The following is a 288358-nucleotide window of genomic DNA, read 5'->3' on the forward strand; positions in this document are numbered from 1 at the left end:
TGGAAGGTTTCCAAAAGATAAAATCCCAGGAATATTGGAAGACACTGGAGTTTTAAATCGAAAGTGGATTACGCCACGTAGGATTGAATTATTTGTTGACATAAGGACCAGCAGTAATAGCCCCTTTCGGGACCCTTTTTTGTATTTGGGAAGGCGGTATCCAGGGTCCCTTGACGCCAGTGTTACTATGCTCATTTGGATAGTGCTTGCACTGTATTTTAATGACGTGACGCGCACATCACTTAACACCTACACTATAGGTCACACAATGGACAATTCCTATGTTAATGTAACTGGCGTGAGTCGGGAGCCTTTGTAAACTTTGTTGAAGTGTGAATTTAAAGTAGTTGCGCTTGCTCCTGGTCAAATAGGTTCCGGCACGCCGTGCAAGGCCGTCCAGTGAGCATTGCACCCCTGCTTGACGCTCAAATCACTCTCTCTCTCGTACTCGCGGCTACCACTGTCTGGTCTCGGGCAAATAGCTTGTCGCTTAGAAGCTGCAGAGATTTCTCAAATTGCCCAGAAATGCAGTAGTAACACGCAGAAATCTGCATTGATCCGCGCGGAGTCGGCGTTGCCGTTTAACATGTTTAATAAATTAGTAAAACTTAAACTCCTCTCTCACATTCTTCTCCACTGCCCATGTCCCGCCTCCCCGCGTTGTGACTGTCATGTAAGCATGTAGGAGCTCGGCTAATCAGAGGCAGTAACGTAGGACACGCAGCTTGTCAGTCACAACCCCCCCAGTTTGCCCTGGAATGTCACCAGTAGAGCTTACCCGCTTGCCTCACATGTTAACTAGGTGTCCGGAGTATTTGTGCAATATATTAGTCCATATTTTTCAATTAAGAAGTGTTTACATCCCGTCTGTGACTGATTCATTCGGAAGTTCCCAATGGGCGGTACTTACGGGGCGCATCCGGTGAAAGCCGGAATTACACTCAATGTAAACAGGAATTAAACGAGGGGGGGAAATGGCGTTCGTCCACAGATGGGATTAAAACACTTCTTTATTGAAAAATATGGACTAATACATTGCACAAATACTCCGGACACCTAGTTAACATTTGGGGCAAGCGGGTAAGCACCTTATATTTTGCATTTGTACATGTTTGGAGAAAAAAATATCAAATTTAAAAAACGGCCAATTACTCAAAAAAAAAAAAAAAATCAAATCTTGTGCCATCGAACGAAGCTTCGAATATTCAAGTTATTTGGGTCAGCCCTACTTGATACTACGGTACGGTAGGCCTCCTTGTCTGGCCCGGTCGACACACACTCATCAAACAGAGTAATATTTTTTTTCTCATTATGGATGTGTGTTAATATTTTCGTGAACAAAGCATAAAGGTCGATACTGTTGTAACAATGTTTCTTGGAAATAAATGTTATACCGCTGAAAAGCCTGTTTATTGTCTCCGCCAGGCCGAAAGGCATGGCGAGAGAGTATGTTTTGCCCCCTGTCCGTCCATCCGTCCGTCCGTGTGTCCGTGTGTGTGTCATTCTGTCTTGTCTGTGTACAGCTAATCTCCGGCACCGTTGGCTTGCTCGCAGCGAAACTGTGCACACACACTCCCTGGATGCCAGAGCAGAACCTCTGGCCCAAATTTTTCACATGGGCAAATCGGTACACATGATCTCTACAGTCAGGTGACTTGATTTTTCATATTCCATCCTGATTGGCTAAGATTGACATCTAAAGTTTGCAGAAGTGGCCCGTTTTGAACTAAATGCAAAATCATGAACGCAGCATCCGATTGCGGTGAAACTTTGAACGCACATTTGCACTACGTTGAGGAACAAATGCCACCCTTTTCACATTGGCCTGTTATAGTGCCACCAGCAGGTCAAATTTATCAAAACACATTTTTAGAACAAAATGCCTCAAATCATGAATGCAGTGTCCGATTGCCGTGCACGGCCTAGGAAGAAATGGCACCCTTTTCCCATTCGCCACCAGGAGGCCAAAATAACCTACCTGACCTGGCGGAGACTTGTGCTTCGAGGAGCACTTTTTCTAGTTTCCCTTTAAAATGGTGGCCCACTAAGTGAAATAGCTTTTGGCTTTGCATTGTTTCATGAACTGAACTGAATTCCGATCTGCTCCATATTCAAGTAGTTCTCCCTGGATATGGGGCAGATCGGAATTCATGAGTTCATGATTTTGGTCCCTCCACAAATATTAGAAGCCTCTAACCATTTCGGAGGTCGACGTGCGCACAGCCTTCATACGGGTCAACATCCAGACGGTGGCGGGACCTGATGGTATTCCAGGCCGGGTCCTAAAAGCATGCGCAGACCAGCTGGCGGGTGTTTTTGCTGACATCTTCAACCTCTCCCTCTCCCAGGCTGTGGTCCCTGCAGGTTTCAAAATGTCAACCATTGTGCCCATCCGCAAAAGCCAAAGTGACATGCCTGAATGACTGGAGACCTGTCACTCTCACTCGATACTCAGCAAATGCTTTGAGAAGCTGGTGATGGAATACATCTGCTCCACGCTACCTGCCTCGCTGGACCCGGGGCAGTTTGCATACCGTCAAAACAGATCCACCAATGACGGTACCATATTTGTCCCAGAAAAACTTGACATAAAGCTCCGAAACCTAGGGCTACACCCAAGCATGTGCAACTGGATACAAGACTTCCTGTCAAACCGACATCAGGTGGTGAGAATGGGCTGCATCACATCTGACCCCCTGACCCTCATCACTGGAGCACCCCAGGGATGCGTGCTGAGCCCTCTCATCTACTCCTTGTACACATATGTCTGCACAGCCACACATGGCTCCAACACCATCAGACGACACGACAGTGATAGGTTGAATTGTCAACTAGAAAAAGTGCTCCTCGGAGGATTTGAGGCATTTTGTTAAACTTTGTTTTGCTAAATTAGACCTGCTGCGTTCATGATTTGCAGCATTTTGTTCAAAACAAGCCACTACTGCAAACTTTAGATGTTAATCTTAGCCAATGAGGATGGAATATGAAAAATCAAACAGATTCGCCTTGATCACATGACTATAGAGATCATGTGTACCGATTTGTGTTGCGTTTGTGATGTTGTTGTTGTCTCCGCCAGGCCGTAAGGCATGGCGAGAGAGTATGTTTTACCCTCCGTCCGTGTGTCCGTCCGTCCGTGTGTCCGTCCGTGTGTTACCACCAAATCTCCGGCACCGTTGGCCCGGTCGCTGCGAAACTGTGCACACACACTCCCTGGATGCCAATTCAGAACCTCTGCCTCAAATTTTTCACATGGGCCTGTTATAGCGCCACCAGGAGGCCGATTTGTGCAAAACCCATTTTTTCACATTATTCCCTCAGTTTTTAACCAAACGTCATGCAAATCGGTACACAGTATCTCTATAGTCATGTGATCAACCCTGATCTGTCCGATTTCCCATATTCCATCCTTATTGGTTAAGGTTGCCATCCAAAGTTTGCAGGATTGGTCCGTTTTGAACAAACTGCCTCAAACCATGAACGCAGCGTGCGATTTCCGTGAAATTTCACACGCACATTCCCACTAGGCCGAGGAAGAAATGCCATCCTTTTCACATTGGCCTGTTATAGCGCCACCAGCAGGTCTAATTTAGCAAAACACATTTTTGGAACAAAATGCTTCAAATCATGAATGCAGTGTCCGATTGCCGTGAACGACCTAAGAATAAATGGCACCCTTTTCACATTGGCCTATTATAGCGCCACCAGGAGGCCACAATAACGTATCTGACCTGGCGGAGACCTGTGCTCCGAGGAGCACTTTATCTAGTTTTTTTTGTTTTTTTTTGGTTATTGTAAAAAATTGTGTTTGTTTTATTTTTTTCGTGGTGTTGTTTTTTGTTTTGTCTGTAACACTGTACTGTCTTTAAAAATGAAATAAAAAAAAGATAAAAAAAAAAAGAAAAGAAAAAGTGTACCGATTTGCGTGAATGTTGAAGAAAAATCGGAAGGAGTAATATAAAGAAATTTGTTTTACACAAGTCGGCCTCCTGGTGGCGCTATAAAAGGCAGACGTGAAAAATGCAGTGCAAAGGTTTTTTCTTGACCTCTAGTAGTGGTGTCAAAAATAATCGAATAATCGATTAATCGCAATGCAGACATGGACGATTATGAATCGATTCACAAATGTCAATATTCAATTACTCGAATAATCAATTTTGAAAAAGAAAATGTTTTTATTTTTTTATCGAATCGAATCAAATTATTACAAGGTTAATTGTAATCGAATCGAATCGTTACCTGGTGAATCGTAATCAAATTGAATTGTTAGGGCAGTGCCAATGCACACCTCTAACCTCTAGGGAGTTTTACAGAGTTTTACACAGATCGGTGCAGTTATAGGTAAAAACATGAATCGGCCTGTTATAGGGCCACCATGAGGCTGATTTACCCTGTGTCCGTCCGTCCGTCCGATTGCAGCGAAACTGTGCACACACACTCCCTGGATGCCAGAGCAGAACCTCTGCTCCAAATTTTTCACATGGGCCTTTTATAGCGCCACCAGGAGGCCGAACAGTAGGCCTACACCTACAGATTTTGGCCAAAAATCCCCCAAATCGGTACACAGTATCTCTATAGTCATTAAAAGAAACGGCTCATTTCAGATTTTTCATATTCCATCCTGATTGGCAAAAATTGTCTTTCAAAGTTTGCAGGAGTACTCCGTTTTGAACAAAATGCCTCAAATCATGAACACAGCATGCAATTTCGGCCGAGGAAGAAATGCCATTTGAAAATGTTCAAATCAGCCTCATGGTGGCGCTGTAACAGGCCGATTCGTGTTTTTACGTATAACTGCACCGATCGGTGTAAAACTTTGTATGCACACTCTCTAGAAGCCAAGGAAAAACCTTTGCCCTGTATTTTTCACATTTGCCTTTTATAGCGCCACCTAGAGGCAGACTTATGTAAAACACATTTTTTGATATTAAGCCTTCAGATTTGATCCAAATTTCACGCAAATCGGTACACATGATCTCTATAGTCATGTGATCAAGACGGATCTGTTTGATTTTTAATATTCCATCCTGATTGGCTAACATTGACATGTAATGTTTGCAGGAGTGGCCCGTTTTGAACAAAATGCCGCAAATCATGAACGCAGCGTCCGATTGCGGTGAAACTTTGATTGCATATTTGCACTACGTTGAGGAACAAATGCCACCCTTTTAACATTGGCCTGTTATAGCGCCACCAGCAGTTCAAATTTAGCAAAACACATTTTAGAACAACATTTCTCAAATCATGCATGCAGTGTCCGATTGCTGTGCACGGCCTAGGAATAAATGGCACCCTTTTCACATTGGCCTATTATAGCGCCACCAGGAGGCCATAATAACCTACCTGACCTGGCGGAGACTTGTGCTCCGAGGAGCACTTTTTCTAGTTTGAAAATGTTTAACTGAGATCAAGCCAACGGTGCGGGAGATTAGCTGTTCACAGACGGACGGACGGAAAAACACACACACACACACACACACACACACACACACACACACACACACACACACACACACACACACACACACACACACACACGGATGGACACACGGATGGACACACGAATGGACACACGGACGGACGGACAGGGTGCAAAACATACTCTCGCCATGCCTTTCGGCCTGGCGGAGACACCAATGACAAGTCTGACTATAGAGATGAGATCAACTCACTGGAAATGTGTGGCTGGAGAACAACCCCGCCCCTTAACTTCGACAAGACCAAGACCAAGGAGCTGATCGTGGACTTCAGGAGGCCGCGGAGAGATCATGTGCCCATCCTTATCGATGGCGCTGCAGTGGAAAGGGTCTGCGAGTTCAAATTCCTCGGACTACACATCGAGGAGGACCTCAAACTGGAGACAAACACCACACATGTGAAAAAAAAGGCTCAGCAGCGACTGTATACTGGCTCCGCCGCCTGAAGAAGTTTTGAGTAGGACATCCTCTGTACTAGCCTGTACTGTACTACAACAGCTCAGTTGAAGGCGTTCTATCAGGCTGTGTTACGGCCTGGTACGGAAACTGTACTGCCCGATAAAAGATAAACCTACAGCGTGTGGTGTGAGCGCATAATGGGAGGCGAGCTCCCTGCACTCCAGAAACTGTAAAAGCGGTGTGTAGTCAAAGCCAAGCGCATCATCAAGGACAAGCACAAAGTCAAAAACTGTTCAAACCTTTTAGTAGAGGCCCTAGGAGGGGTCCAGAAGGGGGGAGAAGACGACAGCCTCCACGCGGCCTCCCCTGCAAGTAATGAGAAATGGTGAAAGACCAGCTCATGAAACGAATGTCGCCACCAAATCGTCACGCTGCCAGACCAGGGCGCAAGAGGTCGGGGGGACGCAAGCTCACGTCAGGGCGGGCGGCCATCCCGACCATCAAACGTCAGGATCTGTCATTGCTTCAGCTGAATGTCGAGGGCCTCACCACCGCCAAACTGGACATCGTACGCCACCTCGCCGACTCCCACGAAGTCGCAGCCGTCCTCCTTCAGGAGACACACTGTGAAAAAGCAGACTTCCTCAGGCTGCCCGGGTTCCACCTCGCCGGCTCCATCCTCAGCAGGCAGCATGGGATGGCCACCTTTGTTAGGTCTGACCTCAGCTGGACAGCCACAGGCCAATCCCCACCAGGCTCCAGTCTTGAGTGGATGTCCACAAGGATACAGACAACAACGGTTGTGAATGTGTACAAGCCCCCACCATCAGTACTGTCCACATCAGACCTCCCTATTGCTCCGGCACCTGCCATCTACGCCGGGGATTTCAACTGCCAGAACACCGATTGGGGTTACAAACATACAACACCAGACGGTGAGACACTGAGTGAGTGGGCCTCCACCGCCAATGCCCGGCTCCTGTTTGATCCCAAAGAACCACCAACCTTCTACTCCTCCAGATGGAACACCTTCACCAACCCAGACCTCGCCTTTGCTGTGTTCCACAGCAATGACCCGATGCCAGAAAGAAGGGTCATCAACAGGTTCCCCCGATCACACCACCGACCGTCTGTCATCGGAATCCCATCACTGGTGCAGCCGGTCTCGGGGAAACCTGTCCGGAGGTGGAACTTCCGGAAGGCCAACTGGCATGCATTTGCTGCAGAGACTGAGAGAACATCCACCAGCCTTCCGGACCCAGACACTCCTGACGTAGATGCCGCATACGCGGCCTACTGCGAAGTGCTGATAGGGGCAGCGAAAAAATCTATCCCACGAGGCTACAACAAAAACTACATCCCAGGTTGGGATGAAGAGTGTAACCACCTCCTGCGAGCCCACCAGCAGGCTGGATCAAGAGCCGAAGTGGATGCAACGGCAACGGCACTTCTTGAGAAGCTGGATGCCACCCGCAGGGCCAGATGGACGGAGGTCGTCGAGTCGATTGACTTCACCCACTCCAGCCGTAAGGCGTGGCAGACCATCAATCAGCTCTCAGGTAGAAGCACAACACCCCCCAAGTGCCCGGTGACAGCAAACGCCATCGCAGCCCAACTCCTAAAAAGTGGCCGCTTCCCAGATGCAGATAAAAACTTTGCCCGCCTAACATCACGCGAGGTATCTGCTCTCTCCAGGGCGGCCAGTGTCAATGCCAACCTGTCAGGCAAATTTACATCAACCGAGCTCAAGGATGTCATATCCAAACTCAAACAAGGCAAGGCACCAGGCCCCGACAACATCCATCCAGAGTTTGTGATCCACCAGAGCGAAACAACATCCGCCTGGTTGTGCGCATTCCTCTCGGCGTGCCTCCGAAAGTCCAAACTCCCAAGGACATGGAGACGGGCGGCTGTCATTGCCCTGTTGAAACCCAACAAACCCCCGGATGACCCCAAGGCCTACAGGCCAATCTCGCTGCTCTGCGTCCCTTTTAAAATCTTGGAGAGGATGATCCACAGCCGCATTGAACCTGTAGTAGACCCACAGCTTCCGAGGGAACAGGCTGGTTTCCGTCGGGGCAGGTCAACGGTGGACCAAGTAACCCTGCTCACGCAAGACCTTGAGGAAAGCTTCCAGGCCAAAGCAAAAGCAGGGGTTGTCCTACTGGACCTGACCGCCGCCTATGACACCGTGTGGCACCGCGGACTCCACTTGAAGCTGCTGAGAACCATCCCGGACCGTCATATGGTCAATTTCATCATGGAGATGCTGTCAAACCGCAGCTTCACCCTCCAGACCAGTGACGGCCAGCGCAGCAGGCTCAGGAGGCTGAGAAATGGGGTGCCACAAGGGTCTGTTCTTTCACCAATGCTCTTCAACATATACATCCTTGACCTACCTGCAACAACATCCAGAAGGTACGGGTACGCAGACGACCTAGCCATCATGCTGCAACAACCAACATGGAAGGCGGTGGAAGAGGGCCTAAACCAGGACATGGGCATCTTGGCTGCCTACCTTCGCAGCTGGCGCCTGCAGCTCAGCACTGGGAAGACGGTGTCCGCAGCATTCCACCTCTGCAACAAGGAAGCGACAAGGGAGTTGGAGATTTCTGTGAACAGCAAACCCCTGGAGTTCCAACAGGCCCCAAAGTACCTTGGCGTACGCCTGGACAGGACTTTGTCATACAAACAACACCTCGAGGAAGTGAGGGCCAAAGTAACCTCAAGGGTCTCACTCATCCGTCGCCTCGCTGGTACGACCTGGGGTGCCTCCGCAAAGGTATTACGTATCTCCACTCAAGCCCTCGTCTTTTCTGCTGCCGAGCACTGTGCCCCAACATGGAGCAGAAGCCCACACACCAAGAAGGTGGATGTGGCCATTAACAACGCCCTGAGGATCATAACTGGCTGCCTGAAACCCACCCCTGTGGTCTACCTGCCAGTCCTAGCAGGAATTGCGCCAGCCAGCCTACGGCGAGAGGCTGCCACCCTCGCCCTAGCAAGGAAAGCCCAGGAACACGATTGGCACCTCCTCCATGACACCACAACCATGGCAACACCTCCAAGCAGACTCAAGTCTCGCCACCCATACAACTTGGCGGCCCAAGAGATGCTCACTTCCATCCCGGAGGACCTGTCAACTAAAGCCTGGCTGGCGGCGGCATGGAAGCAGGAGTGGGAGTCGGCAGGACAGACACGCATACACCACCATATCCGGGACCCTGGAGATGGCGCTGAAGGAGAAGACCTACCTCGCCGGCAATGGACCCTCCTGAACCGCCTACGCACCGGGGTTGGCCGCTTCAAAGCACCTATGAAGAAGTGGGGTCTAACAGACAGTGCAGCATGTGAGTGCGGGGAGCCTGAGCAGACTGCCAACCACATCATCACCGCTTGTCCCCTACATAGACCACCTTCAGAGGAGGGCCTCTTCAGAGTGGGACCTGAGACGAGGACATGGCTACACGACACAAAGCTGGACATATGATGACGATACACGAAAGAAGAGGGGTCCACGAGCACCCTCTTCTTTTTTTTCTAGTTTTGATTTTTGGCATCCATAGGACCTCTAATATAGGGATTTTGATGATCCCAAGAAAAAAAGTGGTCCAAAGTGTGTTTCTTTCAATGTTTTATTACCCCTATGAGACCTGCAGGATTGCTGGCTGAAACGCCAGCGAGACTGTCTTTCGGAGACTGTGGCACGCTCTAATTTAGATGTAGTCCAAAGATAGAGATACCACTTGATTCTAGACAACCTCAGGTTTCCAATGGGACCAACCTTGTCATGCTACCTTGTCGGTAAGGGGGCTAAATACCTAATGATTCAAAGTTAGACAACATTTTGGCGAGGGAAAATTGGCCATCACTATTTTCCAAATGGTCCCTTGAGCTGTCACCTCGATATAAGTGAATTGAAATGGGTTACATGTATACCTAGTACAAGCCTCCCCTGTACAGAAATGCCACATTTATGCCAATCTCATGCAGTTGTGGGCAAGAACCATGCAGTTTTTTGCATGCAGTACAAATATGTAATTTCTGCCTATTGTAAAAAAGGAGACCACTTTAAAGTATCTATAGCTGCATGAGATCACTGTACTGTATCTATAGCTGTATGAGACCACTGTACTGCATCTAGAGACCACTTTATTGTATCTATAGCTGTATGAGACCACTGTACTGCATCTATAAATGCTAGAAAATGCTAGGAAAAAAAAGAGGGTGCGCGTGGACCCCTCCTAGGGCCTCTACTATTTACAACGACCGCGGCCGGGCAAGGGGGCCTACCGCAGTATCAAGAGCAGGACCACCAGGTTCATGAACAGCTTCCACCCGGCTGCCGTCAGACTGCTGAACAAGGTATGAGCCTTGTTCAGGTATCAGATCTTTGTTCTTCCATTATACTGTACCAGGGACAAGTGACTTAAGCTTTTTCTTTGCTCTTCCTCATGGACCTACTTGCGGATTATACCAGTGTCAGTCCACCTTTTTTTGGATTATGCGGTTGACACGCGCTGACATTCTGCACCTTAATCCCATGTACTGTACAACACACTAACATTTGTCTGTTTTGTGTTTTCTAGCACCTTAACTAACATCCATAGTATATCATGCACAGTATACATCTGTTGCTATGCTCACGCACCTTTTCGTATCTTATCTCAGGTACTACAGAGCCCTATCTTTGGCGAAGCCTTACCTCTTAGCCTTACCCATTATCCCTAAAATTTCTATCTTGCCCACACACGTTTGAGAAAGCACATAGCGGATTTTAAAACCATCCGCTATACCAAATTTGTTTGGCATAGTGGCCTGCAATGGACAAGTCGGGAGTCGAGCCGTGCGCACAACGGCAAAACATTCAGAGGCTCCCTCTCTCCTAATTCTCAACAAATCTCTATGATTCTAATTTTCCTATAATCAGCAGAAGTGAGAGTGTCAATTCCTTGTGTCAATTGTGTTTACAGTATATAATAGTCTATTCAAAGAATTGTTTGTGCTGCACGTCATGCGCGATGCCATTCAGTTCCGTTCAGTTTCATTAATCCATTGCGCAGGAAATAATGAATGGATTACAATAGTGTAACATCAGGGCTGCCAAGTTTCAGGAAAATCTAGGAGTGAGACTTTAGTGTCATCACATGCACATGCTGGTCACGTGTGACCAGAGCATACGCGCGCAGCGCATACTTTTTTTCAGAAACTGGTCTTTGACATCAACAAGTGGGTTAAAGCAAAGACATGTCAGGTGTCTGGAAGAAGTGATTTAGATCAGTGGTTCTCAACCTGTGTGTCAGGACCCCCAGGGGGGTCCCCACATGATTTTGGGGGGTCCCCAGATGACAGTGAAGTGACAATGTAAGGACTTTTAAGACCTTTTTAATAACCAAGAAAGTTTAAAACAAATTAAAACAAATACTGCATTACTGCATCAAAAGTATTCGACAAACTGTACTATAAAAGCTGGTCAAACATTGGTCAAATTCTCAAATAATATATAAAAGAGGCAAAATGTTTGAAAATAGACGATCTACAAGCTCACAACGCGCATGGTGAGCTTGTAGATCGGCTATTTTCACAATATTTATCTGTGGAATCAGGGTGGGAGGTCCCCAGTTCAAATATGATTATTTTGTATTATCAATCATGAACGTGCATACTGTGTCCGCGTGCCCACATCAAGTCACTTTTTGACCAATGCGTTCCAGACCCCAAAATGAGTTTGATACCCCTGGTCTGGAGGGGCTTTATTGGCATACTGACGAGAACATTTGCTGATCAGTCTAATAGTTTGCAAGATTAGGGCTGGACAGATTGACAGACTGACAAATGAGGCAAAAACACAACGGCGGAGATATTAGAACTATTATTACATATTATATAAATGTCTGTTTTTACAAGTGAGTGAATGATCACAGTAAAAAACATATGAGTTTCTATATATTTCTGCAATGGGAGATCAAATAATTCCCTAACATCTCCACGTAACCACAACTTATTTGTCCATAAACACACAGATGACACATTGTGTCATTGTGGATCCTTATGGATTAAAAATGTGTCACTCACTATAGAGACAGAAATCAATCTTCAATTCGTATGGTGTTCCCCTCCCCCTCAACAAACTGTAAGTGGTTTTATTCACATACCACAAACCTCCATCAGATATTATCAGATATTATCAGATGTTAGTGTGTCTCCACTAGAAGAAACTGTTTAGTTTTTGTCATGAAGGATTTCACAGTGTGAGATATATACACGACCACAGTGACTCAAACTATTACACACTCGTACAAAAACCTCCTCATTACTTACTTTCTGTCTAATGGTGTAATAATAATTTAAAAAAAAACACACAAAACATAATAATAGGCCTACACATAATAATACACAAATAATAATTAATTAATTAGAATCCAGTTCATGTGTGTATATTTGTAAAATGTGTTGTATTTTATGGAACTTTAACTTTAACTGTCAGGTAGGTTTTCAAATAGGGATGTCCGATATTATCGGCCTCCCGATATTATCGGCCGATATTAGCATAAAAATTGATATCGGGAAAATATCGGTATCGGTTTTTGAAAAAAAAAAAAAAAAAAAAATTTTTTTTTTTTTTTTTTTTTTGGCTTTATAAATAAGTTACAGGAGTCCTTACTGTATATGGTGTGTGTGATATGAAATTTGAGCTTACCCTAATCACAATAATCCCCGCATATATCGGTATCGGTTGATATCGGTATCGGTAATTAAGAGTTGGACAATATCGGTATATCGGTAATATCGGTATAGACTCAATTGAGTCTCCTACCGAAGACTCCGCTGGGGTGTATAATTGATACAAAATACGTACTTTTTGGGTGAACTACTCCTTTAAGTTTAGGCATGTACCCCCACAGAGTGGTTATGTTTTGGGCCAAATCCACTGAGGTTAAGTTTAGAGCCATTCTTCTAACTTGTGTGAGAAACATGACTCCATGTGAGCAGGAGGTTTCTGTACAGGGTTTTGTCACAGTGTGGGATGGGGTTCCCACAGTGACTGAGAATAGAGAACGACCAACACAAAAACCTTCATACAGTCAGAATTCCTTACAAACATCAACTGGATCTGCTTTCTCATCAGAACTACAACAAATACACATCTCTTCAGTCTGGGTGAGTGTTTGTGACATCAGTATGACAGAACATCATTAAACTGAAAGTTAGAGAACCAATCGACCCTGTCATTTATTCTTATAAGTAAATATATTGACTGTGTTCATTATGGAACAACTCTTTAGTGTGTGTTGAGTGTGTTGTTGTATGTCATAGTACAGTTATGTTGTGTTTACATGTTTTATTACAAATAATGAATCATTTAATTTTCATTTTATCAGACGAAGGTTTTTGTACAGCAGCATAACACTGTGATGCATTCACCTTCGGCAAACCCATCACTCTCACCATCCTGCCAACTGGTAAGTCAAATAATTATTAACTATTCATTTGATCTAATTATCGCTATTCAATAGCTTAACAGTAATAACAGGTAGCTTTGTTAGTTAACTTGTTTTTGTTCTGTTTTATTATGTGCAATATCAATGACCTCTCTTCTCACAGTATACAAGACATAAACCTTTAGTTTGACAGAACAAATGTTGATAAATAATAATATTAGATCAAAATCAAACTAGATCATTTCCAGATTCATCTTAATGTTAAAGAAGTAGTTCACCCAAAAAATGACTTATTTTCTATCAATTACACTCTTTGAATTGAATTGATGGATTTTTTTTTGTTTTTGTCTTATTCCTGAACCAATATGACCGGCTCATCGGTCAGTAGGAGACTCTCAATTGAGTCGCCTACCAGAGACTACATTTGTATGTAATTTTTTGGGTGAACTACTCCTTTAAACTGACCAAGAGAAAGCAGATCATTGAACTGCAGTGACTGTTGTTTAATGTTGCTGTTGAAGTTTAACATTTGAAATGTGCAGATACAGCAGTTGCTTTGAAAAATACTTAGACTACAGACTATACTGAAAGCTTGCATTAAAGGACTTTTGTACAGATACAGTATGAGTGTAAATATGCTGACAGTAACTGTACAATAAGCAAGTTAAATAATGTATCAAAAAACATTTATAGCATAATGGTGCAAAGTTACTACTTAGTACAGTCTAACTACAAACAGTAGTAACGACTTACAATGTAGGCATTTAAATTGTAAATTCCATTGGATACAGTGTAATTACCTTGTAATGTGATGTGACATTCATGGGTACTTTATGGATTTTGTGCCTTTATAGATTTAAAGACCTTACACACCGGGAGTGTAACAACTTCTTAAGTTGGTGATGCCTCTTTCATACAGGTTGATGATTTTATTCACAACCTCGCTCTATCATTGCATAATATTCATGTATACTAATTAAGTGCATGAAATAAATACTCCTGGTGTGTACTTAACAATTTTCCCTTGTTCATGTAGCTTGATGGCTACTGGTAGCCTGCATGGTAAACTATCCCATTTGCGTAAATTCACATTATCATGTGTCTTCGAAGACACATGATAATGTGAATTCACGCGACCCGGATGGTTTACCAGGCTAAGCTACTGGCACAAAGTGTTGTGCTAATTCATAATGTGTGACACTGTGCCTTCTGTTCTTTATGTTCTCCTTCTGTAGATGAATCTCCTGTCCGCCCCACTGTGTCCATCCTACAGGCTGGTCCAGGATCAGCCTCAGATGCTCCACAGGTGTGTTTGGCTGCAGGCTTCTATCCTAACCTGGGTCAGATGGTCCTGACATTAAACAACTACAGTCTGCCGTCTGTCAGTACAACCAACTCTGTTCTGTCTGCTGTCACCAAACGTTACTTCTTTACTGGATATTCCAAAGACAACATCACCTCATGTCACTTCAATGGAACAGACACTGAGGAACCAACAGGTCAGTTAGCAAACCATGTTGTTTAATTAATGTATTTGGATTGTCCGTCCGTCCGTCCGTCCGTCCGTCCGTCCGTCCGCGTGTGTGTACGCGTGTGTGCGTGCGTGCGTGCGTGCGTGCGTGCGTGCGTGCGTGCGTGCGTGCGTGCGTGTGTGTGTGTGCGTGTGTGTGTGCATGTGAGTGTTTCTTTTTTTGTTTGGTTATTAAATGAAACACAATTCTTTCACTCCAGCTCCTGTTACCAGCAAACCAGAATCTATTCCTCTTGTCACCTCTGAAACAGGTCAGTTTTTATTTACTGGTCCTTCTGGTTGCATATGCAGAAGTACCTTGAATTGTTAATGAGAGTTAATGGTCATATGACCCATAATAACTTGTACAGTACGCCATAATTAAATCACCAGTGTCAGGTTTCACTTTAAAATGATTAATTTGTTGATTTGTTCATTTTTACATTTTACTGAATTCATTTCAGAGAAAAATGTTTGGCGTATGTTTTTAGTTTTTATACAATTACTACCTTAATTGTGCTATTCATTCACATTCAGATTGTTTAAAGAATATATATATATATATATATATATATATATATATATATATATATATATATATATATATATATATATATATATATATTAAGGCCGGGCCGTTAACGCCGTTAACGGGCTAAGTTAACGCGGACTCTTATCGTGCGATAAAAAAAATTACCGCCGTTAATCTATTCTCAAAGTTGGGTCTGGGAGCCAAAACATTAGCTGATGTAGCTGGGCGAATTACTCTGTGTCTGTGTGTGACTGCAATGCGTGTGTGCGTGTGCGTGTGTGTGTGTGCGTGTGTGTGGGGGGGGGGGGAATAGGTGTCGGGTTTCACATGGTCAGACGTGCGCACTGCCTCTCATTCATTTCACTCAGATAGAGAGGAGGAGCGTGTTGCTCCACTCGTTAATTCATTTGCTTCAGGTCTGTAAGCCCAGCGAAGCTTATTAAAGTGGTCATTGGACAAAAGCAGAGCCTCCGACCGCTACCGTGTTGATGAACAAACATAGCAGTAGTTGGGCGCTGTTTGGTAATACTTGTTGCGTGAGCATGCTAATGAGTGCTACATGCTAACAACAACAAACACATGTATGCTATTAAGCGTGCGGGTGCACACGCACACACACACACACACACACACACACACACACACACACACACACACACACACACACACACACACACACACACACAGTGTAGGACAGTGGTTCTAAAAGTGGGTCCTTATATGGGTCTGTAACTCGGAGTGTACAAACCAAATGGACCCTTATGGGTCTGTAAATTCAGTGTCCAAATGGAACCAATTGTTCACAATTTTCAATGATAGGCCTACTGGAGAAACTTTTCAATAGCAGACTAGATTCTTTTTTGGAAAAATGTAATGTAGCCTACTCTCAGAGAGTCAATATGGTTTTAGAACTAACATCTCAGGCATTGATGGAATCCATTGAAAGAATCACAATTGCAATTGGAATATTAATTTACCCCAAAAAAGCTTTTGACACTATCTATCACAACATATTAATAAACAAACTGGAGAAAATTGGTATTAGAGGCATTGCAGTAGACTGGATTAAAACAAAGTTATTTGGACAGACGTCAACAGTTTGTGAAGCTGGGCAAATACAGCTCAAATCATTTGGGCGTTTCCCAGGGGTCAGTATTGGGGCCCAAACTTTTTATTCAATTATTCAATATCAATGATATTTGCCAAGTTTCTTTCTAAGCTGCTGTCACTGGTACTTTTTGCAGTTGACACATATGTTTTTTGCTCTGGGGATTATCCAGATGATAATATAAAATAATTTGGAATAAACAGGGATTGCTTTTTCAAATGCAGTGTTTACACATGTTTTTCAGACTGGATAAAACTGTTTTTTTTATCGATCATATCGACATCGGTTATATCGGTTATCGGTCATAACAGCAATATATCATATCGGATATCGATATCGGCCAAAATCCCATCGGTGCATCCCTAGAACACACATATTTTGAATGCCTTCGGCAGACTTCAAATGAGCCATTTTAATCTAGATTAATCTAGATTAACTCCAGGATTGCAGATAGATTAATCTAGATTAAAAAAAATAATCTATGCCCACCTCTAATATATATATATATATATATATATATATATATATATATATATATAATTGTATTACTAATAGTTTCATTGGTGATAGGTATATGTTTAATATAATATAATATAATATAATATAATATATGATTGATAACCATTATCTATATTTGAAAATAATATAGTAATATATAATATATAATAGTATTTATTAATGTATGTGTGTGTTTGTTTATTTAAAATAAAATCCATGTATTTCATGTTGTGTAGCAACTTGGGCTCCTGTTACGACCAATGAACCAGAATCTGTCCCTCTTATCACCATGGAAACAGGTCAGTACATTTTTATTCACTGGTGCTTCTGAATATGTACCTGTTTCTTGTGCTAAAATATTTTCGTATGCGTACTTACTACAATCACAGTTATATTGTCGGCCACTTTAGTTTCACCCCAGCATTGATTTAGCGTTTATAACAAGTCATAACGAGTTAAGGGTCATGTGACCCTTATTATTCCATAAGGTTTCTTCATTTATTTTTGTGAATTACAAAATAAATTAAAAAGCAAAATGTCCTATACCATGATTAACATAATTATTTTATTAATTCACATTCAGATGTATTTTACACATGTGTTAGGCCTATGTATATGATTTGTGTTTTCATACCATAAAAATATCAAAAATATCATATAATATATGATTGATATCCATTATCTATTTATTCACTGTTGATAGAACGATCCATATGGTAGTTATTGGTACACTGCAAACATTTTAATGAATTCCCCTGTGCAGATATCTAGTGCCAGTATAAGTTCTTTTTTTTTTATTATTCTCATTTATCTTGGTTTGGTTCTTGCTCTTACTTGTATCTCTCCTGTGTGTTCTATCTATCTATCTCCATTGTGACTATGACACTTGAATTTATCTTATCTCATCTTACGGTATCTTCTTAAAAACAAATACTATAGGATAAAACAAAATGTGTTGAACATGTATTGAAAATGTTATACTTCCTCTGCAGGTCTTATGAAGCTGAACTCCTACCTGCTGTTGACTGATGCTGTCAGACTGCTTTTTATTAAAACTCTGGTTTTCACTACAATGTTCACCATCACAGCTCTGATCAGATCACTATGATGTTTATTTAAAGTGTGGTTGTAAGGCTCACCATCACAGTGATCTGATCAGCTCATAATGCACACTGTGTGAACAATGACTTCAACCTGATCTCCTGTCTAGACGTGTTGCTGGTAAAAAAAATAATAATAACATAAAAACATCTGTATTGTTTAGTAACATTAATAGGTTACATTAAAACAAAAACATAATTTTTAGACAGCGTATTTTAGACAGTACAGTAAAAACACAGGAATCTGGTCAATCCAGTATGGAAAGAGTATGTAACCAGTAGGGGTCTATTATGAATAAATATGAATAATATCATAATATCATCAACTTTTTTAATGTTCAGGGTGTGTTTTGAACTTTCTTGCCATGCAATATCGATAACAATAAAGGCTCTAAAATGTTTCCACAACAGTGCCTTGGTCACGATCTTTTTTATGCATCAACCTTTTTTTTTAAAAGATTTATTTTTTAAGCCTTTATTATTGATAGGACAGTTGGCGGACAGGAAATGGAGAGAGAGAGAGATGGGGAGTGACACGCAGCAAATGCCGTCGGATCGGGACTCGAACCCGCAACGCACTGTCAGGCTACATTGTAGCTTAGGTGCCCAGATCGCTACGCCAGCGGTCCAGGCCTTTATGTATCAATTGTATCCCGCTTATACCAAAGAACACCTCATTCATCTCATCTCTGTTTTTGCTACAATGTTCAGAAATATGTTTGAATGTTAAGACTTATTTTCTTTTTATTCACAAACTAGAACTGTGTTAATTGTTTTATTCAACACTGTGCAGTTAGATCACCATTGTAGAGGCAGTTTCACCATAGGCTGACTTCCAGGAAGTCTGCGGTGGCTGTCATGCCCAGGATGAGAGCTGACAGGCGGATATGGAGCAGAGCAGACTGTGGCTGTGTGTTAGTGGACGTGGAGTGCTTCTAAAACCTCCATGTGGTGGTGGTTTAGGCTGACTGAGAAACAACCTGTGTGTGTGTGTGTGTGCATGCGTGTGTGTGCGTGTGTGTGCGTGTGCGCGTGTGCGCGTGTGTGTGTGTGTGTGTGTGTGTTGTGTGTGTGTGTGTGTGTGTGTGTGTGTGTGTGTGTGTGTGTGTGTGTGTGTGTGTGTGTGTGTGTGTGTTTATGCATTGAATGGTTTAAGGCCAAAATACATTTCAGATCGTGTGTGATATCATAAACCATCCAGACCTCTCGGTTCATCTGAGAAAGGTCTGCTTAATGTCCCTAGAATCAGAAACATGGGCTAAACATGGAGAAGCAACGTTCAGTTTTTATGCACCACATGTCTGGAACAAACTCCCAGAAAGCCTCAGGCCTGGTACAATTCTCAGTTATTTTAAATCAAAACTGAATAATTCTGTTTACCTTTCTTTTATTGAGTTTTTAAATCATAATTTAAAATGTTCTTTCATAATGTGTTTATTTTGTTGTCTTAATCTTGCTGTCTTGATGTCTTAATGCTTAGGCCTACTGTTTCATGTAAAGCATTGACCTCCATACCATGCCCTCCTTGACTCCTGAGGCATTTGACATTGTGGAGCAGTATCCAAAATTTAAATAAACAAATTAAGCTACTTTTTCATTTACATGAACCCAGCAATATTTATTTTAACACAAAAAAAAGTTTAGGATGAGCACGATAAGTGTGCTTGTCTGTTTTTCCGCCAAGGAGTGGTTATAGTGCAAAACAAATGCTTGCAATCGATTCAGAGTCATAAAACAAAAAGTTTCAGCAGCTGTCACAGGTTCCCCAAGGGGAGTTGAATTTCAGCTTTTTGAACTGTCTTACTAGACACCTTTACAAACACAGCAGTGGCTCTGGCTCAGGAGAGCGACCGCTTAGGAATCTGAAGGTTCCTACAGTTTGATCCCCGGCTCCCCCAAGGTTAATGTTGAAGTGTCCTTGAGCAAGACAGTGAACCCCTAACTGCTCCTGAGTGGTTGGTGCCTTGCATCGTGGTTTCCTCTGCCGGTAGTGTGTGAATGTGTGTGTGAATATAATGCATACAGTGGCTTTGAATAAAGCCACTGTATACTGTACATGAACCCTTTACCATTTATAATTTACCACATTATTGAAGACATGTCTTGGTAAGGAAGTGTTCCCAGATTTGCCAGATATCAGATAATAGTCCCTGACAAACACACACTCACACGTACGTACACACACGTGTGCATGCGTGTGTGTGTGTGTGTGTGTGTGTGTGTGTGTGTGTGTGTGTGTGTGTGTGTGTGTGTGTGTGTGCGTGGGTGCGCGCGCACACACGCACACACACACACACACACACACACACACACACACACACACACACACACACACACACACACACACACACACACACACACACACACACACACACACACACACACACACACACACACACACACACACACACACACAGCTTTTCGAATCAAGTTTGCTGTAGTTTCCTGGAAACAGGAGGTGGTTGAGCCACTCTTTGATTGACAGGTTATTAATGTCATGTAGGAGGAAGTGTTCATATTTTCTCACACAGTGTGTGTGCTTTGAAGCTTGTTGTTGTTGTTACAGAGTGTGGTCGCCCACCGCTGCAGGTGTCACCTCATAACACCCCACCAGGCTGACATCTTCATAAACTCTCTAACGTTATGTAGTTCTGTGTTAAACATTATCAAAGTACTTATTAGCTCTCCCTTATTTTACACACTATAACTTATTAGATAGGAGTTTTAATTAATGTTGTTTACTAATGAGGCTCTGATATAAGTGAAGCTCTGTGTTGTGTTGTGTTGTGTTGTGTTGAGTTAAACACAATGGAAAAGTTCCACACAGCTATGCAACTATGCTGTCAGTCATAATGATGAGAGTTATGTCTTCACCCCAGTGCATGATGGGAGATCTGAGGTCATGTTAGAAACCACACAAACATCTCAGTCTTATTAGTACCCGTCTCAATCCCAGCCACACGTCTACTCTGCTGATTCTGTGCTGCAACATGCTTCTACTGCCTTCCATGGTGGCTTTGGTCTCACACTATTTAAGTGAGTGGTTTATCAAGATAATTCACCTCCAGATTTAAACTCTACAACGTTAACTTTCCCCTGTCTCTTTCTCTCCAGTGGTTTCCATGGCAGCAGACCTGCATCAGGACCAGGTGTCACTGACCAGAGTTCGTGGAGCGGTTTCGTTCAGCTGTGGAGTAATTGAACAGTGTAGATATGATGATGCAGTGTTTTGGTACCAAAAGAGAGAGGGAGACACTTTCAGATATATTCTTTATATTAATAAGCACAATGGTAAAGTTGATTCCAGTTACAGTAATCATCCTCAAAAAGGTGACTTCTCATCTATAAAAAAAGACAATAAGTTTGACTTGAGGATTAAGTCAGTAAAAGTCTCACATTCTGCTACCTACTACTGCTCCTGTTGGACAAACAGTCGCACACAGTGTTTAGTTGTTCCTCCATCCTGTACAAAAACCTTACAGTCTAGTGTTTCTGACAGGAAGTGACATCGTTTGATGGGGATACAGTTATAAAGCCACAACAGGTTGATGATTGACATCGCTGGAATAACAGAACTCAGCTGCCATCAGATAGTTTAATCCAAATGTTCAATCAGGACTCATAACAATACTAATACACCTTTTTTTAAGTCATGGAAAAACAACAGAGTCTCGTCTGATTGGCTAGTTATGCTCACACCTAAAATTGAGAATGAAAGGTTTTGACAGCATGGGAAAGCCTGGAAAAATACATTAAGCGAATGAAACATAGCATGAGAGAAAACATCTTCTGTATTTATTTTTTTCAAAAGCCGCATTCCAAGAATTGCCGTTAATGACAGAGTACCGTATATAATAACAAGAAGAGGGCCCTACTTTGAAGCAGGTGGATTGGCATGAGGAGATAGGCATTATAGGAGCAATGCCCAATTTATCGCAATGCTACATACAGTAAATTGGGCGTGTTTGAGATTATGAGTGACAGCTGTCACCATGTGTCAGGACAGAATAAAATTAAAAGGTTGTTTACAAACAAGCTTCCAGTGATGCAGCAACGATCATCTCCACTTCTCCTCCACACCAACAGTTCTCCTGGCTCGGCAACAGTTAACGGGAGCCGCTCAGACCATCCGTGACCGGGGCTGTCCCTGATTATTTAGGTTTGAACTGCTAGTTCAAAACTTTAATATTCTCTACATGCAGACATACAGCAGGTCCTTTATCATCTTAATACATAATCATGAACAAATAGCTTCACAAGAACAATGTTGGTGTGACAAAGAGATTAGCTGAGACATATACAGTATATTTTGTGAACGCCGATTAACAACCAATAAAGCATGGTAAGTTATTTTATCCCTGATGGGTGGATAATTACTAATACACACAAAAAACAAATAGTGCTATATAGAGCGTCGCAGTTCCCGCCCACTTCCAGTTGCCGGAAGTAAATACTCAATGCATTTTTCCCATTGACTTTTCCGAAGATATTTATATAAATTAATTTAAGCCTAGAATCAAGCTATCCAGGATCCTGGTGAATCATGACCATAAAACGTTTGATTCTGTGAAAAAAAAAAAATTGAAAACGGCAAAACAAAGGGTATTTATTAAACATAGTATATCATATCATTAAATATAAAATCACACCCTGTGTGAAGGAAGCGGTGCCTTTGATGAGTGTGTGTAATTGGGCTAGATATGAACTGGAGAAACAATGTTACATCCCTGGGAAATCATTTCAAGGCTACTGAACAGCGGCACTGGAAGCAAACCGGCATTATGGCAGTTTTAATCCCAGCCAATAAGAAGATGCAGGGGCGGGGCTTAAGTAAGACAGCTCGTCCCTAGTGGTGGTGTAAGTCCACAAACCAAATTCGGACTTGGTGGCATGCTGCTAACTGGAGTTATGGCTGTTTGTAGCCCAGCCAATGACAATACAGAGGGGGCGGGGCTTCAGCAATTAAAGCTTGTCCCTATTGGTGGTCTAAGTTCACGTGGTAAATGTGTATTTGGTAGCATGCTGCAAAGTGGACTTATGGCTGTTTAAAGCCCAGCCAATAGGAAGACAGAGGGGGCGGGGCTTACTACATTTCAGTTCGTCCCTATTGGTGGTCTGAGTCCACGTACCAAATGTGTACTCAGTAGCATGCTGTGAACTGGAGTTATGGCTGTTTAAAGCCCAGCCAATGGGAAGACAGAGGGGGCGGGGCTTATGTAATTACAGTTGGTCCCTATTGGTGGTATTAGTTGGACTTGGTGGCATATGCTGCAAACTGGAGTTATAGCTGTTTAAAGCCAGTGGCCTCCTGGTGGCGCTATAATAGGGCGGGGCGGGGCTTCAGCAATCAATGCTCGTCCCTATTGGTGGTCTAAGTCCACATACCAAATTTGGACTTGCTGGCATGCTGCGAACTGGAGTTATAGCTGTGTAAAGCGCTATTGAAAGGCAGTGGCCTCCTGGTGGCGCTATAATAGGGCGGGGCGGGGCTTCAGCAATCAATGCTCGTCCCTATTGGTGGTCTAAGTCCACATACCAAATTTGGACTTGCTGGCATGCGAACTGGAGTTATAGCTGTGTAAAGCGCTGTTTAAAGGCAGTGGCCTCCTGGTGGCGCTATAATAGGGCGGGGCGGGGCTTCAGCAATCAATGTTCGTCCCAATTGGTGGTGTAAGTCCACATACCAAATTTGGACTTGCTGCGAACTGGAGTTATAGCTGTTTAAAGCCGGGCTCAAACGGACAAACGGACATAACGGACAAACGGACAAACGGACATACGGACGGACATAGTCAGGTGTAGAGCGGCTGGCACCGCTAAAAATTTAAAAAATCACAGAAAAAAAGGTTTTATGGTCATGATTCACCAGAATCCTGGATAGCTTGATTCTAGGCTTAAATTCATTGATATAAATATTTTTGGAAAAGTCAATGGGAAAAATGCATTGAGTATTTACTTCCGGCACCCGGATTCTGCGCAACTGCGATGCTCTATAGCACCACAATCATCCCAAAGAACCGCTGAAGCACCATTTACTTTTTGTTTCCGCCAGGCTGAAAGGCATGATGAGAGAGTATGTTTTGCCCCCTGTCCGTCCGTCAGTCCGTCCGTCAGTCCGTCCGTCCGTCCGTCCGTCCGTCCGTCTGTCTGCGACCAGCTAATCTCCACCACCGTTGGCCTGTTCGCTGTGAAACTGCACACACATACTCCCTGGATGCCACAGCAGAACCTCTGCCCCACATTGTAGCGTCCATCCTGATTGGCTAAGATTGGCTTCCAAAGTTTGCAGGATTAGCTTGTTTTGAATAAAATGCCTCAAATCATGAACGCAGCATGCGAGTAGATTCCCACTTGGCCTAGGAAGAAATGTCACTTAAAAACTCATGTTGGCGCTATAACAGGCCGATTCACATTTTTACCTATAACTGCACCGATCTGCATGAAAGGCCAAGGAAAAACCTTTGCCCTGTATTTTTCACATCAGCCCTTTAGAGCGCCACCAGGAGGCTGACTTCTGTAAAACATTTTTTTTTGCTCTTACTCCTTCAGATTCTGTCCAAAAATCACGCAAATCGGTACACAGTATCTCTATAGTCATGTGTCCGATATTTCATATTCCATCCTAATTGACTAACATTGGCTTCCAAAGTTTGCAGGATAGGTCTGTATTGAACAAAATGCCTCAAATCATGAACACAGTCTGCGATTTCCGTGAAATTTTGCACGCACATTCCCACTAGGCAGAGGAAGAAATGCCACCCTTTTCACATTGGCCTGTTATAGCGCCACCAGCAGGTCTAATTTAGCAAGACACATTTTTGGAACAAAATGCCTCAAATCATGAATGCAGTGTCCGATTGCCGTGAAAGGCCTGAGAAGAAATGGCACCCTTTTCACATTGGCCTATTATAGCACCACCAGGAGGCCACAATAACCTACCTGACCTGGTGGAGACTTGTGCTCCGAGGAGCACTTTTTCTAGTTTATAAATGTTTTTAGTGCAGTCATCTCCATCCACCATACATCTGGCTAGTTCACCGTACTAGTTCTTTCCTCCCTGTATCTTCCCTTGGATCCCTTAGATCTCCGACCATGTTGAATTATATGAAAAACAGTTAATATCTAACTCTTTCTGGATTTTTTAAGCAATCTGCACGAAACTTTCTACTGGCAAACTTTGGACCAATATATAAAAAGAAAATCGTACTGAAACAGTGAAAACTAGAAAAAGTGCTCCTCGGAGCACAAGTCTCCGCCAGGTCAGGTAGGTTATTATGGCCTCCCGGTGGCGCTATAATAGGCCAATGTGAAAAGGGTGCCATTTCTTCTTAGGCCTTGCACGACAATCGGACACTGCATTCATGATTTGAGGCATTTTGTTCCAAAAATGTGGTTTGCTAAATAAGACCTGCTGGTGGCGCTATAAAAGGTATATGTGAAAAATGCTGGGCAAAGGTTTTTCCTTGGCCTCTAGGGAGTGTGGGTGCAAAGTTTCACACAGATTGGTGCAGTTATAGCTAAAAACGTGAATCAGCCTGTTATAGCGCCACCATGGGGCTGATGTGAACGTTTTCAAGTGGCATTTCTTCCTGGGCCAAGTGGGAATCTCTGTGGAAAATTTCACGGAAATCGCATGCTGCGTTCATGATTTGAGGCATTTTGTTCATAATGTACCAATCCTGTAAACTTTGGAAGCCAATTTTACATACTCTCTCGCCATGCCTATCGGCCTGGCGGATACAAAAATCAAGCTTTTAGAGCCAATGAATATTGCAGTTTTATGACAATTCTTCTTCTGACCCTAACTACATAAACACAGAGTCAGATTTTATGAAACTTTGCAGTAATGTCCAAATCGCACTGCAACCAATCTTACTCCAATTGGTCAAAAGGGGGCACTATAGCAATCATTTGAAAATGCAAACTTTGAACCGGCATAAGTCATGCCTCATTTAGACTGAAAGAACGAGCCCAATCGATGGTCTTGAAGGTCGGATCCAAACCCAGGCGCTGGATTCCAACGCCGCTTCCTATTGCTTCACCAATCTATGTCCCCGCCATAGAGAAGAAATTGAACTGAAAAGGGCAGAGCAGGGTGAAATGACTGAGCTGGTGAGGACGCTGCAGCAGCAACAGCAGCAACAGGGTCAGTTGCTGACCATGATGCTGCAGCAGCAGCAGCAGCAGCAGCAGCAAGGTCAGGCCATGCTGAACCTCATGAGCCACATTGTTAAAAAATAGGTGCCATTGAAGGCCTTTTTGTTTTTTGTATTATTTCCTTTAACCAAATGTACATTTGTTTTTTTATAACTGCAGAATGCCTTTAGAATATTTGTTACCATTACCACTGGATGTATTTTTCTGCAAGATGTTTATTTTTATATTCTATGTTTTATTTATTCTATGCGCCATGTGGGCTAAAATAAACAGTCACTGATGCAATGTAACTTGAGTCATTCCAGTAAAGTACATTCGTCATATGACAAGAACAGTTTCATAACAACAGGTTGATGGTCACATTCAACATGTTTTATTGTGGCATTCGTAAAAAGTAAAATGAAGTGAAACAAAGGCAGTGTGAAAAGGGAAAACAGGTTAGCCTATGCAAAATAATCTCTCACATTTGGAGGGTCAAGGCCAAAAAACTGGGAGGTCTGATTGACATACATGCAAGTAAGGGCATTGCGTAGGAGAGCAGACACAATGTACTGCTTTCCGACACTACTCAGACCAATTTTCATGTTCTTTTTAAAATCAATGAACTTAAAATAGTTGGCAATGTCCCCACAAATCCACTCCACGGACACCCTGACTTGGCTCATGGCCTTGTTGAAGGCCATCATCTCTGGCGTTGGATGCGGATTGCGGAAAGGGGCCTGGAGATGGGTGCGCAGAGGGTAGGCCGGGTCGCCATAAATGCACATCCTGTGACCTGCTGAATGGAACAGAAAGGTTACAGTTAGCCAACTTTCTTTTTCCTTTTTTCGATTTCCTATACCACATCCATATGGTGACCTATTCAGTGCATATGTTTCACACCAATGTTGTGAATGCAGGTATGTTACCACGTATGAGATTCAGCTATAATGAATTATTGTTGTAGGCTTTTGTTTCTTACTAGGGGAGACTGCATACTGCTCCAGGACAGGTAGCCAGCCAGACTCTGCCAGCATCCCGGCATCATGTTTCTTTCCCTCTGAAAAGATGCAAAGGAATAACATTAGCAAAGTATGGTGATGATCATAATTAACAAGATGTCCCTATTGTAGCCTGGCCAGCCAGCTAGGCTATCCATGTTGGCCTATAGCCAACTGTAAATATGTGAATATGCTGAGAATATGTAAATATACTGTGAATACAAATAGTTATGTATGCAGACTTACCAACTGGACCATAGATATTGGCTATTAGCCCATTTGGGATGACTGTGGACTGAAACTTTAGGCTGTGGACCCTCTTGTGCCCATTGTAGAGGACTCGTTGGTACCGGCCTGGTCTGAAGATGGCCCGGACGGTTCCATCAATGAAACCAAAGCAATTAGTCAGTGGGGCCCCCATTTGATGGATCCTGTCTGCGTATGTCTGCAGTGCAGCTGGATGCAGAATCCTTGGGTTCCACTCAGTACGTTTGGTGTGATGTTGGTCATAGATAAACTCAAGTACAGTATTAACTGCCATACTTAGAACCGGGACCTGACGCCCACCAAATCTTGCCATCATGTCACTTAGACGACATGGATAGGCCAGCCTCCTAAGCAGCATACAGAGGCCCTCCATCCCCTCCACCACACTTCTCTGAGGCAAGGAAAACTGTGCTGGTATTTTCAGCGCTTCAGCCAGCAGTGGGAGGTCAGCCTTCTTCACCTGGAATTCGGCAATGCATTCAGCATCTGCCATATCGTCAAGGCGGAACTTCGGGTGTCTGCAGGGCAGATCTAAATTAGTCGTAGTGTTAATGTCCTAAAGGAGAAGGAACTCCTCTTCAGAAATGAGCTCGTCATCAAGAGCATAGAGCAGCTCCTCTCTTGCTTGTCCGAATGACATCTTGTAGGCCTGAATGTGTTTTTTTGGGTAGGCCATTTATATGCTTTGGGCTTGATTGATGATTGCTAGACATGTGAGTCCTTTGGGCACCTGTATTAGATCAGGCAATCGGCCCTGCTGGGAAATTTGTTGCCCTACATGGACACATCTGTGTAATGTGTTGGCATAAGCATACTCTGACAACAGAAATAACACTAATGTCATGTCTTAACCCTGTCAAATGAAATTAACTGTCACACCGTTGCAACAATTGCTTAACACCTTTCTCTTTCCAATACAGTGTAATGTGTTGGCATACTCTGAAAGAAGAAACGACACAAATACCATATATCATATTAACCATGTTTATTAAAACTGTTTTAGAATAACACAGATTGCTCCAGCACCTTCCTCTTTCCACTGCTGATCATGTCCAGCGCATGAAAGAAGCAAGTTATTGGCAAGTGAAGCTGCCGCGACGTGTGTTGTCTTTGTTTATGTCTGTGTTTATGTTTGACACGTGCTGCATAGACGCGTCACCATGGAAACCAAAAAGGGGTGGGAACCTAGAGGTTACGTAGGTAACCCCGGTTCTTTTAGTTTAGGAGTGAGGCACTCACTATGGGAAACAGCGCCATCTGGCGATGCAACAGAGCTACACAATACGCTCCCGGGGCCCATTTCATTGGGCTAGAGGGTATGTCACGTAACCGGCTGTCCCTTCCCCTTTCCGGAAGGACATATAAGGGCTGGTCGTGACGTAGTACTTCCTCTTACCACAGGTCCTCTGTTCGCAGTGGCGAAACAAAGGGGTGTTTGGTGAGTGCCTCACTCCTAAACTAAAAGAACCGGGGTTACCTACGTAACCTCTAGTTCTTGGTCGTTTTGAGTCGTGAGGCACTCACTATGGGATCTATAAACCCCCCGGAAGCGTTAAAAACATTGTATCCCCAGAAAAACCGCACGTCCCCTACTGGCTCAGGGACCCGCACACGGCGGGCCCCCGCTTCAGGGACGCCCAGGCCCACCGGGCCTGGACACGGCACAAGGGATGAGATAAACGAAAACCCCGACAGACCGAAGTCTTCCCCATTCAGCTAATAGAAGACAAGGCTCGTCACCTACTAACCTCCTAGTAAGGGAACAGGGCCCCCCTGCTCCCTAGGACCCAACAGATTGTTAGCCCCACGGGATCACATCAGGGGGAGAAAGGCACCTCAAGTAGATGAGGCTGCCACGCCAAGGACTGCGTGCGTCACCGAGGAAGCCGCCATGTCCAGGCTGTAGAAAGCTGCAAAGGTCGAAGGAGACGACCAGTTAGCAGCCCTGCAAATCTCCTGGACCGAAAACCTCTCTAGAGAGGGCCCAGGAAGCAGCCAATCCCCTAGTCGAGTGCGCCCCCAATCCAACAGGTACTGGGGCCCCACTACTAGTATAGGCGAGCCTTACGGCCTCAACTATCCACCTGGAAAGCGTTGACTTGACCATCGCTTTCCGCTGGTCACCCCGGCCGTAGGTGACAAACAATCGTGTTTACGACCTACCAGGCGCCGTCACCTGACAGTAGAGCCTCAAAGCCCTCACTGGACAGAAACAAAGTGACCGCTCATCCACCGCCGAAGCGAAAGGAGGTGGATGAAACGCAACCAATCCGACCGGAGCCGGTGCAACCACCCCGGTCTTGGTAACGAACGCCAAGTTTGGCGTCAGCAGAACCCGTCTGCTATCCCCAGAGCACCTCAAGCACTCCGAACTCACCGGGAGTGCATGCAGGTCACCGACCCTCTTGGCCATAGCCAGGGTCACCAAAAAGACTGTTTTCAGACTCAACACCTTGAGGCTCCCAGTCTCGAGACGTTCAAACGGGGGGAAGGCAGAGTGCATTCAGCACCACCGCCAGATTCCAAGCCGGAAACAGAGGCCTGTTACCCGGCCTGGTCCGTCTGGCCCCGCCCAAGAACCGCCGTACCAGGTGACGATCGCCAACCGTCCCGCCTTCGAAAACCTTCGTGGCAGACGGAGATGGCATCCAAGTACACCATGACCGTCGAGAAGGTCAAACCCTGATTCAGCTTGCTCTGCAAGAGAAAAAGGAAGCCGCGTACCGGGGCCCGAAAAGCCACCACCACTGGTGACTGCCCCTGGCACCATGACACGAAAATATTCCATTTGACGTCATAGGCAGCCCTAGTAGAAAACGGCCCTCGCCCTCTGGATGGTAACCACCACGTCAGGGGGCAGACCACACGAATCTAGGTTGGCCCTCACACAGGCCAGAGCCACAGATCTAGGTCCCAGGGGCTGGGGTGGTTGATCTCGGTCCCCACCTGCGTCAGCAGGTCCGCGATCGGAGGAAGGGACCCGGGTTCGGCGTGGAGCAGAGAAGTTATCTCCGATCCCCACACGCCCCAACCTGGAGCAACTGGCAGTACAGTCAGGCCCTGGGGCCTGACCTTTTCCAACGTCGGGCGGAACAACTCCAGCGGCAGGAATGCATAAAGCAGTTCCCTCGGCCAGCTGTGAGCCAACGCGTCCAGTCCCAACGAAAAGTCCGCTGCCTTCACCGAGAAAAAGCGAGAGCACTTCGCGTTCTCTGTTGAGGCAAACAAATCGACCTGTGGTCGATCGAACCTGGTCCAAATCAGGCTGGCGTCCGTCGTGACAGCCGTCCGTGAGATCACAGCGCCTCCCCTGACGCCTTCTGACAGAAAGGGTGCGCATGAGCACAGCCTAAGTGAATCCACGCAAGTGGAGACACCAGACCTTGTCGAGGGTCCACGGTAGGTGGGATCCTGAGAGCCCGCATCCACCTCTGAAAGGTCCCAAAATAGCCTACTTAGGCAGGTCAGGTGTATGGCTGAAGTCATGAGACCCCCCACCTGCACGCACAGCCTGTAAGTGACTGTCTTTCCTACGTGGAAAGGCCTCACACAGGACAGGAAGCCGTCTAACCACTCCTGAGACAGACGTGCTGCGAGCGTGGTCGAGTCCAGTGAGAACCCTATAAGGGAGGACTGCTGGGACGGAACCAAAACGCTCCTTCTAGAAACCGACAGTGAAAAACCGACAGTAATCGCGCCTCAGGGCTACGTTGGTCCACCTGTCCCCCTGACCGAACGTGCGCAGGAGTGCCACGGTCATCAGCATACGAAACCTGAATTTCGTAAGAGACTTGATGAGACCCCTTCATCCAGAAAGGGTCACATAGCCTCCCCCCTCCTTCTTTGGCCAGAAAACACACGAAAAACCAGTTGTACCAAAAACTGGGGAAAAAAAACGGGGTTACCTAAGTAACCTCTAGGTTCCAATTCGTAGACGGTTTTCTGAAGATGCCCTTGCTCAGTAGAGAGAGTCCCCCTCTCTCAGAGACATGGCTGCATTACCTCTCCGCATGAGAGGAACATCCTGTGTCTGACATAGGAGGCATGTAAAGGTACGTGGAAAATCACGTTGTTGTCCAGGGGAGCTGACCGGTACAACCACAGTGTGTTACTGCTGTACTGAGCCTGACCAGTACAGAAAACCAGTGTAACACTGACGTACCTGCTGCATTAAGCAACACAGTGTTGTCGTAAGCGAGGCTAGGTAGCCGCTAGGTGACAGCAGAAATTTCCTGTGCACCGGGTAGACGGGAACGTGGAAACGCGCATCCTTTAAGTCTATGCTGGTCCATCCGTCGCCCTGACGCACCGTGCGTAGTAACGCTGCGTTCGTCAGCATGCGAAAATTGAATTTCGTTAGAAATGTATTGAGACCTCTCAGGTCCAGTATGGGACGTACACCCCCCCCCTTTTTCTTAACCAGGAAAAACTTTGAGTAAAAACCCAGGCGTTTCCGATCTGGGGAGAACTCTCCTATTGCGCCATTGTTTAGGAGAGAGAGAGAACCTCCTCTCGTAACGTAACTGCCGCTGCGCCCGTCGCGCTGGAGAAAATCACTTTGTCTGACATCGGGGGTTTCATGCAAAACTGTAACTTGTAACCCTTCTGTATGGTGCGCAGCACCCAATGAGACGGGTCGCAAGCTTTCCATTTCGCTAGACAGCGAGCTAGTGGGTTGAGGCGAGTTAAAGAAACTGCTCGCTCCACCGGCTGTCTGCCCGTTGTCATGGAGACCAGTGACGCGCTCGCACGCTCTGGCGTTGCCAAACGTGTGACGCTCGATAGAGGCAGTACGGGTGTTACCTGATTGACAGAAGGATTCGGGAAAGTCACGTGACCCCGCACGCGGTGCCTCCCCAACATAGGTATCCGGTCGGAGAAGCCCCTTGTCCGTCTCCGGTCGGAAAAGGAAACAGTTGGATTCGGGGAGGTCACGTGAGACAGTACGCGGTACCTCCCCGACGTCAACATCCGGTGGGGGACGCTCGACGTCCGTCTCCGGTCGGACACGGAAGTATGTAACTTGTTTACCTTCCGTTCGGCCATCTTGAGAGGGCCCTGTGATGCAGAAGCGTTTTGGCGCCCTCTCCAAGATGGTGGAATCGGTTGTAAAAACGGGCGTGACGCCTGTGCCAAGGTGCAAAGGCGCCCTCTGGCGGACAGGGGTGGTACCGTTCTTACAATTGATTTTACAACTGGTTTTATTGTTACCTTCAATGGAGTCAGTACATGCAGTGTTTCTGTCCCACACGTATTTGGAAAAACGAGAACCGGCTTTACCAAATACTGTGGGCTCATGGGGGGGGTCAGATTGCTTGTCCCACACGTATCTGAAAAACCGACGAGGGGTTTTTCGGATACTGTGGGCCCAAAGGCAGACCATCGAGAACGGTCCTCGTTCTCCCTGGCACACAGGCGGAGTTGGAAAAAGACAAGGTTTTGTACTTTTCAACGCATGTAAAACCACAATCACAGGGTATTTCTTCACAGATCTTACAGTAAGTGCGACATGCTCCTCTGTTTGGCTGTGGAGGCTGGAGACTGGTTTTCCCGTCTGCACTGGAGTCATTCAATTCAGTGTAGCAAACACATTGGCATAATGGCGAACATTATATAAAAATAATGGAGAAACGCATTATACTTCGTATCCCGTCAGTGTTTGGAAGGCCGAGAAACCGGTTCCGTCCAATCATTAAGGGCTTAGTTCAGAGTTAGTCAATTCAGTGTAGCAAACACATTGGCATAATGGCGAACATTATATAAAAATAATGGATAAACGCATTATACTTCGTATCCCGTCAGTGTTTGGAAGGCCGAGAAACCGGTTCCGTCCAATCACTATGGGTTTATTTCAGATAGTGTCTGAACCATGCAGGGTGTGGTGAAAGAACAACCATAATAGCACAAAAACAGGCAATAAAAACGATATATTGACATTAAGGCATTATATCGTATCAGCCGTATTTGGAAATGCAATATGTGACAAGTGTGACAGACATATTGGCACAGTGATAAGCATTAAGTACCACAATATACTGACGTTGATATGCATAACATGTTGTATCCGACAGTGTAGGAGGACGAGCACCGACCATTTTCCTAGCATTGTGGACTCATGTCGACATGGTTTGAATAATGCAAAGGTTTGGTTCTTTGTAACAAATTTTATTGGCACAAAAAACAGGCATTATATTTTGTACAGACCTCACAGAATGTGCAAAAAACTACCCTGCTTCTGCTCTGTAGACACTGGGAGGAACAGGGCGGTCAACGTCGCGTACTCCGCTCACGAAGGGGGTCGGGCTAGCTTACCGCGGGCCACCGCTCGTGGCAGCTGGAGTTGGGGTAGGGAGGCGGGAGTGTCGCGGTGGTGCTGGGCGAGCACCGCTAGCACCTTCGGCGTTCCCCGTACAGGCCCTGGCCTGACCGTAGCGAGCCATCGCGTGGTGAAAGAAGCAGCCGCGGCTGTAGCCGAAACAGTTAAGCTGGTTAAAGCCAGGCCGTATCTGTGACGAAGCAGCCTCACCGAGAGCCGGGCGAGACAAGCAACACAGTTCGAGTATCGCGGGAGGGTTTCGGGGGGACAGAGCGAGAGCCGCTGGTGTCCACTAAAACTACCGGCACAGGCCGTATCTGTGACGAAGCAGCCTCACCGGGAGCCGGACGAGACAAGCAACACAGTTCGAGTATCGTGTAAAAGAGCGACAAAAAGCTAGGCTAACAGCTCTATTCGGGGAGTTAGCTCAACGGATAGGGGGTTAGCGCTGTGGAAGTAGCCAAACAGCTAAGCTAGTAAGTTAGCGGCTAGGCTAAGAACAGCTTTAAGCTAACGTCGGCTCACAAAAAGCTAGGCTAACAGCTCTGTTCGGGGAGTTAGCTCAGCGGGAAAGGGGGTTAGCGCTGTGGAGGTAGCCGAAGCTAGTAACAGCTAGCGGCTAGGCTCAGAGGCAGCTAAGGGCTAACACCGGCTCACCACGAGGTAGAATAAAGTTAGTTTCCTTGAGTTTAGTCGAGCGAGAAAACCCGTGGGTGACTTATCCTAGTCTCCGCTAGTTTCGGGGGGACAGAGCGAGAGCCGCTGGTGTCCACTAAAACTACCGGCACAGGCCGTATCTGTGACGAAGCAGCCTCACCGAGAGCCGGACGAGACAAGCAACACAGTTCGAGTATCGTGGAAAGGAGCGACAAAAAGCTAGGCTAACAGCTCTATTCGGGGAGTTAGCTCAACGGATAGGGGGTTAGCGCTGTGGAAGTAGCCAAACAGCTAAGCTAGTAAGTTTAGCGGCTAGGCTAAGAACAGCTTTAAGCTAACGTCGGCTCACAAAAAGCTAGGCTAACAGCTCTGTTCGGGGAGTTAGCTCAGCGGGAAAGGGGGTTAGCATTACGGTCATTTAGCAGACTCAGAGGCAGCTAAGGGCTCAGAGGCAGCTAAGGGCTAACACCGGCTCACCACGAGGTAGAATAAAGTTAGTTTCTCAGCGGGAAAGGGGGTTAGCGCTGTGGAGGTAGCCGAAGCTAGTAACAGCTAGCGGCTAGGCTCAGAGGCAGCTAAGGGCTAACACCGGCTCACCACGAGGTAGAATAAAGTTAGTTTCCTGGAGTTTAGTCGAGCGAGAAAACCCGTGGGTGACTTATCCTAGTCTCCGCTTTTAGGGCTAAAGCTGGTTTCTCACTTTGGGTCCTGAAGTGTAGTAATTGTCGAATAAATGTAGAATTCAGTTTTTAACAAGCGTGTAGCCTTGTAACATCTGCGAACAGAGGAACTGAAGAGGAAGTACTACGTCACGACCAGCCCTTATATGTCCTTCCGGAAAGGGGAAGGGACAGCCGGTTACGTGACATACCCTCTAGCCCAATGAAATGGGCCCCGGGAGCGTATTGTGTAGCTCTGTTGCATCGCCAGATGGCGCTGTTTCCCATAGTGAGTGCCTCACGACTCAAAACGACAAAGAACCGTCGCCGACGGCTGCTTGCTTAACGATTTTGACTGCTACGGCGATTGCGTCATAGCAGCCGCACTCCGCTTGGCGTCGCCGTACTGAAAAACAGAAAGCTTAAAGTCCCTAGTAGCTCCACTGTCAAGGTCCCCAGTTCGACCCTTTACCTTAAGCTTCATTTAAATAGCAGCACACAAATCATCGCCATATTATTTAATGCGGGTGCACTTTTTATAGATAACATTAAATTCTACTTTGAGAGTATTTATTTTAATATTTCCTTTTGAAAATTATCAATCTACAAGCTCACAACCTTTTGAATAGCAACACATTGTGAACTTAGATCGGCTATTTTCACTAGTTTGGATCACAGGGAGACATAAAATATCTCTTTGGGTCTCGAGCTACAGTAAAATGTTTGGGAATCACTGATAGAGTAAGTGTTAGTGAAACGGGCTTGGTTCATCATGACAGAAGGAAAGACTTTATGCTCATTGACAGACACCACCAGAGTGGCCATAGCGCAATGGCTAAAGTGGCAGCATGTGATTCTGAAGGTCAGTGGTTCAATTCCTGTTTTCGGTCCTGGTATAACTTTTTGTTTCTTTCAAATGTTTTATTTTAGCCACAAATGTAAGGTCAGATTTATAATGATTAACTAAATAATAATAACTAGAAAAAGTGCTCCTCGGAGCACAGGTCTACGCCAGGTCAGGTAAGTTATTGTGACCTCCTGGTGGCGCTATAATAGGCCAATGTGAAAAAGGTGCGACTTCTTAGGCCTTGCATGGCAATCGGACACTGCATTCATGATTTGAGGCATTTTGTTCAAAATAAATGTTTTGCTAAATTGGACCTGCTGGTGGCGCTATAACAGGCCAATGTTAAACGGGTGGCATTTGTTCCTCAACATAGTGTGAATGTGCGTGCAAAGTTTCACCGCAATCGGACGCTGCGTTCATGATTTGCGCCATTTGTTCAAAACAAGCCTACTGCAAACTTTAGTCAATCTTAGCCAATCAGGATGGAATATGAAAAGATCTAACTCATCCGTCTTGATCACATGACTGTACAGATTATGTGTACCGATTTGCGTGACATTTGGATAAAATCGGAAGGAGTAATATCCAAAAATGTGTTTTACATAAGTCGGCCTCCTGGTGGCGCTATAAAAGGCAGATATATGCAATACATACTCTCGCCATGCCTTTCGGCCTGGCGGAGACATTCATAATATTAATTAAGTGTACCTGCCATGTAATGGCAAAACACTTCAGCTCCTGCCGCACCGTTTACCCTACCCCGGCAAACTATACTTCAAAACGTGCGCCTTGGCCGGGAATCGTGTGCTCGGAAGTTTTGTGCCGTTATGCGCTACCATCGCTACCACCATGTTAATCGCAAAAAAATACGAAACCACGCCCTATTATTATAATAATGAGTATTATGTTATTCAGGTTGAGATTATGTTATTCAGGTTCAGATGAAGTAGTAGTGATTACTTTCATTTGGGCTAATAACACTTGCCTGAGTTGTTTTAGATAGAGGAGGGATCTGATGCCACCTCTCCCCTGACACATGTAAATACAAAAAAATCATTTATCAGAACACCAGAGAAGCATTAAATCCATTTTTGATACTGGCTGTGTGATTACACAACCAGACAGGTTTTTGTTATGGGACATTTCACTGTGTACGTCTTTGGCTCTGGGACCAGACTGTATGTTACAAGTAAGAGATTTATTTATCTAATTATGTATTCATGTGTGATGTGAATTCTACATACTTTAGGTTTATATTAGGTTCATAGGTTATGTTCATATTAAGTTGATATATTAAGTTCAAGGTTTATATAAGGTTTATATGTTAATATAATATAAGCCTAATAAAACCACAGAAATTGCCAAACTGGCAATATCCGTGGAGATGTTTCAGGACATTTAAAATGTTATGAATAGTCTCTGTATATTTGACAAATACAAATAATTCATATCACAATGTTTCATAGTGCTAAATTTGTATATCATTTGTTCCATTTTATGATCCCGTTAAAATATATTTACACTATAACAACCAGATGAAGGACAAACTGAGTTAAAACATGAATAGAATCAGCACAGTGTAAAGTAAACTTGCTCTCAGTCAATATAGTTTATTAATGTTTTGACCAACAACATCTTAAAGAAGAAAAATTATATCCACTTACAGTCCTTTACAAGGTCATTAATTACTTACTGAGGGTCTTCGATGCATGTTTGTTTGATATTTTAAATTGACCAACTTTTTATCTGATGATATATTAGAATTAAAGAATTGTTTTTATAGGTTTACAGGCGTAAAGCAGAGGGTGAAATAATTGTAACTGTATTTGTTCTATTTAACCTCACATGAGCTACAGTATAAACTGGAAGTTACAATGTTATTGTTTGGATTTCAGCATCGAGAGAGGGTACAGATTGTAACAAAAAATGTAATATACAGGAAATGTGAGACTGCATTGATATTATAATTCTCAGAACCTGCTGCGTGTGTGTGTGTGTGTGTGTGTGTGTGTGTGTGTGTGTGTGTGTGTGTGTGTGTGTGTGTGTGTGTGTGTGTGTGTGTGTGTGTGTGTGTGTGTGTGTGTGTGTTCTAGATGAAGCAGTGTTGAAGCCCACAGTGAGTGTGTACACAGCGTCTCCAGATGCAGTGACAGGGAGGAGAGCGTTGCTGTGTTTGGCTGCAGACATGTTTCCAGATGTGGTCCAGATGTCATGGAGGAGAGAGTCACCCAGAGGCCAGATGGAGGAGGTGCCATTCACTGAGAGGATGGAGCTGACAGAACCTGGACGGACAACTGGACTCATTCTACTGGACCAACAACAGGCTGCCATGTATACATACCACTGTAACGTCAAACATGAAGGAGGAACCATCCACAAACAAGCAGGTAATGAAGATACTGGTTTCTAGTTTGAAGTAAACTGCTCTCTTTCTCTCTCTCTCTCTCTCTCTCTCTCTCTCTCTCTCTCTGGTAAAGTCTCTCGCTGGCCAATAACGACCCAGTTTTTTTCTGAGCTCTCCCATCAATGGTGAGATTCGAAGTATTATGAACCTAATCTGTCACTGTGGATTTGACGTTTTGACGTATTCCACTGATGATGTACAAATGTAATCAATGACAAACACATGTAACCCTCCCTCTTCCCCTGTATTTGGAAAACCAAGTTGACTGATATTTATTTATTTCGTTTTTTTTTTGTATTTAGTTGACTTATTTTTACAACAATATGTAGATATCTTTGATTTCTCTTAAGACATTTTTATTTTTTCTGTAATTTCCTCCTTGTTCCCCCTCACTCTGCCCCCCCCCCCCCCACACACACACACAATTATTTTCCTTTATGAAAACTATAAAATGAAGGAGCTTTCACAAAAACAAATTACACCCATTTCTCCAGTAATATCCAGTGAAAATGGTTTTCACTGGATATTACTGCATTATATTTGTTCTGTTTATTTATGTATTTACAACTAGCACTGTGCCCTTCAGCAAATTGTTATTAACTGTATGAGATTTCACATTTCCCTGAATAAATAACAGAATTATTCCCATCTGTAGGCCTAACTGCTATTCCAGGGACTACTTCATCTGTACCTGTGGCTACTACAGCTGTACCTGTGGCTACTACAGCTGTACCTGTGGCTACTACAGCTGTACCTGTCACTACGTCCCCTCCACAGCCTGCATCGGTGGACAATACTGACTGTAAGTTGACCTCTTTACGTATATATATATATATATATATATATATATATATATATATATATATATATATATATATATATATATATATATATATATATATATATATATATATATACATATATATATATATATATATATTATATATATATCTTTTTTTCTATATATATTTTTTTTTCACAAACGGATGGTTTTATATATTTTATTATAAATATATATGAAAATATATTTAATTTTATTCTTACATGATGCTGATGAAATTAGTTACGACTGAACATTCACATCAGTAACTGTGTGTGTGTGTGTGTGTGTGTGTGTGTGTGTGTGTGTGTGTGTGTGTGTGTGTGTGTGTGTGTGTGTGCGTGTGCGTGTGCGTGTGCGTGTGTGTCAGTGTTTCAGATGGTGTGTACAGTGAAGCTGGCGTCTCTGGTCTACTCTCTGATGGTGATGAAGTTCTTCATGTTCAGCTGTGGACTGTTGCTGCTCCGCAGACCTTCATCACTCTAGAATCCTCATCATCACTCTGTTGCTTGCTATGGTTACAATGGTTTCAATAGTGTCACTCCTTATGTAAACATAGCGATATTAATGTTTTCTATCAGTTACACTTACACAGCAGAAAATGTGTAATTCTAATATAATCAAATTGAGTAAAAGGGCATCAGACAGTGAAACTAGAACAACATTCAGTAGAGCGCTCTTCTCTGTCCATTGTCCATGTACAATGCCACACCCCCTTTTGGGCAAAGATTCAGTTTCGTATTTTACTATATATATATATATATATATATATATATATATATATATATATATATATATATATATATATATATATATATATATACGGTACCTGGGCAAGAGTTTTCCTGTTGAAAGGTAAAACATAATGTTAAATTATCCATCTCTAACATCTTTAAGTGCCACTTAAAGGCCAATCTCTTAAATTTAACTTTTAATAGCATTGTATAAGACAGATTAATATTTTTGAATTATCATGTAATATAGTAATGCTATCTCTGTATGTTTATACAGTGTGTTTACACTGTATTGTGGCAACATCACTTTGCGCTACATTCTTACATGAAAAGTGCCCCAAAGCTTACTATATTATTATTCAACAATGAATTAATATGTTTGCTTTTCAATTTCTTTATTTATATATCGGTTGTATTTTATGTTGATATAAATAAATAAATACCTATTTAAATTAATTAGTTTTACATTGGTGATCATAATTCGTCACAATATATTTTACATTTTACAATAAAAATGCTTCAGAAGGAATTTAACGGATGTGTTTTTTTGTTTAGTCTTTTCTCTACTTTTCATATAATCACATAATTAATCATCAACCGGTTTACAATCATTACCAAACAGTACAACACACCATCACAAATCAGAGTTTAAATATTCACATTAATACATTCAAAATATCTCTTTATGTTGTTTGATTTCTCAAAAACAAAACTCTTCATCAACTGCCTTATATTTTGTAATTAAGTGTCCTGGAAAACTAACGAAACAAACAAACAAACAAACAAACAAACAAACAAACAAACAAACAAACAAACAAACAAACAGTCAGTTCCAATCTATTCCCTGTATAAGTGACTGTGAATACATTTGTCAGCTAATTGTCTAAAGTGTAAATGTTAAGAGTTGGCCAACAAATAAAGAGTAGGAATCAGGATTTGTTTTCCCCTCACAGACCTTATTGAGGATTACATTCCCAGACCCCTAAGGTCTGCCGACCAGCTGTTACTGGTTGAGCTCCCGACCAAGAAAAAGACTAGAGGTGATCGAGCCTCTGCTCTGGCCGCCCAAGGCTCTGGAATAGCCTTCCTTTTAATATTAGTGCCTCGCAGCCCATATGAAGACATGTATTTTCTCTGGCTTTTGAGCACAACTAATCCGATACTCCATGACCACTGACTCTACCTCACTATTTTCTGCTGTGCATTTTTAAAATAGTTTTACAATTATTGCTGCATGTATTTGTTGTATATCCTATTGTGACATTGTTGTTTTCTACTGCTGGGTTGTATAGTACTTTGGTTGGCTTGGTCATTTGAAATGTGGTCTATAAATACAATTTGAGTTGAGGAGTTTGAGTTGAGTTCCATCAGAGGCCATGTTAAGGAGAAGATAATTCAACGTTTAACCTCCACTAGAGGGCAGCATTATCAAGTAGATGTTTCCCATTGATGCACTATCTATGCTTGATCATGTCATAAGGTACTGGCATGAAGAGAAGAACTCTCAGTCTGAATGTTGATCATCACTTAGTTTCTCTGTTGATTTAAACCTCATTGTAGAGATGGAACATTGGCTGTGGATGATTCTCACTGTTCTTATCTTTGGTATGATATACTAAATCATGTTATTTCATATGAATATGGATCACTTATACAAAGTCATCAAGCTGTATTTCTGATTACTTCCCAAAATAACTTTAATTAATTCAATGTAACTATTTTTGACCTCCAACAACTACGATGTAGATACATTTGGGGGGTGACAGCATAGAGCTTTGTTTTATAAATGGAACATTTATTTTGTGCCAAATCTTCTCAAACAGTTAGTGCTGAAGTAAGGCCAATGACATTGCTTTGTGACATTGTTATTTCTTGTTTTCCTCAGGATCCTCATGTGGTGATGAAGTGACTCCTAACGTGTTGGAGGTGACCTCTACTGAAGGACAAACTGTCACTCTGTCCTGCACCTATCAAACAGGCAACGACTACATTTACCTTTACTGGTACCGTCAATATCAGAACCACGCACCTCAGTATCTGCTGTATAAAGGAGCCAGATCATATAGTCATCATGGTCACACTTCTGATAATCGTTATCAATCAACAACCTCCACATCATCAACTGAACTCACCATAACAGACGTAAGCCTGGCAGACACAGCTCTGTACTACTGTGCTCTGAGAAACACAGTGATACAAAGACTAATAGAGACTGTATTAAAACCTGAACACTCATATCTGTCTATTCTACAAAGAGAAGGGAAGTGGGGATGAAAACACAGATGAACTCTGCTGATTTATTGTTAATCAAAGCCACAGTGTTTACACCTGCTAAAGATCCACTGTGGGAGGAAACACAAATACACAAGAGAATTAGACATAAAACTAGGACCTACAGTATCTACTCTATGAAAAAAAAAAAAAAACATTTTCTTCTTTTCTCCTTCAAACTGTGCCTGGAAGAACTGTCGTTGAACACGTTTCTATAAAGTACATACATATATGCCTTCTTATTGGCGCTATCAAGGTTAATTTGCTTAATTACGATGAACTCACTGTTACTTTTGTGTTTGTGGTGCCAGTCGCTTCTACGACCCAAGTGACCGTCTGAATACCAGCACATACTCATCAAATAGAGCAGTGCTTCTCAAACATTTCAGGCCGTGACCCCCAAAATATATTTGAACTGGGGACCCCCCACCCTCACAAGCACACAAACATGTTTGACATCACAGAGTGTCACACTCCAAATAAGGTGCAAAGGAATATAATGCATTGTGCATGAGATTAGACGTATTAGATCTGTAATGAAAAGTCCCTCTGTCCATGGTCAGCATTGTGATAGGCAGTGGTCAGGCCTTGTTCAAGAGTCTGATAGTAGCCAAGGTGGAAGCTGTTCAGAAACCTGGTGGTCTTGCCCTTGATCCTACGGTAGGCCTCCTTGCCTGACCCGGTCGACACACACTCATCAAATAGAGTAATGTTATTTCTCATTATGGATGTATGTTGATGTTTTCGTGAACTTTTACAATCATAAAGGTCAATACTGTATTGCGTAAGTACTCATATAACTAAGTAATGTTAAGGTAGGGTAAGTGTTACGAACATTCAGGGCATACTTAGGAAACATTCAGGGCATAGTTGCCAGCAATAGCCTATATATGGATATCCCCATAGATGGAGATAATAGACCTGCAAAGTCGTCAGAGTCTGACATCAGCGAACCCTTCCCCGAAACTCCATGTATAGACATAGCCATCACGTCCAGGGCTGAAGTCTTGATCCCATATTTGGCCATAACTAACCTCGGCATCTCCATATATGGAGACGTCTGACACTATCTGACATCATCATAGTGATGTCAGGACCGCAAGCCAGCATTATAAGAAGAGGCTCGAATCCTCTCAGATAGACACATTCCAGAGCGATTCCGAGAGACATCTTAACTCTCTCCCGAGTACCAGGAGATTGGCTGGCCTTACAACCCAGTTAATCACAGATTGCATATTCAGGACGACTAGCTGGCCTTACAACCCAGCTAGGCCTTCAAAGTGGCTCTTGAGTCCGGTTCTAAAGAACCAGTCGATTATCATTGTTATATTTGGTCCCTCGAGCCGGATTCAAAAGCTTACTGTGAAGGCGCAATATGCCAAGCCAGAGAAGGCAGAGTTCCAGTTCCTCCGCGACCGATCAGGGTTCGGCACGCAGGAGACGCCGCTCCTCATTAGCGACCGATCAGGGTTCGGCACGCAAGAGTTCCAGTTCCTCCTCAACCGATTAGGGTTCGGCACGCAGGAGACGCCGCTCATCATCAGCGACCGATCAGGGTTCGGCACGCAGGGTAAGTAAATTCCTCCTCAACCGATCAGGGTTCGGCATGCAGGAGACGCCGCTCAGCATCAGCGACCGATCAGGGTTCGGCATGCAGGGTAAGTAAATTCCTCATCAACCGATCAGGGTTCGGCACGCAGGAGACGCCGCTCATCATCAGCGACCGATCAGGGTTCGGCACGCACGGTAAAGTTCCTCCGCGACCGATCAGGGTTCGGCACGCAGGAGACGCTGCTCGAAGCCTAAACGACGGTCCCATAGAGCGACCCGTTCAAGGCAGAGCTCATCAGCGACCGATCAGAGTTCGGCACGCAGGGTAAATTCCTCCTCAACCGATCAGGGTTCGGCACGCAGGAGACGCTGCTTGAAGCCTAAACGACGGTCCCATAGGGCGACCCGTTCAAGGCAGAGCTCATCAGCGACCGATCAGAGTTCGGCACGCAGGGTAAATTCCTCCTCAACCGATCAGGGTTCGGCACGCAGGAGACGCTGCTCGAAGCCTAAACGACGGTCCCATAGGGCGACCCGTTCAAGGCAGAGCTCATCAGCGACCGATCAGAGTTCGGCACGCAATAGACAACACTCGAGGCGCGAACGGCAGTTCCAGAGGGCGACCCGTTCCAGGCAGAGTTCTTCTTCGACCAATCGGGGTTTGGCCAGGAGGCACCGGTCGAGAACTCCAGTTGAGCGGCGACATGGCCCTCCAGGGGAGGCTTTCTATCGGGGACCGGCACCCATCATACCGGTGTTCGCCTCTCCGGATCCTAGAGAATTCGCAAGATTGAAGGGAGCATTGAATGATGCATTCCCTCCCAACACCTCAGAACGATTCAGGTTCCGCATTTTATGCGACCATCTGAAGCTGGAATAAGCCCTCCAGGTGGCAGATACCTACGTAGACTCATCGCGGCCCTACTCGAAGACTATGGTAGCCCTATCGGAGCAATTCGGGCAGCCTCATCAAGTGGCGATGCAGGGTATGGTGGAGCTCATTCAGGGACCCAGAATTAGGAATGAAGACACCAAGGCATTCCGAACCTTTGCTCTGAAGGTCCGAGGGTTGGTTGCTTTACTATCAAAATCCGGGAGAGTAGGGAGAGCGGAGCTGAAATGTGGAACCTATGTCATTCAGCTCTTAGCCAGGCTGCCGTCGGATTTAAGGGTAACATTCGAAAAGTCCGCCCATACAAAACGGATTCGGAACCCGTCATTACTGGACTTGGCAGAATGGCTCTTGTTTGAAACAAAGATGCGACGTAGGGGAGAGCAGATGGGTTATCAAGAACAGAGCCCGACGCGCGACCTGGACAGGACGACGAGCGTCCCTGGGCCCCGATGGGCCGTTCGGCAGCCGGAGAGACATAGGATACGAAGTCCACAGAGAGCTGCCCAGCCGTATAAGAGACCTGTGAACGTAATGATGAATACCACAATCCCGAACCTTGCACCGCCTAGAAGGCAGCAAGGAGAGGATGAACACCCGCGGGTCTAGAGACAACCGCAGGTCGAGAGCCGTGACAATCAACCAACGACGGATCACGACCTGTCACCAAGATCATGTATGCCACCGATGGGTTCCTGTATGTGGACCACTCTCCCAGAGGATGGGGTTTGTCTGGGCAGCCTGAGGTATGACGTCTCAGAACTGTGAGGGAGCTCCACGTTCTGCACGGGGCGGCAAAATATCCTCCACGTTCTGCACGGGGCGGCAAAATATCCTCCTCATGGGGCGGCGGGACACATCTCCACTGCAAGTACTGTATGATGAGTCAGAAATGATGAGCAGACGAAGATGGAGACACAGCCAAATCCTCGCCGACCAGTTCTGGAAACATTTCTGGAGGTATTACCGATCAAACCTCCAAGTCCGGCCGAAATGGCAGACCGAGATGGCAGACCGAAAGGAGGAAAGGAGGAGAGAGAATAACAAAAAAAGGAAGAGGGGGAGGAATAGGAGAAAGAAGCGGATGCTAGGGAACATCCTGGAATGTTTACGTATTTCCACCGGAAATCCGTGGGGCGGCGTATGCCAGGAATGTTCTTGAAATGTTTACGTTTTTCCATGGTAAAACCGTGGGGCGGCTGTTACGAACATTCAGGGCATACTTAGGAAACATTCAGGGCATAGTGGCCAGCAATAGCCTATATATGGATATCCCCATAGATGGAGATAATAGACCTGCAAAGTCGTCAGAGTCTGACATCAGCGAACCCTTCCCCGAAACTCCATGTATAGACATAGCCATCACGTCCAGGGCTGAAGTCTTGATCCCATATTTGGCCATAACTAACCTCGGCATCTCCATATATGGAGACGTCTGACACTATCTGACATCATCATAGTGATGTCAGGACCGCAAGCCAGCATTATAAGAAGAGGCTCGAATCCTCTCAGATAGACACATTCCAGAGCGATTCCGAGAGACATCTTAACTCTCTCCCGAGTACCAGGAGATTGGCTGGCCTTACAACCCAGTTAATCACAGATTGCATATTCAGGACGACTAGCTGGCCTTACAACCCAGCTAGGCCTTCAAAGTGGCTCTTGAGTCCGGTTCTAAAGAACCAGTCGATTATCATTGTTATAGTAAGTGATTTGCTTTTGTTAAAATAAGTGTTAAATAGCTCAATATTCTGATAGTACTCATTGCTATAGAGTGTTTGTTCAGTAAAAGGAGTCTCCCATGTCTCTCCAGCTCCTTATTAACTCATTCAGTGTCATTGACGTGTTTGACGTGTTTTTTCCCAAAGGCTCTGAGTGCCATTGACGTGTTTGACGTGTTTCGGTGGTTTCAGTGTTTATCCACCAGATGGCGCTGTTCGCAAATCAGCGATCACCATCTGAGTCCTTCAGAGGCACCGAGGCAGCAAAACCGCGTCATCCCAAAACCTATACCACTTGTGCAAGGACACGCTGTGATTGGCCAATAAGCTTGCCACTTTGAGTGGCAGTTGGGGCAAACTCTCTCGCCAAAAATTATTTACTATTCTGTCCCTAGCGGTACATAACTTGAACGGCGCGGCACGGCAACTCGCTCGCTTTAGCTCGTTCGGTGGTGCCTCACGTGGCTCAAGTTTGCTTGAGAAGGCGCGCCTCTGTCACGGTCAAAAACTATACAGGCTAAAAAAATAGCTCACAGCTGTTGTAGGCAGGGCACTTCCGCGTTGGCCACAGAAGGGGGGCGTGGTTATAGTACAAGTTATATAGGCTTTAGGCCTATATAACTTTTGCTGCTTTATGTCGCAGCAAAACCATGTGATCACAAAGAAAACAGCACGTTTACTTCCTGTTTGGAAAAAAAAGATAACGCCTTTTTCTCTGCTTTCTGTTGCTGTGGGGGAAAACTGCTCCTCATTCCCCACTACTTATTTTACCACGATCGGTGTGTCGATCGCTGTGAAGACAAATTTTCTATGATTTTTCAAAGGTGAGTGAAAACACAAAAAATCGCTGGCACTGTGGCAATTAGACAATGTTTTTAATGGCACCCCACACTGTCCATATCATGCACAGTGTGGGGTGCTCCTTCCATTCCAACATCTCGCCACTCCGACTAGTGGCTTCCGCGTGCGGTTAGGGTTAGGGTTAGGGTTAGGTATAGGGTTCGTTAACGTCGGAAAGGCGACATGTCGGAAAGGCGACATGCACCCGCACATTATACATCTGCTGCTATGCTCACTCACCTTATCTTATCTCAGGTACTACTGAGCCCTATCTTGGGCGATGCCATTCACTCCGTTCAGTTTCATTAATCCATTGCGCAGGAAATAAAGAACAGATTACAATAGTATAACATTCTCTATAATCAGTAACATGTGGATGATAATTATGTCTATCAAATATGGTTTTATTGAAAGGCAATCAGGCTAGATATGAAGGCGTATGAAGGAAACGTTGGGTCTATAGTGTCCAACATTATCAGCGCCTCAGTGCGGCTACAGAGTGGGTGCACACAGACTTCTGAATGAAGTAATTGTGAATGTGATTGTCAGTACAATTTTACTGTAATTCACAAAATTGTGATTGTTAATTCCTTGTGACAATAAATTGTGTTTTTTATCAGCAGTTGCCAGTTAAGCTTATCAAAGGCTAATACAATGTCGTTTGATCTGCGTTTGCTATTACACACCAGACCATTTTGTTTAATTCATCCAGAACACAAGCAGATTGCTGTAATTTAAAGTTATCTTTAACCAGCAATGTGTGAGGGATAATTCTGTGTATCAAACACAAGTTCATTCCAAGGCAACGTCGCTCTTCCATGGGCAGAGAGGGAGAGAGCATAAGATTGCATTGGGGACAATGGCTTGTGCAGTCTTCTCTTAAAGGCAATGGCATCTGGCACAGTGATTTGTTTTATTAATGTAATGCCCAAACCACACCTATGCATAATGTAACATGTAGCGCATGTGTTTTAGGGATAAGGCTGGTGTCCGAAGATAGCAACTTTTGCATGGGAACGCCCCTTGACCCATGCTAAATCCCCAAATAGTGGGTTTAGCCACTTCGGGCCAAGATAGAGCCATGTGTAAATATGTAGATAATTTCTTTGTTTTCTTTTATTCCCCTTCTTCTTCTTTCCTTTCTTTTTCTCTATGGAAATAACAATACGTTGGAACTATGCATGAAAACAAATTTCACCCACTTTTTTACTTCTGTAAACCTCTGATGTGACAATAAAGCTGATTTCTGATTCTGATGATACTTAGCCAGGAAAGATACTGTACATGTTCATCAAATGACTCCAGTGATAACACGCAGTGAAGTTTTAGACAAAATCTGTAGGAGTAGTAGCATTTTTCTTTTTCTTTGGAAGAAAACTAAATGTTGAAAAATATAAAGTATAATGATAAAAGGAATCCAGGGTAAAACACTGGTTTAGTGCCACCACAAGGCCAATATGACATGTTAGTCTGGAGGGACTTTCTTGGCATACTGATGAGAACATTTGGTGCTGATCAGTCTAATAGTTTGCAAGATTAGGGCTGGACAGATTGACAGACTGGCGAATGAGGCAGAAACACAACGGCGGAGATAAACACAACATTTATTACAACTATTATTACATAATATAAATGTCTGATTATACAAGTGAGTGAATAATCGCAGTACAAAAAAATATTAGTCTCTACACATATCTGCAATGGAAGATCAAATAATTCACTAACATCTCCACGTTAACACAACGTATTTGTCCATAAACACACACATGGAACATTGTGTCATTATGGATCCTTATGGATTAAAAATGTCTCACTATAGAGACGGAAATCCCCTCTGTCTCTATATCCCCTCCCCCTCAACAAACTGTAAAGTGGTTTTATTGACATACCACAAACCTCCATCAGATGTTATCAGATGTTAGTGTGTCTCCACTAGAAGAAACTGTTTAGTTTTTGTCATGAAGGATTTCACAGTGTGATATATATACGACCACACTGACTGAAACTATTACACACCCGTACAAAAACCTCATCGTTCTTTCTTACTTACTTTCTGTCTAACGGTATAATAATAAAAAAAAAACACAAAACATAACAGTACAAATAATAATTAATTAGAATCCAGTTCATGTGTGCATATTTGTAATTTTTTTTTTACATTTTATGGATCTTTAACTGTCAGGTACCCAATACATTACAAATTTTCTATCAATTATACACCCAATGAAGCCTTGAATTCATGGAGATTGTTTAGTTGTTGTCGCATTCCTGGGCCAATAATTCATGGCTGGTCAGTAGGAGACTCAATTGAGTCTCCTACCGAAGACTCCACTGGGGTGTATTGATAGAAAATACGTAATTTTTGGGTGAACTACTCCTTTAAGTTTAGACATGTACCCCACAGATTGGACATGTACCCCCACAGATTGGTTATGTTTCGGGTCAAATCCACTGAGGTTAAGTTTAGAGCCATTCTTCTAACTTGTGTGAGAAACATGACTCCATGTGAGCAGGAGGTTTCTGTACAGGGTTTTGTCACAGTGTGGGCTGGGGTTCCCACAGTGACTGAGAATAGAGAACGACCAACACAAAAACTATGATACTGTTAGAATCCCTTACAAACATCAACTGGATCTGCTTTCTCATCAGAACTACAACAAATAAACATCTCTTCAGTCTGGGTGAGTGTTTGTGACACATCAGTATGACAGAACATCATTAAACATAAAGTTAGAGAAGCAACCAGCTCTGTCATTTATTATTATAAGTAAACATATTGACTTTGTTCATTATGAAACAACTCCTTATTGTGTGCTGTGTGTGTTGTTGTATGTCATAGTACAGTTATGTTGTGTTTAAATGTTTTATTACAAAGAATGGATCATTTAATTTTCATTTGATCATACAAAGGTTTTTGTACAGCAGCATAACACTGTGATGATCTAACCTTCGGCAAACCCATCACTCTCACCATCCTGCCAACTGGTAAGTCAAATAATTATTAACTATTAATTTAATTTAATTATCGCTATTTGATAGCTTAACAGTTATAACAGGTAGTTTTATTAGTTAACTTGTTTTTGTTCTGTTTTATTATGTGCGATATCAATGACCTCTCTTAGTATACAAGACATAAACCTAAACAAACAAATAATTACACATGATTAATAATAATCTCTGATTAAAATCAAATCATAGATCATTTCCAGATTCATCTTAATGTTAAAGAAGTAGTTCACCCAAAAAATGACTTATTTTCTATCAATTACACTCCCATGAAGCTTTGAATTCATGGAGATTCTTTAGTTTTTGTCGCATTCCTAAGCCAATTATTTGATGCCCGGGTCATCGGTCAGTAGGAGACTCAGTAGGAGACTCAATTGAGCATTTGAATTGTTGTGAATAAACATTTCACAACAACTTCTTAATGTGGTGATGCCTCTTTCATACAGGTTGATGATTTTATTCACAACATCGCTCTACCATTGCACAATATTCATGTTCTGTGTGGATGACCCAAACACTTTAAATGAATACTATTTAAGTGCATGAAAGAAATACCCCCGCTAAGTAAGTTAACAGTTTTCTCTTGTTTATATAGCTTGATGGCTACTTTCTTTACACACACATCACGTGTGTTTGAAGACGCATCATGATGTGAATTAACGCGACCGGGATGGTTTACCATGCAGGCTACTGTCACAAAGTGTTGTGGTTTTTCATAAGTGACACTGTGCCCTGTGTCCTTTATGTTCTCCTTCTGTAGATGAATGTGCTGTCCGCCCCACTGTGTCCATCCTACAGGCTGGTCCAGGATCAGCCTCAGATGCTCCACAGGTGTGTCTGGCTGCAGGCTTCTATCCTAACCTGGGTCAGATGGTCCTGACATTAAACAACTACAGTCTGCTGCCTGTCAATACAACCAGCTCTGTTCTGTCTGCTGTCACCAAACGTTACTTCTTTACTGGATATTCCAAAGACAACATCACCTCATGTCATTTCAATGGAACATACACTGAGGAACTAGCAGGTCAGTTAGCAAACCAAACCATGTTGTTTTGTTTAATTATTTAACTAATCTAGACGGTCTCTGGCTGTAGAATATTGTTAGTATGTAAAACACCCGACACTATATCAATGTATCTTAGAAAATAAATAATCACATAACGTATTTCTTTCTATATAAAATAATATAATATAATATAATATAATGTAATATAATATAATATAATATAATATAATATAATATAATATAATATAATATAATATAATATAATATAATATAATATAATATAATATAATATAATGATATGATATGATATGATATGATATGATATGATATGATATGATATGATATAATATAATATAATATAATATAATATAATATAATATAATATAATATAATATAATATAATATATTTGTGTGTGTGTGTGTGTGTGTGTGTGTGTGTGTGTTTGTTTTTGTTTGTATTGAAAAGGTTGTGTAGCTACCACTCCGGCCCCTGTTACGACCAACAAACCAGAATCTATCCCTCTTGTCACCACTGAAACAGGTCAGTATGTTTTTATTTACTGGTGGTTCTAGAAATATGTAAATGTGTGTGATAAATATGTGAATGTTAAACCTGTTTCTTTTGCTAAAAAAATTTGTTTGCATATTTTCTAGAAACAGTTATATTGTTGGGCCACTTAATGTTCCCCCTAGCATTGAATTAGAGTTTATATAACGAGTCATAACAAATTAAGTGTCATAATGACCCTTAATAACTTACATGCCATCATTAAATCATCAATGTCAGGTTTTGTAATAGTTCATTTGTTGATCTGTTCCTTTTTACAGTTTACAGTATGAATTAAAGAGTGAGATGTTTGACCAAGTACATATATATATTTTTGCCCTTAATGAAACATCCTCTACATTAATTACCATAATTATGTTTAATCATTCACATTTAGAATTGTATTTAATTATATGTATGGATGTCTAAATATTAATATTTTCCTTGGTGATAGATACAATATAATATAATATAATATAATATAATATAATATAATATAATATAATATAATATAATATAATATAATATATGATTGAATGATTGAATAATATATAATTGAATATGATTGAAATTACCACATTTATTGGTAAACTGCAAATATATCAATTCATTCTGAGAATTAGTGCCAGTATTTAAGTTTATTATTTTTATTCTAATTTATTTTGGTTTGGTTCTTACTCTTACTTTGTTTTATTCTCACTGCTGTTGTGACGATGACATTTGCATGTATCTTATACTGTATTACCGTACCTTCTTGAAAACAAATACAACAGGATAAAAATGTGTTGAACATGTATTTAAAATGTAATATTTTCTCTGCAGGTCTTATGAAGCTGAACTCCTACCTGCTGCTGACTGATGCTGTCAGATTCGTTTTTATTAAATCTCTGGTTTTCACTACGATGTTCACCATCACAGCTCTGATCTGATCTGAATTATGTTTACGAGTATTTAAAATCTGGTTTTAATGTTCACCATCAAAGTGATCTGATCAGCTCATATGCACACTGTGTGGACAGTGACTTCAAACTGATCTCCTGTCTAGACATGTTGCTGGTAAAATAATCATCTGTATTGTTTAGTAACATTTATAGGTTACATTGTACAAAAAAACAAAATCAAAAAAGTGGGGGTCTAATATGAATAAATATGAATAATATCATGTCAGGGGGGGATACATATAACTTTTTAACATGTTCAGGGTGTGTTTTTAACTTTCTTGCCATGCAATATCGATAACAATAAAGGCTTTTGAGTTTTTCCACAACAATTGGTCACAATCTTTTTAATGCATCAGCTTTACCTCCCTTTTACCAAAGAACACCTTGTTTGGATTTCATTCATCTCATCTATGTTTTGTTCGAAAATATGGTTGATCGTTTAAAGACTTATTTAATTTTTATCAACATATAATACTAAAACTGTGTTGATTGTTTTATTCAACACTGTGCAGTTAGACCATAATTGTTGAGGCAGTATAAGGTTCTTTCATTGATATATCTATATATCTATATCTATATCTATATATATCTATATATATATATATATATATATATATATATATATATATATATATATATATATATATATATATATATCTATATCTATATCTATATATATATATAAATATATATATATATATATATATATATATATATATATATATATATATATATATATATATATATATATATATATATATATATATATATACGTACCACACCGTTCGCACTACCCTCTGTGCGTGTGTGTGTGTGTGTGTGTGTGTGTGTGTGTGTGTGTGTGTGTGTGTGTGTGTGTGTGTGTGTGTGTGTGTGTGTGTGTGTGTGTGTGTGTGTGTGTTGGTTTATGCATTGAATGGTTTTGGGCCTAAATACATTTCTGATCGTGTGTGATATCATAAACCATCCAGACCTCTCGGTTAATCTGAGAAAGGTCTGCTTAATGTCCCTAGAATCAGAACTAAACATGGAGAAGCAGTGTTTAGTTTTTATGCACCACATGTCTGGAACAAACTCCCAGAAAACCTCAGGCCTTGTACAACTCTCAGTTCTTTAAAATCAAAACTGAATAATTCTGTTTACCTTTCTTTTATTGAGTTTTTATCATAATTTTATAATTGTATCGCTTGTTTTACTTTTTACTCATATTTATTTCTATTATATACAAATGTTCCATACCAGGCCCTCCAGGCAACCTTGACTCCTGAGGCATATGACATTGTGGAGCAGTATCCAATAGTATTTGAGAAATTGAAATAAACAAATAAAGCTACTTTTTAATTTACATGAACCCAGCAATATTTATTTTCACACAAAAAAAAGTTTGGGATGAGCACGATAAGTGTGCGTGTCTGTTTTCCGCCAAGGAGTGGTTATAGTGCAAAACAAATGCTTGCAATCGATTCAGAATCATACAAAAATAAAGTTTCAGCAGCTGTCACAGGTTCCCCTTGGGGAGTTGAATTACAGCTTTTTGAAATGTGTTACTAGACACCTTTACAAACACAGCAGTGGCTCAGGAGAGCGGCCGCTTGGGAATCTGAAGGTTCCTAGTTTGATCCCCGGTCCCCCAGGGCTATTGTTGAAGTGTCCTTGAGCAAGACAGTGAACCCCTAACTGCTCCTTATGAGCAGGTGTGCCTTGCACACCTGCTCATGGTTTGGTTTGGTTCTTACTCTTACTTTGTTTTATTCTCACTGCTGTTGTGACGATGACATTTGCATGTATCTTATACTGTATTACCGTACCTTCTTGAAAACAAATACAACAGGATAAAAATGTGTTGAACATGTATTTAAAATGTAATATTTTCTCTGCAGGTCTTATGAAGCTGAACTCCTACCTGCTGCTGACTGATGCTGTCAGATTCGTTTTTATTAAATCTCTGGTTTTCACTACGATGTTCACCATCACAGCTCTGATCTGATCTGAATTATGTTTACGAGTATTTAAAATCTGGTTTTAATGTTCACCATCAAAGTGATCTGATCAGCTCATATGCACACTGTGTGGACAGTGACTTCAAACTGATCTCCTGTCTAGACATGTTGCTGGTAAAATAATCATCTGTATTGTTTAGTAACATTTATAGGTTACATTGTACAAAAAAACCAAATCAAAAAAGTGGGGGTCTAATATGAATAAATATGAATAATATCATGTCAGGGGGGGGATACATATAACTTTTTAACATGTTCAGGGTGTGTTTTTAACTTTCTTGCCATGCAATATCGATAACAATAAAGGCTTTTGAGTTTTTCCACAACAATTGGTCACAATCTTTTTAATGCATCAGCTTTACCTCCCTTTTACCAAAGAACACATTGTTTGGATTTCATTCATCTCATCTATGTTTTGTTCGAAAATATGGTTGATCGTTTAAAGACTTATTTAATTTTTATCAACATATAATACTAAAACTGTGTTGATTGTTTTATTCAACACTGTGCAGTTAGACCATAATTGTTGAGGCAGTATAAGGTTCTTTCATTGATATATCTATATATCTATATCTATATATATCTATATCTATATATATCTATATATATATATATATATATATATATATATATATATATATATATCTATATCTATATCTATATCTATATTTATATATATATATATAAATAAATATATATATATATATATATATATATATATATATATATATATATATATATATATATATATATATATATATATATATATATATATATATATATATATATATATATATATATATATACGTACCACACCGTTCGCACTACCCTCTGTGCGTGTGTGTGTGTGTGTGTGTGTGTGTGTGTGTGTGTGTGTGTGTGTGTGTGTGTGTGTGTGTGTGTGTGTGTGTGTGTGTGTGTGTGTGTGTGTGTGTGTGTGTTGGTTTATGCATTGAATGGTTTTGGGCCTAAATACATTTCAGATCGTGTGTGATATCATAAACCATCCAGACCTCTCGGTTAATCTGAGAAAGGTCTGCTTAATGTCCCTAGAATCAGAACTAAACATGGAGAAGCAGTGTTTAGTTTTTATGCACCACATGTCTGGAACAAACTCCCAGAAAACCTCAGGCCTTGTACAACTCTCAGTTCTTTAAAATCAAAACTGAATAATTCTGTTTACCTTTCTTTTATTGAGTTTTTATCATAATTTTATAATTGTATCGCTTGTTTTACTTTTTACTCATATTTATTTCTATTATATACAAATGTTCCATACCAGGCCCTCCAGGCAACCTTGACTCCTGAGGCATATGACATTGTGGAGCAGTATCCAATAGTATTTGAGAAATTGAAATAAACAAATAAAGCTACTTTTTAATTTACATGAACCCAGCAATATTTATTTTCACACAAAAAAAAGTTTGGGATGAGCACGATAAGTGTGCGTGTCTGTTTTCCGCCAAGGAGTGGTTATAGTGCAAAACAAATGCTTGCAATCGATTCAGAATCATACAAAAATAAAGTTTCAGCAGCTGTCACAGGTTCCCCTTGGGGAGTTGAATTACAGCTTTTTGAAATGTCTTACTAGACACCTTTACAAACACAGCAGTGGCTCAGGAGAGCGGCCGCTTGGGAATCTGAAGGTTCCTAGTTTGATCCCCGGTCCCCCAGGGCTATTGTTGAAGTGTCCTTGAGCAAGACAGTGAACCCCTAACTGCTCCTTATGTGCAGGTGTGCCTTGCATTTCCTCCACCGGTAATGTGTGGATGTGTGTGTGAATGTAAGGCATATTGTAAGGTGCTTTGAATAAAGCCGCTGTGTTCATGAACCTTTACCATTTTACTACATTATTGAATACATGTCTTGGTAAGGAAGTGTTCCCAGATTTGCCAGATATCTGATAATATTCCCTGACAAACACACACACTCACACATACAGTACGTACACACACACACACACACACACACACACACACACACACACACACACACACACACACACACACACACACACACACACACACACACACACACACACACACACACACACACACACACACACACACACACAGCTGTCATACATTTTCTAATGAAGTTTGCTGTAGTTTCCTGGAAACAGGAGGTGGTTGAAGTGTTCATATTTTCTCACACAGTGTGTGTGGTTTGAAGCTTGTTGTTGTTGCAGAGTGTGGTCGCCCACCACTGCAGGTGTCACCTCATGTCACCTCATAACACACCACCAGGCTGTTATCTTCAACTCTCTAACACAGGGGTCGTCAACCTTTTCAGGCCAAGGACCCCTTAGCTGAGAGAGAGATGAAGCAGGGACCCCCTCTACATATTGTATAAAATTGTGTTTCAGATTAAACTTTTTTGTTTACTTGGTCTGCTCTTTTCCCTCTACACCTATACCTCTTTGCCAAAAATAGCCCATCTACAAGCTCACAACCCCTCGCAGCGCGAGGCGTTGTGAGCTTGTAGATCTGCTATTTTTGGCTAAAGTTCACCTCAGAACAGGAATGCTAGGGTTCGGTTGGTTAAGGTAAAAAAAAATAATCATATCACACAAAGATTTGGCTTACCCCCTGTAGTAACTCTGAGGACCCCCTAGGGGTCCCGGACCCCCTGTTGAAGACCCCTGCTCTAACACTTTATTTTAAAATACTTGTTAGTTTAGTGGACAATTAGACGCATAAACACTTCAACACAGTGGGTGCTGGGTTCAGTGTTAAGTAGTACAACCTGCACACTTGGAGCCTAAATTCAGACTTGTTTTATTAATGCAAAACAACAAACAACACATTAACTAAAAGTTTAGTATTAATAATGTGTTAGTTCTGTGTTAGACATTATCAAGTACTTATTATAGCTCCTCATTTTACATGCATTATTTTTCACACTATTCGGCACCATCTTGGGAGGTATTCAGCTATTCATTTCAATGGTGTGGGCTATAGGAGGTTTAATTAATGTTTACTAATTAGGCTTTAAATGAAGCTTTGCGTTGTGTTGTGTTTCTGACACAATGGAAAAGTTCAGAACAGCTTCAACTAAGCTGTCAATCTCAATGATGAGCGTTATGTCTTTGCCCCAGTGCATGATGGGAGATCTGAGGTCATGTTAGAAACCTCACAAACATCTCAGTCTTATTAGTTCCCAGCCACACGTCTACTCTGCTGCAAAATGCCTCTACTGCCTTCCGTGGTTGCTTTTGTCTCACAGTATTTAGGTGAGTGGTTGATCAATGTCAATTAACGTCCAGATTTAAACGTTACATCGTTAGGTCTAATGTGTCTGTTTCTGTCCAGCAGTGGTTGTCATGGCAGCAGGTCTGCTTCAGGACCAGGTGTCACTGACCAGCAGAGTTGGTGGAGAGGTTTCGTTCAGCTGTGGAGGAATTGAACAGTGTGGTTCAGATAATGTGTATTGGTACCAGAAGAGAGAGGGAGACACTTTCAGATATATTCTTTTCATTGATAAGAAGAATGGTAAAGTTTATTCCGGTTACAGTAATCATCCTCAAAAAGGTGATTTCTCATCTGTAAAAAAAGACAATAAGTTTGACTTGAGGATTAAGTCAGTAAAAGTCTCCCATTCTGCCACCTACTACTGCTCCTGTTACTTCCACAGTGTTTAGTTGTTCCTCTATCCTGTACAAAAACCCTACAGTCTAGTGTTTCTGACAGGAAGTGACATCATTTGATGGGGATACAGTTATAAAACCACGGCATGTTGATGATAGACATCGCTTGAACAACACAACATCAACTGTCATCAGTTAGTTTAATCCAAATGTTCCACCAGGACTCGTAACAATACTAATAAACCTTTTCCAAATTAAAGTAATGGAAAAACAACAGTCTCGTCTGAATGGCTATGCTCACACATGAAATTATGAATGAAAGGTTTGGAAAAGCCTGCAAAAATACATCAAAGCAAAACATCATGAGAGAAAATTAGATTAGATTTGAGCAAAAGCCTCATTCCAAGAATTGCCATTATTAATAGAGTATATAATAACTAGACTTAAGGGCCCTACTTTGAAGCAGGTGGATTGGCATGAGGAGTTAGGCATTAGGAGCAATGCTCAATTCACACCTGGAGCATCAACACTAGTCCACAATGCTAGAGAGAGAGAGAGAGAGAGAGAGAGAGAGAGAGACAACCATTGGCCAAAGGGCGGCAATCAATTGAAAAATGCACCGGTTGACATACAGCCATGAAACTTCAATACACATTTGCGTCTCCTTATGAGGAACACATTTGACCTATGACCTCTGACCCTTAGATCACCCAACATTTTGAATTATCTGAAAAATAGTTACAATCTATCTCCTCCTGGATTTCTTTAGCAATCTACACAAAAATGTATACACACGATCGTACTGAAATGTTTTTATTTGAAAAAAATAAGCTTCTATGAGCCAATGAATATTGCAGTTTTATGAAAATTCTTCTTCTGCCCCTAACTACATATATACAGAGTCACATTTTTATGAAACTTTGCAGTATGGTAGAGGGTCATTCCAAATAGCGCTGAAACCAATCTTGCTCCAATTGGCCAAAGAGGCGGGGCCCTATAGCAATCGTTTGAAAATGCAAACTTTTAACAGACATAAGTCATGCCTCGTTTAGCCTACAGCCATGAAACGTGCTTACACATGTGCCTTGACTCTTGAGGAACACATTTGTCACTTTGACCAGCAGATTAGTAGTTTGAAAATCACTTAAATACTTTGTTCTCCAGGGATTTATTATCCATTTGCGTGAAACGTTCTACACACAATCTATAATCCCAGTTGAAGAGAAGTTTTTAGATGAAAAATTAAGCCTCCATGATCCAATAAATATGGTATAATAAAGAGACTACTCTCTCAATCACAGTTTGGGGGTAGCAGTAGTTTGTCACAGTTCGGGCGCTGCCACGCAATTGGACCCAGCGGACACGTGTCTGTCGCCGTCCAGACCGATAGCCTCTGTTACGGTCCACCTATCCAGGAGGACACTTACTTTTTTACTTAGGCCTTTGTATTCCTTTCGGAACATAGGCCATTGATGAATCGTTTCCAGCTCTGTGCTCCTTCTCCAGGTGTTTTTGGGTCTCCCTCTGCTCCGTTTTCCTTGTGGGTTCCATGTTAATGCCTGTTTGGTTATTGCTGTGTAGGAGGACAGGTTGGACTTAATGATGGACATGTTAGCTCGTCTGGACTCACACCTGCTCCATTTGGAGATCACGCTGGCCGGCGGCCAGCGATCCATGCTTCACCGGACCCAGGATATCTGGGAGCGGGTTGTCCAGGGGACGGGTCTGTCTCTGCGCTCCCGAGCGGCGGTGTCGGTCCGTTCCAGCGCGCGCGCCACGTGCGGCGGCTCTTCCAGCGAGCCGAGCTCGGGCGTGCACCCCGAGGCATCTTCCTCCCCTGGTGCGTCTTCCTCCTTGTCCTCTCCTGTGCCACGGGAATGGTCACCTCCACCTCCCCGGACCCGCGAGAGGGCTCACGGTCCGCGATCCCTCTCCCGCGAGCGGGCGGGGCCCCGTCATCAGAGGGCTACTTCAGCGGAGAGTGGCCACTTCCACATCGGCGGGCCGTCCCGGCGCGCCACCGCTCTGCACCTCGTCCGTGTCCTGTTCCTGCCATGCCACCCCGTCCGTGTCGTGTTCCAGCCGTGTCACCTCATCCTGGTTCTGCCCCCTCGGTGCCGTCTGTCCCGCCGGAGCCACTTGTCGCCGATTACGAGTTGAAGACAGAGAAGGAACGGCGGATCCGGTTGGGCCTCTGTTTCTACTGTGGCGTGGGGGACCACCACATTAACAACTGCCCAGTGAGGCCCCCACGCCCGAAGAAATGACTGAGTTAAGTTCTTGTTTTTGTTCTATTTTGGCGCTCCCTGTTGAGTAGTTTTGAGTTCAGTTTTGGGGTGTTGGCTCACCTCCTTGTCTCCTGTTTTTCCCCCCGTCTCTCTTTCTTCCTGTCCTGTCTCCAGCTCCTGTTTCGCCCCGGGCCAGCGGCGACGTGCGGCCCGCCAGGATCCAGGTGCGCCGTCCGGTCCTTCTGATTGGTCCGCGGCCCCGGCAGGGCCGCTCAAGTCCCGTTCTCCGGTTGTCGCTGTCCGGGGTCTTTCCTCTTCTGCCTTGGTTCTCGACCCCCCCCCCCCCTGGTTCTTCGCCCGGGCCTTCGCCCGGGCCTCCCCAGCCGTGCCCCGGCTGGTTCCCGGCGGCCGTCCTGCATGGCCTCGTTCCCCCTGTCTCTGTCCCGGGACCCTCGCCTGCCGTTCGGGCCTCCCCAGCCGCGCTCCGGCTGGTGCCCGGATGGCCATCCCGGCCTCGACCCACGCCTCACCTTCCTGCTCTGCTTGTGCCCTCTGCGCCGATGTCCTCCGCGCAGAGCCCTGGCAGCCCCCCCCCCCCCACCGGTCCTGTCTTTGCCCCTTCCCCCCCCCGGAGGTTTTGGTCCGCTTCTCTGCCCCCCCCCCCCCCCATTCTGGTTCTGGGACGCCTGGAAGTCGTCCGTGGGGGGGAGGTACTGTCACAGTTCGGGCGCTGCCGCGCCTCCGGCCCCGCCGCGCCTCCGGCCCCGCCCCCCCCTTCTCGTCACTAACTCTGTGCTTGTTTTGAGCCTTTGAAGCCCACGGCTCGCCTGGCTGGAGGCCCTTGTGCCTAATGACTTGTTGCCCTGATTTAAGCCCGTCTCAGCCGGTGCTCTACGCTCGGACATTGTTTATGTTTGGTGTGCTTCTGCCTGTACCGTGTCCGTATGTGATTTCCCTCTAAGCCTGAGGGTTCTGTATTTTGTTCCAGTTATTCGTTGTTTACGAAGTAAAACCTTGTTTCCCGTTCATCTTTTGTGCCGTGTCCTGCTTTTGGGTCCTACCTGGTTTAACCCCCCTGCTCACCGTGACATAGTTCAGACAGTAGTGTCACTGTCTGGTCACCCCCGGTTCCCCGGTCAAGCCTTACCCTAGGCTTAATTTAAATTGCCGCACACAAAATTATGACCATATTAATTAATGCAAGTGCACTTTTTTTTTAAAGATAACATAACATTCTACTTTGAGAGTATGTATTTTCAATGTGTGACGCATTTCCTTTTGAAAATAGATAACCTACAAGCTTACAACTTTTCGTATCACAACACGTTGTGAGCTTGTAGATCGGCTATTTTCACTAGTTTGGGTCACAGGGAGACATCAAATTTCTGTTATGGGTCTTAAGCTAAAAGGTTTGGGAACCACTGATCTAGAGTAGTTAATGAAACGGACGTGATTCATGACAGAAGGAACGACTTTATATCATCGACAAACACCAATGAAAAATGTATGTTTGAATGAAACTTGTGTTAAGGGTTAGGGTTAGGGTTAGGGTTAGGGTCAAGGTCAGAATTACATAATGGATCATATCTCAGGAATCTCATGTAGGTTTAGGCAGGGTTTGTACCTCCAGGTATGGATTTATATTTCTTAATAATTGAGAATATGACTCTCAGAATATTTCTATCACAGTTGAATTATTTATAATATTTTAAAAGTCTAATTATCTAACATTTCGTTTCATAAGATTACTTTTCTATGGCTGGTATAACCTTTTGTTTCTTTCAAATTTGTTATTTTAGCCACAAATGTAAAGTCAGATTTATAATGATTAACTAAATAATAATAATAATAATAATAATAATAATAATAATAGTAATAAGGGTAATAATAATAATAATAATAATAATAATAACAACTAGAAAGAGTGCTCCTCGGAGCACAAGTCTCCGCCAGGTCAGGTTTGGGGCCTCCTGGTGGCGCTATAATAGGCCAATGTGAAAAGGGTGCCATTTGTTCAAGGGCTTTTCACTGCAATCGGACACTGCATTCATGATTTGAGGCATTTTGTGCAAAAAAAGGGTTTTGCTAAATTAAACCTGCTGGTGGCGCTATAACAGGCCAATGTGAAAAGGGTGGCATTCCTTCCTCGGCCTAGTGGGAATGTGCGTGTGAAATTTTACGGAAATCGCAAGCTGCGTTCATGGTTTGAGGCAGTTTGTTCAAAACGGACCAATCCTGCAAACTTTGGATGGCAACCTTAACCAATGAGGATGGAATATGGGAAATCGGACAGATCAGAGTTGATCACATGACTATAGAGATACTGTGTACCGATTTGCATGACGTTTGGTTAAAAACTGTAGGAGTAATGTGAAAAAATGGGTTTTGCACAAATCGGCCTCCTGGTGGAGCTATAACAGGTCCATGTGAAAGATTTGAGGCAGAGGTTCTGAATTGGCATCCAGGGAGTGTGTGTGCACAGTTTCGCAGCGACCGGGCCAACGGTGCCGGAGATTTGGTGGTAACACACGGACAGGACGGACGGACACACGGACACACGGACACACACACGGACGGACGGAGGGTAAAACATACTCTCTCGCCATGCCTTCGGCCTGGCGGAGACAATAATAATAATAATGATGATGAGTGTTATGTTATTCAGGTTGAGATGAAGTAGGCTAGTAGTCATTATTTTCATTGGGTTAAACACTTGCCTGAGTTGTTTTAGATAAAGGAGGGATCTAAGATGCCACCTCTCCTCTGACAAATGTACATAAAACATGAGCATTTATTATAACTCAGAGAAGCATTAAATCCATATTTGATGCTGGCTGTGTGATTACACAATCAACAACCAGATAGGTTTTTGTTATGGGATATTTCACTGTGTACGACTTTGGCTCTGCTACCAGACTGTATGTTACAAGTAAGAGATTTATTTATTTATTGAATTATTTATGTATTTATAAGTTGTGGAAATTCTACATACTTAAGGTTTATATTAGGTTTATAGATTAGGTTCATATTAAGTTGATATGTTAAGTTCAAGGTTTATATAAGGTTTATATGTTAATTTAATATAAGCCTAATAAAACCACAGAAATTGACATGAATATTCTCTGTATATTTGACAAATATAAATAATTAATGTCACAATGTTTCATAGTGCTAAATTTGTATATGCATTTGTTCCATTTTATGATCCTGTTAAAATATTTTTTACACTATAAAAACCAGATGAAGGACAAACTGAGTTAAAACATGAATAGAATCTGCACAAACTTTCTCACAGTCAATATAGTTTATTAATGTCTTAAAGACGAAAAATGATATAGGCCTACACTTAAAGTCTTTTACCAGGTCATTAATTACTTTGAGGGTCTTTGATGCATGTTTGTTTGATATTTTAAATTGACCAACATTTTATCTGATGACATATTAGCTATAATGAAATAATTGTTTTGATAATTTTACAGGCGTAAAGCAGAGGGTGAAATAAATGTAACTGTATTTGTTCTATTTAACCTCATGTGAGCTATCTGTGTATAGCTCACGTGATCGCAGACGTACATGAAATATTTATAATTCTTTAAAAATAATGAATAAACCTGAAGTTGCAATGTTATTGTTTGGATTTCAGCATCGAGAGAGGGTACAGACTGCAACAAAAAATGTCATATAAAGGAAATTAATGTGAGACTTGACTGCATTGATATTATAATTCTCAGAACCACGTGTGTGTGTGTGTGTGTGTGTGTGTGTGTGTGTGTGTGTGTGTGTGTGTGTGTGTGTGTGTGTGTGTGTGTGTGTGTGTGTGTGTGTGTGTGTGTGTGTGTGTGTGTGTGCATGCTGCTAGATGAAGCAGTGTTGAAGCCCACAGTGAGTGTGTACACAGCGTCTCCAGATGCAGTGACAGGGAGGAGAGCGTTGCTGTGTTTGGCAGCAGACATGTTTCCAGATGTGGTCCAGATGTCATGGAGGAGAGAGTCACCCAGAGGCCAGATGGAGGAGGTGCCATTCACTGAGAGGATGGAGCTGACAGAACCTGGACGGACAACTGGACTCATTCTACTGGACCAACAACAGGCTGCCATGTATACATACCACTGTAACGTCAAACATGAAGGAGGAACCGTCCACAAACAAGGTAATGAAGTTACTGCTCTCTCTCTAGTAAAGTTGGTAAAGTCTCACTGGCCAATAACGACCCAGAACAGTTTTTCTCTGAGCTCTCCCATCAATGGTGAGATTCCAAGTATTATGAACCTAATCTGTCACTGCATGTGGATTCGACGTTTTGACGTATTTCACTGATGATGTACACGTTTAATTAATGACAAACACACGTAACCCTCCCTCTTCCCCTGTATTTGGAAAACCAAGCCGACTACTAGAAGACAGATTGGGTTTATCAGGCCTGCGTTGCCCTGTTTGTATTTTACAACAATATGTAGATATCTTTGATTTCTCTTTTGACATTCCCCCCCCCCCCCCAATGTCCTCCTTGTTCCCCCTCTCTCTGCCCCCACCCCACACAAACACAATTATTTTCCTTTCTGAAAACTATAAAATGAAGGAGCTTTCACGAAAACTAATTTCACCCACTTCTCCAGTAATATCCAGTGAAAATGGTTTTCACTGGATATTACTGCATTTTATTTGTTCTGTTAATTTATGTATTTACAACTAGCACTGTGCCATTCAGCAAATTGTTATTAACTGTATGCGATTTCACATTTCCCTGAATAAATAACAGAATTATTCCCATCTGTACCTGCTATTCCAGGGACTACTTCATCTGTGCCTGTGGCTACTACAGCTGTACCTGTGGCTACTACAGCTGTACCTGTGGCTACTACAGCTGTAAATGTCACTACGTCCCCTCCACAGCCTGCATCGGTGGACAATACTGACTGTAAGTTGACCTGTCTACTTAAGCCCTGACAGTCATGAGTTAGTCATGAGTCGTCTTTGTTATTATGTTATTTTTTTATTCACAAATAAATGGTTTTATAAGTTTCAAAAATTATAACACCCTCACATGATGCTGATGACATTAGTTACTACTTAACATTTCAGTAACTACGTGTGTGTGTGTGTGTGTGTGTGTGTGTGTGTGTGTGTGTGTGTGTGTGTGTGTGTGTGTGTGTGTGTGTGTGTGTGTGTGTTTGCGTGCGTGTGTGCGTGCGCGTGCGCGTGTCAGTGTTTCAGATGTTGTGTACAGTGAAGCTGGCGTATCTGGTCTACTCTCTGATGATGATGAAGTTCTTCATGTTCAGCTGTGGACTGTTGCTGCTCCGCAGACCTTCATCACTCCAGAATCCTCATCATCACTCTGCTGCTTGCTATGGCTGCAATGGTTGAATGGTTATTCATGTAAACATTGTTCTATTCATGTTTTCAATTGCATAATAATTATATATTGTTAAAAATATCCCTGCATGGCTAATAAGCCAAAAATGCCTTAACACATTATAATTGTCCTCTATAACAAAATAAATAAATTAAAAATACTGTACTCTTTTTAAAAAATAAATACAGGCCCCCCTTTTACTAGGGGGGCCTGTCGCAAGTTGATGATGTCATTTTTCCATGTATGGTCAAGCCCTAAAAATGTTATTAGCATGTCTTAATAAAAAAATTATGTAATACTGTACTTTCTATGGCTAATCAAAACAATGTTTTAAATACATTTTAATAGTATATGCATGTATATGCATCCCATAAATTCCATAGGGCTGGACCACACATGGACAAATGACATCATCAACTTGCGACTCGTGTCCCCCTTGAGTAAATATCTATTTTTTATCTATGTATAAAATAGATAAAATATGTAATGTGTTTTGAATTTTTTATTTTAGTTATAGAAGGCAATTATAATGATGGCATATTTGGCTTACTAGCCAGGGATCCTTTTAATAGCATTTTATAAGACAGCTTTATAGCTTTTAATTATCATTTAATATGCTGATTTGATTTGATTGAATATGCTGCGTTCTCTGCTGATTAGTTAAACATTTCATTTTTTGTTCATTTTGTGTTTACACTGTATTTTATTAACATCACTTTGAGCTGCACTCTTAAGGGTGCTATGAAGCTTTTTACATTAGTATTCAACAGTTAATTAAATATGTTTCAATTTTTTTAATCTAAAATTCTACACATTTTCTATGAGACTTTTTTTCATATGTGTACATTTCATATCAGTTGTATTTTATGTTGTGATGTCACTACCGGTTCATACTGTAGATAAATCAAACCATTTGTGGAGGACATATTTACTTGCTGTTGGGCAGAAACCCCTTGTCTCAAAATTGTAACTTTTCATGTTTTTTTTCGTAAATGATTGCCCTACTTGATCATCCTACAGCAAATGAGCTCGTAGATCTGCTATTTGTGCTATTTTTACTATTTTAATCCTGAAAAGTAACAGTTTTGGACATTTGGACGATTTACTACTTCTATGGTGTGTTAGGTTGATCATGATGTATTATATCTAACATTTTACAATAAAAATAATTACGAAGGAATTTAACAGATGTGCTTTTCCCCCTCTACTTAACACATGTATGTCATATCACATAATTAAACATCAACCTCTTCATCATATAACAATTATCAGAAAACTACAGTCTGACACATCATCAAAAGTCACAAAGTTTGAACAGTTTAATCTACCTTTTTAATCTAAAATAATGTATTAGGCCCAATAATCAACCAAATATGTACAAATGAATCAAACATTTTGACGGGTAATAAAACAGGACTTACATTGTGGCAGTGGTATGAATGTTTTCGTGTGTGTGTGTGTGTGTGTGTGTGTGTGTGTGTGTGTGTGTGTGTGTGTGTGTGTGTGTGCGCATCCTATCAGGACCAACTCCTGTTTTATCTCCTACCAGGACCTAGTAGTTGTTGGTTTCCTATTGTCTTGTCGTTTCCTATTGTCTTTTTCAATACAATATAAATAAAGTAGGAGTTAACTGCCCTCTCTTTACATTGTTTGTTTTACAAGGCTGTTTCTCCCCAAAACAAGTGTTTTATGTCTTGTTAAAGTATCCTGGAACAAAACAGTGAGTTCCTATTCCCTTTACAAGCAGCTAAATGTCTAAAGTGTAAATGATAAGAGTTCCTATGCATGTTCTATTGTTGTCCACAGTGTAAAGGAGACAATTCAACTCTTAAGATCCACTAGAGGGCAGTATTATCAAGTAGACATTGCACAAGCGCTCGTGTCATTAAAAACTACTGGCATAAGGAGAACAACCCAGACTGAATGTTGATCATCATTTAGTTTCTCTGTTGACGTAAACCTCATTGTAGAGATGGAACATTGGCTGTGGATAATTCTCACTGTTCTTATCTTTGGTATGTTAGACACAACATAATTGTTTCATATTTATATGAATATGGATAATTGACATCAAGTAATCAAGCTGTATTTCTAATTATTTCCCAGAATAATGTTAATTACTCTTTTTGACCTCCCAATACTACTATCACAATGATTTAGATTAAGTTTGGGGGGTGACAACATAGGCGAGAGCTTTGCTTTATAAATGGAACATTTATTTTATGGACAATCTTCTGAAATAACAGTTTGTGCTGTTCTAGTTTTACTTCAACATTGTACTTGTTATGAAAGGCCAATGACTTTGCTTTGTGACATTGTTATTTTTTGTTTTCCTCAGGATCCACATGTGGTGATGAAGTGACTCCTAAGGTGTTGGAGGTGACCTCTACTGAAGGACAAACTGTCACTATGTCCTGCAACTATCAAACAGACAGAGAATACCCTTGGCTTTACTGGTACCGTCAATATCAGAACCACGCACCTCAGTATCTGCTGTATAAAGGAGCCAGAAGGAGTAATGTAGACCACACTTCTGCTAATCGTTATCAATCAACAACCTCCACATCATCAACTGAACTCACCATAACAGACGTAACACTGGCAGACACAGCTCTGTACTACTGTGCTTTAGATACACAGTGATACAAAGACTAATAGAGACTGTATTAAAACCTGAACACACATATCTGTCTATTCTACAAAGAGAAGGGAAGTGGGGATGAAAACACAGATGAACTCTGCTGATTTATTGTTGATCAAAGCCACAGTGTTTACACCTGCTAAAGATCCACTGTGGGAGGAAACACAAATACACAAGAGAATTAGACATAGAGCTAGGACCTACTGTATGAAAAGAGAAAACCTTTTTTCCCTTCTCCGTCAAACCTGTGCCTAGAGTACTGTTGTTGAACACGTTTCTATAAAGTACATACGTATATGGCTTCTTATTGGGGCTATTAAAGCTCATTTGTTTAATTGCGATAAACTCACTGCTATTTTTGTGTGCTGCCAGTCGCTTTTACGACCCAAGTGACCGTCTGAATACCAGCACACATTCATCAAATAGACCAGTGGTTCTCAACCTTTTCAGGCTGTGACCACCCAAAATAGCCATATTTGAACTGGGGACGCCCCACCCTGACAAGCACTTGGAATTGTAGAAGTTGAGGCAATACATTTTGTTTGACTCGGTTCCACAGATAAATATTGTGAAAATATCAGATCTACAAGCTTACAACGCCTCTCAACGCTAGGCATTTTCAAAACTTTTGCCTCTTTCTTATATTATTTGACAATTTGGCCAATGTTTCACCAGCTTTTGGTTTGTTGATTGCTTTTGTTGATTACTGTTTGTATTTTCTTCCTCTCTTTTTTTAGGTATTAAATTGTCACTTCACTGTCACCTGGGGACCCCCAAAAAATCATGTTACCGACATGATTTTTGGGGAATCACTGAAATAGAGTAGACATGCACACACGCATGCACGCATACACACACACACACACACACACACACACACACACACACACACACACACACACACACACAGAATGTCACACACACAGAATGTCACACTCCACATGAGGTGCAACATAATATAAAACATTGTACATGATTAGACCTATGGTAGATCTGCAGGGAAAAGTAAAGTCCCATGGCTAGTGTACAAAAGGCCAGTAATCATTGCCCTCAGACTGTATTTGTTAATTATTTTATGTTGTGGCATGTTCAGGCATTCTTAATTGGCTGATGTCACCATGTCCTACTCATGTCACCGTGACCCACAGGCCAGGTGTGGTCAATTAATCCTCCTGTCTGATCAGTGCCTAATGCCCTACTCATGTCACCATGACCCACAGACCAGGTGTGGTCAATTAGGCCTTCTGTTTGATCAGTGCCGATGCCTGATTAGAGCCTGCTGTATGAATAGGTTGCATCATTCTATGTTAGTCCTCTGTTGGAGAAGCATCTCAGTAGTTGAAGTTGTGTTTGTTTTCCCCCCTGGACATTTTTTGTTACCTAGTGTGCGTGCAACTAATTGTAAGTAATTGTGTTACATGTAAAATGGTAAATGGTGCATTTATATAACATGTCTTTGATCACTTTGCTATTTGTTTATGCAAATGTTGTTTGAGTTGTATTAATATTATGTAGCCTATTTCTGATTATTCTAAACTGATGATTGTTGGGTTAAGTCATAATGTGAATGCTTTTATTTCCTTTGTCATCAGAACCACACACATGTACAAGAAAAGGGTGGTGAAAAGTGGATGTGGGTGTGAATGATAAATATTCATTGAACGTAAAATAATGTTATATAAAACATTCGTAAGTAAAAATGTTAAATTTAAAAAAATACATATTACTTAGTGATGTGCTTTTATTTGAGATAAAGTATGTTAATATGACTTATTTTTACAGTGTTACAATTGCCCCCAACCACTGTTACAACTGCCCCGTCACAGGGGCAATTGTAACACTGTGACTCATTGCATTCAAATTAATATTTTAGTCATGTCCTTATTAGTGAAAGCTTAAAAATTGTATTATTAATTAGGGCACATACATATGTTTCTTATAGCAAAAGATGACTAGAATATTTCAAGTAATCTGTGAATTATGAGGGCAAATACAAAAAGTGTTACTTTTGTCCTTGGTCTCCCTACCGTTGAAAAGCCTGTTTATTTCCCTTTAAAATGGTGACCCACTAAGTGAAATAGCTTTTGGCTTTGCATTGTTTACTTTAGAATCCCCTGAATATGGGGCAGATTGGAATTCATGAGTTCATGATTTTGTGATTTTTTGGTCAAATTGGCCCCTCCACAAACTTTAGAAGCCTCTAAACATTTCGGAGGTCGACGTGTGCACAGCCTTCATACGGGTCAACATCCAGAAGGCAGCGGGACGTGATGGGTTCAGGTCGGGTCCTGAAAGCATGTTGTAATCCTGGTCGCTATACCGCCTCCCCCATGACAGCCGGGGCGCCTGATGGAGGGGAAGGGAACTGGTTGGAATAACGTGTTCCTTCCACGCGTTACGTCCAACCAGGGAAACTCCCCCCTGTCAGGTGACAAGAAGGTCAGTTGGCTCTCATGCATTGAAGGAGGCATGAGCTCTGCCCTGGCCTCCCTAGGCTGGTGAGGGGAGTGTAGCGCCCAGGATCACTGAAAATTGGCACCGGGTGAAAAAATAAAGGTTTCAAAATCACGTTATAAAAAAGAAAGAAAATGCGTGCAAAGTTTGATCGCAATCGGACGCTGCGTTCATGATTCGCGGCATTTTGTTCAAAACAAGCCACTACTGCAAACTTTAGATGTAGTGGGGTTCCGTGTCAATGCAATTTTTAATTTTCATTTCCGATTTTTGTGAAAGTTTCGTTTTCACTACTAATTTGAAGGTAAGGGTCTATAAAACAATTCTGGTCGAAGATATTTTCACCCAGATAAAGAATTGGCCTCTAGGGGGCGCCGGCAGATGCCAGCCCTAGCTAAATATGTTAACTGTTGTAACTTTTGATTGGATTATCCGATCTGAACATATGAGATATGTATGGATACAGGATCAGGAGTAGCATTTGGTACTTCAAGCATATTACCCATAGAATCATTTTCATTTTCCAGTATTGGCGCATATCGTCAAAAATAGATATAGTAGGGGACCGAGTATGGGTAATTTGTCGTTTTAATTTCAAATTGATGTTCGTTTTCACTACTAAATTGAAGTTAAGGGTCTATAGAACATTTCTTGTTCGTGTGTCAAGCATTTAGATAAAGAAAATGGCCTCTAGGGGGTGTCAGCGGTTCCCAACCCCACACCAGCCATAGAAAAATATGGGAACTGTTATAACTTTTGATTGGATTATCCAATATGAACATAATGAGGTATCTATGGATTCAGGATCAGGAGTAGCAACTGTTACTTCACACATATTTCCCAAAAAAGCAATATTTCTTCTGCTATCTGCACATTTCCACAAGAATTGTCACAAGAGGTCTATGCGCTAACGTATGTGTCGGAATAGCATTAATTTCCATTTTTGTCTCCACTACCCATCTATCTACTTGAATAACTAACATTACAGTGTCTTGCTATGTAGATTATTATCATTATTATTAGTAGTAGTATTACTTTCCATTTTAAGATAAATCATTCCAGAACAGCATGTTAAATGTCTTTCAATATACTGTAGGCAGGATTTCTATTAATTTATGGCATACATGTTTTTTTGGCGTATTAAGAGGTGCTAAATCCAAATCTGCTGTATGCCCAGCTCAAAATTGACCATTTAAAGATGGCGGCCACCACTATGCTGAAATATATTACGCAAAACATATTTTTGACTACACAAGGCAGAAACTTGATTGAATTTAGCTTTTTAGGTTTTCATATGGGGAATCCAATACCATATTCTGATTTGAGATCAAATGTGAGGCACGTGTTTAAAACGTATATTGGGAAAATTGTCATTTATAGGGGATATTACAAACAATTTGGAACAAATTAGGCCTAAGGGAACCCGTGACAGCTGGAAGTCCAGGGAGTCCTGGGTTGTCCCCCTTCTCCCCTGTACAGTTTTGATAAGCTCCAGATTCGAGGGCTGAGCAGGGCCATTAAGGGTATAAGTTAGATGGGCTCATCAGTGGGGATACAGTGAGAGGAAGAGGCATGGCCCCTTATGGGCATGGAGAGGGTGTGGAGATCAGTGCAGAACTGTCATAACATACAGTGTCTACTGGGTGTCTAGGAACGGGTAGAGGCGGAGTGTAGCAGGGATAGGGTTTACCTTTGCTTGTTGCTTTTTATCTGGAGCTTTTTAACAGCTATAGGGGAAAGGTGAACAGTCCATGATGCTCTGTGCTCCATTCTCTCCATATGATCCTAGTGTAACCAACCTCCAGGCCCACAAGGGGCCATGTCCCTGCTGCTATCGGACAGACAAGCATTGCTTTCTGTATTCACCTGTTACAGCCCATGCCATAATGATAAGTCACTGATGACCACTGGTAATATTACTTCGAAACAACCAGACTCTCCTGTGAGACAGTCTGACATAGGGATATCCTTGTCTGCCTGACACCACTGGGGACTGACCTGCATCGCTACCTTTACTCCATGACCTTCATTGGCTCCCAGTAAAACATAGAATAGACTTCAAAATACTCATCACCACCTACAAAGCCCTCAATAACCTGGCCCCCTGCTACCTCTCTGACCTCCTCCAACGCCACACACCCTCCCGCTCCCTCAGGTCTGGCGACGCAAACCTCCTGGACTTCCCCAAAAAAATAAAAAATCGCACCTGGGGTGACAGGGCATTTTCAGTTGCGGCCCCCACCCTTTGGAATCCACTCCCATCCCACATCAAAGCTGCCCCCACTCTTGCCGTTTTCAAAGCCTCCCTCAAAACCCACCTCTTTAGACTCGCCTTCCCTGCCCAGACCTAACCAAACCTCACTTTCGTCCTCTATGACAAGTCTTAGCCTTTTGTTTTAGCCTTTTAATGTTTTCTTTTCTTCGTTTTCTTTTTGCTCCTAATAAAATTGTTTTTAAGCTGTTTTGTAAAGCGACTTTGGGTACCAGAAAAGCGCTATATAAGTCTGATGTATTATTATTATTATTATTATTATTACCTATGTCTGCCCACGAGCACCTATCTTGGGCATAGGAAGAGCCAGCAGATCAGCATGGAGGTCCACTTGGGAGGAACGTATCCAGTGATCCATACCGACATAGGGACACCCCTGTCGGCCGTACGCATAGCCATGTGGTGACATGGAGTTCGTAGAACCACCATCACCAGCAACCGACTCACATATCAACACTCTCTCTAACGGGCTATGAGCACTCCTCCTGGGCTCACAAGTGCCCCACTCTACAGATTATTTATTTGGCAGCTGTTATGAGATGGGAAAGGGAATCAGCCAATGGAGTGCTTTCTTGGTCCCCATAACTTTGATCTTCCATGCGCCAAGTGCCCAGGGATCTATCCAGTGACCCCCTCCCCTTTACCCACCTGAGGGGCATCCTAGACTCACTAAACTCATAAACCAGACCTCCTATTACCTCCAAACCCACCACCCACTCCATACCCTCTCTACCCACCTGAGGGGCTCCATAGCCCTGTTACACTCATCCACATAGATAAGACACCATTTTACATTTATAACATGTTTTACAATGTATTCACGTAGTACATTCAATTACATCTCAGAATTATACCTCAGAATTATACAGACTGTTCTGTCTTCTCTCCCAAGCTTGACAAATAAAATCTGCAACAACAAAAGCTCCTTTAACAAAACATATCTCACATTTTTCATAATCATCTAACTCAAGGAAATTTCCACAAATAGAAGACATCTTACTAACAAATACCTCTCTTATATCATCATACTTTGAGCAATAAAAAAAAAAGTGTACCTCATTTTCAATGTCCTCAAGTTCACAAAACAGACAATATCTCTCTTCCTCTGGAGTGGCATTAAACCTGCCAGTCTCCAGAGCTAATGGTAGTGTTCCTGAACGTATTTGTGCACATAGAGATCGTTGTCTTTTGCTTAAATTATACTTCACATACGGTTCTACAATGTACCTGTCTTTTATGAGACAATAGGTTCGTAATTTGGGCTTATACCATATATTACTACACCATTGCTCTTTATATCTGGAAAACATTGTACTTCTAATTTTGTGAACGTCACATATTAACTTATTTTGAAAAATAGTGGGTTCTGATAGCTTTGCACCAACCTTCACACCCTGGCCCATAATAGGCCATGTCTCTTCACTGTATCCGCACTGAGTAGCCCATCTTCCCTATACACCTGATGGCCCAGCTCAATCCCCAGGTCAGGAGCTTTTCAAATCCATATATTGTAAGTACTTATTGTACAGCAGATATGTCATAAAGTCATGGGATAAAGTTGGTTGGAAAACCTATTCACAATAAATGACAATTTACCCAATATAAGCACTTTCCTCACATTTGATCTCTAAATATGGCATTGTATTCCCCATATGAAAACCCAATAAAGCAAAATGCAATCCAGTTTATACCTGGTTTAGTCAAAAGTTGGGCACAGATTTGGATCCAGCACCCCTTATTACCCCTAAAACCATGTATGCCATAAATGAACACAATTTGCTTTCAGGGTTAAGATTTTTGGAAATCTGACCTACATGTAGACTCATTTCGATTGTTGCCATTTTGGAAGATCGGTAAAAAAAAACTAAAACTAGAAAAAGTGCTCCTCGGAGCACAACTCTCCGCCAGAAGACTTGTGTTGGGAATGTTGGGAATGTTCTATCTGTATAAGTGTCCTATCCGTCCTGTCTGTATAAGTGTCCTATCCCTCCTGTCTGTATAAGTGTCCTATCCGTCCTGTCTATGTAAGTGTCCTATCCGTCCTGTCTGTGTAAGTGTCCTATCCGTCCTGTCCGTGTAAGTGTCCTATCCAATTGTTACAGTATCCGCCATTTCTCAACCATTTCGTGATTGTTCCGGTCTTACCTCACTCTTACCAGACTTGTGTTGGGAATGTTGGGAATGTTCTAATTCTTATGTTCTAACTGTCCTATCCATCCTGTCTGTATAAGTGTCCGATCCGTCCTGTCTGTATAAGTGTCCTATCCGTCCTGTCGATGTAAGTGTCCTATCCGTCCTGTCTGTGTAAGTGTCCTATCCGTCCTGTCTGTATAAGTGTCCTATCCGTCCTGTCTGTGTAAGTGTCCTATCCCTCCTGTCTGTGTAAGTGTCCTATCCCTCCTGTCTGTGTAAGTGTCCGTCCTGTCTGTGTAAGTGTCATATCCCTCCTGTCTATGTAAGTGTCCTATCCGTCCTGTCTGTGTAAGTGTCCTATCCGTCCTGTCTGTATAAGTGTCCTATCCGTCCTGTCTATATAAGTGTCCTATCCGTCCTGTCTGTATAAGTGTCCTATCCGTCCTGTCTGTATACTGTAAGTGTCCTATCCGTCCTGTCTGTGTAAGTGTCATATCCCTCCTGTCTATATAAGTGTCCTATCTGTCCTATCTGCCTTTCTTCTTCTTCTTTCGTGTATCATCGTCATATGTCCAGCTCAGTGTCGCAAAGCCACGCCAATGTCTCTGGTCCCACTTGGAAGAGGCCGTCCTCTGAAGGAGGTCTGTACAGAGGACAGGTGGTGATGATGTGGTCGGCAGTCTGCTCAGGCTCGCCACACTCGCATACTGCGCTGTCTGTCAGGCCCCACTTCTTCATGGGCGACTTGAACCGGCCTACCCCAGTACGGAGGCGGTTCAGCAGTGTCCACTGGACACTGCTGAACCGTAGGTGTTCTCCTTGGACTCCATCCCCAGGGTCTAGGATGTGATGGTGCATCCGTGACGGCTCAGCCGACTCCCACTGCCAATTATGTATCAGCCATGCAGCCATTTCGTGTCTTACCTGGTTCCTGTCTTACCTCACTTTGACATGCCATGTATATATAGGCCACTATGCGTCACTAGCCAATCAGATCACAGTATTTCACGTGTCACGTGAGGCTTGACCAATCGGTGTGTCATGTTTAGAAAGTGAAAACGCGGTGAAAACAATACTCTCCTGGCGGAGAGTAATAATAAAAAAACAATCTGGTTTCTTGACACTCAAACTAAAATTGTTCTATAGACCCTTATCTTCAAATTAGAAGTGAAAACTAAACTTTCACAACAACTTGAAATTACTGACTGTCCATGGCTAATAGAACTTAGGTGCAATTTGAAGTAATTCGATGTAAATGGCAGCCATCTTTATTTTTTCCCATACCAGAATATTCAAAACATCAATATTTTAACTCCAGTTGATTCCTCACACAGTATTGACTTGACATAGCAATAAAAAAAAATACCACACAGCAAATTAAGACATTTATCAAAACATCATAATTCCGATTTTGGCCATTTTGGAAATGGGGCAAAAACATTTTTTTTTTGTTCAATCTGGTTCATATATCTTCAAGCCAAATTGTTCTATAGACCATTATCTACAAATTAGAAGTGAAAAATTAACTTTCACAAGAATTTGAAATGACTGAGTGTCCTGGCACCCCACTAATGTCAATCTTAGCCAATCAGGATGGAATATGAAAAATCAAACAAATTCGCCTTGATCACATGACTATAGAGATCATGTGTACCGATTTGCGTGAATTTTGGATAAAATCGGAATGAGTAATATAAAGAAATTTGTTTTACATAAGTTGGCCTCCTGGTGGCGCTATAAAAGGCAGACGTGAAAAATGTTTTTCCTTGACCTCTAGGGAGTTTTACAGAGTTTTACACAGATCGGTGCAGTTATAGGTAAAAACTAGGGGTGTGCCGATATATCGTCCCACGATATATCGCGATACGTTTTCGTGACGATATGTATCGTTTTGGAAAAAAAAAATATCGTTTTGAAAAAAAAAATAAAAAAATTCAAAACTTTTTTTTTTCATTTTTTTTTTTACAATCATTATAATCAGGCATGCAAACAGCCCCGAGGTGAAAAGGGTGACAACATGTTTTTTTTTTTCGGGTCAGGTGTCACACTATTGCCCTATTTGGATTGAAAAGGGCTATTGTAGCTGAAAAGCTACAAGTTTGCATGTCTGAATAATGCAAAAATAGAATTATTTGTTTGCATTTAGTTTTTTCCTCCCCCATATATTTTCATAATAAAAAAAGTGCGTATCGTATCGATATCGTATCGAAGTTGTGAGCCAAATATCGTATCGTATCGTTTGGTGAAATTAGTGTATCGGCACACCCCTAGTAAAAACATGAATCGGCCTGTTATAGCGCCACCATGAGGCTGATTTGAAAATGTCTCACTGAGATCAAGCCAACGGTGCGGGATATTAGCTGTTCACAGACGGACGGACGGACACACACACACACACACACACACACACGGACGGACGGACGGACACACGGACGGACGGACGGACGGACAGGGTGCAAAACATAATGTACTCTCGCCATGCCTTTCGGCCTGGCGGAGACAACAATGACAAGTCTGACTATAGATGAGATCAACAACAAATGTGAGGCTGGGAGAACAACCCCGCCCCTTAACTTCGACAAGACCAAGGAGCTGATCATGGACTTCAGGAGGCTGCGGAGAGATCATGTGCCCATCCTCGTCGATGGCGCTGCAGTGGAAAGGGTCAGCGAGTTCAGATGTCTCGGAGTACACATCGAGTAGGACACTGCATCCTCAGGCTGTACTACAACAGCTCAGTTGAAGGCGTTCTATCAGGCTGTGTTACGGCCTGGTACGGAAACTGTACTGCCTGAGAAAAGATAAACCTACAGCGTGTGGTGTGAGCGCATAATGGGAGGCGAGCTCCCTGCACTCCAGAAACTGTAAAAGCAGTGTGTAGTCAAAGCCAAGCGCATCATCAAGGACAAGCACAAAGTCACAAACTGTTCAAACCTTTACAACGACCAGGCAAGGGGGCCTACCGCAGTATCAAGAGCAGGACCACCAGGTTCATGAACAGCTTCCACCCGGCTGCCGTCAGACTGCTGAACAAGGTATGAGCCTTGTTCAGGTCTCAGATCTTTGTTCTTCCATTATACCAGTTACAAGTGACTTGGACTTTTTCTTTGCTCTTCCTCATGGACCTACTTGCGGATTATACCAGTGTTTTTTTTTATTATGCGGTTGACACGCGCTGACATTCTGCATCTTAATCCCATTAAGTACTGTACAACACACTAACATTTGTCTGTTTTGTGTTTTATAGCACCTTAACTAACATCCATAGTATATCATGCACAGTATACATCTGTTGCTATGCTCACGCACCTTTTCGTATCTTATCTCAGGTACTACAGAGCCCTATCTTTGGCGAAGCCTTACCTCTTAGCCTTACCCATTATCCCTAAAATTTCTATCTTGCCCACAGATATTTGAGAAAGCACATAGCGGATTTTAAAACCATCCGCTATGCCACATTTGTTTGGCATAGCGGCCTGCAATGGACAAGTCGGGAGTCGAGCCGGGCGCACAACGGCAAAACATTCAGAGGCTCCCTCTCTCCTAATTCTCAAAAAATCTCTATGATTCTAATTTTCCTATAATCAGCAGAAGTGAGAGTGTCAATTCCTTGTGTCAATTGTGTTTACAGTATATAATAGTCTATTCAAAGAATTATTTGTGCTGCACGTCATGCGCGATGCCATTCAGTTCCGTTCAGTTTCATTAATCCATTTGGCAGGAAATAATGAACGGATTACAATAGTGTATCATCAGGGCTGCCAAGTTTCAGGAAAATCTAGGAGTGAGACTTTAGTGTCATCACATGCACACGCGCCGCGCGCTGACATCGACAAGTGGGTTAAAGCAAAGAGATGTCAGGTGTCTGGAAGCAGCAAGTGATTTGTGGTTCTCAACCTGTGGGTCAGGACCCCCAGGGGGGTCCCCACATGATTTTGGGGGGTCCCCAGATGACAGTGAAGTGACAATGTAAGGACTTTTAAGACCTTTTTAATAACTAAGAAAAGTTTAAATCAAATTAAAACAAATACTGCATTACTGCATCAAACGTAATCGACAAACTATACAATAAAAGCTGGTCAAACATTGGCCAAATTTTCAAATAATATAAGAAAGAGGCAAAAATTGTGAAAATAGCCGATCTACAAGCTCACAACGCGCATGGTGAGCTTGTAGATCGGCTATTTTCGCAATATTTATCTGTGGAATCAGGGTGGGAGGTCCCCAGTTCAAATATGATTATTTTGTATTATCAATCATGAACGTGCATGTGTGTCCGCGTGCCCACATCAAGTCACTTTTTGACCAATGCGTTCCAGACCCCAAAATGAGTTCGATACCCCTGGTCTGGAGGGACTTTCTTGGCATACTGACGAGAACATTTGCTGATCAGTCTAATAGTTTGCAAGATTAGGGCTGGACAGATTGACAGACTGACAAATGAGGCAAAAACACAACGGCGGAGATATTACAACTATTATTACATATTATATAAATGTCTGTTTTTACAAGTGAGTGAATGATCGCAGTACAAAATGTAAGATCAAATAATTCCCTAACATCTCCACGTAACCACAAAGTATTTGTCCATAAACACACAGATGGCACATTGTGTCATTGTGGATCCTTATGGATTAAAAATGTGTTACTCACTATAGAGACGGAAATCAATCTTCAATTCATATGGTGTTCCCCTCCCCCTCAACAAACTGTAAGTGGTTTTATTCACATACCACAAACCTCCATCAGATATTATCAGATGTTAGTGTGTCTCCACTAGAAGAAACTGTTTAGTTTTTGTCATGAAGGATTTCACAGTGTGAGATATACACGACCACAGTGACTCAAACTATTACACACTCGTACAAAAACCTCATCGTTCTTTCTTTATTACTTACTTTCTGTCTAATGGTGTAATAATAATAAAAAAAAACACACAAAACATAATAATAGGCCTACACATAATAATACACAAATAATAATTAATTAATTAGAATCCAGTTCATGTGTGTATATTTGTAAAATGTGTTATATTTTATGGAACTTTAACTTTAACTGTCAGGTAGGTTTTCAAATCGAAAATAAACTCTTTAATTCCATATTGAGATCTATACATTTTCAAAGGCCAGTGTCCAAAAGATATATAATCGATATTTAATCAGTTTGCTGCATGAAAAATATGAGGGGAAAAAAAGAAAGAAAAAAGACCAACAGTATTATCTCAACAGAGTTATTTTGACACCTACTGAAGACCTCCATATGAGTAAAGGCCAAATCAAGGCCAAATCTTTCCAAAGGTCAACTAGTTTGTGTTTAAGGCCAAAACCATTGAGGTTACGTTTAGGGCCTAATGTTTTGGTTTAGCATAGGCTTTTCAGAGGTTAAAGGAGTAGTTTACCCAATACATTACTTATTTTCTATCAATTATACACCCAATGAAGCCTTGAATTCATGGAGATTGTTTAGTTGTTGTCACATTCCTGGGCCAATAATTAAATTCCCGGGTGGCTGGTCAGTAGGAGACTCAATTGAGTCTCCTACCAAAGACTCTGCTGGGGTGTATAATTGATAGAAAATACATACTTTTTGGGTGAACTACTCCTTTAAGTTTAGGCATGTACCCCCACAGAGTGGTTATGTTTTGGGCCAAATCCACTGAGGTTAAGTTTAGAGCCATTCTTCTAACTTGTGTGAGTAACATGACTCCATGTGAGCAGGAGGTTTCTGTACAGGGTTTTGTCACAGTGTGGGTTGGGTTCCCACAGTGACTGAGAATAGAGAACGACCAACACAAAAACTATGATACTGTCAGAATTCCTTACACACATCATCTGGATCTGCTATCTCATCACAAATAAACATCTCTTCAGTGTGGGTGAGTGTTTGTGACACATCAGTATGACAGAACATCATTAAACTGAAAGTTAGAGAAGCAACCAGCTCTGTCATTTATTCTTATAAGTAAACATATTGACTGTGTTCTTTATGGAACAACTCCTTATAGTGTGTTGAGTGTGTTGTTGTATGTCACAGTACAGTTATGTTGTGTTTAAATGTTTTATTACAAAGAATGGATCATTTAATTTTCATTTTATCAAACAAAGGTTTTTGTACAGCAGCATAACACTGTGATGCATTAACCTTTGGCAAACCCATCGCTCTCACCATCCTGCCAACTGGTAAGTCAAATAATTATTAACTATTAATCTAATAGTTATAATCATCTAATTCTCGCTATTTGATAGCTTAACAGTAATAACAGGTACAGTACTGTAGCTTTGTTAGTTAACTTGTTTTTGTTCTGTTTTATTATGTGCAATATCAATGACCTCTCTTCTCACAGTACATAAACCTTTAGTTTGACAGATCAAATGTTGATAAATAATAATATTAGATCAAAATCAAACTAGATAATTTCCAGATTCATCTTAATGTTAAAGAAGTAGTTCACCCAAAAAATGACTTATTTTCTATCAATTACACTCCCCATGAAGCTTTGAATTGATGGATTTCTTTTTGTTTTTGTCGCATTCCTGAACCAATATGACCGGCTCATCGGTCAGTAGCAGACTCAGTAGGAGACTCAATTGAGTCGCCTACCAGAGACTACATTTGTATGTAATTTTTTGGGTGAACTACTCCTTTAAACTGACCAAGAGAAAGCAGATCATTGAACTGCAGTGACTGTTGTTTAATGTTGCTGTTGAAGTTTAACATTTGAAATGGGCAGATACAGCAGTTGCTTTGAAAAATAATTAGACTATAGACTATACTGAAAGCTTGCATTAAAGGACTTTAGTACAGATACAGTATGAGTGTAAATATGCTGACAGTAACTGTACAATAAGTAAGTGAAATAATGTATCAAAAAACATTTATAGCATAATGGTGCAAAGTTACTACTTACAGTCTAACTACAAACAGTAGTAACGACTTACAATGTAGGCGTTTAAATTGTAAATTCCATTGGATACAGTGTAATTACCTTGTAATGTGATGTGACATTCATGGGTACTTTATGGATTGTGTGCCTTTATACAGTAGATTTAAAGACCTTACACACCGGGAGTGTAACAACTTCTTAAGTTGGTGATGCCTCTTTCATACAGGTTGATGATTTTATTCACAACCTCTCTATAACCGCTCTATCATTGCATAATATTCATGTATACTAATTAAGTGCATGAAATAAATACTCCCGGTGTGTACTTAACAATTTTCCCTTGTTCATGTAGCTTGCATGGTAAACTATCCCAGTCGCGTAATTCACGCGACCCGGATGGTTTACCAGGCTAAGCTACTGGCACAAAGTGTTGTGCTAATTCATAATGTGTGACACTCCCTGCAAGCGAGCCTGCACGGGGCCCGTAAGGGCCCACTTAGGGCTGGCTTAAGGGCCCACCGTGGGCTGCCCACACAGGGCCCCAGGGGGCTTGCTCATTGGCAAAGTGTGGGCCCCTAAGTGCTGGCCCTGCATGGGCAGCCCTCACTTAGCCCTCACATGCCTACAGTGGCCCCGCATTGGCCCACTTGGGGCTATGAATAAGCAGCCCTCACTTAGCCCTCCGGAAGCCCTATTAAACTATAACCTCAAAATAACTATATTCTATTAATCTAAAATGTACTAAACTAAGATCTGTATTGTAAAGAAAAAATACAATAGTTGTTCATTGAATGGTTTATTTTCGGCTTTTGTTTACAACAAATCAAAACACACTTGTGTGGACTTACAAAAAGAAAAAAAAATCACAAATGTATACATATTCAAAGTCAGCTCACACACAAAATCCAAACTCCAAATAGTCAAAGGGATTCAAATCAATGATCAAATATAATACAGAACAAATATACAACATTGGCAAATATAAAACCAGTGTAACCTTTCCTGTCTTAGTCTCCAGACTAAGGGGGAACTGAATCAAGTTCAATTCCACAGCCGAAATTAATACTTGCGTCGGTCTCCGCCTATTAACTTTGGGGTAGAACCCACTTGTATCTTTTATTACTATTTCCCTGTTGCACAATGGTGAATGAACGGTCTCTTTTCTTCAGGCACTGTTAGTTTATTATAACTCCAGCAACATCAAACACGTTTCAAGTTCACTTCACTTCCTCAACTTACTATAGACAAATGCACACAACATACATACATACATACATAATACACAATACATACAACATACAATAACCCATCTCTCTCCCAGCATCCTTCTCTCACCCCAACCAAATTCTATTGTCACAGACTCCTCTTAAAGGAGACATTTTTTACAATTTTACAACACTACCCCCACTATGGATGGCAATGTATCACAGTTCCACTCCATCAGTGCAGTTACAATGTAGCATACTTCACCAACATCTCAGCAGATAACATGGCCCAAGGCAGACTTGGCTTTTTTTTTAGGTAAGGCTACATTGGTAGACTTAGCAAAGTGGGCATATTATGAATCAACTATAAAACAGATTACACCAGTGGTCACTGAACATATACTGGATAGGCATGCTGCACCTCTCTGTTCACCTGCTATTCATTTCAAGTAACATACAAATAATTCAATTCAATTCAATCTTTATTTCAGACTCAAGGTCCATATCACAGACAGCATGACACATACACAACGATAAAATCAAATAACTCTGTTCAGGTTCAGAATAGCAAAGTATGAGAGTAACCATTTGTTTGTACATACTGTGCAATCCACAAGTCCTTTCCCCCCTACCTAAGGAGTTCTGGGTAGACTACCATCACTCCTGGTGAGATCAGGGCATCATTCTTGCCCCTTTTCAGCACATAACTCACCACTAACTATGTTTTTATTTTAAGTATGTCACCCACTCCCCAACCTCCAGTCACCTGTCAACGGCGAGTCCCCTATACCACTAGCCTGGTAAACCCTCCCTCCGGAAATCTCATTTCAATTCGATTTCTGTAAGGAGTCTGGTCTGAAACGCCTTTCTCCAATAACCGCTCTGCTCGCCGAGCCGACGAGCCTATCAGCGTCGTCGCTCATTGTTCTGTGATTGACAGCGACAGTTGGCCAATCAGGTGGCGAGTTCGAGTGAGCCCGAATGAACCCGAGTGCAGCCTGAGAGCCGCCGACAAAAGACGAACGGCAGCCATTGTTGTTTGTGCGAGTGCCTTCACTTCTTACTTTCAGTTTTATAACGCTTTCAAACTTCTTTTTTGAGGCACGGAATTTACTTATAAGATATCGTTTGGATAGAATTTAGTTGTTTAACTTCATATATGTGGTCAATTAATCATGACAGAGCCTATTTAAAAATATAAATTTAGAGAACCGGCAGGGGCGGGGAGTGACACGCATGTATCCCAATAAGGCAACCTATTTTCGGCATGGCCGTCCCAAAAGTCCCGTTGCGTCACATAGTCTGGAGCTCGTCAATATGAACTGCTCATTGGCTGAAGGGGAAAAACGATCATTGGTTGAAGGGGTTGTCAGTCAACGGTATTACTCCCGCCCAACTCCAGCCCACAGCGATTATTGCAGAAAGGCGTTTCAGACCAGACTCCTTACAGAAATCGAATTGAAATGAGATTTCCGGAGGGAGGGTTTACCAGGCTACTATACCACCGGCCAGCCTTGAGACTTGATTCTTGAGTAAATTCTGCAAAACTGACAGGAATTCCACAATGTTTCTTCTTGTACTCCTCACAACCTGCCCAGTCCTTTCTCATGGCTGAATTCATCTGGAAATATATAAAAATAAATATTTTGTGTGTGTGTGTGTGTGTGTGTGTGTGTGTGTGTGTGTGTGTGTGTGTGTGTGCATACATATATACATACAGTGCCTTGAGATTCAAAAATTGATGAAATTAATTGTTTTACTCAAAATTCTCCACACTATACCCCATAATGACAAAATAAAAACATATGTTTTTGATTATTTTCCGACATTCACAGTTAACTGTGGGACCTGATAGAGACATGTGTGTGCCTTCCGTGTGTCAGATCAATTTTATTTACCATAGGCAGACTCCAATCAAGTTATAGAAACATCTCAAGGATGATCAGTGCAAACAGGATGCACCTCAGCTTAACTTTGAGTGTCATAGCAAAGGGTGTGAATACTTATGCACATGTGATTTTGTCTTTTTTTTTTTTAGAGGTGCAACCGCTCCTTTAAGAGGGTTTAGGACCCATCCGTGGTGAAATTTGTTTTCAGTCGTGAAAATGTGTCTTTCGCTGTGACGCCATGCTGTGGAAAACGCGCCCATAGGCTGATAATCTTCACACCCAGTGTGAAGTGCTGTGATTGGCTAGCAAGATGCATGATGAAATGAATAACTCATAAATATCACCGCTCACTTCACACTGGATGTGATTATGTTTTATTCATTTGCCATAACATCTTAAACATCTATTTTATTTTGTCATTATGGGGTATAGTCTGGAGAATGTTGAGTAACATTTTTGAATAAGGCTGTAACATTGTATGTACACTGTATGTGCAAGCAGAGCGTGTGTGTGTGTGTGTGTGTGTGTGTGTGTGTGTGTGTGTGTGTGTGTGTGTGTACACACACACACTCTAACATATTTATACTTTTACCTAAGTATTCATTGTCAAAGCTTACTCTTCCACTGGGGCCTCACTGCTAGCTGGCAGACTGTGATAGGGCTCCTTTTGTCCACCCGCTCTGTCACTTGAATTACGCAGCCACACCCTAATCTCCTTCTCAACATCGGAATCCTGAGGACTTGGATGAATGCGTTACTTTCTTACAGCCTCTGAAACATAAAAACAAATAGGCTTATATGAAACAATAATTTGTGTAGGAAGCAATTTCTTATTCGTTGCTGTCGGGCAGAAACCTTGTATCAACATCCTTTAATCTTTTTTTGTTCCGTTTTTGTAAATGAAAGCTCTACTTCGTCATACAACATGTAAACCCTCTGTTAATTTAACTAGTATAATCCAATGGACACAAATAGTCCATTTGGGTTACTTGTTAACTACAGATTTTACAATGGAAGCTGCCATTCTTAGGTTACCTGTTAAAGCGTGTTGTGTGGGAAGCTACTCCAAGTGATTCATTCAACATTATGGTAGTCCTGAAAAAATCTAACACTTTGTTTGCAGACATAAACATACATAAACCATGCTAAATCCAGATGTGACGTGTGTGGGCATTCCTGTCCATGATCTCCCTATGTATCTATTGGTGTTATCAAACATACCTGCTGCTGATAGAGAGCGTCTCACAGCAGGGGGTACGGCCACAGGTGAAGGACAGCTTGCAGGTGGAAGGTGGCTCACACTCCCTGTGGGCAAATGATGGTGTATGTCAGCGGGTGTCCAAACATATTTTTCAAAGAGGGACATATAAGAAAATATGAAAATACTTTAGGGTCGACTGCATCTCCTGTCATACTGCACCTTTGGACCATGATTAAATCACATACAAATGCATCACATTACAACTATTTAATTTAACTACAGTGCGACATCAATAGCCGTTTGTCAAATGTAAATCACTCATCTGTACTGTATGCATGCACTGTGTTGCTATTATATTTACAGTCCAATAAATTATCTTTCTTCAAATGGCTGTGTAGTCAAACGTAACCAGGTGTGAAAACGTCTTTACAATTTTGTTTAATAGAGCACCGAAGTCTGACGTCACTGCCAGTAGAGGGCCAGTAGAGGGCGCTGTTCCAGGGTTCGTGGCTTTATTTTTTATGTTGAAATCCCCATTTGGGAATCTTAGATCACGTCATATAAGAACTGTGTTCCAAACATAAACACACCACCCTGGCGTTTTTGTCAGGGGGGTGGCTCTGCATCGTTTATGATATTCATTCATATTTGATACAGCCTGTTTCTGCCGAAAATGGAATTAAAGGTAGGGTAAGTGATTTTCTTTGGTTGAAATAAGTGTTAAATAGCTCTATATTCTGATAGTACTCATTGCTATAGAGTGTTTGTTCAGTTAAAGGAATCTCCTTGTCTCTCCAGCTCTTTATTAAATGATTAAACAAGTGAAATTTGAAGTGATGACAAGAAATGAGCAGAAAGAAATGGAACTGGAACACTATAAAAATGAAGCTTAAAAATGGGTACTTTCTCCTGATTGGCTGAGATTTTGAAACCTACCTAAAAATGTATTTTCTGTTTATTAAAGAGCTGGAGAGACGGGGAGACTCCTGTTACTGAACAAACACTCTATAGCAATGATTACTATCAGAATATAGTGATTTAACCTTTTAACAAAATACTTTTTGTTTTAACCAAAAAATATCACTTACCCTACCTTTAATTCTGCCTTAAAAGTCTTAAGAACTACTACTTCCGGGTCTGAAATCACTGTCCCCACAGCAGCCGCGTTCATGGGAAATGTAGTCTTTGGGTTGTTTGACTCGTTTCTAGTGTTTATATTGTGTTACTCTTTGGGTAAATGTGTACATTTACACTTTCAGTCAATGCTTCATATCCATATGAGTAAAAACACCAGGGTGGTGTGTTTATTTTTGGAACACAGTTCTTATATGAAGCGATCTAAGATTCCCCAATGAAGATATCAATACAAAAAGTAAAGCCATGAACCTGCGGAATCATGCGCCCTCTACTGGCAGTGACGTCAGGACTTCGGTGCTCTATAGCAGCGGTTCCCAAACTTATTTAGCTGTGCACCCCTTATTACATCCTGACCTAGATGACGCACCCCCCCGGGGCGTCATCTAGGCAAACCAATTAGGTTGGTTTGCCTAGATGGCAGGTCACGCACCCCCTGGGGTGCGCGCACCACAGTTTGGGAACCCCTGCTCTATAGAAATGGCATTTCTTTCAGTTAGGAATTCTTACACATTCTGCTGAGAAATAGCCTATCTGCCCAAACTAATTTCAATACACCATCATGTCAATGTATGAATTAGGCTGCAAGCCTATGGAGTTATGGAGGGTATGGGGCTGGGCTGTGTAGTTTAACTTAAAAAAAGGGTCCAAATCCTTCTATTTTTTTTCAAGCGTTTGTTTTAAAAGAGCCGATCTACAAGCCCCTTTTCAAATAGCCAATGTTTATGAGGTTAAAGTGCCTAGACCGAAGCTATACCAATCTTACCTGCTGACAGTTTGGACACCAGACAGACAGACAGACGGACGGGCGGACGACTCAAGGTGGTCAACAATGCAGTCTCTCACATACAGGCGGTGGTCAAATAAGACTCCCTGTGCACAAATGATGGATTTATTGAGCATTGAAGGATCTACAACAGTGGCTCTCAAATGTCAAGCATTATATCCATGCATTCAGACCATGTGCATTTTGTCAATATATCAACAACAAGCTAAGGCAGGGGTCTTCAACGTTTTTAAAATGTTTTATATACAAATATTGTATAATTATGTAGGCCTATAAAATTGTGATTCATGTGTATAAACATACCATGTTATTGTGCATTCAATACTAAGCAATTAAAATAATAGATAGATTAATATATTCATGCTTTTAATTCAAACATACATGTACAAGGTACAGTGAGTAGGGTGGCTATGTACCCAATGTGAATACTATCAACAATCTGTCAATTGCACAATAATCATGTATACAAGCTATTCAAAATAGATAGAATCATAATTTATTTTAAACATAAATATGGAAAATATTTAAAAAATATTTAAAGAAAAATTGACATTTTTGAAAAAAAAAGGTCTAATTGTGTAATCAAGCAACAATTTCGCGGACCCCTGCAGTACCTCCTTGGACCCCCTTGGGGTCGCGGACCCCTGCAGTACCTCCGTGGACCCCCTAGGGGTCGCGGACCCCTGCAGTACCTCCGCGGACCCTCTAGGGGTCGCGGACCCCCTGTTGAAGACCTCTGTCTAAGTTTTCATTTTATTTGTGCTCTTTCTCACACACACAGAGAGAGTGTGTGTGTGTGTGTGTGTGTGTGTGTGTGTGTGTGTGTGTGTGTGTGTGTGTGTGTGTGTGTGTGTGTGTGTGTGTGTGTGTGTTAGACACATTAGCTAAACATTAGCCTATACTATTCTACTGAAATGATATCTGAATTTGCTAAATGTACTCAAATACAACCCCAACACAACATCACACTTAAACTATAACAAATTTGCTGTTAAACATAATTATTAATAATTAAAAACTCACCTTATAGGCAAGCAGTAGGCTAGTAGTAGCCTATATTATAAATTATATTGTATATCCCGCTATCATTTCTTGAAATTATTGTCATAAAATCCCTTTATCGAGACAAATGAAATCGCTAAACAACGTGTCGTGATCATAGAGTTGGGTGGTGACTCCAGACAACAGTTGTTATAGCCCACAGTAACAGTAGTAGGCTAAAGTCTACATAAATAGTATTTCTGTGTGTCAACACTCACCTAAAATGTCTGCTTCTTCTTCTTCTTTTTTTTATCTTCTCTGAAGTCGGTTAATAATTATTTGAATGAAACCAAAGTAACGCAATTTGTCTAACTGTATTTAGAAGTGAGAGCGCAGCTCGAGTGGCTCGAGCGTTTCATTCTCCCCGCTCTGAGTCACTGTTGCCAGATTCTGTGAGAGAAATAAGCAGCCAGGTCTATGAAAATAAGCCTTAACCCTACATTGGCTATTTGAAAATAGCCGATCTACAAGCTCACAGTGCGTCGCATTTGCAACACGTTGTGAGCTTGTAGGTCTGCTATTTTCAAAAAGAAAAAGTTAAATATATTTGTAATATTATTTGAAACAGATGGGGGTCTGCGGAAAAATGCATTAATTTGGGCATCCTTGACATGCAGATGTTTGAGAACTGGTTTAAACAATAAATAAAAAATGGAAGCAAGCCCAAATAACTACAAGCAACTTCACAGAAAAACAAGCCCAAAGTCGCTTATAATAAGCAGATATGGCAACACGGTTCACAACCCAGAATGCATTGCGTGTAAAAAACAACAACAGATCTACAAGCTCACAACGCGTTGAATGGCGACCAGATCTGTAGATCTGTTCATTTTTGTAACCATAGCACCGGTCTGTTTTGGCATTCAGGAAGTTGCCATATTAAGTAAATAAGTTATTGGATGCATGTTGTCATAATAACAATAATAATAATAATTATTATTATTATAATTAATATAAAAATAATAATAATAATAATAATAATAATAATAATAAGTGTAATAATAATAATTATTATTATTGTTCAATATATTATTTATGTCACATCACAAGAAAAGGACAAGAAATGTAAAATTACATTTAAAAATATATAATAATATATACTGTATATATACTGGGGGGGGGGGGCAATTGTAATGGAAGAAAATCTTCACAGTCTAATGTTGGCAGGTATGATGACTCCCCGGGATCCAAACTAGTTAAAATAGTAGATCTGAAAGCTCACCACGCGTCCCGGGCTTGTAGATCTGCTATTTTCAAGGCGTTTTTTTTTATTAATTGATGGAATTTCGTCGATTTTTTTAATGTATTAATGAAATTATTTTGATACATTTTTGATTTTAGTATTTTTATTGATGAAGATTTTAGATTTTTGAAATTGCTTGGAAGATTTTAGATTTTTGAAATAATAATATAATATATTTTTGTAGGAAACGGAAAAAAGGGATCTTTCCTCGTGACCCATAAAAATGTGTCCATGACCCACAAATGGGTCCCCACCCACTGTTTGGGAAACAGTGATCTAACCCAGTGGTTCTCAACCCTTTCAGGCTGCAACCCCCCAAAATAATCATATTTGAACTGGGGACCCCCCACCCTGATAACTAAGCACTTGGAATGTAGGAGTTGATGCATTACGTTTAGTTTAGACTTTATTGTGAAAATAGCAGATTTTCAAGCTTGTAGATCTGCTATTTTCAAAATGTTTGCCTCTTTCTGATATTATTTGACAATTTGGCCAATGTTTGACCATTTTTTATAGTATAACGTTTGTTGATTACTTTTGATGCAGTAATGTTCATTTTTTTTAAGGTATTAAAAAGGTCTTAAAGGTCCTTAAATTGTCACTTCACTATCATCTGGGGACCACCCCAAATCATGTGGGGATCCCCCTGGGGGTCTCGACCCACATGGTGAGAATCACTGATCTAACCAAACTTGACCAGCTGCTAAGCTGGTCTGTCCAGTGTCCAGCCATCTGACCAGCTAAGTCCAGCTGCTAAGCTGGTCTTTGCTGGTCTGTCCAGTGTCCAGCCATCTGACCAGCTAAGTCCAGCTGCTAAGCTGGTCTTTGCTGGTCTGTCCAGTGTCCAGCCATCTGACCAGCTAAGTCTAGCTGGTAAGCTGGTCTTTGCTGGTCAGTCCACCCATTTGACCAGCAAAGACCAGCTACCAGCTTGGCTTTGCTGGTCAGTCCAGCCAGCCAGCTGGCTGACCAGCAAAGACCAGCAGAATCCAGCTTAGTGCCCAGCTAACCAATTACACTGACACACCAGCCTGACCAGCCTGGCCAGCTTGTCCAGCCTGGTATACCATCTAAACCAGCTTAAGACCAGCCAAGACCAGCTAATACCAGCTAAAACCAGCTAAAACCAGCAACCATCATAAGCTGGTTTGTGCTGTTTTTTTTCAGCAGGGTTAGAAGACTAGGATGAGTGGCTGCATGTAGATTCAGACAGACAGGCGGAGTGATATGTGAGGCTCCAGGCTCTAGTCTACACAGTGCAATGTTGTAGAAAGTGGAGTGATATGCTGTGTTCAAAAAAAAAATCACACCCTGTGTGAAGTGAGTGGTGCCTTGCTTAGCTTGGCTAACATGTTCAATCAGCCAAGCTAACATGTCCAATGTTAGCTTGGCTGATGGCACTGATGTCACTTTGAAACATGTAAACTCTATTTCGTCATGCGTCTCGCTAGCCAATCAAAGCACACCCTTTCAACATATTGTCACGTGTCACGTGATGCTTGACCAATGTTAGCTTGGTGGACACACGGACATACAGACATACATACATACATACGGACACACAGACAAAGCCAGATATAGGAGTGGTTGCCTTCGGCACCACTCAAAAAATAGTTCCAAGTTCAAGAAAAGAGCGGCAAATGATGTGGGAATGTAATATGGGCTGCCCACACTAAAAACGCATGGGGCCCAAAGGTACAAATCTGCTCTTGGCCCTGAACGGACAGACCCACACTGGCCCACAATGGGCAAGCCCCAGCTCAACCCCAAGTGTGGGCTGCCCACAGCAAGCCCACGGTGAGACCACAGCTGTGGGCATCACCTGGGCAAACCCGCGATGGGCCTGTGCAGGCTTGGTGCGGGCTTGGCATAGCCCTCACTGCCCACACATAGCCTGCATGGGCCCCACAGGGGCTCGCTTGCAGGGACTGTGCCCTGTGTTCTTTATGTTCTCGTTCTGTAGATGAATCTGCTGTCCGCCCCACTGTGTCCATCCTACAGGCTGGTCCAGGATCAGCCTCAGATGCTCCACAGGTGTGTCTTGCTGCAGGCTTCTATCCTAACCTGGGTCAGATGGTCCTGACATTAAACAACTACAGTCTGCTGTCTGTCAGTACAACCAACTCTGTTCTGTCTGCTGTCACCAAACGTTACTTCTTTACTGGATATTCCAAAGACAACATCACCTCATGTCACTTCAATGGAACAGACACTGAGGAACCAACAGGTCAGTTAGCAAACCATGTTGTTTAATTAATGTATTTGGATTGTGTGTCTGTCCGTCCGTCCGTCCGTCCGTCCGTCCGTCCGTCCGTCCGTCCGTCCGTGTGTGTGTGTGTGTGTGTGTGTGTGTGTGTGTGTGCGTGCGTGTGTGTGTGCGTGCATGTGAGTTTTTCTTTTTTTGTTTGGTTATTAAATGAAACACATTTCTTTCACTCCAGCTCCTGTTACCAGCAAACCAGAATTTATTCCTCTTGTCACCTCTGAAACAGGTCAGTTTTTATTTACTGGTCGTTCTGGTTGCATATGCAGAAGTACAGTACCTTGTACCTTGGCCCCTTAAGTTTCACCCCATTATTGAATTGTTAATGAGAGTTAATGGTTATATGACCCATAATAACTTGTACAGTACGCCATAATTAAATCACCAGTGTCAGGTTTCACTTTAAAATGATTCATTTGTTGATTTGTTCATTTTTACATTTTACTGAATTCATTTCAGAGAAAAATGTTTGGCGTATGTTTTTAGTTTTTTTGCCCTTTATGAATCCTATACCATTACTACCTTATTGTGTTATTCATTCACATTCAGATTGTTTAAAGAATATATTTTGTTCTACTCACTCTCATCTTTATGGAAACATATTTTTATTTTATATATTTTATATATATATATATATATATATGCATATATAATTGTATTACTAATAGTTTCATTGGTGATAGGTATATGTTTAATATAATATAATATAATATAATATAATATATGATGTATAACCATTATCTATATTTGAAAATAATATAGTAATATATAATATATAATAGTATTTATTAATGTATGTGTGTGTTTGTTTATTTAAAATAAAATCCATGTATTTCATGTTGTGTAGCAACTTGGGCTCCTGTTACGACCAATGAACCAGACTCTGTCCCTCTTATCACCATGGAAACAGGTCAGTACATTTTTATTCACTGGTGCTTCTGAATATGTACCTGTTTCTTGTGCTAAAATATTTTCGTATGCGTACTTACTACAATCACAGTTATATTGTCGGCCACTTTAGTTTCACCACAGCATTGATTTAGCGTTTATAACAAGTCAGAACGAGTTAAGGGTCATATGACCCTTATTATTCCATAAGGTTTCTTAATTTATTTTTGTGAATTACAAAATAAATTAAAAAGCAAAATGTCCTATACCATGATTAACATAATTATTTTATTAATTCACATTCAGATGTATTTTACACATGTGTTAGGCCTATGTATATGATTTGTGTTTTCATATTTTCATTGATGATAGATACATGCACAACATAAAAATATCAAAAATATCATATCATATAATTATGATTGATATCCATTATCTATGTATTCACTGTTTATAGAAAGATCCATATGGTAGTTATTGGTACACTGCAAACATTTTAATGAATTCCCCTGTGCAGATATCTAGTGCCAGTATAAGTTCTTTTTATTTTATTTTATTCTCATTATCTTCGTTTGGTTCTTGATCTTACTTGTATCTCTCCTGTGTGTTCTATCTATCTCCATTGTGACTATGACACTTGAATTTATCTTATCTTATCTTACGGTACCTTCTTAAAAACAAATACTATAGGATGAAACTAAATGTGTTGAACATGTTTTTAAAATGTTCTATTTCCTCTGCAGGTCTTATGAAGCTGAACTCCTACCTGCTGTTGACTGATGCTGTCAGACTGCTTTTTATTAAAACTCTGGTTTTCACTGCAATGTTCACCATCACAGCTCTGATCTGATCACTATGATGTTTATTTAAACTGTGGTTTTAAGTTTCACCATCACAGTGGTCTGATCAGCTCATAATGCACACTGTGTGAACAATGACTTCAACCTGATATCCTGTCTAGACGTGTTGCTGGTAAAAAATAAAAATAAAATAAAAACATCTGTATTGTTTAGTAACATTAATAGGTTACATTAAAACAAAAGACAGTGTAGTTTAGACAGTACAGTAAAAACACAGGAATCTGGTCAATCCAGTATGGAACGAACCAGTAGGGGTCTATTATGAATAAATATGAATAATATCATAATATCATGTCAGGGGGGAAACATATTTCTTTTTTAATGTTCAGGGTGTGTTTTGAACTTTCTTGCCATGCAATATCGATAACAATAAAGGCTTTAAAATTTCTCCACAACAGTGCCTTGGTCACAATCTTTTTTATGAATCAACTTTTTTTTGAAAGATTCATTTTTTAAGCCTTTATTATTGATAGGATAGTAGGCAGACAGGAAATGGGGAGAGAGAGATGGGGAGTGACACGCAGCATATGCCGTCGGATCAGGACTCGAACCCGCAACACGCTGTCAGGCTACATTGTAGCTTAGGTGCCCAGATCGCTACACCAGCGGTCCGGGCCTTTATGCATCAATTGTATCCCCCTTATACCAAAGAACACCTCATTCATCTCATCTCTGTTTTTGCTACAATGTTCAGAAATATGTTTGATTGTTTTAAGACTTATTTTCTTTTTATTCACAAACTAGAACTTTGTTAATTGTTTTATACAACACTGTGCAGTTAGATCACTATTGTAGAGGCAGTTTCACCATAGGCTGACTTACAGGCAGTCTGTGGTGGCTGTCATGCCCAGGATGAGAGCTGACAGGCGGATATGGAGCAGAGCAGACTGCGGCGGTGTGTTTGTGGACGGTGCTTCTAAAACCTCTATGTGGTGGTGGTTTAGGCTGACTGAGAAACAACCTGTGTGTGTGCGTGCGTGCGTGCGTGCGTGTGCATGCGTGCGTGCGTGCGTGCGTGTGTTGGTTCATGCATTGAATGGTTTAGGCCAAAATACATTTCAGATTGTGTGTGATATCATGAACCATCCAGACCTCTCGGTTAATCTGAGAAAGGTCTGCTTAATGTCCCTAGAATTAGAAACATGGGCTAAACATGGAGAAGCAACGTTTAGTTTTTATGCACCACATCTCTGGAACAAACTCCCAGAAAACCTCAGGCCTGGTACAATTCTCAGTTCTTCTAAATCAAAACTGAATAATTCTGTTTACCTTTCTTTTATTGAGTTTTTAAATCATAATTTCATAATTGTACTCGCTTGTTTTACTTCGCTTGTCATATTTATTTTTATTATATACAAATTATACTTTCATAATGTGTTTATTTTGTTGTCTTAATCTTGCTGTCTTGATGTCTTAATGGTTACTGTTTCATGTAAAGCATTGACCTCCATACCAGGCCCTCCAGACAACCTTGACTCCTGAGGCATTTGACATTGTGGAGCAGTATTTGAAATTGAAATAAACAAATAAAGCTACTTTTTAATCTACATGAACGCAGCAATATCTATTTTCACACAAAAAGAAAAAGTTTGGCATGAGCACGATAAGTGTGCGTGTCTGTTTTTCCGCCAAGGAGTGGCTATAGTGCAAAACAAATGCTTGCAATCGATTCAGAGTCATAAAAAAAAAAAAATCCGCAGCAGTCACAGGTTCCCCTAGGGAAGTTGAATTTCAGCTTTTTGAAATGTGTTACTAGACACCTTTACAAACACAGCAGTGGCTCAGGAGAGCGGCCACTTGGAAATCTGAAGGTTCCTATAGTTTGATCCCCGGCTCCCCCTGGGTTATTGTCGAAGTGTCCTTGAGCAAGACAGTGAACCCCAAACTGCTCCTGATAAGAAGGTTGGTGCCTTATGGTTTCCTTCACCGGTATTGTGTGAATGTAATGCATATTATAGCCTAAGGTGCTTTGAATAAAGCCGCTGTATACGTAAACCCTTTACCATATAATTTACCACATTATGGAAGACCTGATAATATTAATATTCCCTGACAAACACATGTAATATTTCCTGACAAACACACACACTCACACGTACGTACACACGTGCGTGCGTGCGACACAGCTGTCGTACATTTTCTGATCAAGTTTGCTGTAGTTTCCTGGAAACAGGAGGTGGTTGAGCCACTCTTTGATTGACAGGTTAGGAGGAAGTGTTCATATTTTCTCACACAGTGTGTGTGGTTTGAAGCTTGTTGTTGTTGCAGAGTGTGGTCGCCCACCACTGCAGGTGTCACCTCATGTCACCTCATAACACCAGGCTGCCATCTTCATAAACTCTCTAACGTTATACATGTAGTTCTGTGTTAAACATTATCAAGAACTTATTAGCTCTCCCTTATTTTACACACTATAAATTATTAGATTTTTAATTAATGTTGTTTACTAATGAGGCTCTAATATAAGTGAAGCTCTGTGTTGTGGTGTGTTGAGTTTCTGACACAATGGAAAGGTTCCACACAGCTATGCAACTATGCTGCCAATCATAATGATGAGTGTTGTGTCTTCACCCCAGTGCATGATGGGAGATCTGAGGTCATGTTAGAAACCACACAAACATCTCAGTCTTATTAGTAGGCCTACCCGTCTCAATCCCAGCCACACGTCTACTCTGCTGATTCTGTGCTGCAAAATGCTTCTACTGCCTTCCATTGTTGCTTTGGTCTCACACTATTTAAGTGAGTGGTTTATCAAGATAGCTCACCTCCAGATTTAAACTCTACAACGTTAACTTTCTCCCGTCTCTTTCTCTCCAGCAGTGGTTTCCATGGCAGCAGACCTGCATCAGGACCAGGTGTCACTGACCAGAGTTCGTGGAGCGGTTTCGTTCAGCTGTGGAGGAATTGAACAGTGTAGTTTCAATTATGTGTATTGGTATCAAAAGAGAGAGGGAGAAACATTCAGATTAATTCTTCGTATTGATAATGATGATGGTGACATTGATTTCAGTTACAGTAATCATCCTCAAAAAGGTGATTTCTCATCTGTAAAAAAAGACAATAAATTTGACTTGAGGATTAAGTCAGTAAAAGTCTCCCATTCTGCCACCTACTACTGCTCCTGTTGGACAAACAGTCGCACACAGTGTTTAGTTGTTCCTCCATCCTGTACAAAAACCCTACAGTCTAGTGTTTTTGACAGGAAGTGACATCATTTGATGGGGATAGAGTTATAAAACCACAACAGGTTGATGATTGACATCACTGGAATAACAGAACTCAGCTGCCATCAGATAGTTTAATCCAAATGTTCAATTAGGACTCATGACAATACTAATAAACCTTTTTTTTTTTAAATTAAAGTCATGGAAACAGAGTCTTGTCTGATTGTCTAGTTATGCTCACACCTAAAATTGAGAAAGAAAGGTTTTGACAGCATGGGAAAGCCTGGAAAAATACATTAAAGCGAAATGAAATATAGCATGAGAGAAAACATCTTCTGTATTTATTTTTTGCAAAAGCCACATTCTATGAATTGCCATTATTGACATAGTACCGTATAATAACATTGGATTGGCATGAGGAGTTAGGCATTAGGAGCAATGCCCAAATCATCACAATGCTACAGTAAATTGGGCTTGTTTGAGGTTATGAGTGACAGCTGTCACCATGTGTCAAGACAGACTAAAATTAAAAGGTTGTTTACAAACAAGCTGCCAGTGATGCAGCAATGATCCTCTCCACTTCTCCTCTGCACCAACAGTTCTTCTGGCTCGGCAACAGTTGACGGGAGCCGCTCAGACCACCCGTGACCGGGACTGTCCCTGATTACATTTTTTAACTGCTAGTTCAAAACTTTAATATTCACTACATGCAGACATACTGTACACTGTACAGCATGTCCTTTATCATCTTAATACATAATCATGAACAAACTTGCTTCACAAGAACAATGTTGGTGTGACAAAGCGATTAGTTGAGACATGTACAGTCTGTCCGTCCGTCCGTCCGTCCGTCCGTCCGTCCGTCTGCGACCAGCTAATCTCCACCACCGTTGGCCTGTTCGCTGTGAAACTGCACACACACACTCCCTGGATGCCTCAGCAGAACCTCTGCCCCACTTTTTTCAGATCAGCCTGTTATAGCGCCACCATGAGGCCGACTTTTGCACAAAAAAAAAGTTGGTATTACTCCTACAGATTTTGGCAAAAAAACACACAAATCGGTACGCAGTATCTCTATAGTCATATAGTCAACACGGATCTGTCCAATTTTCCATATTCCATCCTGATTGGCTAAGATTGGCTTCCAAAGTTTGCAGGATTAGTTTGTTTTGAACAAAATGCCTCAAATCATGAACGCAGCATGCGAGTAGATTCCCACTTGGCCCAGGAAGAAATGTCACTTAAAAACTCATGTTGGCGCTATAACAGGCAGATTCCCATTTTTACCTATAACTGCAACGATCTGCATGAAACTTTGCACGCACACTCCCTAGAGGCCAAGGAAAAACCTTTGCCCTGTATTTTTCACATCAGCCCTTTAGAGCGCCGCCAGGACGCTGACTTTTGTAAAACATTTTTTTTTTGCTCTTACTCCTTCAGATTCTGTCCAAAAATCACGCAAATCGGTACACAGTATCTCTATAGTCATGTGATCCAGATGGATGTGTCCGATATTTCATATTCCATCCTAATTGGCTAACATTGGCTTCCAAAGTTTGCAGGATAGGTCTGTATAGAACAAAATGCCTCAAATCATGAACACAGTCTGCGATTTCCGTGAAATTTTGCACGCACATTCCCACTAGGCCGAGGAAGAAATGCCACCCTTTTCACATTGTCCTGTTATAGCGCCACCAGCAGGTCTAATTTAGCAAAACACATATTTTCAACGAAATGCCTCAAATTGTGGATGCAGTGTCCGATTGCTGTGAAAGGCCTAACAAAAATGGCACCCTTTTCACATTGGCCTATCATAGTATAGAGTCAATATCACCATAAAGTACATTTGGGTGTCCTCACCACAATCACTCAAATATCATGAAAATGTAACAAAATAATGAAACTCTGAGGTCTTATTATGAATGGCCAAACATTTACACACTTATCAGTACAATGATGAGTCTCTGGAAATGTGTTTCCTTCATTTTATACAGATCTGTAACATTGGATGTATATGGTTTTGGCATGTCCCACACACCACTCTGCTAACTACAGTGTGTCTAATAAGTGGTTAATTTTTTGATTTTTCTTTTTCTTTTTACATAGTTTGATTGTCCACAACACCTTATTTGATAAAACAAGTCATTTTGATTTTAAATCATATGATATAGTCTGTTTTTATAATGATATTGAACATTTTTTGTGTGTCCCTGACATTGCTGTCCACCCTGTCATTTGGGGGTAAACTGGCCCTTTAAGAAACTTACTTAAGTTTAAGTTCCCTTGTTGTCTTCTTCCTGTCTTACTTCAATGGAGGCTGAAGCTATGGCAAGTTGCCAGTACATATTTACACTTATATATATTGTATTTTTCATAGTTTATGTGTGTAGTTGTATGTTGTCAAGCTTAGCATGTCCACTCTGTCATACTGAAATATCAATGAATATAAAAACTTTTCTGAAATTTGAAATATATCTGTTAAAAAGTATAGAGTCACCTTGCTAACTGAGCTAAGTTGCTAACAGAAGGTCCAGCATGTGCCAATCAAATCCTAAAACTGACCCAAGTTCCACCCTGTCATTGACCACCCTTTGGATTTTTCCCTGACAGGGTGGACATGTTTTACTGTTGACATATATTACAGTTAATTCATAAAAAAGTGTGGTAGCTTGACCAACATGCATTTCTAACTGTACAACATCCACTTAATACAATGAGTAAAAAGTTAAATGGAAAATCACAGTTTAAAAAAAAAAAAAAGCTAAGTCCCAAATGTACCTTATGGTGATATTGAGGCCACAATAACCTACCTGACCTGGCGGAGACTTTTGCTCCTAGGAGCACTTTTTCTAGTTTATAAATGTTTTTAGTGCGGTCATCTCCATGCACCATACATCTGGCTAGCTCACCGTACCAGTTATTTCCTCCCTGTATCTTTCTTAAGTGCAAACTTTGAACAGGCATAGCTCATGCACCGTTTGACATACAGCCATGAAACATCAATATACATAATGCATCTCCTTATGAGGAACACATTTGTCACTTTGCCCTATGACCAGTCTGACCCTTAGATCTCCCACCATTTTGAGTTATATGAAAAACAGTTAAAATCTATCTCCTTCTGGAATGTTTGAGCAATCTGCACGAAACTTTCTACTGGCAAACTTTGGACCAATATTGAAAAAGCAAATCGTATACTGAAACACTGAAAACTAGAAAAAGTGCTCCTCGGAGCACAGGTCTCCGCCAGGTCAGGTAGGTTATTTTGCCCTCCTGGTGGCGCTATAATAGGCCAACGTGAAAAGGGTGCCATTTCTTCCTAGGCCGTGCACAGCAATCGGACACTGCATTTATGATTTGAGTCATTTTGTTCTAAAAATGTGTTTTGCTAAATTTGACCTGCTGGTATAACAGGCCAATGTTAAAAGGGTGGCATTTGTTCCTCAACATAGTGTGAATGTGCCTGGAAAGTTTCACAGCAATCAGACGCTGCGTTCATGATTTGCGGAATTTTGTTCAAAACAAGCCACTACTGCAAAGTTTAGATGTTAATCTTAGATCAGATCCGTCTTGATCACATGACTATAGAGATCATGTGTACCGATTTGCGTGAAATGTGGATAAAATGGGAAGGAGTAATATGTGACTGCTGCTGGAGAAAAATGCCTCATGTCGCCAGTTGAGAAACAGTAGAAAATAATTCAGTTTGATTTTTTTTTGTTTTATGTTTTTCGTTTTGTTTTCTTCATATTAACACAGTTCGAATGTTGAAGAAGGTTTGTATTCCATCAGAATGCCTACTTGCGGCATAAAGCATTGTACCCAGTCACATATAAAAAAAAATGTTTCACATAAGTCGGCCTCTTGGTGGTGCTATAAAAGGCAGATGTAAAAAATGCAGGACAAATGTTTTTCCTTGGCCTCTAGGGAGTGCGCATACAAAGTTTTATACAGATCGGTGCAGTTAGGTAAAAACACAAATTGGCCTGTTATAGCACCACCAGGTTGATTTGAAAAATTTGAAGTGGCATTTCTTCCTCGGCATAGTGGGATCATGTGTGATCATGATTTGAGGCATTTTGTTGAAAACGGAGCACTCCTGACAACTTTGGAAGCCATTTTTAGCCAATCAGGATGGAATATGAAAAATCTGAAATACTGGTTTCGTGTTAATGACTATAGAGATACTGTGTACCGATTCGCGTGATGTTTGGACACAATCTGTACTGTCAAAAAATGTGTTTTAGAAAAAGCGGCCTCCTGGTGGCGCTAGAACAAGCCCATGTGAAAAATTTGGGGCAAATGTTCTGAATTGGTATCCAGGGAGTGTGTGTGCACAGTTTCGCTGCAATTAGCTGTTCACAGACGGACGGACACACACACACACACACACACACACACACACACACACACACACACACACACACACACACACACACACACACACACACACACACACACACACACACACGGACACACGGACACACACACGGACGGACGGACGGACGGACAGACAGGGTGCAAAACATACTCTCTCGCCATGCCTTTCGGCCTGGCGGAGACAAAGATCAAGCTTCGATGAGCCAATGAATATTGCTGTTTTATGACAATTCTTCTTCTGACCCAAACTACATAAACACAGAGTCAGATTTTATGAAATTTTGCAGTAATGTAGAGGGTCATTCCAAATTGCTATAGCAATCATTTGAAAATGCAAACTTTGACAGGCATAAGTCATGCCTCATTTGGCCTACAGCCATGAACCTTTCTTACACAATGTGCATTGACTTGCATTGAGTAACACATCTGTCACTTTGACCAGGACTTCTTTGTTCTCCTGGCATTTATGAGCAATTTCCGTGAAACGTTCTACACACAATCTATGGACCATTATCTAAAGTCGCAGTTGAAGAGAAGTTTGTACGTGAAGAAAAGGAAGCCTCCATGAGCCAATTAATATTGTAGAGGGCATGGCTTCATTAAAACAAGAAATGACAAAGTCATAATATACCAGCTTGCGCAGGTTTTTTTTGTGCCCCAATCTGCAGCACAAAATGTAAAAGTTGTGTTTAAAATGAAATCTCAGCCATTTCAATGCAAAATAAATAACTCCACTGAGAGGTTCATTGGTTGACTACCAATATAAAGAGTGTGTGTGTGTGTGTGTGTGTGTGTGTGTGTGTGTGTGTGTGTGTGTGTGTGTGTGTGTGTGTGTGTGTGTGTGTGTGTGTGTGTGTGTGTGTGTGTGTGTGTGTGTGTGTGTGTGTGTGTGTGTGTGTGCGCGCACACACACACACTGGTGTCTGTCTGGTTGTGTCTCTGTCCCTACCACTGCCTTGGTCACAATGTAGGGATGTTGGTGTCTGTCTCGGTGTGTTTGTCAGATGGGTTAACTGCAGCATCAGAGTGGGGGGACTCAAGGAGAGAGAGGTGGAGAGAACGAGGGATAGACGGCAGCCATGTACATGGCAAAATGTCAAACATGCAGTCATTATTACAAGTAGAGTCATGTAAAGAGGGGACACAATAAATAATATCAGAGGCAATGTTTTCATATATGTTTTTATTGAAGGAAAGGAGCAATAACATTTTGCAGTAAAGAAGACAGTAGTACATGTATCTTTGAAATGAGTAAGAAAGATGCAAATGAAAGTGATTTTCACAAATGCAAATTAAGTAAATGGAAACATTTATGTGAAAAAGTACAGAATGCAGGTAAATTAGTGTAGGGTTGTTTTTGCACAACACAAAGTAGCTGTAAATGTATGTTGAGTCATGTTGAGGTGGAGTGAATGGATGTTCAGTTGAGTGGTAAATGTATTCATTCTTGACTAAAAGTACAATATTTGCATGTGAGATGTAGTTGAGTAGAAGTAAAAGTACTGATAATTGGAAATACTCCAGTTAAGTAAAAGTACCTCAACTGGTTAATTATAAAAAAAGAATTGATTTACAATCTCACTGATCTGCTATTTTCACCAGCTGAAATAGTTACTTCATAATGTAGGCTATACCCTTGCCCAAGTCAAAACAACAGTGTTTCAGAAATGTATGAGCAATGAAAATAAACACCCACACACACACCCAGTAGGACGGGTTGATAGTGTTGTATTCATTGTTCTGAATCCTGGACAAAAGACCGGTGGTGAGCAGTTAGTACTCATGTAATTTCAATGGGCAGTAGCCTAATGGTCGTCAACAGCACAACATTTAACTGTAAAGAAATTAAGATGACAAAAGACAGCTGATGATTGTCAGGTGGTGGACAATTAACACGTTTCAGAATGAATGGAAGACGCAGTCAGAGTGACGCACAGCCAGCCACACAGTAGGCTATAGCCAAAAGAATAGTATTCAAATAGTAGCTTTAAGGCTACTATAATCATCTTCAACACTAAGTTACCGTACAATACACTGAATGCAGGCACTCCCCATGTTCCAGAGGGGTACATACAAAATATACTGCCTCCAAAGCTATTCCTGTCATACCTAAATACATTAATTTAGCCTAAGCCTAATAATCATTGGTGGAAAAAGTACTCAAATGTTTTATTTAAGTGAACGTATAAATACTGCATGAACAAAATACCCAAATGGGTCCATTTGGTTTCATGAATGTCTTTTCTAATTAAAGTGTTCAATAAAAAAATCAAAAATAGCAGATCTACAAGCACACAAGGTGGCAACGCGTTGTGACCTTGTAGATCTGCTTTTTTAATGAAACATGAAACACGTAGCCCTGAAACATGACTGTCAAGTGTCATGTGAACCATGGCTAATGAAACACGCTGATTTTGGCGTTTTGATGCTGAAATCATCATCAGTCGTTTGCATCATTTTAATCACAAGGCCCGTACCTTTAAAATAGTATATAGATTGACTATGTAGGTGACACACACGCTAGTGTAAATGTGTTTGTTTGCAAAAAAAACGCTTGTTTCGTCGCTTGTTTTTCATTCCTCAAAACACACACACACACACACACACCTCACGTACTAGTGTTGCCATGTACTCATTTTAAGCGACCTCGTTTTCTGTGAAGTTGCTTGTAAATATTGGTAGTTGCTTTTTATTTGTTATTGTTTCCTTTGTCCTCATCTTGCGCTAATGCACGCAACTGTTGCGCCAGGTTGTATTTGTGTTAGCTTCATAAAATAAATGTCCGTTTATAAGTTGTGTCACTGTAGCATCGAGTGATAGTGACCCACAGCTGTTTGTTCTTCTTGCAGAGTGTCCGACGCAAGATCATGTTGTAATGAAAGAAAGCTTCTGCGCTATACATTAGCTTCACACACGTATGAACAACAACAACGTTGCTGCGACTGGGTGTACTGCTTGTGTTTAAAACAAAGTATTTTTCACAACGTTTCACTATTGATGCCGTTTCTTTCTCTCTCTGCTGCTGCTGCTGCTGCTCTGGGCTAGAGTCTAACTTTCACTTCGCAGCACGTCGCAGCACGACGGTGTCCCGTGACTAAAATAGAAGATATAAGCTCACAACGCGTCGTGGATGCAACTCATTGAGCTTGTAGGTCTGCTATTGAAACATTATTAAAACATTATGGTTGCAAATGGCATACTCCTGGATTATATTCATATAATATAATAACACAGGCCTGGGTATTCTACGTATTTCAGGTCAAGGAAAGGACCCCTTAGCTGAGAGAGAGACCCTTATTATATATATATATATATATATATATATATATATATATATATATATATATATAACTTTTTCCACCTACACACACATATATAGCTACTTTAATATGGACTTTAAACGCAAACAATGGATATTTTAAGTAGCCCCATTTACACACATTGTCAAAGCCTACATTTACATTTGCAGTTTCTAACATTCCATTCAATCAGGTCTTGTGTAGCGAGGGGGAGGGGGGGGAGGGGGGGCGTCCTCACAGCCACTTCACAGCCATAGAGGCGAGAGGCGTGTCTAGTCCCATAGCTTGGGAGGACGAGGCCCGCCCGTGCAGAGTATGGGAATTGGGAAAGTATCCCCATTGGCTTAAAGGACAGCCAATGACGTGCAATGTGTCGAATGCAAATCTGAAATGTGTCGAATGCAAATCTCTAATCTGTCGGAAGTAGGTCTGTCTGTTTGTAGACCAGCTTTGCAAGCTGGTAAAAAGCTCTTCATGTTGTGTGGTTCTGATAGCTCAGTCGGTAGAGTATCTATCTATCAGTCAAAATGTTACTGATTCAAACTCGACTTATCCGGTCTAAATAATTTGCTGCACAGAAATCAAGACTTTATTAATTAATATGTGCACTTTTTGATGAAATGCCGTTTTGACAGTATTTATTTTCAATTTTGTGACGTACACTACAGTATGTTCTAGTGAAACATGGGCATGGCGCATTACAGATGTTGTTGTAGTTGAATGGGTAGAAAGGACTACTGGGAAACAGAATGTCACAGGTTCGAATAAACAGACTGGCAAGGAATTGTGATGAAAAAGTATAGCCTAATTAGAATACTAGGATCTGTCCATGTTGTGTAGATGAAGTAAAACTTTTGTCCTGATGACGGAATTTTTAACAAGAGTTTGAAATCTGCCATTATAAGCAACATAATAAATACACACAATCACACAATCACAGGACCATTATCAAAAATCCCAGTTGAAGAGAAGTTTGTAGATGAAAAAAAAATGAAGCCTCCATGAGCCAATGAATATTGTGTAATAAAGAGATACGATATCCACGATCCCTCAGTAATCTGCCAAGCTGTTTCCAATGCTCATTTGGTAGCTGCATAGGTTCCTTTCTCTCAATCTCAGTTTGGGGGTAGCAGTAGTTCAGACAGTAGCGCCACTGTCTGTAAGTCCCAAGGTCCCCAGTTCGAGTCTTTACCTTAGGCTTCATTTAAATTGCTGCACACAAATCATGGCCATAAAATAGTCAATCTACAAGCTCACAACTTTTTGAATCGCAACACATTGTGAACTTGTAGGTCGGCTATTTTCACTAGTTTGGGTCACAGGGAGACATCAAATTTCTCTTTTGGGTCTCGAGCTAAAAGGTTTGGGAACCACTGATCTAGAGTAAGTTAGTGAAACGGGCTTGGTTCATGACAGAAGGAAAGACTTTATGCACATTGACAAACACCACCAGGGTGGCCATAGCACAATGGGTAAAGTGGCAGCATGTGATTCCGAAGGTCAGTGGTTCAATTCCTGTCTTCGGTCCTGGGTTGAGGTGTCCATGAGTGGGCTTCTTATCTCCTAATTGCTCTGCTCCCCTGCGTGCTAAATATGACCACCCCAGCTGGGTAAAGCTGAAACCTGGTTTCCTCTGTTGCAATCATAAGGTCTAAACAATATTGAACTGTAAAAACAAAAGGGCGGCGCTATGTAGCTTATTTCATATTTTAGGACCCCTGACATCCACTATCGTAATATGAAGCCGACTAACCACATATTGTCACTATGGTGATAAAATGTGTAAGGCTAATTGGAATACTTACAATCCATCTGTGTTGTCTAAATGAAGGACACAAATTTGAAATCTGCATTATAAGCAACACAATACAAAGATATAACATCCCTCAGCACTCTGCTCAGCTGTTTAGAATGCTTATTTGTTAATTGCATGGTCTTCTTTCTCTCAAGTTCAATCTACTAGGAGATTTATTGTGGATATTGCATATTGTGTTTTGCATGTTGCCTATTGCATTCCTCCCCCGTATTGCTGGCAGCTATATTATTGTATTTTTTATTTCTATAATATATGTAAGTGGCAGGGCAATCACTCCTGTCTGTAACGTGCTTCTGTCTGTCTGTCTGTCTGTCTGTCTGTCTGTCTGTCTGTCTGTCTGTCTGTCTGTCTGTCTTTGAGAACAGATGGTCACTTTTAATGAAACTGCGTGTAATGACGTGATCACCGTGAGGACGGTGATCATGGAAACTATTCCATGATGTTTCAAAGGGTAGTACAATAGCTTGTTTTTGCTGGCAGTGGTGTGACTCTTTTCTGAAAGACTTTGGCAGTTAAAGAGTTAAGGGGGGCAAAGTATTATGTATTTAGCCCCTCATTTGTAAAGAAAATGTACATGCTGTTAAAACTCCCCCCTGTCAGGTGATAAGAAGCGGCTTGCTTGCTCCTCATGCATTGAAGGAAGCATGAGCTCAGTTCTGGGCTCTCAAATAGGCTGGCAGAGGGAGAGTAGCGCCCAGGATTACATAGGCAATTGGCACTGGGTGAAAAAATGGGTTACACAATCGTGGAATAAAAAAATAGAAGAAAAAAAAAGGAGGGATCTGATGCCACCTCTGCTCTGCCGCATGTAAATAAAAAATGAGCATTTATTAGAACACCAGAGAAGCATTACATCCATATTTGATGCTGGCTGTGTGATTACACAACCAGACAGGTTTTTGTTATGGGATATTTCACTGTGTACTGTGGATGTTTGGCTCTGGGACCAGACTCTATGTTACAAGTAAGAGATTTATTTATTCAATTATACATATATACATATACATATATATATATATATATATATATATATATATATATATATATATATATATATATATATATATATATATATATATATATATATATATATATATATGTAAGTATTGGGAATTCTTGGGTTTATATTAGGTTTATAGGTTAGGTTTATATTAAGTTGATATGTTAAGGTCAAGGTTTATATTAAGTTGATATGTTAAGGTCAAGGTTTATATAAGGTTAATATTTTAGGCTTTTATTAGGCTTATAATATAAGCCTAATAAAACCACGGAAATTGCCATGTTGTTTCAGGACATTTAAAGATGTATGAATAATGAATATTCTCTGTATATTTGACAAATACAAATAATGAATATCACAATGTTTCATAGCTAAAATTGTATATCTATTTGTTCCATTTTATGATCCTTGATATTTGTACACTATAAAAACCAGATGAAGGACAAACATGAATAGAATCTGCACACTGTAAAGTAACATGCTCTGAGTCAATATAGTTTATTAATGTTTTGACCAACAACATCTTAAAGAAGAAAAATGATATCCACTTACAGTCCTTTACCAGGTCATTCATTACTTTGAGGGTCATGATGCATGTTAGTTTGATATTTTAAATTGACCAACATTTTATCTGATGACATATTATCTAGAATTAAAGATTTTTTTGTTTAGGTGTACAGGCTTAAAGCAGAGGGTGAAATAATTGTAAATGTATTTGTTCTATTTAACCTCAAATGAGCTATCTGTATATATATATATATATATATATATATATATATATATATATATATATATATATATATATATATATATATATATATGTATGTATGTATGTATGTATGTATGTATGTATGTATGTATGTATGTATGTATGTATGTATGTATGTATGTATATATATATATATATATATATATATATATATATATATATATATATATATATATATATACTGTATATATACAGATAGCTCACGTGATCGCAGGCATACCTGAAATATTTGTAATTATTTAAAAACGATGAATAAACTGGAAGTTACAATGTTATTGTTTGGATTTCAGCATCGAGAGAGGGTACAGATTGTAACAAAAAATATCATACAAAGGAAATGAATGTGAGACTGCATTGATATTATAATTCTCAGACCCTGCTGTGTGTGTGTGTGTGTGTGTGTGTGTGTGTGTGTGTGTGTGTGTGTGTGTGTGTGTGTGTGTGTGTGTGTGTGTGTGTGTGTGTGTGTGTGTGTGTGTGTGTGTGTGTCTCTGTGTGTGTGTGTGTGTGTGTGTGTGTGTGTGTGTGTGTGTGTGTGTGTGTGTGTGTGTGTGTGTGTGTGTGTGTGTGTGTGTGTGTGTGTGTGTGTGTGTGTGTCTGTGTGTGTGTGTGTGTGTGTGTGTGTGTGTGTGTGTGTGTGTGTGTGTGTGTGTGTGTGTGTGTGTGTGCTGCTAGATGAAGCAGTGCTGAAGCCCACAGTGAGTTTGTACACAGCGTCTCCAGATGCAGTGACAGGGAGGAGAGCGTTGCTGTGCTTGGCTGCAGGCATGTTTCCAGATGTGGTCCAGATGTCATGGAGGAGAGAGTCACCCAGAGGCCAGAAGGAGGAGGTGCCATTCACTGAGAGGATGGAGCTGACAGAACCTGGACGGACAACTGGACTCATTCTACTGGACCAACAACAGGCTGCCATGTATACATACCACTGTAACGTCAAACATGAAGCAGGAACCTTCCAAAAACAAGGTAATGAAGTTACTGCTCTCTCTCTAGTAAAGTTGGTAAAGTCTCACTGGCCAATAACGACCCAGTACAGTTTTTTCTCTGAGCTCTCCCATCAATGGTGAGATTCGAAGTATTATGAACCTAATCGTGGATGTGACGTGTTGATGTATTTCACTGATGATGTACAAGTTTAATTAATGACAAACACATGTAACCCTCCCTTTTCCCCTGTATTTGGAAAACCAAGTAGACTGACTGGGTTTATCAGGCCTGCGTTAGCCTGCCTGTGTTTATTTTTTACAACAATATGTAGATATCTTCCCCCCCCACACACACACACACACACACACACACACACACACACACACACACACACACACACACACACACACACACACACACACACTTATTTTCCTTTGTGAAAACTATAAAATGAAGGAGCTTTCACAAAAAGAAATTACACCCACTTCTCCAGTAATGTCAGGTGAAAATGTTTTTTCACTGGATATTACTGCATATTTTGTTCTGTTTATTTATTTATTTACAACTAGCTCTGTGCCCTTCAGCAAATTGTTATTAACTGTATGAGATTTCACATTGCCCTGAATAAATAACAGAATTATTCCCTGTAGGCCTACCTGCTATTCCAGGGACTACTCCATCTGTACCTGTGGCTACTACAGCTGTACCTGTCACTACGTCCCCTCCACAGCCTGCATCGGTGGACAATACTGACTGTAAGTTGACCTGATCATGAGTTAGTCATGACTCTTTAGTAATACCTTTCAGTGTAGTTTTATATACTCGCACGCGTGAGTGTGTGTGTGTGTGTGTGTGTGTGTGTGTGTGTGTGTGTGTGTGTGTGTGTGTGTGTGTGTGTGTGTGTGTGTGTGTGTGTGTGTGTGTGTGTGTGTGTGTGTGTGTGTATATATTTCCTTTTCCACAAACAAATGGTTTTATATATTTTATTATAAAATATATATTTTATTCTCACATGATGCTGATGAAATGAGTTACGAATGAACATTTCAGTAACTACAGTACGCGGGCGCGTGTGTGTGTGTGTGTGTGTGTGTGTGTGTGTGTGTGTGTGTGTGTGTGTGTGTGTGTGTGTGTGTGTGTGTGTTATGTCTCAGTGTTTCAGATGGTGTGTACAGTGAAGCTGGCGTCTCTGGTCTACTCTCTGATGGTGATGAAGTTCTTCATGTTCAGCTGTGGACTGCTGCTGCTCCGCAGACCTTCATCACTCTAGACCCCTCATCATCACTCTGTTGCTTGCTATGGTTACAATGGTTTCAATGGTGTCAGTTCTTCATGTAAACATATCTATATTAATGTTTTCTATCAGTTACACTTACACAGCAGAAAATGTGTCATTTAATATAATCAAATTGAGTAAAAGGGTATCAGACAGTGCAACTAGAACAGCATTCAGTAGAGTGCTCTCCTCTGTCCATTGTCCATGTACAATGCCACACCCCCTTTTGGGCAAAGATTCAGTTTTCATATTTTACTGTATATATATATATATATATATATATATATATATACATACACGGTACCTGGGCAAGAGTTTTCCTATTGAAAGGTAAAACATAATGTTAAATTATCCATCTCTAACATCTTTAAGTGCCACTTAAAGGCCAATCTCTTAAATTTAACTTTTAATAGCATTGTATAAGACAGATTAATATTTTTGAATTATCATGTAATATAGTAATGCTATCTCTGTATGTTTACACTGTATTGTGGCAACATCACTTTGCGCTACATTCTTACGTATGAAAAGTGCCCCAAAGCTTACTATATTATTATTCAACAATGAATTAATATGTTTGCTTTTCAATTTCTTTATTTATATATCGGTTGTATTTTATGTTGATATAAATATATAAATACCTATTTAAATTAATTAGTTTTACATTGGTGATCATAATTCGTCACAATATATTTTACATTTTACAATAAAAATGCTTCAGAAGGAATTTAACGGATGTGTTTTTTTGTTTAGTCTTTTCTCTACTTTTCATATAATCACATAATTAATCATCAACCGGTTTACAATCATTACCAAACAGTACAACACACCATCACAAATCAGAGTTTAAATATTCACATTAATACATTCAAAATATCTCTTTATGTTGTTTGATTTCTCAAAAACAAAACTCTTCATCAACTGCCTTATATTTTGTAATTAAGTGTCCTGGAAAACCAACCAACCAAACAAACAAACAAACAAACAAACAAACAAACAAACAAACAAACAAACAAACAAACAAACAAACAAACAAACAAACAAACAAACATACAAACAAACAGTCAGTTCCAATCTATTCCCTGTATAAGTGACTGTGAATACATTTGTCAGCTAATTGTCTAAAGTGTAAATGTTAAGAGTTGGCCAACAAATAAAGAGTAGGAATCAGGATTTGTTTTCCCCTCACAGACCTTATTGAGGATTACATTCCCAGACCCCTAAGGTCTGCCGACCAGCTGTTACTGGTTGAGCTCCCGACCAAGAAAAAGACTAGAGGTGATCGAGCCTCTGCTCTGGCCGCCCAAGGCTCTGGAATAGCCTTCCTTTTAATATTAGTGCCTCGCAGCCCATATGAAGACATGTATTTTCTCTGGCTTTTGAGCACAACTAATCCGATACTCCATGACCACTGACTCTACCTCACTATTTTCTGCTGTGCATTTTTAAAATAGTTTTACAATTATTGCTGCATGTATTTGTTGTATATCCTATTGTGACATTGTTGTTTTCTACTGCTGGGTTGTATAGTACTTTGGTTGGCTTGGTCATTTGAAATGTGCTCTATAAATACAATTTGAGTTGAGGAGTTTGAGTTGAGTTCCATCAGAGGCCATGTTAAGGAGAAGATAATTCAACGTTTAACCTCCACTAGAGGGCAGCATTATCAAGTAGATGTTTCCCATTGATGCACTATCTATGCTTGATCATGTCATAAGGTACTGGCATGAAGAGAAGAACTCTCAGTCTGAATGTTGATCATCACTTAGTTTCTCTGTTGATTTAAACCTCATTGTAGAGATGGAACATTGGCTGTGGATGATTCTCACTGTTCTTATCTTTGGTATGATATACTAAATCATGTTATTTCATATGAATATGGATCACTTTTACAAAGTCATCAAGCTGTATTTCTGATTACTTCCCAAAATAACTTTAATTAATTTAATGTAACTATTTTTGACCTCCAACAACTACGATGTAGATACATTTGGGGGGTGACAGCATAGAGCTTTGTTTTATAAATGGAACATTTATTTTGTGCCAAATCTTCTCAAACAGTTAGTGCTGAAGTAAGGCCAATGACATTGCTTTGTGACATTGTTATTTCTTGTTTTCCTCAGGATCCTCATGTGGTGATGAAGTGACTCCTAACGTGTTGGAGGTGACCTCTGCTGAAGGACAAACTGTCACTCTGTCCTGCACCTATCAAACAGGCAACGACTACATTTACCTTTACTGGTACCGTCAATATCAGAACCACGCACCTCAGTATCTGCTGTATAAAGGAGCCAGATCATATAGACCCCTTAACAGACGACGTCATACTGGCTGCGTGCAGCCAGTATGCGCGCAACGAAACCCATTATATCAGGTCTCGTTAGGACGCGTCTCACTAGCCAACACACACAAGAGGGGGTTGGGGTGTGCTGAAACCAGTGCACCCCGAAACAGGTTGGGAATTGATTGCGTGAAACAATCACCTGTGCGTCCAGGCTCAATGTTAGTAAACAAATAATTGGTCTATAGTCATCATGGTCACACTTCTGATAATCGTTATCAATCAACAACCTCCACATCATCAACTGAACTCACCATAACAGACGTAAGCCTGGCAGACACAGCTCTGTACTACTGTGCTTTGGATACACAGTGATACAAAGACTAATAGAGACTGTATTAAAACCTGAACACTCATATCTGTCTATTCTACAAAGAGAAGGGAAGTGGGGATGAAAACACAGATGAACTCTGCTGATTTATTGTTAATCAAAGCCACAGTGTTTACACCTGCTAAAGATCCACTGTGGGAGGAAACACAAATACACAAGAGAATTAGACATAAAACTAGGACCTACAGTATCTGCTCTATGAAAAAAACAAACATTTTCTTCTTTTCTCCTTCAAACTGTGCCTGGAAGAACTGTCGTTGAACACGTTTCTATAAAGTACATACATATATCGATGGCCAAAACGCAAAACCTCCTATCTGAAAAATGTTAATTGTTGGGAAAATGAAAAAGAAAACTACAAAATGTTGTATTTTTTTTGCACAATGATATTTTTTTATGAAACCCATCACATAATACACCGTTTCTGGATGTCTGGACTATATTACATTATTATATGTTAATTGCACTGATTTCATATTGCAAATGCAGATAGGAGGTTTTTCCCCACTTTTCCTGGATAATTCTGCAGATAGGAGCTTTTGCATTCAATGTAAAGTGATTGCTTAACTACATAATGACACATAGTACTAGCTGCAAATACATACATTTACAGCTGAAAACAGTTGCATCAGTGGTGTGGTCTAGTTTTTTTTTTGTTGAGGTATATGATAATCATTCCCTGCACGAAATGCGTGTGGTTGTGGGTATACGCTAGTGCGTTTTCAATGGATGGAATGGGTAGTAGACTGTATACGCCTTCTTCCAAAAAAATCTGCACTGTATACAGCGTAACACGGTAGAACACACCACTGAGTTGCATTGAAAGCTTTTTTATTTTATTCAAAAACAAAACAAAGTTTGCAGGGCAATGCTCACAACAAGAATCTAAAATGAAAGTGCTTACAAATAAAATGTACAAAAAGGACAACAGGAATACAATTAGGTGGACTAGAAAACAACTGGCCCAGGCACCCCTTGACATAATCCCCCCTATACCCTCTACCCCCAACTTCACCACCTGAAATACCCCCCCACTCCCACAACCCCCATACTACATCCCCCAAACCCTCATGCCGTCCAACTCCCCTAACTCATACAACTGGATCACCAACCTTGTGTCCAGTGTGGATAGTGGAATAGTATGTAAGATCATTGAATGTCTTAAAGAGCCTATAAGCAAGGAGGAAAGACGGATGCCTTGACCCTAGAATCACCAAAGCCAGGTAGGAGATGAGAGCAGCACACAGGGGCTTTGTCGCTGACCAAAAAGGAGAGGGTCTGAGGGAGGAATATAAGCGGAGGAAGGAGGAGCTATACCAAGTGTATGCAACTCGAAAAACAGGAGCTGACCCAAAATATCAGGGACATTAAAAAGGTGCATGCAAAACAGAAGCATGGCAAGAGCTGGAAGCTCATCAATGACATTTCTGGCAGACGCTCTTCTCAGACTTCCAAGATCTGGGGAGAAAGCGCAGAGGAACGAGTTGAAACATGGTACCAGCAGAAGAAGAGGATGATCCGATGCTCTTGTCTTCCATGACCTTCCCATACCAGATCATGGATCATTTACCATGGATGAGTACCAGAGGGCCAAGGCTACTATCTAGTGAGGCAAGAGGAGGATGGAGTGACAGCAGAGGTTCTGATGTATGTGCCCATAGACGAGGTGGTGTTGGATTTCATCAAGCACACACGTCTAGTGAGTTGCCGAAGCTGTGGAGCAAAATGATCATCGATCCAGTACCAAAGTCAGGTGACCTCACCAAGACGGACACCTCCAAGGCATTAACCTGAGCTCACAAGTCGCCAAGGCGGCTAACAGGATGATCCTCAACCGTCTTAGACCCATCTTAGACCCTGTACTGAGAAACTCGCAGAACGGCTTCCGCCCAGAGCGAACAGCAGACGGGCAGATACTGGTGCTGAGGAGGATGCTGGAAGGAGTAGGAGATGAATCTTTCAGTGGTGATCACCTTCATGACTTCCAAAAGGCTTTTGGCACCATCCACCGGGGGAAACTGATGAACATTCTCCGGGCCTACGGAGTTCCTGAGAAGATGGTTCAGATGATGGAGACACGCTACTTGAGGCAGTCCAGGCAGTGCCTCAATCCAGGACTTGAGACAGTCCTTCAAATAACCTGGGCCTGGACTGCTTCAATGGAGCAGGACCTGAAGGTCCGGGGGACACTTGACTGGAATGCCTTGCATGGGATGAGGAGAGTATGGAAATCAGACATGGGAGAAGACCTCAAGAGGCGGCTGTTCATATAGTTACAGTTGAGTCAGTACTGCTGTATGGGGCTGAGACATGGACCATCACAGCACAACAGGAAAGGGCCTTGGATGGAGTCTACACAAGAATGCTATATGAATGGCACTAGGAGTCACATGGACGGACCAAATCAGAAATGTGGTCCTCTACGGGAACCTACCATGTGTCACAGACAAAGTCAGAGAGAGAAGGATGAGGCAGGGCACTGCGTCAGGCACCCATACTGTAACTAATGGCAAGCAAACTGACACTATGGGAGCCAACCCAGGGCAAAGCCAGGAAAGACAGGAAGTGCACCACCTACGTAGATGCACTTCGGCGTAACAGCTTAGCCAACAACACTGTAGAGCTCAAAACCCTGATGCTAGATAGGAGAGTGTGGAGGGCAGCTTTTCAGGAGTCCCAAGTTGGTGTTGGCTAGACCACACTCGCATCGCAAAGACCCTATTCTATATGATCCGGCCTAACTGACTCATGCCCCCCTCAACAAAATCCCCCCCATACCTTCTACCCCCCAACTCCAACACCTGCAATACTCCCCCACTCCCACAAACCCCATACCCCCCAAATGCCATCCCACACCTCTCAACCCCCATAACTCAAAACCCCATCCCACCCCATACCCTCGTACCCCCAAATCCCATCCAATCCATTACCTCCACGCCCAGAACCCCCGGTCCCCAATCCCCCAACCAACACACCACAACCCCCAAACTCCACCCACCCAAGCCCTCATGCACCCCCCACCCCATAACCCCCCAACCACCACCCCACACCCCATAACTCCAAACCCCATCCCACCCCCATACCCTCATACCCCCCAACCGACACAACACAATATTCTCACAGGGTTGTTGGCTGCCACGGTGTTCACGTGTGATTTTGATCTGCATTTAATACAAAATCACAACATGGATGTTCACATCTAAGCAGCAATGACAACCTCTAACCACAAGTTCAACGCCAAAACCTCCTATCTATACCTAAAAATGACCTCCTATCTACATAGATGCACATAGGAGGTTTTTACCTAGAAACAGTTAGGCTTATAAATTAATAAATAATGTTTTTTTTATGCTCATTTTGAGATCAAGACATTCTACAGTACTGTAACAAGTATTACCAATCACATTTTTGATCAACTCACACTCTTGGTGTGATAAAAGTTTCACCACCTGACACTAATCATTAGCAATCAACAAGGCAATGCAATTAACTTGACAGTTACTAACAAATACTTAAATAGTAAGGGTGGAAGACACTTTTTTATTTTGAAAATAATTGATTTGTACAAACTGAAAGACATTTAGATGGTCTACATAACACAGCATTCTACAGTTTCAGCTCTGTCTGCTGCTCAACTAGTTCTGGTGCAGATAAGAGGTTTTGCGCTTCAACATTTTAACACTAATTGGCACTGAACAAGATAGGAGGTTTTAGTCAAATGACTTTTCTGACAAAATGAGGGGCGGGACTATCTTGCAGACAGACTGAGCATGTGCAGCATAGCCTATAGTCCTCATCCACAGTGAAATCTGAAAATCATGAAATTTGCACTTAGGAGGTTTTGCGTTTTGGCCATCGATATGCCTTCTTATTGGCGCTATCAAAGTTAATTTGCTTAATTACGATGAACTCACTGTTACTTTTGTGTTTGTGGTGCCAGTCGCTTCTACGACCCAAGTGACCGTCTGAATACCAGCACATACTCATCAAATAGAGCAGTGCTTCTCAAACATTTCAGGCCGTGACCCCCAAAATATATTTGAACTGGGGACCCCCCACCCTCACAAGGGTAACAGTCTTCCATGCCGACATCTCGCCACTCCGACTAGTGGCTTCCGCGTGCGGTTAGGGTTAGGGTGAGGGTTAGGTATAGGGTTCGTTAACGTCGGAAAGGCGACATGTCGGAAAGCCGCCATGTAACCCCTCACAAGCACACAAACATGTTTGACATCACAGAGTGTCACACTCCAAATAAGGTGCAAAGGAATATAATGCATTGTGCATGAGATGAGACGTATTAGATCTGTAATGAAAAGTCCCTCTGTCCATGGTCAGCATTGTGATAGGCAGTGGTCAGGCCTTGTTCAAGAGTCTGATAGTAGCCAAGGTGGAAGCTGTTCAGAAACCTGGTGGTCTTGCCCTTGATCCTACGGTAGGCCTCCTTGCCTGACCCGGTCGACACACACTCATCAAATAGAGTAATGTTATTTCTCATTATGGATGTATGTTGATGTTTTCGTGAACGTTTACAATCATAAAGGTCGATACTGTATTGCGTAAGTACTCATATAACTAAGTAATGTTAAGGTAGGGTAAGTGTTACGAACATTCAGGGCATACTTAGGAAACATTCAGGGCATAGTTGCCAGCAATAGCCTATATATGGATATCCCCATAGATGGAGATAATAGACCTGCAAAGTCGTCAGAGTCTGACATCAGCGAACCCTTCCCCGAAACTCCATGTATAGACATAGCCATCACGTCCAGGGCTGAAGTCTTGATCCCATATTTGGCCATAACTAACCTCGGCATCTCCATATATGGAGACGTCTGACACTATCTGACATCATCATAGTGATGTCAGGACCGCAAGCCAGCATTATAAGAAGAGGCTCGAATCCTCTCAGATAGACACATTCCAGAGCGATTCCGAGAGACATCTTAACTCTCTCCCGAGTACCAGGAGATTGGCTGGCCTTACAACCCAGTTAATCACAGATTGCATATTCAGGACGACTAGCTGGCCTTACAACCCAGCTAGGCCTTCAAAGTGGCTCTTGAGTCCGGTTCTAAAGAACCAGTCGATTATCATTGTTATAGTAAGTGATTTGCTTTTGTAAAATAAGTGTTAAATAAATAGCTCAATATTCTGATAGTACTCATTGCTATAGAGTGTTTGTTCAGTAAAAGGAGTCTCCCATGTCTCTCCAGCTCCTTATTAACTTATTCAGTGCCATTGACGTGTTTGACGTGTTTTTTCCCAAAGGCTCTGAGTGCCATTGACGTGTTTGACGTGTTTTGGTGTTTTCAGTGTTTATCCACCAGATGGCGCTGTTCGCAAATCAGCGATCACCATCTGAGTCCTTCAGAGGCACCGAGGCAGCAAAACCGCGTCATCCCAAAACCTATACCACTTGTGCAAGGACACGCTGTGATTGGCCAATAAGCTTGCCACTTTGAGTGGCAGTTGGGGCAAACTCTCTCGCCAAAAATGATTTACTATTCTGTCCCTAGCGGTACATAACTTGAACGGCGCGGCACGGCAACTCGCTCGCTTTAGCTCGTTCGGTGGTGCCTCACGTGGCTCAAGTTTGCTTGAGAAGGCGCGCCTCTGTCACGGTCAAAAACTATACAGGCTAAAAAAATAGCTCACAGCTGTTGTAGGCAGGGCACTTCCGCGTTGGCCACAGAAGGGGGGCGTGGTTATAGTACAAGTTATATAGGCTTTAGGCCTATATAACTTTTGCTGATTTATGTCGCAGCAAAACCATGTGATCACAAAGAAAACAGCACGTTTACTTCCTGTTTGGAAAAAAAAGATAACGCCTTTTTCTCTGCTTTCTGTTGCTGTGGGGGAAAACTGCTCCTCATTCCCCACTACTTATTTTACCACGATCGGTGTGTCGATCGCTGTGAAGACAAATTTTCTATGATTTTTCAAAGGTGAGTGAAAACACTAAAAATCGCTGGCACTGTGGCAATTAGACAATGTTTTTAATGGCACCCCACACTGTCCATATCATGCACAGTGTGGGGTGCTCCTTCCATTCCAACATCTCGCCACTCCGACTAGTGGCTTCCGCGTGCGGTTAGGGTTAGGGTTAGGGTTAGGTATAGGGTTCGTTAACGTCGGAAAGGCGACATGTCGGAAAGGCGACATGCACCCGCACATTATACATCTGCTGCTATGCTCACTCACCTTATCTTATCTCAGGTACTACTGAGCCCTATCTTGGGCGATGCCATTCACTCCGTTCAGTTTCATTAATCCATTGCGCAGGAAATAAAGAACAGATTACAATAGTATAACATTCTCTATAATCAGTAACATGTGGATGATAATTATGTCTATCAAATATGGTTTTATTGAAAGGCAATCAGGCTAGATATGAAGGTGTATGAAGGAAACGTTGGGTCTATAGTGTCCAACATTATCAGCGCCTCAGTGCGGCTACAGAGTGGGTGCACACAGACTTCTGAATGAAGTGATTGTGAATGTGATTGTCAGTACAATTTTACTGTAATTCACAAAATTGTGATTGTTAATTCCTTGTGACAATAAATTGTGTTTTTTATCAGCAGTTGCCAGTTAAGCTTATCAAAGGCTAATACAATGTCGTTTGATCTGCGTTTGCTATTACACACCAGACCATTTTGTTTAATTCATCCAGAACACAAGCAGATTGCTGTAATTTAAAGTTATCTTTAACCAGCAATGTGTGAGGGATAATTCTGTGTATCAAACACAAGTTCATTCCAAGGCAACGTCGCTCTTCCATGGGCAGAGAGGGAGCATAAGATTGCATTGGGGACAATGGCTTGTGCAGTCTTCTCTTAAAGGCAATGGCATCTGGCACAGTGATTTGTTTTATTAATGTAATGCCCAAACCACACCTATGCATAATGTAACATGTAGCGCATGTGTTTTAGGGATAAGGCTGGTGTCCGAAGATAGTAACTTTTGCATGGGAACGCCCCTTGACCCATGCTAAATCCCCAAATAGTGGGTTTAGCCACTTCGGGCCATGTGTAAGCCATGTGTAAATATGTAGATAATTTCTTTGTTTTCTTTTATTCCCCTTCTTCTTCTTTCCTTTCTTTTTCTCTATGGAAATAACAATACGATGGAACTATGCATGAAAACAAATTTCACCCACTTTTTTACTTCTGTAAACCTCTGATGTGACAATAAAGCTTGATTTCTGATTCTGATGATACTTAGACAGGAAAGATACTGTACATGTTCATCAAATGACTCCAGTGATAACATGCAGTGAAGTTTTAAACAAAATCTGTAGGAGTAGAAGCATTTTTCTTTTTCTTTGGAAGAAAACTAAATGTTGAAAAATATAAAGTATAATGATAAATGGAATCCAGAGCAAAACACTGGTTTAGTGCCACCACAAGGCCAATAATATTAGTCTGGAGGGACGTTCTTAGCATACTGACGAGAACATTTGGTGCTGATCAGTCTAATAATTTGCAAGATTAGATTTAAGATTCTGCAATGGAAGATATAATAATTCACTAACATCTCCACGTTACCACAAAGTATTTGTCCATAAACACACACAAGGCACATTGTCATCATTATGGATCCTTATGGATAAAAAAATGTGTCACTATAGAGACGGAAATCAATCTTCAATTCATATGGTGTTCCCCTCCCCCTCAACAAACTGTAAAGTGTTTTTTATTGACATACCACAAACCTCCATCAGATGTTATCAGATATTAGTGTGTCTCCACTAGAAGAAACTGTTTAGTTTTTGTCATGAAGGATTTCACAGTGTGAGATATATACGACCACACTGACTGAAACTATTACACACCCGTACAAAAACCTCATCGTTCTTTCTTACTTACTTTCTGTCTAACGGTATAATAATATACAGTACAAATAACAGTACAAATAATAATTAATTAGAATCCAGTTCATGTGTGCATATTTGTAAAATGTGTTACATTTTATGGAACATTAACTGTCAGGTACCCAATACATTACTTATTTTCTATCAATTATACACCCAATGAAGCCTTGAATTCATGGAGATTGTTTGGTTGTTGTCACATTCCTGGGCCAATAATTCATGGCTGGTCAGTAGGAGACTCAATTGATTCTCCTACCGAAGACTCCACTGGGGTGTATAATTGATAGAAAATACGTAATTTTTGGGTGAACTACTCCTTTAAGTTTAGACATGTACCCTCACATATTGGTTATGTTTCGGGTCAAATCCACTGAGGTTAAGTTTAGAGCCATTCTTCTAACTTGTGTGAGAAACATGGCTCCATGTGAGCAGGAGGTTTCTGTACAGGGTTTTGTCACAGTGTGGGTTGGGGTTCCCACAGTGACTGAGAATAGAGAACGACCAACACAAAAACTATGATACTGTCAGATTCCCTTATAAACATCAACTGGATCTGATATCTCATCAGAACTACAACAAATAAACATCTCTTCAGTCTGGGTGAGTGTTTGTGACACATCAGTATGACAGAACATATTTTAAACTGAAAGGTAGAGAAGCAATCAGCTCTGTCATTTATTCATGTAAGTAAACAAATTGACTGTGTTCTTTATGGAACAACTCCTTATTGTGTGTTGTGTGTGTTGTTGTATGTCATAGTACAGTTATGTTGAGTTTACATTTTTTATTACAAAGAATGAATCATTTAATTTATTTTTTTATCACACACAGGTTTTTGTACAGCAGCATAACACTGTGATCCACAAACCTTCGGCAAACCCATCACTCTCACCGTCCTGCCAACTGGTAAGTCAAATAATGATTAACTATTCATTTAATCTAATTATCGCTATTTGATAGCTTAACAGTTATAACAGGTAGTTTTGTTAGTTAACTTGTTTTGTTCTGTTTTATTATGTGCGATATCAATGACCTCTCTTCTCACAGTATATATTAGATCAAAATCAAACTAGATCATTTCCAGATTCGACTTATTTTCTATCAATTACACACCCCATGAAGCTTTGAATTCATGGAGTTTTTTTAGTTTTTGTTGCATTCCTGAACCAATATGACCGGGTCATCGGTCAATAGGATACTCAGTAGGAGACTCAATTGTGTTTCCTACCGGAGACTACGTTTGTGTGTATTTTTTTGGGTGAACTACTCCCAAAACTACTACTACTTTAAACTAACCAAGAGAAAGCAGATCATTGAACTGCAGTGACTGTTGTTTAATGTTGCTGTTGAAGTTTAACATTTGAAATGTGCAGATACAGCAGTTGCCTTGAAGAATACTTATGACTGAAAGCTTGCAATAAAGGACTTTTGTACGGATACAGTATGAGTGTAAATATGCTGACACATTATAGCATAATGGTACAAAGTTACTACTTAGTACAGTCTAACTACTGTACATACAGTAGTAACGACGACATTGTAACGACTTACAATGTAGGCGTTTAAATTGTAAATTCCATTGGATACAGTGTAATTACCTAGTAATGAGATGTGACATTCATGGCTACTTTATGGATTTTGTGCCTTTATTCGGGCATATATTATATATTGTGAATATATATTTCACAACAACTTCTTAATTTGGTGATGCCTCTTTCATACAGGTTGATGATTTTATTCTCTATCATTGCATAATACTGTATGTTCTGTGTGGATGACCCAAACACTTTAAATGAATACTAATTAAGTGCATGAAATAAATACTCCCGATGTGTAAGTTAACAATCTCTTGATTATATAGCTTGATGGCTACTGGTAGCCTGCATGGTAAACCCGGTTGCGTAAATTCACATGATCATGTGAATTCACGCGACCGGGATGGTTTACCAGGCTAGGCTACTGGCACAAAGGACTGACAAGTGTTGTGCTACGTATTTCATAATGTGTCAGTGACACTGTGCCTTATGTCCTTTATGTTCTCCTTCTGTAGATGTATCTGCTGTCCGCCCCACTGTGTCCATCCTACAGGCTGGTCCAGGATCAGCCTCAGATGCTCCACAGGTGTGTCTGGCTGCAGGCTTCTATCCTAACCTGGGTCAGATGGTCCTGACATTAAACAACTACAGTCTGCTGTCTGTCAGTACAACCAGCTCTGTTCTGTCTGCTGTCACCAAACGTTACTTCTTTACTGGATATTCCAAAGACAACATCACCTCATGTCACTTCAATGGAACAGACACTGAGGAACCAACAGGTCAGTTATCAAACCAAACCATGTTGTTTCATTTATACATTTAAATGTATCTAGAATATTGTTAGTACAGTATGTAAAACACTAGACATTATATAAATGTATCTTTAAAAAAAAATACATATCTATATTTGTTTATTTTCAAAATAATATAATAATGTATTATAATATAATATAATAATATATGTGCTTTTTTGTTTTTATTTGTATTGAAAATATTATTAAAATAAAATAAATGTATTTCATGTTGTGCAGCTACCACTCCGGCCCCTGTTACGACCAACAAACCAGAATCTATCCCTCTTGTCACCGCTGAAACAGGTCAGTACGTTTTTATTTACTGGTGGTTCTAGAAATATGTAAATATGTGAATGTTGGGCCACTTAATGTTCACGCTAGCATTTAATTAGAGTTTACAGGTCAGTTATCAAACCAAACCATGTTGTTTCATTTATACATTTAAATGTATCTAGAATATTGTTAGTACAGTATGTAAAACACTAGACATTATATAAATGTATCTTTAAAAAAAAATACATATCTATATTTGTTTATTTTCAAAATAATATAATAATGTGTTATAATATAATATAATAATATATGTGCTTTTTTGTTTTTATTTGTATTGAAAATATTATTAAAATAAAATAAATTGTTGTGTAGCTACCACTCCGGCCCCTGTTACGACCAACAAACCAGAATCTATCCCTCTTGTCACCGCTGAAACAGGTCAGTATGTTTTTATTTACTGGTGGTTCTAGAAATATGTAAATATGTGAATGTTGGGCCACTTAATGTTCACGCTAGCATTTAATTAGAGTTTATATAATGAATCATAACGAGTTATGAGTCATATATGACCCTTAATAATGTACATACCATAATTAAATCACCAGTGTCAGGTTTCACGTTGTAATTATTTATTTGTTGATCTGTTCCTTTTTACAATTTACAGAATAAATTAAACATATATTTTGTATTTGCCCTTGATGAAACATCCTTTAAATTAATTACCATAATCATTTGAATTATTCATATTCAGAATTGTCTTGAAATATATAGATAGATATGATATAGTAGTATTATAATATAATATAATATATAATATATAATATATAATATAATATAATATAATATAATATAATATAATATAATATAATATAATATAATATAATATAATGTGATTGACATCCATTATCCATTCATATAGTGCTGTTACACATATGGTATTTATTGGTAAACTGCAATTATAATATTTCCTTCATCTGTGCAGATATAGTTGTGCCAGTAGGCTGTAGCTCCTCTCACAACATTGAAGACACAGGTCGGGTTCTTTATAAACGGGCATTTATTGCTTCAGGCATTCTCCTCATCCCTCAGTCATGCCGTGAGAACTACATGTTCACACACAAAATAATAAAACAATCAATAACTTGCACGGTAAATAACAACATACATAATACAAGACAAGACATGTAGAAATGCGCAACGCGCACGTTAACCACAACGATAACATCAAAGCTAAATCAAAAATAGAATACCTCGTTGGCCGCTTGTTGTGGAAAAGAGGTTCTTTGTTCTTGAGTTGCTTAAAGTTCTTAGAAAGTCCTTTTGACCGTCTGTCTTTGCTTTCAGACGTCTTTAGTAACTTTAGCAGCGCGATATCACATAAACTGCAACTTTACAGAGCTTTAGTCGACCAGGTTTGTTTGCACCACCTGTCAGTAATGACATGCAATCAATGCATCAATCAGTAATGGTCCGGTGTGCTACTGACAGACGGGAACCTTTGTTCCGCCCCAGAACTTTTAATCACATTATGTTTTTACATTTTAAACCTTACATGAAATCAATTATGACCCAAAACATTTATTTATATCATGAAATTAGGAATTATACTTTATGAACTTAATGACCATTCATTTTCTGTATTTTAGCAATTTTAGTATTTTTATAGTTTGCATTTTAATAACAGCACTTACACTCCCACCAAATCACTCGTTATTACAAACGTGGGATTTTCTTGCAACCAAAATTATGAAAACAAACTACGAACTTGAGTGGGTGTGACCTTCAGTATGATTACGTGTTTTAAGTGTGTATGTATGTGACCAAGTTGGCCTTGTGTGTGGTGTGCCTTATTCTAAGTGTGGTGTCGCTGACCAGTGGCTTCATCTGTTGCACCATGCCATCTGCACTAGGGTATTCATTCTTCCATCTTGGCCAGAATTCACTGGCTAGGAAGTGCACTCTTCTCCACCTCTTGTTCAGATGGAGGTCTTCTTTGTGGAACTGTGCTCTGGACCAGTTAGAAGACTTTGTGAAGTGGTTCCTCACTGAATTCACTTCCTTTGTCTTGACTTTGTGGTCATGAACTTTACAAAGCTCAGCAGACGTTTCTAGTTCTCCCACCATTTTCTTTCCATGTGGAAGATTCTGCTGTCCAGAACAGTCAGGCCTCTTCAGCTGGTTAGACTCCTTTGACTGAACTGTGTATTGTTTATTGTCTGTCGATTTGATCCTTTTAACTTGAACTTTGCACACTTTGTGCACTTCTGTCTTTAACTCAACCGATGGCTGCACAGCAGGTGTCACTTGTTGCACTATGATGCTGTGACTGGTTCCCACTACATCACTGCAGTCGTTCACCGGATGTGAGCAGCCGACGATGCTCCAGCCGAGATCGGTCCGCTGTGCATATGGATGACCATCTTCACCTGAGAGGATCTCTCTTGGTAGGAGGGCTTGTTGACAGTTGTAGCCGATCAGTAGGCCTATTTTGCAGTCCAACAGTGGTGGAATCTTCTCCGCCAATTGTTCCAGATGAGGCCACCTTAGAGCAGTTTCCGAAGTTGGAATGTGCGACCTGTCTGCTGGAATTAACTCTTGTGAGTAAACTGGCGTCAATGGAATCCTTTTTTCCAAGTTGTAACCTCTCACTTGTAGATTGGTCAACTTCTGACAGTGTTTGACTGTTGACCTTGTAGATATTGTGGATAGTCGCATTTTGACATTCTCTTTGTTTGCGTTTAAATCTTGAGCCACTTCATCAAGGATGAACGTCGTATCGCTCTGCGTGTCCAAGAGCGCATAAACAAGAACTTCTTGATCTGGCTGTTTCATGGATGAGACCCAGACTGGTATGATTGAGGACACGTGTGTATTTAGACCTTCTTGTATGACTCTATTGGCAGTTGCATTTACAATTATCTCTGTGGTGTCTGCCTCATCATTTGAGTTGGCTCCTCTTGGAGGTCTGGACCTTTGTCGTTCATTGAACTTGTCATCATGCAAACATGTCGGGTGGCTCCTCTGACATTTTTCACATGTGCTCTTGTCATCACACACATTTGAGCGATGACCAGTCTTCAAACATCCAAAGCAAAGCTTCTCTGCTTGCACAAACTTAACACGATCTTGAACTGTCTTTTCTTGGAACTTTCTGCACTTTGCAAGGTCATGTCCTGGTCTTTCGCAGAGCATGCATGATAGGGTATCACTCCGTGTTGTGTTTGTGGCCAGTGTCTTTGCTTGAATGGGTTGGCTTCGTGGTTGTCTTGGTTTCTCACCTTCAGTATTCCTGAGTGCTTGCATTGAGCATACAGGATCACAAGCAAGGTCTGCTTCTTCTGCCAGGAAGTCTACAAATTCTTTGAATGGTGGATAGTACTCAGCGTGTACTTGTCTGTATTTCATGGCTCTGCGGTTCCATCTGGATGCCAACCAGTGTGGTAATTTCCGCAGAAGGTTTTGATTCTCATTAAAGTGATTGAGGATTTCCAACGTCTTAATGTGGGGCATTGCGGCTTGGCAGCCCTTGAGGAAGTCGGACAAGTCTCTTAGCTCCTGACCATCTTTAACGCTTATTTTTGGCCAAGCATGCAGCTTGTCTGTGAAGGACTTCCCAATCAGGAATAGGTTTCCAAACCGTTCTTCTAACAGCTGCCAGGCTGTGTCATATGCTTCTTCTGTACCTAGTAGGAATAAACCTTCAACTGCTTTCTTCGCTGCACCACCTAGGTACTTTCTCAGGTAATACAGTTTTTCGTTCTTTGGAATGTTTTTCTTGTCAATTAATGTCTTGAAAGACAGTTGCCAGTCTTTGTATCTCAAAGGATCTCCGGTGAATACCGCAGGCTCTGGTGTTGGAAGACGATTGGCACTTATAGCTTCTGCTAGCACCTTGACAAAATCAAGAGTGTTCTGCTCTTGGGGCAGGGGCGTCGCGCTTGTTGCAGCTTGAGGTAGACTTTGGGGACTAGGGGCTTGACTTGTGACTTGTTGATATTGGGGAATGAATGAGGGGCTTGAGACGTGGGGAGCTTGTATTGTAACTGGTATGGATTGAGGAATGAATGAGGGGCTAGAGAGGTGGGGAGCTTGCGTCGTAACTGGTAGGGATTGTGGAATGAATAAGGGACTTGAGGCGTGTATGGCTTGTGCTGTAAATGACAGAGATTGGGGAATGAATGGAGGGTTTGAAACATTGAGGGTGTGTGTTGGGACTGGTAGAGGTTGGTAAGTGGATAAGAGGTTTGGGGCATTGAGGGAAGTTCCTTCGGTTAGGTCATAGACTCTTACTCGAGCTTGTGCAGCATTCAACTTCTTCATTTCTTCTAGGCGTTCAATCTTTCGTTGCCTTTCCTTTATCACTTGTTGTCTGGCCAGCGTCTCGGCCTCCATTGTTTGTTGTCTGGCCAGCGTCTCGGCTTCTAATTGCGCCAGTCGATTCTTTTCTTCAGCCTGTAACCTTAGATGTTCGGCCTCCATTGATTGTTGTCTGGCTAGTTCTTCAGCCTGTAACCTTTGATGTTCGGCCTCCATTGATTGTTGTCTGGCTAGTTTCTCAGATTCAAATTGTGCCAGTCGATCCTTTTCTTCAGCCTGTAGCCTTATAAGTTCTCTTGTCTCCCTCTCTTGTTCTTCCAACACTGCCAGAACTTCTTGGGATGCAGCGGCTTCAGCTGCAGCCTCATTTCTTTTGACTGTGTTGCTTGAGCCAGTAGAAGTACAATTTGACTTATGAGACGGTGGCTTTGACCAGGAACCTGTTGAGTCTAGGATAGAACCAGTATCAGGCCATGGATCTTCCTCTTCTTCTGAAGTATGGCCTTGAAGTTTCTTTGTTGCCTTCATAACAATGAATTCTGAAAGAGACACACAGGTGTCTACCTTGCGCCGTATGTCTGGTTCAGGGGTTTGCAGTCGACGTAATTCTTCATAAATGGACGTTACCTCAGAACGGGTGATCTTCACGTTATGAATCAGTACCTTTAATTCTCCTTCGGAGGCCTCAACTGACAATGTTTCCTTGCTTATTCTTGCATGATACCTCCACTTTTCGAAAATCATTCTGTACCGATGTTGTACACCTTTTAGCAATTCTTCTTGAAATTCTCTTCCCTTTTCTGTCGGGGTTCGATTTCTTTCACTTCTTCGTAGTGTTTCCACTTGTTCTGATTCAGTGGCTGTAACCTCAGATAGAGTAGATGCATTGACATCTTCAGTTTCTGTAACCTGGGCTTGAACAGGTGGATTGGCGTTTTCCTGGACGGTTCCGGTGCTTTGGTCAGACATTTTGAATGAATTTGTATGGCATAGAATGAGTAGATAATGAGCTTAAATTGTCTTAGTAGTGCGTATACTGTGTGTAAATATGTCTTTAAGTAACCTGTGTGCACTGTGTAGAGTACTGTATGTGGGAAACTTAGGTAGCCTTAAAGTTAACTTCAATTTAGAACCAAAATTAGAAATAACCTTGGCAAAAATGCAAGAATCAACATTAAATACGGATACAATATGCTTAGAAATACCTTAAATCACCTATTCTAAAAATAAAGAAATATTTTTACAACAGTGGAGTTGTCCTTTAACCTTGGTTACTTTCATAGAAAACAAAAACAAAATATAGCTGCAAGCAGCGATAATACGGGGCCAGTGAATAGAGAGAGAGAGAGAGACATGGAAACGGAATAGATTGAAGAGAGAGAGAGTGACATGGAAACAATAGATTGATGAGAGAGAGAGATGGAAACATAATGTTTTGATTGGACATCTCAACCTACTGCCATTAACAGGATTCGAACTCTCAACCTTCAGACTAATAGGCTGCAACACTACCTATAGTGCTATAGCTTTGTCCGGGCTGATATTGTCTGTTGAAGATCATAAACTCTTGCCTTCTTTCATGAACCAAGCCCCTGTTTCACTAACACTAAGATCACTCGTTCACAAACCATTTACCAATGAAGAAATTGTACATCTCCTCAGAACCAAAACTAGTGAAAGTAGCCGATCTACAAGCTCACAAACCATGAAAAGTTGTGAGATTGTAGATCAGCTATTTTCAGAATGAAGTATGTCATACGTTGAAAAAATTATTGTTATTTTTACCATTTGCACATGTATTCATTGATACAGTCATGTTGTTTGCAATTCAACTTAAATTAAGTCTGCATCAAGTGAGGCTTGAACTGGCGACCTTGAGATTGTGAGGCATTCATTTAAGGGAGACGCCATTGGCCCAACAGACAAGTAACTGTGAAAAAGGAGATCAGACAGATGATACAGTTTCACACAAATAGCTGAAAAATCCTGGGTTTAAGTGTTTTTCAAACTGCTCAAAATTGCGGACAATCTAAGGGCGGAGCTTAATGGTCAAATCGATACGTGTGTTCCTCATGAGTCAAGGCACATGTGTAAGCAAGTTTCACGACTTTCGGCCAAACGAGGCATGACTTATGCCTGTTTAAAGTCTGCCTTTTCAAAAAATTGCTATAGCGCCCCCTTTTGGCCAATTGGAGTGAGATTGGTTTCAGTGATATTTGGAATGACCCTGTACATTTCTGCCAAGTTTCAAAGAAATGTGAGTCTGCATGAATGTTTTAGGCACAGATGAATAATTTTCATAAAACTGTAATAGTTAAAATCTATCTCCTCCTGGGAGTTTTGAGCAATCTGCACGAAACATTTTACACATGAACTTTGGACCACTGCCTACAAAAATTTCCAACGGATTTTCCATAAGTGAAAAAATGCAGAAGTTAGGAGCCAATGACTGTTTTTCATATAATTCAAAATGGTGGGCGATCTAAAGGTCAGAGGTCAAAAGTCAGACCACGAAAGTTGTCGGGCATGAAGAGACGCATGTGTGTATCGAAGTTTCATGGTTGTAGGTCAAACAGGGCATGAGTTGTACCTGTTCAAAGTTGGCACTTTCAATTGAGTGCTATAGCGCCACCCTTTGACGAATGAGTGTGAGAATTATTTCTTGGTAGTTTTTCATGAGCATCTACCATATGGCCGCGTTTCGTAAAAAGCGTATGCACGGTTAAGCCAGAACTGGCAAAAACAAGTATTTTTCAAACTGCTCAAAATTGCGGAAAATCTAAGGGCGGAGCTTAATGGTCAAATCGATACGTGTGTTCCTCATGAGTCAAGGCACATGTGTAAGCAAGTTTCACGACTTTCGGCCAAACGAGGCATGACTTATGCCTGTTTAAAGTCTGCCTTTTCAAAAAATTGCTATAGCGCCCCCTTTTGGCCAATTGGAGTAAGATTGGTTTCAGTGATATTTGGAATGACCCTCTACATTTCTGCAAAGTTTCAAAGAAATGTGAGTCTGCATGTATGTTTTAGGCACAGATGAATAATTTTCATAAAACTGTAATAGTTAAAATCTATCTCCTCCTGGGATTTTTGAGCAATCTGCACGAAACGTTTCACACTTAAACTTTGGACCACTTTCTACAAAAATTTCCAACGGATTTTCCATAAGTGAAAAAATGCAGAAGTTAGGAGCCAATGACTGTTTTTCATATAATTCAAAATGGTGGGAGATCTAAAGGTCAGAGGTCAAAAGTCAGAGTGTGAAAGTTGTTCAGCATGAGGAGACGCATATGTGTATCCAAGTTTCATGGCTGTAGGTCAAACAGGGCATGAGTTGTACCTGGTCAAAGTTGGCATTTTCAATTGAGTGCTATAGCGCCACCTTTGGACGAAAGATTGTGAGAATTATTTTTTGATCGTTTTTCATGACCATCTACCATATGGCCGAGTTTCGTAAAAACCGACTGCACGGTTCAGCCAGAACTGCGAAAAGTGGCAGAAGAAGAAGAAGAAGTGACAGAATAATGCGAATAACAATACGTGTCCAGAGCAGAGCTCTGGCCCCGTAACAAAAAACAAAACACTTTAGTTCTCCTTTAACCTTCTTATTTTTAGGTGTAAAACCAAATGAGTTGTCTTTTAAACCTTTGTTTTAAACAAACACAAAATTAGCTTGTTACCCTTTAAACTTCTTAAACCTTTGTGAAACCACAAAATGAATTATCCTTTAACTTCTTATCATGAAATACAAAATGACTTATACTTTAAACCCTTTAGTTTGGTAAAACATAAACTTACAATCTTAATTTCAATTTAAATGTATTTTCCCTTTCTTGTAACCTTATACTAAACCCTGTTCACTTGCTTATGTGACTTTCTTCTTTCTTCTTATTAACCTTATAAATATAACAACTGAAAATACCAGCACATAGAATTATCCCCAAACGTGTAGGCTGAGCTCAATGAGCAGGGTAAATAGATCTGAGTCCCTTTGTTGCAATGTCCAAGTTTAACCACTTCTCAGACCACTTTAACTTGAGGTTTGTGGTCAAGAACTTCTTGGCTATGGCTTGAAACGTTGCGCTTTTAACACAGTCTATCACCGTTGCTTGCAGTGGCTATGCCAACACCTACTTTGTGGGCTTGCTTCTCTTAATGCTGGACGTTCGTTGCGTCGCACCCGCAGTGGTCGCGTCGTCATCCGCGGTGGTCTCGTCGTCTCGCCTACCCGTGCTGTGATGAGCAGTCGAGTTCTCACTGTAGCTCCTCTCACAACATTGAAGACACAGGTCGGGTTCTTTATAAACGGGCATTTATTGCTTCAGGCATTCTCCTCATCCCTCAGTCATGCCGTGAGAACTACATGTTCACACACAAAATAATAAAACAATCAATAACTTGCACGGTAAATAACAACATACATAATACAAGACAAGACATGTAGAAATGCGCAACGCGCACGTTAACCACAACGATAACATCAAAGCTAAATCAAAAATAGAATACCTCGTTGGCCGCTTGTTGTGGAAAAGAGGTTCTTTGTTCTTGAGTTGCTTAAAGTTCTTAGAAAGTCCTTTTGACCGTCTGTCTTTGCTTTCAGACGTCTTTAGTAACTTTAGCAGCGCGATATCACATAAACTGCAACTTTACAGAGCTTTAGTCGACCAGGTTTGTTTGCACCACCTGTCAGTAATGACATGCAATCAATGCATCAATCAGTAATGGTCCGGTGTGCTACTGACAGACGGGAACCTTTGTTCCGCCCCAGAACTTTTAATCACATTATGTTTTTACATTTTAAACCTTACATGAAATCAATTATGACCCAAAACATTTATTTATATCATGAAATTAGGAATTATACTTTATGAACTTAATGACCATTCATTTTCTGTATTTTAGCAATTTTAGTATTTTTATAGTTTGCATTTTAATAACAGCACTTACAAGGCTATGTACGTTTTTATTTGTATTCTCATTTATCTTGGTTTGGTTCTTACTCTTACTTAAATCTTTCTTACTGCCGTTTCTGACTATGACACTTGCATTTATCTGATCTTATAGGGCACGGTCACACCGCACTTTTATTCTACCTATAACTCATGAGCAGTGTTGCATTAGTGAATCTATCTCTGGTGAGTGTGTGTGTGTGTGTGTGTGTGTGTGTGTGTGTGTGTGTGTGTGTGTGTGTGTGTGTGTGTGTGTGTGTGTGTGTGTGTGTGTGTGTGTGTGTGTGTCCTGTGACGTGCGTGCAGTGTGTGTGCGTGGATACAATGGACAGCTGATATGCATCAAGGCTCATTCCTATGTTAATTCACCTGGTGTGACACCCGGCAGTCGGCAGCCTTTGTAAACTTTTTTGAGGTGTGAACTTAAGGGTTGTTTTTAATCAATGCCGTGTGTGCGCGTGCTCCTGCTCAAAAGACTGGTGGGACGGCGTGTTACCGTGTGCAATGACCAATGCAACACTGTCTATGAGGGCGGATTCTGCCAATGCATTTCAATGGGAATGGAGCGGTTTGCCATGTGTAGATTTCTGCAAAAAAAAAAACACTCCATTCCCATTGAAATGCATTGGCAGAATACGCCCTCATAGGTAGAATAAAAGTGTGGTGTGACCTAATAAAATATTCAATCAATCAATCAATCAATCAAACCGTGCCCTTACCATACCTTCTTAAAAACAAATACAACAGGATAAAAATGTGTTGAACGTGTATTTAAAATGTCATGTTTCCTCTGTCTGCAGGTGTTATGAAGCTGAACTCCTACCTGCTGCTGACTGATGCTGTCAGACTGTTTTTTATTAAAACTCTGGTTTTCACTACAATGTTCACCATCACAGCTCTGATCTGATCACAATGATGTGGGTTAAACTCTGCTTTTAATGTTCACCTTCACAGTGATCTGATCAGCTCATATGTACACAGACTGTATGTGTGAACAGTTGCTGATAAAATAAATATCTGTATTGTTTAGTAACATTTCTATGTTGCATTGTTAAAACAATAGTAAATAATAAAATAAAACATAGTTTACATTTGGAATCTGGTCAGTCCAATATGGAAACAGTATGGAATAATGTCATCATGTCAGGGGGGATAAATATAACTTTTTAACATGTTCAGGCTGTATTTTTTAACTTTCTTGACATGCATTATTCATAACAATAAAAGCTTTACATTTTTTTCCACAACAGTGCCTTGGTCACAATCTCTTTTATGCATCAACTTTTATCCCCCTAATACTAAAGAACACCTCTTTTGGATGTCATTAATCTCGTATCAGTTTTTGATACAATGTTAAGAAATGTGTATATGATTTTAAAGACTTATTTTCTTTGTATTGGCTTACTAAAACGGTGTTGTTTGTTTTATTCAACTTCCAGGCAGTCTGTGGTGGCTATGTCATGCTCAGGATAGGATGCGAGCTGACAGGCGGATAAGGAGCAGTGCAGACTGTGGCTGTGTGTTTGTGGTGCTTCTAAAACCTCCATGTGGTGCCTGGTGGTGGTTTAGGCTGACTGAGTCACAAACTGTCGTGAGTGTGTGTGTGTGTGTGTGTGTGTGTGTGTGTGTGTGTGTGTGTGTGTGTGTGTGTGTGTGTGTGTGTGTGTGTGTGTGTGTGTGTGTGTGTGTACGTGCGTCCCCTGTGACGTGCGTGCAGTGTGTGTGCGCGTGGATGCGTGTCTTAAGACCACCACCCTTTCAGAGCAAAACATTTACATGTTTCATGTTGTAAAATAACATACAACAGTCAGTGGAGATGAAAACTTAATTTGTGACAGACTGGCCTTGATTAACAATCATCGAGACTAAAGCAGTTTACTGTCATGTTAACGTACATGCCAGCTGGTCTTCACTGAATGGAGACAGTTGTGATACTTTAAGGTAGGAACCTTCAGGAAAATTATCAGTGTAAATTTAACTCTGAGAGTGTACAAAGGGGTTAATTTGATGATATTTGTACGCTCTCAGAGTTACAAAGTATGAATATGATTTATACTTATACTAATGCTAATGAAATTGATGTAGAGTTTTAGAGTTTGAGTAATCTTCATGCATTATTTTTTCTTTTTATATTAAATGCATTGACTGTTGTCAAGCAAACACCAGATCTGGGCTATTTAATATTGTTCAATCAATGATTGCTGTTGTCCAGGCATTAGATCACAGACGGGACAATTAATTTATGCTCTGGTCTGCTGTTAAAGAACATTGCTTTGGTTATGATATACAGTGTAAATCTATAGGCACATGTGCTCCCAGAAAATCTAATGAGCCCCTGGGCTGAGAAAAAAACTACTTCTAAATTAATTATCGTGTTCTTGTTCAGTTTAATCGGTTATTGCGACCGTAGGTCGCATTTACTATAGAAACCTGCTCCAGGTGTCCGTGCGTCACACACGTCCCGTCACTCCGTCACACACGTCCCGTCACACTTTTGCCCTGCTCATATCTCCGCACCCGTTGCCCCGATCCATGCCAGATTTTGCACACACACTCCTTACCTGCCAAACTACACCCTCCAAGGACCCCCGGAGCTCCAGGGACCCCCAGCTGCCTCGGGGACCCCCAAGTGTAAAAAATGAGCACATGTGGACAAATTAAATGACCACCCCAACGGGGCTGCTCACGGGGCATTCCCGGGGACCACCCACTCCTGGTGCTCCAGAACGGAGCAAAAGTGGTGGCGCCCCCAGTGGAGGACCCCCTGCCACTGCAGCTCACATAAAATGCCGTAACTCGGGCTAGGAGCGTCCGGGAGAGCCGCGGCCTGTACCTATTCGTCCGCCAAGGCAACGCGGACACCCCACCCCTAATTTCTCACATGGCCCTCTTCTAGCGCCACCTTCAGGCCGCTTTTCACAACACATTTTTGCCCACTACTCCTACAGTTTTGCCCCTAAAAACACGCAAATTGCTACACACTACACAGTATGTGTACACTCATGTCATCAACATGCCTGCCACCACATTTCTTAGACCACCAAACAAAACTATACATTGCCCACACAACTAGGAACCAATCGCCGTTACAGCCCTCTTCTGTATACATGTGACCTACGGTCGCTTATCTCCCGATTAGGGAGTCTTACTGGTTACTGCAGTCGTGGGTGAAACTGAATGTTGAACTGAAGCTGCAGATAAACATGTGGTTTATGAGTGAGATTACTTTTTCACTCTCACATTGTAGCTTTAAGAAATGAAAACTCATTTCTGAAGTTCACTGTTGTCTTTAATGACTAATGATGTAAACATTTAAAACATTAATAGTTTAGTAATCGTTTAGTAGTAGACCCCCACCACCACCACCACCACCCTAAGAGTGTTGATTATTTATTATTTTACGGTCAAATTATTAGATTAGATTACATTGTTATGCAAATCCATGAATCCTCAGAAAAACACAATACTGTTATTACCGTATGTGTGGACCATGGTCCATAACTGATCACATCACATTCAACAAGTGATGTCACATGGTGTGATGCCATGTACTGCTTGTTGGGAAGTTATGTGGTGTGATGCTGCTCTCTGGTGGATCGTGTGAATGTTTCATTATTTGTTATAAATGTGTGCTACATGTACAGGCAAGGTGGCACCGTGGTTAGCATTGTTGCCTCACACCTAAGGTCCCAGGTTTGGTCCCCGGACAGGGGTGGCCTTTCTGTGTGAAGTTTCACGTTCTTCCTCTCTTTGCGTTGGGTTTCAAGGGTACAGCCATGGTTTCCTCCAACACTGGAAAATAAATCCACCCATGATATGTATTGTGCATACTCCTGCCAGTGCCCTTGAGCAAGGCACTGGCATTACAACTGGAGTTGGTCCCTGAGGCTGCTCACTGTTGCTAAGTAGATGAGTCAAATGCAGAGGCCATATTTACGCAAGGGCATTAATAAAGTACCTTTACCTTTACATGTTTCTATGCTCTTTTCTTTTCAGGGGGCCATACTGACCTTGATAAAGTGAGTGAAAGGCCACACATTGGACTATTGAATTGAAACTTGAAACATAGTGCTGAATTATGTTAAAAGTGCATGAATTTGATAGACGCTGTGCTGTATCACTCACATTATCAAACATATTCCCTATTTGTTTTATTTTGTGCCGGCATCTTATGCCTTATGACTAATTATTAGGCATTTCTTAATTTGAAAAACATTTCAAAATAGCGAATATACCAGATCTACAAGCTCACAACGCATCCCAGATATTTTCACTATTTCAAAATGTTTTTTTCTTCAAAATAATAAAAAATGCTAAATAAGATTAGTCATGAGGCTTAATTTCATTATGTTAAGAATATGGATCCATGGCAGACTGTTTCACTGTTACATTATAAACATTTAACATTGCATTAAGTTGTATATATGAATCCATGGCAGACTGTTTCACTGTTACATTATAAACATTTAACATTTGAGTATCCGTATATGGAATGCAGGTAATGGTATGTACTCAAATGTTACATACATAATCATTATTAATAATTAATTGCAGCCTAGTTAAAATAATTTCCCTAAAAACTACTAACATAATGCTGCCTTTTAAGATGTAGATATTTTTGGGGTGTCATTTTATTTTTCTTTGAGATGTTCAAAGGCCCCGGGCCGTATGTTGACCATGTGTGTTATATGCTATCATGGTCAAAGTCCATGCATTGAAATGGTTTCATAGGAGGATGTTTGTGTGTTGAAGTTGGACAGAGTTTCAACGGAAACTATCATTCTGGAGAAAAGAAAAGTTGTATAACTTTAATTTTAGTTTTAACTGAGATATTAAATCCCAAAACGGATCCATAATAAATATAAATAAATACATTAAAAACATGCAAGGATTTTCATTGCTTATTTGCATATCAATGGTGAGCCCTAACTGTCTCCCTCTGTGGTCATACATGAAAGTATAGTTTGGGTCACATTGAACATCAATGTATGATGAGTCATATAGCAAACACCCTGGATCACTATGATGATGAATAACATTCCTGTTTAACATAAATATAGATGTACGCCTTAATGTACAGGTTGAATACAGAGGGGCAGCTGGTTTTTGGTTGTGTCACGGCCCCTTGGCCTGGCTTGCAGGGCCTGTGTGGTTGTATGGTGTACTCCCCTATGTGTCTCTATCTCTCACAGATATCCCATGGGCGTCGGCCAATTTGGGGTTCCTCATTAGGTGCATTGGGAGCACCTGATCAATGCTCCCTGGAGCCCTATATAAGAGTGGGTGGCAGCCAGTCTGGGAATCCCTCATCAGATGACAGCACCCTTTTGTTACTTTGCCTTATGACTGAGTTCATACACTTTACAACACCCCACACTACATTGAACACAGATCCATACATTGCTGACACTACTGATTACTGAATTACACACCTCATTCCTTTTGTAAAGCATTATTTTAGTTCTTTTGTTAATAAATCACTAAACTAAATCATTACTTTTAAGCACTGCCATCGTGTCCTCCTCCATTTGTCATGGCCCACGGGCCGGGTTGTGACAGTTGTTATACTGAAATATCTCACTGTGACAAAAACACCCTCTCCATGTGCAGAATGTTCTCTCACAGATATAATCTGAATCTAATAGATTCAACTGACATGAACAACAGACACTTACACACTGTGTTTAACTGCTTTTACCCATAGAGAGCAGTATTGCGCAGGTGAAGCTGAATGTAGGCTACAACAGCGCCGATGTCTATGGAACATAAAGGAGCAAACACCAGATACCTGCAACCATCTCAAGGTAAGAACATAATAATCATTTTCAACACAACCACGTTTTATTTTAATATTCTCTTATTGTATACAGTATTGATTCGTGGTATTGTTGTTGATTATTGTACATCTGTCTGCCATCACGATGTTCCAGGTAGCCTCTGGGATGAATACATGTCAGTAAATTACTGTAATTTTCATGGTTAGGAAGTGAAAGAGCTTCATAGCTCATGTCATGACAAACACACTGTTGTTACTGAACAAGCACGTGAAGTACAGTGTTTGTCAACCTGTTTCTGACTTGGGTCTTTGTTCTGTTGAACTGTGATGAAGCAGATGACTGGAACACCGGTTCTCTGTCAAACTGTTTAATTTCAAGAACCCCATAACTCCGAGAGTATCCAAATGGAACCAAATGAACCCTTACGGGTCCATTTGATTCCATTTGGATACACTCAGAGTTACTCTCAGACTTGTGTAAGGGGCCAGTTGGAAGCCCCGCAAGGACTGAACTCCACTTTGAGAACCATTGGTCTATAGGCCTTCTTCATTATTCAGGTCTGAAGCCTCTTCACTGGAGCCTCTTCACTGGGTCTGGAACCTCTTCAGTGGGTCTGGAACCTCTTCACTGGGTCTGGAACCTCTTCACTGGGTCTGGAGTCTCTTCGTTGGGTCTGGAACCTCTTCACTGGGTCTGGAACCTCTTCTCTGGGTCTGGAAGCTCTTCTCTGGGTCTGGAACCTCTTCTCTGGGTCTGGAACCTCTTCTCTGGGTCTGGAACCTCTTCACTGGGTCTGGAGTGCAGTTCTGGTGAGATTGCATCTCTCAATTGAATTCCACACGCACACTGGTTTAGGTGAGACTGATGCCCTGTTTTGGGACAAACATGCATTTATATGGAGAAAGTCTTCATTCAGGTAGATTTTTTAATGAAGTCAGAATGTGTGACGTTCTGAACATTGAGACTTTCGTAGTCAGGAGACGTTTCAGTTTAATTTCACAGTAAAGGCCTTCATCCTCAGAGGCAGTTAAACGCCAGTTTGTAAAACGTTTCAGTATTTGTCCAGGGTTGTAGAGCTGTGTGTCTGCTCAGGGAGGCAACAAGCTTTATTTTGGAGGGGGAACACAATTGACAGTGGAAAGGGGTGAGTTTTAAACATTTAAATACGTTCAGTCATGTTCAATCGTGCTTAATATGTTGTATGTGTTGTTGCGATACATTTATTTGGTTTCTGGATACCTTGATTGATCCAAGTCAAAAGGTTAGGTGCATGTCATCATCTGTTTGACATCTACTTATCTTCTTAGACACAAGCTGATCAGGAATATGATTTTCCAAATTTGATCCTCTTTTATGACAGTTTTATGATCAGTAACACCTCCATACATCTCAGACTTTGAATGTTACTTTTTTTTGAAAAATCGTAAAAAAAAAAAAATCCCGAAAGATTGTTAGGATATAGATTTTTTTTTAGACGCGGCCTCAGGTCTTAATGGGTTAAATGTTTGCAGAGTATTAGATAAGGTAATGGAGATTAATTGAAGGTTGCAAAGCATTTGATAAGGTTGTAGAGTATTTGATGAGGCCACAGTGAGTGATGTAAATGTCACGCAGTATTTGATAAGGCGTGTAGCGCAGTGTGACTGCTCAGGGAGGATCTAAGATAATCTTTGGACGTGGAACTAAAGTCAATGTAGAAACGAGTAAGTAAGAGTTTAAAATTCATCCAAAAGTGTCATTCAGTGGATCATGGTACTGATTCTGTATCACATGACTGAGCACATTGAATATAGAAACATAATGAGTTACCAAACAACTCAATGTCCACTAAACTAAGTGGAACTATGAGTAGAATAACACTGTTTGGAGACACGTTTGTCTTGTATGGTGAATAAACATTCATGTCAACATATTGTCCAGTTTCCATTGGACAACGCATGTTAGAAACATTCATTTGAAACAATTGAAATTATAACATTAGGTCCTTAAAATGATTACAAAGCATTTAAAAGTAATTTTGAACAGCAGTGGACAGTCATAAAAATGACTTTGAACGAACATGATTGACAAAAAAAAGAAATGTGTTTAGCTGTTTTCAATTACATATCATTGAGAGTTATTGCAGTCAGTTTATGTATTGTGTAGTTATGAGTTATTAGTCAGTTTATGGCATGTGTTATTAATGAGCTATTGGAGTCAGTTTATGCATTGTGCAGTTATGAGTTATTGAAGTCAGTTTATGCATTGTGCGGTTGAGTTATTAAAGTCAGTTTATGTGTAGCTATGAGTTATCAAAGTGTGACAAAGGGTTTATGTCATGTGGATTCACATTGTGTGAATTCTGCTGACAAGCTGGTGTTTGGTGCAGGAACCAGGTTACACATCTACCCTAGTAAGTTATTATCATTATACATTGCAATACATTGAGAGCGTATAGATTACTGCGTGTTTACATTGCAACATATTTTGCACCATAAATTCCTCAATTTTAATTTGTTTTTTTGTATCTCTGAGAGCGTACAGTACACCACATGTAACCAAATGGACCGGTACACTCTCAGAGTCAAATTAACACTGAGGATGTCAAACACATCAATCACAATAGAAGTATGAAAAATTCAACACAAAAGGTAAAGAAAAAACTGAACACAAACAAACGACAAACAGAGTTGCATTGTGACAGTTTTTGTCAGCCTGTGTGTTGATGTGTGAATCTTGGAACCCAGAAGATCATATTTGGCGAGGGAACTAAGCTGTTTGTGGAATCAAGTAAGATTTTGTTAGAACGAAAAAATAGCATGATGCAATATTTGTTTTATTAAGTTCTAAATATGTATTCAGAATGTATATGTATTTCTTTATATTTTCAACAGTCAGTGGAAATCATTATGTCCAACAGCAACAAGTTGCAAATACTTAGTGAGGAATAGAAACACAACTGTGGAAAATTGTTTTAAACAACATCTAGTCATGTAATGTATTACCTGCTATTATGTTGGGTTCTATTCAGTTCTACTCGATAGGCAGAGGTGCGTAGTAACCAGTTACATTTACTTAAGTATGTTTGAATACATTGTACTTGTAAGGGTGGTTTTAATGAAACATACCTTTCAGTTTTGCAATGCAAAACTCATATTATTGCCGAATAAATTATATGAATATAAATACACTTTACTCCTTAACATCTGGGCCACATATAAAGGAGTGAAACATTTTTGGTTGAATTATCTCAGAGACTTCAGCCAAAGAGACTGACTGGTTGTTTATTTCCATTGGACAAGCTTTTGTAATTTAATATTTTAGTCAGATTAATACGTACTGATTATTTAAGTAGCTGAAGTACTTGAGCATGTCTTTTCATCAGATCCTGTCTTACTATTGCGCAAGTAATTATTTGGATGACTACTTTTACTTCTACCAAGTTATTACTATTTTAAAGTATTTCACCTTGAGTAGAGTTTTTGGCTACTTGACTCACCTCTGTAGTTGAGTCTGTTGGTTAAATTGTATTGCATATTCAGTTGCAATGAACAGTATTGTAGTATACAGTGGATGAGGTGTAGGTATACAATTGTATTGGTTGTATTCGACACTAATAAACTGTATTGTAGTATATTAGATGAGGTGTAGGTGTGTGACAGGTTGTGTAGTAGTATTGTATAGTATGGGTTTATGACAGGCTGTTAGGCTCTGTGTGAACCTTAAAGGTGGCAGGTTGGTGTTTGCTGATGGAACACAGTTAACTGTGGTGTCTGGTAAGATTTGCAAAAGTGATATATTATTAACCCATTAAGACCTGGAACTGTGTCATATTTAGATTTGAGCTAAACACACTTTGGGCTATTCAAAAATAGCAGATATACAAGCTTGTAGATCTGCTATTTTTGAAAATGTGTGCAAATCTTTGAATATATATATTTTTAAAGCGAACATTTTTTACTCAACTCTTTGCTTCTGGGGGGTTCCTGGAAATATTTTGATGGGGGTCCGCGGCCAAATACATATACATTTTGGGGGTCCTTGACATGAAAAAGATTGAGCACCACTGATATAGAAACATGCGTTTTTCAGAATGCTGTTGAGATTGAAGAGACATGTAGAATCGGCTTCAGGTCTCAATGGGTTAATATACAACCCCAGTACAAGATGATTTTTACTCTTAAAGTTCTCTTTGATCGCTTGTTAGCTTTACAGAGAGAGAGAGAGAGAGAGAGAGAGAGAGAGAGATCCATATTTCATCTTTTTTCATGAAAGTATCCTATATTATGTCGTATGACAGTGTCACACAAAAGTAGCAAAAACAGCCGATCTACAAGCTCACAACATTCACAATGTGACACGTTGAGAGCTTGACGACCAGCAATTTAAAAAAATTCTCCTACACACTTTTAAACATTTTCGCCTATAATGAAATGCCCAAACTGGGTTTGGCTTGGGGTGAACGAAAAGTACTAACAAGAGCTTGTGACTAAATATCTTAATTGGATCCATTGGAACACATGGTTGTTTTTTACATTGAATTTAAAGTGACGGTTTTGAACATATAAGGTTGCTACCCAACAGTAATGTTATAAGGTAAACTAAAATGGAATTATTTTTGAATGAACATGATAAAGAGTGATGGTTATTGTTAAGGTGGGTGTTATGGTTAGTGTGTTCTTTGTTAAAGTGTGTATTAGGTTATTGTTAAGGTGTGTGTTAGTGTTGAAGTGTGTGTCAGGTTATTGTTGAGGTGTGTAGCATTGTGTGACAGCTGGTAATAAGATGGTGTTCGGTTCTGGAGTAAAGCTGACTATTAATCCACGTAAGTAAAGTCACATTGTAATAAGAGGCTAAATTGTACGTGAATATTCCCCAGTACATCGTAAAAGTATCAGATTTTAAAGAATTCTACATGAAAGTCAGTTATTGCATCAGCCCTCTAAATAGTTGAGCAGTTTAATATATTTTGTAACTGATCTTTTTAGTGAAAAACTAAATATAATTTATATTGTAAAACACATGCCTTTTAATCAGAAACAATGTTTAAGTTAATAACTTCAGATGAAACAGACAGATGAATCTCATCTGTCACTACAGAGTTCAAGTCACACTTTATTTGGTTTGCTCAGTAATAACAACTTTAACATCCAGTAGCACAAAGTCACATTAAAGGGTACGGAATGGCAAATGTAAATGTTAGTTGGAAATAAATGGATATATTTTAGAGAGATTGGATGTTGAAACTCAGATAATTCTAGTTTGAAAAATGGATCTGTACACAGTAAATTATTATCCATTTATAACTCTGGGAGTGTACAATTGTAACCAAAATACGGGTCCATTTGGTTACATTTGAACACTCTTAAATTAACAGGTTTGTACTCTATAGTGTTTTGGAGGTCATGTATTGTTGTCAGACAGGATAGCTTAGTTTTTGTCAGCCTGTGTGTTGGTGTGTGAATCTTGGGGGAGCGCAGAAGATCACATTCGGGAAGGGAACAAAGCTCGTTGTGGAAGCCAGTAAGATTTATTTGATAAGAGAAATTACATTATGTGATATTTGGTTCATCAGGTTTAAAATATGTATGCAGAATGTATATTCATTCGACAGTCAGCATACATTACATGTCAGTTCTTGAACAGGAGACTGAAGATATCCTATCGTATCCTTTTGTTCAATATATTGATCAGAAGTCAGCAACCCTGAAGGCAATTTAAAGTGGTTTACATAAAAACATGAAGCATTATGACACAACAATAAGAAACATATTACACAATGCTATTTGAATACAATAAATAGAATGAGTTAAAATAAAACAGAAGTATAATAATATTAGTGCAGAAGGAATGATTAAAATACCAGCAGCACATGGAAAGGTCTTTACATTTCATTTAAAAGAACTGTGACTTGTAGTAGACTTGCAGTTTTTTGGGAGTTTGTCCCAGATATGTGGAGCATAAAAACTGAATGTTGCTTCTGCACATTTACATGTAGTTCTGATTGTAGGGACAGAAAGCGGACCTTTCTCAGATGACCTGAGAGGTCATGATATCACACAAGATCCGAATTTAATTTTGCCCCCTAAACCACAAGACAGGGTTAGGGTTAGTCTAAAGATTTAAGAACTGGAGGGATATGCTCCACTTTCTTGTTGTTAATGGACACGAGCAGCAGCGGTCTGCTAGATTTTTTCAAGGAGACCTGTAAATACACCATTACAGTAGTCAAGTCTACTGAAAATGCCTGTTGAAAGTCCTTTAATCCGTGGTGTATTCTGAAGGTGATAGTAGTAATTGTGTTAATGTAGCTGTTCAAATTCAGGTCTGAGTTCATGATAGTTTGAGTTGCGTTTTTTAACATCACTTTTGTTGAATTGACAAATATGTTGGCACAATCAATTGTTGATTAGCTCAATGCTTTTACTCTGTGCTTGTATTGGACCATAGTTGTAAGCTTGTAGATTGGCTATCTGCTGTTCTCAACACTGTAAGTGTATACATTTGCGACACTCTTTATACAATGTGTATACATTCATACAGGCCTAGGCTGTTTTTGAGAATTTGTGCCTATGACATAACCAACATAGTGATGACAGGTTGATAGTTGCTCAAAGTTGGACGGAAAAAAAGTTGAGTTGCTTATCAAAAGTTGGTACTTGTTTTGGTACAGTTATACAGGAATAGGTGTCTGGGTTCTGACTTTGACCCGGTTGGTTCCTTATACTGTTGTTGATGTTGGAATTACTCTGGGGTGTTTGTATAATACTTGGTCTTGTTGCATGGATGTGTGAGGTCGTATAGGGTTGGTGAATACAATTACAGTTATTGGTGCAGGTAATGATACAGTACAACAGAGTTGATGAATGTAATTAATAACAGCAGGTAATGATATTGATATAAAGACAAGTGATGGCGTTAAAGTTTGTAAATTATGAAGTGTAGTGTTTGTAAGTGTGTAGTTTTTGTAGTGCGTGTTCGCACAGTGTGACTGCTGGTGTTGGATCCAACAAGATTTTCTTTGGCAGAGGAACACGCTTACATGTAGAAGCCAGTAAGTTGATTTACATGACATCAATCTGTCTGATTCTGTCACATTGTGTTGAATGCAGACAAATGAACCCATTAGTCCTTAAAATAGGCTGTTAGATTGTTTGTTTATTCTTAAATGTGTCTGTTTCTTCAAATCTAGTCTGGGATGGAAGACTAATCCTTATGTGGTGGTGGTACAATGACATGAAACTCATCGGCCAATGTAGTTTAACACATTTAAATCTAAGTTTGTTGTTTCATGTATATTGATGGTACAATAATTCATTTTAATAAATTATTGTAAAAAAAACAGTAGCACAAAATTATATTAAAGGGTACAGAATGTTAACTTTAAATGTTAGTAAAAAGGGAGACAGAGGCTGGATGCCTCAACCTGTTTAGGTTTAATAGATTGAATATAGAACATCAAATACTTCTAGTACTTCTAGAAAAACAAAAACACTTGCTATGCATCCCATGTCTGTAATGCATTATAAATATGCATATATGGCATTATAATCTTGTATTATACATTTTAAACACTGTTATTATAGTGTGATTATAAGTCAGGTGTTCATAAGGTGCTACATATAAGTGTCCAGCAAGTATGACTAATTATTATAATACACATTATAACATGCTTTATAATGTGTTATGATTATTTTAATTAAGCATATTTATGAGTGCTTATAACTATAATTATATTGCTATGATAAGTAGATTATATCCCATACTAAAATATCAAGCTTTGCCAAAAAGTGGATCTGTAGTGTTTCAGAGGTGATGTATTGTCATCCAGTAGCTTACAGTACTTTATGGAGGTGTTGTATTGTTATACAATAGTTTATGGAGGTGTTGTATTGTTATAGAGTAGTTTTGAGAGGTGATGTATTGTTATACGGAACAGTACTTTATGCAAGTGATGTATTGTTATACGGTTAGCCTACAGTAGTTTGTAAAGGTGATGTATAATGTTATACAGTAGCCTAGTAGTTTTTGTCAGCCTGTGTGTTGATGTGTGAATGCTGGTGGAACCCAGAAGATCATATTCGGGAAGGGAACACAGCTGTTTGTGGAATCAAGTGAGATTTTTTTGTTCAATTTCAGCAGAAAATAGTGTTAAGTAATATTTGTTTTATTGGGTTTAAATATTCAGAATTTCTTTATGACGAAGTTCACACTTTTGTCTTCATTTATTGGTTGCTTCAAACATTTATTGGAAGAATTACACCCTTATTTAAGTAATATATCGTTGCTGTTTTGGCAGACACAGCCTGTCTCCATATTTATAACTATTTATGTTTTTCCCGTAAATTAACGCCCTACTTGATCATACTACAGCGTCACACAAAAGCATTAAAAGTAGCAGATCTACAAGCTCGAAACGTGGTGCGAAGCGGCGCGTTTTGATCTTGTAGATCTGCTATTTTGAATTTGAATCCTGAAAAGTTAGTTACTATGACTTGAATACAGTTGCGTTCTCCAAAGCGGTGGTTCTCAAAGTTGAGTCCAGGGACCCCCAGGGCTCCTTGAGGGGGTTATAGGGGGTCCCCAGAATCTGTTTTTGAAAGTCTTGTTAATGTTGACATGTCCTCTCTTATGGGGGTCCCTGGCTCAAAATACTTTCAGATTGGGGCCCGCAGACAAATACATACAGTATCAATTTATGGGTCTTTGACATTAAGATGTTTGAGAATGGCTGATCTAGAGGTGTTTAGTGTTGATATCAGTTTGTGTCATGGTGTGTAATGGTGTGTGACTACTGGTAGTGGCTACAAGATCATCTTTGGAACGGGAACACGATTACATGTTGAACCAAGTAAGTCGCTTTGGTCATAATGTCAGTAATGATCAAAATGGTGACTAAATATTAGCATCTCTGCTGGGTAGAGTAATTCAGTGCTTCTCAAAGTGGGATCTGGAGACCCCCTTGGGGGGGGGTAATTTAGCTGGGTTCCAGGGGGTCTCAGCTAAATTAGTTCAGTTAAATCACTTTAGCTCTATTTTACACTTAAGTTGTTTGAAAATGGCAGATCTACAAGCTTACCACATGTCATGTTGTGTGCTTGTAAATCAGCAATCTGCTAAATCTTTTTTTTTTTTAAAGCATTTGTTTAAAAATTATAAATAATTTGGATTTTTATTTATTTATCAGATCTTCGTTTGTGGGTGTCCTTGGCACAAAATATTTTCAGATGGGGGTCCGCAGGCAAATACATAATACTTTGGGGTCGTTGACGTGAAAATGTTTGAGAAGCAGTAGAGTAATTGATAGGCTGGTTAACACAGTGTGACATACGGCAATGACAAGATCATATTTGGCCAAGGAACCCAGCTGGTTGTGGAGACAAGTAAGTTTAAATATAGATAAGGTTGCGTTCTGTTTGAGTTGTTTGGTTTGTTCTTGCTTTAGAGATTTGATGTTTTCATTCATTGAGTCATTGAGTTATTGACAGTCTAGTGTGATTTGGAACTCTTGATAATGTCAGCACATTGAGCTAATTGTTGTTTTTTTATTCAGTAAAACAATTAATAACAATAAAAAGCCTGTAATTCCAGAGAAGATGATAATTAGTCCATCAAATGGAAAAACTTTAATCCAAAGCCTTAAAGTCACACTATTCATGATTTAATTTATCAAAAATAAATCCTAATATTCGGCCTTTAACAACATGAACCCCGGCAAACATTCAGTGAAAATAGCTGATCCATAGCTCACAACTGGGGGTCCCCCGGAGGGACCCCTGTCACCTGTGTATGTCCGGTTGAAGTGGTTTAAACCAAGTGATATATCTCTGCTGTAGGGCAGAAACCATCTCCAAATGTCTATGTTTTTTCCCCCATAAATTAATGCCCTACTTTCATCAAACAAGAGTGTCACAGAAAAGCTGTGAAAATAGCCGATCTACAAGCTCACAGCGTGTCACATCGTGACACGCTGTGAGCTTGTAGATCGGCTATTTTCACCATTATTATAATTTTTTAACAGTAATAAAAAGAACGATATATTAATACGTGTTTTTGGACACACTGTGATTATACAGTATGTAGTTAATGTTGAGGACAGTTTTACTGTGTGTCTGCGTCTGGGGGAGGACTGAAATTAATCTTTGCGGAGGGAACTAAACTAAACGTTTTAGCCCGTAAGTAACCATTGTCATCACAGTATCAAATATATTTGGTTGCACAATAGTTTTAATTCCTCATTTTGTTGAAAAATGTATTTGTAATTTCTCATACGTAAACAAAAGCAAAGTGGTGATACTATATACCATATATACAGGTGACATTCTCATCCATTTACATTGAAAGCAAGATGACAAAGCATTAAGCATAAGAAAACCTCTAGCATTACAAAACAAAACAGTTCAAATCTGTGAATGGCATTCATTTAAAAACACATGGCTGTCAACTTTATCATTACATTTGGACAGAAACAGATTCCACAAGCAGTGGTGTTAAAACCATCTTGTGATCAGTTTTTGTGAGGACAGTTCTCACTGTGTGACTTCTAACAATAAGATCACATTTGGCAGAGGCATCAAACTGATCATTGGATCAAGTAAGTTATTTGATTTGATTTGTTATTGTGTCTATGAAAATGTTTAACCACTTGAACCCTAGCATCCCTATTCTGAGGGGGAATATTAGCCGCAAATATTTGCTGCGACGCATTGTGAGCTTGTAAATCGGCTATTTTTGGCAAAGATATTTGGGGGGCGGTGGTCAACCGTGTGTAAAGGGTTAAAGTTGTTCATTGCATTATGACACTGAACAAAAATACATCTTTAACTATTATGTGTTATTTTATTCCTGATTTTTTTCAGGAAGATCAGTCAAATGTTCTGCAAGAATACAGTAAATCACTCATTCAGCAGTTATGAACCAAACAAATAATATAAATAAATAAACACAATTAGTTGTAATTATAGAGTAGTTGGCAACTCAATTCTTATCAACCACGTGTCTGTGTGAGTTGTAAACTTCAACTATATTCAGTCTTCATGATTATAACAGTTCCTGTACTTATTGATGTGAACACATCCACTGTGTGACTGCTTCTACTGGCACATGGAAAATTATTTTTGGAGAAGGGACCAAACTGATTATTAACACCCGTAAGTAGAAACATTCAAAACGATTAATTTCATTTATATTGACCCAAAAACTGTTAGAATACATAATATAATACTATGTTGAGGTTTCAAAAAGGACAAAAATACATGGTGATGCATACATATATTAAGACATTATGTTCATGTATAGCTTTATCTGGGACGGACACTGGAAATTAATATTAATATAATATCATATTGAGAGAATCAAGCTGATCATTTATATGGCACCAGTACAGGTTCATGCACATATAGATGCCAAACAAGGTCCAATAAAAACATAATACCGAAAGCAAAATGACAAAACACAACTTTAATGACGTTTAGTTTATGAGTTTATGTCCTTGGTCCCCTCCGTTTTCCCCTCTACAACAAATGTATTTCCCAAAAATAGCCAATCTACAAGCTCACGATGCGACGCAGTGTGAGCTTGAAGATCGGCTATTTTTGCAGAATGTTTGCATATTGACATTGTCCAGAATAGGGACAGTAGGGTTCAAGTGGTTAATGTAAGCAAGGTTGTGAATGTGTGACTGACGCTGGAGTCAAAATCATCTTTGGGACCGGCATAATGCTCATAGTTACACCAAGTAAGATTCATTTAATGAAAAATGTATTTCCAAAATATGAAATTAATTATTCATTGCCTCTGGATGGATAGTACTATTCTATCACGTTGCGCATCAATACTTTTTTTTTATTATTGCACGCTTATTACTGTACTTATAAAATATATTATGTGAATTGATACGGCTGCTGACGATATGGCTACAAATTGCTATAATGATGATAATTGCTATGACTCTCGCTGATTGATTGGTCGGTTGATTGATTGACTGATTGATTGATTGATTAATTGATTGATTGATCGATCGATTAAAAGTTGTGGTAATGTTTCTTTTGCTGCATGAATCTAAATGGGTGGAACTCACTGTGGTGTGTATATATAGTTAATGATCAGTTGAACAGATATTGATCAGCTTCCAGTGTGTGATTGGTATAGTTATTGATCTGGTAGATTCCATTCAGTCGAGGGTAAATTTCACTGAACAGGGATGTGAATGTGGTTGGTCTGCTGATAGTGAAGAGTTCTGATGTGTCCAGTCAAATACAACAGAATGAGAGTTTACTCCATGCAGGTGCATTGTTGTGTATAGATTATGGTTGTGTAGATCAGTGGTTCTCAAACTGGGGTCCGGGGACCCCCAAGGGTCCTTGAAGGGGTACCAGGGGGTCCCCTGCTAAATGGTTGGTAACTCTGAGAGTGTACAAATGGAACCAAATGGACCCGTAAGGGTCCATTTGGTTCCATTTGTACACTCAGAGTTATGGGGGTCCATAATGCATAGTAAATTGGGGGTCCTTGAAATGAAAAAGTTGAGAACCCCTGGTGTAGATTATGGCTATTGTGCAGATTATTATATTATTGCTGTGTAAATTATTGTATAGATTATGGTTTGTACAGATTATTGTTATATAGATTTTTTTGTGTAGATTATCATTGTGTAGATTACAGTACAGCCAGAGGTTTGTGTGCTGTTGGTTCACACTGTGTGACTAACACGGCATCCAACAAAATCATCTTTGCATCTGGTACACAACTCTTTGTTTATCAAAGTAAGTCTAATCCATTTTTTTTTCAATCAATAGCATTCACTATCAATTCATCAATTGGGCAAGACGCATTTTAATACTTTTACATGTAAAATTCATATTTTCTGGCAAAGTAGGTTGAGGTGGTAATTCAGAGCAATCTGATAATATGAATGGTTGATTTTGGTTGACTGACAGTCAAACACAGATCATATTATGATTTAATGGTTTAATCTAATTTCACCTAATGAGCACTGTGTCTCAAATGCCTATTAATATATTCAAAGAAACCAAATCATGTATGTTTACATGTTACTGAAAGCAAATACAGTATATATGTTAGGAAATCATAATTTCTCAGCTTTTATTCAAATGAAGCTTTGGAGTAATGTGGAGTTTTTGTGAAGGTAGTTAGTGCTGTGTGAATGCTGGAGGATACAAACTCATCTTTGGAACAGGAATAAGACTCGATATTCAATCCAGTAAGTTGATTTTTACAAGACAATAGTGTGGTTGTTGCATATTTTATCCCAGCTTCATTTATTTATTTTTCAAAAGCAAGTAAAAAACTATATGTTCACTATAGGTAAACATTTTTCGAAAGAGAAATCTTTTTTTTTCAAAAATAGCAAATCTACAAGATCACAAGCGATGCGACACTTGTGAGCTTGTATATTTGCTATTTGCTATTCATCAAACAACAAAGTATATAGGCCTTAAGTGGTTAAAAATGCAGCATTTAGCATTATGACTTATGGTCAAGCCATCACACAGTCTTTTAGGTTTCAAAGCGTCATTTTGAGATGTTTGACCATAGACCTGATGGGCTTCTGTCATTTCGAGCTTGTAGATCTGTTACTTTTGATGCTTTTGTGTGATGCTGTAGTATGATCAAGAAGGCCATTCATTTACTAAAAAACACAAAAAGTTAAAACATTGAGATAAGAGGTTTTGGGCTCGACAGCGACGATATAAAGTAACATAGGATTTAGAAGACATTTGTAGACTGCCGTGCTATGAGCTTGTAGATCTGCTATTTTTGAATAGCCAAAGAAATCTCAGAAATCAAGAAAAATGACACAGATTCCTGGTTTTAATGGGGATAATGGGTTAAAACCCATGGCTGACCCATGACCCATGTAATTCAACATTTACATGAACAGATTCCATCCACAGACAGTGGTGTTAAAACCTTCATGTTGTGAGTTGTTGTGTGGACGGTTTCCACTGTGTGAAGTCTAGCAATAAGATGACGTTTGGTGGAGGAATCAAACTGATCGTTGAGACAAGTAAGAACAAAAATACACCTTCATATCAACCCATTAAATCGGGAACGTATCTCTGTCATTTTAGATTTCTTTGGCTATTCAAAAATAGCAGATATATAAGCTCATAGCGCGGCACCGAGTGCTATGAGTGCTATTTTTTAAAAAGCGTGAAAATGTGTTCAAATCTTTGAATATATATATTTTTAAAGCGAACATTTGTAACTAAAATCTTTGCTTCTGGGGGGGTCCCAGGAACTAAATATTTGAAATATTTTAATAAATTATATACTATGTTGAGGTTTTGGTTATATTTCAATATAAGGACATATTGAGTTGTTTATTTTTGATCCAGAATTTCCACTCTATTATACAAGGAATCAAAGTGATATGTAATACCAGCAGTACATGTTTGTGTACACATAGGAGACAGTTCTATCTATCCTCTGTACAATATACTTAATGGTTGTAGATCTGCTACTTTTAATGCTTTTGTGAGACGCTGTAGTATATCAAGTAGGTTAATTTGCATTAAAAAAAAGTTAGAATATTATGCAGATAGGAGGCAACAGCAACAATATAGATGTGCGATATTGACCCATTTTTAACACAATACATATTATCTGTGATTTACAACCTGTGGCCCATGACATTGACTCACCATGTCTATCTGAGAGGATAAAGTAAAAATTAAAAAAAAATACCAAAGCAAAAAATGTGTTTAACATTTTGTCATTTTACTTCAAATCATTTGAAGCTAAAACTAGAACAGTTATAATTAACCAGTTAATGTAAGTTAATGCTTTAATGCACATGGAATCATTAACTAAACACTGTGTAGAGGTTTGTGCAGTGATCTTTAGCACTGTGTGACTGCATCTGGAGTTAACAAGATCATCTTTGGAACTGGAACTAAACTTAGAGTTGTCTCAAGTAAGTCATTATCTAAACAGTGGCAAGTCATTATTATTATCGTTATTCATACTTGTTCTCAGGTTTTTATGTGAGCTCATTGTTGTCATTTTGACAGATAGTGTAGAATGTTGAACAAACAAGAGTATGTATTAGAAAAACATACTATTGTTTGTTAGAAAAACATGGACTTATGTCATGGCTGTCGGGCAGAATCTCTTATTTCATCTTTTTTACACTTGCTCATAAATTAATGCTATTGGTCATCCTTTAACCACTGAGGCTCTATTTCAGAATGTATCATGCTACAGTGTCACTCAAAATTAGGAAAAATAGCCAATCTACAACCTGACAACATACCACATTGTGATGCGTTGAGAGCTTGTAGATCGGCTATTTTTGTTATTTACAACGTTCACCTGCAGTATAATGACATGACAAAATACGGAGGCCAGGTTGAAAGTGGTTAAACGCGTGTGTGAAGCAATGTAAAGTCTTAACAAGAGCTTGTGACTAAATAATAACTACATTCATTCCATTGGAAAGCAGGTTCTTTTTTTTCATTAGCTGAAAAGTAATAGTTTTGGACATACAAGGTTTACTCTTGTCCAAAGTTACTCTGAACCATTTCAAACTCAACAGATAGACATTCAGTAATTCTCTCTAAGTCTCAGAGGTTTATGTCGTGGACATTCATAATGTGTGTCTACTTCTGGAGTTAACAAGATCATCTTTGCCTCTGGAATAAAACTTGTTGTTGAATCAAGTAAGTCATTATCTAAAGAGTCACAAAAGTAGGCTAATATTTGATCTTATTAAGACTTTTTTTTTATTGAGGTAATTATTTTACAATTGTCATTTTCTTAGATAGAGTAGTTGCTGAGAAATGTTGCGACAATATACAGTGTCAGTATAGCATATATGGACATATACAGTATATTGGACAGACATCTATTATAGATATGCGTGTGATATGTGTGTGTGGTTGGTGGGTTTTGGTATGTAGATTATACATACATGTGTGTGTATGTATGTGTGGTTGATAGTGTTTATTGTGTGTGCTAACTTTGATATACAGTACATTTGGAAAAAAAGAGGGGACCAAAAGTATAGAACCCTAGGGACCCTGGTCAATATAGGGATTAAGTGGTTAATAGTTGCTTCTTGGAGATCTGTTCTGAAGCTGACAGAAGAAAAGTAAAATTACAAACATGGATATTTACAAACATGTTAAAAAAAAAAACGTGATCTGGCAATTCAAATAAATACACTAAGAATACCTTCATATTGGCACAATTTAACATTAATTTGTCAGTAGACATACAGTTGTCATATCAACAGTTATAGGTCAGGTGTGCATGAATGTGTGACTTCTAGTGGATTTGACAAACTGATCTTTGCTCATGGAATTATGTTAACAGTAAATTCAAGTAAGTGACTTCATGGAAATGATTAAAAACAGCATAACATGACTTCTAGTTTACTGATCAACATGTGTGTTGTTGACAATAGCAGAATCTAAAAACAATTACCTTTCAGGCTTTACTTTGAAAATACAACAAATAAGTGATTATTTTTAATTTGGTGTAGTTTAAGAGCTGCTATAACCATGCCTCTCTGTCAGCTTAACCATTTAAACTGTACTATGTTTAGTTGACCGGGGTACTCGGTCCGCTCCTTTTTTTAGCCCAGAAGAGAAGATTTGTGTTAAAAAAAATATTTCAAACACTTTTAAGATAGAAAAAAAACAATCTAAAATAGCAGATAGCCAATCTACAAGCTCACAAAGCATTGTGTTTGCGACGCTTTGCGAGCTTGTAGATCAGCTATTTTGGGTTAATGTTCACACCAGAAACCTCAGGGTTAGTGTGGTTAAGTTTGAATATCAGTTGAATTGAGAAGAAAGAATAAAATTGTATTTTAATCTATTAAGTGATGGATAAAAGGAGATTAATTTCTGACCAGATAAGGTTACGACATATGACTTAGTTTTTGTAGAGAGTGTTTCCAGTGTGTGAATGTTGGAACCAGTAAACTCATCTTTGGCAGTGGAATATCTCTAATGATACAAACAAGTAAGATGATACATTTAATATTTAACAACATCCTTAATGATAGAAACAAGAAAGATGATAATAACTTTAGACTGGCGTTTCCCAATTTTTTATTTCAATTTTTCATTAGGATATGGACCCCAATAACTCTGACAGTATACAAATGGAACCAAATGGACCCTTACGGGTCCATTTGGTTCCATTTGTATACTGTCAGAGTTAAAGACATTTAAGGGTCCATTTGGTTCCTAACTTGATTCAGTCATTTTGCTGGGGACCGCCTGGATACCCCCTCAAGGAACCCTGGGGGTCCCCGGACCCCTCATTGATAACCACTGCTTTAGCTGAAAAAAGCAGCTTGATGCAATGCAGATTTAAACAAAAACAAGCTTGTTTATGTTTCATAAATCTGCATTTTGACTCTGAGTGTGAGACAGATTTTTCCTCTAAACTTGAGGAAAAATCTTAGAGTTAATAATAACTTTCCAGTGCATTGAATGTTGGCATGGTAAATGTTGTACCATATTTTGACCAAATATTTGCATTGTTTTTCCACTATTGTGATTGAGTTTAGGGTGGATATTGTATCCTGGTAGTTTTTGGTTGGTGGGTAAACAGTGTGTGACTGACACAGGAGCCAGAAAACTAATGTTTGGATCTGGAACTAAGTTAATAATTGAAGCAAGTGAGTAAAATGAGATGTTATAATACTTATCTTTTTTGCATTTAGTATAACCTACGGAGAAAGATTAACATTAGTAATTCTGATCGCAGAGATTTTGGTGTAAAGGGAAAATAAGAAGAGAACAAGTGTAGACCACTGAGGATCCCTAGTCAACAAGTTTAATATGAGCTTTTAAACATACAGTTAGCTGCTTCTTGGACATAATCTGTTTTCTCAGGTCTGAAAGATACTGTATATCATTGCTATTCTACAGATCTCCATATTTTCGTAAAATGAACGCCCTACTTGATCATACTTCAGCGTCACACAAAAGCGCGCCGCGTTTTGAGCTTGTAGATCTGCTACTTTTGATGCTTTTGAATTTGGATCCTGAAAAGTAACAGTTCTGGACATATTGAGGCTTCTACCCGACCGAGACGATATGCTGTAAAGTATTTACAAATGCAAATAGAACAAAGAGAAATACATTAGGAATACCTTTATATTGACATAATGTAACATTAAATGATCATACATTCCATGTATTAGACAACCAGTTGTCACGTTAGCAGTTCTAGGTCAGGTGTGTATGAGTGTGTGACTTCTAGTGGATCTAACAAACTGATCTTTGCTCATGGAATTATGCTAACAGTAAATTCAAGTAAGTGGCTATTTAAATGGTTAAAACAGTATAGAATGACTTGTAGTTTACGAATCAACATGTGTCTTTACATGATCAACTTTCAATATTTAATTAAAAACAAATAAATGATTATTTTAATAATTATTATAATTCAGTATCAGTCTAGCAGTTTAAGAACTGTTGTTATAACCATCCATCTATGTTAGTTTAATCATTTAAACCCTAGATGTACTTAGTTGACCAGGGTCCCTCAGGGCTCTACACTAGGTTGTCTCCTTTTTTCCCTCAACACTTTAAATCTCTTCCCAGAAAATAGCCGATCCACAAGCTCACAAAAGCTTTTTTTAGGTTGTAGATCGGCTATTTTCACTGAACGTTCACCCCAGGGATGCTAGGGTTCATGTGGTTAGGTTTATAGCAGTTGAATTGAGAAGAAAAAGAATACAAATACCGGTATATTGTAATAATGAGAAGTGATACACTAGATAAAGTGCCCTTAATTACTGACTTAATGCAATATGAGTTGATGCCGTAGTTTAATTAGTTTAATACAGTATGAACTGATGCAGTAGTTTTTGTTGAGAGGGTTTCCATTGTGTGGATGTTGGAGCCACTAAACTCGTCTTTGGCAGTGGAATATCACTGATAATACAAACAAGTAAGAATCAATATTTAATAACTAAGTAATAACATTGGTGAACAAGATGATAGATCTACTAAAATGTTGTCCAAACTTTTCATTTCATTTTTGCGCGGACACTGACCCGCATATAACTCGGAGAGTGTACACATGGAACCAAATGGACTCGTAAGGGTCCATTTGGTTCCATTTGTGCACTTTCTGAGTTACAGAGCCATACATGGGTCCATTTGGTTCCTATCATTCATTTGGAAACCCCTGACCCCTGAAATAGGGTCAGACCCCTGACCCTATTTGAGAACCACTGCTTTAGAGGAAAAATCTGTTTGATGCAATGCAGATTTATTAAACCAAACAAGTTTGCTTAAGTATAATACATCTACAATTCTACATTGTGACTGAGAGTGAGTGACCTCTGGAAGTTTAGTGTACATTCCTCCCTTTGTCTTACATTAAATAACTTGTCAAGTTCTCTATTTACCGTGGTCAAGTTTGACCATATCTTGACCACATATCTATGCATTGTTTTAAAATGTTGGCATTGATTAGGATTGATTTTTGTAAGCTGGTAGTTTTGATTTGGATGGATTTTGTAGATGGTAGTTTTTATTTAGGATGGATATTGAAGGCTGGTAGTTGTAGTTTTTAATTAGGATGGATATTGTCAGCTGGTAGTTCTAGTTTTTCAATTAGCTTCAATTAGGATGGATATTGTCAGCTGGTAGTTCTAGTTTTTTTTAATTAGGATGGATATTGTAGGCTGGTAGTTTTTGGTTGGTGGGTAAACAGTGTGTGACTGACACAGGAGCTAGAAAAGTAATTTTCGGAACTGGAACTAAGTTAATCATTGAAACAAGTGAGTAAATTATTTAAATGTGATGTTATATTGTCTTTTTTTCATTTAGTGTCATACATTACAGACACTTATTCTGTATTTATTAGACCATTGTATGATACAATGCCAGTTTTTTTTTTAAGAAGGGTGGCTTTTTTTTGTGCCCAAGGCAAACCAAGTGACACTCAAAATCTCAGGGCAAATCCATTTAGACGGTTACATCTCTGTCCGTATTTTATTTTATCATGACTGTTAACCACATGAACCTTATAGCATCCCTATTCTGGTGCGAAGATTTGTTAAAAATAGCCGATCTACAAGCTCACATCACGTCCCATTGTGACACATTGTGAGCTTGTAGATCAGCTATTTTCAGTGAAGAGATTTGGTGTAGAGGGATATACCAGCTGTGAAACAGTTTTTTTTTTGTTAGCATCTGTGTCATTTAAGATTTTTGTTGGCGTTTCAAAAATAGCAGATCTACAAGCTCACAGAGTGTCACTTCGTGCCGCGCTGCGAGCTTGTACATCTGCTATTTTCGTTACATCTATGAGACATCTTGTGTGTGAGAACTACAAGCTCACAATGTGTCGTGTTGGCAACGCGTTGTGAACTTGAAAATCTGCTATTTTTTGCTGAATATCCATCCCAGAAAGGCCAGAATATGGATGCTGGGGTTCATGAATCAATATTATTATTTTATATTATTGAAAATAACACAAATCATTTCAACTGAAATACAATAGGATAACATTGTTAAGATATGAAGTCGATATGAATGGCAGTAGTGTTTGTGTAATGCAGTTTACTGCAGTGTGAATGACGGGACTAGGAGACTGCTCTTTGGAACTGGAACAATACTGCATGTACAATCCAGTAAGACCGCTTATTATCTAACCTATAGAATACTGTATGTAATAAGTTAGTACAATTTTGGTAGTAACAGCACTTATGCAATTAACCCATTAAAACCGGGGAAGCATCTGTGCCATTTTAGATTTTAGCTATATATGAGTGTTTGTGTCACAATTCTTCAAAAATAGCAGATATACAAGCTCATAGTGCATCAGGGCGTGCCGTGCTATGAGCTTGTAGATCTGCTATTTTTGAAAAAAAAAATCTGCAAATCTGAATATATATATTTTATATTTTTTTAAGCGTACATGTTTTAACTCAAATCTTTGCTTCTGGGAGTCCCTGGAACAGCATATTTTTAAGATGGGGGGGGGGGGTCTGCGGCCAAACACTTATAATTTTGCGGGTCCTTGACATGAAAACGTTTGAGAACCACTGATATATCAACATACTTTTTTCAGAAAACTGTTAAGGATTGTAAAGACATCGGCCTCAGGTATTAATGGGTTAACAGTTTAATAAGAGCTGTTTATACAAATGTTGTGGGGCACATTAAGCACAGTGTAGATATTATTTAAATACATTGTAATACCAACAAGTACAGTCCAGCCGAGTATAAATTCTTTAATATAAAGTCTTTAAAATCATTCCAACATAAGGAAACAATAATTAGTGAGGGTTATTCTAATGTAATAAAGGTGTGAGTTATTGAGCTAGCGTAACATGCTGTGTGACTGCTACTGGAGGACAGAAACTGCTGTTTGGATCTGGAATTAAGCTCATCATTAATAACAGTGAGTTTATTGAACTAATCATTAATTACTGTAATGTATTGAATTAACAACAAGATATCCAGATTACGCCAGTAAACATATCCCACGAAAACATATCCCATAATATCCAATCGTAATAGCAGTGGATTACCATTATATGATTTAGGTTATAGTAGTGCGATATGTATTTGTTAGGGTAGTGTCAAATACTATGATACAGTATGTATTAGAATGTGTTGGTGTAGTGTATTTGAGCTGGGTACACGCACTGTGGGAAGGATTCATGGTCAAGTCAGTTGATCTTTGGTAGAGGAATCAAACTTTTCATACAATCCAGTAAGAATCATTTTATATTATTTATGTTAATCACTCTGTGCTTATTAGGAGTGCAGACAAAAATATTCATGAAATGCATTAAGACCTCGAACGCATCTGTGTCACTTTAGATTTCTTTGGCTATTCAAAAATAGCAGATATACAAGCTCATAGCGCGGCACGGTGCCGCGCTATGAGCTTGTAGATCTGCTATTTTTGAAAAATCGTGAAAAAATATTTTTTATATTTAAAAAAAAAGAAACTGTTAGGATTTAGAAAATATTTTTAGGATCGGACTCAGGCCTTAACGGGTTAAACCCTATATACCTGTCATTGCCAATCTACAAGCTCAAAACACGTCAGAACGTGAGGTGTTGTGAGCTATTTTCTTTTTAAGAATCAGATTTATTATTATTATGTTTTGCCTATAATGACATGTCAACAATAGGGAGGTTTAATGTGGTTTGATGGATCACAGACCCCCATTTGAAAATAATTGGTGTCAGGGACCCCGATAAGAGAAGATTTGTGAACTCTAAATTATGCCAACGTTTCTAAAATAGCAGATCTACAAGCTCACAATGTGAGGCGTTGTGACCTTGTAGATCTGCTATTTTCGAATATAGGTGAAGTACCAAATAGGGTTAAAGTGGTTAAACTGTTCCCCTGGAACCCCCTCAAGGACCCCTGGGGGTCCCTGAACCACATTTTAGAACCAGTGAACAAAATTGTAATTTTTCCTTGCATTTACATTATTACTGATGTTACAGTAATAAACTAAACTTTATATAAATGTTACAGGCATCTTATAAGCACAAACCTATACTTAAACCCCCATACAAATCAACTAGAATTAACTTAAGAATGAATAGATGAATTTGAGACGTTGTTATAATTTTTCTTTCTCACAATAATCTTTCTTCCTGTGAGAACAATAACAAAGATTTACGTTTAAAGGATGATTTGGATCTACTTTACTAATTACATCATATTGTTTTTACTATTATATAGATAGTGATGGTAGTTCTTGTTGTGAGTCGCCACACTGTGTGAATAACAACGTGAAAACAGTCTTTGGATCAGGAATTAAATTAAGAATTGAAACAAGTGAGTAAATGTTTTAATTTAAAACCTTTAAAACCTTATATTACAAACCATAAAAAAAGCTATATTTGCCATAGGGTTTGTTTCTTAATAAACTGTCAAAGTGTGCATTATGCTTAATTAGCAGGTGGCTGTGTCTCTTTAGATTTCTTTAGCTATTCAAAAATAGCAGATATACAAGCTCATAACGCGGCAGATGTTCATCTGTTGTAATTACATTTACATATTATAATCTATAGTAAATGTGACAATGCATTAATCATGCATTAATGTCAAATTTCAAAATATTTTCAAATCTAGACCCGATTGGATTAGATTTAGCATGAGACTAGAATGCGTAGCATTAGTATATCATTTAATTCTAATTTAAAATGTTAGGAGAGCATTTCAAAAAAAGGTATTTAATTAGCAGATATAAATAATAGTTTAAAACAATTTACGCTGTGCTTACACTTTTCAAAGCAGAGTGAATATCTGCTATTTTCACGTAATGTTCAACCCAGTATAGGGACACTATAGGGTTCATGTGGTTAGATAATATGTTCTGAAAGCCATAATCTGAGCCAACAGCAGTATTCTTCTACTGTTCAAACTTCTTACTTAAAGCCTAAACGGTTGACTGGGGTCTTCAAGGACTCTATTAACCCATTCAATCCGGGAACGCATCTGTGTGTCATTTAGATTTATTTGGCTATTCAAAAAAATAACAGATCTACAAGCTCATAGCACTATGAGCTTGTAGATCTGCTATTTTTTTTAAATCACGTACATTTTTGCAAATCTTTGGATATTTTTGAATGCGATTTTTTTTAAACTGAAATCCTTGCTTCTGGGGGATTCTACAAATGTCTTCTAAATCCTCACAGTTAAAAAAAAAAACATGCTATAATCAGTGGCTCTCAAACGTTTTCATGTCAAGGACCACCCAAAATGATATGCATTTAGCCGAGGACGGACCCCCCATCTCAAAATATTTGGTTCCAGGGACCCCCCAGAAGCAAAGATTTGAATTACAAATGTTCGCTTTAAAAATATACATTCATTTTTTTTTGCACACATTTTCACAATTTTTCAAAAAATAGCAGATCTACAAGCTCGTAGCGTGGCACTCGGTGCAGCGCTACGAGCTTGTAGATCTGCTATTTTTACCGAAATTTAATTTAGTTACTACGATTTTTGCAAGTCCTAGACAGCATGCGGGATCTTTCTCATTCTGTGCATTTATCTTAGACTTTCCTTTTGTCCTACGCACCAGTGGTCAACCTTTTACAGTTGGTGTGCATCGGCCTATACTTCAATTGTATTCCCTCTAAATCTCTTTAAATAAATCCTAAAGCAGACAAGGCAACTAGTGTACAGAAGTTAACCAGACGAACCCTAGAGCCTCTATTCTGGGGCAAACGTTTAATGAAAATAGCCGATCTACACGCTCACAATGTGTTATGTTGCAATGTTTTATGAGCTTATAGATAGACAAAAAAATAGGGACAAGGGTTAGTAAAGTACATGCAGGTCATGTTAAACATAGTCATTTTAATCTTTTAAGCTGAAATGTTGTGATTTGATGTAAAAACATCACATCATCCATTCAGGGTGAAAGTAGAACCTTGAGAGGTTCTTAGTCAGCTTGTATCTACTGTGTGACTGGATCCCAGAAATTACTGTTTGGTTCAGGAACCAAATTAACAATTGAAACAAGTGAGTTCATATTTATTTTTTAATTAAAAACCTTAGTAATTCAGTATTACAAATCATGATCAAAGTATGTGCCATGTATCTTCCGTTTGTTGTTTCTTATATTCAATAATCTGTAAAAAGAAATGTCTGCTTAATCAGTGGTTATCAAACCTTGTAATTTCAAGGACCCCCATTAACTGTGATAGTGTACAAGTTATGGGCCCATTTGGTTCCATTTGCACACTTTTCAGAGTTTTTTGTTGTTGATTGATTTCAGCATTAAACTCACCTAAATTAATACTAACAAAAGACAAAATATTGTTACCATGGGAAACTAAAACCTATATGCAAATTATGTTAGCGTCTTCTGTCATCTATAGAACTATGAGTTTACAATGGACATGTAGTTTGCCATAATAATATTTATTTATATTTACCATCACTAGTTCATACATGGGCAACTGGCGGCCTGGGGGCCACATGCGGCCCACACCTTCACTTAATGCGGCCCGCAGGTTAATATCTGAATACTGATATATTATTGATTTCAGCTGTTACAATTCCAAACATGACCCGCTTTAATTACTATTATACTCTATATTAGTAGCTTAATGACTAGTATTAAAATTCTATTGTCTTTTTTATGTCCAATGTATTTCTATTTAAGTTGATAAAGTATAACTAAATGCATTTGAAATTAAATACAAATGTTACTTTTCAGGATTCTAATTCAAAAATAGCAACAAATATTCTGGATTACAATTAAAAAATAACAGAAATAGCCGATCAACAAGCTCAAAACGTGTCGCGCAGCGACGCGTTTTGAGCTTGTAGATCGGCTATTTTTGCTACTTTTGTGTGACATAGAATGGCGAAGTACGGCATTAATTTACAAAAGAAGTTAAAATACGCCGATAAGAGGTTACAGTATATGCAATGCGGCCCTCTGGAGTGAGTGTGGAAATATAGTGGCCCTCTCCATCATCAAAGTTGCCCACTATTAGGGGTATTTGTAGTGTAGTGTGTGGCTGTGTGAATGGGGATCTGGAATCAAAGTCCTTGTTCTGGCAAGTAAGTGTGTGATTGTCATCTGTAGTAATTGCACTTACATAACATAATCTATATTAATTCCTTTTATAGAAATGCATTCTATGAAGAAATATGCTTATAACTACAAAAGAAAATCAGTATACAGTACGGTATTGAGATATGTGACAATGTATTCTCATGCATTAATGTCTCATTTAAAATATTTTCACATCCAGTCTTTATTGTACTATAACATTAAAAAGATTAAGATGTCTAAATTAACAGTTTTAACCCATGAAGAACTGAAGCCGATTCTACAAATGTCTTCTAAATCCCAACAGTTTTCTAAAGAACGTATGTTTCTATATCAGTGGTGCTCAAACTTTTTCATGTCAAGGACCCCCAAAATTATATGTATTTTTCCGCCGACCCCCATCTCAAAATATGTTGTTCCAGGGACCCCCAGAAGCAAAGATTTGAGTTAAAAATGTTCGCTTTAAAATAATATGTTCAAAGATTTGCACACATTTTCATGGTTTTTCCCCAGTACAGCGCTCATTAGAATGTTGTCCTATGACTAAACCTTAGTGTAACAAAATGATTCGTAGTACACATTTCTAAACCCTATATACTTTGTTTACCGGAGAGCCCCAGGGGTCTGTCTTAGCCCCTCTCCTTTTCCCCCTCTACACCACATTGCATTGCGACACATTGTGAGCTTGTAGATCAGCTATTTTCACGGAATGTTCATCTCAGAGTAGGTAAGCCAGATCTCTATACCGGGTTCCGCAAACCTGCTGTCCCCCAGATCTGCAAGCTCACGACACATTGCAATGTGATGCGTTGTGAGCTTGTAGATCGGCTATTTTCGCCCCCCAGAATAGGGACAAATGGTTAATAAAGAGCTGGTATGGTCATGTTGAACCGCAGTAATGTGAACCGTAAAGCTGAAATGTTGTGATTTGATGTAAAAACCATCAGGGGTGAAAGTAAAACCCTGTAATTGATGGTGAGAGGTTCTTAGCCAGCCTGTATCTGCTGTGTGACTCAGACTGGATCACAGAAATTACTGTTTGGATCAGGAACCAAATTAACAATTGAAACAAGTGAGTTCATCTTTCTTTGAATTAAAAACCTTAGTAATTCAATTATTACAAATCATGAACAAACTATGTGCCATATATTCCGTTTGTTGTTTCTTATATATTCAATAACCAGAAAAAAAGAAATGTCTGCTTAATCAGTTGGATCTCAAACCTTGTAATTTCAAGGACCCTCATTAACTAGTATAAGAGTGGAACCAAATGGACCCATAAGGGTCCATTTGTACACTTTCATTGTTACAGACCTGTAAGGCTTAATTTGGTTCCATTTGTACACTATCAGAGTTACAGACCTGTAAGGGTCCATTTGGTTCCATTTGTACACTATCAGAGTTACAGACATATAAGGGTCGTTTTGGTTCCATTTGTACACTATCAGAGTTACAGACCTGTAAGGGTCCATTTGGTTCCATGTGTACACTATCAGAGTTTACATTGGACATGTAGTTTGCCATAATAATATGTATTTATATTTGGCAGCTACTGGTTAGTATCAGACATGAAGCATCAGTGATATTTGTAGTGTGGTGTGTGGCTGTGTGACTGGTGCTGGATCTAAACTCATCTTTGGAGATGGAATCCGCTTAACAGTACACACAAGTAAGTTATGACATGAAAACAACTCAGTTTAGTTAAAGTAGATAAATAAAATACAGTCGAATTATTTAAATTATGGAGAGCTAGCAAAGTTAATCAAGATGCCTTGAAAGAAAATGTATGAGATTGTATCAAAAACGAATCTAATTATTTTTCATACATTCTTAGCCTTACATCATAAAATACAAATGAATTACATGAAAATGCAAATATCATAGACTTAAAGTTTAACACAGAAAAGCTGAAATACAAAATGTAATGTTTTTGTCATTCAAATAATATAATTAATGTGGCAATGACAAAAACATTTTTTGTTTAAAAATAGTTTATTTAAACCATTTAAAGCTTAACCCATTGAGACCTGGAAATCTGTGTCACTTTAGATTTATTTGGCTATTCAAAAATAGCAGATATACAAGCTCATAGCACGGCACCGAGTGCCACGCTATGAGCTTGTAGATCTGCTATTTTTGAAAAATCTTGAAAACATTTTTTTTTTTTTTTCTCAAAAAACTGTTAGGATTTAGAAAACATTTTTAAGAATCGCCTCAGGTCTTACAGATAAACATTCAGTAATTATCTCAAAGTCTTAGAGGTTCACGTAGTGGCCATTCATAATGTGTGACTAGCTCTGGAGTTTACAAGATCATCTTTGGTTCTGGAATAAAACTTGTAGTTGGATCAAGTAAGTAATTATCTAAATAGTTACAAAGGTAATATTTGATCTTATTTATGCTTTTTTATTTAGTATTTGAGATCATTCTTGTAGAGTTGTCAATTTGTCAGATGGTGTAGTTGCTGAGGAATGCTGTGACACATTTGAACGCTTAATTGAAGATACAGCATGCAGTATTTAAATGAAAACAATGCTGTTGGACATATGCATATCAAAGTATTTATTGTTGAGCTTGTAGATCAGCTATTTTCGGTGAATAGATCTGGTGTAGACGGAGGGGAAAGGAGGGGGGAAGTAGGAGTACAGACTTCTGAGGGACTCCGGTTAACAAAGAATATAGCATCACAATCAGTTTAACCACTTTAACCTTATTTTATATACTTTGGCTATTCAAAAATAGCAGATGCACAAGCTCACAATGCATCGCAATATGATGCGTCATATTGCGATGCATTGTGAGCTTGTAGATCGGTTATTTTTTTAAATCATTTTCAAAAATCTTGATCGAAGTTTTCAATCATTTCTCAAATGCTCTCTTCTCTTCTTAATTTATACTTTGCAATTAACAGGTGCATTTGAGAATTGGCATTAGTATGTGTTGGTGTAGTTTTTGAGCTGGGTGCATGCACTGTGTGAAGGATTCTACATGGAAGTTGATCTTTGGTAGAGGAATCAAACTTTTCATACAATCCAGTAAGAATAATTTTTATTCATTTATGTTAATTAATTTGTGCTGATAAGAGTGCATGAAATATTATTCATGAAATGCATTAACCACTTGAACCCTATACAACTTGTCATAGCAACAAATAGCCGATCTGTAAGCTCACATCGCGTCGCAACACAATGTGTTCATAGCTTATACTGTAGCTCGGTTATTGTTGTTATTTTTGAAAAAAATATATAATAATTGTGACATTTTTTGCATTTTTTTCCAATATTTTTCTTTAATAGTTTATTTTGGTAAGATTTTGCCTATAAAAGGTAGCCTATAATAACATGATTTGAATCTGCATTTGGTCATTTAACTAAAGCATTGCTTCTCAAACATTTTCATGTCAAGTACAATCAAATTGATATGTATACATATTACACATGTGTACATCTGTACACATACACAAATGGGTCACAGACCCCATTTGAAAATAATGAATTTGATGCCAGGGACTCTCAAAGGAGAAGATTTCTGTTAAAACTTAAACAAAATATTTCCAGATTTTAAAGAATATGTCTAAAATAGCCGATCTACAAGACGCGTATTGAGCTTGTTACTTGTTGCTTGTATGCCAGCTATTTCTGAAGAGCCGATCGAAGTATAAAATAGGAGTTAAAGTGGTTAAACCTCTTAATTTTGCCGGGGAGCCCTGGAACCACTCAAGGGCCCCTGGGGGTCCCTGGATCCCACTTTCAGAACCAGCGAAATATTTTGTTTCTTTCTTGCAGTTACATATCACTGAGGTTAAAATAATAAACTAGCATAAAACTAAACATCAATCCCAATGCAAATGTACTTTTAATTTATACTTTGTTACTAACAGGTGCATTTGAGAAGCTATAATTTCTCGAACAATAATATTGATTTCAAGTGTAATGGTTAATTAACATAATTTATAATTACTTCATTATTGTCATGTAGTGGTCATAGTTCTTGTTGTGGGTCAACACACTGTGTGAATAACAACGCGAAAATCATCTTCGGATCAGGAATTAAATTAAGAATTGAAACAAGTGAGTTCATGTTTTTAAATTAAATAGCTTTCAAACTTTATATTCCATATCGTACAATCTTTTTTTTGCCATATTATGATAACAAACAAAAAATCTTATTCAATTAACTGTGATAACATACACAATGTTGTTACAATGGAACCAGATGGTACCAGTAACAATAATCAACAAGTCATGTTTGATGTTCAAATATCAGTTAAAAATCCATTGATTGTTCAAAATATCATATTAGGATATAGTATATTATTAGCATATGGGTAGATAATAATGTCACGGTCATGCAGTGGTTTTTGAAGCTAGCTATGTCAGTGTGTGAATAGCAACAGCAACAAACTCATATTTGGATCTGGAATCAAACTAATTGTGCTGGCAAGTAAGTGTATAATGTTCTCAAGTAATTCATTACATTTAATATGACTTCTATGAAGACATATTATGCAAATGATTATTCTTATTGTGTTATATACTGTAAGGTAATGACACATGTGACAATGTATTCTCCTGGGTTAATGTCACATTTCAAATATGTTCAAATCTAGTCCTTGTACTTTAAATTACAATGCATACATTAGACGCTTTTGGTAGCTTGCATAACACAAACATTAGTAGCACATTGTGAGCTTGTAGATCAGCTATTTTCATTGAACGTTCGCCCCCAGAATAGGGACGCCAGGTTTCAAGTTGTTAAGACACACTTTCGAACCTGCATTTTATTTAGCTGACCGGGGAATGCCCAGGGCTCTATACTTGGTTCGCTGATTCTTTTTCTGTTTACACCAAATCCTTTATTTGTCAAAAATAGCAGATCTACAAGCTCACAATGCGTCACTTTGTGACACATTATAAGCTTGAAGATCGGCTATTTTCACTGAATGTTAGCCCACGGATAGTTAGGCTAGGGTTACCTAATAGGTTGTTAAAGCCATAACCTGAGTCAACAGTACTGTTCAAACTGTTAACCTCTTAAACATAGTTGACCGGTGTGTCCCCCAGGGCTCTATATTAGGCCCCCTCCTTATTTCCCTCTAAATATCTTTGGCAAAAATAGCCAATCTGTTGTGAGCTTGTAGATCGCCCCAGAATAGGGACATGTGGTTAATATAGTCCAGGTAGGTCATATTGAACAACAGTAGTTTTAACCATAAAGCTAAAATATTGTATTGATGTAAAACAGTGATGAAAATGGAACCTTACTTATAATTGACGATGAGAGGTTCTTAGTCAAGCTTTAGTTGTTGTGTGACTCAGACTGGATCCCAGAAAATACTGTTTGGATCTGGAACCAAGCTAACTGTTATAAACAGTAAGTACAATATAAAAAAACTGTTATAACCACTTCTAAACCAGTTAACCCATTAAGACCTGAGGCCGATGCTACAAATTCTTCTAAAAAATGTTTTCTTTCTTGCAGTTACATATTACTGATGTTAATAAACTAGCATAAAACTAAACATCAATCCCAATGCAAATGTACTTTTAATGTATACTTTGCAATTAACAGGTGCATCTGAGAAGTTATAATTTCTTCAACAATAATATTGATTTAAGTTTAATGGTTAATTAACATAATTTATAATTACATCATTATTGTCATGTAGATAGTGGTCACAGTTCTTGTTGTGGGTCAACACACTGTGTGAATAACAACGCGAAAATCATCTTCGGATCAGGAATTAAATTAAGAATTGAAACAAGTGAGTACATGTTTTTAAATTAAATAGCTTTCAAACGTTATATTCCATACCATTAAAAAAAATCATTTGCCATATGATCAACAAAAAAAAATCGTATTCAATTAACTGTGATAACATATGGTACCAGTAACAATAATTAACAAGTCATGTTTGATGTTCAAATATCAGTTAAACATTCATTGATTGTTCAATTATCAATTTAATTATTATATTAGGATATAGTATATTATTGCATATGGGTAGATAATAATGTCACGGTCATGCAGTGGTTTTTGAAGCTAGCTATGTCAGTGTGTGAATAGCAACAGCAACAAACTCATATTTGGATCTGGAATCAAACTAATTGTGCTGGCAAGTAAGTGTATAACGTTCTCTAGTAATTAATTACATTTAATGTGACTTCTATGAAGACATATTATGCAAATGATTATTCTTATTGGGTTATATACTGTAAGGTAATGACACATGTGACAATGTATTCTCCTGGGTTAATGTCACATTTAAAATATGTTCAAATCTAGTCCTTGTACTTTAAATTACAATGCATATTAGACGCTTTTGGTAGATTGCATAACACAAACATTAGTAGCATAATGTAGTCACGCTTTGGCACATTATGAGCTTGTAGATCAGCTATTTTCACTGAACGTTCGCCCTCAGAATAGGGACGCCAGGTTTCAAGTTGTTAAGACACACTTTCAAACCTGCATTTTGTTTAGCTGACCGGGGAATGCCCAAGGCTCTATACTTGGTCCGCTGATTTTCTTCCGTTTACACCAAATCCTTTTTTGTCAAAAATAGCCGATTTTGTGACGCATTATGAGCTTGAAGATCTGCTATTTTCAATGAATGTTAGCCCACGGATAGTTAGGCTAGGTTTACCTAATAGGTTATTAAACCCATACCCTGAGTCAACTGTTCAAACTGTTAACTGTTAACCATAACCCTAACATAGTTGACCGGTGTCCCCCAGGGCTCTATATCAGGTCCCCTCCTTATTTCCCTCTAAAAATCTGCTGTTTTCACCATGCTAATGGTAGGGCTTAACATAACATAACATAACTTAACATTCACTGTAATGGTTCGTTAATTTCTGCTTGCATAATTACAGTAGCTTATCATTAAGTTATTGTTGTGGGTCACAACACTGTGTGAATGGCCTGAAAATCATCTTTGGATCAGGAACTAAATTGAAAATTGAATCGAGTGAGTACAAGTTTTTTCATTTAAAAAACTAGATACAAATAAAACATTTGAAACTTTATATTCAAAATGTAAAACAAAACATAATGTTCCGTCAGTTTGATGTTTCTTATATCAACTAAATCAGAAGAAGAAATATTTGCATGATTATCAGGTGACTTGTTGAGTACAGGACGTTACAAAATGGAGAGCTTAAATACAGTGCTTTCAGTTGTTCACTCCAGAAGTCTATACTAGGTACACAATTTCCATCTACACCAAATCACAGAAAAATAGCCAATCTACCAGCTCACATTTTGCTGTGTTGCAATATATTTTGAGCTTGTAGATTAGCTATTTTTGCACCAGAATAAAGATGCTAGGTTTAAAGAGGTTAAAATTGCAAGCAAACAGAAAACCCCTGTCATGTAGATAGTGGTCATAGTTCTTGTTGTGGGTCAACACACTGTGTGAATAACAACGCGAAAATCATCTTCGGATCAGGAATTAAATTAAGAATTGAAACAAGTGAGTACATGTTTTTAAATTAAATAGCTTTCAAACGTTATATTCCATAACATACAAAAACATCTTTGCATACAAGACATATTATGCAAATTATTATTCTTATTGTGTTATATACTGTAAGGTAATGACACATGTGATAATGTATTCTCCTGGGTTAATGTCACATTTTAAATATTTTCAAATCTAGTCCTTGTACTTTAAATTACAATGCATAGATTAAAACGTTTTTTTTGGTAGCTTGCATAACACAAACATTAGAAGCATAATGTAGTCACGTTTTGGCACATTGTGAGCTTGTAGATCAGCTATTTTCCCTGAACGTTTGCCTCCAGAATAGGGACGCCAGGTTTCAAGTTAACTTTCGAACCTGCATTTTATTTAGCTGACGGGGAATGCCCAGGGCTCTATAGGCCTACTTGATTTGTTGATTTTTTTCCGTTTACAAATCCTTTTTTGTAAAAAATAGCTCATCTACAAGCTCACAATGCGTCACTTTGTGACGCATTGTGAGCTTGAAGATCGGCTATTTTCACTGAATGTTAGCCCACGGATAGGCTAGGGTTACCTAATAGGTTATTAAACTAATAACCTAAGTCAACAGTACTGTTCAAACTGTTAACTGTTAACCATAACCCTAACATAGTTGACCGGTGTGTCCCCCAGGGCTCTATATCAGGTCCCCTCGTTATTTCCCTCTAAAAATCTTTGGCAAAAATAGCTGATCTGTTGTGAGCTTGTAGATCGCCCCAGAATAGGGACATGTCATGTGGTTAATATAGTCCAGATAGGTCATATTGAACAACAGCAGCTTTAACCATAAAGCAGAAATATTGTAATTTGACATGATCCAGGATGAAAATGGAACCTTACTAATTATTGACGATGAGAGGTTCTTAGTCAAGCTTTAGTTGTTGTGTGACTGGATCCCAGAAAATACTGTTTGGATCAGGAACCAAGCTAACTGTTATAAACAGTAAGTGCAATATAAACAAACTTTTATAACCACTTATAAACCAGTTAAACTACAACTGTGGCCATACCATTTTTTTTTATCAACTATGGTTAAATGTAGTATCATGGTTATGGGAGTTAAAATGCTGAAACCTTATCCAATATTAGAATAACATTGACTATGTTATTGTAGAGTTGAATAATGTCACTTAAAGTTACATACTGAGGAAAAAAGCCTAACCATCAACCCCAAAACAAATCAACATCCATTGTGCATTGGACGCTTGTCAAAATGTCTTGTCCTGTGAAAACAAAACAAAAATACATTTTCAAAGTCAATGCGTTTAGAGTTCCAACAGCTTGTCATTTAGATCAGTGGTTCTCAAACTTTTTCATGTCAAGGACCCCCAAATTGACACTTTAATAGCCCGCGAACCCCCATTTCAAAAGATATGCCTCAGGGACCCATAAGAGAAGAGTACGGCTCTAGCAGTGATTCTCAACCATTTTAATATCAAGGACCCCCAGTTTGACATGCATTAGGGCTACAGACCCCCATTTAATGGCATTTCTATCACTTGGACCGCAATTTATATTGTACAATCTATGTCAATTTAACTCTGAGAGTTACAGACCCATAAGGTTCATGTATTGAACGTTCATAATGTGTGACTAGCTCTGGAGTTAAAAAGATCATCTTTGCTTCTGGAATAAAACTTGTAGTTGGATCAAGTAAGTAATTATGGAAAGATTCACAAAAGTAATATCTTATCTTAAATATATATTGTTATGGATTTTTTTTGTCTTCAGTTCAGCAGACTTAAGTTTTATACCACTTTAAAAGATTAACCCTTTTTAACCATATTTAATACGTCACCTATTTAAAAAATAGCCGATTTACAATCTCACAACGCACCGCATTGTAAGCTTGGGCTTGTAGAGCAACTGTTTTTGACAAAGTTGGAATCAACTGGAACTTTTTTCGACAACACAAATGTTATGGTGGTCCCCGGCACAAATCATTTTGAAGTGGGGGATCCGTTGCCAAATACATTATGGATTTGGGGGTCCTTGACGTGACAATGTTTAAGAACCACTGATGTATGGCAGTGGAACAGTACTGCATACAGTATACAACCCAAAAAGACTGACCATTTGCAGTATATTCTATAATGTTTAATACGTAAGTATTAGTAATTCTGTTAATAATAGTACCATGATAATCAATTATGTTTAACTTACAGATATTTACTATTATTTCAACATTAAGAGTGAAACTAATAAAGCTCAAGGGAAACAAAAACTATATGAAAAATGTGACGCCTATATTGCCTAGTTTGCTAGGTGCTTGATTAATTGAAACCACCATCCACATAGCCTGCTGTTAAAATAGGTTTGCATAAATAAAATATGATATCCCCAAATTGTACGTAATACATAATAGATTCCCAGTTGCTTCTGTGTGTTGTAGTAAGAAGTATTAGATGTAAAACAAATAGTAGAATAGTAATAGTGTTTGTGTGTGGTTTTTGAGCTGGCCACATGCACTGTGTGAATGACGCATCGAGGAAGGTCATGTTTGGGAGAGGAATCAAGCTTTTCATAGAGTCTAGTAAGAACCATTTCATCCATTTATTTTACTGACTACAACAAAAACTATTTATAACATACAATAAGAAATGCTTTACAACCTCCATGTTGCCATTTACCTAATGAGTTCTGAACTACATCAGCCCTAGTGTCCCTATATGCGTGTAATAGGCTTTGTAGATCGGCTATTTACATGTTTCATTCATGTAAAAGTGTGTAACGTTTAAATGGTTAAATCCATAACGGAGTCAACCACTCTTCTATACTGTTAAAACTGTTAACCACTTAAACCATACTAACTTAGTTCCTCAGGGCTCCATATATACAAGGTCCGGTAATATTTCCCTCTACACCAAAATCTCTTCTGCAAAAATAGCCAATCTATCGGCCATTTTCCCCAAACGTTTGCCCCCCCAGAATAAGGTTTGTAATTGAATAATGGTGAGAGGTTCTTAGTCAAGCTTTATCTGTTGTGTGACTCAATTTGGATCCCAGAAAATACTGTTTGGATCTGGAATTAAACTAGCTATCATAACCAGTAAGTACAAACTATAACTGTGGCCCTGCAATACATGTTTTTTTTTTATCAACTATGGTTAAACATAGTTTTAAGGTTTAGGGGTTCATTTGCTAAAATCTTATATAATGTTTTCAGATTGAGCTGCTTCTGTAAACATTGTGCCCGCTTGTAACCAATTTAGGCATCCCTATTTTGGGGCATGCCATCAATGTTGATGATTTAAATAAAAATATTAAAACATTAAAAAAAAAAAAATAGCAGATCTACAAGCTCATATTATGACGGGATGTGATACAAGCTCACATCACGTCTATATGAGAATCTGCTGTTTTCACCATGCTAATGGTGGGGCTTAACATAGCATAACATAACTTAACATTCACTGTAATGGTTCGTTAATTTCTGCTTGCATAATTACAGTAGATAATCATTAAGTCAGGGGTCTTCAACGTTTTCAGCCCAAGGACCCCCTAGCTGAGAGAGAGAGATGAAGCAGGGACCCCCTATATTGTGTTTTAGATTCAACTTTTTTTGTTTACGTTTACAGTTTTTTCCCCCCTCTACACCTATACCCTTTTGCCAAAAATAACCGATCTACAAGCTCACAACGCCTCGCGCTGCGAGGCGGTGTGAGCTTGTAGATCTGCTATTTTTGGCTAAAGTTCTCCTCAGAAAAGGTATGCTAGGGTTCAAGTGGTTAAGGTAAAAAAAATAAATCATATCCACACAAAGATTTGGCGGACCCCCTGTAGTAACTCTGAGGACCCCCTAGGGGTCCCGGACCCCCTGTTGAAGACCCCTGCATTAAGTTATTGTTGTGGGTCACAACACTGTGTGAATGGCCTGAAAATCATCTTTGGATCAGGAACTAAATTGAAAATTGAATCGAGTGAGTACATGTTTTTTCATTTAAAAAAAATAGATACAAATGAAACATTTGAAACTTTATATTCAAAATGTAAAACAAAACATAATGTTCCGTCAGTTTGATGTTTCTGTATATCAACTAAATCAGAAGAAGTAATATTTGCATGATTATCAGGTGACTTGTTGAGTACAGGAGGTTACAAATGGAGAGCTTTTGGTTTGATTGTTGTGGTTGTTTTTTTTGTCTTTTTTTCTCCAATTAGCTCAGTCATATTTCACTTAAATACAGTACTTACAGTAGTTCACTCCAGAAGTCTATACTAGGTACACAATTTCCATCTACACCAAATAACAGAAAAATAGCCAATCTACCAGCTCACATTTTGCTGTGTTGCAACATATTTTGAGCTTGTAGATTAGCTATTTTTGCACCAGAATAAAGATGCTAGGTTTAAAGAGGTTCAAATTGCAAGCAGATTAAATGAATTAGTAAACAAACAGAAAACCCCTGCAAAATGTAAATAGCACTTAGTTGCTGTATTCAGAGTGGAACTTAATACTTTACCAGTAAGTAACAATATTCGTACTGTACCAGCTAGTTATTATGAGACATGAAGCGTGATATTTGTAGTGTAGTGTCTGGCTGTGTGAGTGGTGTTGGATCTAAAATCACGTTTGGAGCTGGAATCCATTTAACAGTACACACAAGTAAGTTATGACATACGGTATAAACATTAACATATCGTAGCTTTAACATTTGTTATATTTATTATATGGTTTATTACCTATAGAGACACAATATTTAAATGATGGAGTGCAAGCAAAAGTTCATCAAACTGCCTGAAACAAACAGTATGAGCTAATGTAAACTAATTAAAGTAAGTACTAATATTTAATACTGAATACATATTACATTAATCCAGCCCAACTATAACGTATTAAAGAAATGCTAAAGCAAACAGAAATTAAAGCAATCCAAACATGCTGAAATATTTATGAATAATCAATTGGAAAGTCCAGTTGACTAATTGTATCGAAACATTCAAAAATATAAATAATAATGAAAATGACTGCAGATTAATAATAGATGTAACACATTCACTGCTACAGTCTGGCAGAGGTTTTGAAGCTAGCTGTGTAGCTGTGTGAATAACAACTTCAAAATCACATTTGGATCTGGAATCAAACTAATTGTTCTGTCAAGTAAGTGAGTTGTAATGTTCAACTGTAATAATTATTGTTTTACATTATGAGGAAAAATGCTGGTTTAACTGGGTATATTAACAAGGTATTTTACCCGTAATCAAATATGGAAAGAGAATGACATAGGAATTTAAGTAGATAAATTTTTAATATTGAAAATTATAGGACAGAATGGTTACCTAATTAATGATACATACATAATGGCCATTTTACTGGTGTAAGAATAACAACATCGTAATTAGATTTGGAGTTTGACGTCAATTAATTAATTGTTTAAATAGCAAGGTAATCAACTCAAACGTATCCTTACAATTATGTTCATTATAATTGCCAAGTGAAGACTATACAGTATTTGTTGAGCACACCCTGCAAAATGCCTCATTTTAGAATCACACATAAAATAAAATACATCTGACAATACTGTACAATAAGACATACAGATTGATTAAAATGTAGCTTATACAGTTGGCCCCTAAAAGTGGATTGTGAACAAAGGGTTATTGTTATTGTTATGAAAGGTTATTGTTATTGTTCAAAGATATGTTACGGTGTGACAGGATCTGGAATTAGCAAACTTACATTTGGTTTAGGAACTTGGCTTCATGTTAACACAGGTGAGTTAGTTCATTAGTTCGTTATTTCAATGTATTCATTTATTCAAATCTCACTTGTTCATGCTAATTTCATCAACATCCAAATTCATGTGTACCTCTGTAAAATAGCTTGAAAACACTAACAGAGGATCTTAAGATGAGGCCACAAAAGTAACAATAATTTGCATGAAATACATTTTATGCAAATTCAAAAATGTATTTACCGTCAACCGTTGCTGTGTGAATAACAATTACGACAACACTCTATTTGGTTCTGGTTGTGGTGCTAACTTTTAAGTTAAAACAATCATTTTGAGGGTACCTTTTTATCAATCAATTAAATCTATTAGCTTGTCTTCATTGAATGTATCTATTTTACTTGAACAACAAACCACACTGTGTCCAATAGGGAAATTACTTAATATGGCTCAATATAAACTAGGGCGCTGCCTGTTGGAAAAGCAGGGCTGTCCGGTTGTGCGATGCCCGTTGTACATGCTGTCAGGGTCCTCGGCAATACACACGGCAAGTTGATCAGTCGGACTGTACAAAACATCTCGATTTTTGAATCTTTGACCAAGGACTTCAAAGAAGTTGACAAGCTACAGTCAAACAATAATCACTCATATTGCCATAAAACAGAGAAACTCAAGCTAATGGTAACAATGGCCCTGTATCACTAATTGACTGCGTCAGTAATCAAATAATTAAGCAAGTGAGTGTGTTATGATGCAAACTGGAGCTGTTAATTGTCAATATAACTTAAGTTATTTGGTGTAAATTGTGGTTTGATACTTTAATTACTAAAGGCTGTTTTATTAAGATATTCTACAAGAAGTTCACCCAAATACCAGCAGATCTAGTCATACAATCACTCATAGTGTGTCATGTGATGGCACAACGGTACACACATTTTAATGTATTATTATTATTTTCATATAAAAGTATTATGCAAAAATACATTTAAACTATTCTATGGTTATAATTACTTTTTAGTTTTAGTTTAAAAAAATATGTATAGTTTTCAATGCCCTGTTGAAGTTTACCTTCCCCTAACTGTATTTACCTTTTTGATAATGTGGACTGCATTGCAGTCTAAGTTTGGTTGAGTCATATGTGTACATTATTAACCTGGTACATTCATATTTTCTACTATGAAGCACTTCTTTAATTTGACCAGTAATGCCACATGTTTTCATAATCAAAACTCCTGTCAAATTATACATAACAGAGACTCAGCTTCATGGACCAGTGGTTCCCAAACGTTTTAGCTCGAGACCAAAAATAGACATTTGACGTCTCCCCGGGATCCAAACTAGTGAAAATAGCCAATCTACAAGCTCAGAACACGCCGCGATGTGGCGTGCAGTGAGCTTGTAGATCTGCTATTTTTTTACCCTCTAATTAATGGAATTCTTTGGTAGTTTTGTGGGGGAATTATTTTTGAAACAAAACAACGTTTTGGGAATATTTGGGAATGGGAATATTTTGAAAATATTTTGAAATAACAATAATTTGAAACAAAATGTAGGAAACAAAAACCCATATGTGGTTCCCGACCCATTGTTTGGGGAACAGTGTCATAGAGAACGTAATCCTTAAAAGCACTGAACCATAAGAACGACCACAGCCGTCGGTCACTAATGAATGTATTTTGTCTCCTCATAACTTCATCGTTGAACAGTAAACACGATCTTTCGACGTATATTATGATCATTTATGAGTATTTGTCTCGTGTTATTTCAGACGAGGAGGAAAAGCCAGCATACTACCAGCTGAAAGACGAAAAGGAGGATGACGCAGCGTGCCTGGCCACTGGCTTCACCAGACACAACGCCACCGCCAAAACTGACGGGTTCATGCTCAACCAGACATCTGAGGCCGTCAGAGCATCTGGTGATCCTGACTACAGCCAAGTGATGCTAGGAAAATGCCCAGATACAGGTGATAATCTATATGCAAATGAACATGACTACACTTACTATCAGTGTTGGGAAAAAGTACTTACATTTTGTATTTAAGTAAAAGTATCAATACTGCAATGTAGAAATACTCTGTTACAAGTAAAAGTCCGGAATTCAACATTTACGTGACTGAAAGTACTAAAGTATTGGAATCAAAATGTACTTAAAGTACCAAAAGTAGAAAGTACCGGTATACTCATTATGCAGAATGTCCCATTTCACAAGTTTTCAAATGTAAAATGTATAAAAAATCTTTTGAAAACAGCAGATCTACAATATCACTATCAGGTGAGCTTGTAGATCGGCTATTTTCAAATGGCTGAAATGTATATAGGGCTGAAGTGGTTAATGTATGTTTTGTAATAATAAACCACTTAAGCCCTATTTCAAATACAGTGAAAATAGAATGTTTTGAGCTTGTAGGTCTGATACTTTAACTATTTATTGATAAATAAATAAAAAGTACTTTTGAATACTTTAAAACTTTGACTTATAGTTGAGTAATGTAATAGTTGAGTATTTGAAGTATCTACTATCTTTAAATCAAGTACTGGGGTTGAGTACTTTGTCCACCACTGGCTATTTCTTTAGATCCATATTTACAACAGATTCCAAGCAGCAATTCCTAATGATTTTCTTTTTCATGTTTTCGTTTAGTGACTGAGGGGAAGGCATGCGCTGACGATATTGAACCAGGTACGTACATAAAGACAACTCAGCTCTCTACCAAATCCTCCGTATTCATTTAAAGGGGCTCTGGTGATGTTTCTTTGGTTAAAACAAAGTTTTCTTTTTTTCTTTTTCTTTCTCTATTTGTTAAAAAGTCAAAGCTCTATATTGTGATAGTACTCATTGCTAGAATGTTTGTTCGGTGACAGTGGTCTCCCTTAGCTCTTTAATGAACAGACCCAGGTAGGGTACCAATGTCAGACAATCAGGAAAGAAATTCACTATGTTCCCATTTTGGCTGCTAATTCATCACTTGTTTATCCTGGATCAGTTCTCACTCCTGATTGGGTGAAATGTTCAACCCATGATCTGAACATTTATGTTAAGTTTTTTATTAAGAGCTGGGGAGACATTGAGACCCCTGTTACTGAACAAACACTCTATAGCAGTGGTTTTCAACCTTTTTCATGCCAAGGACCCCTAAATATATATTTGGCCGCGGACCCCCATTTGAATTTTTTTGTGCCAGGGACCCCCAGAAGCAAAGATATCAGTTAATTTTCGCTTTAAAATATATAAATATTCAAAGATATGCACACTTTTTCAAGGTTTTTCAAAAATAGCCAAAGCTAAGTGGTTGAAATGATTCTGAGGCTATGTTAACTAATTTAGCTGGGGACCCCCTGGTATTCCCTCAAGGACCACTGGTGGTCCCCGGACCACTGGTTGAAAACTACTGCTCTATAGCAATGATTACTATCACACAGAGAAATGTAACACTTATTTTAACAAACAAATTCACAGCACTTTTAACTCAAGAGAGTGTACACATGTGTACAAAATATCTACAAAACAACAGACATATTAATATCATATAAATCATTTGCTGTTCTCAGACCCGAAGTTGAGATTCCTGTCTGTGACTGTGACGTGGCTGAGACTGATCTTCATCAAGGCCATCGCCTTCAATGGACTCATGACTCTGAGAGTGTGGATGGGCTAGATTGAGTGAGTGTGCACACACACACACACACACACACACACACACACACACACATGCGTGCGCGCGCACACACATGCGCACGCGCACACGCACACGTACACACACACACACACACACACACACACACACACACACACACACACACACACACACACACACACACACACACACACACACACACACACACACACACACACACACACACACACACACACACACACACGGACACGCACACACAATGTACAGACATCCAGCAACAGACAGACAGACAAAATGATGATGATGATGATGATGACCAGTGTATTAACAGTATAAATGTGTTGTATTTTTCAGGTAAACACCAGCTCCATAAATTCATCTTGGGCTCTTCTGGTGATCAACTGTGAAACCAGATCTATCCAGTCGGCAAGATGATCCATCCATGGAACCCCCTATTATCAGATATACAGATAGCAATGGAACTGTCATGTGTAACTTATCGTACGATGGCTTCGCATGCTGATAAATTGCTGACCAACAAGCTCTCAACACGTTGCGTTCGTGACGTGTTGAGAGCTTGTAGATCAGCAATGTATCAGTGCATAATGCTGTCACACGATGAAGTATGAATCAGGCTTCAAATGGAAACTTTTTGCCTTTGAACAGGCCTTTTTTCATCCTACGCCCAACTGTTAGTTTTTGCCTCATTCACGTACGCATAGCATTTGACATCACATGCGTATTTCTCCACTAAACATGCGTTTAGTGGAGAAATACACAGAAGACATAGTGTATTTTTTGTCACATCAAAACAATGGGATTTAGGTAAAACAATGTATAATGTAAATGGAACATCCACTGTGTGTAAACAACATAGAAACAGACCAGTGCTGTAAGATTGATTTGCCTTGGATTTCACACAGAACATGAAAAATATCGCCGCGGTCGGACAGAAACCTCTTATCTCCATTCTTTAACTTTTTATTTGTTTTCATAAATGCATGTCCTGCTTCATCATACTACACGTGTCACACAAAAGTGGCAAAAATAGCCGATCTACAAGCTCAAAAGACATGGCGATGCGACACGTTTTGAGCTTGTAGATCGGCTATTCTTGGTATTTTTTCATTTGATTTTTTTGGATGAGTTTTGGACACGTGAGGTTTCCAGCCGACAGCAACATATGTTATGTTTATATGTTATTACAGTCTTTTATACTGCTTCTCTCTTGTGCAAATATTTTTTGCTTGTTCTGTAAATGTTATTATAATGTGTGGGTGGGGGGAGGGGGGTACAGCATGATAAGATATAGTGTTAATGTGTTAATAATGTACATTTTCTTACACACACTGGGAGTGTGAAGGATGAACAATCCTAAAAAGCATGCGCAATTTTTTTTACATCAGACAATATAATTTGGGGATGCTTCATACAGTTTGATGCTTGTATTAAAAATCAACCTCATTTCTAAAAAAATAATTACGTTGATTTATCGTCTCGTAATATTCACGTTGTGTGTGGATGTACTGATGACACAAACATCGGTTTAAATGAATGTGAATTAATCGCATGAAATAAACACTCCCAGTGTGTACAGAGACCTGTATAGTGTTCATAATGTAAGTGTTGATAATGTGTGTATATGTGTTAATAATGGAATAATGACCGATGAATAATCATAGCTGTATTGAGATCTTTACAGACGGCGGGTGGTTTTCTTGTTGTTCCTCCGATGTTTCCAATGGACTCACAGTGTTTTCAATGTCCTCACCATGGTAACAAACACTACAGTATGTTGCCGTGGTAACGACAACCTCCTATCCCACACCTAGACCTAAAAAAAGAATTAGATCAACGGTTCCCAATTTTTTTTTGCTCAAGACCCCAAAAAGAAATGAGACGTTAGACCGTAAACCCAGACTAAAGTGAAAATAGCAGATCTACAAGCTGACAACGTGTCGCTTCGCGCCGAGGTGTGAGCTTTGTAGATCTGCTATTTTCAGTACTTCTTAAACATTTTTTAAGAAGTAAAAAAGTTTTTTAACATTTTTTTAATTGATGAAAAGGTTATTTGTTTACATTTTTTTTTCTTTTGAAATACTATATATATATATATTTTTTTTTTTAATGTAGAAAAAAAAGGGGGATATTTACTTAAAAATTGGTCCGCAACCCAAACATGGGTCCTGACCCACTGTTTGGCACACCACAGACCCCCATATTTTTTCTATGGGACCCCCAATCTGCACTGTCAAATCCTCAGTGTTAATTAAACTCTGAGAGAGTACAAACGGAACCAAATGGACCCGTATGGGTCCATTTGGTTCCATTTGTACTCTCTCAGAGTTAGACCCACGAGTTTCCACAGGGGACCCCCTGGTGGTCCCCGAACCCAACGTTAAGAACCCCTGACCTAGAAAAATCAAACATCACTGAACAACAGGACACGGCAGTTACCATAGTAACCACGCACTGTCTGTAAACATCTCATGTTGTCACCTGAATGTTGTTACAGTATTTTTTAAAACTGCTTGTATTTTGTCGTGCACATATTTGGATTTGATGTTATAGTTCATCAAGTCATTAACAACTCTCTGTTGTATTTTAATCTAATATGCAACAAGCATTGTTTAAATGGAGTCTTTTTTTTCCCTTTTCAAAGCATGCGTTGCGTGTTTGTTAAGCTTGTGTTATACTGTATGAGGAGTGAAGCCTTCAAATAAACAGCAGACTATAATGAAACTAAGTGTTGTTTTTTATCTTGGTGATATTCATTCATTGTTTCATTCATTCCATTTATGTTTTTTTACATTTGGTGAACTTGTGTTAGAAACTTCCCTTGACCAATTAAGACCGGGTACGCATCTGTGTCATTTTAGAATTCTTTGTCTATTCAAAAAATCACACCCAGTGTGAAGAGAGTGGTGCCTTTGAATTAGTATAACTGGTTGCATCCTTGTGTTGCAATCAGCTGCAGCTGTTGAGGCCATGCTCAAACGGACGGACAGACCCACACACACGGTCAAGCGTAGGAGTGGCTGGCACCACTAAAAAATAGCAGATCTACAAGCTCATAGCGCGGCACCGAGTGCCGCGCTGTGAGCTTGTATATCTGCTATTTTTTTTGAAAAATCGTAAAAATGTGTGCAAATCTTTGAATATATATATTTTTAAAGCAAACATTTGTAACTCAAATCTTCTAGGGGTCCCCGGAACAACATATTTTGAGATGGTGGTCCGTGGCCAAATACATATCATTTTTAGGGTCCTTGACATGGACATTTTTGGGAACCACTGATATAGCAACTTACGTTTTTTTCTGAAAACTGTTTAGAAGACGGCCTGAGGTCTTAATGGGTTAAGTCAAAACAACAGACTCACTCGTCATTGCTCACCACAGTCTGGAAACCCCCTGGCGCTCCTCTCCCTCCATGTATCTGTTCTCGTCACATTGTTGATAGATGCTAGCAGTGGTGTAAAGTAACTAAATACATTTACTCAAGTGCTGTAGGCCTACTTAAGTACAATTGTGAGGTAATTTTACTTTACTGTAAAGTAAAGTATTTCCAGAGTATTTCCAATTGTCTATACTTTTACTTCTACTCTAGTTACGTTGCAGATATACATCATTATAATATAAAACATACATTAACCACTTTAGCCCCATTTTATACCTGAAAATAGCCAATCTACAAGCTTGTAGATCTGCTATTTTCAAATATCTTAGTATTTTTACTTTTGGTACTTTAAGTACATTTTGATACCAATACTTTTGTATATTTTTAATTCCAGACTTTTAGTTGTAACAGAGTACTTCTACATTGCAGTAAAGGTTTGAGTACTTTTTCCACCACTGGATGCTAGTAGTTGTATGCAGAGCTATACATGTTGGTTACTTGTTCACGTGTTTTGTTATTTCAATTAGTTTTTCTTTAACACAAATGCAGGCTACACAATGTTATTTAGATAGCTTGTTGTTCAGACACATGCTACTGTAGGTTCATTATCTACCTGGCATCCTATAGTTTCAAATGTACAGAATGTTATTTAGATAGCAGGCTGTCTGGACAGATACAGCTTTAGGTTCATTGTTTGGTCTGCTAGTGTATTTGAGGCGCTCCATAGCTCTCTCTGCACTCTACTTAATGTGACTATTTGCCTTGTCGTTTATTGACTAGAGTTCATGACATTTACTGAACTCACACTTGTAAAGTCTCACATGGGATCAGAGTTTCTTATAAATGCCTACATTGTAATGGTTACTGACAGAAATAAGTTCAGATGACAGAATCAGAATCATCTTTATAGTCACATCACAGGTCTACACGTGTAAAACAGTGGCTGAAATTAGTTTCTGTGCAACGACTGTCTAACTACACTCATGAATAATGTTCACCATTACTTTTAAGCGTTCAAGACTGCAGCAGTTAAAATGTGTGTGTGTGTGTGTGTGTGTGTGTGTGTGTGTGTGTGTGTGTGTGTGTGTGTGTGTGTGTGTGTGTGTGTGTGTGTGTGTGTGTGTGTGGGTGTGCATTTCCTTTGCCTTGTTCCGCTGTGTCTATTTCCTGTCATGTGTATGAAGGTGTGCATACTGAACAGTGAGACGCATGCGGCCCCTATACCTACCCTAAATGCGGCCCGCAGGTTAATGTCAGAATATACTGAATATACCGCTAGTATCAGTAATAGTTTAATAGTAGTATTAAAATGTCGTTGTCTTTTTTACGTCCAATGTATTTGTATTTAAGTTCATAAAGTTAGCATACGTATGTAACTAATACATTTGAAGTTGAATTAAAATGTTACTTTTCAGGGTTCCAATTCAAAAATAGCAAAAAATAATTCAAGATTCCAATTCCGAAATAGCCGATCTACAAGCTCAAAACAGTAAACGTATTAATATGTTTGAAAACGCGAGCGATGTGACGCGTTGTGAGCTTGTAGATTGGCTATTTTCAAATAGCCTGGGTATAAAATAAGGCTAAAGTGGTTAATGTATGTTTTATAATGTAATATTTTATATCTGCAAAGTAACTAAACTAACTAAAGTTTTCAAATTGTAGTGCAGTAAAAGCACAATATTTGCCTCTGAGATAGTGGAGTAGAAATAAAAGTATAGACAATTGTAAATAGTCCAGTAAAGTAAAAGTACAGTACCTCAACATTTTACTTGAGTACAGTACTTGAGTAAATGTACTTAGTTACTTTACACCACTGCTGCTCAGTGGCTAGTGTTTCCATGGGAACAGTGAATAAAGTGACATCCATATCCAGCTATGGGAGAGAAAAAAAAAACATCAATCTGGATATAAATGTATGAACAAATATAAATATTATGTGTCGTCCTTTGTGCTGCTGGGGGTCTGAATGACGAGGCAGGATTGTGAGTGTTTTGATAAACTGGTGAAGGAGAGTGGCTCAGTGCTCTGCAGCAGGTGGTAATAGGCTCTATGCACAGCAGCCATTTTGGAGAAAAATTGGGCCTCTTCTTACTTCCTTCACAGGTGTTACCAATGATACTAATGAAGGCTCTGTTCCATTCTGGTCAAACAGAGTCAGGGTGCTGATATTGTGCATGTTGGCTCACTAGAAATACTAGTGGGTCTCAAAGTGTGGTCCAGAGACCCTCATGGTTCCTTGTGAGGGTGTAACTCTGAGAGTGTACAAATGGAACCAAATGGACCCTCCCGGGTCCATTTGGTTCCATTTGTACACTCTCAAAGTTATCGGGTCCTTGAAATTAAAAGGTTTGAGAACCACTGTGCTACACTAAATGGAACAGAGCCTTCATTAGTGTCATTGGTAACACCTGTGAAGGAAGCAAGGAAGGGGCCCAATTTCTGTCCAATATGGCACTGTGCATAGAGCCTATTGACCCCTACCCAGGGGTGGATGACCCTTACCCAGGGGGGTGGGTGACCCTTACCCAGGGGCCCAAGAGCCCTGAGCTTCATTTCTATTTCTTGTCAAAGCTAGTCATTCATTCATAATAACAGAGCCCCAAAAGTCTTGCTTAAAACTGAAGGAACATCCTCAACATTCACTTTAAAGATGATGCAAGAAACAAACCAATATACTTCATCACACAATGGTTTCATGACATGTGGGGTGGGGGGCCGTGGGGTGGGGGGGTCCGTGCCCACCTGCAGCATGTTGGGCAGAGAACCTGCTGTTTGCGAGTGATTCAGAATTGCCGCCTCGAAAGTAGGCCACGCCTGTGTTCCATTAAACTACAAACAGTGTCTGGCTGCCTCACACTCAACAACATAAACCCTTTTTATTCTTTTTTTCTTGAAAAATAGTCTGATAGCAAAAATGCTTATCAAACAGACCATTAGCAAATGATTCAATTACAATGGATGATGTGGTATTGTCTTTATGTTTATCTCTCACATGCAATGATGATTGCTGGGAAACGTTGTTGCCTGCACCAAATTTGGTACACACATTCTTCAGAGTGAATCCCTTCGGAAACCAGAAAATAGAAAATATCACTTATAGCACCTTTATATACATGTTTACTATTAGGGTTATTAGGGTTTCCATTATGAGTACTTGTGTTCCAAGTATTTAATGAACCGTAACTGTTCCAGGTCTCATGAATTCATATTGTATATTAAAACGTTACAAAAACATTACATTCCATTAGCTTCAGTGCAGTTATCAGTCAGATGTAAACCACAATTCCTACAATTGCAGTGTGGAGTTTTCATTTATAGATCTAGAAGTTAGATATAGATATAGAAGTCCAATCTGAGATGAATGTTTCAACTGGGATTTAAATTAGATTGTGTGTAGAGAGCTCAGTCTGAGCAACGTTTCAGATGCAAAAAAACTAGTGCCAAATCAGTCAGTTAATAGTTAAGTTTGTTTCTCTGGAGAACTAAAACAATACAAGGAAATTAGTCGATCTTGATTTCCTTACGTCTGGGCAAACAAGATATGGACATCAACACGCCCCCCGGAGAGACCATCCTCTCTAAAGTGGAGCGAAGTCTCGCATCATTTTGCTGCTCTGAAATGTCTGCCCAGGAACCAAAGCCACTGCTAACTCTGGACTTCGAGGTCGTTCACTCACTAAAAGATGGAATCAATTTCAAGAAAAACCCAGAAGACGGTAAATGTTATATTTTTTACAAGAACGAGGACAAAATCCTGAAGGCATGCAAGAATCAGTGCAAACACCAAGGTGGGTTGTTCATCCAAGACATCGAGGATGTGTGCGGCAGAACGGTGAAATGCACCAAACACAACTGGAAGCTGGATGTGTCGACTATGCAATATGTCAACCCACCGGATAGTTTTAATGAAGACCAGCTTGAAATTGAAATGTTGAATGACGGAGGGCTTCAGCTATTGGAGCTGAGTCCCCCAGACCCCTGGCTGGCGGACCCTCGCGCTGCCGTGGAACTGCAGCCAGGGGAAGCGACCGTCATCTACCTGACCCACGCATGCATGGAGCTGCAGCTCGGAAAGAGGAGGATCCTGTTCGATCCCTGGCTCGAGGGTCCTGCCCTTGCCAAGGGCTGGTGGCTTCTGCACGAGCCTCCTGCAGACTCCTTTGACCGACTGTGCCGGGCAGACCTCATCTATGTCAGCCACATGCACTCGGACCACCTCAGTTACCCCACACTGAAAGTCTTGTCGGAGAGGAGGCCGGACGCGCCGATTTATGTCGGCGACACGTCAAGGCCGGTCTTTTGGTACTTAGAGCAAAGCAAGGTTAAGCTGACGAACATCAACGTGGTTCCTTTTGGAATCTGGCGAAATGTCGACGAGCACCTGAGGTTCATGATCCTAATGGACGGCATCCATCCGGAAATGGACACCTGCATCATTGTCGAGTATAAAGGCCACATGGTCGTGAACACGGTGGACTGCACCAGGCCCAACGGGGGGAGGCTGCCACACAACGTGGATTTGATGATGGGTGACTTTGCCGGGGGGTTCCTCTGGGTTCCCCATGACCTTTCATGGAGGGAAATACACTGAGGAGTGGAAGGCAGAGTTTATAAGAAATGAGCGGAAGAAGCTCCTGCTCTACAAATCTGGACTGATAAAATCCTTACAGCCTAAGATCTACTGCCCGATGGCTGGTTACTTTGTGGAGGCACATCCGTCCGACAGCTACATTAAGAAAACAAACGTTAAAAACACTGCAGAAGAGCTCAACGATCGTATTAATAAAAATACACCCGACATCAGAACATGGACCCCCAGGCCAGGTGCAGTGTTGGATCTGGCCCTCGCATTAAAAGACCCAGACCAGACACTCAGTGGGTCAGTCACCAATCCACCTGACGGCACAAACACCCACAAGGACAGTTGGGATTTTGACTTGTATCTAGACGAGCTGAAGAGTGCCATCGACTGTGAGATCTTCAAACATCACAGCTGGATCCGGTTGTATTACGACTGGGCAGGTTTCAAAGGCTACGACCTGGTTGCGCGGATGATCGAGACAGATGACGAGTTTGAGCCTGTACTCGGCGGCCATGACTACATGGTGGACTTCCTCGATCTGTCCTTCCCTGCAAAGAGGCCTCACAGGAAGCACTCGTATTTAGAGATCAGAAACAGGATTGGAGTGATCAGATCGGTGGTGCAGAACAGTCTTCTGTGGGACGCCCTGTACATCGGCTTCCAGAACCGCATCAGCAGAGAGCCGGACGTCTACCACCACAAGTTCTGGAACCACTTCCAGACCCAGCTGCCTGTCAGCAGGCCAGACTAGACACAGTTCCTCCTGCAGATGTCTCCGGGCCACCGACCTGAAACACCAGGGCAAAATGAAAAGGAGGAGAGCTATTGTGTGTTTACTCTGAGAAAATGATCTTCTGCTGGCAGAGGTGTAAAGTAACTGAGTACTCATTTACTCAAGTACTGTACTTAAGTAAAATGTGTGGGTATTTTTTACTTTACTGGAGTATTTCCTATTTTCAATACTTTTACTTCTACTCCACTACATCTCAGAGGCAAATATTGTATTTTTATTCCACTGTAATTATTTGAAAACTTTAGTTACTAGTTACTTTATAAACATACATTAACCACTTCAGCCATGGCTATTTGAAAATAGCCGATCTACAAGCTCACAACGCTGATGCGTTGTGAGCTTGCAGATCTGCTAATTTCACAGGATCTTTATACATTTTAACTGACAAGACAAAAGTCTTGTGAGTTAAATTAAGTCCCCTTACATATACAAATTACATCCTGCACATAATTAATTCTACATTCTTTCAAACTCTTCTCTAAAGTCTAATGATCATTACATCCTGATGTGAAAGAAAACAAAAGAAGAAGAAGGAAAAATGAAGGTTGTTATGTAGCCTATGGGCCATCAAAATCAGTTGGAAATATTACATTTGGATGTGGTGTCATAATTAAACGTAATAATTGATATGGCACACTAGCTATCAAGAAAATGAAAACATGGCACTTCATGTCAAAAAGGTTGCCGTCCCCTTGTCTGTATGAACACAATTGGTCATGTTCAGGGGAGGGAAGCCGGGTGGAGAGGGTTTGTCACTATACAACTCCTAACATAACTGTTAAATTAGGTTAAAAAATTGTTTTAAAGAAAACGGTTGTCAACTCCACTGTCTTTAAACACGTCATTTTCACCAGAATGTCCACACAAAAACAAATTAATGTAACAGACCAACGCTGTAAATTCGACTTTCACAAGGAACTTGAAAATGATTACGGTCTTTTAAACTGCTACTCTCTTGTACAAATATTTGGATTTGATATATTGTGTTATAGTTAATGAAATCATTAACAGCTATTTATTTTAATTTAATCTAACATGTATAAGATTGTTTAAATTGAGTCTTTCCTATTCAAAGCAGCAGCATTGTGAGTTGGTAAAGCTTCTGTTACATGTAGAGCGTGGCCTTTGAATAAACAGCAAAAAGAAAACTAGAATGAAAGTGATGTTGCTTTGTCTTGCCTTGGTGATATTTGATAAACTAGAGAGAGCAACCATCTAGTTTTATATTTCATAGATAATCATGTTCACCTTTAGTTCGTAAAGAGTTTAAATTCAACAGCAGTTCAACATTATGAGCAGAAAGGTGAAGTAGAAAGAAAGCTGTGAGTACAGAGGAGATTAGTGTGTGTGTGTGTGTGTGTGTGTGTGTGTGTGTGTGTGTGTGTGTGTGTGTGTGTGTGTGTGTGTGTGTGTGTGTGTGTGTGTGTGTGTGTGTGTGTGTGTGTGTGTGTGTGTGTGTGTGTGTGTGTGGTTATGTGTGGGTGTGCATATCCTTTGTTTTTTTCTGTTGTGTCTATTCCCTGCCATGAAAGTCCTGTTGTTCAGCAGTGAGACATAATTATATAAATAACAAAGACACTTACAAAAACGTTAATGACACAATTTCTCTCAGCAACAGTGTGTGGTTGATAAGCAAGGTTGCACTGATGGGATATAAGCATATATAAACAATAACATTAATAAATACAAGTACATATGGACCTGTAAACAACATTAAGAAATATAAGTACATGTAGAGATGTAAAGAATAACATTAAGAACAGATACGGAGGCAAACCATTTTAATATGTATGTAATAGTTTAACATACAACTCAACTCAACTTTATTCACAGGTTTACAGGTGTAAAGGATTGGGTGAAATGTTGTCGTCCAACAGCTTCATCATTGCAGTTCAAAGAAACATGGACATGGCAGATGTAATGACCCATACAGTATGTATGTAAGGTGCATGGTTTAAAGTGCCACTTCCTCGATTTTGCACCCAAATCCTGTTTTAATGAAGTTCAGGACACAATAAACATGATGTTTCAGTGTTTTGCATATAGATTTTTTTATGTGATTTCCAAGCTCATATAGAATTCAATATAGAATTGTGTATGCTATTTATAAAATAAAAACTTCAACTTCATTTAAACGGTAGTTGGGTGTATGAAGTATTTAAGCAATATATCAATAAACTGAGGAAGTAAAAATTATAGCATGTTATGACAACTTTGAGAGGGAAATTCAGTAGTTGGCTTCCTTCCGTCACGCTCGCCGCACACCCCAAAGAGACCATCCTCTCTAAAGTGGAGCGTAAAGCCTCGCATCATTTCGCTGCTCTGAAATGTCTGCCCAGGAAGCAAAGCCACTGCTAACTCTGGATTCCGAGGCCGTTCGCTCACTCAAAAATGGAATCAATTTCAAGAAAAACCCAGAAGATGGTAAATGTTACATCTTTTACAAGAATGAGGACGAAATCCTGAAGGCATGCAAGAATCAGTGCAAACACCAAGGTGGGTTGTTCATCCAAGACATCGAGGATGTGTGCGGCAGAACGGTGAAATGCACCAAAAACAACTGGAAGCTGGATGTGTCGACTATGCAATATGTCAACCCACCGGATAGTTTTAATCAAGACCAGCTTGAAATTGAAATGTTGAATGACGGACGGCTTCAGCTATTGGAGCTGAGTCCCCCAGACCCCTGGCTGGCGGACCCTCGCGCTGCCGTGGAACTGCAGCCAGGGGAAGCGACCGTCACCTACCTGACCCACGCATGCATGGAGCTGCAGCTTGGAAAGAGAAGGATCCTGTTCGATCCCTGGCTCGAGGGTCCTGCCTTTGCCAGGGGCTGGTGGCTTCTGCACAAGCCTCCTGCAGACTCCTTTGACCGACTGTGCCGGGCAGACCTCATCTATGTCAGCCACATGCACTCGGACCACCTCAGTTACCCCACACTGAAGGTCTTGTCGGAGAGGAGGCCGGACGCGCCGATTTATGTCGGCGACACGTCAAGGCCGGTCTTTTGGTACTTGGAGCAAAGCAAGGTTAAGCTGACGAACATCAACGTGGTTCCTTTTGGAATCTGGCAAAATGTCGACGAGCACCTGAGGTTCATGATCCTAATGGACGGCATCCATCCGGAAATGGACACCTGCATCATTGTCGAGTATAAAGGCCACATGATCGTGAACACGGTGGACTGCACCAGGCCCAACGGGGGGAGGCTGCCACACAACGTGGATTTGATGATGGGTGACTTTGCCGGGGGGGCCTCGGGGTTCCCCATGACCTTTCATGGAGGGAAATACACTGAGGAGTGGAAGGCAGAGTTTATAAGAAATGAGCGGAAGAAGCTCCTGCTCTACAAATCTGGACTGATAAAATCCTTACAGCCTAAGATCTACTGCCCGATGGCTGGTTACTTTGTGGAGGCACATCCGTCCGACAGCTACATTAAGAAAACAAATGTTAAAAACACTGCAGAAGAGCTCAACGATCGTATTAATAAAAATACACCCGACATCAGAACATGGACCCCCAGGCCAGGTGCAGTGTTGGATCTGGCCCTCGCATTAAAAGACCCAGACCAGACACTCAGTGGGTCAGTCACCAATCCACCTGACGGCACAAAGTACAGTTGGGACTTTGACTTGTATCTGGACGAGCTGAAGAGCGCCATCGACTGTGAGATCTTCAAACATCACAGCTGGATCCGGTTGTATTACGACTGGGCAGGTTTCAAAGGCTACGACCTGGTTGCGCGGACGATCGAGACAGATGACGAGTTTGAGCCCGTACTCGGCGGCCATGACTACATGGTGGACTTCCTCGATCTGTCCTTCCCTGCTAAGAGGCCTCACAGGAAGCACTCGTATTTAGAGATCAGAAACAGGATTGGAGTGATCAGATCTGTGGTGCAGAACGGTCTTCTGTGGGACGACCTGTACATCGGCTTCCAGAACCGCATCAGCAGAGAGCCGGACGTCTACCACCACAAGTTCTGGAACCAAAACACGAGTTCCATTTTGTGAACAGTTAAGAGATTTTATGGCAAAGAGTCATCTTGCGAATTGAGTATAGGGTTTAGCATTTTGTGTGTGAGGTTTTCAGTTTTGTGTGTGCAGTTTTGAGAAAGCCGTTATTGTTTTGAGAAACGTGTGTTAACAATTGTGAAAAACTGTAAATTGAGTCTTTCCTTTTCAAAGCAGCAGCATTGTGAGTTGGTAAAGCTTCTGTTACATGTGGAGTGTCACCTTTGAATAAACAGCAACAAGAAAACTATATTGAGAGTATTGTTGGTTTGTCTTGGTGACATTTGATGAACTGAAATACATGTATACTAGTGAGAGCAACCATCTAGTTATTATACTTCATAGATAATCATGTTCACCTTTAGTTTGTGAAGAGTTTAAATTCCACAGCAGTTCAATATTATGAGCAGAAGGTGAAGTAGAAAGAAAGCTGTGAGTGCAGAAGAGATTTGTGTGTGTGTGTGTGTGTGTGTGTGTGTGTGTGTGTGTGTGTGTGTGTGTGTGTGTGCGTGCGTGCGTGCGTGTGCGTGTGCGCGTGTGCGTGTGTGTGTGTGTGTGTGGTTATGTGTGGGTGTGCATATCCTTTGTTTGTTCTGTTGTGTCTATTTCCTGCCATGAAAGTCAGCAGTGAGACATAATTATATAAATAATAAAGACACATGCAAACAAGTGAATGACACAATTTCTCTCAGCAACATTGTGTGGTTGATATGCAAGGTTGGACTGATGGGATATAAGCATACATACACAATAACATTAAGAAATACCAGGGACCCCCATTCAAGATTTGTTTTATTAAAATGTTTCAAAAACATATATTCTTTGACATTTTCTTCAAGGTTTGTTTAAAATAGCAGATCTACAACACGTCACAATGCATCGCATCATGACGCGTTGTGAGCTTGTAGATCGGCTAGGGTTAAAAGTGGTTAAACTGATTGTGATGCTATATTAATGAACTCATTCTGCTGGGGACCCCTCTCAACGATCCCTGGGGGTCCACGGACCACACCTTGAGAAGCGATGGTTTACAGTAGGAGTATGTGTGTCAGGTTTGTATCGAGCAGCAGTGATGTTGTGAATGGAACACACTAAACCACACAGATAAACATCTGACTGACATGAATCCACTGACACATGAACACAACACACACCTGTTATACACCTCCTCGCCCACCGCCGTGGGTGGCTGGCGTTGGGGGTTTGGGGGTTTGTGTGTGTGTGTGTGGGGGGGGCATATCTACGTATATATGACCCATTATATGTTATGACAATTGTTGATCTTGAAGTGGATTATCTTTTCTCATGAAGCTATCAGAAGGATCCCCTTCCATGACTTTTCCTAAATACTCATCTGAAACGTTATTCTAAACATGAAATTAGCCATACTCATACCATTGTGTGTCAATGGTATGAGTCGTTATTTTACGGATAATTTGACCGCTCTCACCCTTTCTCCCCCTGCCAGAGAGCTCTTCACACCTCTTGACCACCTGGAGACCGTCCGTAAGAGACTATGAGCCATGTTGTTTCCAAATTGATGACGTCACCGCAGGGCGGTTGCCAGGGTTACAGGGTAATTAACCCTGTTCGTAATTAAGGGCAGGTGTTGCTGATGGGAGGGCAAACAGTTTTTGACTGCATGTGTTTGAGCCAGGGCTGTTGGTCTATATCCTGTGCGTTTAGGTTTTTATGTTTAATTGTATTTATATATTTGTATGCTGACGACCAAGGAACAGAGAATACATCCTTTTTTGTGAAATATACGGACGTCAAAACAACCCTAGTTGCCGGAAACAAGTAGTTCCAGAAGTATAGGACTTTTGACCCTACACCGTCATTGTTCAAGTTAATGGGATCATTTGCATTTCACTCTCAGCTAGGAACCTGGCACATGTGCCATATTTGATCACCAACATGTAGGCCTATCAACAACATGTTACTAATGATAGAGAATGTGAAATTATTGTAATCGGTTGTTTATTCCCTGCGCAATGGATGAATAACTTTTATAGTGTGTGGTTACGAACGTCTCTCTCTCTCTCTCTCTCTCTCTCTCTCTCTCTCTCTCTCTCTCTCTCTCTGTAGATCGGCTATTATATATATATATATATATATATATATATATGTATGTATGTATGTATGTGTGTGTGTGTGTGTGTGTGTGTGTGTGTGTGTGTGTGTGTGTGTGTGTGTGTGTGTGTGTGTGTGTGTGTGTGTGTGTGTGTGTGTGTAGGTCATGTGGCCTATTAGTCACTTTGTTTGGGCTTGTTTTCATCGCAATCTGGCAACACTGACAGGCACACTTGCTTTATATTCTGATGTAACCAGCGTTGAAAAACAATACACATTCTTCGTTGCTGTTATTTCTAACCTTTGATTGCCTTTCAACACCATATTTCAAGAGCAATGGCCCGGCCCGACATTGCCTTGGAGTGAGAATGTGTTGCCATTCCAAATAAAAATGAGTGTTTGAAACAACTCCTATCCGAACCCATTAACCTAACCTCTAAATGTTGTGTCAATCAAAAGATAAAAACATTGCTCTCCGCCCATTGTATAAACTTGAGCGGACAATCAGCAACGCAATGCGAGCCGTTGTGAGCATGTAATTTGGATATTTTGAAAATATTAATATAACAAAATGTAATGCCTCAACTCCTGCAGTTCCAAGTGCTTTTCAAGGTTGGGGGGGGGTCCCCATGTTCAAATATGATTTTCAGGTCGCGACCTGAAAAGGTTGAGAACCACTGGCCTAAAGGATAGAGGAACGCGCTTCTGGGTGAAATGTTCCCGGTTTAATTCCCCGCACTGGTAGAAAACAATCTGTGTGGAGAAGTGAATGGCCAACACTCACCCCTCCCCCAACACAGTTGAAGTTCCCTTGAGCAAGGCACTGAGCCCCCAAATGCTCCAGTGAAGCTTTTCAGTGGCCAACAGTAACACACGCACAAGCTCATAGCGTGGCACTATGAGCTTGTAGATCTGCTGTTTTAGCAAAATCTTGAAAATTTGAGGAAATATTTGAATATAAATTTATATATCTTTAAAGCAAACTGTTCTAATTGTTCAAGGGACCCCCAGAAGCAAAGATTTGAGTTACAAATGTTCGCTTTAAAAATATATATATTCAAAGATTTGCAAAAATTGTCATGATTTAAAAAAAAAAGAAAATAGCAGATCTACAAGATCATAGCGCGGCACCCCGTGCCGCGCTATGTGCTTGTATATCTGCTATTTTTGAATAGCCCACTGGCATCTTAAAATGACACAGATGCATCCCCATTATGTGTGTCACACTTTCTAGTCAACATGAATGGAACAAACGGAACCACAGAGATAAACATCTGACTGACATGAATCCACAAATACATGAACGCCCACATCCTACACACCTGTGTGTTTGTGTTGGTGGTTGAGGGAGGTAGGCTACATATATATATATATATATATATATATATATATATATGCCCCATATTTTATGAGGTTATGTTTACCTTTATCTGTACTGATAAAAATAAAACAAACTCTATCATTATGTCACAGTCTGGCCCTGTCCTCAGCCCCTCCCCCTTCTCTCACCCAATTGGCTCGCTATACTTAAAGTACCAAAAGTAAAAGTACTCAAATATTTCACAAAGCGTTGCATCGCAACGCGTTGTGAGCTTGTAGATCGGCTATTTTCAAAGCATGTATAAAATAGGGCTGAAGTGGTTAATGTGTGTTCTATAACATAATAATGTATATCTGCAAAGTAACTAGTAACTAAAGTTTTCAAATAATTGTAGTGGAGTAAAAGTATATTATTTGCGTCTGAGATGTAGTGGAGTGGAAGTAAAAGTATTGAAAATGGGAAATACTCCGGTAAAGTAAGAATTCCTCAAAAGTGTACTTAAGTACAGTACAGTACTTGAGTAAATGTACTTAGTTACTTTACACCACTGATGCCACGTTGCCGAGAGTGTCTGATTCTGTGTTTCTCCCTGTGTCATGACAGGAAAGAGTCCAGAGGGAAGCACGCACATCCCAACAAAAACCTTTCAGGAGCTGAACAACAATACGTACATTGGAGGCCTAGATATAACGACAAATTACAAAGAATGACAGGACTTACAGTCCGTGTTTCTTTCTTGTTTTGTTGGAGTTGAGTGCAGTATTCGACACAATAGATCACAATAGAGATTAACCATTTAAACCCTATATACACTTTTTTGCCCGGGTTCCCCCAGGCCTGCACTTTTTCCATCTATATCTTTGCGAAAAATTGCCGATCTACAAGCTCGCAACGCATCGCAATGTGACACGTTGTGAGCTTGTAGACCAACTATTTTCACCAAATGTTTGCCCCAGAATTGGGGCCGCTAGCCTAGGGTTCATCTGGATAAATTCTGTACAATGGTTGTCTGTCTGCTTTAGAATTGATTTAAAGATTTTACTGATTACTTTTAAGATACGTCATGGCCTGAAACCCTAATGGCTACCAGGCCATTGAGAACAATGCCCGTTGGGAACAATGCCCGGTGGGAAAAACGATGCCTGAAGATAATAAATGATGACTGTGAATTTACTGTCAGGATCCACCACTCTGGAAGCACCTGCATGACCAATCTCAAGACTCTTGAGGATATTGATGTCTCCTACCTGAGACTCTGCCGGTCATCAAATTACTGGCTTAAAATGCAACAAAAACAAAAAAATCTCCATGAATCCAAGGCTTCATTGGACGTGTAATTGATAAAAATATGTTTTTTTTTGGGGTGAATTACTCCTTTAAAATACTTCTGACAATGTAGGCCGTAACATAATGCTGAAGTTTAATTGTTTTACTCCCTCACTGTTTCATTTTAAACATTTCAAGCCTCGCTTTGATTGTGTTTTTAATCTTTCTTTTTTTTTGTAACACGTTACGTAAAGTACTTTCTAACTTTCTAACTGTGTTAGCGTGTATTTGGAGTGGAACAGTGTGTTGTGTCATTATTTCCAGAGGATGTGGTGTGTGTGTGTGTGTGTGTGTGTGTGTGTGTGTGTGTGTGTGTGTGTGTGTGTGTGTGTGTGTGTGTGTGTGTGTGTGTGTGCGTGTGCGTGTGTGTGTGTGCATTAGTACTGTATGTAGGTCAAATGGAACCGTGTTGAATTATTTGCAGAGGATGTGTTTTTTGTAACCTCTTATCTCCATATTTTAACTTTTAATGTTTTTATTCCAAAATTTGGAATGTATTTTTGACTATTACTACTACTACTATGTTGACTACAGTGTCACACAAAAGTAGCAGATGTACAAGCTCAAACATTTTTGTCATTTTTGAATTTGAATCCTGAAAAAATATTATATTATTTCCATGCGACAGCAACAATAAGATATTACTACGTCCTCCACAAATCTCATATACATGTTGGATGTGTTTTCTCTCTATATATAATATCGAAATGTTCTGGCGCTGTTCCTGATTATTTTAACATTTCCTGTGTTCAGCCTCTTTTACAAAAAAAACTATCCATTGAGAGTTGTCATGACAACCAGAAGACACATGGGTAGGCCTACTTATTACATTTACGAGCAATATTGTATCTGTTTATCCATGTGTTACTTGTTTAGTTGGAGTTGAGTGCAGTGTTTGACACCATAGATCAGACATGTCCAAGGTCTGATTTTATATTACATTTTTTAAGTATCTGGGGACTAGATCGGGGTCCTGTCCAGTGAGGGGAGGACGGAGCAGAAGATCAGCCGGAGAAGTAAACAATACTCAAGTAAATGTACTTAGCTACTGTCTACCACCAATGGTGGATGAAGTACTCACATTTCTTACTTAAGTAAAAGTATCAATACCACAATGCAGAAACACTTGTATTAAAAATGTACTTGAGTAAAGTATTCAAGTAACAAAAGTTGATTAATTATTCAAAATGTCCCGTTTCACAAGTTCAAAATGTATAGAAATATTTTGAAAAAAGATCTATAAGCTCACAATACGTTGCGGCGACGTTTTGTGAGCTTGTAGATCTGCTATTTTCAAATGGCTAAATGTAGGTGAAGTGGGTGAAGTGTACGTTTTGTAATAATAATTATAAAAATCTACAAAGTAACTAGTAACTAAAGTTTTCAAATAATTGTGGTGGAGTAAAACTATTTGCCTCTGAGATATAGTGGAAAGTATTGACATTTGGAATTACTCCAGTAAAGTAAAAGTATCACAAAATTGTACTTTAATAGTTACTTTACACCACTGTCAACCAGTGGAAATCACTCGCTCATTCACTCCTCCCTACAGTAATATAGGCAGTTCTATGTAGGAGACTGTGAACTCTCCGGGGAAAAAAAGGAACAAAAAAACCCCCACACATTTCAGACACTACACAGGTCACCGTTAATGACGTCATAAATGTGCCAGAGCAACGTCTGTATTTTATTTTTTTTCAGAGCAACGCATGAGGGTTTGGTAGGGTTTGCGACAGTGACCATCAGTTCTACCCGATAGGTCAAAATGCATTGTGGGATAAAATAATTAATCCTCTCTATAACGTGCTGCACTGCGAACTCGTACATCTGCTGGTACACCAGTGTCTTTTGTTGAGATTGTGCTTAACTCTCCCTAACTCTGATGAGTCCGGGGCTGAGCGTGTGTCCATTTTTGACACAAAATATTTGTAATTTGTATAAACCAATACATTATATTGTGAAATAAACAGTATTTTTTTCATTAATTAATTTCACTGGTACTTATACTATGTAACAATAAAATCCTGCCTAACCCCCAATAAAAAAAAGTATAATTTATGTTCACTATTTAAAATCATGGTTTTATTTGATAGCCTTGCTGCCAGGGCATTTGGCATGTGGCCTTTGTGCCCACCAAAGGCCAGTTGGCCCTGCCCATAAAATGATGACACTCCCCAGGCTTGATTACACCACTACAAAATGAAGTAATAACTATATAGTGCACTATGTAGTGAGCACCGAGTGATTTTGGACACAGCCCGTGAGGGTTAGGGTTACAACTTTACTGTCAGGATCCTTCACTCTGGAACCACCTGATGACCAATCACTGTCTGCTTTTAAAACACTTCTTATAATATGCTTTTATCTTACAGTATGTATTAGCCTTAATATGATGTTGAATTTTAATTGTTTTACTCCCTCATTGTTTAGTTTTACACAGCCTTGCTTTGATTGCTTTAGTGTGTCAGTGTGTAGGTGGTGTTGTGTGTAGCTTGTGTGTGTGTGTGTGTGTGTGTGTGTGTGTGTGTGTGTGTGTGTGTGTGTGTGTGTGTGTGTGTGTGTGTGTGTGTGTGTGTGTGTGTGTGTGTGTGTGTGTGTCAGTGTGTAGATGCTATGTGTGTGTGCATGTAGGTCAAGTGGAACGGCGTTGAATGTATAATTTCCATGGGATGTGGTTTCTGGTTGAAATAACTCGACAAACAGGCTGCCTGCGTCACAGACGGAGACCGCTGATGTTTCCACGCTGAACCTTTCCATCTCGAACAGGATGTGTGTGTGTGTGTGTGTGTGTGTGTGTGTGTGTGTGTGTGTGTGTGTGTGTGTGTGTGTGTGTGTGTGTGTGTGTGTGTGTGTGTGTGTGTGTGAGCACTGCGGTGCAAGGTGCAGAATAGAAGTGTTGTCACGTGTTTTCTGTGCAGAAGAATCAGTGTGAGAAACTAGACCACAAAGTGGAGCACTCTATTTGATACATAAACAATACATATTATGTTTCTTTATTTAAAACATAAACAATACAAATAGTATATTCTCGCTGTCAGACGATAACCGTGTCCAAAACTGTTTGTTGTTTTATTATTCTTTTAAAAACATTTTAGAGAAAATGGCCGTTCTACTAGCTTGTATATAGGATGGCTATTTTCACTACTTGTGTGTGACACTCTTGTATGATGCATCAGGGCCTTATTAGGAAACAAAAAGTTGAACTATGGAGATTTCTGGCCGACGAAGACAATATATTTCTGCATTTAAGACATAAACAATACAGTACATAGTACAGTACATATGTTTTATTTTTTTACACAATACATATCGTTGCTGTCCGGCAGAAACATTGACCTACTTGATCATACAGCGTCACACAAAAGCTTCAAAAGCTTCAAAAGTCAAAACAAAAAAAGTAAAAAAAAAAATAGCAAAAGTAGCAAATCTACAAGCTCAAAACGTCGCTTCACGCCACGTTTTGAGCTTGTAGATCTGCTACTTTTGCTATTGTTTTTTTGTTGAATCCTGAAGTCACAGTTTTGGACATGCGGTTGCCACCAGACAGAGACGATATACAAGTAGTATTATGCACTCTCCTTGTATCCCTTCTTGCTGCTAGTTTACTATGCAGATATATCTTAGCTAATTGTTCTCATGTTATTATTACTTAGATTTGTTTTTCTTGACCCCAAATGTACACTGTTGTTCAGACAGATGCCATACGTTCATTGTTTACCTGCTATCCTATAATTTACGTACATAATGCTATTTAGATGATAATAATACTAATACAAATCAGACTTATATAGCGCTTTTCTTAGTACACAAAGTTGCTTTACAAATAGACAACTTTAATAGGAGCGACAAAGTTAAAAGGCTAAAAACATTAAGCTAAGACTAAAAAAGCAGAAAGGGAGATTTAATAGAAAGGCAGATTTAGATAGCATGTTGTTCCAGGTGTAGGCAAAACAAAATCCCCCAGAGGGCCATACTGCCATTACTGACTTTAATAAAGTGATTGTATTATATTAAAACGGCATGAATTGTGTTAGGTCACTATGAAAAGATGACTTACTGTACATGAAACAATCCACCTTAATGCATTATCAACTTTTAAATTAGCCTACTAATTTATATCTGTCTTATATGCACCACTTCATAGATCACTGATGACCATCGTAAGCTGGACTCAAGACTGTTTCACATTTACTGTAGGCTACAGTATAAACATTTGATATTTACATTGAGTATGTACAGTTAAATGCTTCAGTGGAATGCAGGTGTGGACTCAAATTGTAAATGTTATTTGCCTATATTTGTAATCGAGTTAAACGGATTTAGCTCAAAATCTGGGGGTCGTTTTGATTACCTTTGAGGAAATTGAGGGTCCGGGTTGGTTCAAGGGCAGTTCAAAGTCTGGTCCTAGTGCCCTATGTTGCCAATGTGTGGTTTAGATAGTTTGTTTACCTGTTATCCTATAGTTTCAAATGTACAGAATGTTATTTCGTTGGCATGATGTCTAGACAGATGATAGGTTCATTATTTACCCAATAGTTTCAAATTAATTCATGTTATTATTCATATATTAAAGCGGAACTGTGTCACTTTTTTAATGAATGAAATGTTATTTTGTCCAGAAAGGCAGTGGACATACACACTCAACACTATGACACCCAATGGACTTAATGAAGATTATAGCTTAAAATGCTTTTTGGGTTATGCTATCTTTGATGCCCCTGCACTGTTTATTTGATGCGTTACTTTGTTACGTTATGATATATGCCTCAAATTGCCTGTAATTGCCTGTGTTCTTGCATACTGTGCAAGTGATTGGACCTTGGTGATTGACTTGAGATTTCAGCTGTAGGTGAACTCTGACCTTTTGTATAAAGTGAGTTGAATCTATGTGATATGAATGCTCTGAGGAAGGCTCATGGCCGAAACGCGTAAGCGTTCATTTATTGGTGTGTGTGTGTGTGTGTGTGTGTGTGTGTGTGTGTGTGTGCGTGCGTGCGTGCGTGCGTGCGTGCGTGCGTGCGTGCGTGCGTGCGTGCGTGCGTGCGTGCCAATAAAAATGTGAGTACTTTGTCCTCCATTTAATTGAAATTTTGGATGTGCTACCTTTTTAGGATTTTTAAAAATTCCTTCTGTTGATGTGTATACTGGACTTTGGGTCTATCACTCCACTGAGAAAACCCATTGTTGATGTGCAACCTCTTTTTCTTATTTTGTCCAATATGTGTGGTAGAATAACGTTAATACAACAACGCATACAATTGTGGTTGTATTTTGTCTCCCTGCTCTTCTATTGAGACATTTAGATCGTGTCAAAGGTCATGTCTCACCTAGACACAGAATCTGACACAAAGTTTGACCTGATGGTCAAGATTAAATGTATCCCCTGAGCAAGCAGACAGGCTCTATTAGCTCAATGGTAAAAAAAAAAACAATCTAGCACCAGGGTCAAATCCGGGGTAGAGGAGAAAAGTTACATAGTCCAGCTTTAATATACATATTAAAGTCATTTATATGTTTCTGTATTATGTTCACATATAGTACAGCAATGTTCCATTATAGTCTTACTATGCTAGGAATATTATATGCGTTTATATTGTACTGTAGTGCATCAATATAAAATATTATACAGTAATACTATATACATATAATATAAAATAATTATTAGTTTATATTGTACAGTAGTACACCAATATACAATGTTATACAGTAATACTATAGAAATATAATATCACATAATATGATATATAATAATGTCATAGTAATGTTGCACAGAACAGGTCACATGGTCTGACAAATAAAACTAGGTCATGTAGACGCAGAAATACAACGTTTTCATGGATCTTTACTGACACCTAGTGGTTCCCCTGAGGAAGTTCAACAGTAAGTGAACGTTCTGGAAAACCAGGTCAAAGCTGCTCTGCAAGGTGCAGAAACCACACCACACACTGGAACAATATTACAGTTTTTCCACAATTGTTAACACACAAAAAGCTACAATTCGGCACAATTTGCACACCCTTCACTTCATGTACTAATCGATTTCCCAATAGGCTCTATGCACAGCAGCCATGTTATCAATTCCTTCACAGGTGTTACCAATGATACTAATGAAGGCTCTGTTCCGTTTAGTGTAGCGCAGCGGTTTCCACGACCCCCATAACTCTGAGTGTACAAATGGAACCATTACAAGTCCATTTGGTTCCATTTGTACACTCTCAGAGTTACACACCCGCAAGGGGCCATTTGGAAGCCCATGAGGGTCCCTGGACCCCAACTTTAGACCCACTGGTGTAGCAGAGTGTTTCCAGTGAGCCAACATGCATAATATCAGCACCCTGACTCTGTTGGCCAGAATGGAACAGAGCCTTCATTAGTATCATTGTCAACACCTGTGAATGTCTTCACACTATGGCTGCTGTGCATAGAGCCTATTTGGCAATACTTCACACTCCCTTTTCTGCATTAGACTCTGACTTTCCTTCTTCAATTACATTATCACCTTGTTGTCCAAACACTACACAATGTTCAGTTGTTGCACACACTTTTCACGTAAAATCTCAAAGCATCAATCTAAAACACACCTTGTTGTACAAACACTACACACAATGTTCAGTTGTTGCACACACTTCTCACGTAAAATCTCAAAGTATCAACCTACAACACACAAATAATTACATTTCTAAACATTCAGGTCTGGTGAGCAATTTTCATCTGGGACAAAGTGAGTTTCTACCGGGTTGCTCAGGTGCGTGAGTGGTTCCAGGACCACCCACATTTTTCCATTCTGTACCTTCCACGTTATTCTCCTTTCCTGAATCCCATTGAGGAGTTCTTTTCAGCTTGGAGGTGGAAGATATATGACCGGAACCCACAGAGCGGGTCCCACTGCTCCAGGCCATGGAGGAGGCTTGTGGCAACGTCACTGTTGAGGCCTGTCAGGGCTTCATGCGCCACTCGAGGCGTTTCTTCCAACGCTGCTTGGACAGGGAGAACATTGCCTGTGATGTGGAATGTGGATGAGGCCCTCTGGCCAGATATGAACCGGAGGCATGATGCCTAAATCATGTAGAGAAATAAAACTTTTTTTAGCTGCATATTTGTGTTTTGTTTTATGTTTGACATGAAAAGGAGTAGGCCTACACTGAGTCATTTTACAAAAGGAGAAATGGCTCATTCTCCAGAGTCATTGTCATTGTGTTCCATTTATATGATTGTGATTTCAATTTTGCTCTGCAGTGTGCTGTAAATGCATGGTAGTGTGCAGCACATACTTAGTTGTGTGTACTGAAATGAATGGTATGTGTGTGTTATTTGAAAATATGGCTGTGTGTACCAAATGAAAACACGTGTTCCATTTTGTGAACAGTTAAGATATTTCTAAAGACCAGTTGGTTTCAGGGTCCAGCATTCACTGCCATATAGGAGAACAGACTGTATACCGTTCCATACACTGGCCTTGCCGTTCAGGGCCCTCCATGCAAATGCCTTCCTCACTTTCAGATCAAACACAAACACAACAACCGTTGACCAAAGTGCTGCGCAAAATAACCAAGCATCAACAAGTAGTCTTGTAGTCGTGCATTTGACATACACATAAACACATGACATGAATTAATGAAAATAAAACAGAATCCACTCAGATGTGAGCAAGGGAAAATAAATAAGTCTCAAGTAAGGTTTATGTTTAATACATCCATAATGCTACAGAAGACGTCCTGTTTTTACCCTGTAATAATCAGAGGGGTTTTGTTGGCATGAGAATAAATACATTTACATTACCAAAGCAAATAAGAAACAAACCAATAAAATAATAAAAACATAAAAACAATGTACAATTAAAAAGGAATAAAGTGATGTGTAAACAGAGCTGTGTCACAGTGCCGCTGTGACACGCTACAAGCTTGTAGATCTGCTATTGCCGCGCTACGAGCTTGTAGATCTGCTATTTTTTTTAAATCGTGAAAATGTGTGCAAATCTTTCAATATATATATTTTTAAAGCGAACATTTGTAACTCAAATCTTTGCTTCTGGGGGTCCCTGGAACACAATATTTTGAAATGGGGGTCCGTGCCCAAATACATATACATTTCGGGGTCCTTGACATGTTAGAGAACCACTGATACAGTATATACGTTTTTTTCAAAAAACTGAATTTAAAAGACATTTTGTAGAAGAGGCCTCAGGTCTTAAAGGGTTAAACCAGATGAATTGTGCTGTTAGAAGCATCTATAGGGCTACAGACTAACCTCCTACCTCATGAAGACTCTGGATAGGCTTGTCTTGGAGCAACTCCCCATGGTCAAGCCCCTATTAGACCTAGCTCACTATACCAGCCCTGACCAGTTGAGGATGCAGTGGTCTACCTGCTTAAGTGCACATATGCCTATCTAGATAAGCCAGTGGGCGCTGTGAGAGTCATTTTCTTAGATTTTTCCAGTGCTGAGATTTAGGGCTTTTAATACCATCTGGTCGACATTGCTGGGTGATAACGCCACCTTTGTGCCCTGGATCGTTGACCACCTGACTGGCAGACCACAGCATGTGTGCCAGCAACAATGTGTGTCACACAGGGTGGTCAACAATTATGAAGGCCCTCAGGGACTCCGGTCCCTCCGAGACCCTCTTTTCACTGTGTTTTGCCCAGGCTATTTAAGGCCAACTATACAAATTATTGTACAACATGGAGTATAATATTCTGTATGACTTCATACTTGATATGCATCAAATACACAAATACATGTATCAATATGTATTACTGTACAGTATGTAACTGAAATGCATGTTGAAGAGGAGTTACCAAACTGTCATACAAGTTATGGGCTGGTTTTATTTCTAAAGCTTGGATAATTGGCCAAACTAGACCGTATAATTATAGCAAAAGCATATTATATGAGATTAGTTTAGTTTAGTTTATGCATCTCAAGTATGGAGTCATACAGAATAGTATTAGAATATGGTCTTCCCTCAGGGGACAGTGCTCTCGCCCTTCCTCTTCACCATCTAATCTACACCAGTGGTTCTGAACCTGTGGGTTGGTTGGGAACCCCAGGGGGTCCCCACATGATTTGGGGGGGGGGGGGGTCCCCAGATGACAGTAAAGTGACAATGTTAGACCTTTTAAGACAGTAATCAACAAACTCTACCATAAAAAAAATGGTCAAACATTGGCCAAGTTGTCAAATAATATAAGAAAGAGGCAAAAAATATGAATATAGCTGAGCTTGTAGATCGGCTATTTTCACAATATCTATATGTGGAACCGAGTCAAACTAAATGTTATGCCTCAACTCGAATATGCTTATTTTGGAGGGTCCCCATGCTGTTCAAATATGGTTATTTTCGGGGGTGGCCGACTGAAAAGGTTGAGAACCACTGATTTACACTGTACCGACTTCAGCTATCAGAGTCCTGCCATCTTCAGACGTTTTCTGCTATACTGTGCTTTAGATGGATGTACCAGCGAGGGTGATGAGGCTGAGTATAGGGCGGTGATGGTAGACTTTGTCACATGGTGTGACCAAAACCACCTGTAGCTCAACGTGACAAAGACTAAGGAGCTGATTGTGGAACAGAGGAGGAAGAAGAAGATACCAGTGTGACCCCCATTTCCATCAAGGGGGTCAATGTTGACATTGTGGCAGATTCCAAATACTTGGGGGTACATGTTGATAATAAACTGGACTGATAATGAAGATGTTCTGTGAGACTGGGGTGTCAGTGCCTTCTTGTTCGCTGTGGCGCGCTGCTGGGGCAGCGGGCTGAGGTGAGGGCAGTAGACAACAAACGAATCAGCAAGCCGATTAAACCCTAGAACACTAACGTTGGGTGAATTTCTCCCGAACACTTATTGTAATTATGTGATTTTCATAATGTTGCTGATGTCTGAGGTGGGCGGGTCCTTGGGTACCTTCAGGATGCTCACTGACGTCATAGACGGTAGGTTTGTTTCCCTGCCCCCATCCCTGGTCTTTTCTACAGGGTGGTCTTCGGGTGAATTTCACCCAACGTTATAGAGGGTAAAAAAAAATCCCATACGCTGATGCAATTAGACTCTGCCTTGAAGGCACAGTCTCATTGCATCAGCTGACCATTATGGGAGTATGGGATTTACTGGACAAGGCTCACATGTCCCAGGAATGGGTGGACCAAAGGAGAAGTTCCCAGCTCCATTTATTTTTTTTAGCATTTTAGCATTTTTCTTTTAACAATAACCACATTTTTCGGGTCCGCCCACGATATCTGTTTTTTCGTTCTTTTTTTTAAATTTCATGTTGAAATATTAAAGAAGAGTACCTCAATTTGCCATGCATTCTTGTACTTTAATATATTTTGATGAGAAATATTTTTTTATGGAATATATGATACCGGGTAAAATATACCCAACGTTAGTGATGGTGAGATCATTTTCAACATTTATAGTGTTCTAGGGTTAAGAAGGCCAAAGACATTATGGGGTGGAGCTGGACACTCTGGCAGTAGTAGTCAGATTGGAGAAGTCTGTCCAAGCTCCATGCCATCATGGGCAATGTCTCCCACCCTTTTACATCAATGGTTCCCAACCTTTTTGGGTCAGGGTCCACTGGTCCAAAATCTTGAAAGGTGTTCGCAGCCCACCCATCTGACCACTTAACACGGAGCCGTGTCAAAACAATGTTCACATGCATGCACTGCATTGCAATCATACAGTCCAATAAATGGTATTTTGTTCAAATGGTGTAGCCAAATGTAACCAGCTGTGAAAAGTTATCTACAAAAATACTAAATAAAACAAAGTAGAATAAAGTCCACAACACAAGGAACAAGCAGTAAGGAATTTGTACACATTTTACATTGTGGGCTGTATAAAATCTGCCATCTTGCCATGATTGACAAAGACTTTGGACATGGTGGTGTACAGAGACAGGAAACATGGACAGAGAGTATACGGTAGTGACACACAGCAATCAATAACCCTTCCGACCAGGAATTGAACCAGCCACTCCTTGTCAGCCATTAGAGCCTACACAGCACACTCCCTAACCATTCATCACCCAACTGACAAATTAGTCCAGGGGCGAAGGCAGATTTTGGTACCACCTAAGGTGGCCGTACATTTTTGGTATTTTTGTATTCCTACATTTCTCTAGTTTATATTTTGGTATGATACATCTTCCAATTCAGTAGCTTAATGACAGTAATCACTCTAAACCGGCTAATGTATCCGGTAGGAGACACAAAGTAGAATCTTTGTGTCTCCTACCGGAAATACACCCGGGCATCAAATTATTGCGACAAAAAAACAAAATATATCCATGTATTCAAGGCTTCATGGGGTGTGCAATTGACAGAAAATAATCATTTTTTGGGTGAACTCCTCCTTTAAGTTTCCCAGGGGGACTCTCTACCCATTCAGCTATGACCACCCTAGACCGAAGGAGGGTCAACTTTTACAAGCTTATGGAAAGCAGTCTTTTTGCAAACACCAAAAGTCTGAGAAGTTATCAATTGCACACCCCATGAAGCCTTGAATACATGGATATATTTTGGTTTTTGTCGCAATAATTTGATGCCCGGGTGTATTTCCGGTAGGAGACACAAAGATTTTACTTTGTGTCTCCTACCGGATACATTAGCCGGTAGGTAGTGATAACTGCCATTAAGCTACTGAATTGGAAGATGTATCATACCAAAATATAAACTAGAGACATGTAGGAATACAAAAATACAAAAACTTTACGGCCACCTCAGGTGGTACCAATTTGTGAAAATATCAGTGTTGGCCCCTGGACTAAATAAGTTGAGTTACTCTGCTGAATTTTGATTATAGTTGCACTGCATGAACACTAGATGGAGCTATAATACAATGCATTCACTTCAGAGACAGACAATCACGTCAGTCAGTTGTTCAAAACCTTTATATGATTGACATGGATTACATTTTGGAAACTGATGAATGGGATGTGATATTTCAGATTAGAATGTGCATGTAAATGGCATGGCAATCCCACTTGTATTATCTCTGGGGTTTATAAAGTGCTATGTTTGCAGTTTTTATTATTATTATTATTATTATTATTATTATTATTACCCTTATTATTATTATTATTATTATTATTATTATTCATTATTTGATGCATATAACTTGAGTTGAAAAACTTTGTTTGAAATAAGCTTTTCACTTTGGAGTGAAACAGAGCCATAAATGTCCATTCAAAAGCAGTTTTTTATTTTATTTATTTTTATAAACAAGTATTGTTTACATGACTGATGTCAATGAAGGCACAAAATAAATGTCAAAGACTTTTGAAATCATTTTATGCATCTAAAGTGTGTCTTTCACTAAAATGCTCATAACTCATAACAAACGGAACATGCTATCAACTCCTCAAAGATGAGTCAGAATGGTCAAAATTCCTGTGTTAATTAACTATTCAATAATATAGTGGGGGACGAGGTGGGGGGGACTGGACTGATTTTTTCCCCACTTATTTTTCTTTTTGACTAGACTGAATTGTGGGGACACAGTGTCTTTTAATTAAACAGGCACCGACGCCACTGCACCCGGTGATCTGCTTTGTGAACGACCCTCCTCAGGGCCTTGAGGTCTCTGTCCGTACAGAAAGACCCTCCTCAGGGACAGAACAGCTGTGGTACCAGAATGTGAAGCTGCTTGTCAGGAGGCTCTCTATTGTAGACTTCCCTGATGGTGTGAGGTCTCAGCAGTGGTGGAAAAAGTACTCAAATGTTTTACTTAAGTATAAGTAACAATACTGCAATGTAGAAGTACTCTGTTAGTCCCAAATAAAAAAATGTACTTGAATAAAAGTACAAAAGTATTGGTATCAAAATGTACTTAAAGTACGAAAAGTAAAAGTACTAAACTGTTTGAAAATAGCAGATCAACAATGCAACACGTTGTGAGCTTGTAGATCGGCTATTTTCAAATAGCCTATAGGTATAAGATAGGCCTAAAGTGGTCAATGTATGTTTTATAATGTAATAATTGATATATGCAAAGTAGCGAGTAAGTAAAGTTTTCAAATAATTGTAGTGGAGTAAAAACACAACATTTGCATCTGAGATATAGTGGAATAGAGGTAAAAGTATAGACAATTGGAAATACCCCAGTAAAGTAGAAGTACCTCAAAATTGTACTTAAGTACAGTACTTGAGTAAATGTACTTAGTTGCTGTACACCACTGGGTCTCAGGCCGAATTGCTTGTGGTGCCTGAGTCCATACAGGCGCTGTTGGGCCTTTATGATGACTGCAGTGACATGGCCGTCCCAAGTCAGGTCCTTCTCCATGTTCAGACACAGGTATTTGAAGACAGCCTCTACACCATAGACATATAAAGGTAGACGCCTCCTTCGCCTCTGAAGCGTTCGTATCTCGGGCGCGCTTCCTTGTTCCGCAGGGCTATCCCATATAAGGCTTGGGCAAGCTGGAAACTTCCGTGTGCGTCACAGAAGGGGGCGTTCGGTAGGCCAATCAGAGGCAGGTGGGGCGGGTCTTTTCTTAAGAGGCAGCCGCGCAGCAACTAGTCAGACGCCCTGTGATTGGCCAGTAGTTAACGCGATGTGATTGATCAGTAGTCAAACAGCCCTGCGGAAGAGCCTTGTATTGAGATACCAGTCGCTACAATGAACTGCAGAGGCCAATGAGGTATCTAGGTTTCTATATCTGTGCTCTACACTCCCTGATGTAGGTGCTTACATTGTTGCTGTAGACATCAATATTCCGAGTTACCTTGAACGCCTCCCAGGCCTGGTCCTGTAAGATCGCCTCTGATTGGTCAGACCGGCGGCGAATGGTCCTATAGGCCGGGGGCTCCTTCTTCAGTCTCTGCCTATAGGCAGATAGCAGGGGGATCGAGCAGGGGTCTGATTTGCTGAAAACCGGGCGGGGGAGGGGCTCTGTAACCGTCCCGGTAGACAGTGTAGCAGTGGTCTGCGCCATGATATGGAGCTGGATGCGCTCGGGTGGCTCAGTGGTAAAGTCACTGCCCACCACCACACTGAAGTCAGTGACTGTTAAGTCAAAACTGGAGCTTTGACTCAGGAGTGGAGCTTCATTGCCAACCCTCTTCCTTATATGGTCAAAAAACTACACTTCTACTCAAGTAACACTACAATTCCCAGAGTGCAGCAGCAAAATGGCTGCTCGTTAACAGATTAGGAGCACCTGAAAAGGAACAGAGGTGCTCACTCAAACAAACCAACTCCAGGGAGAAGGAGACTCCATAGAGAAGAAACTTCAAGTTTCCAACCAAGAGGTAAGCCCAAAGACGCCAATGGTCGGTGAAATGGTTTTATTTAATGGTGCTTTGAAATGCTGTTTAATGTTTGCAATGATGCTTAAATGTGTTCATGAGTACTGCTAAAGTTTAAGTTAAGGAACACATTGCAGCATCGTTCAAATAACTCATTACATTGCAACATTGATTTCTTGTGTTTGAAAAGTTAAGTGTGGAATACAAAAGAATAATACAAAGTTAAAAAGGCTAAAATCCTGTTTATGATTTAAAATGTAGACAATTCATGCAATTACCATGTTGCGGGTTATTTGATTTAAAACTACTAACATGTAATTTGCCATGTTAAAAAAGGTTTAAAATGCCAAGTGAAAAAGAGCCCATCTATCTACAAGCTTGTGGATCAGCTATTTTTCTTAAGATGTGTCTTTATTGTTATTTATATAATTGTTTAAAGACACTTATTGTTTGGTCTAAGGGCTTTAATTGTTTTAAGGCATTTCATTGTTTTAAGGCATTTAATTGTTTTAAAGCATGTATTGTTTTAGAACATTTATTGGTTTGGAACATTTATTGTTTTAAAACATTTAATTGGTTTAAAACATTTATTGGTTTAAAACGTTATTGGTTTAAAACTTTATTGGTTTAAAACACATAGTTGTTAAAAAATGAGTTGTTTAAAAAAAAAGCTATGCTTTGTTGTAAAATGGCAATGTTGCTAATCTTATTTTTCTCTGTGTTAAAGGTTTACAACCTAACTAACAAAGTAAATGGTCATCGCTCCATCCAGAAAAAGGTGTGGGTCTCAGAAAAGAAGAGACAGAGAAAGCAAACAGAGTAAGTGGAAACAACTCCTTACTAGTCTGTAAATAATGTAGTAGGGTATTACATAGCCCCTTTCGGGACCCTGTTTACCTTTTTTGTATTTGGGAAGACGGTAACCAGGGTCCCTTGACGCTCAAAGCACTCTCTCTCATATTCGCGGGTACCACTGTCTCGTCTCGGGCTAATAGCTCGTCGCTTGGAAGTTGCAGAGATTTCTCAAAGGTACCAACAAGAGCAATACTAAACCGCGCGTAATCTGCATTAACGCGCTCGGATCGGCGCTGCCGTTTAACATTTTTAATCATTTAGTAAAGCTAAATTTCCTCTCTCACACAATGCTCCACTTCCCATGTCCCGCCTCCCCGCGGTGACTGACAAGCTGCGCGTCCTACGCATACCTCTATGGTCCTACGGTACTGCCTCTGATTGGCGAGCTCCTACATGCTTGCATGACAATCACACCGCGGGGAGGCGGGACATGGGAAGTGGAGCATTGTGTGAGAGAGGAAATTTAGCTTTACTAAATGATTAAAAATGTTAAACGGCAGCGCCGATCCGAGCGCGTTAATGCAGATTACGCGCGGTTTAGTATTGCTCTTGTTGGTACCTTTGAGAAATCTCTGCAACTTCCAAGCGACGAGCTATTAGCCCGAGACGAGACAGTGGTACCCGCGAATATGAGAGAGTGCTTTGAGCGTCAAGGGACCCTGGTTACCGTCTTCCCAAATACAAAAAAGGTAAACAGGGTCCCGAAAGGGGCTAGGTATTACAGTATGTTGAGAAAGAAGGATAAAAATGTGGTTACATGTGCACAATTGATATAAATTACTTTAAGCGTAGAATCAAGCCATCCAGGCTCCTGGTGAATCATGGCCATAAAACATTTTATTCTGTGAAAAAAAATGAATATTTAATTATATGATATACTACATTTAATAAATACCCTTTGTTTTTAGTTTTCACAGAATCAAATATTTTATTATAATGATTCATCAAGACTAGGGATGTCCGATATTATCGGCCTCCCGATATTATCGGCCGATATTAGCATAAAAATTGATATCGGGAAAATATCGGTATCGGTTTTTGAAAAACATTTTTTTTTTTTTTTGGCTTTATAAATAAGTTACAGGAGTTCTTACTGTATATGGTGTGTGTGATATGAAATTTGAGCTTACCCTAATCACAATAATCCCCGCATATATCGGTATCGGTTGATATCGGTATCGGTAATTAAGAGTTGGACAATATCGGTATATCGGTTATCGGTAAAAAAGCCAATATCGGACAACCCTAATCAAGACCCTTGATGGTATGCCCTATAGACTACCAAATATGAGGGTATATACAGGCATATACAAATGAAATACATGTTTATCAGATTGATAAATACATATGTATCAATCTATCAACAGGACTCCAAGCTGTTTCTCCAGATGGACCTGGACCTGGAGATGTGGCCTGTGATGGACACGTTCAGTCTTCTAACAGTCTGCAGATCTGAAGTAAACGCTGTAAAACTGGCACATTTTGGCCCACAAGATCTGGCCTCTCTGAGAGCCCTTCCATATAGCTTGGAGAAGTGGAATTTCAGGGCAAAGTGGTGACACCGGTGTGGGGGCGGGGCAGGGAGCCAAAGGTGAGGTTCTGACTTGGTGAGACGAAGACATGCCGTGTTCATGCCTGTCTGTTTCCATGGCGGCGCCCGGGGCCCCCCTCCTCTGCTCCGCCACCTGGCTTCATTTGCTCACCCATCAGGGCGCCGATGCAGAGCGTGGCCGCGTGCGTTCTTCTTGACTACCTCTTTGCTGGTTCCCTCGGCGATGGGGAACATTCTCCCGTCCAGCTTCACCCTAACCCTGATGGGAGAGAACACAGCGAAATCGTTAAGGTTCCGCTGTGTTCAATGAGATTCCAATGAGATCCAGCTGGCTGGCTCTCCTCTGGCGTGGATGGGGGATGTGCTGCTCCTTTTAAAACGTGTGTGTGAGTCGTGGGTGGGGTGCGTTTGGAGCACAGAGAGCAGATCAGCTGCTCTCTGTCAGTCAGTCTCGTCCCAGTGCAGACATCACAGGCCAGTCTCGTCCCAGTGCAGAGGATGCTGCCGGATGCCATTCCTCGTCCACGAATCGCTGTGGCACTGGCCGTGGCCGCAGAAAGTGGCGCTTCCTTGTGGTGGCATTGGCCGACTGATCCGAGGATCTGCGGGGCGCTTCCTCGTCCATGAATGTCCGTGACCGCAGGATGTAGCTGTGGATTGGGGTGGGAGTCTCCATGGGGTGACTCTGATGGTCTGGGAATATGTTGTTTCTTCTACTCATCTTTGCCTATTATTATAATTATTACACTTATATTATTATTATCATCATCTCAGGGGTCTATAAAGTATTGCTATGTTTGTAGTTTATTTAGGTGCTGAAGCTCCTGTAATTACAGTTATTATTCAAACTCATCCCATGCATGAAAAGGACATTTTTGCTCATAGGTCTATTCTGATGCCAAACCTCATCCACTGGCATAGGGGGCGCTACAGGAATATCCAAAGCATCACAAATCCCAAATAAAGTATTAGTGCTAAATGTTTACAATTAGTATGGGTTATTGGGTTATCAGCTCACATAACGTATGAGTTGCCCTTTGAGTTATTTTAAATGATATGAAGTGCATCTGTCAGGATCTGTCTCCTTGTATCTTATTATCTTTTATGTAGTGATGTCCTGGTGTTTCCTGTTTTTCCTAGTTACTGTTACCTGTCTTGTTTCACCTAGCCTTTGATTAGTTATGTTCTCCACCTGTGTCCTGTTGTGTCCCAGCCAATCCCTGTGTTGATTTGTCTTGTGTTCACCTGTGTCCAGTTAACCCTGTGTGTTTATATAGACCCACAGTTCCTTATGTTCCATGCCTGATTATAAATGTTGTTTTGATGTTCAGTCCAGTTTGCATAACCGATCTGTATAATAAATTCATGTGCATTTGATCTGCTCTGCTCTTGCCTGTCTGTTCTGCTTCTGGGTCCTACACTCCTGCCTCGCACCGTGACAGTAATGTGTTTTTTTTTTTATTAAAGGTCATACATTAAATTATATTTGCTTAATTCAAACTAGGTGGATGGCTGCTGGGAACTATGCCCTTTGCCCTCCGGTTATGCAATACCTGTTTTACCTGTTGTCAGTGTACTTAAAGGACGACTTCACCGCTTTTCAACCTATCTTCATATAATTGGTGCTCACTAATACTCATGATAAAATGGTACAATTTTTTTTTTTTCTACTCGGTCTGTGTCTCAGAGGAGAGCTGTGGACAGTTCAGAGTCCCGTCTACCAGTGACATCATCAATGGGGAATCCAAGCTAATAGAAACTGCAGGCTTTCTATTCCTGGAAAGTTGCAATGCAATAAAAGAAGCCATTGTCCCTTTGTTAATAAAAATCTAAATAAAAAATGTGAAATCTTGTTAGAAAAATAAATCATGCATAACGATGATGTCACTGGTAGACAGGTTTCTGGACTGTCCACAGCCCTCCTATGAGACACTAATCTGAGTTCCCAGAAGTTTTCGCCGGCTCTGCGAGGAACTTCTGGGCCAGAGCCCTGGGATTTGTGGGCGGGATGTAATTTACGCTCTGAATCTGAGCGCACACGCCTCTTACCGGTCTGGAGCTGTGCAACTCGTCTAAAAAGTCCGACGAGAGGCAAACAGCAGTACACAACAATGGCGGCCGCAATTTCTCAAGGGGAAATTGCTTCCCGTGGCGGCCGCAATTTCTCAAGGGGAAATTGCTTCCCGTCTATCCTATGTAGATGCAACACCCACTGCATGTGGATCCCGCCCCTTTTCTTCATTGGCTGTTGATTTGAATCACAACGCAGTGGCCGCGCCCCCGCTGTCCAAATTCCGAGGCAATGCCTCCCAGACTAATGAGACACAGACCAAGTAGAAAAGAATTGTACCATTTTATTGATTGATTGATTGATTGATTGATGTACTTTATTTAGTAAGACATGAGAACAGTACATGACAGTACATAACAGTACATGGAAGTACAAATTCACAATACAAGGTCTACTAAACTGGATAGCTCAGTTAAGCACGTAGCTTGTTTAAGATGAGATCCCCACACACACAAATCATGATGACATATAAGAGACAGACAGATATACACACTACTATACAGAATGTCATACAATCAGTTTACAGGTTACTGGTATGAAAGGTGAAAAATATGTACAAAAAAAGAAAGAGAGAGGGGGGGGGGTAGGTTAGGTTAGGACATGGGGTAGGTTAGGACTTGGACAGGGGCCATTTTTGAATTGCAGCCTCCTGAAGGTGTATCTTTAGGGCATTTTTGAAAGTGAGTAGGGTTTTACACTCCTTTACTCCTTTTGGTAGGGCATTCCACATTTTAGATGAATAGCATGAGAAAGAGTTCATTCCCTTTGTTGTGCCAAATCTGGGTTGAACATGGTTTGTGGAGCTGCCTCTGGTGTTATGATCATGGACTTGATTAACATTTTGGAAGTATTTTGACAAATAGTATTAGTGAGTATTAGTGAGGACCAATTATATGAAGATAGGTTGAAAAGCGGTGAAGTCGTCCTTTAAGGCTGTACCCATTATCATAGTAACTGGAGGCCTGAAAAGTCTACAGAAATTAACCAACAGTCTGATCTCATATGTGACAGTGGCTGGAGATTTGGGGATCAACTCGCCAGTTGAAAAACGGTAGACACTAGCAAAATAACTTTTATTTTTGTTTTGGCTGATTTTCGTTTTTTTTCCATATTAACACAGTTAGAATGTTGAGGAAGATTTCAATTCCAAGAGATATCCGTTTTAAAGTCATTAAATGGTTAAATTTGTATAGTAAAGTAGGCTGCTTTTCTGAGAGTCTGTGTGCGTGTTTGTGGGTCGTGGGGGGCGGAGAGTTTGGTAGAGAGTTGCTAGCCCGAGATTTGCATAGTGGTTTCGATTGGTCATAGCTAGGCATTGTACTCCGGTTTCACTCTAAGTACCGCCCGTTTCACTCTGAGTACCGCCCATAAGTACAACGTGTTTCTGTTAGTAAACACACTAACACAGCATTCTTGAAATGGCTTGGGACTCGTCAGCACGCTTGGTTAACGCTTTGAATGGTGAAACAGAGGACAGTATTTTACATGGATTTATTTTGGATTTCATTCACGGTGGCAGTGACTCTGACTTAGAGATCACGGACGAATCCGACTCTGAAGATGAAGACGATGGCATAGTTTTTGATAAAATCAACAGCAGTTTGTGACAACGAGGAGGATGAAACTGGTGGGACAGCTGGACCCGGTGGTGTACACGTCGGCATCGCCCCGCTGTTACTACGTGCTGAAGTAAGTAATGTCGCAGTGGACACTGATCGACCAGCATCAATGGAGAAGATTAAAAACTTTGATTGCAAATGTCAAGAAAGACGAAAGGAGAATTCAGAACACCCGTCTGTGTCTTGCAGTCAAAAATTGGATCCAGACATGATTTGGGAGACCAGAACGGACATGGCAGCATTGTCAAAGGACCAGAGAGACATGGTTATCATGGGGATTATAAAGACGTGCATGAATGACTCAGAAATGATTCAGTCCACCAAGACAGTCAATACGAAGCGAAAAATTAACAGATCAACCTACATGGTGAATGCTATTGTAGTTTGTCGCCCTACATTTCAATTTGTCTGTGAGTTACAGTTTCATCTATGCTATTGATACCTATGTCTTGTTAATATTGTAGCGACACAGTGCTGTTATGTGTGTGTCTTCTAGATACGATGTCTTCTAAGATAGTTTCACGTCGAACAGACAGCTTTTAGCGCTACTAAACACTGTTTACTGTTAGCATATCAACATCCGGTATAGACAGGATACGGAAACAGTTTGTGTGCGTTTATGTATGTGTATGAGAAAATTAGCGGATACAGCAGGGGAGCAGCCATGGGTGGGCCTGTGTTCAAAATGTTGAAAGTACATTTTGTTGGCATCAAAATATACTTAAGGTACCAAAAGTAAAAGTACTAAAATGTTTGAAAATAGCAGATCTACAAGCTCACAATGCTAAAGTGGTTAAAGGACGACTTCACCACTTTTCAACCTATCTTCATATAATAGGTCCTCACTAATGCTCATGATAAAATGATACCATTTTTTTATACTTGGTCTGTGTCTCATAGGAGGGCTGTGGACAGTCCAGAAACCCGTCTACCAGTGACATCATCGTTAGGCAGGATTTTTTTTCCAAAAAGATTACAATTTTTTTTATTCCGATTTTTATTAAGGCGAGAACAATGGGATCTATTATTGCATTGCAACTTTCCAGGAATACAAAGCCTGCAGTTTCTATTAGCTTGGATTCCCCATCGATGATGTCACTGGTAGACGGGTTTCTGAACTGTCTACAGCCCTCCTCTGAGACACAGACTGATTAGAAAAGAATTGTACCATTTTATCATGAGCATTAGTGAGGATCTATTATATGAATATATGTTGAAAAGTGGTGAAGTCGTCCTTTAATGTATGTTTTATAATACAATAATTTCTATCTGCAAAGTACTAGTAACTTAAGTTTTCAAATCATTATAGTGGAGTAAAAGTACAATATTTGCCTCTGAAGATGTAGTGGAGTAGAAGTAAAAGTACAGAAAATTGGAAATACTCCAGTAAAGTAAAAAATACCTCAAAATTGTGCTCGCTTTGATATTTCCTTAAACATAACGGCAGCAGCAAGAAAAAAAAGCAGATAAACAAAAACACGAAGCTCTCCCACATTTGCAGTCATTTTACTCCCAGTTCTTTATAAACATGTGTTTCATGATGTTCTCTTCCATAACCGTTTGTTTCTTTACATACAGCATCTCTTTGTTTGTACAATCACTCATGATGTAGATCAACTTGTGCAGAAGTCCCTATACGTACAGATATAATCCTTTGCATCCATCTGTGTCCTGGTGCAGTTCAGATGGCAGTATACTCTATTCTGCTGTCTGATGCTGTTTACCCCCTAGCTGGCTCTCTATTCCAGTGGTTTTCTTATTTCAGGGACCCCCATAACTCTTGAGAGAAAGTGTAATAACCTTTCTTTGACATGTCACATTACCTCATCATTTAATTTCCTTTACTATGTTTAAAATCACACAATTGGTATATGTTATTTTACAGAATATCACTTATTTTCTTTACATATTTGTATGACACCTCCAAATGTATAATTACTCAACCCACTCATTTGCCAATTTAATTATATTCTGGGATCAAGTCTCAAAACCTGTTGAACACCAGACATTGGTGCTATGATAACACCATCACTCACTAACGTCTGATTAAAGACTCCTTTTCACATTAAACATCCTTTCTCACAATATGTGTAATATACACGGTAGGCTATGTGTAATATACACCGTATTATGTGTAATATCACTTCAGCTGCTGTAGTAATTTCACAGACGCTTTTGACAAAAGGTCCTTCTCCCCTCCACAGGTACCGTCAACCTCTCGACTGGCACAGATATTGCTGTGATTGTGCCAGGCCCGACTGAACGGCAGCAGTTTGACCGTCTCCATGTACAGCTACAACTTTGTGGTGGCGGTTTAAAGCACATCGACTCTCTTCATCCACTCTATGACCCCCTCGCTTATGTACTCCTGAAGGCAACTATATGGATTATCATCTGGCACTGAATGAACGACAACCTGATGGTTGAAAGGGGATCAAAGCCACAGACTTCTATCGCTACCACCTTCAAATACGTGACCCAGCAACTCACTTCAATTTATTCCTCCGTGGAGGTATTTTATATAATAACACAGTCACACATATACCTCATTTTAAAGTTACAGTCATGCCCTACAATAACACCATTGCAATAGCATGATTGCCACTATTTCCATTGCATTTTCCTCCACCCTAATCCCTATATTTTCATCATGACATTGTGTCACATATTTCATATATATTTATTTTATATTTTTTCTTACAGGGAAACTGAGCATGCAATTTCTATGTGACCAGCAAGTAAAAGTTGAGGGCCAGAGGCTCAAATTCATGCGCCACAATCAGACGACCCTCAAAGCAGAAAAGTACAAATGTGTTCAAGAAGCTATTGCATCTGATGAACCTGTCCTTCCAGGAAGGATCACAATACTTTTTCACCACGTTGGTTTGCCCGCCAGTTCCAAGACGCAGTGGCTATCGTTCGTGAAAAGGGCAAACCTGATCTCTTCATCACCTTCACCTGCAATCCCAAATGGCAGGAAATTGAGCTGTCACTGCTGCCAGGCCAAAAGTCTCAAGATCGTCCTGACATCATTGCAAGGGTCATCTACATGAAGTGAGAGGTGCTGCTCCATGACACACATGGTCATTTGGAGTGAAAGAAACACAGAAGCGCTGTCTTCCGCATGCACATGCACTGTTCACGCTGGTGGCTGCGGACAAGCCTTGCGTCCCTGCTGACATTGATCGCATTGTATCAGCGAAAACCCCTGATGCCAACACTAACCCTAAACTGCAAGGATTCGTCGATGATGTGACATCACTGACGAATCCTTGGCCCCTGATTTACACTGCGAGAGAGGCTCGCGTCGCAACAGCCAGTGTTGTTAATTCAGCCAGATTATGTCATTTGCGTTTCAAATCGTATTGTTTGATCGGCTGGTGATATAACTTAACAGTCACAAGGTATTTATAAACATACTTGTGTGGATGACAGTGACGGATAATTTTAATGAAGTCTTGATAAGGACACGCCACTTCTGTGTTGCTTGCATGTGTCAGCCCGTACAACATGTGGCGCACGGTAGAGATGCGCGGATCGCGGATTTTAACCGCAGTTGCCACAGTTAACCGCAGTTTGGGTGGATTTGGGTCAATCAAATATAATAATGAATTCATATGGGATAAACCGCGGTTGAAAAAATGTGGGAATTACCTTAATGATATCAATCTATAGGCCTATTATAGCTTTTAAAAAGCATGAAATCTTTGTATATAGTCACTACGTCTCGACAGACAGTGGTGAGTAACATTGTTGAAAACTAACGTCAGGATAATAATAATAATTTTATGCGGTTGGTGCGGATCTAGAAATAGGATGGTATAATTAACCGCGGCTGGATGGCGGGTGGATAATGAACATGTATATGCGGATTCGGGTGACGATAAGCCTATCCGCGCATCTCTAATGGAAATTATCATGGAGAAGATCAACTATGATAGAGGATTCTTTCTACAGTTACAGTTCATCAACGTCAGCATGATCAAACCCGAAGGCCTGCCAGTCATCGCTGATGTAATCCTCGACAGAGTCAGTAGCAGGAAGCCCCTGGGAAAGCCAAACACCAGCCGGCATCTACCAGGAGGCATGGACCGTGGCTCTGATTTCAGGCCTTCCGCTGGAGAGACAGGCTGGAGAGACAGGCCTCGTCGCCACTTCTCCCTGTCCGTCCATGTGCAGCTTAACTAGGCCAAGGAGGCCTGGAAGCCTTCCGGCAAGAAGCAGCAGAGGCGTCAGGAGGTCGGCGACACAGAGGTGGCCAAGACCCAGGATCTGTTCAACAGAGTGCGTGGCATCCTGAACAAGTTAACCCTCCAGAAGTTCCAACAGCTGACGAAGCAGGTGAGGGAGCTCACCATCGACACGGAGGGCCAGCTTAAGGGAGTCATGGACATCATTTTTGAAAAGGCCATCTCAGAGCCCAGCTTCTCTGTGGTCTATGCCAAAATGTGCCAGTGCCTTATGGAGCTCAACGTCCCCAGCGCAGATAAGCCAGGAGTCTGCGTGAATTTCCGCAGGCTGTTGCTCAACCGCTGCAAGACAGAGTTTGACAAGAAGCAGAAAGAGCTGGATGCTGCCCAGGGGGAAGAGGAGAAGCAGCTTTGCAAAGAGGAACTGGACCATTACAAAAACAAGGCCAGGAGGTGCTCCCTGGGCAATATTAAGTTCACTGGGGAGTTATTCAAGCTCAAGATGATGACCGCAGCGACCATGGACAAGCGCATCATCAATAAGCTGCTCATAACACATGATGAGGAGTCCCTGGAGTGCCTGTGTACACTTATTTCCACCATTGGAAAGGACATGGATTTTGAGATGGCCAAGCCTTGCATGGGCCAGATGGAGAAGATCGTCAAGGAGAGGAAGACCTCCACCAGGATCCGTTTCATGCTGCAGGATGTGTTGGACCTCCAACAGAATAACTGGGTGCCCAGGAGAGGAGACCAGGGTCCCAAGACCATCGAGCAGATCCACAAAGATGCTGAGATGGAGGTGCAAATGGAGCAGTTGAAGATCCAGCAGACCCTCATCTCCAAGGAGTCAGTCAGAGGCTCAGGCGACAGATTGGGTGGAGGCCGGCCCGGCGGACGGGGCTCCTACACGCCACGACAGGGAAGGGTGGCCAATAGAGATGCGCGGATCGCGGTTTTAGCCGCGGTTGCCACAGTTAACCGCTGTTTGGGTGGATTTGGGTCAATCAAATATAATAATGAATCAATATTGGATAAACCGTGGTTGAAAAAATTGTGAATTACATTAACGATATCAATCTATAGGCCTATTATAGCTTTTAAAAAGCATGAAATCTTTGTATATAGTCACTACGTCTCGACAGACAGTGGTGAGTATCATTGTTGAAAACTAACGTCAGGATAATAATAATAATATTATGCGGTTGGTGCGGATCTAGAAATAGGATGGTATAATTATCCGCGGCTGGATGGCGGGTGGATAATGAACATGTATATGCGGATTCGGGTGACGATAAGCCTATCCGCGCATCTCTAATGGTAATTATCATGGAGAAGATCAACTATGATAGAGGATTCCTTCTACAGTTACAGTTCATCAATGTCAGCATGATCAAACCCGAAGGCCTGCCAGTCATCGCTGATGTAATCCTGGACAGAGTCAGCAGCAGGAAGCCCCTGGGAAAGCCAAACACCAGCCGGCATCTACCAGGAGGCATGGACCGTGGCTCTGATTTCAGGCCTTCCGCTGGAGAGACAGGCTGGATAGACAGGCCTCGTCGCCACTTCTCCCTGTCCGTCGATGTGCAGCTTAACTAGGCCAAGGAGGCCTGGAAGCCTTCCGGCAAGAAGCAGCAGAGGCGTCAGGAGGTCGGCGACACAGAGGAGGCCAAGACCCAGGATCTGTTCAACAGAGTGCGTGGCATCCTGAACAAGTTAACCCTCTAGAAGTTCCAACAGCTGACGAAGCAGGTGAGGGAGCTCACCATTGACACGGAGGGCCGGCTTAAGGGAGTCATGGACATAATTTTTGAAAAGGCCATCTCAGAGCCCAGCTTCTCTGTGGTCTATGCCAAAATGTGCCAGTGCCTTATGGAGCTCAACGTCCCCAGTGCAGATAAGCCAGGAGTCTGCGTGAATTTCCGCAGGCTGTTGCTCAAACGCTGCAAGACAGAGTTTGACAAGAAGCAGAAAGAGCTGGATGCTGCCCAGGGGGAAGAGGAGAAGCAGCTTTGCAAAGAGGAACTGGACCATTACAAAAACAAGGCCAGGAGGTGCTCCCTGGGCAATATTAAGTTCACTGGGGAGTTATTCAAGCTCAAGATGATGACCGCAGCGACCATGGACAAGCGCATCATCAATAAGCTTCTCATAACACATGATGAGGAGTCCCTGGAGTGCCTGTGTACACTTATTTCCACCATTGGAAAGGACATGGATTTTGAGATGGCCAAGCCTTGCATGGGCCAGATGGAGAAGATCGTCAAGGAGAGGAAGACCTCCACCAGGATCCGTTTCATGCTGCAGGATGTGTTGGACCTCCAACAGAATAACTGGGTGCCCAGGAGAGGAGACCAGGGTCCCAATACCATCGAGCAGATCCACAAAGATGCTGAGATGGAGGTGCAAATGGAGCAGTTGAAGATCCAGCAGACCCTCATCTCCAAGGAGTCAGTCAGAGGCTCAGGCGACAGATTGGGTGGAGGCCGGCCCGGCGGACGGGGCTCCTACACGCCACGACAGGGAAGGGTGGCCAATAGAGATGCGCGGATCGCGGTTTTAGCCGCGGTTGCCACAGTTAACCGCAGTTTGGGTGGATTTGGGTCAATGAAATATAATAATGAATTAATATTGGATAAACCGTGGTTGAAAAAATTGGGAATTACATTAATGATATCAATCTATAGGCCTATTATAGCTTTTAAAAAGCACGAAATCTCGCCGTGCGTGCGTTTGTAATATTTTAATATTACGCCATTTTACATCAGGCACAAATTAGCCGTCTACTGCACGTTGACCATCAAGGGGTCTTTGTACCGGCTCCAGCCAGTGTTGCCATATTTTGCGAGAGAAATAAGCAGCAAGGTCTATGAAAACAAGCCCAAAACAAGCGCCAAATTACCCCAAAAGTCACTTATAAAACGCAGACATGGCAACGAAGCAAGTTAAAAGCGAAAGTAAAATAAATGAAGCTTCAAGCTCCGTCTTGTTGTTAGCATATATATGGATTGTATACAGTCACTACGTCACGACAGACAGTGGTGTGTAACATTGTTGAAAACTAACGTCAGGAAAATAATAATTTTATGCGGTTGGTGCGGATCTAGAAATAGGATGGTATAATTAACCGCGGCTGGATGGCGGGTGGATAATGAACATGTATTATGCGGATTCGGGTGACGATAAACCCTATCCGCACATCTCTAGCGCGCGGCCACGACCGCGGTCCACGCTCTGCGCTTTTTATCTTACTTCTTATTACTGATTTTATGTGAAAAATAAATGTTAAAAAAGGATTGATCAAGTGATATTACTCAAACAGAGAACATAACCTCTCCAGAAAAGTTTCACAACGTGCTGGTTAGAAGTGCTGGAGTGGAGTACCGGAGTGTTTTAATCGGAGCGTTTAATCGGTCATTTTCCTGCGATCCGATTCGATCTGATATCCATTTTTTAGCTGATATTCGGCCGATATCTGATCTGTTAATCGGATCGCGGCATCTCTAGCCATGTGGCGCACTCAACTTGACTGCACGCATGTATGGACAATGGCAAGTGCATAAAATACTTCCCAAAACAAGGGCCCAACCTGCTACAATGACCTTCGCTCTGTTAATGGCATTGCGCATGAAATGTACATGACTGCGTGCATTGCAAGAGGCATATGTGAGGATGACCATGAAGTGGACATGGTTATGGAAGAAGCAGCATCTGTTACTTTTGGCACTCGGCTATGTGAGATCTTCGCAAACATACTCTCTTCGCAAACATTACTCTTTGTGTTGAAGAAAGACTACATTCAATTCTGGCAAAAACACAACCATTCCATTTCAGAAGACCTCACACATGCTGCAGGCCTTACTGAGCCAGATGACAACATATCCAACCAGGTGCTTTGGGAGCTTCAGGAACATCAGGAACATGTTGAGCGACATGGATATCACCTCTGCCAACTTCCCTCTGCCAAACCGTGCCCTCATTCAACTAGCTGTCCCCCATGACATCAGATATGAGACACAACACAATGTTCCTGCAGAGTTACATTCAGGCTTCTAAATGATGAACAGAGGACAGTAGCAGAAAAGTGTTAAGGTTTAACAGCAGGGCCGGACTGGGACCAAAATTCAGCCCTTGCATTTTGGTACGAACCGGCCCACCACTGCACATGAACTCTGCAGCCGCACTGAGGCCCCTGCTGGAAAGCGTCCCAGCCCAAACATTAACCTAACTATTAATTGGGCCGCGCGACCTGGAAATAATCCTAAAACGGGAGAGAAAATATTTATTGGGGCCCAGCGGCCCACCGGGCATTTGACCCTTTACGGAAAATGGCCAGTCCGCCCCTGCTTAACCGTGGCAAGCTTATTGCGCTTGATGCAAGTGGGGGTATGCCTACTGTAAAAACCTTCACACTTTATCCTTGAATCTTTGTGTGCTGATGGAAAGGTAGCCCTTGCAACAGCCTCATGTGGAATTGCTGCAACATTACTTCCAAAAGGAACCACCTTTCACAGCCGCACCAAGTGCCCCATTGTACTCACAGAAAAGTCACTGTGTAATTCCGGCACAACGAGAGAGATGCCTTGTGTGTGTGTTGTGTGCGCAGTATGTTCATGTGTGTCTGTATGTTTATGAACAAAGTGTCAGTCACATTGCAATAGATTAAATGCATGTAATCGGTAAACTCATGTATGTGGTTCAACTGAAGCAGCATGACTAAAATATTCCTTGTGCACAGACTGGAACTCGAACAGGCTGCTGGAATGCAGAATTCATATTATAAAACTGATAATCGGCTGGTTGTTTAGAACCGGACTCAAGAGCCACTGTGAAGGCCTAGCTGGGTTGTAAGGCCAGCCAATCTCCTGGTACTCTGGAGAGAGTTAAGATGATCTTCGAGCGTCGCTGAGGACACTCCCTTAACCAGGGCATTCCAGCCACCCTTATACTGCTGGCTGTGCCCCTGATGTCACCACGGTGATGTCAGATAGTGTCAGACATCTCCATACATGGAGCTGCCCATGTCAGTTATGCCCAATTATGGGACCATGACGTCAGCCTGGACTTGACGGCCATCTCCATAATGGAGCCTCGGAGAAGGGTTTGCTGATGTCAGACCCCGTATCTAGCGCACGTCTTGGGTCTCTATGACGACTTCGTAGGTCGATCGTCTCCATTTATGGGGATCTCCATATAGGCCGGCAAGTAAGTATGGCAAGTATGCCCTATAGTTCGCAACACATGTTGTTATTGAATGGATGTTAATAAGCATGGTCCTAATTCCAGCTTAGCATCACAAAGCTACATTATAATTCCCCCTCCTTTCAGAGGAGTCATTAATTCACACAGATGTGTGTCTTTAGCTCAATTTGCCCAAATATGGATTACTGATGTCTAGTAAAAAAAAAATCAGATCATAGATTTTGCTAAAATTGGCCATTCAGGTTGAGTAACGTCATTAGCTATTCCATATAATGATGACATCACGCAATGATATCACATCATCATTATTACATCAGATATAATTGTCCTTTTAAATGTCGTTATTGTATTTTCCAACACAACACCATTCAGCAACTTACATAGACACATTGCCCTACCTACGACCTCTGCTGTAAATTAGTTGCACTGATTCACAGTGGTGCTGGCGTGTGATGTTTCACTGGACGATACATCTGAAAGGAGGATATGGGCATTCCTACCCAGCTGCTGTGGTAGTCGGACACAAGCTGTACTCATTTGAAGGATGCGGTAACAAGAACAACAGTGATCAGATTGAAGTCCACATTTTCAACACAGTGTCTCTACGCTGGAGGAAGTTGCCCCCATGGACAGATGAGGAGAACGTCACCTTGAGGTTCCCTGCGTGTGCTGGGGCCACACAGCTGTTCTGGTAGAAGGTATTGTCTACATCTGGGGGGGATATCCTTACTGCAATGTGCTTTATTCATTTGATGTTGACAACCACAGATGGTCCAAACCTAATATTTCTGGTACTGTTCCAGAGGGGAGGAGCCACCACTCAGCCTGTGTCTTGAGGAAGGTCATGTACTGTATATCTATGGAGGAGACACCCAGACTCGACGCACTAACGACATCTACAAGTTGGACACCACCACAATGGTCTGGTCTTTAATTAACACCAAAGGCACACCACCACCTGTTTCATCAGTTCACTCTGCCACCATCATCGGGACAAAAATGTTTATATTTGGGGGCTATTGGGGCTATCAACAGAGGTTCAACAACAACAACATCAACAACATCATCAGAGTGTTTGACACAGAGACCAACTGCTGGGTGAGCACACCTTCTGCACAGCTTCTTTCAGGAGGACCCTGGGGTCACTCAGCATTTGCCTACAATGGAGAGCTGTACATATTGCGTAGACACGACTCAAACCAGCACTTCAATGATCTGTGGACATTCAATCCACAGACCTGCTCATGGAAGAAGATTGAGCCCAAAGGGAAAGCTTGTGTGGGGGTAATGTCTTGGATGGCTTGCTGCATGGTAGGCGATCGTATCATCCTCTTTGGAGGATGCGTCACACCTGATGACATGTACATCTTAGATTTAACTCCTAATCTGAAGATGTTATGCAAGCTAGCAGTTATTCAGTACGGTGTGGAGCAGTCTGAACTCCCACATAACATCAGGTGGGAACTGGCAGCCATGACTAGAAACAATAGCTGAAAACATAACAGTCCTATAAAAAGAGAAACAAACTGTGATCCCATTTAAATAAAAAATACATACAAATAAATACAAATAATCAAAAACAAACAAACAAACAAACAAACACACAAACTGCAAGTGGCAACGGGGTCCAAGCATATAATAAGATCATGAAAAGAAAGATGATGAAGAGGAAGATGATGGCCCTCAGGAGAAAATGCAGATGAAGAGGAAACATAATAACATAATGTGGTTGTACACAGTGTCATGTGTAGACCAAGGACCAGTGGAGATTATACCCAGAGGTAAGTGGCTGATGTGGGAAGACCGATTCTCTGCTGGAACAGTTACCTCCACGACCCTCTGGATAAGTGGATGAAGATGGATGGATGGACGGACGGGCGGATGGACGGACGGACGGACGGACGGATGGATGGATGGATAAGTGGGTGGATGGATGGATTCACCACATCAAGACAGACAGACAGACAGACAGACAGAACTCTCTCTTATCAGGACATACAAACATTATTAGACATTGCTCTTCTGCATTAGTAGTTATATTCCAGTTTGTTTTCACCTTGGATGAAAGCAGGTTTTTTTTTTCCTTATCTTAAAAAAAAAATCTGATTCAATATTCTTGAATTTGAAATGAAACCCATAGAAGCTTTGTATGCCCACAATATTACATTCAGAGTTGTTTTATTGGTTACAGAGCAGAGGTGAGGAGAGTCACTCTTCTCTATTTTCAACCCTGGCCTAAAAAGTTAACTTTCCGGAAAAGCCTCAAACATCTGTAGGTCTCTGGCACTACCTTTACATTTTGGATACAATGTGGCAAAAATGGTGATCCACGCTACCTTTGAAGCCGCTACAGTGGAACCTCATCTCGGAGCTATATATCAGTGGGAGAGGTTCCAAATGGGGCTAATGTTAGCCACGATTAGCAACGTATTGGTAAGACAATGCATGTGTGCACGTCTCACTGTAGTAGCAGCTGTCTGCCAATGAAAGTCATTCTATCAGAATGCTTTTCAGCAAGTAAATTAACAGTGAAACAAACAGTGATTCTTTGTTACTGATCCACTGAACTGGACGAGTTCCGCGTTGTTTCTCCACTGTATTCATTCTGTGTTCAGTGCGAAAACAACACTGACCAGTACCAGTAAGAGAAGCTACTAACTGTTTATACTATATATGTGTCGGGGTCCAGCAGAAAGAGACAGAACTCGCGGGTTATAAAACGGCAGAAAATGAGAAAATAAGTTTGCTTTTTCACTTATTTTTCTTTTTTTTTCAATATTAACAGAGTTCAATTGTTCTACAATCTTCACATTACAACAGGTAAACATTGTGGGATCTGCAAATGCATTTAATTTGTGTCCGAAAAAGGGAGTTATTTATTTTTTGTAAGAGGCTGTTTTTACATGAACTTTACGTGGGGGGATTAGCATGCTTGCATTCCGTTGGCTACCATTGTGTTCCAGTTGGGTATCTGTCTCCGCCCCCCAAAATGTTCATTTTTCAGGTAATGAAAAAAAACAAAACAAAAATGGAGTTAGGTGGTTTTATTCATCATTGATTAAGAACAGCTGAATAGACCTCCAAGCTCACAATGAGGTTGGAGGTCAAAAGGGGGTGGATCCTGGAGTCAGCTAAACCAGCTAACTCCACCCCCCTTTGCTGGAGTTAGCAGGTTTAGCAGAAAGTTTGAGGATCCAATGGAGTTAGCTGGTTTTGTCCGAAGTAGAGGTCTTCACGGGTAAAATATAAAGACCCGTACCCAAATGGACCCATGAAAAAATTACCCAGAACCGAATGGACCCGGCCCATAGTCCACTATGAAGGACCGATACCCGAATGGACCCGCGAAAATATTACCCGAAACTGAATTGGACAGGACAGGACAATGTGGTATTGCAGGTGAAAGTGCTTTATAAGCCAGAGAGAAGTTAGTTGGAATGAGTATATCTGAGGCTTGATTTAGGCTCAAACCTTTTGAAAAACGTTTGAGGGACATAAACAATATGATATTAAATATATATATATATTTTAAATTCATGGTGTAGTCCCTTTAATATATCGCCATTTAGGTAAATGATATAACATTGTGTAGTGATATGATAATATCAGCAGCCAGTCATTGCCAGTCACTGCCAGTCTGGCTTCTTAACGACCCCCCTCCCTCCACTCGGGTATTAATGGAACCGTCCATTTCACAGTCTGAGCCCCGATACCCGAGCCGAGATGGACTGTACCGGCTCCGACCCAGACCTGGAGTCACGTCTTGTGAATGGACCCGTGACCGAGGCGGGTACGGGTCGGAACCCGGGTATTTCGGGTTACATGCCTAACCCGACGACCTCTAGTCCGAAGCACTTTTCATTGGTTCAATATTTTTTTTTACCAACACACAGACGTAAAGGGTGTTCAATAGCACTGATTTATGTAAAAAAAAATGCAAAAGCAGAAAAATGGAGTTAGCTGGTTCCTGCCGGACAGCAACGATATGCGACTTTGGGCTTGTTTTTCCTGTAAAGTTGCTTGTATATTGGTATGGTTGCGGGTTGTGGTTTTCTAAAGTGTAGTTGCTTATGTGGGCTTGTTTCTAAAGTGTAGTTGCTTATTTGGCTTGTTTCCTAATGTTGTTTAAATCAGTGGTTCTCAAACATTTTCAAGTCAAGGATCCCCATACAAGGGACCCAATACAAGATTTGTGTTGTTGTTGATGTTTCAAAAATGTTGACATTTCTTCCAAGGTTTTGTTGAAAATAGACGATCTACAAGCTCACACCGCGTCACAATGCTATTTTCAAATAGCCAACGTATACGTTTAAAGTGCTCATGTGGCCAAATAGTCACTTCTTTTGGGCTTGGGAACGACTTTGACCGTACGGCTAGCTTAAGCATGGCAGTGACGTCACACACATCTCCTTCTGTGTCTGTGCCTGTGTCGCCAACAACAGTTGCATTATAATTATAATAATTAGAAAGAACGACCAGAAGGCTAAACATACAGTAAATCAACCCGGGTGTCACGGGGCAGCCCGTGCCCTATACACAAACACTGATTGAAGACAATGTACACACACCTAACATTTAGTGCCAGAGGTTTTTTTAAACAGGGTACATCCAGTGCCAGCGCTTCTTACCGTGTACGCTGATCTGTTTAGAGCTGTAGACGCCACGACGAGGACGCGGATGTAAACAAAGGGTGCGTGCGCGATGGTCGACTAACGCCTGGAACAATAACATTTCTCACGCGATCCGCCATTGCAGAGTGATCGTTGAAAATGGCTTGTTTTCACCACTGTAAAAAGATAATTATGGAGATAGGGACCTTTTTCTCCAGATCCTATCATTGGAGAGGACGGGATTCACATCCGTCCATTCCATTTTACAGCGTCCGCGGATCATTCCTAAGTTGGATTAGAGCGCTCCATGTGGGGAAACAAATAAATACATTTGAACACACGTAGATCTACGGTTATGGCACTCGACGGGTGTATTTGAAAAAACGTAGATAGATCTCCAGTTTTGGCACTCAATGTGTTAACAGTGTATTTCCCAATGTATTTTAATGTTTGAATTTTCTGTTTATTGAGTTGTGGTGGTGGTAATCATGGGTGTGGTCACCTCACCTGTTTCTCCTCTGATGTTCTGGCACTCCTCTGTAGATTGGAGGGTGCCAAGTACTGTAGAGGAGGAGGGGTGTTTTGTCCGTCTGTATTCAAGAGCAATAGTAATAGTCTTTTGAATACAGATGTGCGAGTTGGTGACTTATATTATGTTGTACAACATTCATTTGAACTTTAGGTCATTCATAGGCTTTGGGAATGGGTAGCTGGGTTAATTGACTGATTGATTTCATGGCATGTAGTACGATCCACTCCCTATAAGACGGAGGCTGCAGGGAAAGATATTCAGCAGTTAAGACTTGGAGCAACAAGCTAAAAGCAGCTAGGGGAGAGCTGGCAGGGCCCTTGTTTAAATGTGTCGCCTGTTTAACACTGTCTTAAAGATCTAGTGAAATGAAAAATATGTTTTTCACACTTTAAGAGCATAATATCTGTGGTCGTCATATGGGCATATCTAAAAATCTATGCCAAAAAACTATATGTGTATTTTTATATCAAAAGTCCCTAAAAAGCCAATCTTAATGATGACTTCCTGTAAATGAAAACGTGCTGCTACTTTCTACTTTAAATAATATTAAATAATCTTGATTACATCCACCCGTTTAATTCCTATAGCTGCACGTTCTTCTAACACAGCTGATTTTAATTACAGAGCTACTCCGTTTTGAATCTTTTTCAAGATGACATCCAGACGGTGTATTACTCATTTCAAACTTAATCTGCACACTAAAATATGTATCTGAAAACATTATAGGTTAGAAATAAGTCATGTAGTAGCAAACATGCTTAACTGGCTGTCTCTCTCATTTGTAAACAAACACTAGCCCTGTTGCACATGGCTGCAGTGATTGAGATTGCAACAATGTTTCAGACTGAAACTTCAAAATAAAAGATCATCCATATCTTTTATAGTGTTTTAGACAGAACAAGCTCAACACAACTAAACAAAGCAAGTGAGAATAATTCATAATTATAATATTTTATATCGCGCAGTAGTGGCTATAGTGCAGTAGGGCTATAGCCCTATGACCACTGACCGCCCAACCATTCTGCTCACCCTATTGTGTCATGCCGTTTGCCAAATAGGCTGTGGGCCGAGTGCCTATCTGCTTTAGTTTTTGAGTTGGGTGATCCCCATCAAGGAACTGGCTAATTTTTAAGTATTGTGTAGATTCATTGTTTATGAACACATTATCAAATGTTTCCAACCTGAAAAGTTGCTCCAGAATAATAAAACGTAAATATAATATCACTAACTAAACATTACTTATTTAAAAAACCTGGCAACCCCATGTGAAGTATAAACCAATCAAAGCTTGCCTACTGTATTGTGCAATTCAGTTGGCCAATCACGTTTTTCGTACCACTTGAAAAGCAGAACCAGGAAATACAGCTCAGATGGAATCAAGAAAACAACAGAGGTAGAGGTAATATTTGTTTTGGGATGATTGTTGGACTTATTCTTATGAAAATGTATACAATGGATGCAGACAATAGAATGATACATACCAATCTACAAGCTCACATTGCGTTGCAATGTGCAATGGTGTGAGCTTGTAGATCCATTTTAGTTTTTTGTTTTTATTTTAGTTTTTTTATATTGAGAAAATGTAAAACATTAGTTATATTTCTGAAACAGTTTAACAACACAAATCTTGTATGTGGTTCCCTGCAACAATATATTTTCAGATGGTGGTAGACATCAAATTTCTCTTTTGGGTCTCCAGCTAAAAGGTTTGGGAACCACTCTTCTGGATGATGTGTCAATTGCTTTGACTTTGTGTGATAGAGAAGAGTGATGGAGACTTGTTTTGGGGAATCAAACATTTGACTTTCTGCTCGTAGAACAATCTCTCTAACCACCAAGGATGCTTGTGTGTCAATGTATTGTAATGTGAGAATCATAATAGTACAATGCTAGCAACTGGCAGAATAATAACAACACTCTGTCACAGTTGTAAATGTACAGGTAAAACTATGTTACTGTCACTCAGTAAAGTGTGTCATGGGTGTTCTGTCAGGATAGAAGTCCATCATGATAGTGATGATGTAAACCCCTTGATGCTGCTGTAAATTAACAACATTGAGAGACAAAATGGGCTTCGATGAGTACAGTGATAATTTATACCAAGATTATAAATGCTTCGCGTGTTATTGAAGTAGAAGAGGAACATTGTCGACAGCAACTCTTGCTATGTATTGATTAACACGCTATAATGCACATAGAAATAGTGTAAGTAGGTTTTTGTACAGTGCGTGAGTGTTTCCTGTCACTGTGGGCCTCAATGCACAGTAGTACAGAGCAGAGTCTGTCAGTGCAGCAGAGGAGATCTCCAGATCCACACATGTTTTTCCTTCAGGCAGTTTAGTGGAGAACCTTGGTTGAGTCTGTGAGGTTTTATTGGTCTCTGATCCTGTTATGACCACGAGGAATTCTGGTGATTGTCCGGTGTATTGGCGATACCAGTAGAAATAATCTGCACCATAAACAGTGCCAGACTTGGAGATATTGTAGGACAGTGTGACAGGGCTGTTTTCTAAACTGAACTCTTCAGTCTTGACCGGAGTGAGATCTTGTCCATGAACATCTGTAAAAATAGATTTGGCTTAATTCCATGGATACAAATAATGAAACAACTCACATGTTATATAATGTAATAATTCACATGTTAGGCTAAACAACTATAATGGAAACAGTCTACGCCAGTTGAAATAAATAATAATGTGACTTACCCTTACAGATAAACATGAGAAAGAGTAAATAGAATGAAAACATGTTGGATGAAACAAGGAGAAAGTGTCAACTGAAGACATTCAAGCTTCCACTGAACGTCTTATGTACCTACTGTTGGCTCCTCCTCTTCAAACACCACAGCTGTTTCTTAACACTCTCCTCAGGTTTTTGTACTGTGTGTGTGTGTGTGTGTGTGTGTGTGTGTGTGTGTGTGTGTGTGTGTGTGTGTGTGTGTGTGTGTGTGTGTGTGTGTGTGTGTGTGTGTGTGTGTTCCTGTCACTGTGGGCTGCAGGGCACAGTAGTACAGAGCAGAGTCTGTCAGCGCAGCAGAGGAGATCTTCAGGTGAAATCTGTTAATGTCTTTCTCGTGGCTTACTGAGAGACGTGAAGCTATGTGGAGATGATCTGGGGTGTTGTTGATACCAGTAGAGGCTTGTTACTTACAGGAGAGAGTAAGTAGCCAGGACTGCCAGGACTGCATCAGACAATGGAGAGATGGATTCCTCACAGCTTCCTTTATAAAGAAAACCCATGAGAATCATCCACAGCCAACAAGCCTACAACAAGGTTTAAATCAACAGAGAAACTAAGTGATGATCAACATTCAGGCCACGTGTAGACGACAACGCTCTCTAGTGAAAACGTCAAAGTGTTTTGCGTTCTCACTTTTTATTTTGCCTTTAGACGGTGACGCACCAGTGCACCACTGATTGAAAACTCTGTAGTGTGCACAGCTGATCTGTGGGTTGTCATGTCCACTTATTATAAGTGACTTTGGGCTTGTTTTCCCTGTAAAGTTGCTTGTAAATATTGGTTGTTGCGTGTTGCGTTTTTTGTGGGCTTGTTTTTAAAGTGTAGTTATTGTATTTTATTTATTTTATTATTATTGTTTAAACAGTCCTCAAACATGTGCATGTCAAATTGTTGTATTACCTTGCAGACCCCCATCTGAATTAATAAAATATATGGTGGAAATAGCCAATGTACTGTATAGGTTTAAAGTGCTAATGTAGCCTAGTCGCCTCTTTAGGGCTTGTTTTCATGGAACATGGCTGCTTATTTCTCTCACAACATCTGGCAACAACACACGTTTTGCCGTTTCCTCCGTTTACATGGAGACGGGACGCGGAGCGTTGTCAAAGATTTCCACTCTGGACGGCGGTTTCACTTAGTTAGTGGATTCAAACCCCGAAAACGCCGTTCCCGTCTAAACGGACGGCACATCTGATACTTTATTTTGCCGTTTTCTGGAGGGGGCCTCAGTCTGAGAGCTGTTTCTTCATGCCAGTAGTTTTTAATGACACAATGATCAAACGGAGTGCGTCAATGTGCAAAGTCTACTTGATACTACTGCCCTTTTAGGAAAAGGCATCCAGATGTGCATTGGTACGTCAGCTTAGTTTGTAGGTTGTTGTACAGTGTTTGTGAGTTTCCTGTCACAGTGGGCCTCACAGCACAGTAGTACAGAGCAGAGTCTTTCAGGGCCAGAGAGGAGATAATCAGATCCACACGTTTGTTTCCGTCAGACAGTTTAGTAGAAAACCTTGTGTCTGAACGCAGAGTCTCTGCTGTGTGAATAAGCCCTGATCCTGATATGAATATGAGGAATTCTGGTGATTCTCCTGTATATTGACGATACCAGTAGAAGTAATCTGAACCAGCAACAGGCTTGGATATTTCGTAGGACAGTGTGACAGCGCTGCCCTTTAAAATGAACTCTTCAGTCTTGACCGGAGCGAGATCTTGGCCATGAACATCTGTTAAAAGAAGAGAGAGAGATTTAACTTACTTTCATGGATATGATTAATGAAACAACTTATATTGAACTTGTTAGATTAAGTATCTATAATTGAAACAGTTTGAAATAATTCATAATATGACTCACCCTTACAGAAAAACATGAAAAACAGTACATAGAATGAAAACATGTTGGATGAAATAGGGAGCAAGTGTCAACTAAAGACGTAGACCTAGATGGCTTTACTAACTGTTCAAGCTCTTATGTTTCTACTGTTGGTTAATTCCTCCTCTTCAAACATCGTTGGTGTTTTCATGGCTGTTTCCTAAAGCCCTCCTCAGGTTTTTGTACAGCGTGTGTGTGTTTCCTGTCACTGTGGGCTGCAGGGCACAGTAGTACAGAGCAGAGTCTGTCAGTGCAGCAGAGGAGATCTTCAGGTGAAATCTTTTCATGTTTTCATCATTATTTACCGAGAGATGTGATGTATTTGTATCGAAAGCCCTCATTAGAATCAGTGGAGATGATCTGGGGTACTGTCGATACCAGAAGAGTCTTGTTTCCGTGTCATAGTATTTACAGGAGAGAATAACACTGTCTCCTTCCAAAGCCAGGACTGCATCAGACAATGGAGAGATCACTTCCTTACAGCTTCCTTTATAAATAAAAGCCATGAGAATCATCCACAGCCAATGTTCCATGTCTACAACGAGGTTTAAATCAACAGAGAAACTAAGTGATCAGGATTCAGACTGAGAGTTCTCTTCTTGCCAGTAGTTTTAAATGACACAATAATGAAGCACAGTGCATCAATGTGTTATGTCTACATGATGATGTTGCCCTCTAGCGGTGATTTTAGGAAATGTTTCCCAACAGCGCACTGGTATGTTAGGTTAGAAATAAGAGGTTTTTGTACAGTGTATGAGTGTTTCCTTTCACTGTGGGCTTCAGGGCACAGTAGTACAGAGCAGAGTCTGTCAGTGCAGCAGAGGAGATCTTCAGATCCACACGTGTTTTATTGAAGCTGATATTCAGTCTATGATCTTCAGGCTGTGCTCTGACTACAGACTGCTCAGCTGTGGGGGGAGCGAGGAGCAGGAATTGAGGTGTTGATCCAGGGTACTGACGATACCACTGGAGGTTGTTAGCAGAGCTGGAATAAGTACAGGATAAAGTCACCAGGGATCCTTCCACACTTTGAACTGAGGGTTTTGTGGGTTGGATGTCCATCTGCAAACTGACACCTGAAAAAGATTAACAATTATATGTAATTGCAAATCAATTTAATCAATTGGCTATGATGCCTGTTGTTATGATGAAATGTTGTTCTTTATTGTTGTATGTATGTAGAGTGTCATCATGGAGTAGTTCATGAATAGTTTTTGATGACAAGACAACAGACTCACCTGTTAGAGCAGAAAGGAACAACATTAGCTGTTGGAGGAACATGGTGCTGTTAGCACAATTAGGCTCTCAGTTTGACTACAGATGGAGACACTTGATGATGATGATACCATCCTCCCCTCAAAGTGTGTTAAGCTCCTCCTCTTATTTTTCACTCTTCATACCAGTAACCCTTAAGCTGATTGTATGACGTTCTGTATAGTAGTGTGTATATCTGTCTGTCTCTTATATGTCATCATGAATTGTGTGCATGGGGATCTCATCTTAAACAAGCTCAGTGCTTAATGGGTATTCCAGTTTAGTAGACCTTGTGCATTTGTACTTCCATGTACTGTTGTTCTCATGTCTTACTAAATAAAGTACATCAATCAATCACTTATATTGCTGCATGTCTAGACATGTGGGATGTAATCAAAACCATCAAATTAATCTTAATCATAGTGAAAATATTATGAGGTCAAAATGATTTTTTAGCGGTGCCAACCGCTCTACATTTGACTCCGTCCGTCCGTCCGTCCGTCCGTCCGTCCGTATGTTATGTCCGTCCGTATGTTTGAACACGGCAAGGTAGCAACACATGCGCCACTTCAACACACACACACACACACACACACACACACACACACACACACACACACACACACACACACACACACACACACACACACACACACACACACACACACACAAGCCAATACTGCACACACGAACACACGCACACACACACACACACACTTGACGTCCGTATGAGCACGGCGTATGAGAACGGCATTTAAACAGCTATAACTCCAGCCGCTTCTCCCTACACGCACACTACGCACGTTGCGTAGGGCCCCGCCTACCCGCCGATCAAAGAGGCCCCCTCTCCGCCCCCTCCCTTCAGCAGAAAATAACGTGCATTACTGCGTTCACATCCGTGCAGGCTGCGCAGCACACTAAAACCGAAATAAAGTAACAAGAAAAGTAACTTTATCCGCGGTAAACCCGAAAAAAATCGCGCGCGAGTGCATGTGTCCCGTATCATGCGTAGAGCCCCTGTGGAGTCTAAAGCGGCACTGACTCCAGTTCGCAGCATGCTATGGAGTAAAAATTTTGTACATGGACTAAAACCACCAATAGGCACCAACTGGAATTAATTAAGCCCCGCCCCCTCTGTCTTCCTATTGGCTGGGCTTTAAACAGCCCTACGCCCAGTTTGCAGCATGCCACCATGTCCAAATTTGGTATGTGGACTTAGACCACCAATAGGGACAAACTGTAATTACTTAAGCCCCGCCCCCTCTGTCTGCCCATTGGCTGGGCTTTAAACAGCCATTATTCCAGTTTGCAGCATGCTACCAAGTACACATTTGGTAAGTGGACTCAGACCACCAATAGGGACGAACTGAAATGAGTTAAGCCCCGCCCCAAAGGCACCGCTTCCTTCACACAGGGTGTGATTTTTTATTGTTCATGTAGGCATCAATTATAGACTTTGAATAAGAAGGAACAGGATGCTAATAGCTAAAATCCTGATTCAATCAGATCATCACAGTAAAGGAAGATAACTGCAAATTCACTCCTATTTCTTACTTTTACTGGGGAGTTTTAAGTGTGAAGTGACTATGTATGAGTGACATAGCAAACAATATGAATATAATTTAGAAATAACCAACCAAGCAATGGATCATTTGTCCTATTACTCAAGTTTAACAGGTCGTTGATCCTGTTGATCCAGATAAGGGCTAAAACAGGGAGAAAGGACATCCTTGTCGAGTGATTCCAGCATTAGAGATCATAGATATGTTTGTTGTGTGATATCCTGTCTAACTCATAAAATAAAGAATTATGAACATAATAGAACATTATCAATTTGTTAATTGAAAAGTAATTGAAGCCCCCAAATCATAGTGATATTATTCATTGGAGGTAAAAAATTATAAACTAATGAATGTTAGAAATAAAGCTTGATGACTTTGTGAAAACTATCCATACTCATATAAATATGAAACATGATGTAGTTTCTATAATACAATCAGAATCTTTCGCAGTCAATGTTCCATCTCAACAACAACGTTTAAATCAACTGAACAACGAAGACTGTGTGTGAGTGAAGAACTGGTGAGGGGTTTTAGTGCTGAGAATAGTTTCACCCGACTTTTTGTAATTTGTATCAAGCTTGTGCTTTACCTTGACCATGACAATGATCAAGCACAGCACATCAATGTGCAATATGTAGCCTACTTGATAACACTCCCCTCTAGTGGTGATTTTAGGAAAAAGCTTCCAGCGGTGCACTGGTACTGTATGTCACTGTCAGCTTATGTTTTTGTACAGTGTGTCTGCGTTTCCTGTCACTGTGGGCCTCAGAGCACAGTAGTACACAGCAGAGTGACACAGCTGCACTTTCTGAATCCTCAGAGGAACTGATCTTTTGCTGGAATCCAGAATGGAGTCAAATCCAGGCGCCGTGTGTCCAGATTCATTTGAAAAAGAAACGCGGCTCAATAAGAATTGTGGGCCGCCATTTTTATCCTGTTTGTACCAGTAGAGATACGCATTTGTAGAACTAGAGTTATATTCACAGCCGAGTGTTACAGCCTCTCCTTCAGTAGCTATCACATCTCCTCCAGGTTGAAGCACGTTGTCTTTCTGTGCACTGCATTCTGTAGAATGACAACAAACAATGGATCAACATAACCTTTGTCTTAAAGTCTTTTGTAGTTTTGTCTTTCATATTATTGTGACTGTTGAGATGAGATTGATATGCAGTAAAATAAAGCAGTATAGTTTCATACCAAAGCACATAGCAGCCATCATCAGTGAAATGAGCAGAAACATAGTTGTACTGGTAGGTGAGTGTGAACTACACTAACTAGAGTGTCACTGTTCTACTTGACTGTAGCTCACACTGACTGATCCATTTGAAGGAGGAGCTTGTAGGAACATTCAGCAGGTGAAATATTTCACTTTAATAATTGACTTTATTGCGACCGTAGGTCGCATTTACTATAGAAACCTGCTCCAGGTGTCCGTGCGTCACACACGTCCCGTCACTCCGTCACACACGTCCCGTCACACTTTTGCCCTGCTCATATCTCCGCACCCGTTGCCCCGATCCATGCCAGATTTTGCACACACACTCCTTACCTGCCAAACTACACCCTCCAAGGACCCCCGGAGCTCCAGGGACCCCCAGCTGCCTCGGGGACCCCCAAGTGTAAAAAATGAGCACATGTGGACAAATTAAATGACCACCCCAACGGGGCTGCTCACGGGGCATTCCCGGGGACCACCCACTCCTGGTGCTCCAGAACGGAGCAAAAGTGGTGGCGCCCCCAGTGGAGGACCCCCTGCCACTGCAGCTCACATAAAATGCCGTAACTCGGGCTAGGAGCGTCCGGGAGAGCCGCGGCCTGTACCTATTCGTCCGCCAAGGCAACGCGGACACCCCACCCCTAATTTCTCACATGGCCCTCTTCTAGCGCCACCTTCAGGCCGCTTTTCACAACACATTTTTGCCCACTACTCCTACAGTTTTGCCCCTAAAAACACGCAAATTGCTACACACTACACAGTATGTGTACACTCATGTCATCAACATGCCTGCCACCACATTTCTTAGACCACCAAACAAAACTATACATTGCCCACACAACTAGGAACCAATCGCCGTTACAGCCCTCTTCTGTATACATGTGACCTACGGTCGCTTATCTCCCGATTAGGGAGTCTTACTGGTCTATTTACTTGTTTGTTTATGTGACTGTGTGATGAAGAAGAAGACGACAGAATGAAGCTCTCAGTGTTTTGTTAAAACAAACAAAATGTCTTAAGAGAAAACTACAATGTATGTCAGAAACTCATTAACTTGAGTTTATTGTAGTGAGACAACAACATACTAGTATGTTTCAAAAAAAGGGATGAGACCAGGGCACTCTTGTGGAAAAGCTAAAAAGCCTTTAATAATTTGGCTAATGCATAGCAAGAATAAAAAATGCACCTAGACGTTATGGCAACAATGCCTTCATCAGGGTGACTGCTTGTATGTTTATTTGGGATGTGGAATGACTTGATGACTTCTCTTCTGTATTCCATTGTTAGTTGTTGGCCTGCAAATCCCTGTGAGACTGTAACAAATAAACATATAGGCCTAACTTGACTTTACAATTACAATTAAGACATTTAGCTGGTCTTATCCAGAGCTACTTAAAAGTGTGAGATTGGAATGAGCAGAGTAAGCATGAAGCATGAATCATCAAACAACAAGGTAAATAGTCACATAATGTAGAGTGAAAGAACAAAGTAGTTCCTCAAAGAAACTAGGATACCAAATAAACCTCAAACCTAGCATGTGTCTGAATAGCATGCTATTTAAATAATGTTCGGTACATTTGTGGTCAAGAAGAAAACAATAATCTAAGTAAAACATCATGAGAACAAGTGACCAAGATACAGTATATCTGCATAGTAAACTAGCATCTATCGATCCAAGGTGACAAGAAGGGATACAGGAGAGGAGGTGCTAGGGGATGAGATTGTGCTTGAGGAGGTGAGTACTAGGGGTTTGAGGTTGAGTCTGAAGAGGTGAGTGCTAGAGGATGCGGTGTTGTCTGTAGAGGTGAGTCTACAGACAATGGCGGAACATTGGGAGTGAGTCTGCGGTTCTGACTGCAACGGGGAGTATTCCTCACGATGGGAGCCAGGAGGCAGAGGAGTATTGGACGTGTGGAGAATCAAGTGAGGCTCGGACAGCATCCCTGTTAGCTGATCTAAATGAGTGTTTTTTTTTTGCTGTTTTTTTACCGAAATGCCAATAAAGGGAACAGAGAAGGGGGAGACGTGAAGGTTTTTGAGAGGTTGAAGTCTCTTCATGCCAGTCGTTTTTTTTAATGAGACAATGATCAAGCATAGTGCATCAATGTTCAATGTGTACTTCTTAATGGTGCCCTCTGGTGGAGGTTAGACGTTGAATTCAGTGATGGTTTTAGTAAAAGGCTTCCAGCAGTGCACTGGTACAGTATGTCAGTTTATGTTTTTGTGCAGGGTGTGTGTGTTTCCTGTCACTGTGGGCCTCAGAGCACAGTAGTACACAGCAGAGTCAGACAGCTGCACTTTCTGAATCCTCAGAGGAACCGACGTCTTGTTGACTTGAGCATCAAATCTATTTCCATCAAACTCTGGAGCATTATCTCCTGTTCCGAAGCTGTAGCGCCGCAGCATGTACTTGGGGTTGTCATTAGCAGCTTGTTTGTACCAGAACAAATAGGGACTTTTATCACTGGTCTCAAATGTACAAGCTAGTGTAAGTGTCTCTCCTTCAGTAACACTGAGGTCTCCTCTTGGCTGGATCACTGCGTCTTCTCCTCGACACTCTGGACAACAATAGAACATGCATAGGAAGTCATGAAGCAGTACACATCAGTGATGAAAGCACAACAAATCAGTATGTTTGAAGAGTTACCTAGTAGCCACACAGTAAGAATCAGGATGTTTCTCAGCCAGTGTTCCATGTCTGCAGTGAGAGATGAGGAGAGAGAGAAACAACATGGACTCTCTGATGAACTGGCTCCTCCTCTTTATTTGCAACTCATAACATTTACACGTCGAACATGTCGCTGACAAACTTAAACACAGTGACTTATATATAGAATAGATTGGAACACTTTTATTATTTCTTGAAGATTATACAGTCACATCAAATGAATAAAGTGTAACTTTGTCAACCCACCACAAACTGGAACCTAACCCTTTTTATATATACTGTATATGTATTTTGTATTTTTCTGCCTGTATTGATAGTATACAGTAGACTGCCAGGAAATGGGGAGAATGGGAAGTGACACGCAGCAAAGGTCGTCGGTATCGGGATTCGACATGCAGTCAGGCTGCGTCAGCAGCATAAGTTCCCGGACCGCTACACCAGCCGTCCGGGCCACTGGAACTTACTTTTAACATGTGAAGGCTTAAAAGAGGACAGTAAGCTCATACAGAAAATAACTACACTGACTCTGAATTGAAGTATTTACACTGTAAAACAGATACATGTATTTCTGTGGTTTGTTCCGTAGATAAACGTTACTGAAAGTAGTATAGTGGACATTTTACTGTCTATTTAAAAAAGGTGTTTGAGTCCGATTATGTCTTGTGGCTGGCAGGTGGTTGTGAGCAGGGATGCACCGATATGGTAATTCTTGACCGATACTGATGTTTAACATTACAATTTAGCCGATAGCCGATGTTTATTTAGTTTTTGGTGTTATTATTTCCCCCTTTTTGTGCCAGGGAAACAAATAAATCTTCATTATAAGAAATAACTGTTCAGCATCAGTAGAAACACAACATAATTGCCTCCTAACTCCTGTAACTTTAACCAGCAAAAAAAAAAAACTGCATGACAAGCACAAGAAAGTGTGGAAGTGTTCTTTAATCATGTGAGTGGAGAGAAACCAACCCTGATATTTCACTTAATTCCTTTAACTGGAAGTGACTTGGAGTGTGGAGTGACTTGGAAACTCATCTATTTGAGGTTTAATAATATTAACTTATTTAGAAATATCTTTTCCAACCAGAAATGGATACGCTATATTATTTTACTGACACTTCACATCTGCTGTGAAACAGGTTTAACAGTTCATCCTGTGGATCCAGATTATAGGGGTAAAAACATAGTGTGGAGAAAGGACATTATTGCACTTCAAGTGGTGATTTTAGGAAAACGTTTTTAGCAATACACTTGTATTTCTGCTTTTTAAAAAAGTGTGTAGGTTTTTGTACAGTCTGTGTGTGTTTCCTGTCACTGTGGGCCTCACAGCACAGTAGTACAGAGCAGAGTCTGTCAGTGCAGCAGAGGAGATCTCCAGATCCACACGTGTTTTTCCTTCAGACAGTTTAGTAGAGCACCTTGGTTCAGTCTCTGATGTTTTATTAACCTCTGATCCTAATATGAGCACGAGGAATTCTGGTGATTTTCCTGTATATTGTCGATACCAGAAAAAAGTATCTCCACCAGTAGCAGGCTTGGAGATATTGTAGGACAGTGTGATAGTGCTGTCTTCTAATCTGAACTCTTCAGTCTTGACCGGAGTGAGATCTTGACAACGGACATCTGTAAAAAAAAAAAAAAAAAAAAAAAGTATATATATAAATGTATTCACATGTTAGCTTACACAATAATGGAACAGTTTCTCCTGTTTGGGTTGTGGTATCTAGTTGAAAGAATGAATAATGTGACTTACCATTACAGATAAACATGATAAACAGTAAATAAAAGGAAAACATGCTGGATGAAACAAGGACAAATTGTCAATTAAAGACGTTCAAGCTTCCTTTTCTTCATGTCACACTCTATTCAACCTCTTATGTTTCTACTGTTGGCTCCTCCTCTTCAAACATCACTGGTGTTTTCATGGCTGTTTTTTTAAGCTCTCCTCTGGTTTTTGTAGTGTGTGTGTGTGTGTGTGTGTGTGTGTGTGTGTGTGTGTGTGTGTGTGTGTGTGTGTGTGTGTGTGTGTGTGTGTGTGTGTGTGTGTGTGTGTGTGTGTGTGTGTGTGTGTGTGTGTGTGTGTGTGTGTGTGTCCTGTCACTGTGGGCTGCAGGTCACAGTAGTACAGAGCAGAGTATGTCAGTACAACAGGGGAGATTTTCAGGATGAAATTGTTTCATGTCTTCATCATTATTTACTGAGAGATTTGATGTACTTTCAGATTATGCCGTCATTAGAATCTGTGGAGATGATCTGGGGGGCTGTTGAGACCAGAAGAGTAACTGTCTCCTTCCAAAGCCAGGACTGCATCAGACAATGGAGAGATGGATTCCTGTAGAAATAACAGGAATCCATCTCAGCCAATCAGGAGAAAGTACCCATTTTTAAGCTTCATTTTTATAGTGTCCAGTTCCAATTTTGCCTGCTCATTTCTTAGTGTCATCACTTCCAATTTCACTTGTTTAATCTATATCCTGATTGAGTTCTCTATCCTGATTGGATAAAATTGGAAATGAAACTGAAACTGAAACGAAAATGCATTTTCTGTTTTATAAAGCTGGAGAGACAAGGAGACTCCTTTTACTGAACAAACACTCCATAGCAATGAGTACTATCAGAATATAGAGCTATTTAACACTTATTTTAACCAAAGAAAATCACTTACCCTACCTTTAATCAAAATCATTGTGATAGTAGTCATTGGATGTAAAAAGATCTAATGAATGTTCCTCAGGGTTGTAATTAGAAATACAGCTTGATTACTTTGTGAAAGTTATCCATATTCATATGTAACATAATGTAGTATCTACAACACCAACGATAAGAACAGTGAAAATCATCCATAGACAACATTCCATCTCTACAATGAGGTTTAAATCAACAGAAAAACTCTCATTCTGAGGGTTGTTCACTTCATGTCAGTAGTTTTTTTAATGACACATTGATTATTCAGGATGTCCACAATCCCAATCCCATCAGGCCAGTGTTTTAGTTATAGTTTTTTTTTCCAGCCCATGAGACTCAGCTGTGACAAGAAAACTAGCTCACATGGGGGCGAGTCGCGACCAAGTCTTTTGCGGCAGCACAAAAATATTATTCATTAATTTCATTGATAAGATAGGCCTACAAATCAGCAGGAATCAAGCACACAATGCATGCTTTTATTTTAAGACATTCTTTATTTTCACTTTGCAAATTGCACAATAAATAAAGTGTGGGGTCGCCATCTACAGCCAATATTATATCTGAGGTTTTAATCAACAGATAAACTAAGTAATGATCAACATTCAGTCTGAGAGTTGTGATGCCAGTAGGATTGTAAGACACTTTGATCAAGCACAGTGCATAAGTGTGCAATGTCTGCTTGATAATGCTGCCCTTTAGTGGTGATTTTAGGAAAACACTTTCAGCAATACACTTGTATTTCTGCTCAGAAATTGAGTGTGTAGGTTTTTGTACAGTGTCTGTATGTTTCCTGTCACTGTGGGCTTCACAGCACAGTAGTACAGAGCAGAGTCTGTCAGTGCAGCAGAGGAGATCTCCAGATCCACACGTGTTTTTCCTTCAGACAGTTTAGTAGAGCACCTGGGTTCAGTCTCTGATGTTTTATGAATCTCTGATCCTAATATGAGCACGAGGAATTCTGGTGATTTTCCAGTATATTGTCGATACCAGAAGAAATAATCTCCACGAGTAGTCTTGGAGATATTGTAGGACAGTGTGACAGTGTTGTCTTCTAAACTGAATTCTTCAGTCTTGAACGGAGTGAGATCTTGGCCATGAACATCTGTAAAATAGATATTACTTACTTTCATGAATGATGTACATAATGAAACAACTCATAGCTCACATGTTAGATTAAACAACTATAATGGAAATAGTTGACTTTCGTTTGGTTTGTGTCTAGTTGAAATAATTAATAATGTGACTTACCTTTACAGATAAACAAGAGAAACAGTAAATAGAATGAAAACATGTTGGATGAAACAAGGTCAAAGTGTCAACTGAAGTTGTTCCTCTTCTTCATGTAGCTTTACACACTCTATTCAACCTCTTATGTTTCTAATGTTGGCTCCTCCTCTTCAGTTTTTTTTAATATGACACAATGATCAAGCACAGTGCATCAATGTGTAACGTCTACTTGATAATGCTGCCCTCTGGTAGAGATTTTAGTAAAAGACTTCAGAAGTGAATCGGTATAACAGTTTTTGTGCAGGCTGGGTGTGTTTCCTGTCACTGTGGGCCTCAGAGCACAGTAGTACGCAGCCGAGTCAGACAGCTGCACTTTCTGAATCCTCAGAGGAACTGATGTCTTGTTGATTTGAGCATCAAATCTATTTTCATCTAACTCTGGAGCATTATCTCCTGCTCCTAATCTGTAGCGCCGCAGCATGTACTTGGGGATGTCATTAGCTGCTTGTTTGTACCAGAACAAATAGGGATTTGTATCAGTGGTCTCAAATGTGCAAGCTAGTGTAAGTGTCTCTCCTTCGGTACCAATGACGTCTCCTCTTGGCTGGATCACTGCGTCTTCTCCTCGACACTCTGGACAACAATAGAACATAAATAGGAAGTCATGAAGCAGTACACATCAGTGATGAAAGCACAACAAATCAGTATGTTTGAAGAGTTACCTAGTAGCCACACAGTAAGAATCAGGATGTTTCTCAGCCAGTGTTCCATGTCTGCAGTGAGAGATGAGGAGAGAGAGAAATAACATGGACTCTCTGATGAACTGGCTCCTCCTCTTTATTTTTTGGAAAACTTTTAACATTTAGACGTTAGAAATTTAGTTGACACACCTATACACAGTGACTCCCCCACAATGAATCTAAAATGTAGTGATAGTAGAGGGCTACTTGGAGATCACAATGGTGAGGAATTAATGAATGTTCCTCTGGGGGTTATTAGAAATACAGCTTGACGACTTTGTGAAAGTTATCCATATTTATATGAATATGAAATGATGTAGTTTATATCTTACCACAGATAAAAACAGTAAGAATCTTCCAAAACCAATATTCCATCTCTACAACGAGGTTTAAATCAACAGGGAAACTATGTGATAAACATTCGGTCTGAGTTGTTCTCTTCTTACCATTAGTTTTAATGACACAATGATCAAACACAATGATGATGCTGCCTTCTAGTGGTGATTTTAGGGAAAAAACTTTGTATTTCTGCTTTTAAAAAAGTGTGTAGGTTTTTGTACAGTGTGTGAGTGTTTCCTGTCACTGTGGGCTTCACAGCACAGTAGTACAGAGCAGAGTCTGTCAGTGCAGCAGAGAAGATCCACAGATCCACACGTGTTTTTGCTTTAGATAGTTTAGTAGAGCACCTTGGTTCAGTATCTGATGTTTTATTATCCTCTGATCCTAATACGACCACAAGGAATTCTGGTGATTTTCCAGTATATTGTCGATACCAGAAGAAATAATCTGCACCAGTAGCAGGCTTGGAGATATTGTAGGACAGTGTGACAGTGTTGTCTTCTAAAATGAACTCTTCAGTCTTGACCGGAGTGAGATCTTGACAACGGACCTGATCTGTAAAAATAGACATAAATAAAGAAACAGCTTTTAATTCACATGTTAGCTTACACAATAATGGAAACAGTTTTTCCTGTTTGGGTTGTGGTGTCTAATTGAAATAATTAATAATGTGACTTACCCTTACAGATAAACATGATAAACAGTAAATAAAAGGAAAACATGTTGGAAGAAACGAGGACAAAGTGTCAACTAAAGATGTTCAAGCTTCCTATTCTTCATGTAGCTTTACACACTCTGTTCAACCTCTTATGTTTCTACTGTTGATCCTCCTCTTCAAACACCACTGTTTTTTTCATGGCTGTTTCTTAAAGCTCTCCTCAGGTTTTTGTGCGTGCGTGCATGTGTGCTTGTGTGTGCGTGGGTGGGTGCGTGCGTGCGTGCGTGCCTGCGTGCGTGTGTTTCCTGTCACTGTGGGCTGCAGGGCACAGTAGTACAGAGCAGAGTCTGTCAGTGCAGCAGAGGAGATCTTCAGGTGACATCTTTGTATATCTTTCTTGGTTTACTGAGAGACGTGATGTATTTCCAGAGTAATGCGTGATTAAACGCTTTGGCGATGATCTGGGGTGTTGTTGATACTAGAAGAGGCTTTTTGCTATCTCTGAGTATTTGCAGGAGAGAGCTAACACTATTTCCCTCCAAAGCCAGGACTGCATCAGACAATTGAGAGATGGATTCCTCACAGCTTCCTTTATATAGAAAGCCCATGAGAATCATCCACAGCCAATGTTCCATCTCAATAACGAGGTTTAAATAAACAGAGAAACTAAGTGATGATAAACATTCAGTCTGAGAGTAGTTCTAATGACACAATGATCAAGCACAGTACATCAATGTGCAATGTATGTCTACTTGATGATGCTGCCCTCTAGTGGTGATTTTAGGAATTATTTTTTAGCAATACACTTGTTTTTCTGCTTTCTTCTAAAATGAACTCTTCAGTCTTGACCGGAGTGAGATCTTGACAACGGACCTGATCTGTAAAAATAGACATAAATAAAGAAACAGCTTTTAATTCACATGTTAGCTTACACAATAATGGAAACCGTTTCTCCTGTTTGGGTTGTGGTATCTAATTGAAATAATTAATAACGTGACTTACCCTTACAGATAAATGTGAGAAACAGTAAATAGAATGAAAACATGTTGGATGAAACAAGGACAAAGTGTCAACTAAAGATGTTCAAGCTTCCTCTTCTTCATGTAGTTTACACACTCTATTCAACCTCTTATGTTTCTACTGTTGGTTCCTCCTCTTCAAACATCACTGGTGATTCTTAAAGCACTCCACAGGTTTTTGTACAGCGTGTGTGTGTTTCCTGTCACTGTGGGCTGCAGGGCACAGTAGTACAGAGCAGAGTCTGTCAGTGCAGCAGAGGAGATCTTCAGGTGAAATCTGCTTCTATGTTTCTCATGGTCTAAAGAGAGACTTGATGTATTTCCAGAGTAATCTGTGATTAAAAGCTTTGGAGATGATCTGGGGTGCTGTTTATACCAGAATAGACTTGTAATTTTCTCAGAGTATTTACAGGACAGAGTAACACTTTCTCCTTCCAAAGCCAGGACAACATCAGACAATGGAGAGATGGATTCCTCACAGCTTCCTTCATATAGAAAGCCCATGAGAATCATCCACATCCAATGTTCCATCTCTACAACGAGGTTTAAATCAACAGAGAGACTAAGTGATAATCAACATTCAGTCTGAGGGTTGTTGTCTTTGTGCCAGTAGTTATAAATGACACAATGATCAAGCAGAGCGCTTCAATGTCTATTTTATAATGCTGCCCTCTGGTGGCAATTTTAAGAACATGCTTCCACCAGTGCACTGGTATGTCAGCTTAGAAATAAGATAATGTAGGTTTTTGTACAATGTGTGAGTGTTTCCTGTCACTGTGGGCTGCAGGGCGCAGTAGTACAGAGCAGAGTCTGTCAGTGCAGCAGAGGAGATCTTCAGATCCACGTGTGTTTTCTCTTCATTGAACCTAATATTCAGTCTATGATCTTCAGGCTTTGCTCTGACTACAGACTGCTCAGCGTTGGGGGCAGATAGCAGGAGGAATTGAGGTGTTGATCCAGGGTACTGACGATACCACTGGAGGTTGTAGGCAGAGCTGATATAATTACAGGACAGGATAACTAGGGATCCATCCACACTTTGAACTGAGGTTCTTGTGGGTTGGATGTCCACCTGCAAACTGACTCCTGAAAAAAGAAAAAAAAAAAAGAAGAAAGATGTATAAATGTTAATGTTTCTATTTGGGGGAAAAAAATGCTATGAAGCCCGTTGTTCTGATTAAATATTGTTCTTTATTGTTTATAGCATGTATGTATATGTAGAGTGCAATCTTGGAGACTTTATGAATAGTTTATGATGACAACAGACGAATACAAGAAGACTCACCTCAAGACAAACTCACCTCAACTGAAAAAGGAATACTCACCTCGGGGGTAGGAACAGTCACCCCGGGGGGTGGGTAAACTCACCTCAGGACCTGAGAAAACTCACCTCGGAACACTCACCCCGGGGGTAGGAACACTCACCCAGGGGGTAGGAAAACTCACCCAGAAAAACTCAATGGTGTAATGTACAGTGAGTTTTTGTTTTGTGGGTGGGTTTAACCTTTCCCCTCTACACCAAGTCTGTATGTTTAAAAAAGGCACATCTACCGGCTTGTGAGCTTTCCTTTTTCACAGAATGCTTTCATAATGAGACACGTTTAATCCATACTGGATTAAATTCTGTCTTTGAAGGTATAGAATTACCAAATTATGTTGTTCAATGATATATTTGTGTTTAAAATACACACACACACACACACACACACACACACACACACACACACACACACACACACACACACACACACACACACACACACACACACACACACACACACACACACACACACACACACACACACACAAGAGTAAGGCATCAAAATGTACCAAAAGTAATATTTCTAAAAACTAAAGTTCTCAAACAATGCATGTGTGCAATGCAATGTTCTATGCTGTTATCATTTATACCAGCAAAGTAGTAGGTAACTAAATATCCTAGGTCAAAATAGGGAAAAGTGTTTAATGCATGTTTTACAATAGTGAAATGTATATCTAATAGTAACTAAAGTTCAATAATGCTTACTATAGTGAAATGTATATCTAATAGTAACTAAAGTTCAATAATGCTTACAATAGTGAAATGTATATCTAATAGTAACTAAAGTTCAATAATGCTTACCAAAAGCTTTTCTCACAAATGTGTTCACACAGAAAACAAAACATTATACCTGTGTTTTACCTTCACTGGAGTTTTTCTTCATTTTTCTTTGTTAAGTAAGTATTTGTTTGCATTATACACATTGGAATGTTCACTTTTCTGATGAAATCTACCTTGTATTTAAAGCACTTTAATTAGCTAAATGTAATTTAACAACATACATTGACATTGGAATGTTAATTTCTCTGGGTTCCTACCTTTGTTTGTTTGTTTGTTTGTTTGATGGGGGCACAGGAGTGAAGGGGAGGAGGGGGGTTGACCACTTAACACTAATATCCCATTCCACTTAATGATTCATTGTTTGATATCTAATAGGTGGATGGGGCAAGGTGTGGAGCTGGAGACACATAGCAAATGACCATGCTATTTGCATTCCTTGTTCACTTTTCTGATGAAATCTACCTTTCATTCATTCTGTGAAAATGGAAAGCTCACATTATGAAAGCATTCTGTGAAAATGGAAAGCTCACAAGCCGGTAGATCTACCTTTTTACCTTTTCTGATGAAATCTACCTTGTATTTAAAGCACTATTTAAAGCACTTTATTAATTCTATACCTTCAAAGAAAGAATTTAATCCAGATATGGATTAATCCAGATATGGATTAAACATCATTATGAAAGCATTCTGTGAAAATGGAAAGCTCACATTATGAAAGCATTCTGTGAAAATGGAAAGCTCACAAGCCGGTAGATCTACCTTTTTTTAAACATTGGGGTGAGTATTCCTACCTCTGAGGTGAGTCTTCCGAGGTGAGTTTTCTCAGGTCATGGGGTGAGTGTTCCTACCCCCCGAAAATCTTGGGGGTGAGTATTCCTACCTCTGAGGTGAGTCTTCCGGGGTGAGTATTCCTACCTCTGAGGTGAGTTGGTTTTGAGGTGAGTCTTCTTGATACCCAACAGACTCACCTGTTAGAGCAGAAAGGAACAACATTAGCTGGAGGAACATGGTGCTGTTAGCACAGCTAGGCTCTCAGTTTGACTACAGATGGTGACACTGGTTGATGATAACATCTTCCTTTCAAAGTGTGTTAAGCTCCTCCTATAGCTGTCTAAACACATGCTTTATAAACATTATCGAACATGTGGAATGTAATCAAAACCACTAAATGAATGTAAATCATAGTGATATTATTATGGTATATTATTATGAATGAGAAGGAACTTGAATTATATCAGGATACTAACAGCTCATGTCCTGAATCAATCCTCATGTTTGACAACAAAAGAAGGGAGATAACTGCAAATTCACTCCTATATCTTGCTAGAAGTTTTAAGTGTTGAGTGATGCACTTTAAAAACTGATTTAGTTGAGATTATATTGTTACCATATTTATAAACAGCTTGTCTAACCAACAATGTATTTGCTTTATTATTTCGCTGCAATCTCTGCTGTGCCTTCATAAGAGCATGTAATAAACAATTATGAACATATTGTCAAACACATGATTTATGATCATATTGAACATGTGTGAAGTAACTGAACCCCCGAATGTATCTAAATCACAGTGATACTATTCATTAGGAATTATAAATGAAGGAATGTTCCTCTCTAGGCAGTAATTCAAAATACAGCTTGATGCCTACAGCTACAGTATCGATATTCCTGCAAATATGAAACAACATGATGTCTATAATACCAAAGATAAGAGAAATGAGAATCAATCGACAGCCAATCTTCTATCTCTACAATATGGTTTAAATCAACAGAAAAACTAACTGATGATCAACATTCAGTCTGAGAGTTATTCCCTTCATGCCAGTAATTTTTAATGACACAATGATCAAGCACAGTGTATGAATGTGCAATGTCTATTTCATAATGCTGCCCTCTGGTGATGCTTTTGGAAAAAGGCTTTCTGCGATACACTTGTATTTCTGCTTATAAAAATAATGTAGGTTTTTGTACAGTGTGCGTGTGTTTCCTGTCACTGTGGGCTCCAGGGCACAGTAGTACAGAGCAGAGTCTGTCAGTGCAGCAGAGGAGGTCTCCAGATCCACGCGTGTTTTTCCTTCAGACAGTTGAGTAGAGAACCTTGTTTGATTCTCTGCTGGTTTAGTAACCCCTGTTCCTGATATGAGCACGAGAAATTCTGGGGATTTTCCTGGATATTGTCGATACCAGTAGAAATAATCTCCACCAGCAACAGTCTTGGAGATATTGTAGGACAGTGTGACAGTGTTGTCTTCTAAACTGAACTCTTCAGTCTTGGTCGGAATGAGATCTTGACCATGAACATCTGTGAAAATAGTTTTGACTTAATTTCATGGATATAAACAATGAAACAACTCATAATTCAGGTTAAACAACTATGGTATAATGGGAATATTGTAAATGGTTTGTAGTATCTAGTTGAAATTATGAACAATGTAACTTACTTTTACAGATGAACATGAGAAACAGTAAATAGAATGAACACATGTTGGCTGAAACAAAGACAAAGTGTCAACTAAACTGATGCTCAAGCTTCCTATTTTTCATGTAGCTTTACACACTCTATTCAACCTCTTATGTTTCTACTGTTCCTCCTCTTCAAACATCACTGGTGTTTTCATGGCTGTTTCTTAAAGCCCTCCTCAGGTTTTTGTACAGTGTTTGTGTGTTTCCTGCCACTGTGGGCTGCAGGGCACAGTAGTACAGAGCAGAGTCTGTCAGTGCAGCAGAGGAGATCGTCAGGTGAAATAGTTGTTTGCCTTTGTCATGGATTACTGAGAGATGTGATGTGTTTTTAGAGTAATCCGTCATTAGAACCTGTAGAGATGATCTGGGGAGCTGTTGATACCAGTAGAGTCTTGTTACTTTGTCAGAGTATTTACAGGAGAGAGTAACACTATGTCCATCCATAGCCAGGACTGCATCAGACAATGGAGAGATGGATTCCTCACAGCTTCCTTTATAAAGAAAACCCATGAGAATCATCCACAGCCAATGTTCCATCTCTACAACAAGGTTTAAATCAACAGAGAAACTAAGTGATGATCAACATTCAGTCTGAGAGTTGTTCTCTTCATGCCAGTAGTAGTAGTAGTAGTAGACACAATGATCAAGCACGCTACATCAATATGCGATGTCTACTAGATAATGCTGCCCTCTATTGGAGATTTCAGGTATAGGCTTCCAGCAGGGAACTGTTATGTCAACTTAAATAGTGTGTAGGTTTATGTACAGTGGCCCTCATTTATCAACGCGGAGCAGACCAAATAATGGGCGTATGGCGAGATCACCGCAACTTTCGGCATTTATCAATACAGTATCCTGACGTTGGTTTCAGCCTACGGTACGCTGAGATCTCACGTCTGGTCGACAGCAGTTGTTGACGTTGGTTGCACCCATTTGTTCCATTCTAGACCTGCGGAGCAGCATTATCTGACTGTCTGACAGGCATCTAGACACATATATCCACTCCAAAATGTATAATCTAACACACTAATAAATAATCCCTGTGAAAATATAAATTTTTATAAAGTCATTTAAACAAACTGTTTTAACAGTCATTCAGATAACATTGCCGATCTGGCTGCATTGAAAATAGCAGATCTACAAGCTCACAAGGGTCGCATCGTGACACGTTGTGAGCTTGTAGATCTGCTATTTTAAAAATATACGAGCGCTTTTGCGAGAGCAGTTTCGGGAGTCGCCGTCGGGACTCCCGACCATCTTTTCATGGACAGTCAGGTCTACAAATTTACAGTAGCTTGTCCTATGGTATGGAGTTATGTCATAGAGAGTTATGCAGGCGACAACCTGGCTGGGTTAAGGATATAAACCCGACGGTTCAATCTCTAATTAACGTGGTGGCGCCGGCACGGGATCACTGCAGCCCGCCCGAGTCTCACGGGGAATAGCCTACATGACTGCTTTATTTTAGTGTAACTCGAACGCACACTGCACGGTATGGGTTAAATAAATTAATATACAAACCTATTACATTCATGGCGATGTGATTGGTATCATAATATGTCATTCATGTACGTAGGCTACAAGCCTGCCTACGTGACAAAGATTGTACCACTACGGATTACATGAAAGACACAGTTGGGCGGGCGCACGCGCGCGCGCGTGTGTGTGTGTGTGTGTGAGAGAGAGAGGCGTGTACGTGTGTGGCGAGGCGAGTGGGTGAAACTCTTTCTTATTAGCTTTTCATGATTTGTTTGGTCGTATTCTGGTTCTTCATGTCGTAAAATCGGGGCGTTTTGAGGATATTTAAGGGCGTGTTATTTAAATGACGCTCGTTTTCAGACGTGAGATTTATCAAAGCTCCGACCTAATGTACGCCAGTTTAGTAGAGAATATTGGATCTGAACTTAGAGTATCTCATTTATTAGCAAACCGTGATACTGTTATGATCATGAATAATTCTGGTGATTCCAGTATATTGTCGATACCAGTAGAAATAATCCACCAGTTGCAGATTTGGAGATATTGTAGGACAGTGTGACAGTGCTTTCTACTAAAATGAACTCTTCAGTCTTGACCTTGACCCTTGATAGTCAGGGGATATTAGCAGAAAGATTTCCAATCTTGGAATAAATTCCTTACCAAAAAATATCTTCACCAATGTGTTTGTAAAGGTGTCTAGTAACACATCTCACAAAGACTGAAATGCAGTTTCCCTAGGAGCATTTTTGACGGCTCCTGAAAGTTGGGGTACCCACCATAACCTTAAGTGGGGGGAAAAAAATCTAAATTTAATTCTGTTTTAAGTAGCATGTGAGGGGTCAAACTAGGGTGTTTTTATGATTCTGAATCCATTGCAAGCATTTGTTTTGCACCAAAACCACTCCTTGGGCTAAAAACGGCCCAATCTCAATGGGCTTTTTACACAAAAAGTATACCTGGAAAAGGATGGCTATGGCCGTTTTTAGCCCAAGGAGTGGTTTTGGTGATATCCCCTGACTATGAGTGAGATTTTGTCAATGAACATCTGTAAACATAGACTTGACTTACATGCATTGCTTTACATAATGAAACCATTCATAGCTCACATGTTACCCTAAATATATGATGATCTATGATGGAAACAGTTTTCTCTAGTTTAAAGAATGAATAATGTCACTTACCCTTTCAGGTAAACATGAGAAACAGTAAATAGAATAAAAACATGTTGGATGAAAGAAGGACAAAGTGTCAACTAAAGACGTTCAAACGTCCTCTTCTTCATGTAGCTTTACACACTCTATTCAACCTCTTGTGTTTCTATATTGTTGGTTCGTTTCTCCTCTTCAAAAACACACAATTCATAAAGAGAAGGATTGGAAGTGGGATTGGCATTAGATCAACCACTACAGAGGACTGTGAAGTACAGCACAGATGGATAATCTACCCTTGGCCATAAGAGAATGTCCTACCTTTACATCGTTTAAGCATAATCTTAAAAGATGGTTACTTGACAACCAAACCTGCGACCATTCATAATTAATCCTGCACTTTATATTTATTATTTTATTATTATGTATTTAAATACTACTATTTTAGTCTGTTCTTAAAACAGATGATCAGTTCTATTAAAATTTAGCTTTTGTTGTATTGATGTATATTGCACATTCCTGTACTTGTTTTGTATATCCTCTTTAACCTGCATCGTATTATGTTCTGTGGTATTTTTTTTTCATCAGAGACTGAGGGACTAGCATTCTTGTTAACTCCTTATGTATTTACATTGCTTCTTAGCTGTACTGTACTGGTTTAGATTGCATTGATCATTATGGTGTCTCTCAAATAAACACATATAAAGTATACACCACTGGTGATTTTTCAGGTTTTTGCTTGTGTGTGTGTGTGTGTGTGTGTGTGTGTGTGTGTGTGTGTGTGTGTGTGTGTGTGTGTGTGTGTGTGTGTGTGTGTGTGTGTGTGTGTGTGTGTGTGTGTGTGTGTGTGTGTGCACAGCTTTATAAAGAAAACCCCTGAGAATCATCCACAGCCAATGTTCCATCTCTACAATAAGGTTTAAATCAATAGAGAAACTAAGTGATGATCGACATTCAGTCTGAGATAGTGATGGAAACTGTCGTTCATTTCAGTGAACCGGATCATTCAGGGTCGTTCAGTGAAAAGATTTGTTCAATTTGTTCATTTCGTTCACACGTTGGTTTAGTACTTTCGGCAGCTCATCGGTGCGTGCATAGACCCGGTCAGCACGCTGAAACGGGTCGTTCGCGTTGACTGACTCAACGACGGAGCACCGCGTGACATACACCTTGAAATCTATTGGCCGAATGGCCGTCCGTCGCTTCAGGCTATGGGTTTGTTGCTGATAGTGGGAGGGATTGGTGACGTTACGATCACTTTGATCCTTTGAAAATAGCAGATCTACAAGCTGCTTGTAGGTCGGCTATTTTCATATAGCCATGGTGAGAATTCCTTTTAACAGGTCGTTCATGAAAGTCCTTGCGGTCTTGTTTCCAATGAGAACCTGTGAGCAATTAGGGGTTAAGAGTCTTGCTCAGGGACAAATTTCATTTCATCGACACATATGCTGACCTGGCCTGGAATCGAATCTGGGGCAACCAGGGACTCTGGCTCCCTAGGCGGGCTCACTAACCATTCAGCTATTGCCGCCCCTGGTTGAAGTGGTTAATGTATGATTTACAAAGTAACTAGTAACTAAAATGTTCAAATAATTATAGTGGCACGAGGAAGAGTATTTTCTGTATGGTGTATGTATGCATATTTCTGTTATTCATATTTAATAATGTAATTCACATATTTTAATGATATTCATAATTTTCTTGACATTCATGGCCGTTTCTGAGGGAGAGCCCGCCCTCCAGCTCGTCCAATGATGAAAGATGAACGGTGGTGAACCGTCCCTTCAGGCAATCCAAATTTGCGACTGAACAGAGAACAATCTGAACGGGTCTTTTCGGGAAGTGATCTAGTTCATTTCGTTCATAAAAAAATAACTAGTTAATTTGATCCGTTCGTTCATGACCGACACATCACTAGTCTGAGAGTTGTCTGTTGTTCTCTTCCTCCCAGTAGTTTTTAAAGACATAATGATCAAGCACAGTGCTTCAACCTGATAATTCCCTATTATAATCTCACACGTGTTTTCTCGTCATTGAAGCTAATATTCAGCCTAAGATCTCCAGGCTGTGCTCTGACTACAGACTGCTCAGCATTGGGGGCAGATAGCAGGAGGAATTGAGGTGTTGATCCAGGGTAGCCTACTGACTAGCCCCTTTCGGGACCCTGTTTACCTTTTATATATTTGGGAAGGCGGTATCCAGGGTCCCTTGTCGCTCAAAGCACTCTCTCTCAAAGTCGCGGGTACCACTGTCTCGTCTCGGGCTAATAGCTCGTCGCTTAGAAGTTGCAGAGATTTCTCAAAGGTACCAAAAAGAGCAATACTAACGCGCGGTTAATCTGCATTAATGCGCTCGGATCGGCGATGCCGTTTAACATTTTTAATAATTTAGTAAAACTTAAAATCCTCTCTCACACTCTGCTCCACTTCCCATGTCCCGCCTCCCCGCGGTGACTGACAAGCTGCGCGTCCTACGCATACCTCTATGGTCCTACGGTACTGCCTCTGATTGGGGAGGACAATGCATGACAATCACAGCGCGGGGATGCGGGACATGGGAAGTGGAGCAGAGTACCACTGGAGGTTGTTAGCATAGATGCTATAATTACAGGATAGGATTACTAGAGATCCTTCCACACTTTGAACTGAGGGTCTTGTGGGTTTGATGTCCATCTGCAAGCTGACACCTGAAACATATTAACACTTTTGTATTTAAAATCATAAGCTTTGCCTATTGCCTATTTTTAATGATGAAATGTTGTTATTCTTTGTTTGTAGTATGTATGTTGAGTGTCATCTTTGAGTAGTTTATGTTATGATGACAACAGACTCACCTGTTAGAGCAGAAAGGAACAATATTAGCTGGAGGAACATGTTGCTGTTAGCACAGCTAGGCTCTCAGTTTGACTACAGATGGTGACACTTGATTGGTTGATGATAACATCCTACCTTCAAATAAGCTCCTCCTGTTCTATTGCTATATAAACACATGCTTTACTAAGACTTACATCCACTTATCTAGTGTGTACTTTAAATAGAATCTGTTCATTTTTATTTTACTGTGACAAAGTGTAGACTTCCTCTCCTCTTCACTGTGATTTGGTCTTCTGGTTGTCAGGTGCTTGTGAATCCTGTCAATGCTGTGAATGACAAGAAAGTGTGGAAGTGTAATTTCATCCTTGTGATAGTGGAGAGGATACAACCCTGATGAGTAGTTGCATGACACTGACATTGTTCTGTTGCAGCTTACAGTATATTGAAAATGTTCATTTTGCTCTCTAGTGGTGATTTTAGGAAAAGGCTTCCAGCAGTGCAGTGGTATATCAGCTTAGAAATAGTGTGTGGGTGTGGGTGGGTGTGTGGGTAGATGTGGTGTGTGGGTGTGGGTGTGTGTTCCCTGTCACAGTGGACTGAGGGTACAGTTAGTACAGACCAGAGTCTGTCATTGCAGCAGAGGAGTTCTCCAGATTTTCATTGATGATTTGATTGTATTCCAACTGGACCAACAAGTGAGAACCATCCACTACCAATGTTCCAAGTCTACAAATGGGTTTAAATCAACAGAGGAACTAAGTGATGATCAACATTCAGTCTGAGAGTTGGTCTCTTCATGCCAGTAGTTTTAAATGACACAATAATCAAATGCAGAGTATGAATGTGCATTGTATACTTTATAATGCTGCCCTCTAGTGGTCATTTCTGGAAAGGTTTTCCAGCAGTGCACTGGTAGGCCTATATCAGCTTGGAAATAATGTGTAGTTTGTACTGTGTGTCCGTGTGTGTGTGCGTGTCCTGTCACTGTGGGCTTCACAGCACAGTAGTACAGAGCAGTCTGTCAGTGCAGCAGAGGAGATCTCCAGATCCACACGTGTTTTTGCTTCAGTTAGTTTAATACCTTGGTTCAGTCACTGCTGTTTTATTAACCTCTGATCCAAATAAGAGCACAAATCATTCTTGTGTGATTTCACAGTACATTGGCGATACCAGAATACATACACCTTTAACAGTAGCAGGCTTGGAGATATAGAGTTCAGTTTAGAGGACTGACAGTGCTGTCCTCTAAACTGAAGTCTTGACCAGAGTGAAGTCTTGGCAATGAACTCTGTAATCTGTAAAACATAGATTTGACTTAGATTCATGGATATAAAAACATGAAATGAAATAGTAAATAGAATGAAAACATGTTGGTTGAAACATGGACAACTGTCAACTAATGACATTAAAGCTTCCATTTAACCTATATCCGTTGCTGTCCGGCAGAAACCAGCTCCATGTTGACGCTTTTGCATTTTTTTTTCCATAAATCAGGGCCATTTAACACACTTTACGTCTGTGTGTTGGCAACAAAAATATTGAACCAATGAAAAGCATTAAAAAGCGCTTCTGACAAAACCAGCTAACTCCACCGGAGTTAGCTGGTTTTGCTGACTCCAGGCTCCGCCCCCTTTTGACCTCCAACCTCAGTGTGAGCTTGGAGGTCCATTCAGCTGTTCTTATCAATGATGAACAAAACATCCTAACTCCACTTTTTTTGTCTTATTTCCTGAAAAATGAACATTTTGGAGTTAGCTGGTTCCTGCCGGATAGCAGAGATACATTTTGATTGATTGATTGAATACTTTATTCAGAAGTTTGCAGAGAAAAAGCACTTGGAAGTACAGTTTACAATACAAGGTCAACTAAAATGGATTGCCCAGGAAATGGGATCCTCACGTACTCAATGCATGGAGTTTCTACTGTTGGTTCATCCTCTTCAAACACCACTGGTGTTTTCATGGCTGATTCTCAAAAGCTCTCCTCAGGTTTTTGTACAGCGTGTGTGTGTTTCCTGTCACTGTGGGCTCCAGGGCACAGTAGTACAGAGCAGTGTCTGTCAGTGCAGCAGGGGAGATTGTCAGGTGAAATCGTTTCATGTCTTCATCATTATTTACTGAGAGATTTGATGTGCTTTCAGAATATGCCGTCATTAGAATCTGTGGAGATGATCTGGGGAGCTGTTGATACCAGAAGAGTTTTGTTTCTGTTTTCAAGTATTTACAGGAGAGAGTAACACTGTCTCCTTCCAAAGCCAGGACTGCATCAGACAATGGAGAGATGGATTCCTCACAGCTTCCTTTATACAGAAAACCCGTCAGAATCATCCAAAACCAATATTCCATCTCTACGAGGATTTGATCAACAGAGAAACCAAGTGATGATCAACATTCAGTCTGAGAGTTATTCTCTTCATGTCAGTAGTTTTAAATGACACAATGATCAAGCACAGTGAATCAATGTTCAATGTCTACTTGATGATGCTGCCCTCTGGTGCTGATTTTATGAAAAGTCTTCCAGCAGTGTACTGGTATTTCTGCTTAGAAATAGAGTGTGTAGGTTTTTGTACAGTGTGTGAGTGTTTCCTGTCACTGTGGGCTTCACAGCACAGTAGTACAGAGCAGAGTCTGTCAGTGCAGCAGAGGAGATCTCCAGATCCACACGTGTTTTTCCTTCAGACAGTTTAGTAGAGCACCTTGGTGCAATCACTGATTTTTTATTAACAATCTCTGAACCAATTATGACCACGAGAAATTCTGGTGATTTTCCTGTATATTGTCGATACCAGAAGAAATAATCTGCACCAGTAGCAGGCTTGGAGATATTGTAGGACAGTGTGACACTGCTGTCTTCTAAACTGAATTCTTCAGTTTTCACCAGAGTGAGATCTTGGCCATGAACATCTGTAAAAATAGATTTTACTTACTTTCATGAATGATGTAAATAATGAAACAATTCATAGCTCACATGTTAGATTAAACAACTATAATGGAAATAGTTTACTTTTGTTTGGTTTGTGTTATCTAGTTGATAGAATTAATAAAGTGACTTACCATTACAGATAAACATGAGAAACAGTAAATAGAATGAAAACATGTTGGATGAAACGAGGACAAAGTGTAAGCTGAAGTTGTTCCTCTTCTTCATGACGCTTTACACACTCTATTCAACCTCTTACGTTTCTACTGTTGGCTCCTCCTCTTCAAACACCACTGCTGCTTTCATCGCTGTTTCTTAAAACTCTCTTCAGGTTTTGGTGTGTGTGTGTGTGTGTGTGTGTGTGTGTGTGTGTGTGTGTGTGTGTGTGTGTGTGTGTGTGTGTGTGTGTGTGTGTGTGTGTGTGTGTGTGTGTGTGTGTGTGTGTGTGTGTGTGTGCGTGCGCTTCTGCACAGTAGTACAGAGCAAGAGTCTGTCAGTGCCGCAGAGGAGATCTTCAGCTGAATCTTTTACTGTTTTATCATTTATTTTTAGAATAATCTGTCATTACAAGCTGTGGAGATGATCGGGGGTGCTGTTGATACGAGAAGTTATTCTCTCCGAGTATTTACAGGCGAGTGTAGCACTGTCTCCTTCCAAAGCCAGGACTGCATCAGAAAATGGAGAGATGGATTCTTCACAGCTTCCTTTATATAGGCGGCGGGTGAGCCTGACAATTGGGATGGCTATATTGACCAATGTATACACAATGCCTAGATGAAATTTGAAACGACTGATCATGAAATATTAACTAATAATAACTATGCAATAGTATCAGAAAGGATAGATAATGAATAACGCGTATGAATATATATTTCAAGATCTCTCGCTCTTGAAATATATAATCCTTGGTTTTTGTTGTGTGTAAACAATAATAGCAATTCAAAGTAGTTGTCCTCCAAACCACACCTCCAGTAGCCTCGGAAACCCAGCCATTTTTTTTGTTACAAAAGAAAAAAGTCTGGGGGAACGATGCAGGAACGATGGTCTTTGGAGCTTGTTATCTCCTAACCATTCAGAGTGCAGAGGGGCGTCGCTCTAAATTTGGTGACGTCAGCCTGCTCCGTGCACAGACCGGGGGGGGGGGAGGGGGGGGGGAGGGGGGGAGGGGGGGGGGAGGCGGGGACATAGATTGGTGAAGCAATCGGAGGACGCGCCTGCTCCGGGCGCCTGGGTTTGGATCCGCCCTTCGAGACCATGGATTGCTCTCGTTCTCTCAGTCTACACCTCCAGTGACTGTCATCAGACCGGAGGGAGTGCGCTATGATCACGGCACCAGGCAGAGCCTGCTCTTGCTGGCGCAGCTGCAGCCCATCAAGCCTAATTTATGCTCCGTCCTGCGAAGGTGTGGCACGCAGAGAACGGCTGAGAATAGCAGACCCCCAAAACAACAGGTTTGGGGATCTGTTGGGAATTGATTACATAAAACAGTCACCTGTGCAGTGTGCGTCCAGTATCAATGTTTGTAAAAAAAAAAAAAAAAATTGGTCACTGTTGCTGCACACATATATTATATATGATTTTGCACAATCGCCAGCAGAACATTTGGGAAGGCTTAGCCTGCCCTAGCCTTCATTACCCGCCGCCTATGGTCCTTTTATATAGAAAACACATGAGAATCATCCACAGCCAATGTTCCATCTCTACAACAAAGTTTAAATCAACAGATAAACTAAGTGATGATCAACATTCAGTCTAAGAGTTGTTCTCTTCATGCCTGTAGTTTTTTTTTAATGACACAATTATCAAGCACAGTGCATCAATGTGTACGTCTACTTGATAATGCTGCCCTCTGGTAGAGATTTTAGTAAATGACTTCCAGCAGTGAATCGGTATGACAGTTTATGTTTTTGTGCAGGCTGTGTGTGTTTCCTGTCACTGTGGGCCTCAGAGCACAGTAGTACACAGCAGAGTCAGACAGCTGCACTTTCTGAATCCTCAGAGGAACTGACGACTTGTTGATTTGAGCATCAAATCTATTTTTATCAAACTCTGGAGCATTATCATCTGCTCCGAAGCTGTAGCGTCGCAGCATGTACTTGGGGATGTCATTAGCTGCTTGTTTGTACCAGAACAAATAGGGATTTTTATCACTAGTCTCAAATGTACAAGCTAGTGTAAGTGTCTCTCCTTCAGTAACAATGAGGTCTCCTCTTGGCTGGATCACTGCGTCTTCTCCTCGACACTCTGGACAACAATAGAACATACATAGGAAGTCATGAAGCAGTACACATCAGTGATGAAAGCACAACAAATCAGTATGTTTGAAGAGTTACCTAGTAGCCACGCAGTAAGAAGCAGGGTGTTTCTCAGCCAGTGTTCCATGTCTGCAGTGAGAGATGAGGAGAGGGAGAAACAACATGGACTCTCTGATGGAACTGGCTCCTCCTCCTTTTGTTGGACAACTTTTAACATTTACACGTTAGAAGTTTAGTTGACACACCTACACAGTGACTCATATAGAATAGATTGGAACACTTATTTCTTGAACATTATACAGTAACATAACATTAATAAAGTGTAACTTTGTCAACACACCACAAACCGGAACCTTCTTTTAACATGTGAAGGCTTAAAAGAGGACAGTAAGCTCAAACAGAATATAACTACACTGATGGGTTGAAGTATTTACACTGTAAAACAGATACATGCATTTCTGTGGTTTGTTCCGTATATACACTTTATTGAAAGTAGTCAACATTTTACTGTATATTTAAAAAAGGTGTTTGAGTCTTATTGTGACCACATGTCAGGTGGTTGTGAGGGGAGTCTCTTCCAGAACCGTGAATGACAAGCAGACAGGCCCGGCGTCACGGGGGGGAGATGCCCCCTCAAACGGACCATCTCGCCCCCTTAGTCAAGACTGCCAGTCAAAAAAAAAACCTTCTGGTATTTTTTAATTAATTGCGTATTGGTGTCAAGCCTTCCTCAGCGTTTTAAGAAAGTGGTCAGTGGTGTTGTGTGTAGACTTCTCAACGGGCCTGAAAATGAAGGCCCGGCCCTAACTGGGCCCTACTGGGACGGCCTGAGGCTCGGCCCGGCCCGAACAATTACCATAATTTTTAGGCCGAAAACCCCCAAAACGGTGTCATTATGTGCTTAATGTCATCAGCGTCACACATACAACAAGCTTTTAACTGAGCAGTTTGGACTGGATTCCGTTCCAGAGATAATGGCCAAAACATCTTGAAAAAAGCCACTTTAGGCGATTTTCGATTGAGTTTTGGCCATTGTCGCCCGTTTTTCTTCAATAACTCGGGCTAGGAAGGTTGAAAGGCGACAAACTACAGTAGATACCTGAGTAAGGTTTACTTTGAGCTGCATCCAACACATCCACTGCCATTTCCGTTGGTCTTACTGTTGAAATTTCTTTTATGAGAGTAATAGAGTCGTCTTTCTTTTTTCTTTTTCTTCACAGAACCCGAGGTTCGGCACGGCTCGACTAATTAGCATATATTTTGGTCCCGGCCCTGGCCTGAAAATGCCGGGTCGGATCGGGTAGGGTCTGTTTCGGGCAGAATTTGAGAATTCTATTTTTGTGTACCAGGAGGGACTGACAGACAGACAGACAGACAGACATGAAAAGGACTTCAGCTGCTGTCGATAAAAATAATTCAATTGAAAGAAAAATCTAAATTAAAGTTCCACATTTGTCATTATATTTGGGTAAACAATGAGGAAAAAAGGTTTTCCACGATATTCTGAATTAGATGATCCTGTATATATGTTAAGTGATATTCTGTCTGAACGCAATAAACAATTATGAACACATAGCCAAACACATATTTTATGAACACATTGAACAAGTAATTGAAACCCCACAATTAATCTAAAATATAGTAGTGGGCTAATTGGAGATCACAATGTTGATGAATGAATGAATGTTCCTCTGGGGATTATTAGAAATACAGCTTGATGACTTTGTGAAAGTTATATTATTTATTATATATGAAATAACATGATGTAGTTTATATCTTACCACAGATCAAAACAGTGAGAATCATCCACAAACAACATTCCATCTCTACAATGAGATCTAAATCTAAGAAACTAAGTGATGATAAACATTCGGTCTGAGTGTTATTGTCTTCATGACTCTTTTTAATGGCAAAATGATCAAGCACAGTGCATCAATGTGCAATGTATGTCTACTTGATGACGCTGCCCTCTAATGGTGATTTTAGGAAAAAGTTTTCCGCACTCCACTTGTATTTCTGCTTAAAAGTAAAGGGTGTAGGTTTTTGTACAATAGTACAGAGCGGAATCTATCTGCATTAGAGGAGATATCCAGATCCACATGTGGTTTCCCTTCAGACAGTTTAGTTGAGTACCTTGGATCTGAACCCAGAGTCTTCTCTCCTTTATTAATAACTCCTGATCATTTGATGACCATGAGTTTGCGGTATATTGACGATACCAGAAGAAATAATCTCCACCAGCAGCAGTCTTGGAGATATTGTAGGACAGTGTGACAGTGTTGTCTCGTGTGTGTGTGTGTTTCCTGTCACTGTGGGCCTCACAGCACAGTAGTACAGAGTCTGTCAGTGCAGCAGAGGTATTGTCCTTTTTCATGGTTTATTTTTAGAGACTTGCATTTTCTGCGTATTCCACGATTAGAAGCTGTGGAGATGATCTGGGGTGTTGTGGATACCAGTAGAGGCTTGCTATTTTCCCCAGAGTATTTACAGGAGAGAGTAACACTGTTTCCTTCCAAAGCCAGGACTGCATCAGACAATGGAGAGATGGATTGCTCACAGCTTCCCTTATAAAGAAACCCCATGAGAATCATCCACAGCCAATGTTCCATCTCTACAACAAGGTTTACATCAACAGAAAGAATGAAGTGATGGTTAACGTTGAGTTGTTCTCTTCATCCCAGTAGTTTTAAATGACACAATGATATCCTGAGTATTCTAAGTCATGTAATAAAATACATATGAACATATTGAAAATCTCTAATAACCCACACAATGAGTCGTAATCAAAGCGATAGCACTTGGACGTCAACATGGTTATAAATGAATACATATGCCTCTGGGCAATAATTAGAAACAGTTCGATCAGCATTCAGTCTGAGAGTTGTTCTCTTCATGCCAGCAGTTTTTAATGAGACTGTGTTGGAACGTGCAATGTCTACTTGATAATGCTGCCTGCTAGTGGTGATTTCTGGATTTAATCTTTCTTCCAGCACTGCACTGTATCAGCTTAGAAACAGTGTGTAGGTTTTTGTACGGTGTGTGAGTGTTTCCTGTCACTGTGGGCTTCACAGCACAGTAGTACAGAGCAGAGTCTGTCAGTGCAGCAGAGGAGATCTTCAGATCCACACGTGTTTTTCCTTCAGACAGTTTAGTAGAGCACCTTGGTTCAGTCAGTGATGTTTTATTAATCTCTGATCTTAATATGACCACGAGGAATTCTGGTGATTTTCCAGTATATTGTCGATACCAAAAGAAATAATCTCCACCAGTCTTGGAGATATTGTAGGACAGCGTGACAGTGTTGTCTTCTAAACTGAACTCTTCAGTCTTGACCGGAGTGAGATCTTGACCATGAACATCTGTAAAAATAAATTTGACTTATATTAATGAAACAACTCATAATTCTCATGATAATTTAAATATCTATAATGCAAACAATTTACTCTTCTTTGGTTTGTGGTAGCTAGATAAATAATAATCTGACTTACCTTTACAGATAAACGTGAGAAACAGTAAATAGAATGAAAACATGTTTGATGAAAAAAGGACAAAGTGTCAACTAAAAAGGTTCAAGCTTCCTATTCTTCATGTAGCTTTACACACTCTATTCAACCTCTTATGTTTCTACTGTTGGTTCCTCCTCTTCAAACATCACCGGTGTTTTCATGGCTGTTTCTTAAAGCCCTCCTTGGGTTTTGTGTGTGTGTGTGTGTGTGTGTGTGTGTGTGTGTGTGTGTGTGTGTGTGTGTGTGTGTGTGTGTGTGTGTGTGTGTGTGTGTGTGTGTGTGTGTGTGTGTGTGTGTGTGTGTGTGTGTGTGTGTGCGTGTTTCCTGTCACTGTGCTGCAGTAGTACAGAGCAAAGTCTGTCAGTGCAGCAGATGAGATCTACAAGTGTCTTTTTCATGGTTTATTTAGAGACTTGTATTTTCAGAGTAATCCGTGATTAGAAGCTGTGGAGATGATCTGGGGTGTAGTTGATACCAGTAAAGGCTTGTACTTTCTCAGAGTATTTACAGGAGTGAGTAACACTGCTTCCTTCCAAATTCAGGACTGCATCAGATAGTTGAGAGAACACTTATTGTTCACAACTTCTTTTATAGAGAAAACACATCAGAGTCATCCACAGCCAATGTTCGATCTCTATAACAAGGTTTAAATCAACAGAGAAACTAAGTGATGATCAACATTCAGTTTGAGAGTTGTTCTCGTCATCCCAGTAGTTTTACATGACAAAAATGATCAAGCATAGTGCTTCAATATAAAATGTCTATTTGATAATGTTGTCCTCTAGTGGTGACTTTAGGCAAAGTCTCCCAACAGCGCACTGGTATGTCAGCTTAGAAATTCAGATTGTGTAGGTTTTTGTACAGTGTGTGAGTGTTTCCTGTCACTGTGGGCCTCACAGCACAGTAGTACAGAGCAGAGTCTGTCAGTGCAGCAGAGGAGATCTTCAGATCCACACGTGTTTTCTCTTTATTGAAGCTGATATTCAATCTAAGATCTTCAGGCTTTGCTCTGTCCACATACTCAGTGTCGGGGGAAGAAAGTATGAGGAATTGAGGTGTTGATCCAGGGTACTGACGATACCACTGGAGGTTGTTAGCAGAGATGCTATAATTACAGGACAGAATAACTAGAGATCCATCCACACTTTCAACTATGGTTCTTGTGGGTTGGATGTCCATCTGCAGACTGACACCTGAAAAAGATTTAAAAAGATGTATGTCAATGTTTCTATTTATGTGTTCATCAAGAAATGTTGTTCTTTATCATTTGTATTATGTATGTAGAGTGTTATCTTGGATCAAACTATTGTTTGTAGCATGTTGATTGTCACATTGAAGTAGTTTATGAAACATGTATGATGGCAACAGACTCACCTGTTAGAGCAGAAAGGAACAACATTAGCTGGAGGAACATGGTGCTGTTAGCACAGCTAGGCTCTCAGTTTGACTACAGATGGTGCCACTAGTTGATGATAACATCCTCCTTTCAAAGTGTGTTAAGCTCCTCCTGTTATACTGCTGTTTAAACGCATGTTCCATGAATATATTATATTACTATATTGTAGTATGAAGTAAGTGAAACCCCAAATTAATCTAAACCAAAGTGATAGTATTATGGAGATCAAAAATGATAAATGATTGTTCATCTGTGCAGTAATTATAGAGACTTTGAATGAGAAGGAAAATAAATGATATCAGATTGTTAATAGATCCTGAATCAATCATCATGTTTGAGACCAACAGATAATCAAACAAAAGGAAGATAACAACCAATTCACTGCTATTTCTTACTTTAAGTGGAAGTTTTAATTGTGGAGGGACTTGCTTGAAAACCCATCTCTTTGAGGTTACCGTATTATCTTACTTAGTTAGAAATAACCAAGCAATGGATTTGCTATATTCATTTACAGTAGTTTCTGCTGTGACTCAAGTTTAACAGGTCGTTGATCCTGTGGATACAGATTTATGGGTAGAAACACAGTGTGGAGAAAAGACATCCTTGTTAAGCGTCTTTCAGCATTAGAGATTATAGACATGTTTGTTGTGTGATATCCTGTCTAAGTCATGTAATAAAATACATATGAACATTTTGAAAATCATAATAACCCACAAAATAAGTCTAAATCATAGTGATAGTACTTGGATGTCAAAAGGGTTATACATGAATACATGTTCCTCTGGGCAATAATTAGAAACAGTTTCATCAACATTCAGTCTGAGAGTTGTAGGTGTGTGTGTGTGTGTGTGTGTGTGTGTGTGTGTGTGTGTGTGTGTGTGTGTGTGTGTGTGTGTGTGTGTGTGTGTGTGTGTGTGTGTGTGTGTGTGTGTGTGTGCGTGTGTGCGTGTGTGTGCGTGTGTGTGTGTGTGTGCGCGTGCGTTTCCTGTCACCTTGGGCTGCAGGGCAAAGTAGTACAGAGCAGAGTCTGTCAGTGCAGCAGAGGAGATCTTCAGGTGAAATCTTTTTTTAGCCGCATGCGCTAGCGAGCGGCTCTGTAAACAGCACCAGTCTTAGTCCGCCACCCGAGTCAAAAGTGTCGACACCTGAGTAAAAAGTGTCGACACCTGAGTGTCATTGGCTGTCCTGGCTGTCCATCACACTTCTCTCCCCTTTTAAGCCAATGGGGAGACAACAATGTAATGGACACGTTAGTCAACGAATTAGACGAGACGAAAATGTTAGGGCGGGACGAATGGAGAAGAGATCCAATCAGAAATATAGCTGCAAGCAGCGATAATACAGGGCCAGAGAGAGAGAGAGAGAGAGAGAGAGAGAGAGAGATGGAAACTGGAGAGAGAGAGAGAAACGGAATAGATTGGAGAGAAAGAGAGGGAGAGAGACAGACATGGAAACGGAATAGATTGGAGAGAGAGAGAGAGAGAGAGAGAGAGAGAGACATGGAAACGGAATAGATTGAAGAGAGACATGGAAACGGAATAGATTGATGAGAGAGAGAGATGGAAACAGAATGGATTGATTGGACATCTCAACCTATTGCCTTTAACGGGAATCGAACTCTCAACCTTCGGACTAATAGGCTGCAACACTAGCTATAGTGCTATAGCTTTGTCCAGGCTGATGTTGTCTGTTGAAGATCATAAACTCTTGCATTCTGTCATGAACCAAGCCAACACTAAGACCACTCGTTCACAAACCATTTACCAATAGAGAAATTGTATGTCTCCTCGCAACCGAAAACAGTGAAAGCAGCTGATCTACAAGCTCAGAAACACGTTGCTATCTGAAAAGTTTTGAGATTGTAGATCGGCTATTTTCAGAATGAATATGTCATACATTGAAAAAACATACTCTCAAATGAGCATTTCAGGTTATCTTTACCATTTGCACATGTATTCATTGATACAGTCATGTTGTTTGCAATTCAACTTAAATGAAGTCTGCATTAAGTGAGGCTTGAACTGGCGACCTTGAGATTGTGAGGCACTTATTTAAGGGAGACACCATTGGACCAACAGACAGGAAACTGTGAAAAAGGAGATCACACAGATGATACAGTTTCACGCAAATAGCTGAAAAATTAAGTGTTTTTCAAACTGTTCAAAATTGCAGACAATCTAAGGGCGGAGCTTACTGGTCAAAGCGATAGATGTGTTCCTCATGAGTTCAGCTATGGCCGCCCCTCAGAGAGAGAGAGAGAGAGAGAGAGAGAGAGAGAGAGAGAGAGAGAGAGAGAGAGAGAGAGAGAGAGAGAGAGAGAGAGAGAGAGAGAGAGTAGATTGAAGAGACAGAGAGAGAGAGAGACATGTAAACGGAATAGATTGAAGATAGAAACGGAATAGATTGAAGAGACAGAGAGAGAGACATGGAAACGGAATAGATTGAAGATAGAAACGGAATAGATTGAAGAGAGAGACATGGAAACGGAATAGATTGAGTCATGTTTTTTGCAATTCAACTTAAATGAGTCTGCATCAAGTGAGGCTTGAACCGGCAACCTTGCGATCGTGAGGTACTCTTAGGTAGCTGCAACACTACCTATAGTGCTATAGCTTTGTCCAGGCTCATATTGTCTGTTGAGGATCACAAACTCTTGCCTTCTGTCATGACCCAAGCCCCTGTTTCACTAACACTAAGATCACTCGTTCACAAACCATTTACCAATGAAGAAATTGTACATCTCCTCAGAACCAAAACTAGTGAAAGTAGCCGATCTACAATCTCACAAACCATTAAAAGTTGTCAGATTGTACATCGGCTATTTTCACAATGAAGTATGTTATACATTGAAAAAACATACTCTCATTGCTATCTGAAAAGTTGTGAGATTGTAGATCAGCTATTTTCACAATGAAGTATGTAAAAAACACTCAATTAAGTATTTCATGTTATCTTTAACAATTGCAAATGTATTCATTGATAGTCATGTTGTGTGAAATGCAACTTAGATGAAGTCTGCACCAAGTGAGGCTTGAACCTGTGACCTTGAGGTTGTGAGACATACACTTAAGCGGGACGCTATTGGACCAACAGACAAACCTCTGAAAAAAGAGATCACACTGATCATACAGTTTCACGCAAATAGCTGAAAAATCCTGGGTTTAAGTGTTTTTCAAACTGCTCAAGATTGTGGACAATCTAAGGGCGGTGCTTACTGGTCAACGTGATAGATGTGTTCCTCATTAGTCAAGGCACATGTATAAGCAGGTCTAATGGCTGTCGGCCAAACGAGGCATGACTTTTGCCTGTTTAAAGTTTCAATTTTCAAAAAATTGCTATAGCGCCCCTGTTTGACCAATTGGAGTAAGATTGGTTTCAGTGATATTTGGAATGGCCCTTTACATTTCTGCAAAGTTTCAAAGAATGGTAAGTCTGCATGTATGTGTTAGGGGCAGATGAATAATTGTCATAAAAATGCAATATTCATTGGCTCATTAAAGCTTCATTTTTTCACTTATGGAAAATCTTTTGCAAAAGTTTTTTGGCATAGGTGGAACAGAGTAAAAAATATATATAATTCCAAGAGCCTGTCGGGGTGCGGGGTCCCCAGTTCAATTATGATCATTTTGGGGGGTCACGGCCTGAAAAGGTTGAGAACCACTGGTCTTAATCAGCCTGTACTGTAGAAATGATTAGCTGTAGTAGGAATGTAGCTTATGCAGTATATGATGTAGTATTTATGCCAGCATAAACCCTAATGCAGGGCTAACAGTACAGTAGCCAATACCTAATATTATATATCTACCTCCTAACAATGACAGACAAGCAGAAAGTGCATAATAAAATGTTTAAAAACATATTTCCCCATAAGGAAATCAGAATGAGTTACCTTTAGAATGATTATCATACAATTATTTGTATAATGAACATGCTTTAGGGCTTTACGGATCAAATTCATTAATTTTCCTTATTATGGGATCGATACTTGACGCATGTCCTGGCCCAGTGGTAACAATGGTGGGCCCAGTGATATTGAAAAGCCACTGTCAGTGGCAACTTTCCCTTAATGTCCACCCCTGAGCCAAAATGCTAGCGTGCTTCATTAGACCTAGTTTGGCTATTAAGTTATTATTTGGCCATGTTCACACTGACTTCAATCTTAGCTATTGTTGGGAAGACCCATGTGGTGTCACAAAATGTTGCCACCACTTGTATAATAAACATTACAGCGTTAATCTGCTACGCTAAATGTTGCCAGGTTTGGCGAGAGAAACAAGCAATCCAAAAAAACAAGTAATCAGGTCTATGAAAAGATTGGGCCCAAAAAAGCCTGCCGCATGCGGCTTTATTATGACTTTGGTCATTCTTGTTCTTTTTTTCATGGTTCATTGAGAGACCTGATATATATTCAGAGTAATCCACGATTAGAAAATGTGATGATGATCTGGGGTGCTGTTGATACCAGTGGAGGCCTGTTACTTTCTCAGAGTATTTGCAGGAGAGAGTAACACTTTTTCTGTGTAAAGCCAGGACTGCATCAGACAATGGAGAGATGGATTCCTCACAGCTTCCTTTATATAGAAAGCCCATGAGAATCATCCACAGCCAATGTTCCATCTCTACAACGAGGTTTAAATCAACAGAGAAAACCGCGGTGATACAGACATTCAGTCTGAGAGTTGTTATCTTCATCCCAGTATTTTTAATTGACACAATGATCAAGCATAGTGCTTCAATGTACACAATCTGTTTGATAATATTGCCCTCTAGAGGATATTTTAAGAAATGGTTTCAAGCAGTGCACTGGTATGTCAGCTTAGAAATAAGAGTGTGTAAGTTTTTGTACAGTGTGTGAGTGTTTCTTGTCACTGTGGGCTCCAGGGCGCAGTAGTACAGAGCAGAGTCTGTCAGTGCAGCAGAGGAGATCTTCAGATCCACACGTGTTTTCTCTGTATTGAAGCTGATATTCAGTCTAAGATCTGGATCAGGCTTTGCTCTGTCCACATACTCAGTGTTGGGGTTAGAAAGTATGAGGAATTGAGGTGTTGATCCAGGGTACTGACGATACCACTGGAGGTTGTTAGCAGAGACGCTATAATTACAGGACAGAATAACTAGAGATCCATCCACACTTTCAACTATGGTTCTTGTGGGTTGGAGGTCCATCTGCAGACTGACACCTGAAAAAGATTAAAAAGAGTGTCAATGTTTCTATTCTAAAGCATTTTCTATAATGCCTGTTTTCATCATGAAATGTTGCTCTTTATCATTTGTAGAATGTATTTAGAGTGTCATCATGGAGTAGTTTATGAATAGTTTATAATGTCTATAACAGTATAACAGTGTTTATAACAGACTCACTTGTTAGAGCAGAAAGGAACAATATTAGCTGGAGGAACATGGTGCTGTTTGCTCAGCTAGGCTCTCAGTTTGACTACAGATGGTAACACTTGTTGATGATAACATCCTCCTTTCAAAGTGTGATAAGCTCCTCCTGTTACAGTATATAGCTGTCTAAACACATACATACTGAACATGTAGGATAAAATCAAAACTACCAAAATAGTCTAAATCACGTTGATGGTATAATATGTTGGTCAAAATGATAAATGACTGTTCATCTGGGCAGTAACTATAGATACTTTGAATATGAAGGAACAGAAATTCCATCTGGATACTGAATCAATCCTCATGTTTGAGAACAACATATAATCAAACAAAAGGAAGATTACAACAATGTTGCTCCTATTCCTTGCTCAAAGTTTTAGGTGTGGACTGTGGAGTGATTACCGTATTTAGAAATGTTCTGGTCCAACCAGCAATTGATTTTTTATATTATTTCACTGCAATTTGTGCTGTGACTCAAGTTTAACCCTGTAGATCCAGATGTAGGGGTACAAACACAAAAGTGGACAAAAGACATCCTTGTTGAGTGCCTTTCAGCATTAGAGATTATAGACATGTTTTATTGTGTGATCACATGCTTTATGAATAATATTGAACATGTTTGGAGTAACTGAACCTACACAATGAATCTAAATCATAGTGATAGTATTTATTATAAATTATGAACTAATACATGTTCCTCTGAGCAGTAATTAGGAATAAAGCTTGATAACTTTGTGAAAACTATCCATATTCCTACAAATATGAACCAACAAGCTCTGGTGTCTATTACACTTAAGGTAAAAGAAGTGAGAATCATCCACAGCCAATGGTGCAATTCTACAACAGTTTGCCTTCCGACCACTGGCTCCCTATTCGTCACAGGATTCAATTTAGGATCTTAATGTTTGTTTTTAAGTCTTTAAATGGGTTGGCACCAATGTACATATCAGAGCTTCTACCTCCCAATAACCAACCCTACAAGGGTCTTGAAGGTCTACTGACCAGTCATTTCTTCTGGTCCCACAAACAAGGCTAAAGACCAGGGGAGACAGATCATTTTCCGCTGTAGAGCCCAAACTGTGGAATGATCTTCCACACCATGTTAGACCGTCTCAAACAATAACTGTGTTTAAATCATGTTTGAAAACTCACTTGCACCCTTTATATGTGTTTTTTCCCTGTGTCTATTATTTACTATTTTACTCTAAGTATTTTATATTTGTTTACTGAGTGTACAGAACTTTGGTTCAACCTGTTGTTTTAATTGTGCTCTATAAATAAAGTGGATTGGATACAACAGGTTTAAATCAAAAGAGACACTAAGTGATGATCAACATCAGTCTGAGAGTTGTTCTCTTCATGACAGTAGTTTGCAATGACACAATGATAAAGCACAGTGTATGAATGTAGAATGTCTACTTGATGATGCTGCCTTCTAGTGGTGATTTCTGGATTGTTCTTTCTTCCAGCACTGCACTGGTATATCAGCTCAGAAACAGTGTGTAGGTTTTTGTACAGTGTTTGAGTGTTTCCTGTCACTGTGGGCTTCACAGCACAGTAGTACAGAGCAGAGTCTGTCAGTGCAGCAGAGGAGATCTCCAGATCCACACGTGTTTTTGCTTCAGACAGTTTAGTTGAGCACCTTGGTTCAGTCTCTGATAATTTATTAACCTCTGATCCAAATATGAGCACGAGGACTTCTGGTGATTTTCCAGTATATTGTCGATACCAGAAGAAAGTATCTCCACCAGCAGCAGGCTTGGAGATATTGTAGGACAGTGTGACAGTGTTGTCTTCTAAACTGAACTCTTCAGTCTTGACCGGAGTGAGATCTTGACCATGAACATCTGTACAAAATGAATTTGACTTACATTAAAGGATATAAATAATGAAACCAATCATAATTCCCATGATAGTTTAAACATCTATAATACAAACACTTTACTCTTGTTTGGTTTGTGGTATCTACATAAAATAAATAATAATGTGGCTTACCTTTACAGATAAACATGATAAACAGTAAATATAATGAAATCATGTTGGATGAAAAAAAGGAAAGTGTCAACAAAAGAGGTTCAAGCTTCTTATTCCTCATGTAGCTTTACACACTCTTTTCAACCTCTTATGTTTCTACTGTTGATTCCTCCTCTTCAAATATCACTGGTGCTTTCATGGCTGTTTCTCAAAGCCCTCCCTGTTTTTTTTTTTTTACAGTGCATAGTGCTTCAATGTACTGTAAAACGTGATAATGTTCCCTCTAGTGGTGATTTCAGGAAAAGTCTGCCAACAGCGCACTGGTATGGATCTATATTAATTTACAGTAGTTTCTGCTGTGACTCAAGTTTAACAAGTCATTGATCCTGTGGATCCAGATTTATGGGTAGAAACACAGTGTGGAGAAAATACATCCTTGTTACGTGCCTTTCAGCATTAGAGATTATAGACATGTTTGTTGTGTGATATCCTGTCTAAGTCATGTAATAAAACATAATGAACATATTGAAAATCTGTAATAACCCACAAAATGTGTCTAAATCATAGTGATACTTGGACGTCAAAAGGGTTATAAATGAATACATGTTCCTCTGGGCAATAATTAGAAACAGCTTGACGACTTTTGTGAAAGCTATACATGTTCTTATAAATATCAAACAACATGATGTAGCTTATATCATACCAAAAAAAGGAGAAGTAAGAATCATCCACAGCCAATGTTCTTTACAACAAGGATTAATTCAACAGAGAAACTAAGTGATGATCAATCTGTCTGAGAGTTGTTCTCTTCATGCCAGTAGTTTTTAATGACACAATGATAACTCACATTGTATGAATGTGCAATGTCTACTTGATAATGATGCCTTCTAGTGGTGATTTCTGGATTATTCTTTTTCCCAGCACTGCACTGGTATATCAGCTTAGAAATAGTGTGTAGGTTTTTGTACAGTGTGTGAGTGTTTCCTGTCACTGTGGGCCTCACAGCACAGTAGTACAGAGCAGAGTCTGTCAGTGCAGCAGAGGAGATCTCCAGATCCACACGCGTTTTTCCTTCTGACAGTTTAGTAGAGCACCTTGGTTCAGTCACTGATCTTTTATTAATCTCTGATCCAATTATGAGCATGAGGAATTCTGGTGATTTTCCAGTATATTGTCGATACCAGAAGAAATAATCTGCAGCAGCAGCAGGCTTGGAGATATTGTAGGACAGTGTGACAGTGTTGTCTTCTAAACTGAACTCTTCAGTCTTGACCGGAGTGAGATCTTGACCATGAATATCTGTGAAAATGAATTTAACTTACATAACTGGATGAAAATAATGAGACAACTTATAATTCACATGATAGTTTAAACATCTACAATGCAAACAATTTACTCTTTTTGGTTTGTGGCATCTAGATTAAAGAAATTATAATCTGACTTACCTTTACAGATAAACGTGAGAAACAGTAAATAGAATGAAAACATGTCGGATGAAAAAAGGACAGAGTGTCAACTAAAGAAGTTCCAGCTTCCTATACTTCATGTAGCTTTACACTATTCAACCTCTTATGTTTCTACTGTTGGTTCCTCCTCTTCAAACACCACTGGTGCTTGCATGGCTGTTTCTTAAAGCCCTCCTTTGGTTTCTGTACTGTTTGCTTGTGCGTGTGCTTGTGCGTTTGTGTCTGTGTCTGCATATGCGTGTGCACATGCGTGTGTGTGTGTGTGTGTGTGTGTGTGTGGGGGTGTGTGTGTGTGTGTGTGTGTGTGTGTGTGTGTGTGTGTGTGTGTGTGTGTGTGTGTGTGTGTGTGTGTGTGTGTGTGTGTGTGTGTGTGTGTGTGTGTGTGCGCACGCACACGTGCGTGCGTGCGTGCGTGTGCGCGCGTTTTTTGTCACTGTGGGCTGCAGGGCACAGTAGTACAGAGAAGAGTCTGTTTTTGAGTGTCATCCTGGAGTAGTTTATGAATAGTTTATGATGACAACAAACTCACCTGTTAGAGCAGAAAGGAACATTAGCTGGAGGAACATGGTGCTGTTAGCACAGCTAGGCTCTCAGTTTGACTACAGATGGTGACACTGGTTGATGATAACATCCTCCTTTCAAAGTGTTATAAGCTCCTCCAGTTATATTGCTGTCTAAACACATACTTTATTAACATACTGAACAAGTAGGATGCAATCAAAACTACCAAATTCGTCTAAATGACGTTGATAGTATTATATGGAGGTCAAAATGATAAATGACTCTTCACCTGGGCAGCAACTATAGATACTTTGAATATGAAGGAACAGAAATAACATCAGGATACTAATAGCTCATCCTGAATCAATCCTCATGTTTGAGAACAACATATAATCAAACAAAAGGAAGATGACAACAATGTCGCTCCTATTTCTTGCTTAAAGTGATGATCTTGTCCAACCAGCAATTGATTTTTTAATGTTATTAAACTGTAATTTGTACTGTGACTCAAGTTTAACCCTGTGGATCCAGATTTAGGGGTAGAAACACAATGTGGACAAGAGACATCATTGTTGAGTGCCTTTCAGCATTAGAGATTATAGATATGTTGTATTGTGTGATTGATTACATGCTTTATGAACACATTGAACATGTTTGAAGTAACTGAACCTACACAATGAATCTAAATCACAGTGATAGTATTTATTATAAATTGTAAACTAATACATGTTCCTCTGAGCCGTAATCAGGAATAAAGCTGGATGACTTTGTGAAAACTATCATTTGTTTCATCACACACACACACACACACACACACACACACACACACACACACACACACACACACACACACACACACACACACACACAGGAAAGGTCTTCCAGCAGCACACTAGTAGGCTATGTCAGCTTAGAATTAGTGTGTAGGTTTTTGTACAGTGTGTGAGTGTTTCCTGTCACTGTGGGCCTCACAGCACAGTAGTACAGAGCAGAGTCTGTCAGTGCAGCAGAGGAGATCTCCAGATCCACACGTTTGTTTCCTTCAAACAGTTTAGTAGAGAATCTCGTTTGATTATCTGCTGTTTTTGTAATCCCTGATCCTGATATGAGCACGAGGAATTCTGGTGATTTTCCTGCATATTGTCGATACCAGTAGAAATAATCTCCTCCAGCAACAGCCTTGGAGATATTGTAGGACAGTGTGACAGTGCTGTCTTCTAAACTGAACTCTTCCGTTTTGACCAGGGTGAGATCTTGGCAATGAACATCTGTAAAAATAGATTTGACTTACATTCATGGAAATATTTTTTTTTGGAAAGAACTCGTAATTCACATGTTAAATTAAACGTCTATAATTGGAACAGTTTACTCTTGTTTGGTTTTTGGTATTTAGTTGAAATAATTAATAATGTGACTTACCTTTACAGACAAACATGAGAAACAGTAAGAATGAAAACATGTTGGAGGAAACAAGGACAAAGTGTCAACTAAAGACGTTCAAGCTTCCTCTTCTTCATGTAGCTTTACACACTCTATTCAACCTCTTGTTTCTACTGTTGGTTCCTCCTCTTCAAACATCACTGGTGCTTTCATGGTATCGAAGCCAAGCCCACCAGATTTCTGAACAGCGTCCACCCGGCTACCATCAGACTGTTAAACAAGGCCTGATCACAGCTTATCACCAGGCTGGTCTATCAACTGGAACTCTTTATTTGAAACTGACATTTTTTCTCCCTTCATGTTAAGTTTTTTCCTCTATGCAGACTTTAGGCCTGCGATGTGGATTTTTACCTGTGTCATCTCTGCCCTATGCGTGTGTGTTTTTACACCTTACATGTCTAATCTCATGTAGGCCTACAAACCTGCCGCTATGTGGACCTACCGATGTGTTACCCCTTTTGCAACTTGTGTTTAACCTCATGTACATTATTGTATCGGTTGGTCTTATGCTGTATTGTATGTAGCTATCATGCTTCTTTACTGTTTGATTTCTTTCTCCCTTGTTCTCCTTGTTCTCCCTGTTCTCCCTGTTCTCCCTCTCCCCGCCCCCTTCATTTTTCTTCTTCTCCCTTTATGGAAAACAAAAAAAATGATTGAGCGTACGCAAAAGACGAATTTCACCCACTTCTTTACACCTGTAAACCAGTGATGTGATCAAAATTGATTCTTGATGGCTGTTTTCTAGCTCTTCTCGGGTTTTTGTACGGTGTTTGTGTGTTTCCTGTCACTGTGGGCTGCAGGGCACAGTAGTACAGTGCAGAGTCTGTCAGTGCAGCAGAGGAGATCTTCAGGTGAAATCTTTTTAAGTTTTTCTCATGGTTTACTGATAGATGTGATGTATCTTCAGAGTAATCCGTCATTAGAAGCTTTGGAGATGATCTGGGGTACTGTCGATATCAGTAGAGGCTTGTTGCTGTGTCAGAGTATTTACAGGACAGAGAAACACTGTTTCCTTCCAAAGCGAGGACTGCATCAGACAATGGAGAGATGGATTCCTCACAGCTTCCTTGATAAAGAAAACCCATGAGAATCATCCACATCCAACGTCCCATCTCTACAGCAAGGTTTAAATCAACAGAGAAACTAAGTGATGATCAACATTCAGACTGAGAGTTGTTCTCTTCATGCCAGTAGTTTTAAATGACACGATGATCAAGCACAGTGCATCAATGTGTGATGTCTACTTGATAATGCTGCCCTCTAGTGGTGATTTTAGGAAAAGGCTTCCATCAGTGCACTGCTATGTCAGCTTATCAATTGTGTGTGTGTGTGTGTGTGTGTGTGTGTGTGTGTGTGTGTGTGTGTGTGTGTGTGTGTGTGTGTGTGTGTGTGTGTGTGTGTGTGTGTGTGTGTGTGTGGGGGGGGGGGGGGCTTCAGGGCACAGTAGTACAGAGCAGAGTCTGTCAGTGCAGCAGAGGAGATCTTCAGATCCACACATGTTTTACTGAAGCTGATATTCAGTCTAAGATCTTCAGGCTGAGCTCTGACTACAGACTGCTCAGCTGTGGGGGGAGAGAGGAGGAGGAATTGAGGTGTTGATCCAGGGTACTGACGATACCACTGGAGGCTGTTAGCAGAGCTGGAATAAGTACAGGATAAAATCACTAGGGATGCTTCCACACTTTGAACTGAGGGTTTTGTGGGTTGGATGTCCACCTGCAAACTGACACCTGAAAAATATGTACATGTTTATATTTAAAACCATTGGCTATGATGCTCGTTGTTGTGAAGAAATGTTCTTTATTGTTTGTAGTATGCATGTTGAGTGTCATCTTGGAGTAGTTTATGAATAGTTTACGATGACAACAGACTCACCTGTTAGAGTAGAAAGGAACATGGTGCTGTTACAGATGGTGACACTTGATGATGATAACAGCCTCCCTTCATAGGGTGTTAAGCTCCTCCTTATATATCGTTGTCTAAACACATGCTTTACTAATTCTTACATCCACTTATCTTCTCTACACTAGTTCAAATATAATCGGCACCTTGAGAAGGAGAAAGATTCCCTCGCTCTCAGAATCTGCTCATGTATTTCACTGTGAATTATGTGACATATGTGAACTGCCTTTCCTGCATATAACCCTCAGGATCATTTATTTTTACTAGAGATTATTGTTTTCTTGAAGGTTATACAGTAACATCAAATTAATATAGTTTAATATAAAACTCTGTTGACCTGCTACAAACTGGAACCTTCTTTATATCTGAATGATTAAAAGGGTTAGAGAGAAAACACATTGGACAAATAAAGAACTACACTGACAGTGAATTATGTGTTTTAGTATAGTAGTATTTGGTCGTGACTGAATATTGTGTTCCTATTGTTGTCGCTATGAAGCAACGTTTTTTGTACAGAGTTTAGTGGTTTCCTGTCACTGTGGGCCTCAGAGCACAGTAGTACACACCAGAGTCCCGCAGCCGCAACCTCTGAATATTCAGAGGAGCTGAATGTGATGTTGTATTTACAAAGGCATCAACCCTATCAATACTGAACCCATCTCCATCTCCATTCATGCCTGAATTTCCCCGTTCTGAGCACAAACTGAGGATGGCCGCTGGGTTTTAATTTGTAGCAGAAGATGATGGATCACTTGTCTCATATGAACAGTCGAGTGTTATCTGATCTCTCTCTGAGGCAGAAACAGTTCTTGTTGGCTGGATCACACGATCCTCTGCTCTGCACACTGGAAGAAAAACAAAGTTTTGTTTTAAAATATGAAACATCCTGTTTCAAAAGCCATTTCGACAACTGTTCATATGGGTTCGTCTTGGCGATTTATTTCATATCCAACTAATCTCACGTACCAAAATATGAATGTATATCTAGTGATTAATATTACTTACAATTAAATACTGATATTAACAACAATAAGTAGAATGACATGTTGGATGAAACAAAATGACAAGCTGTTAGCTAAAGATGTTCAAGCTTCCTCTTCTTAATAGCTTTACACACTCTATTCAACCTCTTGTGTTTCCACTGTTGGTTCCTCCTCTTCAAACAGCTGTTGAGAACATGGATGGTTTTGGTTATAAGCCCACTTGTTTCTATGATGAAAGAGTAATTTAAAATGTGAATATCTTTCCGTGGTTTTGTCCGCTCCGAGGACGCTATTGTTAAATTAGTTTCGGCTAGTTTCGAGGGGCGAAGGGTGGATGAACACGTGAATCCCGCCCACTACATTTGATTGGGTAAAGCGCGGCCCGCTTCCTGATCTGAAGGCACGCCCACTTGTAGCCAATGCGCACACGTTATGACGAACCGCTCCGACAGATTCCACCGCAGGTCAGAATCTGTTCTTGAGAGATTAATTGCACTATGATACATTATTTCATTTCATTTCATTTCAGAAAATTGCCACCGATTGGATTAAAATGCTTTTTATTGAACAATACGGAACATACAGGTATATAATTGTAACATCCGTGGCCGTGGGGTAAGCATTTTATATTTGAGATCTGAACATTATGTAGATGTACATGCCAAAAAGGGAGACAATGCAAACACTACTGTATGTTGAAGTTAATCCATGACGGTCATGACAGCTGACTCTCTTGGATCCATGGCTAAGTATGTCAGTGCAGCAGAGGAGATCTTCAGGTGAAATGTTTGTGTGTCTTTCTTATGGTTTCCAGAAAATCCGGGATTAGAAGCTGTGGGGAGACTGTTCATACCAGAAGAGGCTTTTTGCTCTCTCTGAGTATTTGTAGGACAGAGTAACACTATTTCCTTCCAAAGCTAGGCATGCATAAGACAATGGAGAAATGAATTCCTCACAGCTTCCTATATAAAGAAAACCCATGAGAATCATCCACAGCCAATGTTCCATCTCTATAACAAGGTTTAAATTAACAGAGAAACTAAGTGATGATCAATATTCTTCATGGCAGTAGTTTTAAATCACACAATGATCAAGCACAGGGCAACAATGTGTATAATGTCTACTTGGTAATGCTGCCCTCTGCTGATGATTTCATGAATAGGCAGCAGCACACTGGTATGTCAGCTTAGAAATAAGAGTGTGTTGGTTTTTGTACAGTGTGTGAGTGTTTCCTGTCACTGTGGGCCTCAGAGCACAGTAGTACAGAGCAGAGTCTGTCAGTGCAGCAGAGGAGATCTCCAGATCCAAATGTGTTTTAGTGAAGCTGATATTCAGTCTAAGATCTGCAGGCTGTGCTCTGACTACCTGCTCAGTGTTGGGAGCAGAAAGTAGGAGGAATTGAGGTGTTGATCCAGGGTACTGACGATACCACTGGAGGTTGAGGGCAGAAATGGAATATGTACAAGATAGGATAACTCGGGATCCATCCACACTTTGAACTGAGGTTATTGTGGGTTTGATGTCCACTTGTGAATTCACACCTGAAAAAGATTTTAAAAAGACACATTATTTGTAAAAATGATAAATAAAAAGCATTATTAGTTGTTTGTATGGATGTTCTTTATTGTTTGTAGTATAACAGACTCACCTGTTAGAGCAGAAAGGAACAAAATTAGCTGGAGGAACATGGTGCTGTTAGCACAGCTAGGCTCTAAGTTTGACTACAGATGGTGTTGTTGATGATAACATCCTCCCTTCAAAGTGTGTTGAGCTCCTCCTCTTCAAAATAGAATGTACTATGAACATATTGAACAACAAAACATTGAACAAAAAACTAACAACATAATTAATCTAAATCATTGTTATTATGGAGGCTAAAATTATGAACAATTGTTCATCTGGACAGTAATTATAAAGAGTTTGAATAAAAAGGAACATTAATGACATCAGGATGCTAATAGCTCATATTATCCTGAATCAATCCTCATGTTTGAACAACAAGAGATAATCATATAATTGCAAATTAACTCCCTTTTGTTGCTGGAAGTTTTAAGTGTTGAGTGAGTGACTTTAAAACTCATTTATTTGAGGTTACAATGTTACCAACCATCAATGGATTTGCTACATTATTTTACTTTATTACACGGCTTGGTTGAATGCTCGATTCTGATTGGTCAGTCATCGGTCATTATTTCTCGATAATGACCGCTGAGCTCAATAACGGACCGCTGTGTAATCAGAGACTCAGAACACCTGCTCATATCAACCTCCGCTGCTTTGTTTTATGCTTTATCCAACATGACAGCCATGTAAACAAACCAATGTCATTTACAACTAAACGTTGCTCTCAAGAATGT

General features: G+C 40.2%; 6 protein-coding genes, 1 long non-coding RNA gene and 1 pseudogene across 9 annotated transcripts; 7 read left to right on the forward strand and 1 right to left on the reverse strand.

Annotated features, from left to right (window-relative positions):
- Window positions 1-14627: 14627 nt before the first annotated feature.
- LOC311044722 (uncharacterized protein) lies at window positions 14628-18200 on the forward strand. Of its 2 annotated transcripts, XM_084056475.1 has the most exons (4): window positions 14628-14817; window positions 15050-15100; window positions 17203-17265; window positions 17959-18200. In XM_084056475.1, exons 1-4 carry the CDS (start codon window positions 14664-14666, stop codon window positions 18072-18074), a joined length of 384 nt encoding a protein of 127 aa, XP_083912601.1. In that variant the 5' UTR covers window positions 14628-14663; the 3' UTR covers window positions 18075-18200. The 2 variants fall into 2 exon arrangements, 1 of the variants encoding a protein (XP_083912601.1); XR_014600730.1 differs by lacking the exons at window positions 15050-15100; window positions 17203-17265.
- An 18829-nt stretch (window positions 18201-37029) lies between these two features.
- On the forward strand, window positions 37030-39916 carry LOC311044716 (immunoglobulin lambda-like polypeptide 1). Its single transcript, XM_084056470.1, has 4 exons — window positions 37030-37138; window positions 38043-38336; window positions 39027-39155; window positions 39544-39916. The coding sequence occupies exons 1-4, from the start codon at window positions 37084-37086 to the stop codon at window positions 39657-39659; spliced, it is 594 nt and encodes a 197-aa protein (XP_083912596.1). The 5' UTR covers window positions 37030-37083; the 3' UTR covers window positions 39660-39916.
- A 23391-nt stretch (window positions 39917-63307) lies between these two features.
- LOC311044885 (uncharacterized protein) lies at window positions 63308-68495 on the forward strand (the record flags this gene model as incomplete). The annotated part of the gene is made up of 5 exons (XM_084056696.1): window positions 63308-63425; window positions 64356-64646; window positions 65286-65414; window positions 65703-65858; window positions 68191-68495. The coding sequence occupies exons 1-5, from the start codon at window positions 63371-63373 to the stop codon at window positions 68493-68495; spliced, it is 936 nt and encodes a 311-aa protein (XP_083912822.1). The 5' UTR covers window positions 63308-63370.
- Window positions 68496-81495: 13000 nt separating this feature from the next.
- Window positions 81496-134764, forward strand: LOC311044723 (uncharacterized protein). Its single transcript, XM_084056476.1, has 4 exons — window positions 81496-81531; window positions 123973-124236; window positions 124489-124554; window positions 134591-134764. The coding sequence occupies exons 2-4, from the start codon at window positions 124083-124085 to the stop codon at window positions 134695-134697; spliced, it is 327 nt and encodes a 108-aa protein (XP_083912602.1). The 5' UTR covers window positions 81496-81531; window positions 123973-124082; the 3' UTR covers window positions 134698-134764.
- Window positions 85948-88539, reverse strand: LOC311044725. Its single transcript, XR_014600732.1, has 3 exons — window positions 88431-88539; window positions 86551-86634; window positions 85948-86100 (listed from the first exon to the last, which is right to left on the reverse strand). It is a non-coding gene; the product is annotated as an uncharacterized lncRNA (long non-coding RNA).
- Window positions 134765-139542: 4778 nt separating the features above from the next.
- Window positions 139543-184641, forward strand: LOC311044886 (uncharacterized protein; the record flags this gene model as incomplete). Its single annotated transcript, XM_084056697.1, has 6 exons — window positions 139543-139594; window positions 140026-140376; window positions 180031-180228; window positions 180906-180944; window positions 181814-181925; window positions 182254-184641. 5 exons carry the CDS (start codon window positions 139543-139545, stop codon window positions 181918-181920), a joined length of 747 nt encoding a protein of 248 aa, XP_083912823.1. The 3' UTR covers window positions 181921-181925; window positions 182254-184641.
- Window positions 184642-188919: 4278 nt separating this feature from the next.
- On the forward strand, window positions 188920-190667 carry LOC311044715 (cytidine monophosphate-N-acetylneuraminic acid hydroxylase-like; annotated as a pseudogene). Its single transcript has one exon. The product of its transcript is annotated as a cytidine monophosphate-N-acetylneuraminic acid hydroxylase-like (transcript).
- Window positions 190668-193002: 2335 nt separating this feature from the next.
- On the forward strand, window positions 193003-194691 carry LOC311044887 (cytidine monophosphate-N-acetylneuraminic acid hydroxylase-like; the record flags this gene model as incomplete). The annotated part of the gene is made up of 1 exon (XM_084056698.1): window positions 193003-194691. The coding sequence occupies one exon, from the start codon at window positions 193003-193005 to the stop codon at window positions 194689-194691; it is 1689 nt and encodes a 562-aa protein (XP_083912824.1).
- Between the last annotated feature and the right edge of the window lie 93667 nt (window positions 194692-288358).

This window comes from Gymnoscopelus microlampas (genome assembly GCF_963454915.1).
Source record: "Gymnoscopelus microlampas genome assembly, chromosome: 5".
Lineage (NCBI taxonomy): Eukaryota > Metazoa > Chordata > Actinopteri > Myctophiformes > Myctophidae > Gymnoscopelus > Gymnoscopelus microlampas.

What these genes read in the sequence shown, in the direction of transcription:
- LOC311044716 (XM_084056470.1), top strand. Translation starts at nt 37,084, where the DNA reads ATGGGACATTTCACTGTGTACGTCTTTGGCTCTGGGACCAGACTGTAT. An exon ending in GACCAGACTGTATGTTACAA is followed by an intron (nt 37,139 to 38,042) that starts GTAAGAGATTTA and finishes TGTGTGTTCTAG; the next exon opens with ATGAAGCAGTGTTGAAGCCC. An exon ending in AACCATCCACAAACAAGCAG is followed by an intron (nt 38,337 to 39,026) that starts GTAATGAAGATA and finishes CTGCTATTCCAG; the next exon opens with GGACTACTTCATCTGTACCT.
- LOC311044722 (XM_084056475.1), top strand. Translation starts at nt 14,664, where the DNA reads ATGGTCCTGACATTAAACAACTACAGTCTGCCGTCTGTCAGTACAACC. An exon ending in TCTTGTCACCTCTGAAACAG is followed by an intron (nt 15,101 to 17,202) that starts GTCAGTTTTTAT and finishes CATGTTGTGTAG; the next exon opens with CAACTTGGGCTCCTGTTACG. An exon ending in TCTTATCACCATGGAAACAG is followed by an intron (nt 17,266 to 17,958) that starts GTCAGTACATTT and finishes CTTCCTCTGCAG; the next exon opens with GTCTTATGAAGCTGAACTCC.
- LOC311044723 (XM_084056476.1), top strand. Translation starts at nt 124,083, where the DNA reads ATGGTCCTGACATTAAACAACTACAGTCTGCTGTCTGTCAGTACAACC. An exon ending in AGACACTGAGGAACCAACAG is followed by an intron (nt 124,237 to 124,488) that starts GTCAGTTATCAA and finishes CATGTTGTGCAG; the next exon opens with CTACCACTCCGGCCCCTGTT. An exon ending in TCTTGTCACCGCTGAAACAG is followed by an intron (nt 124,555 to 134,590) that starts GTCAGTACGTTT and finishes CTCTGTCTGCAG; the next exon opens with GTGTTATGAAGCTGAACTCC.